Here is a 263,228-nt window from a genome sequence, read left to right on the forward strand (position 1 = left end):
ATTAAGAAGTTGCTTAAGTTTATAAGTTACAAATGCATGTAAAGTTCATTTACAGCTCAACATAACTAAACTCTCAAATTAATATGTAAAAGTTCCAATAGTAATTGGAATAAAAACGTAATTTTTTAACTAATACAAAAATTCACGCTTATTAAATAATCAATCAGGAAATAGTAAAGTATATTGAATACAAGTATATCCTTGAAGAACTATCAAGAAAATAAGGGAAAAGTATACACACGGAGAACGATGTGTATACATAGTAAACTATGCGCATATATAGAAAAACTATGTGCATATAGAGAAAAACTATGTGCATATAAAGTAAACTATGTGCATATAGAGAACAAGTATGTGCGTATAGAGAAAAAGTATGTGCATATATAGTAAAACTATGTGCATATATAGAAAAACTATGTGCATATAAAGTAAACTATGTGCATATAAAGTAAACTATGTGCATATAGAGAAAAAGTATGTGCATATATAGAAAAACTATGTGCATATATTGAAAAGTATAAGCGTATCTAAAAACAAGTACACATAAGGCAGCTACGGCGTTCCATACGAAATGGTGGCAAACTTTATCATAGACTGTTTAAGGATAAGACAAGATTTTATATAAATTACACGACGTAATCAAAGAGCTGAAAGCTCTGAAGAAAAATGACGCCACTGTCTCTAATATTGGGATAGTTTTTATGCAAGTCTTGATTTTCACATACCGTAATAAGTTTAACAATGCAACATGTATCGTAAGCATATAATTGATATTCGTATATGTGTGTGTGTGTGAAGTGAAGGTGACAACTGGCTGTTTTTTTAAGACAAATGAATAGGTCAAGACTAGCTGAATTGTACAAATAAATACCGTAGAAAGGCTTGTATATTTCTCACTGGTACATAGTCTGAATCTGAGTCCGTTCGCTTCCATTCACGTTTGCGCCCACTCATTTTCACCCCTTTCACTTTCACACCCTACATGTTCGCACCCAATCTTAATTGGTTTTGTGTTTAATAACTATGTAAGCAAGTGTTTTCTTATAAGTATAATTGTTGTCATTGTCTCAAAATAAAGTGAGACAGCAATTTTTTTTTTGTGTTGAATAAATCTTAATTATGTTTTGGATAAGGTATTGCTAAAAATAATAATAATCCTTTCTAAATAAAGTGGTATTTTGTCAACATTTTATTTTGTGTTGAATAACTCTTAATCATGTTTTGGTTAGTGTATTGCTATAACTTGTTTCATTGACTTGTTTCAAAATGAAGTGAGATTCTGACTATGTTTGTTTCTGCGTGTTGAATAAATTTTATCATGTTTTGGTTATATTAGTGGATTGCTATATTTTGGTTTCTATGTTTTATTGTTTCGTTGTTTCAGATCAATGGGACCAAGCTGTTAAAAACAATTATCTTTTGTGTTTTTTCCTTTAAAATCTTCAATGTTTTACTCATACCAAGCTATAAATACATTCAGTATTTACACCAAAGCAATTTAAAACAACAACCATAATTTTCCAATTATTCAACTTGAATTTGAATTAAAATTGGGCGTGAATGAGTAGAGTGTGAATGTGCGAACGTGTAGGGTGCGAAAATGTATTGGGCACAAACAGACCTGATGCCACACAGTCTGAACCCCCTTCTCCCACAAAATATTAAGTAAATAATCTTTTTGTTACTGCTATCAAAGGTCTAATGAAACTCAGATAGTTTCAAACATTTGTCAAAGAATTCTAGTCAAACTGGCACCTAGTTAAATTGGCACCTGAACGTCGTAGGAAGGCGTCCCAGAAAAATAATAAAATAGCCTTGCCAGACGTCATAATTATTTGGACTAATACACGAGATATTGTATATTTTTCTGCATTATTTTAACCAGTTGAGCATTTTACAGGATTGTTGGTTTAATGCTGTTTAAACTTTACTGAAAAACAAACACCTTAAATTTGCTAATTATTTGGCATGAAAGTTTGATTTATTGAAAGGGACTCATAGTTTTCCATTTTATTTTAATAATTGACTTGTTTTTACAATTACACAAATTGTCTAATTGTTAAAACAACAGCTTTGGTAAGGGCTTCGTGGTTTACCAAAATACACAACAACATATTCACTATGTACTTGGTAACAGTAATTAATTAATTGAATAGAAAATATTATATCAAATATTATTGGATGCCGAATTGACGTCGAATAGGTGCCGACTAGATGCCAATTTAACCAGGTGCCGACTTGACTTGTACGTTTCAATTCCTCTGCGATCGTTTGCGGTATTTTCCTGAGAAAACCTATTTTCCATCATCAAAGAGAAGAAGAAACTGCTTTAAAATGATTCTGGAACGCTTCATGATTGTTAAAATAAGTTTAATTCACTCAAAAACAATTTTAAAACTTGCGATTAAACAGGAAGTTTCCAAAGCACGTGTAAAAGAAGAAATTAACCGGTGAGGGTGGAAATCCTTATATGACAGATATCCCTATAGTACGACTTTGAAAGTAAAACAGTTCAATCCTTTTGTAAAACAATCTTTAATATACATATCACATTAATGTTTAAATGGTCTTAAGCTTATTCAAACCATATAAGTCGGTATGAAACACCAAAACGGAATGAACAATCGATTACGTTTTGTAGTTTACAAATTCTAAAACTGGTTCCCGTCAAACTACAACACTTTGTTCGAGTGTAGTGGACTACAAGCAAAAACCAGTGTAAACTGGGTCCTGGCTGGTTTAATACTACACAATGATGCATAATGATAACACAAGCAGATTCCAGTTTGTTTGGAAAATAGGAAATACGAAACCAAGCGCGGTAGGCAGAGCAATGTAATGAAGTTCAGGTCGGCAGTTATGGAACAATGACTGCGTCATTTTCCAAAAACTGTAAAACTTAATATTTTATATCATATCAAAATAGCTATACATGTATAATAATGTTTTAAAATTACGGTGCTTCGTAAGCCAATATCAGGCTGGCTGAAAATAACAATGTTCATATTATATGTACTATATAATGGCAATTCAGGTTGCACTTTAATAAATTATTTATTCATTCATTCATATAAAGCTTTCTACACATACCACGAAAATTTAACATGAGACAAAGATGAATTGCTTCGCCGAGCGCAGCTGGATACGACCACAGGTCAATTAACCATGAACAGTTGGTGCAAAAATGGAATAATATTCGCGCTTGCGCAGGTCTTAATTTAGATTGTAATATATTAAATATTTGACACAAAATTGGTTTCTGACACAGAATAAATGTAGTCAAAGAACTTAGAATTGGTTATATGATTTGAATTTATATTCATTTTTTTCTGCTTTTGTGCATTACACTATACTGTTGCAAATTAAACCCACTTTTGTTTTTACAAAAATATTGAAATGTCCCCTCCCCAATTTTCTTTTTTCACTCCCCCCTCCTGTTTTCCTATCACACCCTCAATGGTCATAATCTCAATTTAAATTTTTAATGGAGTTTGCACAGGTTATTTTCTTCTCATATATTTTATGATAGTATGATACTAAACCCCTAACGGGAGGGATTGTGCCTGATATTCATATGATGAGAAAATAATCTTTCAATCAGTTAAATTGAGGTCTGAAGCTGGCATGTCAGTTAACTGCTAGTAGTCTGTTGTTATTTATGTATTATTGTCATTTTTTTGTTTTCTTGGGTTATTTTTGTACATCAGACTCGGGACTTCTCTTGAACTGAATTTTAATGTGCGTATTGTTATGCGTTTACTTTTCTACTTTGGCTAGAGGTATAGAGGGAGGGTTGAGATCTCATAAACATGTTTAAACTCGCCGCATTTTGGCGCCTGTCCCAAGCCAGGAGACTCTGGCCTTTGTAAGTCTTGTATGCTTTTTAATTGTGTATAATTTGGAGTTTAGTATGACGTCCATTATCACTGCACTAGTATACATATTTTTTAAGGGGCCAGCTGAAGGACGCCTACGGGTGCGGGAGTTTTCGCTACATTGGAGACCCATTGGTGGCATTCGGCTGTTGTCTACTCTATGGTCCGGTTGTTGTCCCTTTGACACATTCCCTTTCTCAATTTGATTTGCAACCATAATGTATATAATTACCCGTTTAAATACATCATAAAAGTCTTAAAATAGTGACATACATAGTCATGGCTAAAAGTAACGTATTCCTTACTGAAACAGCATTTTTTTAAACAGTAACTTTTGAAATCAAGAGTGCACATGCTGAAATGTCTCGCCTTCTTTACTAATCATTAATATTATGTCAATAGTCCCAAATATAAAAGGTTTATAAAAATTGTGACATAAACTTAACATTAACCTAGAAAACTTAGCCGTGATTAACCAATGAAATATGAAACTGAGTTCAAGGGCAGATGCACCATGCCAGGCAGGCATTTACAGCTAACATTTTTTCCATACAACATATATAGTTGACCTATTGATTATGATTTAAGAAAAACAGACCAAAACACAAAAACTTAACACTGATCTATGAACCGTGAAAACGAGGTCAAGGTCAAATAAAACCTGTGCCAAATATAGTTGACCTATTGCATATAGTATTAGAAAGAAAAAAAACCCTCAAAAACTTAACTTTGACCACTGAACCATGAAAATCAGGTCAAGGTTAGATGACACAGACTGTAACCTAGACATGCACACCTTACAATCATTCCATACACCAAATAATTAGTAGGACAATTGCAGAGTATAAGACAAACAGACCAAAACACAAAAACTTAACTATAATCACTGAACCATGAATATGAGTTCAAGGTCAGATGAAACCTACCAGTTGGACATGTACACCTTAAAGTGCTTCCATACACCAAATTACAGTATCTGAGAAATGGACTTTACCACCAAAACTTAACCTTGTTCATTGATCCATGAAATGAGGTTGAGGTCAAGTGAAAACTGTCTGATGGGCATGAGGACCTTGCAAGGTACACACATACCAAATATAGTTATCCTATTACTTATAATATAGTTCAGAGAAAACTGACAATCATCCATCCTTTTTTTGTTTGTAAGTTCATTGGTCACAATGACTTAATGCTTATAGTTTATGCATCATTGAATTGTTTGAAGCTTTATAACCAAGGTTATATCTTGAATACTAAGAGACATAGTCATATATTTGATGAAACTGTCTAAGAAAGTATTAAAGTGTTTATTCAAAAGAAAGTCATTTTCAATTTTAGAGCACCTGAGTTACCCCCTTTTTCTGGAAGAAGACATTCTAAAGATAATTGTGGTTTCAAAGTTGGATTGTTCAGTGGACCATGATATTGGGGTAAAAACTCTAATTTGACATTAAAAATAAGAAAGATCATACCATAGGAAACATAGGTTTACTAAGTTTCAAGTTGATTGGACTTCAACTTCATCAAAAACCACCTTGAACAAAAACTTTAACCTGAAGCGGGACAGACGGACGATCGAACGAATGAACGGATGAATGACCAGATGCACAGACCATAAAAACATAATGCCCCTCTACTATAGTAAGTCCAAGGACCATAACTCTGCACATTAAACCAGATCAAAATCCTCACTTGATCTGTAACTTGTCATGAAAAAGTATGCTCCAATTTTTAAATCAACATCTTCAATCATGACAATTTTTTTACCAGAAAACTGACTATTTAAGTGAATTTTCTAAATCCCAGGACCATAACTCTGCACAAAATCATCAGACCAGAACAAAATTCAAATTTAATCTGTAACTTGTCATGATAAAACAATGCACCAAATATCAAATCAATATCCTCAAGCATTATGTAACTAGAGGCTCTACATAGCCTGTGTCGGTCACATTGGTATATGTGAATATTAAACAAAAGAAGCAGATGGATTCATGACAAAATTGTGTTTTGGTGATGGTGATGTGTTTGTACATCTTACTTTAGTGAACATTCTTGCTGCTTACAATTATCTCTATCTATAATGAACTTGGCCCAGTAGTTTCAGTGGAAAATGTTTGTAAAAATTTACAAATTTTATGAAAATTGTTAAAAATTGACTATAAAGGACAATAACTCCTTAGGGGGTCAATTGACCATTTCAGTCATGTTGACTTATTTGTAAATCTTACTTTGTTGAACATTATTGCTGTTTACAGTTTATCTCTATCTATAATAGTATTCAAGATAATAACCCAAAACAGCAAAATTTCCTGAAAATTACCAATTCAGGGGCAGCAACCCAACAAAGGGTTGTCCGATTCATCTGAAAATTTAAGGGCAGATATAACTTCACCTGTGAAACAAGTTCACTCTGTGTCAGATTTGCTCTAAATGCTTTTCTTTTTGAGTTATAAGTCAAAACTGCATTTGACCCCTATGTTCTATTTTTAGCCATTGCTGCCATCTTGGTTGGATGGCTGGGTCACCAGAATTTTTTTTAAAACTAGATACCCCAAAAATAATTGTGGTCAAGTTTGAATTAATTTGGCCCAGTAGTTTCACAGGAAAAGATTTTTGTAAAAGATTACTAAGATTTACAAATAAAGGTTAAAAATTGACTATAAAGGGCAATAAATTTCGGTCATGAACTTGATCTGTACCTTGTCATGATAAAACAATACACCAAATATCAAATCAATATCATCCAGCATGAAGAAAACAAGTGTGGAAAACTGATTTACCCAACGGACGGACGGACGGACAGACAGATGGACAGACAGACAAACAGACAGACACAGACAGACAGATAGAGACAGACAGACAGAGACAGACAGACAGACAGACAGACAGACAGACAGACAGACAGACAGACAGACAGACAGACAGGTTACTGTCACGTCATTGATGCTCACATGTATTCCACATATCCTTTAATTCCCATTTGAATTTGTTTAGAAATAACAAGCCTATTGATCTTTAAAACATGTTATTATTCCACAAATCCATTGATTCTGTTGCAAAATGTGTAATGCATAATTACTTAAATTGAATTTAATTAATAAAATAAGTTTACACTAATACATCCATTTAATTGTTTTACTGCCACGAGTTAAAACTGTTAAACCTCACCAAAAACTAGTAAATACAATGCTGTAAATGAACACTCTTGACTTTAAAAATTCAGTATAGTTTAAGAAAGTTATTAAAATTTCAAAAAATTTGATGCAGCCGCTGACTTATGACGACGGAATGTAGGAATGAAGGCTTGATAAAAGTCATCATTGCTACAAGCTTAAGGTAAGTTTAATAACTTTATAACTTATATACATGAGATGTCTATCTGACCTGCTGAACACATTAAATGTCTTAAATACACAATTTTACGCTCATTTATAAAATGTCTTATTTGACTGAGAAACAAATTGATTGAGAATATTAAATCTTTTCAGTTTCTGTAGGTACATGTATAAAGGAATACATATGTGGGTTATTTCTGATGAACTGTTTTAGGAAGAACGCTAGTTTATAAAAAAAAAATTCAACAAAAAATACCATAAACCTATCTAGTCATTGTTTAACCTATGATTCATTGTTATAATTAGTAAACTAATATTTGTTTTTGAAGCAGTATGAAAAATTAGGGCCATATAAAGGCTTATCAAACCTACTCTTTAAGATTAGTTTATTAAACTACAGTTGCCTACATCCACATCATTTGAACTCTGGTGAATAGTAGACTCATTAGCAATCATAACACATCTCATTATCTTTAAATTAAAAGATAACAGGAAATAATAGAATTATTGATAGTAAAATTTGTTAAAACACACAAAAGACATTATCTAAGCAAAGTGCTGACCTTGTAAAAAACACTTTTATTTGGGAACTACATTTTTACAAAATCTTACTATCTAAAAACATACTTAATGTAAAATGCAAAATTGCAACACATTACTTATATATTACCAGCATTTATAGCGCATGTACATCCATACAAATATTTATCTCTATAGTTATTCCTCTCAAAAATAGGTTGAATGAAAATACGAAAAAGTGTTATCTACAATGTACAGCAGATTTTTTAAAATAGCAGTGTTTCAAGCCTCGAGTCCATAATTCTTGTAGGTTGTTATACCATTCAAAGGGAAATAACTCCAACTATATCATATATATATCTGATTAAAAACAAGCAATATCATTTACATTGGGAGTAAATTTACATAGGTAAATCAACATACTTATTTGAATTAAAAAAGACAGCAATCCATAGAGAGAAAATACATATAAAAAATAATGAATACAAAATACTCAAACTCTGTAACTGATACCAGGTGTGAAAAATTTGTACTTTATATAGTAAAATGAATAGTATTTTAAGAACGATCTCAACACCAACATAAAAGAATTAATAAATAAGGTGAAAATAATTATAAATGAGTATTAATAAATAAAAAAAACTAAGTTTTATTCTATGAGCTCATGAACATAAATGTTGTATGCACATAATTTTGAACCAAAAGTACAGACAAAAAAATCTAGGCCTGTTAGTTACAGGGTTGACATCACAGTCATATCATAGTACTGTCAAGGACAATTGTATATACTGGTTATCAACTTTTGATGATACTGCTAACTTTGGTTACCATGACATCTTCCATTTGCTTTTTTCTGTTCATCATATTTTCTCTCCTTCCTGACCTTTGTTTCAGCTCAATATCAAGCAAAATACTGCATTATCACTAGCATCCACATAAAACATTGCCAACATTTAAGTTATTTCCACCCTTAAATGACCGTAGTGTTCTAGTCTCTCATTGAGATTGGTTAACAACAAATACTACTACACTGAGAACACGTTGATATTTTTCCTTCATAATTCTAGAGGCAAACATCAAGCTCTAGCATATAATTCCCAACCGGTTTCGCAGTCCAAAATTTAAATAAATATATCAATTAAGTATTGATATTTTTAAAAATAAATTCAACTCTGTTAATTATGTGATGTATGTCCTAACGTTCCCTCTAATTTGTGCCCTACATACTGGACACTGCTGGACAGCTGGTGCACACTGGACACAACAACAAAGATGACCACATGGTAGGAAGACTATACCAACTTCATTTTCCAGGCATATCTTACAAGTTATCATATCTGAAATAATATAATGATATTATCCATATACAAAGGTAAAACTAAAACAAATTATGAGCACAGCAAATCAAAATGTTACTCTGCTGCCTGGTATGTGCAGAAATGGCAAAGTTCATGTTTTCTGCATTAATTTTTTTTTTATTTTGAAACACAATTAAGTATGGAGTTGGGGAGTTGGGAAGGGGGATTAACTGATGTCTGATGATTTTGTTGTGTGTAGAAAATATTCAACAGTTAATTTACTCCCCAAATTGCACTGACTGTTAGCTAGATCCTTCAGTTGCTCTTACTTGACAGAGTAGTAGTACCAGAATGTCATACCACAGCTAACCTATATATAAATGATATACTCCAGACCCAAAAGTCTGTTATATGAAAATAGTCTACAGATGTATCCTTATCATCTAAGGGAGCTTTTGCCCAAATTTATCTCGGTTTATCTCGGCTCTTTGGAGCCATATTTTATGGTTTTATATGTGTATAAAGAACTTGTCTTTAATTTTTTTTTACCTGTATTATATTAAAGCATAATATAATTTATGAAATTATTTTTTCAGAAATACAGTTTGTATCACAGCCTGTTGTATAAAGAGCAAGTTTGTGCACTCAGTGAAGGCTTATCACCTCACTAGCAGAATGGTTACTTTTAAAATTGGAAAGAAGTCATATTTTCACCAGGAAAAATCTTGTTGAAAATGGCACTTCATCACATAACTTTTGGAGGGAAATTAGTAATTGATCATAGGTGGGGCATGAAAATATGGCATCAGCTAACCTGCACCAAGTATATATTCTACACTTTGTGCTAGTCAAATTATTATTACATGTACTTTTAGTACAAAAGCACAAGTATATAGTTGTTACAATATTGATACTTAAGCAGCAGACAATACAATATATAAACTTTGATTGTGATTTTCATTATTATTTCTTGCACCAGAGGACTTAGAACATTAAATTACTTACTATAACTTTCAATCTGTAATTCTATTACTATAGAAACAGGAAAACAGTTTTGTATTTCAAGAATTACAAATTTTATAGATGTCATGGTGAAAATATTAATTTAATTGATTCAATTGTTCCACTCCCTTTTTTGCCAGAACTTGCTCTATATTTGCAGACCTGAGGTTATTGCCTGTAGTTTTAAATTAACAATTTCACAGGACCAAACCCCAAGATTTTTAAAAAGGGGAGTAATTCTAAGAAACCAGAATATATATTCCACCTATTCAGGAGGGAGAATCATAGACTTTTTGACATATGTGTCGATCTATGAATAATTCAATTTTGAATGTAACACATCTTCTGATTGGCTGACGATATTTTGTTATGAGCCCATAGACATAATTTAGTCATGTGATCGTGACGTCATCAATGTTTTTTCATGGTTTTCTACGGTTTAAAATGGAATTTAGATTTAAATTAATCATACTAACCATTTTGCTGGTGACCTGTAGAACTTGAATTGCTTGCTGGGCCTTTTTCTGAACCTGAAAATCAATAATGTGTTAAGTAACATTTAGGTTTACAGTTTATGTTATTGATCGTTATTGTTTTTCTTTTTCTTCAGTCATGTCATGTGTACAGACAGGTAAGAAATCTCAGTAATTTATTAGATTCAGTTAATAGTTAAATTTCTGATCATTACTGTGTGTGTTATGTCTTCATCAACTATTGACACTATTCTAAGTCTACACATTTTGTTTTTGATTATCTCCCTTTGGTTGATTTATCAAATAAGGGGAGTTAACTACTCCATCCTTATCACATATATTTGTGTTACATGTATTCAATTCTTAAGTAACAGAAACCTTTATTTAAGAAAGAATGCATACAACTTAATTTACCTTCTTACATACACTGGACATATATAAGTTGCTGCAGACAAGTACAAGTATTTAATTTTTAAATTTCTGAGTATAATCCTGGATTATCAGGTAGGAAGAATATACAAACAATGCCAGCAGATACTCTTTGAACTGCTGACCTGCTGTTATTATAATATCTGACACTTCTGCAATACATAGAGAATAATACATGGCAAAATCCGTATCATATGTCGTATCATCCCGAGACATCAATATCAGCCCGAGGGCCTTTAGGCCCGAGGGATGATATTGGTCGAGGGTGATACGGCATGTGATACGGATTTTGCCATGTATTATACGCTTTATCATATATTTCAACAAAAGAGTATTATATTATATGAACTGTTTTCTGATCCATAGCACTGGGTTACCTTTAATTCTACTTTCGTTTTGTTTCAAAGGCCTTAAAAGAACTGCTCAATTACTTATCCGAAGCACCTTACAATTTGCGTGCTGTTGCTTTAAAAAATATTTTGTTTATTATTCACAATTTGTATTTATTTGTGTGTTTTGTACTTTTTATAGTTGCATTTAGTGTGCCAAAAATATGAAAACTTGACGTTAGTGACGTCACATACAATATAGAAAACTTGACGTTCGTGACGTCACATACAATATAGAAAACTTGACGTTCGTGACGTCACATACATGTACCAAACAATGACGTCATTCAAAAAATTGACATATTTTGAAGAATTTAAAAAAAAATAAAAAATAAATAAACTGACTTAATGTAAAAAAAAAAAAAAAAAAAAAAGGAAGGGGTGTGATAAAGGGTAGGGGTGCGATAAAGGGTATGCGATAAAGGTTAGGGGTGTGATAAAGGGTATGCGATAAAGGGTGCGCATCAAAGTTGCGCGATATGGATTAAACAGCAGGCTATTTATCACATATGCAAAACTACTGTATTTACTACTAAACATATGATAAAAGTAAATATTGACAATAATTATTTCAATTTGTTTCTGATATATTCCCTTCCCCAATACAAATGTTAGGCAAACATAATTTTAATGTTTAATATCAGCTCTTCATTGGGGGGTCTCATTAGGGGGTTTCGATCCCAGATCACGCTTACTGTTTTGTCAGATTCCCGTATCCTGCTTACACTATGTACGTAAGCAATTCTCATTTTTTTTTTCATTTCCCGGGTCCCACAAGACCCCATTTCCCATTTTCACGCCACAATAATTTGACTTTCACGTGTCACGCTTACAAAAAATTGGCAATCCCATGTCACGCTTAGACCCCAATGAGACCCACTTCATTGGCTAAAATTTGATTGTGATGTCATTTTTCTTTTGATCTTGCCTGATTAAGTTATAATGCCAGACCTTATCACTTAAAGAACTATTTTTTATATAGAATCATTCTACCACTTTATCATTTGGGAAAAAATAAAATTCATAATTGAAAACTATACTTATTACTTTTTGTCTTCAATAAAATAATGCTATATATAATAAAATACAACTAGGAAAATGCCAGTCATATTTTGCACATTTATAATGCATCCTATAAATTTTTGAATTCACAGAACCACAAATATGAAGATTCTAACCTAAATAGAAACATCAACTTTACAAAGATCTACATACCTATGCTACTTGGTCCTGCTTGACTACCTGAAGGCCCTGGGGTATTAGATGGTGTGGGCAATGAACTAGGTCCTGCTGTAGGTGTCCCCTGGGTAGGAGTAGTTATGCCTATATCTTCAGGCTGAGCCTCCATTGTTAAAACAGCTTCAAGTAAAGCTTCAGCATCAGCAAAATCATCTCCTGTAAAAAATAATAAGATATACTGTGGATTTATTTATATTGGTGGGTACCAATGATTGCGGATAATGGAAAAGTTATATTTTCATGGATATTGAATTTTGCGGATTTGTCAGTTTGATACAAAGTTTAGAAATTATATACCTGGTTAAATTCATGGTTTACATATACCAATGGCTGAAATGAAAATTGGTATCCTAAGAATAAAATAGTCCAAAATGTATAAAAGTAAGGAGATGAAAATATCATAGCATACAATTAGAATACATGTATTTTAAAAATAATAATATATTGATTGAAAGGTATAATTTATGTGTACTTGCATGTTTGTAGCTGACCTAATCGTATGTTCCCTGCTGATTCAATTATGTTTCCTCAATATGGAATCAGTTTAGCATGTAGGCCCTCTTTTTATATATTTGTTCCCTACAGTTATGTCTGTTACATAGTACAATCACATTTTCTATTGATACATATTTGAAAGACTTTATGCATCTTTTATATTAAAATTGTGCACACATTTTGCCTAGGTATACCAGAAAATTTTCTTTTTTCTTTTTTTTTATGACATTTGTTCTTAAAGTGCAGTTCTAATAATTACTAACGCTATCAGATATTTACTTTCTGTAAAAATATACCAGATTAAAAATCAATAAATTGAAACATTCTGAACACATTGGGCCATTCCAGTTAATTTCTGACAGGTGGGGATGGATGGGGAGATTTTTGTTTATACCTATCAGAAACTAGAGGCTCTCAAGAGCCTGTGTCGCTCACCTGTTACTGTATTTACTGATGAGAATCATCTTGGTTGGTAGGTGGGGTCATTTGACACTTTTTTTAAATAGATACTCTAGTAATGATTGTGGCCAAGATTGGTTAAATTTGGCCCATAGTTTTAGAAAAGAAGATTTTTGTGCAAGTTACAAAAATGACAAAAAGTTGTTCAATATTGACTATAAAGGGCAATAACTCCTTAAGGGGTCCTCTTACAATTTTGATTATGTTGACTTATTTGAAGATCTTACTTTGCTGAACATTATTGCTATTTACAGTTTATCTTTATCTATAATAGTATACAAGAAAATAACCAAAAACTGCAAAATTTCCTTAAAATTATCAATTTTAGGGCAGCAACCCAACAACAAGTTGTCCGATTCATCTGAAAATTTGTGAGGAGATAGATCTTATTCTGATGGACATTAAAATCTTGAGAGATTTGCCCTTAATGTCTTAGTTTACAAGATATACATCAAAAACTGCATTTTACCACTATGTTCTAATTTTAGCCATGTCAGCCATTTTATTTGGAAGGCGAGGTCATCGGACACATTTTTTAAACTATATACCACAATGATAATTGTGACCAAGATTGGTTAAATTTGGCCATGTAGTTTCAGAGAAGAAGATTTTTTTACTTACAAGTTAGAAGAAATGACGAAAAGTTGTTAAAAATTGACTATATAGGGCAATAACTCCTTAAGGGAATAACTGACAATTTTGGTCCTGCAGACTTATTTGTAGGTCTTACTTTGCTGAACATTATTGCTGTTTACAGTTTATCTCTATCTATAATAGTATTCAATAAAATAACCAAAAACTGCAAAATTTCCTTAAAATAACCAATTTAGGGGCAGCAACCCAACAACAGGTTGTCCGATTTGTCTGAAAATTTCAGGGCAGATAGATCTTGACCTGATCAACAATTTCACATCTTGTCAGATTTGCTCTTAATGCTTTGGTTTTTGAGTTATAAGCCAAAAACTGCATTTCACCCCTATGTTATATTTTTAGCCGTGGCGGCCATCTTGGTTGGTTGGCGGGGGTCATGCCACACATTTTTTAAACTAGATACCCCAATGATGATTGTGGCCAAGTTTGGGTAAATTTGGTCCAGTAGTTTTAGAGGAGAAGATTTTTGTAAAAGTTTACAGACGACGGACGTCAAGTGATGAGAAAAGCTCACTTGACCTTTTGATCAGGTGAGCTTAAAAAACATCATGAAAAACTACCTATCAGATCTATAAATTAAGACCTATCAGATGTAGAGTTTCTGTTCATATTGGGAGGATGGGCTTTCATGGGAAAATTTGACCTATCAGAATTTGTTACTGCAAGGATTGTACCCATCAGAATTTTGAATACAATACCAGATAATGCATGATACGAAACTGTCTACATTCCAAAGCACCCCTAAGATCTAAAATAGGTATTTTTTGTAACACCTAAGATGTAATTATTTGTAATTATTTACTTCTGCAAGACCCTCAGAAATTTTTGCATATAAGTGTACGTGTCAGATGAAAAAAAAAAAAATTTCACCCCTGAGATGTATAAATTTTACACCCCTCAGAAAGGACCATCCATCCCCCTTTTGCAGATATTAACTGTAATGGCTCATTTGCAAGTGTCAAGGTCAGTTATGATAGATACAGTTTTTTTTAGAGAATCTTTCTAACCTGTGTCACGGAGACGTTTTTCTATAGCCTTCATTACACTTGATTTACTAACACCAGTACTAAGCACTGTCCTCACCAGAGGTAACTCCATCCTGGCTTTTATTTCTCTATCTTCTATCTGATGACCACCAGCGACTGAAGAAAAATATACATTGAGTTTTATCATATTTCATTTAATACTGTCACATTAAATTAATTAGTCTATTTCTGCATCTAAAAGCACACAATTTGAATTTTGAACAAATATTAATTTGGTTGAACATTATTTTTTACGAAATTATCCTTCAAATTCTGCAGAACGTAATAATAAAGCATATCATCTTTAAGTCTACCCATAGGTTTTGCTCTTAAAACTGCATGTTTAAATTTGTATTGAAACTTTTATATAATTAAACCATTTGGCATTATACACCTTTTTGCTATTTGTCCGCCATTACTGGACATCACACAGGTTCCCATAAAATTTAGACGTCATAAAACAAATTATCTGAAGTCACAATAGAAAACTGATTGTTGTATGAAACCAATAGTTCAAGCCGGACAGATTCTCAGGAAGTGATATTCCTTTAAGTGGATGGAACCATTGCATCCTTATAAAAATCTTGAAAGTATAACATATAACCACTTGCGTATGATTTACCCCCAAAAAAAATTTGTGAGAATACTTATTGAAATTTAAAAAAAAAAGCTGCATACAGCTCTATACATTGTAACTATCAGATATCAGAATGTGAGTTCTTATTATTGTGATATTCACACTAATCAAACCTTGGGTTGAAGACATGAAACTTTGCTCAGTGCTTGGAGCATAAAAATCATGCTCGATACATGAAATCCAGTTTTGATCGGTTGATTTTGCAGTATGGGTACAAAAAGCTGACTCGTAAGTTTTATGACTTCAACCCCAGGCAATAATTTCTAAATTTACAGTATAATAAATGTAACTAAGGTACATAGCTTAAAGTATATTAGATAACAAACCTCTAGTTTGTTGTCTCTGTCCACCCTGTTGGAAGGCAGCTTGTACATTTTTGATGTACTCTTGCCCTTTAACCGACAGGACAAATGGACATTTAGGAAACCACCTAGCATGTTCAACCCACGGATCATCTCCAGCTTCCCAGTTCCTCAGTCCTCCATCACAATAAAAACATTTCACATTATCACCAAATCCTAAAAAAAAATACAATTGTATTGAAACCATAACAAAAATTAGTTGTGTTCAAGGTTATTAATATACTCTAGATCTATATTTCAAATGTTGGAAAAAAATTTATACTGGAAAAGCCAAGGTAAAAATCACAGGTATTTGGGGAATGGACCCCCCTTTTTTTTTGGACCTCACTAAAATAAAATTTTGGCGTTTTTTTTATTCATTTACAATTTTCTACAATGTATAAACATATATCAAGTCTCAACAATCCATTGCTAGTCGATTACAATAATTTTTTTACTATCGATTACAATAATTTTTTTACTATCCATACGAGCCCCAAGTGAACTTGGGGCTCGTATGGATAGTAAAAAAATTATTGTAATCGACTAGCAATGGATTGTTGAGACTTGATATATGTTTATACATTGTAGAAAATTGTAAATGAATAAAAAAAACGCCAAAATTTTATTTTAGTGAGGTCCAAAAAAAAAGGGGGGTCCATTCCCCAAATACCTGTGGTAAAAATAGAGAAGTTGGAATTGTAGAAATATTTTTATTTTTTTTCAACTTCATTTGTTTGCATGTACCACTGTGTATTTTATTTTAGCATATAACATTTGTTCTCATCTGTTTTGAGGTTCAAAATTTGTCCTTCAGGTTAACAATTTATTGTGAATTTGTTGCAAGATTTTATATGTAGATCTATATAAAAGAATTAGCATCTACAATGTACCTACCTACATTGTAATTGTAATATCTATAATGGTTCGTTCAGAGCATGCTTTTTTATATAAATAGCTGCATGTAGTAGAAACACAAAAACTTTCAACATAATTCATGATTCATAAATCATCTACAAATGATTTAAAAATATACATTTTTTTATTGCAGGGAATTTTAAGTGTCACTTTCAATAGGGCATTTATCAACCTGTCATTTTTTTTGCTTCATAGAATTTTTTAAGACTGAAAGTTGTATTATTCTATTTTAGTTCTAACCTGCAAAGAAGAATCCAGCTGATCCCAGAGTTTCTGGAGTCTGATGTTTATATGTTGGCCAGTTTCTGAATGTAGATATCCTACTGGATTCTACAGCATATTGTGGATTCTTAGGACGTTCTGTGTTGATACCCAGTGCCTCCATGTTAGACATTGGCTGATTATTGAGGAACCCAACATTTGGAGGTTGATTTGTGCTGGATGGATTTGGAGGTGGCATAGCAACGTTTCCGACATTAGTTCCTAATACATATGGACATCTTGGAAATCTATTTTTATGTTCAATATGTGGCTTGTCTCCCACTTCCCAATCTTTAAGTATACCTTTACAGAATACACACTGTACTCTGTCCCCGGTTCCGGTGTAATAAAATCCATTTTTAGCAAGTTCCTTGGCAGTAACAGGAGTTCCCATGGGCCAAGTTCTAAAAGTTTCTAGTCTATGTCTTTCATATTTAAGATTTCCAGCATCAACTTTTTGCATATTTTGTGGTTTATATTCTGTTTTTGTTGCACCAATACTTGCACTTCTTGCCGCAACTGCTGCCAAGTTTTCTCTTGAGCTGGGACCAGATCCAGGACCCAGACTAAGACTAAATGTTTCTGTTTGCTGTCTATTAAATTGAGCATCTTCAGATGTGCTTTGAACAGCTATATTACGTTCAGGATTAGGACCAAAATTATCTGGCCTGTTCATGTTAGGGTCTGATGGATCAATATTATTTTCATGTGGACCGTTCATATCAGATAACTTGGATGATGAATTCTGTTTACTAGGTCCTACAACTTCGGTTGGAATTTCTGGAGGCAATGAATCAAAAAGATGAGTAATGGGATCAAATCTATCCCTCAGTTCAACACTTTCAGATCCAGCAGGGATATTTGTCCGGTCAGATTTTGTCAAAAAGCCACAATACGGATTCAAATCCCTATGGAGTTTAAAAGGCTGATCCCAATCTTTCCAATCTTCTTTCTCTCTTAAGCAAGCAAAACACTTAACTTTATTTCCAATCCCAGTGTAAAAAAATCCTGCTGCTGCAAAACGTATAGCAAATCCTTTTTCTGTATTTGGTCTGTCAATAAATGATTTTATACGAAGAAGTTCATACTTCATATCATCTCTGATATTTGTGTTTTTTATTTTTTCCTCTAAAAAAGGATCTAGTTTAGAGGACATTATTCATCAAAAGTAATTGTTTTGAAATATGAAAACAAATTGGTGAGAAATTTGTGAAATGAGTCCAATGTTGTCAAATTATAATCAGTTTATCTTTTGTCAGAGTTAAGGAAGGACTTTTGATATGTAATGCCTTGAAACTTATTATTTGTTTCTAAATGTTTTGAGATTTTATGACAAATGTCAGCTTCTGCAATCACTCTGAGATAGCCACAGTTATTACAGTCCAAAAATACTGATCTTGGCTTCTTGCTACTTGTTTGTTTGTGGTTATTATTAACAATCTTCACTGAAATCCAACTTATTTTGGATCCAATGGAAATGTGAACAGGAATTTTTTTAATTAAGCTTTTCTTGTATAAAACAGTAGACCTGTCTCTTTGTTTATGTTTTCCACAAGATAAGAGTAGTGAAAAAGCAACATACAATAATTTCCAAAATATATTAACTTTCCTTTTCTTTGATCTTCTTAACTGGACAGTTCTGCAAGATTGTGATCCTTTAAAACTTCTTAATCTCTCATGAAAGTCTGAAGAGGTTGACAAAACTCGAAATAAAAGCACAGTTTTTAGTTTATCAAAACAATCTGTTAAACTTCTCAGTCCATGTATTGACCTATCATTAGTTAAACAATCTCCATATTCCTCCTCGACACAATCTGAGTAAAATACTACACTGAATGGGGAGTAGAGACTATGTTCATCTATGGGTTCTGTGTTAGGACGGTCAGAAACTTGTTGTCCACTGTTCAACCAAGGAATTGTCATCACGCTTCAATAAAATCATCATCCAGATGTCTGAAAATATAAATACACTATTTGAAGTTTATGTAAAATGTTCATTTTTTTGTACAGGTAATTAATGAAAGTTTAATAGTTTTTTCCTTGTTCATGAAAAAAACCTAGTACCAATGTAGACAGATTTTTGATTAAACACAAGTTCAGTCTAGAAAGGTTTTAATTTTATCCTTGGCTCAGTTGAAGTTTACAGGTTTTTTTAAAATTTAACCAGGTTTTGGTTAAGACAAGGGTTGGTTTAGACAGGTTTTAAAATCTTGGAGGATCAGGTTTATAAAAACATAATAAACAGACAAAAAGATAAAGTATTATTGCTAATGAAACAACCCTTCACCAGAGACCAAATGATGTTAGCTTATCCAGGTTTTTGTTTAGACAGGTGTTCAGCTTATCAAAGACACAAATTGAAGGATTCAGTCTAACATTTGTCTAAGCAGGTTTAGAGTTTATCAACACCAATGTTTTGTTTAAGCAGGGTTTAAGTTTATTCAAGGTTCAGTTAAACCTTTCACAGTAGCTTCTGATCTTACCTTGGAACATCATGTGATCCAACAGTGTATCAAAGTATGGCTAAAATCATAGGATACAAGCATGACAAGTGTACATTGTATGCATCAAAATGAATGAGATTTTACAAATACATTTGGTATGAATATATATTTGCAAGCACATATAGATATACTGGTTAACTGCAGTGCTGAGCAGCAGTGAGAAGTAAATTAGAAAACAATGGGTTACTTTAGTTTACTGTATATTTGTGCTTCACAAAGTGTATAACTAATATAACAATAAGATGTGGTATGTTTGCCAATAAGAAAACTCTCCAATAGAGTGCAAGTGACAAAAAGTAACAACTGTAAATCACACTTCACAGCCACAGTATAGTCAACTTTAAAATTTCAGTTTGATAACAAATTTGTTGGAAGACACTTTTATCAAGGTGACAAAGTCCCCTATAACAGTAACTTTTTTTTTCTCGCATTTGCGCAAATATATCTTACTTACCGTATTTCTGAAAATTTGAGAAATTGAGAAAGGAAATGGGGAATGTGTCAAAGCGACAACAACCAGACCATAGAGCAGACAACATTTAAAGGCCAACAATGGGTCTTCAATGTAGCGGGAAACTCCCACACCCGTAGGTGTCCTTTAGCTGGTCCCTTAAAGAATATGTATACTAGTACAGTGATAATGGACGTCATACTAAACTCCCAATTATACACAAGAAACTAAAGTTAAAACTCATACAAGACTAACAAAGGCCAGAGGCTCCTAACTTGGGACAGGCACAAAATTGCAGCGGGGTTAAACATGTTTATGAGATCTCATCCTTCCCCTATACCTCTAGCCAATGTAGAAAAGTAAACGCATAATAATACGGATATTAAAATTCAGTTCAAGATGATGTAACAAAATAAAATAAATAAAATGACAATAATACATAAATAACAACATGACAACAGACTTCTAGCAGTTGACTGACATGCCAGCTCCAGACCTCAATTAAACTGATTGAAAGATTATATATATGTCTTCATAATATGACTATCAGGTACAATCTCTCCAGTTAGGGGTTTAGTATCATACTTTCATAAAATATATGAGAAGAACATAACCTGTGTCATGTCAACAACTGTTTTTAAAAAAAATGTGTTTAGTTCCGATGCAAAGACCCTAATTTTAAAGTGAATCAATATTAAAACCAAAATATGCAATGTTTAATGACCTGACAACAGTATCGTAACTATATCCCTTCTTAACAAGTCTGTTTAAAGGATTTTTAAGCTTTTGAGGTGAATACTGACATTTTTAGTGCTTTGTAAAGAATACTACCATAAAAGATTGGATGTCAAATACCTGAACGTATAAGATGTCTGCATGTTGAGTTATATTTACGAATTAATTCCTTATACCGATGATAAAATTTAGTACTGATATTGTACACAAAGGATGATATTGACCTGTTCAGTTAAAATAAGCATCATCCTCATCAACCATGTTTACAATTTGTATATATTACATGCAAAATACAAAAATGTTACTTTCATTTAGGCTTAAAACCAATGAAAATACCCAGAAACTTTTAAATGGTGTATTCTGAAACTTATTTCAAATTTAAGGGATTTAATTATTAGCCTGCAGTTACTTCATATAACTTTATTACTTTGTTTTGTTCATGTTGTTAGAGTGTGTATATTGATTAAAAGAAATTTATTCGTGCTTCCAAGGACAAGCTGGGTCTGTTTCTATTTGTCTAAAGTGATGTCTGTTGAACTCTAGACTACATTCTGCATTGCATGACAAAGATCTGAATCATCATGGCTATACGTATGCAAGGCTAAAATTTCTATGTTATGCTTTCAGAAATGGTTTCATTTATATAATACATAAATTAATAAGCATTTATAACGAAAGTGTTGTTCTAAATGGCCTACACACTGTACAAACCTGATTAGCATATATCGATTTATTTATAGAATGACTGGACTGTAAAGGGAAATTCCCATAACTTCCTGTTTCTTTTCTCGTTATAACACTTTAAAATGATTCTTATTGTGTACCACTTACCTATCTATTAATATACGATGAATTCAATGTTAAAATTTATAAAAAATAAACGAAATCTAGCATTCATCTATTCATTGCGTAGTAAAGTCAATGGAAGGGACTTGCAGGGTAGGGGAGGAAGACACAAAGAAATTAAGCAAACCATATGGTTAATTCGCCCCTTCGACAACTCGGTCCGTTTACAAATCGAGACATCAAACGGCGTATATAAAGATATTTCAAGATAAAATGGCCCTTATTAAAGGCAATTCTACTTTTCGGTGAAGAGAAATAAGGCCATGATTAATGACTGAAATACATCACTGTGAAATACGTATTACACTTTAACTTAATGATGATTCTATATTTACCGTGCCGAATAATTATAATGTCTCGGCTGGACAGGAACACATCTATATTGACATACTCTTCCCAGCTCGGGACATGTGGAACAACATATGTAACAGGTAAGACAGCTGAAGCAGCCTTAACTTCTGTTTAATCATTGGTCAAAATTGTTTCTTCATTTGATATTTTAATCATTTTATATTAAAATTAAAAACTACATCTTCAAAATCATAGTGGGCTCAATAGTAACAACACTAGTATTATAATTTCCAAGTTTCATTTTTTAAAGAACCATGCTTGAAAATGTTCATTTCTTTATAAGGACTTGATGTACTGGTCTAATGTCTGTCCAGTTTTCTCTTTTTCATTACAAGTAGCAAGGAGTTATAAAGTGTCACTATACAAATCCTTGCCTGTAGTTTCTATTTGCTTCAGAAATCTGATAACATTTTACTTCTGAAATAACTGGTGTCTAAAAATTTACAATTTAACAGCTTTATAGTCATGTGTTCGGAGCCATGTGTTCTTCTTCGTGAAGGAGGTTTCTGGTGTTTTAAAGCATAGCAAAGTCGAACTCGACTTAAAATTGGTATATGCTGCTTCTTCGATTAGAATACTGCATTCATAAAAAAAACTTCAAAGACTGGTCGGTCAGCACGGAATCAGAACAATGTGCTCGGCTAGGGTAAAACATTTGCATACCGACTGTTACGATGATCAGCAAAACAAGTTTATAAACATTTCAACATGCTGTCGGAGCGTCTAGAAAATCGAGTCTACATGTTAACAAAATGTATAAACGAACCAAAAACCAAAGAATTGACAAGGCCCTGTGAAAATGAGAATTTCGTGCCTTTTGTGGCGACAAATTCGATACTTAAAAGAAGACTCTTGGGGTTTTTAATCGAAATTATAGCAAGTTTACTTTCAATATTAGTTTGAGAAAAATTCTCGTGAAGTACTAACTAATTTTCACTAAATTATGTTCGTTTTCTTTGAAAATTTAGATACTAATTACACTATTTATATGCAGCACACGTTACCTATCGTAAACATTCAAACTATTCTACAGTTTACATCCATGGATACGTGTCGTGTCTTTATCAATAACAGTGTCTCCCCCCCCCTCCGGGTGGGGTGAGGGTGGTGGTGGGGGTTGGGGGTTACTTCCTATGTTTTAAGTGGTATAAGTGTGCTGAAAAACAGGGTCGCTTTTTCATGCCCAGTTGATTAGAACAGGATCCATTTTTCATGTCTGCTGGTTAGAACATGGTCGCTTTTTCATGCCCTGTTGATTAGAACAGGATTCATTTTTCATGTCTGCTGGTTAGAACATGGTCGCTTTTTCATGCCCTGTTGATTAGAACAGGATTCATTTTTCATGTCTGCTGGTTAAAACATGGTTGCTTTTTCATGCCCTGTTGATTAGAACAGGATTCATTTTTCATGTCTGCTTGTTAAAACATGGTTGCTTTTTCATGGCTTGCTGAAGAGAATAGGGTCTTTTTTTAAACACAATATTTGTCTAGAACAGGATCGCTTTTTTAACTGTTTAAGATACATTATAGAACCCGGGTATAGAGCATCTATTTTATACGGCCTAGAACAGGGTATACATTTTTTGAGCGTGTCTAGAACAGGGTATTCTATACATCTGACGTGACTCTGTACTTACGTATCCCGTCATAATTTGAACCACACAATTATTTTATTTATTATTAGTACTTTTACTGTTAAGTCTGTTTTTTGTTATTTCTACTTTACTTGACTGTATTGATGTATGCCGTCATACTTTGAACGACAAAATTACTTTATGTCTACCTACGGGGCGCCTAATGGGACTCTTGTGGTTTTGTACAAAATTCAATTCTGTCATGCCAAAATCATTTTTGTCTTACAGAACTATGATACAGACTTGTTTTATGAGAACTTCAATTTTGTGATGACAAAATTCATTTTTGTAGACAAAATTCAGTTTTGTCATGACAAAAGTCAATTTTGTCAAAAAGATATGCAAATATAAACTTATTTGCATAAAAATTGACTTTTGTTACCTGATAAGGAAAAGTCAATTGTGTAAGACAAGATTCAATTTTATGCTGTACTGATCACGAAAACCTTCCATCCTTTAAGGGTGACTTTTACATAGATAGATAAAATCGTATAATATAAGCAAAATGAGGATGTTAGATTTGATGTATGTCTTTTTGTGCTTCTTCGTTACATTTGTTGTTTTATAGTGTTTATAAGATGATAATACAATGTCACGTGACTGCTGTACATACCCCTATTTTTGACATTTTTATTATGTGTCTGTTTGCTTTGTTCACGCATCGTTGACAATGTAATGGAATTAGATGCGACTGTCATACAAGTGAGAGGTTAAGCTAGCTTTAAAACCAGGTTCAATCTACCATTTTCTACATAATAAAATGCTTGTACCAAGTCAGTCAGGAATATGACAGTTGTTATCCATTCGTTTGATGTTTTTGAATTTTTGAATTTGCCATTCGATTTGGGACTTTCCTTTTTGAGTTTTCCTCGGAGTTCAGTATGTTTGTGTTTTTACTTTTTACCATGTTTTCTGGTTAGAACAGGGTATGCTTTGGCAAGACCTGTCGGCACAGTTATACCCGAAAGGATAGTCGGTAACCCCCCTTACCGGGTGTCTACAGAGGCGGATTTAGGGGGCAGGGGCCCGCCCCCCCTTTTTTGGAAAAAAAATGGTTGCTTATATAGGGAATCTCTGAAGCGTGACTCGAGCGGGCCCCTCTTAGGTCAGTCAGTGGGCCCCACTTATGAAAATTTCTGGATCCGCCACTGTTCTAACGTAACCAGAAATTAAAACGGTTTATATATACTTACAGGACACTACGATATAAAGTTGATTCCAAATGATTGGCAACTCTACGTCCAATCTCAACTGTAGACGCTTTTAAATAAAACTCTTTTGGACTGAAAGGGTGGTTTCCAATACTACAGGTTTAAATTTCTATTTTTAGGCCAGTATCTTTTCCTAGAACTATTATACAAAGAATACATTCTTAATCCATTTAATTTTAACACCAGTGATATAGGATGAAAATATTGACTAATGCGTTCATAAGCTCTCAATTTGTGTACAAATTATACGTAGATGTATATCGTTCGAAGCTTGAAATAGTAAGGCATGTACATGCTACCATTATTTAAACAACAGCTACATCACAATAAAGCATATAAAGACAATACAACTTTCTTAGGAATTTAGGAATTGTGTTAGCGTCAATTCATCTATCCTAAGCTGATGCGGTGTCATTTCATCCCATTGCTGAAATAGTCTTTCACTTCGTACGCCGCAAAAATATACGGAATGAAAGTTTTGATCATGCAGACTACATAATAATAAATTTGTTTTATGGTACAAGTATTCGTAACATCGCGGGATGTTAGCCCGATATGGTACATATAATTTACATCATGATACTATGGATAATGCGCAACATGATAGATTTCGACAACTCGGGGGCGGATCTCAATCCAGGATAAAATTGGGGGGGGGGACTTTATGCCCCCCAGTCATTTTCAAAAATAAGATTATTATAAAATGGTTAATGCAGGTTCCCATTTTACTCGTATTGCCGGGTAAAAACTGTGTCATGATATTCATCGTATATAAATTATAAAGCCTTTATATATCTTAATCTTATATTTAAATGTTTTATCTATCAAATACAATGTCATATTTGTTTTCTATAATTAGAATTTTTGGAGAGAAATGGTGTTTTCCATGGTAATAAAATTATCACGTTTAATAAATGTGTAGACAGTCATGCTACCCGAACCACCTTTACATTTTGAATATTTTATATTTTTAACTAACTTACTATTTCATTTAGTCATTGCTTTTTGAATAAGTGTATGTTAGTATCGCTTATCCGTTTATGCTAAACAACTGATATCCAAATGAGGATTGATTTTTCTTCAAATAATTTAAGTGATCAACTATGATGATGAAATATAGATAATCGTGAAAATAAAGAAAACTATCAATGTATTTTGTTTGCAAATCGTTGTCTCGGTTGTGCCAAGTGATTATGTTAGACATACAACTGGTAGAGCATTTAACTTTGCTTATTAAGTTATAAAAAAATGAAATTAAAAAGTGCATACAAAACGCTTCGTACGCTTGAAATCTAAAAAGAGTTGATTTCATTGTATAATTACTAGAACTGGGTGGACACCATTGCGGTTCTTATTTGATTTAAAACATACCCTCCAAAAAAAAATCCCCATTCGCAAATTAAGAAATGAAGGTTCGACTCCCTCAGGCAAAGTTGAACTTTGATGAATATGGTTATTCTGTTAACCTCTTTTTTGGTCATTTAGATGTTAAATTGTCGCGAATATTCACACCCTTAGCCAAAATTAAATGAGCAGCGCTTCGTAACATTACAGCTAACTGTATTTGAGAAAGACTTTTACGAATCAAGTAAACGAAGATTAAATTTCTATGCTGTTGAAAATGCAGAAAAACGAAGTATCATACCTTTTGCAGTTAATATATATAGTGTTTGACAATTTTGACCTTTCGAACCAATGTCAGATCCAGAAATTTTCGGAAAAGGCGATATTGACTGCCAAAGAGGGGACTCACTGCAATCATGCCTCAGTTATTCTCAATATAATAAATCAGATTTGTCCAATCAAAGGGGGCACTCGGGCAACCTGCCCCCTAAAAAGATCCGCCGGCTTTGCAAACGTACAGGTATTAAATAGATAGTGGTCAAGCCGGATCATTAACTTTCTACAATATTAGCTAAAACTAAGTAAAGTTAAATATGATATATAAACATACCTACGAGATTATAATACACTTATTGATGTTACACATTGAGTATTAACACCAGTTACGGACTTAACGTTTAAGAATGGATAAACACGGTGATTTCCAGATTTATTTAAACTAAATAGGTTAAAATGTTTATTTTTATAAAGACTTTTTCCAAGAATTACTATTTAAAGTGTGTGTTATTACCACATAACAGTGATATAACATTTGAGAGGAAATAAATACGATTGCTTTGCACTATATCTGCATGTTGGCAAACTATTTCACAGCTACTTGTTGCTTTGTTTTCAATGGGCAAATAAAACGACATCGAGATCCCCTTGTTTGTCTTTTGGCAAAATCTGCAAAGACATCTAATAGTTAAAATTTAATTATAAGTACATTTTGTACATGTACATATATTATTAATTTGAAAGTAACTCAGAGATGTGTCAATGAACATATTTAATAATTTAGTAATACTTATAACTACATTGCTATATGGGCCACTACGCTATTTTTCAAGGTACGAGCCGTTAAAAATTGCCAAAATCTGTTCATGAAAAAACACATTTTAGTGCAAAAAAAGAAATCTGTGAGATGTAATTTTGAAATAAAATGTGAGAAGATAGGTTTTATAATATTTTTAAGAAAATAAAAAGAAAAAATGGTGTCACCGAACTTGTTTCCTTGCTATAAGTAAAAAACGAAAATTTCTCTATATGTCCAGTATAAATTTTTAACTAAAAGAGTTATCTTCTCTTAAATCGCTTATTTGATATTTTTTTCCTTCTTAAAACACAAATATTTAGTATTTGTTAAAATATCTTCGATAATGTAATGAATCACTAAGTTTTCCTTATATAAATAAACAATGTAACCAATAAACTGCGGCTTTTCTACCTCAGAAATAGATTACCTTAGCTGTATTTATGACTTTTAGGAATGTTTAGCCCTCATTCTCCTCAACTTCGTACTTTTTTTTTGCATTTTTACATTTTTTATTCGAGCGTCACTGATGAGTCTTGTGAGTAAGAAACGCGCATCTGGCGTAATTATAAAATATTAATCCTGATATCTATAATGAGTTTATTTACAACCACTGGGTCGATGCCACTGCTGGTGGAGATTTATTTCCCCGAGGGTATCACCAGCCCAGTAGTCAGCATTTCTGTGTTGACTTGAGTTACATAATTATAAATTAACTGTAAACAAAACTTTGAAATTTTGAAATACTAATGCTTTTCTACCTCAGAAATAGACTAACTTAGCTGTATTTGACAAAACCTTAAGCACTTCAAATTTGTCATTTTAACATTTTTGATTCGAGCGGCACTGATGAGTCTTGTGAAGACGAAACGCGCGTCTGGCGTAAATATAAAATGTGAATCCTGATATCAATGATGAGTTTATTGGCACAGTCTGAGGTATAACATGCTTTTGAATAGATATTCATGAATGGATGTATGTACAATGTAAACAAATATGCATGAAGGAACTTAGTCATGTATTTCATACAACAATTCGATGTCTGATTTTCCCCCGTGTAGTAACGGGATAAATGATCTAGATTCATTTTTTCCAAACCGGTAATATAGAGGGCAATAAAATGTGTGTCAACAGAGCTTGAAGAAATACGTTGTGTATTTTTAAACGTTGTATCATTCTGTATGCAGATGATTACGTGTTAATGTCCGAATCCGCAACTGAACTTCAAAAAGTATTAGATTGTTTTCACAGAACTATATAGAGGCTAAACGAAAATGTTGACAAAACAAAGGTCGTGTTTTTTTGTGTGTTTTTTTTAAAGACGACCATCTCATATAATTTTCAAATTTTTTTTGTAATGAGAAAAAAAAACACCTGGATATTGTTGATGCATTCTAACAAAAACAGGTTATTTTAATAAAAAAAAATACCAAATACTGAACTCCGAGTAAAATGCCAAAAGAGAAGTCCCTAACCAAATGGCAAAACTTAGAAGCTCAAACACATCAAACGAATGGATAACAACTGTCATATTCCTAACTTGGTAGAAAATGGTAGATTTAACCTGGTTTTATAGCTAGCTAAACCTCTCACTTGTATGACAGTCGCATCAAATGCCATTATATTGACAACGATGCGTGAAAAAAGGTAACAATAGGTTCAATGTAGAAAGAGCTACTAAGTGTTAAGACTAAGTCGCCTTCATAATCTTTCTATATGTAGTCAGTTGAAAAATAGTTATCAAAGGTACCAGGATTATAATTTAGTACGCCAGACGCGCGTTTCGTCTACATAAGACTCACCAGTGACGCTCATATTGCTTGTTTGATAAAATGGTGATAATATGTACGTTTGTGGAGTATAGAGTACAATTATAATTTTGTAAATCATTATCAGGTCTAAAAACAACAACACCATCTCACATGATTCATAGGGAGCCTGGAACTCGTACAGACTTTGACACGCAAAGTAAATTGATCTCATTTTGGGTCAGATTAAATTCTGGTAAAGAGACAAACTATCATCACCAAAACCACATAGTTATAAACTTCTCAAAGACTTTTTTGATAAAGAAGATTATTTTAAAATTCTTTAGATCAAACTATCAATGTAGATTTAGGACCACAACTCATAAGCTCCCGATTGAACAGGGTCGATGGAATAATATCGGTTAGAAATAGAAGACGGTGTCTTTCATGATGTAAACATGATATTAGTGATGAATTTCATAGCGCATTAGAATGTAAGTTCGGTGAAGAAAACTGGAAAAATTGTATGTCACATTATTATTTTTAAAATTCAAAAATTGTTGAAAATTCAAAAATTGTTGAATAAAAGCAGATTATGTCTTCAAAACACAAATCAGAACTGATTAAACTTTGTAAATTTATAAAGACTGTCAATAAAAACAACAGTAGTATACCGGTGTTCAAAAGTCACAAATCAATCGAGAAAAAAACAAATTCAAGTTACAAACTACAACCAAGGGAAACGCATCATATTATGGGAAGAAAACAACGAAACAACAAAACAATAAACTGCAACAGAAAACAAACGACAATGCAAAATACATAGAAACTAACTTTTAGATAACAACTTCTATATTCATGGACACTGGTATAGGTGCTTCTGGCTAAAATGTACTTCATATATTGTCTTAGAAATTGGTTTGTTTGTTCTGTCTTTTTGTGAATATGTTCACAAATGTCTACTCAATACATATGTATATCATGTATATGTTTTATTGAGAATAAGATGAAGATACTTTCTATTTCTGTTTTTATAATTTGTTTGACAATAATCATTTAATTTCGGAAAAGTTATTCCTACGAAGTGCTTATAATTACAACTTTTCATGACTTACATGCAAATCATTATTTTCATTTCATGAATTACTTCATTCCAATTCCTTACAAAAGATTAAAACAGTACCATTTTAATGACATTCAATCTGAGAAAATTTGTTACTCTAACCAACAAACTTGAAGTTAAGGAATCCATGGGAGTTAAATCTGCCTCATATCGTGACTTCTTAATCAATAATGATCAATAATGGGGGTCATTTGAGAACAGAACTTACGACAAAAGAGATGATTTCCAATTGTGAACTTTCATATCTACAAGTATATCCAGGTGTAATGATAAGTCGTTATACTAAGGCTACTTTTTTCTTATTTTTTCTGTAGACTTAGCTTTATTTTTTTATAACCATGCATTGGCAAGCTTGATAACTCGTAATTGTTTGTCAGTAACTAAATGTACGATGATGTCCCATACGGAACCTTCTGACCTTGTTTGTTTACATTAAAATTTCAATGGCGTCAAAATCACGTGATGTCAATTCGTTATATCCAATCAAATTGCTCTACTGTCAATTAGGGGATTTTTCAGTCTACGGCAATTACGTTATTTCTTTCTGGGATATTGCTTCAAAATAGTTTGCAATAGTTCTGGGTTTTATTCAACAGGAAAACTCTTTTTTTGCCATGCCTTTTGACATCAAGGGAATTTTGTATGAATATTTACCTACAGTCATGATGGTCAGAATATCGATCTTTTTATAATGAATAAAAGGAAAATTCTATGAAAAATAAATGTAAATTGTTTCTTATTAACCAACTCTATATGCCTGTTCAAAATTATGGCATGGACCTCGTTTTTTCATATAGTTTTCCTTTCATTTTGGTTGGGCTTTTTTCGCGGGAAAATCGAGAAAGAGGTAAGGAGCATGTCATTTTTAAATTCCTAAAAATACGATTTGCTTGACCTGTATTGCCTGCCACAAGATTGATGACGCTGAATGGAATGTACACAAAGCAATGGAGGCCGGAAATGGGATTTTGTGAAGTTCTAGAATGTTTTTAAATATTCGGAAGTTGGGAATGAAACGGGCATTAGAAAATTGGCATTTTTTGGCAATAATTGAGAACAACAATGAAAACTTACCCTTAGAAATGTTTTTTTATTCAAAAGTGCAGAAAAAACGTATTTTGCACTGTTTTTCTACGCCAGAAGTACCGTAGTGACATCAATGCGGAGCTTCCCCGTGTGTTAAGTTCAAACACAAATACCTAACGAACTGACAAGATGAACGATCTTAGACTACGGTAGGATATATTACTCGGTTGGTACGATATTACAAAGCTTGAATTTCCTATCATAATTTCCTTGATAGAGTATTGCTATTTATTATGAAGATATTGACTATTGAACCAACAGTTCCATGTGGTAAACTTGAAACTATTCTTTCGAAAACCTTACGGATGCTATCACTAGATCGTTATGAAATTTCTGTTTCACAAATGACTGTAGATATGTTTTCTATTTTCTTCGAATGTGACCTACCATATCAAACTCCGGACAGTGATCGTTTCCGTTCCGGAACTATTTTCCTTTACTCCATCAAACTCCGGACAGTGATCGTTTCCGTTCCGGAACTATTTTCCTTTACTCAAACTCCCCGGCAGTTCCAGTTCCGATCCGCATACGGGCCCGAATACTACTCTCTACACTAATGGATTAAAGTAAAATAGTTCCGGAACGGAAATGATCACTGTCCGGAGTTTGTAGAGGCCCGTATGCGGATCGGAACTGGAACTGCCGGGGAGTTTGCTACCATATAAAAAATTATAAACGGGTTTTACATGTTACACATGCTCTGCTGACCCTTCATTTATGTATACAATATATTATATTATATATTATATTATATATTATATAATATATTATATATGATTATATCAAATGTTGAAATCAATTGATTGTTTTAAAACAATACTGCCTTAATAAAAAGTGCATCTCATAATGGTTTGAAAATCTTGACTCTGACATATTTATGAGGGAAACATAAGCTTATAAAGAGTATTCAAATTTAAAAAAGAAACTACAACGTTCTCTCTATTAAATCATCGGAATCTTGAATTTGAACTGTAAGATAAATTGTAAACGTCAAACCTTGCCAAAAAATTAAGGAATAATGTCCTTTTGGCTTATGTCTACATGTAAAATGTTTTTTGAGACAGTTATACATTAGATATTTTCAAAGAACAGCATAAAATATTTTTACAACAAGAAATTAATCGACCTGAATTGAAGTAACGTACTAAGTCGCATAGACCAACCACATCAAACGAACGATATACAGTGTATCCTATGATCCTGCTAAATCCGTGATTTAAGTATTCCGACACCCTGCTTAATCCGACATTTTTTTCTAGTCCCCCTGTGAGTCGGATTAGGCAAGTTCTACTGTAGATAGTGTTATATATCATCATGATTTTTGTTAATGAAATAATGATGACACCATAGCAAATTAAAAAGAATTCGATAGGAACGAGTTCGTGTAAATTTGAATATTTAGGATATGTTTTCAATTAAGGACGCCAAAAAGATCTCGTGAAAAATACCCACTAGTTATTAGACATAAGCTAAAACTTTGCAAAAAAATCGAAGTAAATCAAACAAGACATAGTTGCACGCCAGATATGATAACTCGCTTTATTGATGCAAATTTTTAAAATTTTATAACTTGCATTGATTGCTTCAAATGGAAAAAGGAATCGACAAATGAAAGTTTGCCTTATTTTTTGTTAATATTTGTATTCATTGAAAAGATGATACGTTTCCTGTATTAATATACACGTACAAATACCTTAAAATGTAAAATATTATGGGGAATAAATATATCAATTTTACTGCCGAAAATTCTCGAGAGTTATGAAATATGTGTTTATTGTTTTAAGCAAACTACTGATTATAATAACATTTGTTTTAACTGATGTGTGATAATTTTGACACTGGTTTTCAAATTTAAAAGAGCATAATTTGTTGGAGACTTTTCTTTGAAAAAATACTGTATTACATATAATAAATTCTCAATCATCTTCTTTTACACATAATTTACGGAATAATTCTATGAAGCGTTTATCAAAAAGTAATTATTAAAGGTAAACAAATAATTGCTTGTAGTGTAAAAAAATATTTCTTGCTTAAAATTTAAGTAATAATCATCCATACATCCATATAATAATGTCTAATTGAAAGATACCCAGTGATATCATAAATTTCTATGATAAAATAAACATATTGATTATCATGCTATTAAATCTTCAGGTAAATGATTGAAGAGTGAAACACACAGGAGAGAAACTAGAAAAATGCAAAAACGACAAGTCGAGAAAAAAACAAGCTTGATTTCATTTAAAATTTCTGAGAATAGTTTTGTTTTAGTATAAGTATATGATGGTCAGTTAAAATATAACATGTATCAGTCATAGTATAAAATTGGAAAGTCATTGCATAGTATTGGCCATTGAAAGGGCAAAGGGATTAAACCATTATTATGGGTAGCTATTTAATAACTTTATGAATTCAAAAGGTTGAAACTAAAACATGTGCTTATGAACACACACGAAGGATATCATGGTCAGTTAAAGTTTATTATTCATCCATCAACGTATAAAATTGAGGAGTCCTTGCAAAATATTGGCCAGTCAACGAGTAAAGGGATTTACACATTTTCCCCGGTAGTTATATGATTACTTTATGAATTCTAAAGTTCGAAAACTAATACATATACGTGTATAAATAAACTCATCTTAGAAACCAGGAATGAAATTTTGTATTTGCACCAAACGCGAGTTGCATCCACAAATAATATGTTTGCGTCTGAATTAATATCAATAGTTGCAACTAAATTTTTTCCTATCTCAGTCTTCAATATAAGCCCAAGAATTTGCATCAAAATGATGTTGAATAAAAAGTGAACTTATCTCCTGCACCACTTAGAAAACACAATATTTTCAAATTAAACTGTCACATCAATTATATTATGTTAGTTCACAGATGCCACATGCTTTCTTTCTCAATTTATAGGTGACAATTGCAAGAAGAGATTAAAATAAATACACAATAACAATCAAGAAATGTATCTTTTTCTTTCTTATAAATATGTGATTTTGATTTTTTTTACAAAATTTAATTTTTTCAATAAATTGCAAGATTAAAATATTAAAAAAAAACATCATTAAAATTAATTGGGTTTTCAAATTAATCTTAAAAGTCAGGATAAACAACATCAAGAACATTTCCCAAAAAAAAAAAAAAAACACCAAAAATTAAGAAAAAAGGGGGAGGGTCAATCCCACAAGTGCCTGTGCATTTTCCCTAAACTTTTAAAGTTTAACAATTTTGTGTTTTAAACATCTGTTTGTTGTAATAATATCAGTCGCCTTATCAGTATGAAATGACAGATTTATAGCACTACTTAACCATTTTATAATTGAGAGAAGATATGAAATTTTCACTTTCTTGTGCATGGATGTTGGACTGTATCTATAAAATTTCAACACACCACCATATGAACTGGTTACTTTGCTAACTTTCAGTTTTACACCTATATGTTTATATAATCACAATTGTTCAAAGGTTACGTGCATAAACACACTAATTGTACGATCCTCTGCCATATTTTCTCTGTGAAAATGTATCTAAAGTGATAAGTTATATATATCAATAAAACTCTTCATAGAGACCAGGACTGCAATTTTATATTGGCGCCAAACGCGCGTTTCGTCTAAAAGACTCACCAGTGACGCTCAAATAAAAAATATTTAAAAAGGCAAAATAAATGGAGTTGAAGAGCATTTGGGACAAAAAAAATCCTTACAGTTTTTCCAAATACAGCTGAAGTAATCTATTTCTGATGTATTATAATGAGGGAACGTAAAGCAAACAATAATCAATCACTATTATAGAGGGCATGATTTCTGTATAAATTTGTGTATAAAAGTTCTGTTCATTCATGTTAAACAAAATTCAAGTATTAAGAAAGGTTCATCATATTATAAATAAAATAAAAAAGGAACTAAACTCATATGCATATTTAGCTTTTAGAAGCTGTCCGACTTCTCTTATTTTTATATAAGGGCAAACTTGTCAGTAGATATTAAATTGATGTTTATATTTTTAGAAGTCAATCGCACATCATTTGTTTCGTTTGTCAATACCTAATTTACCCATCATGGCTGGATTAAAATAAATAGTCTTTTTCAAATATACTCAAACTTCAATAAATAAATTGAAAAAAAGTAATCAAAGGAACCAGGGGTCGGTTTCACGAAGCTATCTAACCTGTCATAAGACATATCTTAGGACATGTCTCATTACCTCTTTATGCCTATACTATGACATAGCTCAGACCTCGTCTCGAAGCTGTCTCAGAATGATCTTAGCAAACAAATCGTAAACATGTCGGAACAAAATACATGGATTTATAGAAAAATCATGGACATGTAGTATGTGTTTCCATTAAATTACTAAGCGTATTGATAATTAGATAATTTGCAAAATTAATATAAATATTCTATTACTTAAGAATTTATTAATATACATATGAACTTAAAATACAAAATTGAGAAAAGGGAATAAAATTAATTTTAACTTTTTTGTGTACAAGTGAGTTGAATTCAATTTGTCCCTGTATCGATTAGAAGAAAAGGTTAAACTAGAGCACTCTTGTTAACAATACATCGAATGTTCATTGTTGACATATCGTGATAATCCCTCAATAATGATTTAGTTGTGAGCAGGAAATGGAGAATAGACAAATATAATTTTTGAGAAAATTGATATAAAAACTGCGTGTATCTATATAAATAAACTTATGACTAATCTAATACCATCATACCTCTCTGAGCCCAGTCTTTTAATTTTATAATTTTGTAATTTCTTAGCTGGTTTCTATTAGTCAACTCGTTTTTTATAATTTTGTAATTTTCTTAGCTGGTTTCTACGAGTCAATTTGTCTGTTAAAAAGCACCAGTAACGCTTTGGTCAAAAGCGTAAAAAGGCAATATAAATCACTTTCAACAAAAATAAACTGTAATTACATTTTACGGAATATTTTAACAATACAAAAGCTTCTTATTTAAGAAACCAATAACATTTTGTTATTGATGCGGATTTTCTGAAGAAGAGTTCCTCGTGGTCTCTCTTGGGTTTTCTCTAACTAACAATGATAATTTACGAATTTAATTTATAATTATAAGTAGAAAAAAAACAAATACCGGCACTCAAACACGAGAGAGCGAGACAAGTTGATATGGACAGAAAATGAAATATCGTCAAGTATTTAGAAATCTTGTTTCGTTCTTTGAATGGAATTTATAGATGTATTTCATAGACCTACTCTAGTTTCTATCAATTGAAATATATAGCTATGTAACAACGGGGAGGATTGTGCCTGATATTCATATGATGAAGACATAATTTTTCAATCAATTTAATTGAAGTCTGGAGCTGGCATGTCAGATCATGTCTGTTAACTGCTAGTAGTCTGATGTTATTTATGTATTATTATCATTTTGTTTATTTTCTTTGGTTACATCTTCTGACATCGGACTCGGACTTCTCTTGAACTGAATTTTACTGTGCGTATTGTTATGCGTTTACTTTTTCTGCATTTCCTGGAGGTAAAGGGGGAGGGTTGAGATCTCACAAGTATGTTTAACCCGCCGCATTTTGCGCCTGTCCGAAGTCAGGAGCCTCTTACCTTTGTTGGTCTTGTTAACTTTTAGTTTCCTGTGTACAATTTGGAGTTTAGTATGGCGTTCATTATCACTGAAATAATATATTAGGGAACAGCTGAAGGACGCCTCCGGGTGCGGGAATTTCTTGTTGCATTGAAGACCTGTTAGTGACCCTCTGCTATTGTCTGCTCTATGGTCGGGTTGTTGTCTCTTTGGCACATTCCCCATTTCCATTCTCAATTTTATAATAATTTATAAATAATTTTATTTTATTTCTGTTGAATTTAATTTTTGTCCATGCCTTCTTTTAATCTATTATTATATATTATTCTAATATCACCTGATTTTTTCTCTCTGTGAACAACACCGTGATAAACTTCATTATATCTCTATACTCAGCGCAGAATCAAAGAACCACATAATAATTGCTGTTATAATATACCTCCCTCGTAAATCCACATGTATCGAAACTATTTTCGATTCTTGAATGTAGTTGTTTTTAACTCTTCTACGCATTTAACTGTTTTGATTCTTTACGTGGTAACTGGTAGACCATTCCTTCAAACAAAAGATTTACAAACTTTTAGAAGGGGGTTCAGAGTTATCAATCTGGATTATTTTCCCTAGAGTTTTGCTTTTGTCATATTCACGATGCCTTTTCTCAGATTTACTGTGTTCTTAAGGTATCTGTCAATCACGACATTGGTCTACCCACTTCTGAATATGCATGTCCATTAAGAATGTTTAATTGTGCTTTATTTACGTCCGAAAATTGTATTTCAGCAATTCTCAATTGTTAAAAGCTTAACTAAGATTTTAATGCAATATGAATTGTATTATAATTTTTCAAACCTGATGCAGAGTAAGACTTATTTCGATTCTTTGTGTCGTATTCTCCAACGGTATCAATTTCACGCCTGCGTATAGTTGTGACAAGTGCTACATAGTTGAATAAAAGAAGAGGATTTCACAGTATGACCGGAGGTGCATATACTCACAGCTCTATAGACTATCCGATTTTTTGCTGTTGAACATCTGGGGTGGTGTTCTCGAAAGTATCCTAAGATTCGTCCTAAGTCATAGATAAGACCAATTTTAGGACGGACTTAAGATCAACTTAGGACACTCTTAAGTTGTGTCTCGAAGCTTTCTCCGCCGAATCTTCTGTTAGGACGTCCTAAACATATCCTAAGTCGAAATTTTAAATCGTTAAAGATATTTGTTGATATAACATTTATTAATGACGAAAATATCTAATAAAATTGTTTACGAATTTTATAATAACATGTACACAATAAATTGCATAATTATCAATTTAATTATATAAAAAAAGATTGTTATTTAAACTTGAAAACAATTTGTTTTGAAAAGAGAATTACATTTTTGGTATAATTGTATCGTGAAACACGAAGTTCAAAGTTTAAAAGCATGCACCTTTTCTTTATATACGAGTTAATAACCGATTGTGCGCTTCATTTCATGTTCAGTTTCACGTAAAATAATGAGCAAAAAGCGAAATCCAAACTTTATTATACTAGGATGAAGATAGGATGCTTTTAAGACACCTTGTTGGGTGTCCTAAAGTTAGGACGAAAAATGAGATATATCATAAGTTAAGAGAGCTTCGAGAACACGACTTAGGACAAAGACTTGTCATAAGATAGACTTAGGACACGTCCTAATCCTAAGATAGCTCCGAGAACACCTCCCCTGGAAAATAGAGAGAAGGACACACCAAATCATTCATTCATTGTTGGAATTTTAAAGATATAAGTCAATGCAGCATTTAGCGAAATGAAAGTTTGACACACACAGCGTGTCACTAGCATTGTTCAACTTATCTATTTATTTTTTGTTTGAGTTCGATTATTAACTGTAATTTTCCAAATTTATTTGCAATAATAATCAATGTGATGTGTTGTGAGGCTACATCTTTAAAAAAAACGCGTGAAAAGAGTCGTACAATTTACTTTCTACAGAAGACAAGTATTATTAATCATCAAGATGGTTTGAATGTGTTCGAACAGACATTGAATTTTACATGAGGAATATGGTCACAGAATGGATGTTATAGGTAATTATCTACTTGTTTACAATATTTTTGAATTCATTGTGCATTATGCAACACGAGGTCTGCAGCTGAATGCAGTAAAAAGTGAGGTAAAAAGTAAAGGAAAAATGTAATGGGGAAAGAAAGTCACACTTAATATTTTGTGTGAAATGGTGATATGGCCGCATTTATGTGTAGGAAAACATTTTACCAATATACAATATAAATGGGCATATTTCTATACGTCAAGTTGCATGCTCTTCAACTTTCGAATTCAGATAAAACTCGAAATACAAAATAAATTTGTAGAAACTAGTGTTGTGATACATTTTTAGTTTTGATCCTTTTTCTTTTTCTTTTAAAAGAGCTAGTCAGCTCAACATTTTACTTTAAATGATAGAAATCTTGTTTCGTTCTTTGAATGGACTTTATAGATGTATTTTTTAGACCTACTCTAGTTTCTATCAATTGAATTATATAGCTATGTAACAACGGGGAGGATTGTGCCTGATATTCATATGATGAAGACATATTTTTTCAATCAGTTTAATTGAAGTCTGGAGCTGGCATGTCAGATCATGTCAGTTAACTGCTAGTAGTCTGATGTTATTTATGTACAAAATATCATTTTGTTTATTTTCTTTGGTTACATCTTCTGACATCAGACGTGGACTTCTCTTGAACTGAATTTTAATATGCGTATTGTTATGCGTTTACTTTTTCTGCATTTCCTGGAGGTAAAGGGGGAGGGTTGAGATCTCACAAGTATGATTAACCCGCCGCATTTTTGCGCCTGTCCCAAGTCAGGAGCCTCTAACCTTTGTTGGTATTGTTAACTTTTAGTTTCCTGTGTACAATTTGGAGTTTAGTATGGCTTTCATTATCACTGAACTAGTATATATTTGTTTAGGGGACAGCTGAAGGACGCCTCCGGGTGCGGGAATTTCTCGTTGCATTGAAGACCTGTTAGTGACCCTCTGCTATTGTCTGCTCTATGGTCGGGTTGTTGTCTCTTTGGCACATTCCCCATTTCCATTCTCAATTTTATTTTAATTTATAAATAATTTTATTTTATTTATTTCTTTTGAATTGAATTTTTGTCAATTCCTTCTTTTAATCTATTATTATATATTATTCTAATATCACGTGATTTTTTCTCTCTGTGAACAACACCGTGATAAACTTCATTATATCTCTATACTCAGCGCAGAATCAAAGAACCACATAATAATGGCTGTTATGATATACCTCCCTCGTAAATCCACATGTATCGAAAACTATTTTCGATTCTTGAATGTAGTTGTTTTTAACTCTTCTATGCATTTAACTGTTTTGTTTCTTTACGTGGTAACTGGTAGACCATTCCTTCAAACAAAAGATTTACAAACTTTTAGAAGGGGGTTCAGAGTTATCAATCTGGATTATTTTCCCTAAAGTTTTGCTTTTGTCGTATTCACGATGCCTTTTCTCAAATTGACGTACATTTACTGTGTTCTTAAGGTATCTGTCAATCACGACATTGGTCTACCCACTTCTGAATATGCATGTCCAGTAAGAATGTTTAATTGTGCTTTATTTACGTCCGAAAATTGTATTTCATCAATTCTCAATTGTTAAAAGCTTAACTAAGATTTTAATGCAATATGAATTGTATTATAATTTTTCAAACCTGATGCAGAGTAAGACTTATTTCGATTCTTTGTGTCGTATTCTCCCAAGGTATCAATTTCACGCCTGCGTATAGTTGTGACAAGTGCTACATAGTTGAATAATAATAGAGGATTTCACAGTATGACCGGAGGTGCATATACTCACAGCTCTTAAGACTATCCGATTGTTTGCTGTTGAACATCTGGGGTGGTGTTCTCGAAAGTATCCTAAGATTCGTCCTAAGTCATAGATAAGACCAATTTTAGGACGGACTTAAGATCAACTTAGGACACTCTTCATTTGTTGATAAAACATTTATTAATGACGAAAATACTTAATAAAATTGTTTACGAATTTTATAATAACATGTACAGAATAAATTGCATAATTACCAATGTAATTATATTAAAAAAAAAAGATTGTTATACAAACTGGAAAACAATTTGTTTTGAAAAGAGAATTAAATTTTGAGTACAATTGTATCGTGAAACACGAAGTTCAAAGTTTAAAAGCATGCACCTTTTCTTTATATACGAGTTAATAACCGATGGTGCGTTTCATTTCATGTTCAGTTTCACGTGAAATAATGAGCAAAAAGCGAAATCCAAACTTTATTACACTAGGATGAAGATAGGATGCTCTTAAGACACCTAGTTGGGTGTCCTAAAGTTAGGACGAAAAATGAGATATATATGAGATGCAACACGAGGTCTGCAGCTGAATGTAGTAAAAAGTGAGGTAAAAAGTAAAGGAAAAATGTAATGGGGAAAGAAAGTCACACTTAATATTTTGTGTTAAATGGTGATATGGCAGCATTTATGTGTAGGAAAACATTTGACCAATATACAATATAAATGGGCATATTTCTATACGTCAAGTTGTATGCTCTTCAACTTTCGAATTCAAATAAAACTCGAAATACAAAATAAATTTGTAGAAACTAGTGTTGTGATACATTTTTAGTTTTCATCCTTTTTCTTTTTCTTTTAAAAGAGCTAGTCAGCTCAACATTTTACATTAAATGAGTCAAAGTTTGAAATTCTATATTTTGGCCATATATTTATTTTGAATGTTTTACCTTCATAGCTGTGTTTTTAAAAAAATAACATGATAAAAATAAAATTGAGAATGGAAATGGGGAATGTGTCAAAGAGACATCAACCCGACCAAATAAAAAAAAAAAAAAAAACAACAGCAGAAGGTCACCAACAGGTCTTTTAAAAAATTAACATGAACATTCTTCAAATTTAATATTAAATAAACAAAGCGTTCATACTAATGATAGTTTGGTAATTACAACACTTATTGATAGGGACTATTGAATTTATGAAGTGGCTTATTGTGGCACATAAAGGAACATATTAAATCAAAATTGTGTCATAATGTGTCTTTTTCTTATATACATCATATGATTGTTTTTGATAATAATTATTCATTTATTTACTAATTCATTTAAGAAACAAAAAAAGTAACAAAAAATATTTTTTAATTCTTAAAACAAAATCATGAAATTTGTTGATAAAATTGTCTGCTCTTTTCTTATAAGCATTTTAAAATACTTTACCACTTAAGATAATTGATTTGATACAAGTATGTTATGACTTTTGTCTAAGCTTTAACGAAATCTGTGTAACTGACTTTTTAATGTGTATTGCCAGATACTTCTTTTAAATACTAGTAGTTTTACTTAATCCTATTTTTTGCTAAAGATTTTGTGACTTTTCCCGCATACACTGCAGCTGACACGTCGTAACACTTAAACCAAACATGCGTGCAAAGTGATTATTTAAAGGTGAAGGTTCAGTAAGACCCCTTTTTGGCCCCAAAATATAGCAATTTTACAAAATTGTTAAAATGTTAATGTTTAGTTCTTTATTGGACAGTAGAATTATACTGCTACATAAATATGGGCTGTTTTTGACAATGCAATGCACATATAACGGCTACTAGCACCAAGAAGTCATGCTATATTACTGAAATCTTCACAATTCTAGTATTTTAGTTAAATTTTAGACGGTTTCCGTGTAAAACGAAAGTGGCCGCATTCGTGTTCAACCTAAATATTGAAATGTAAGTTGTATTTGATGATAATACATAACATATATAAAGGTTGAAAACACGGATGCGGCCACTTTCATTTTTGACAAAAAACATCTGAAAAGTGTCATTTTTGGCATATTTTGTAGATTTTTCATATTTCAGCTTGAATCGGATCGTTTTTAATGACTAAATTAGTTAAAACCTTTCACATTAATTAATTGAATCAAATAAAATGGACACTTTAGTCTTTAAAAAGTGGTCAAAATCTTTCGTCAGATGAATCTGAAATATGAGGCCAAAATCGGTCTTTACCGGACCTACTCTTTTGCATTATTGTGTAATAAACGTGCGATATCGTAGCAAAATTTTATATATCCGATTCTGCGCAGTGTATAAGTTACACATGTAGGTCGACTTCATCCAATCTGAATTTTATACATTATCATTAAATATATTCACATACTAGTAATTGAATCATACAATATCCCGGAAGAAGCGTATTTAATCGTCGGTAACCTTGATCAACTCATCGTCTGTTGAATAAAGGATAATGTTATTAACCCTTTAATTATTGATAACACTATAAAAAGCAAATCAGCATCGTTATTTATTTATATTTTTAATACATCTATAATACTCGAGTTAGAGTTGTACAGCTATGCTTATTGTTTCAAGCAAATTACTTCTTATAGTTACTTTAGTTAAATACTGACGAAAATCATATGATTTTGACACTGATTTGTTAGATTCAATAGAGCCTATATTGTCAATTTTTCTATAAAATTCTCTGATAGATATGTTGAGAGTGAAAGCTATACATGAGAGAGCTAAATAAATACAAAAACGTCACAACACATAAGTCAACCAAAAACATTTCTGTTGATTTTAAAGCCTAAGTATAAGTATATCATGGTCAGTTATAATATCGCATTCATCTTTCATATTTTAACTTTGTATAGTCATTGTAAAATATTTATCAGTCAAAGGGCATAGGAATCAACACATTATTTTGGGTATCAATATGATAATTTGACGAAAACTAAAATAAGTACGTATATATTATACCTACAAAGGATGGGGTTGCATCCTCCGATTAATAATTTTTTTCCACAAACAAATAGCAAACTTCTAATTATGCTCACTTTCAGTTGCGCTCATATATGTAAAACATGTAAATACTTCTAATTTCGATATGTTCTGTGAGAAAATCTATTTGAATTTCCATTTCTGTAAACCAACCGTCCAACAGTCTAATGTGGGAATGTTTAATAGCAAACACCAATCAAACAGAAGTATTGAGGTAAAGATTTCTCTATTAATTTGTGTAGAAATGATATTTTCAGATATGTTATGATGTAGATAGAAAAAATAGTATTTGGCAAAAGGGTGTGAATCCAATTTGATTACAATACACAGCTTATGCCAGATTTTGTTCAATTATTAACACAAGTACAATTTCTATATACCTTTTTTCATAATTCTTATAAACTGCTTTAATTCGCAGTGGCGAATCCAGAGGAGGGGAGGGGGAGTGTCCGGGGGCTGTAACCCCCTTTTTTGACGATCAATGCATTGGAATAAGAGCATATAGTTGGACCCCCTTTACTCAGGGTTGGGACCCCCACCCCTTTTTAAAATGGCTGGAACCGCCCTTGATTTTATATCTTACCGTATGAAATATTAATAATAAAAAAGTATGACAATATCTCATTAATTTTAATGTGTCAAAATTTTGCAATAGATATATTCAAATTGATGTTTATATTTTTACAAGTAATTACATACCATTTGTTTCATAAGTCAATTAAAAAGTGGTTACACCATCTTACAATTCTGAGTGATTACAAATACCCAGCATGGCTGGATCAGAAAAAAGAGAAAAAAAAATATGTTCATTGTAATGAACAAAATAAAATATTCATAAATATTAAGAATGATACTAATGAATATGTTCATACTTTTCATTTTCCTATTTATCACTTTTTAATTATTATTTAAAATAAAAGAAAATCATTTTCAATTGTGACAGTCATAAGAGCACCATAGCTATGACTCTCTCAAGACAGCTTTGATTTACATCCTATGACACGTCATATGATAGTCATAAGATGATCATAAAATATGCCCTAAGATGTATCTTATGACATATCTTATGACACTTTCGAAAACTAGGCCCCTGAATCTCAATGAGTTAATTGAAAACAACTACGGTAACGATAATGTTGAAATTTATGTTTTTTAAGCTGAATTCTATAAGCAAATTAGTGTGCAAGAAAATCATCAGTAATACGTAAAAGAACGTCAAAAAGTAAAAAAGTCCTTTCAACAAAATAGAACTATTAAATAAAAATTGTAGTTGGTTTTCAAACAATAAAGAAGCTACATTTTGCAATTATATGATTAAACTTGAAGCTTCTCAGACACCCATGACATTCTTTTGGAAATGCAGCTCATCTGCAAGAGATTCTCCATCTCTATCATTTACAATTCAAACGTTGAATTGATAACACTATCTTATCAACACTTCTTTGTGATTTTTCAGTTAATTTGAAGTTATAATTGTTAAACACAAACTTAATTTTTAAAGAATTGTGTAATTTGCACTTATTTAGCTTGTTTTCTGTGTTAATATTCTTATTAACACATTTATAGTATAAGTTAGTAAAACACACCTGAAGTTTTCTATTTGTTTTATGATATTAAATTATATCTAAATACGACAAATTAATAAACAGTTGATATTTCCTTAGACTAATGTAAAAAGAAAGATAGATAACATCATAATTATATTGTCGATTTCTTCTTACTTGTAATCATATCAGTAACAAACTACCGACACACGAATGCGAGAGGGCGTGACAACTTGATCTGGACACCAAATAAAAAATCTTAAAGTATTAAGGTATTTTTCCATGTTTGCTATACGATATTTATAGGTGTACTGATTTTTGTCAACCTAGCTATAGTCTAGTTTCTTATAATAGAATGACAAATCAGAAATCATTTTTTGTTCTGTCCTTTCCTTCATTTAATTGGTTTTATATAAGAAATATAACTATACTTTCTTTTCAGTCATAATTTATATATGTATGCAAGTTACACTGTACTGAATATACATGTCAAGTAAGAAAGTTAAATTTTGCCTTTTGTACGTCCAATAATTGTATTTTATAAATTCTTAATTGTTAAAAGCTTAATTAAAATTTGAATGCAATATGACTTGTTCCATAGTTTTACAAAACCGATGCAAATTCAGAATAATTGCGCTTATTTGTGTAAATTCTCCCAAGATATCAATTTCACGCATGCGTATAGGAGATCCAGGTGCTTAAAAATTGAGTAAATGAATAGGATTTCACAGTGTTACCGGAGTGGTATATAACCACAGCTCCTTAGACTATCAGATTGTTGACTGTTCAGCACCTTAGAGCATATAAGACACATCAACTCATTCATTAATTGTTGGAAATTCAAAGATAACAGTCAGTGCAGTATTCGGCAAACCGAAAGTCATATTGTATCACATGTTTATTTCATCCGGATGATCTTGTTTATTAGTCTAATCATTCATCTATGAGTTTGTGTTCGATATCATTTATTTAAAAAATCATTTGAAATAATAATGGATTTGTTATGTGTTGTGAGGCTAGTCTTTCAAAAGAGCGTATGAAGATACAGTACTGTTGAAAGAAAAGTTTTGCACAATTTACTTACTACAGAAAACAAATATCAAACATCAGCAAGTTATTTTAAATGTGTTCAAACAGACATTAAACCTTACATGAGGAAAATGGTTGCAGAATGACTGTTAGAGGTAATTATCTTGTTTACAATATTTTAAAATCATCATTTGACTTTGTTTCAGTTTACTGTGCTGCTGACAAGTCTCCATAAAATTTGTTTAAAATGCATGCAAAGCAATAATTGTACCCCGTGCAATGTTTGACAAGGAACAAGGAATTACCGGGTGTCCGTCCCTCCATCCTTTTGTCCGTGAGTCCGTTTGTGTTTCTGTCCGTCTGAGCGTCCGGTCTTCCTGTTCTGTTCAGATACTGTGGATTCATTAATATTCGTTGGATACCAATTTTCGTGGGTACAGGAGAACCACGAATTCAAATGTTCAACGAAATACAAATTTTGTAAAGGAATGAATGTAGACTTTGCCAAAACCACGAAATAAAATATCCACGAATATGTAAGTTTTCCTCAAACCACGAAAAATGGTACCCACGAAAATAAATGAATCCACAGTAGAATATCTCGAAAAGATTTATGCAACTTCGAATTATAAATTTTAGGGATTCATCGTTAGAGCTCTGATGCGTGTAATTCTTACAAGAATATTAAGAAATTTATATCATATATTTATATAAGCAATGTCTTGGTCGGATTCGAATAAAATCAGTGCCCATTAATACAATTTTGTTTAGTAAATCCCTTTTGAAACATTCATTACAATGAAAATTTCAATCGTTAGCACTTTTATTTTTACAATTCTTGTCATATTGTTATGAAACTTACATCCCATATTTATATTAGCAAAATAAATGTATTGGCCTAGATCGACAATCCGGGCTGATCAATTATTTTTTTCAAGTTATTGACCTTGAACAAACAAAATTTGTGCAACACGGGTGACATTGGAACTGTATTATTTCATTAAAATTTACATTATTGTTTGATTTACGTTTATGTCACATTTCATGTTTCTGAAAGTATCTTAATTCAAATATAGTTGAATTGAGATTGGAAATGGGGAATGTGTCAAAAAGACACCAATCCGACCAAAAGTGCAGAAAACAGCCAAAGACGACCAATGAGTCTTCAACACAGTGAGAAAATCCCGTACCCGTATGGCCCCGTTAACAAAAGCATGTACTAGTTCAGTGACAATGGACGTCAGGCTCAGACATGCGACGTGTAAATTGTTAGACGTGTTTTTTTTTAAAGATCTTAACACTCTACCTATACCTCTATCTAGTGTAGAGAAGACAAACAGCATATGGGACAGAAATGCTCAGTTAAAAAAAGTACGATGTCAGAATAGGCAACAGACTTAATTAAAACAAATTACAATGATTCATAAATTAACAAAGGACTTCTAGCAGTTACTGATATACCAGCTCCAAACCCAAATTAAAGTGATTGGAAGATTATGTATTCATCATATGAAATCCCTCTAGAGTTGTATTTACTTTACGCTGGAAAAGTCGGTTTTCATGAATGTTGGTAACAGAATGTCTGTTAAAATATTTTGTTTATGTACCCCTTCAAACCGTCACTCATAACTCTGCATGAATTGGTTATTGGTAAAGCAAATCTTTTCATAACCTGGCGTTAAGATTCCTCAACAAATGGGTACCAGGGTGATGCGTTCATCAATCATCTGCAATATTGATCAACTCGGGGTAAGTTTTAAAAAAAATGAAATTGTCCTGTTCTAATTAGTTACATTATAAATTGTAAAACAGCATCTTTATTTATATATGGTTTTTTTTCCATTTAAACCTAAAGTGTTAAATATAATGGGAAATACTCGTATCAACTTTATTGCAGAGAGAAATGAAATTTGGTTTACTGTTTCAAGCAAATTACTGATTAAAAAATTTTTCGTTATAATTATTGACTAATTATAGGTGGTTTTGACACTGATTCAATTTCATAAGTGCCTGCTTGAATATGTTTTTGGGCCTTTTCTATGAAAAAGGAGTGTCGATTAAAAAGAAATAACAGATAAACATATAATTGCTTGTAGTGTAACAAATTCATTTCTAGCCTTGATATCTAACTAAGATTTATTCAAATTAAAGTGTCTTACAAAGGTTGGAATAGATAACCAGCACTTTAATACCTGTAATATGCTAAACAATATTGACTATTATAAGGAGAGAAACTTGTTAATGACAAGAACGGTACAAATAAGTAAGGACCGATTTTGGTCTCAAATTTCAGTTTCATCTAACGAAAGATTTTGACCACTTTTTAAACACTTAAGTGTTTATTTCATTTGATTCAATTAATTTATGTGAAAGATTTTAACCAATTTAGTCATTAAAAACGCTCCAATTCAAGCTCAAATATGAATAATCTACCAAATATGCCAAAAAATGTCGCTTTTCAGATGCTTTTTGTCAAAAATGAAAGTGGCCGCATCCGTGTTTATCCTCAACCTTTATATATGTTATTTATTATCATCAAATATAACTTATATTTCAATTTTTTGGATGAACACGAATGCGGCGGCCACACGGAAACCGTCTAAAATTTAGCAAAAATGCTAGAATTGTGAAGATTTCCGTAATTTAGCATGACTTAATGGTGCTAGTACCCGATATATGTGCATTGTATTGTAAAAAAAAGAGCCCATATCTATGTAGCAGAAGCATTCTACTATCCAATAAAGAACTAAAAGTTAACATTTGAAATTTTTTGTAAAACTGCTATATTTTGGGGCCAAAAAGGGGTCTTACTTGACCTACTCCTTTACAGTCTGTTTACTTCTTACATAATAAATGTATGCAATAAGTCCCTTTTCTTTTGTAGTTTTTATCTGTATATAATTTGTTATTTTAATTTCCAAACGGAAAACAGAACTTACAGATTCTTCAATGGTGACAAACTGGATCAGAAAACTACTCAAGAATATAAGAAAGACTTTTTTTTCGTGAAATAAGACGAATAAAGAGAAATGATATGGTAACTTGATTAAAATGATGTTGATTTAGATGTATACAAATTAAAACAAAGTAAAGTCAAACCAAGAATTGACTGGTCGTATCCTCTTATAAATAAAAATTCTCTTTTTAAAGTACATGAACTGGTAAAACAATTGGAATGCAGTATATTACTATACAGATCCAAATGTCTGTTTTTTTTATTTATTGTAATTTGATGTCAAGTTAAAAAGAAAACAATTATAAAAGTTTATACAGTATTTAGTTAAAAATAATTATCTTATAAATGTTTGATATATATTAAGACACATTTTAATGATTATTAAATTCAAGGGCAAGAACTTTAAAAAAAAGCTCATCAATTAGTTATTTTCACATATGTCTATATAGTTTAATTGCGTAGCAAGTTTTTTTAAAATAACAAATTGCTGTACAACAAAATTGGGAAATGAAAAAGTTAACAAATCACAAAAATAAAACTAAGATAGTACCTTCAAAATATATAAACAATATTTGATATATGCTTGTATGGCACGTTGCTTTGAGGGACTTTGGAAATGGAAAATCAACTTGTCTTAAATTTAATTTAGTTATTTTGAATACCTCTGTTATAGACATGTTTGTGAATAAAAAGTGCAATCTTAAATATTCTTAAGAATAATATCATTTTCATAAGTTGTGTACTGTTTCGTAGGGGACTTTTGTCCCCTACGAAACTCCTTCTAAACACACATATTTTTTGCAATATTAAATGTTTCCTATGGACATTCCAGTTTGTTTACTTTAAAAACTAGAAAAATCTGATTTTATTCTCAATTGGAAAACCATTTTTATCGATAAAGATTAGACAGTACTTCACATATGAAGGTACAACTCATGTTACGTAGTGGACATTTTGATGCGTTTCGCAGTGGACAAAACCGTTTCGTAGTTGACATCAACCCTATTATATGTTAATAAAACATGATCAAAATTACATGAAGCTAACTCTTGTTATTTGTTTTGCACGAATTTACTTGAAAAAAGATTAAAAAAGGATTGCATGGTAGTGGTAGTGTCCACTACGAAACGTTTTTCTCCCATACTTTTTTTGTAGGGGACCGTTTCGAAGGGGACGTATTCGCATGTTTTATTTTTCCCCCACAATCCCTATTTCGTAGTGGACATTAACAAAAATACGGTATCACTTTGGTCCATTTGATGTGCTCAATTTTTCTTACCAACAATTTAATTGCCATTATAAAAGCATCACATTAATACCCTAATGTTTATATCTCTTGCAAACAAACAGTACATTGATTTTATAAAACAGTTTATTGGCAAATTTTTATGACTTCGTTTCGTAATGGACATTTTGTGAGGGACATACCTTCGGAAATTATAAATCTTATATTGAAAGTTGTTAACTAAACTATGTTGGCTCTGAACATATTTTTAAATTATAAAAGAACTTATGTAAAGTAAAAATAACATTTATTTCTTCATTTTTTACGATATTTTAGAGTATGAATGTTGAACAGGCGGTCTAGGGACATATGCCATTTTGGTTGTTTTGGACCATTTAGGAGTCAATATCTTATCAATCCCTCTAAAAATAAACTGTTTCTTTGCTTAAAAATGTTAAATCCAATTCAATGTACTGACTGCACAAAAAATTACTTTACAAAGATCAAACACTTTTTTTTTAAAGTGGATGGGACAAGAAAATACGTTTTTATTGAAAAACGCCCTTATACTGTATGAATGAATATGGGACATTAACATCCGTTTTTCTTCCATTGCATAACCATATGACTTCTAGTTTTTTTTTATAATTCATTTTGGTTTTGCACCGGTCCAATGCCTTGAGAACTGTTTACCGGTTTCTAAGTATATCATGTTCAGTTATAGTTTAGCAGTCATCAGTTTTAGAATGACATTGCATATTTAAAGTATTGTTAGTTATATGATTTAGAGATCAACACATTATTCTGGGTAGCTACACAACAGCTTGTTGAATGTAACATTCAAAAGGTCGAAAACTAAAACAAGTACGTTTACTACACACACACAAAAGATGTTTTTGCTTCTACAAAGTAACTTCTAAATTTATATCTATTCCATAACATTTTCATCACACAAAATAATGAAACTTCTTATTTATACTGACTTTCAGTTTCACGTATAAATATATATATATATATATAAATCCAGTGATGTCATATATAAAGCTAAAAAAGTTTTGTGTCAACACTTTGATAGTAAATTAACTCATCATAGATACCAGGACTTAATTTAGTATATTTTTTGATAGCGGATCGTGCCAAAAGGCGACAAAGAGGGTGGCGTTCTAACCATTTGTCCCTCTTCAAATGCGTTAATCGTCACAAAGGAGGGTTCCATCGTTTGACCTTCCTGGATTTGCCAATGATAGGGCTCAACAAACACACAATGTATACATTCATCGATGCAAATCGAGACATGAATCAGACGCTAAACTTTCTGTATTTCTTGATCGAGAGGATAGATTTGATCAAACATTAAGTCAGCAAACTATGATTATAATAATTTAGTGACTTCGACCACTTAACCCGTTACTATAAAATATAAGGGCACATCACAATTACACGGATAAATCCTGTTCAACAAGAGATCCACGAACAACAAACCTTCTTATCGATATAAAACTAACGAGATGTGGTATCATTGACAATCAAACTGCTATCCTGGACTATTACTAATTTTTTTTGTTTTTGTTGCAGTTCAGTGTTTCTATTTTCCCGTTGATGTGTTTCCTTCGGTTTAGGTTTCTGACCCGGATTTGTTTTCGCTTAATCGAATGATAAGACTAATGAACAGTAGTATACTGTACTCTGAAATGAATTCTTTCAAAACAGATGCAATCGTATCGAAACTGAATAAAATCGACGAATTGATTTTGAAGATAGGATTTAGGGACCGGTGCAAAACTATAAATGAACTGAACAAAAGTTGAAATACCATGGTTATACGAATGACGAAAAGTTGATGCCTAATTTGCGACAAAAAATTTGATGTTCAAGTTTAATTACAGTATTAATTGTCTTTTAAAAAAAAAACTCACTTTAAACAGACATTTAGAACTGTTTATAAATAGGTAATGATTGTTTATTTGATTAATCTGCTGGTACATTCTCATTTCAACCGAATCTTATATGTATTCAACATCATTTGGATAAAAAACAAACAATTCTTTTTATTTGTCCGTTGACATTAAAAGATTCTTTTTTATACCATTTATTTTATCATCCTTCCAAAAACATAATACTTTAATCATCGTTAATTAATCGCTCTGTATTATCCAATATGATTGAACAAACTAATAATGTGGGATGTAAAAGGTAAATTACTCTCTGCTTTTAATCTAAAATCAACGATGGAACAGACGTTAGAGGTTCTTCTGATCATAATGATCTCCAATAGACCACTTTCGAGTTCATCCGTCACAGGAAAAAAATCGTTAATTAGGTGCGCCTTTGTGACGTCATTTACCAGATAGAGGGGGTTGCCTATATCCCTGCACTATCGACGTTCATCAAGCGTCTTAGTGATGATAATTGTGCAGAATAAACTAGAAATGATTTTAGTTTTTTAAGTACATAATCACAATTCCCAAATGACAGCAGTGCTGATTGTTAATTTTGAGAATTTAGTTTGCCGAATAAATTGTTTAGTATAATATTATAATTTTCCAACCACTCGCTCAACATTAGAACGGAGGTGACGATGCCCCTAACCGCACGAATGATGTTTACTAAAAACAGAGTTTTGGACGAAAATACCTCGAACTCGAAAATTGTCTAGTGGGAATCATTATCTCTGCTTTTCTTGTCGTTCATAAAGTTATAGAATATCTTAATAGAAAATGCAGTTATATAAAGTATATGGTTTAATAGAAATAAACTCATTATAGATATCAGGATTCATATTTGTATTTGCGCCAGACGCACCGTGTTTCGTCTAAAAATAATAATTTCTTAAAACTGTTTGACAACATGTCAGGAAAAACCCTGACAGTTATCTCCCTTTTATACTGTTCAAACAAATTGGAAAATTAGTTTTTAAGCAGATTCATAACTTTTGACATTTTATGCTTTAAAAAAGGGAGGAAAAAACAGATTTTGAGAATTTCTATATATTTTTTAAATGATTTGAGATTTTCATTAATTTGGGTCAATAAGTTATGCATTAACTGATCGTACAATATGCCAAATTTTAATTTGTTCTGTACCAAGTAAGGAGTATGGCAGTTGTTATCAAATAGCCAGTTACAATATAAGTTGGTGTTTGTTTTGTAGCAGTTGTGGGTTTCTATTGTTGCATTGTTTTTTCTTATAGATATAATTCCCTCGGTTTTGATTTGTGACCCGGGTTTGTTTTCGATAAGTGAATTGATGACTATTAAACAGCAGTATTATACTGTTGCCTGTATTTGATTGAAATGGAGATCGATTGTTTTCAGTGGATCATGATTGTTAATGATAATTTTATTTTTTTATTTAAAATAGTTTGTTGTCTTAACGGGCATACAGAATACAGAATATTTCTGATTACAAAATTTTGTGCTTACTTTAAATACAATTTGTTATATTAATTGAAATACAAATGAAATTTAAACTTTACGAGAGAAGAAACAAATTTTGTTACAAACAAAGTACTGAAATACTTTTTGACCTATATAGAAATGATAAAAATAAGAATGTGTCAATAGTTTACGGATGCCCAATCATCACATCACTATCAATTTCTATTTTTAGTGGAATGTGAAAATTGGGAAAAATCTCTAATTTTGCATTAAAATTAGAAGGATCATATCATAGGCAAAATATGTACTAAGTTTCAAGTTGACTGGACTTCAATGTCATCCAAAACTACCTCGACCAAAAAAATAAATAATCTGGAATGGGATAGAAGGACGGACGAACGTCCGCACAGACCAGAAAACATAAAGCCAATAAATGGAGCATAAACATTTAGATCAGTCCCCAAGACAATGGACAGCATAATTTTCCACAAAACGTTTCTGAATAAAAAAAGTATTGTGCTTAAAGTGATCGATAAGAAGATTAAATAAATGTTTTTCTTGACATGTTCTTTCTACATATATTGTAGAAATCAGCTTTTTAAAAAATCCAACACTTTTCTTTTTCAAAATTTTATTTCAAACAAAAGAAATTAGTTTTAAACAGAACAGAATCCTTTTAAGCAATACAGCATACAAAACTATTCTTGAATATATAATGCAGTAGCATAGAATTAACTCGTATCACACTGTAATTCAAACATACATTTATTGAATCTTTTTTTTTCTACATTCACATAAATGCTTTTATCATTGTACAATGTATTTTTTTTTAAAATACTCAAACATACAAAATTGTGAATTTTTATATAAAGTAATATATTCTAACAAGTTAAATGTGTTAGTTTTAAACGAAAACTAAAAATGCAATACACCACATCATAAATTTACCACTACTATACTATATTTTATATGCATTAACAATCAAACATCTAAAGAAACACAAGAATTATTTTAAAAATGAAAATGCAGTTATTTCTGTTGCAATGATTGTTTAGTTTTCTATTATAATAATATTGAAATCCTGGTTAAATAATATAAAACATCACAATTAATTTGGCTATTCATTGACAACAATTATGAACATTTATTTACACAGCAACTTTTTATTTGTAATATTATTTGTATTAGAGAACTTATAAATTCAATGTGCTTTTGAAAACAAAATATCTCTTTCCGGATATATTAAGTGAATCAATGAATCCATAGTAGTACAGTTAAGCTTTATTATGTACACTACACAATAAAAAATAACAATAGCAATTTGTTGAAAGCAGTCTTCTCTTCAACAATGCAAATGGTATGGATATGTGAACTATTCTGTTCATGATTTATATTGGAAACTATAACTGTTATTATCATTTAAATCTTGACTTTACTATTGATATAAAACATATATGTGCAGAATTCACAATGTGACATGTGCAGCAAAGTAAAAAAAAAACAAAAAAAAAACAAATAATAGTATAAAAATTGCACCTTTTCCTTGATGAAGGACTTTCTGATTTGAATTTCCAGTGGAGTTCGCGTTTTTTGTGTTATTTACGTCATCCTCACCTGAAAAAGGTCTTTTTATATGTTACACCTTCATCAAAATATATATTTTCAGCATTCTTTTGATGCATTTTCTCTAAGACTGTAGATATCATTTAGCAAATGAGCTGCTTCTCGTTAAAGTAGGTTTTTTTTCATTCTTAAAGTAATTATTATTACATTGTAGAACTGCAAAGCAATTTAACTTTATTCTGCATAGCTACAAACATTTTTCTATAAATTTTTAAAATGTCTACGGAAAATATGTTTTATGTTAAAAGTAAAGTTTCAGATTCTTCAGAAGTTATTACTTCTTGCCGATCATCTTCAAAAGTGGGCATATCATATCTTTATAGCTCTCTTTAAATTGAGAAACCTATACTGCCGATGCTACCACAGTAGGCCATGTAACTGATGACAGTCGGACATGTACTCATTAAATAACTTTAAAGATCAAAACAAAGTGGTACTTCGCCTCTGGTTGCACTATTTTCTTGCTGTCTTGAAAGCCAATTAGTGGCCTTGAATAATTTTCTGCTCTTTGGTGGGATTGTTGTCTCGTTGAAACGTTTCCCAATGTTCATTCTCAAATCCAAACATGAATAAATAATATTGAAATTAGCAATATTTGAAAAATAAAGATGCTGCCAATTACAAGTTATACATGTCAGGTGGAAAACCAATGATAAGCAGTTTATTTGCAAAATAATTATTTGTTGACTTTCTGCCTTCCACATAATTTATGATGGTGAAAACCATAAGACAAGCATATTACATCTTGCATTCTTAAACGTTTTAAACACTCATTTTGTCTCTTTTACATATTCCCAATTTCCATTCTCACTTCCAGTCATAAAAGGAAGATATGATAATTAAAATAGAAACAAGGCAAATCTTTCAAATAAATGACAAAACATGTAATATTCAAACATGTTTTGATGAAAACTTAATTAAAAAGCTATATAGTACAATAATTGCATATATTTACTCATGACCCTCAGGTCGATTATAAAATAAAAATACTCTAAGATTATATATACTATAAACAACATTAATACAGAAACTATATAAGGTTTTTTTATCAATTATATTTTAAGTTTTATATTTTTTTGTGTTTTTATTTTGAAGATATAAACATATATGTATATATAAGTTACACATGTACTCAATTCCAACATCTTTTCCCAGTGTTGATATAGTCAGCTTCATATTACAATTCACACAATCAATAAGATAACACTTATTTAGAGGTTAATGTTTATGTGTTTAATCAAATGTACTTTTTCATAATCGTGCACAAACAATTGGATATGCCAACAACATCCTAATTTTTCCATCAGATGAGTTACTTTTCGTTATGAATTTTCATTAGACTTTCATATTTTTGTTAATTTATTTTTTGAAATAAAAGAAAGATTTTATATATGATAATTAGAATATGTACATGTATGACACAATGACTGTTTTCTTTACTATCTTAATGCTATCAAAATTAAAGGTTAGGTAACTCAAAACATCACGCAACCAAGATGACCAAATATGACTTGTACCTTTCATCACAAAGCACAATATTAACATAGTATATGGAAAGAAGTATAGTTTAATTTGAGAGGAAAACAGTAAAATTAGTTTACTTTATAAGAATAACATTGGAATAGTTCAGATTGATTTTGTACATAACATGTCTTATCAAAAATCTAACGTTAATGGTGCAGTGCCATCTCTGAGCCGTGTTTTTAATATTATAAATTATAGATGTTAATGATCATGTTAACTTGACTTTGCTATACACATAAAACAAATGAGGTTATAATTCACATGGAGATAGTGTGCAAAAGGTTAAAAATGTTAAATGTTTTTGGGGTTGAAATATTCCATTTGTGACATATTTTGTACATGGACATGTGCTAAATATTTATTACATCTGTATTATCAACCTTTCCACTTTAATGTATTTTTTTAATTTACTGTAAATACCATTAACCAAATGAAAATTTAGTTGTAAAATCCCTTTTTTTTTTTAAGTATTAGTTGCAGAACTGCAATGTCCTTTTGTAAAGTCTGTATAGCTTCAAAGTTTTCTAAAAAAATCAGTAAATTCTTTAAAGTTTTAGTATTTATAATTACATTGCAGAACTGCAACAGAATTTTACTCTATTCTGCATAGCTACAAACATTTTTCTATAAATTTGTACAAATGTCTGCTGAAAAATATGTTTATGTTAATAGTAAAGTTTCAGATTCTTTAGAAGTTATTACTTCTTGCCGATCATCTTCAGAAGTGGGCATATGACTTTATAACTTTTAATATTGCTGAATATCTTTTTGGCAGAGAGATAACATCTAGTAAAATATTTTTTTGTTAGCAGGAATTACAATACTGTAGAAGCAAACAATTATATTTGCCATCCTCAATAATTTGATTGTGCAGTTACAGTCATAATCTAGACAACGAGGACATAAAAAAATGCACCAATGTATTTTTCTGAATTGGACCATTCAAATAAAGTTTAAACAGCTACCATATTCAATATAATCAATTGCACTATTATTGTTCCTTATTAGAAGAAATTTCACAACACACCAACACACTTCTCAGACTCTGAACCAATCACTAGTTGCTCTTATTCTTACTACTATGTGCAAATGGAGAAGTATCAAATACCAATTCCAATTGGATAAAACTTGGAATAAAACCCTTTATTTTTTGTTTTTATAAAGAGTTTTTAAAAGCACACTTCGAAAACATAACTGAGAATTTCCTTATAACTTCTTAACCAAAGTGTGTTATCTCATAATCTTAAAAAAAGTGAAATTAAAGGTAATTGCTTAAACTTTTTACTCAAGCAAAACTATATAGTGATACAAACTAAAAGTGGTTAATTTTAAATGGTTTACCTACTTAATTAAATATTAATGAATACTATTTTGAAAAGTCTATGTGATCAACTTTATATAACATATATCAAACTTTTCGGGAACAGGATTATTAAAAAGCCTAAATAAGAAATCAGAAATTGAATACGTTACAAATTAATTTCTATCATTGACCAGTTAAATAAGGCCAAAGGCAATCATCCTCTCTCTGAGAGACGATCAAGTGCAAGCTGAAACCTAACAGTATGCAGCTCATCTGTGGTCATAAAGGCCAAAACTGCAAACCATGTAATATTTTCTTCCAGAGAAATCTCTTCTAGATGGGTTTCAAGAAGCCTACAATTATAACATTAAACAATAAAGTCATTGAAATAATAGACATTAGAAATAACTTATTTATCATGAATATCAGCAAAATTTATCTATATTAATATTAATTTTTGCATATTTTTTTAAAGAGGAATAGGAGTATAATAGTTTACTTTTATAAATTGTTACTTGCATGGAGAGTTTACTCATTGGCACACATACCACATCTTCCTGTATATGGTTGAGGAAGTCATTATACAACATTCCAACATGCACTATTTGGAATCTGATGGAAAAATTTAGGTCTGTTTTTTTTCTGTTTTTCATCTCTAAATAACAAGTGACATTTTTTATTTCTTGATGTTATATGCTGATATCTCTTGAATAGATATTTTTTTTCATTTTGCAGTGTATTTTATTTTAAATAGCCTGTGTTCAATAAAGAGTTCTCGACAAAAATACCATGCTGTTTTAGAAACTGCACTGGCAATATTTAATTGGAATTCAATGTGACTTTCATACAATTGAGACATTCAGCTAGCTATAGTCTACATGTTCTACATAAAACAGGCTATTATTTGAATTTGGAATTATTTTTTATTATGGAATTTGAACAATTTCTTGTGCTTGCAATTTGTAATAAATGCCATGTTTATTCTGTACTTTTATGTTATTTGCTGCACACAACACTTTCTATTACAAAGAAGATAGTACATATTCAATAGAATGTACTGTGCCGTGCACAACACTTTCTATACAAAATACATTTTTTGGAAAGTGTTATGAACCGCTCAAAACATTATAATACCAAATAAACATGGAATCTATTAAAAATTTCAAACACAAGAAATTATGCAAATTCCATAATTAAAAATAGTTCCAAGTTCAAATAATAACAGTAAGCCTGTTTTAAGTAAATGCCAATACTAAGTCAGGAAAATGACATTTGTTTCCGTTTGTATGATATGTTTAAGCTTTTGATTTTGACATTTTATATAGGAATTTCTAATTTAACTTTTATGACACAGACAACTGGGGAAGTTGTGAACACATTTTAATTGTTATAAAGTATTACAACTTTCTAGCTTTGATTGAATTGAAAAGGATATTAATCAAGGTCAGCTCATTTACTGCTTCTTATGACAAAAGGTTACAATAAACTGTCGAGAATCATAGGCACCCACATTTTATGTAGATAGGATGCATATTCTGATACAGAATTAAGTATGACCCATCCTGATTGATTGTTGAGTGCCAATTCTATTTATTTTTTCGAGAGCCCATAGACATATAACAACAGGATTGGAAACGGGTAATATTGGGCAATACTTGATTTTACATGCTTTTTTTTAAATAGTGAAGATTTGTCATAGTTGAATAGTTTTATAACTTAACAAATACATTTTTTTCAAAGAACCACTGAAAGTCATTCCTGGAGATTGAAAATTCAATTTCACCCTTTTCTCTTCTTATTCTATGTAGGCAGAATACAATATTTGGACATTTCCAGGCTTTGTTTCAATATTAAGTCCAAGTTGAAAAATGCATTCTATTGCATGATTAGGTAAATTGAAATATTTATTGTTATACAATCATATTGCTAAATAAATCTCTGAAGGACAAAGGCCATGAATAGGTATAGAAATCAAAAGGGTGATTATGGTTTGATTAACAATTTATCTTAAATTCTAAAAAATCACATTGTAAATCAATTTTCTTAAATCTAAACAATTGATACAATACTTTTCTAATTTCTACTTTCAAGTGACTGATTTCTCTTTTTGACCTGCAGTTTATACCAAATTCACGTATTCTACTTCAAATTAACATTGGTTTCTTAAGCTTTAGCTTACACAATACTCACATCACATATGACTTTTATAAATTGAAAAAGTTTTAAATTGTTAACTGTGTGATTTTTTTGGGAAATTTTATATAGATTTTTTAGGGTACAATGCTATAACACTATGATAAGGCCTTTAAAATATACAGAGTGAAATAAATTTGACAATATTGTATCTCCTAAAACACAATTCAAGTCATTAATGAGACAGACAAAGAAAAAATAAAGAGTAGTTAAGGATGTACACCTCTGAGGAGCCAAAAAATTCTGGAATTAAACTTTTTTTCTTAACCTGATTTTTGGGTTTATAAGACTGTAACAAAATAATTGGTGAAGAGACAATCATATGGTGGTGCACTTCTTTTTTTGCTACGGTCCTTTGAAAATGACCAATTTTGATGATTTTCCCATTTTTCATCGATTTTTACCTATTTTTGGGCTATTATCGTGAAAAAAATCACAGTTCCACAATTAAACTTTTTTTCAAACTTTCTAAAAAGATGAAGTGGACCAATCTGAATATGTTTTACTTACAAAAACTATAGGTAGGTGTTAATATAAGAAAGTTCTATCATATTTTGATGCTTTTTTGTGTAAAATTTACCATGCTGTCAATTTTGTATTTTTGTGATTTTTCTCAGTTTGAAGAACAAAATGCATATTATTTCAACTTTTTTTTTTATAAATGATTGAAAAGATACATATCTAAGAAATTAGAAAGACCAAAATGATATGGGATGTACATGAATCTTGTAAAATCATTTTTTGCATCCCTCATCCATTTTCTCAAAATTTTGGCTAAAAATATTGACTTGATTGGTCGTAATATTTGAAAACTGGATTACTCAAAAACCATTCATTGTACATACAATTTTTTTTTCACAGATTCAGGTTTGATTATAATATTTTTGAAATTCATTGATATTTTCCACTTCTATCACATGTTTTGGAAATAATTCAAGAACGAGATTTCAATGGGACTGAACGAGACTGAAAAGTCAAAAGAATACATCCTTAAACAATATATTTTTTTTTACTCCACAATGTAAAATGGCTGTTTTAATCTGGATTTTTGAGGGAGTTTGCCTTAATACATTTAAAATATTATTTAGCAAAATAATATATATTTAAAGAAAACTAATCATACATCAGGGGAAGAAGGTTTTGATGGTCCCTTTAACAAGTTCATTGCAAATAGGACACTTTCTCATGGCAGGTGCACAATCCAGACAACAGACAAGATGACCACAAGGTAGGAATGCAATAGCTACTGGGTTCTCCATACATATGGTACAGGTCAATTTATCCTTCTGCTCTTCATATTCCTCCAATACTTTTTCAAATCCTAAAATGACAGTAAAATGTGATTTGTATTACTTAGTACATATAATATAAGTCAACTCTTAGTTCAGCACTTTAATAATCAATCATATTTCTTAAAACCATAAATTAATATGCAAAAATGGTATTGTCATAAATGTTTTTAGCTTTATTTGAAAAAAAAATACAATCTGACAGGTGAGCTTTTTAATCTTTATTTGACAATATTGTAATATAGGTTTCAAAAGACCTAACAAAATACCATACACATATTTTGCAACAGAAGCTAGACTAATTCAGTTGAGATCAAGTTAAATGTAACTGCATTGATGTTCTATAAGACTACCTTCCAAATAGGACAGATCATCTGTGGTGCCTTCAGCTCCTGTTGGTTGTTCTGTTTCTTCTTTAAATAAATAAAAAAATACTGATATATTTAATAGTTTATATTATGACCATTTAGATTGTCACCATTTAGATTGTCAAATTCATTTTAGAGACAGTAACAAGAAATTTTACAGATGGACTGGCAGTATTTCTTCATATAAAGTTGATTAAGTGATGATGTAACCCCACAAGTTTTGCTTTTTTTAATAGGTTAAACTGTAATCATATTATCACAATAGTTTGGAATAGAAAATAAATGAAAAATACTTGAGGCATTTTAAATAAACTTAAAAGAATATATATAGGTTCTAAGAAAGAATATTCTGACAGAATTTTTACCAGAATTTGTCGATTGAATTACAGACAGACGAATGAATAATATATTAACTGAAGTATATTTGTTTTTCTGTTGAAGACATTTTGCTGACTGCTGTTTCTGTCAGATACTATATGGGCAAAATATCACATTTGTGGCACAACTTCATTATTATTCTTGTTATTTGATGTTTCTTTGTCATCATGTACCTGCTATAGCCACACTTGTTTGTGACACAACTTGATTAGTGGGATGTGTTAGGGCCAATTGTTGTCCAGTTGTGGGCAGTGCTGATGCTCCTTGTTCTTGCTCTTCCTCTATTTGTAAGATAACTTCATAGATCTCTGTTGCCTGTAGCTCTGCATTGTCATGTGATCTTCCTGTAATTAAAGGAACATTATAATTTTAACCTGTTACAGTAGTCCTCTCATGGAAGTTACTTGTTACAGATGTTGTACACTGAGATTCATAGGTAAACATGCTTGACATATATCAGTAGGAGACGATATATCCTTGCACAAGGAGCGAAGTCATCAATAATTCGATGATCTGGCTTGCAGATTAGCGAATTTTGAATTTAAAATGTAAAATAAAATATCTCTCATGGTTTTTGTCCAACAGGACCTTAATACCACAAGAAAGAATTGAATTACTTCTAACAAGTAAAGACAAAATTGGAAGAGGAACAAACTGTATTGGCATAGTTCTGAATTTTTCTTGTGATTTGAAGATTTGAATAAAATACTTACCGGTCTGTTGTCTATTGGATCTCCATCGATCTATAGCCTGATTTATTATGGTATCATCTTTCCCCATTTCTCTTAATGTCTGGACAGGAATGGATGACATGATGTTAGCAGGTCCTAAAATAAATCAAATGAAGGTGCATCAAGAAATGCTGAAATTTAGCCAACTTAGCCAACAGTTTGTGGTATGTTCATTGTGTATTAATTTAATTTAGTAAACAATGAAAATACCACAAACTTAGAGCATGGCATGATTTCATAACTTAAAGCTTGTTTACAGAAAAGGTAAATTCTAGCCAAGTTTGGTATGATACTGTTATCATTGATTCGTTTGTAGATCATTTTTGACATCCTTTATTTGTAAATCAAAGTGTCAAGTATAAAAAAAAAAATCAGGAATGTATCCATCGGACAGAGATGATGCTCCCTTGCATATAATGTTACACTGAGACATAACTCAAGAACTGTAAAAGTGATGCTTCCCAAAATGTTACTTGATCAGAGGTTTTGAGTTAATCAGCATTGTGTATATGTTTCATACCATTTAGTTGATGCAATCCTAAGTTAGTGAATAAGTGAACCAGAACAAATAAATCATCAATTTTTCCATTTGTAAAGAGACATAAAAGGTAAAAGTGACGACACTAACTATCAAACTGAGCATTGAATATAAGTTTCAAAATGTTTGGTTGTAGCAATCTTAAGTAAGAGAACGGAAACAAAAAAAATCAGCAGTTTTACCATTAATTTGTAAAGTTGCATAACTCTATTTTGATCTGAGGTTTGTTGAATTAAGCATTGTGTATAAGTTTCATAACATTTGGTTAAGTCAAACTAAAGTTAAAGAATGAAAACAATTTTGGGTTGTACGGAAAGGCAGAAAGATGTACAGACTGACAAGGGTAAAACTCAATGTCCCTCCACTACGACAGGGGCATACAAATAACTTTGTTACCCCATGGGACAGATGGGGAAAATAAAATACCTCAAAGTTTTCTGCCCCAAATCATTGTACTGATATTGACTTCAGTTCTAAAAGTTTTATTACAGTTCTTTGCAAGGTTTTCTTTTCCCTATAGATACTGAATTCAAAACTGTTGCAGAAAACATTTATTAGCATTAACAAATGGAAGGCAGGAATTTGAGAAGATCTTGGATTTCTTTAATATAAGTGTGAATGTCCAAATCTTTCAAAAAGATAGGTTGTTGAAAAACTGCAAAGTAAATTTTCCACCTATCCAACTTCTGCTTAATTTATTCATTGACAAATGATGTATTAATCTCTATCTCCTTTCCTTTCCATGTTCAATTGTGTTGTTGAGTTGCTGTCTCACTTAATTCACAAAATCTCCTTATAACAATTCATATCACACTACATTGGTCATTCAATTATAGTGTGCTAAATTCCAATTCTATAAATAGGAATAGGAAAAACCCATATAATTTTTTCTATAAATAGATAGGGGAAACCCCATATCATTTTTCTATAAATAGATAGGGAAAAACCCATATTTTCGTCTTCTATAGATGTATAAATTTCCAAATCATCCAATCAGATTGATTGTTGGAAGATTTACGTCCAGCAGGAAACATATGGTATAGATATATTTTTAATTCAATACTAATGTTGACCTCTTCTCCTTTTCTAGTTAGGTGTGACTGTGTTTTTGAGTTGCTTTATCACCGATCAATGCTCCACATCTCTTTTCACGTGTCATATAACTTTTTATTACATTTTCATAACTTCAAATTATAGAAGCAAACAAAATGCATAAGTAATATGCAAACATTCATTGGGCAGAAACCAGTAATGTGATATATACCTAAAGACAGATTTACATAGATTAAATATTTCATTTGTATGAGTTATTACCAAAGCTATGAATTAGAACACATTTGTTGGGTCATTTTAAATTGTCAGTATGCATAGAATATATTACATACAAACTGATTTAACAATATTTTGTGCTGAGAAATTTCCATAAATCATCAGGATATAATCAAATTCAGGAGACAAAATGAAAAAAATCCAATATTCATACTTTCATAATTGCTTATCTGATATCGGGGGCATTTTGTAGGCTGAACAGATATTTTCCATCAGGATCTTCATGAACTTATTAAACAACTCCCTTAACTTTTGGTCAAGTGACCTTGATATTTAAAACTACTTTGAAAAAGAAAACCACTATTCAAAGTTATATTCTTTCAGAAATTTATAAACTGCCACTATTTACACACAAAAAGGTTTATCATATTCAGGTTTGCATTGCTGCAATATCCCCAAATTTGTACTGTACTTTCATATTACTTCATAATAATTTACATTTGTGTATATAGTTCAAAAGAATTAAAAAAAAGTGCAACTCAAACGAATTCAAATGTTAAAAATAGTCAATAAGTATAAAAAAACAACGGTATAACAACAAAATTTTAAAAACAATTTGACATATTGATCCAAATCCTTCTCTTTATCTGATATTCTGCCCTGTCTGATGTCTGTAAAACAACTTTTACAAAAGACCTTAAATAGGACACTGCTGAAACTAATATATGAGAACTATGTTTCACCTTTGACCAGGTCAAATAATAATTAACATCATTGATGTAATCTTTTGAAATTTCAATTTATTTTTTCTTGCTAGAAAGCCATAATTGATTTTTGGGAAAGAATCCTTATAAGTTTCTAAAAATACTTCTCAGTAAACTGCCTATCAAGGAACTAATTCTGGTCTTATGAACAGAATCTTTTAGATAACTTACTTCCTTCATCAAGGACAGACAGCTGTCTAGGTAACTGTATTGGCTGGTTAGAAGCTTCCTGAAGAAAAAGAAAAAAACAATAATCAGAATGGAAAAGTTGAATATTGATAGAATGACTGAAACAAAACAGTACGACACAATTAATATTGACTGTCACACCTTTCCCCTCTTTAAGTAAAGATTCTTAATCTATCACAGACAACATTAATCGTCCTTTTCTATGGATAATTCAATAACACAGCTCTATACTAACATTTATGATAAAAGAGGAAATATTTAACAGATACTTAGTTTTCAATTTTTGGACAAATATGTATCTTTGGTTCTTCTTATAGATTGTGTATATTTCACAACTTGTTTTCAGGTCTGTAGTCTCATTGTAGATTTTAATGAACATTATGTATAACAATAAAATTTTCAAGTCGAGGACTTTATAACTCACAAAAAAAACATTTTAACCTTTACCAAGAAAAAAGAAAAGAAAAAAAGAATTGAGTTGGAAATTTGGCTGTACCTATTCCATTCATATTAAAAACGTCTGTAGTTTCTATAGTTATATTCATAAGGCCCCTTGAATTTAGACACAACCTGTGTTAACTATGTGATTTATATTAAATGGTTGTCACCTATAACAATGTAAAATGTGACAATCCCTTTGTCCAAATAAACCAAAAATTACTACTTATTGCACTAAATGGGTATTCTCACATTTTATTTGAATAAACATAAAAAATAAAAACAAGGACATCTGCTTTAACAAAATGGGCCTCTATTTACTTGCAGTCAAATATACATTTAAGCCCTAGTCATAATTTAATTCCTTGAAATTGAAAATAAGGAAAAATCTGCTTTTACAAAAAATGCCCCTATTTTATGGCTGTCAAATATACATTTACCTCTACACATAAAACATTTTTTTATGTATTTCATATAATAAATTTAATTGATCTTATTTTATTTCTTACAAATATATATATAAATATATCGGGTGGTTGTCGCTTTGACATATTCACCATTTCCTTTCTCAATTTTATATATAATTTTATAATTTAATATCTTTTAATTTAAAATTATTTCATTTTGAGTGAAAATCCTCCCAAATTCCAAGTTCGTTTGAAACAAGAAGTAATTGTAACAGGATGCTGTTACGAAGTCTCCCAAACAAAGCTCCCATAACTCGCCATTCCTATGGTTCCATACTCATTTCATTTGATTTGTTGTCCCATACAAGAATATGTATGGTTTGGGGGTGGGGATCTTAACCGTTTACAATTTTTCAAACAAAAGGGGTGGGATGACCCCCTAGGGACTTCCTCTTTATTTCATTTCAATTGTTTTATTGTCCCTAACAAGAATAAATATGGTTTAGGGGTGGGGATCTGGACCGTTTACCAGATAAAAGCACATTCTCAAATTGAGCCGGGTGGGGGTGACCCCAGGGACCTCCATTCAATTTCATTTGACGAGTTATATTGCCCCTACAAGAATATAGATGGTTTAAGCGTGGGGATCTGGACAGTTTTCAAGATAATAGCAAATTCTCAAATTGTATGGGGTGGGGATGACCCCCAGGGACTTCAATTTAATTTCATTTGAATTTTTTTATTGTCCCATTCAAGAATATATATATGGTTTTGGGGTCAGGATCTTGACCATTTACAAGTTTTCAAAAAAAAAGAGTGGAGGGACTTCTCTTTTATTTCGTTTCATCCGTTTTATTATTCCCTACAAGAATAAATATGGTTTAGGGGTGGGGATCTGAACCGTTTACAAATTAATGGCACATTCGCAAATTGAACGTGGTAGGGTGACCCCTAGGGACTTCCCTTAATTTAATTTGATTTATTTTATCGTCCCATTCAAGAATAAATATGGTCAAGGGGTGGGGATCTGGATGGTTTACAAGATTATAGCGAATTCTCAAATTGAAGGGGGTGGTGAAGATATTTCATGTGATTTGTTTTATTGTCCTTTCATCATTTCTGAAAACTGTGTATGTCCATCACTTACAGTTTACAAGTTATATTAATTTGAAATTTTTAGAAAATAAAATCCCATAGGGTTCTATAGTAAACCCCTCCCTTGTTTCTGCCCCCCCCCATACCTCTTAATAGACCCCAATGCAAAAACGAAAGAATGATGGCTTACCTAGACATATTAGTCTAACATTCTATGAAACCCTAAGTAAATAGAACAAGTGGTTTTGGAGGAACTCTGCGGACAAGTTCATTTTTAAAGTGGTGGAAGAAGAGGAAGAGGAAGACGAAGAAGGAGAATAATTAAAATAATAACTGAGCAAAAACTTGGTTTGGGAGTCTTAATAAATAATGTTTAGATATCTTTTAGAATGTACAGATTGGTAATTTTTAATAACAAAGATTTGTTTTAAGATTGATAATATCAAAATACATGAAGTTTGATGCAACCACAAAAATCATTAATCATTGTAAAATTAGTAATAAAATATATGTGAATCATAGAGAATATTTTCATATGGTAAGATATAAATATCATGCAAATTTCTGTGCATCTTCCAGAATCCTGCTAAGTGATTGGCTTATTATTTGATTGACTGATTAGCTGAACTGCCGTTGATGAAATCCCGCTTAAAATATCGAGTCTAGAAGATGACAGTCATTAATATTACTGTGTTTATCATGAATGAAGGTTACAATTAAAATTAAGGCTGTCAAGTTGCCTAAAATAGATGTCATATCTATGATTTTACTGAGTTTGCAATCTTGTATTCACTTTTGTTTGTGTAACTTTTTGTGGATTGTATGATTAACAAAAGAATTCAGATAAGATTGTCAATTGTATTCTTATATGTATTACTAATGGTGGTATGGATAACATGCCTTACTATCGGAAATATTTAGGACTTTCATGATCATCACAAATTAAAGGTAAGTAAAATTGCAAAGTTTCTTGTAGACTACATATTCTTTTAATAATACCCAGAGATCTTTTCAATCATACACCGAGTTGCAGAAGTAAAGTTAGAATTTCAAAATACTAGAAGGGTGTTATTTAATTTACATGAACAAGGAAATGATATGTTTTCTTCTACCAGTAAAAAAATAATTCCATGTACCACCATTATATATGATATTTTTTTGTCCATATAAGAACAGATTAATAAGGTTGTCTGATTGTAACATTTAAGCAGCATTTTACTTTTATTAAAAAATGGGAATTTTAAAATATACTTCCCAAAATTTCAAGATTTCTGACGGAATAAAATTGAGAATAGAAATGGGGAATGTGTCAAAGAGACAACAAACCGACCTTTGAGCAGACAACAGCCAAAGGCCACCAATGGGTCTGCAGTGAGAAACTCACAAACCCGGAGGCGTTCTTCAGCTGGCCCATAAACAAATATGTATACTTGTTCAGTGATATCGGACTTCATACTAAACTCCGAATTATACACGAGACACTAAAATAAAAAAAAAAACATACAAGACTAACAAAGGTTGGAGGCTCCCGACTGGGGACGGCGCAAAAAAAGCTGCGGGGTTAAACATGTTTTTTATGTTTGTTGAGCAAGACAAATGTGACAATACGCATACTTATGTAAGGATTAAACAAAACAAAAAGTGCTTCTCTTCTACAAAATCTGAATATATATCTAAATGAATACAGCTTTATATTAATTCTAATTGATTGACCTAATCAATATTATTTAGTTTAACAGTTTGTGTGAAGAAATATTTTTTGGTTATATTTCAACCCCTGTGATAATTCCATCAACAACAATTATCAATTGACATTATAAAACAGTTTTAACCACTAACCATAAGTCTATGATTTACGACTAATCAACTCTCAATAAGCATGAAACCAGACAGTTTATCATTTAACCATAATCTTAATTGTTATCTAAGTTAACACACCAGGATTGTCAATAAATGAAATTAAAGATAATGAGGATCCACAGGATTTTACCATAAATATTTTTTACTATAAAAACTTTGCTACTTGAATACATTTTCATTCATATAAAGCGCGAAAGTAATGGGTGAATTTATTCATTTTCATATAAGAGAATATAAATATATTAAATGGTGGAAATGAATAGTTCAACTCCAACTAAAGTTCATGTTAAAAGATGCAAAAGCACAGGAAAATTTGTACATGGACAATAATTATTGAAATCAATGTTTATATTCTGTACTTTGCTGCTGTAAATTAAAACGAGTAAAAAACTAATCAACTAAAAACTAATAAAAATGAGTCAACATCATTTACACCTATAACAAACAAGTTCCTCAAACCTTTGCCTATTTTACTTCCTCATTATTTGATTTTATGCATTTTTAATCAGATGTGACAGTGGAAAAAGCAGCTTCGTTTATTATTTAGGACTTTAATTTAAAATTCTCAATTTTGATATTTTGGACTTCAATTCTCTGTGTTTTATTATTCATTTTATTTTATATTTTCGTTTCTATTTACATTTCATATCCATGACTTAAAATCAACATGCTTTGATATGCAATTTAATTCTTTTAAGTTAGTTTGGACATTGAGTGACATGTTTCAATCTGTTCAAAAACATTCAGACCTGAACATAAACTGTAGAAAAAATGAAAAGATGTGGCGAAAATGAGCACCCCACTCTAGCAGACTATATGCCTGCTTGGTTGACTTAAAAAAGGCCTTTGATACTGTTATTCACACCTGTATCAAATTGAAACTACAAGATATTGGGGTGGGATCTTCTTTTTACAATATCTTTAAAAGCATGTATGAAGTAAGTAAATCATGTGTAAAAGTAAATGAAAACTTAATATACTACTTTTCAACGCACCTGGGGTGAAACAAGGAGACAATCTTAGTGCAAGTCCATCTTTGTCAACATCTCACAATTTTTTGCCAAAAAAAATGGGCATTTTGCAAAATTACTGCAATGATTGGTGCTAAAGTGTGAATACAAACAAAATAAAGGTTCTTATATTCAACAAGGCAGGTAGATTGATTAACAAATATGATTTACGCTAACTGGTGTAAAACTAGAGTGTGTTAATACATTTAAATATTTGGGTATACATTTTTGTGCTGCTTTGCATTAGTCATGAGAAGAATCACTATTGGAGTAATCTCATATCTCATATATCTATAGCTTGTTCTGAAGGATCTCCAATTGATGACCTTTGCATTGTTGTGATGTAAAGGTCCCTCACTGCTGAGCAATGGTCATAAGGAGAACTACTACTCTTTGTTTTTGTTTCCCTATTAATAAACTTTAAATCATATTCTTTTGATATTAAATAAGCCTCAAAACACTCAATGCCCTATACCATTATTTTATCCTATATTTCTTAATGAACATGCATAATTCTGATAATAAAATCTCCAAACTAATATAGCTATTATCACTTTATTATTTGTATATGACGTATTGTGTATTTCACTTATGTTTATATAATCATTGTATCATGATGTTTTTGTATCTTGCCCAACAAGGGCCCATGCTTGGTATAATAAAGTAATGTCTAATGTCTAATGTAGTATCAGTAACACATTATGTTGACGATTTTCTTTGTTCACTCTCATGATTCATGGAAGCCATGCATAATAAGTCAAAGTATGTTTCTTTTGGTAATTTTTTCCAAGTTGCAAACTAATTTTAAAGTTGAAAACTATACTGATATTCTGGCCCAGTACATATGGCTGAACCCAAACATCAAAATCGGTGGAAAGATGAATTTGAAATTTAAATATATTCAAAATTGTGCATTCTTTTAGTAATGATCTTGTATCAGATGATAATACATTATTCTCATCTGGATCAAGTATATAAAAACAGTATAATAGCTATATTAGTTTGGAGATTTTTATGGGATTATAGGTTGTAGGGTGCCCAGTATCGAAAAAGACGTCTAATTAACGAGTTTTAGTTTACGGATAACACACGACTATATTTATATGCAAACTATTGGAAAATCATTATATTTTCTTACCATGAATGTCGTAGTAAGCTCCCGTTGTCACGTTTTTCAAATTTTGTGGTTTCTAAGGATACCCGATACCTCATCACACAAACCATCTTCAACACGAAAAATAAAATTATTGCTTTCTGTGTTATTTGTTTAAATTATACTTATAATTTAGCTTTAAAATTAAATTTATCATATAACGAAAGCTGAAAAGATTTATATAATTTAAGTATAAGTATTTCATGATTTTAGTAAGACTATTTTTTTTAGCTGAAATTAACCACATTTTGAACGAAAGAAAATTTATTGCGTGTTACTTTCACGGGATTTTTACTCTGATTACATCAATAGGACATGGTTCATATGTGTATCAAATATCTTTTGTGTAATGTTAATCGGTGCGAAGAAAATAGCGATTTAAAATACAAATGCCTTAATCCAAACACGCCTGTTCTCGTGCCGTTAATCGTTTTGTAGCGTACACTATCAGGTTATTAACTAGGACAATTTGCAATAACTTCATTTCTCTTTTTTGCTAGTTGTATGGTCGACTTGTTTGTTTTGAAAAGTCCAGCTTGTTTAAAGATCGTTGTTTTGTGTTAGGAAATATATATATATATTTTTTATAACTTAAATTGTTTTTTAATGAATTGGTAGTTTTGTTATAATTGCAATATACAAATCAAATCCTTCAGTCACGTTTCAGACCCGAAATTTGGCATACATTCACATGCAAGCCCTAAACGAAATAGGAATGAATTTCCGAAATACACTGGGATAAGTGCGTTAAATGTCAGGGTTCTTCTACTGAATTTCTTATTAATATGCAAGAAATTAGCACAAACAAAAGCTTTATCGAGGCTATGGGAGCACAGAAAGATCATGTATATTTAGTATATTGTAGGATGCTTCAGACCTTGTTCATCGTCGTACTGATGATTACAAAATAGTGTACCACCATTCTAGAAGGTCGTCAAATTCCTGACTGGAAAAAGTTTCTTTGAGCTGGGAACAGTTTACATGTATATGTTCCTGCTTTTGAGTCAGTTTAAACCAGCAGCCCTTAATCAGGTTTCTTGGCGAATCGATTGTTCAGCATCCTGGTATATCAACAATTACTATGATGCATGAAGAAGAAGTCATTTATCTAGCTAGCACTTCCAAGAGCCTCAAATCTGCTCATAAGGAGTTTTCAGGTTTTAAGAATTATTTTGTATGCCCGATGAAGTAAATACTCGCATGATTTTACATGCTATTCATGTAGAAAAGAGTAGGATTATAATGAAGTCACAGGGTACAGATGTTCTGATATTTTGTACGTTCATTCCTTCCCCTCCATGCAGCATACGCATGAGCTATGGTTTCAAGCAGGCACTATAACTTGAACACAAGATTTTCGCCGCTTTATACCTGTTCACGAAATATGTAAAAGTTTCAGGTTTGCCATATGTAACATTCTACCAATCGCACATGCTATAACATGATGCGATACAACGTCATCTCTGTTTAGAAACGGTAAGCGCAGTTTTTTCCGTCTTGAAGGACTACCCGGCAGATTTCACCAATTTGTCAAACGTTTCTAATTGTGACAATGATGAATCTATAGATGCAGCTCGAGATCTTGTTGTTAGGTTGAATGATATTAAGGCAAAAATCGAAATAGATCATTGTGACCCAAAACAAAATTGAGCGTAAAATTGGCTCCAATTCAAAATTTCTCCCTTGACAACCTTCCTCATCTTGAATCTACTTTTAAACAATATGAAATAAGAGATTCACTCTAGACATAAATTTGATGTCTTCCCATATAGCAAAACTATCCTAACATTCTCCTCTGCAGTTCGGATTGGAAAAAGAAGAATGACTTGTTCCTGTCTATCACGAATGTCAGATGTCATATGAATTTCTGCTAGATTTAGTTTGTACTTGTGAGGGGAAAAGTGTGTTTTCAAAGGGTTGCATTTGCTTCGAAAACAAATCTCTTATGTACAGATTTATGCCAGTGTCAGGAAAATACCATATGTCAAAATGTAAATACTCGTCTGGTTGCAGTTAAAAACATTGATGACGACGAAGATGACGATGTATAAGATTTCATTTTTCTGTTTTTACCTGATGTATCATTATTACTATCGAATGAAAATTCAGCAGTCCGTAATATTTTCTAAACAATAAATAAAACATCTCCTCAATTTTGAAATAGTTGTTGTCAGCTTGTCTTCATTTTATAAGTTTTTAATGTCCCTTTGGTTTCTCACGCCTTTTTTGTTTGCAATGTTTATAAAATACATCGTTGCTGTACATAACCCTCTCCCTTATTATATTTTTTGAATAATTGTAAACATAACAGCCAATTGTTGCTCATTTAATCAATTGCATCTGCATATGTAGGATGGGGTGTTTTAACTTTTCCTAATAGATGTTTTGTTTTTATTACTTTAAACCCCTTTTCTCCGTTTGCAGTAATTATAGTACGACCGCAAAAATTGGAAATTGTTTGGTCGTAATTGTTATCACATTTGCGTCGTCGTCTGTGTCTCTTCCGAAGACATTTGGTTTTCGCACTATAACTTTAGTATAAGTAAATAGAAATCTATGAAATTTAACACAAGTTTTAAGACCACAAAAGGAAGGTTAAGATTGATTTGGGGATTTTTGGTCCCAACAGTTTAGGAATTAGTGGCCAAAAAGTGGCCAAATTAGCAATTTCTTGGTTTTTGCACTACAACTTTAGTTTTGAGTAAATAGAAATCTATGAAATTTAGACACAAGGTTTAAGACGATAAAAGGAAGGTTGCGATTGATTTTGGGAGTTTTTGGTCAAAACAGTTTATGAAAAAGATGCCCAAAGGGTCCAAAATTAAACTAAGTTTGATTTTAACAAAAATTAAATTCTTGGGGTTCTTTGATATGCCGAATCTAACTGTGAATGTAGATTCTTAATTTTTGGTCCCGTTTTCAAATTGGTCTACATTAAGGTCCAAAGGGTCCAAAATTAAACTTAGTTTATTATAACAAAAATTGAATCCTTGGGGTTCTTTGATATGCTGAATCTAAAAATGTACTTCAGAAATTTTATTATTAGCCCAGTTTTCAAGTTGATCCAAATCGGGGTCCCAAATTAAACTTTGTTTGATTTCATTAAAAATTAAATAATTGGGGTTCTTTTGAAATGCCAATTCTAACTGTTTTTTGTAGATTTTTAATTTTTGGTCCCGTTTTCAAATTGGTCTACCTTAAAGTCCAAAGGGTCCAAAATTAAACAAAGTTTGATTTTAACTAAAATTGAAATCTTGGGATTCTTTGATATGCTGAATCTAAACAAGTACTTAGATTTTTGATTATGGGCCCAGTTTTCAAGTTGGTCCAAATCAGGATCCACAATTATCTTATTAAGTATTGTGCATAGCAAGAAATTTTCAATTGCACAGTATTCAGCATTATAGCAAGAAATCTTCAATTGCACAGTATTGTGTAATAGTAAGAAATTTTCAATTGCACAGTGAGTATTGCGAAATAGCAAGAAATCTTCAATTCCCCAGTATTGTGCAATAGCAAGTATTTTCAATTGCACAGTATTGCGCAATAGCAAGAAATATCTAATTGCACAATAGCAAGAAATTTTCAATTGGAGTTATCTTTCTTTGTCCAGAATAGAAGTTGAATCAACATAAATTATTGTTTTATACAATATATATAGGTTAATAGGCAGTTTCGTTTTTGATACTGACTATATGATGTGGAATATCTAGACGAGCCCGTTACTACCAACTGATAAATTAAAACAATCTTTACCATTCAGTGATAAAAAGCACTTTTTTTACATTTTAATATTTTATGATGTATTTGAATGAGTAGTTTTGGAATAAGGGAAAGGGGGGATGTGAAAATTATTTTTTTTGGAGGGGGGGGGGGGGGTCGATTTTCCTCATTTCAGATTTCATAAATAAAAAGAAAATTCTAATCTACTTCAAAAGAAGGGAAATTAAAAAATAAATTACACAGTGAGGAATGTCTCCTGCTTCTGCATTGATTAAATCGGTATCAAATGTCTTCAAATATTTAGTCGATTATTATCTAACTGATGTTCAACACAACAAGGATTTTTATCAGACTTTATATCTGGTGGTTGTTTAAATAAGACAGAATCAGGAGAAATAGAAACCAGAAGCATGCATATAATGATAGACATATTTATCTCTGGAAGATATGTATACAATATGAATTTGGCAATGGGTGTTGACTGTTTAAATACAAAATGTAATTTGTTTAAAAACATTTAATTAGGTACTGTCGATTACTTGATTAAAAATTGTTTGTAATAAATGACATTTTTAATAAGTTTGTAGATTTTAAACTTTCATTTGAAGCATAACTTAATTACATCCTACCTGAACCTTGCCTTAATTGTTTACTTGAAGAGTAAATGCATGGATAGAAATTCAATATCTACATTTAATATCATCCTCATTTCATAAGCACTTAGTTGTGAATATTTACACTAAATCAGAATTGTTAGGTCAATTAGGGCTGTGTAAATTGATGTTCAATGATAAGGTGAACATGCAGCATGTGTTCTGCTCATTGTTAAAGGCAATTCAGTTAGAATGAAGTGTTAACTTTTAATAGAAATATTTGTTCTCTAGTGGAGAATTGTCTCATTGGCAACAACTACAACTCTTTTAATTTTTTTTATAATTAAATTGGTTTAATTCAAGTGTCTTTCTTTTGACTAGATGTATAGATTGACATATTTATTGAATGAAACTCAACATTAGCTTACACCATAGTCAGTTTTGTCCTGTTTACAACATTGTCAGGTTCATTGGATTCAGGTGTGTGTTATGGTCACAAATACATTAAAATCTTGTTGGGGATAAGAAATTAAATTTTTTATTCCCTGAAAATTATTCTCAATGTTTATCTGTATAAAGCACATACATCAAGCAATACTACTTTGCTATATTTGATGGATCTTGGGACAACAGATACATCGAAACTAAATAACAAGGGTTCTAGGTAATGATTTTATCATTCTTTTCATATTTGGGTACAAATATAGCTATGTCCTCCTTAAGACCTTAATCGACCATGATTGAGGTAGTAAACTTGTTTTTTAGCCGGATATTTACAACATAATTACACAATTTAATTTAGTAAAAGCACATGTTTATATATATATATGTGAATCACATTATTACAATGAACAAAAATCGCTACTGTCTATTAAAGTGATTGGCCCATTGTTGACTTACCGATTGGTTGGTTAAATCTACCTGTTATCCACTGTTACCTATATATATTTTATAATCATCAATAATCGCCATTCATTTTATTGCACATTCATTGAAAGGAGGTCATTTTGACATTTTAACAAAACATTTTGTTATTTGGTTGGATAAATAACTCAATATCAGTGTTTATAATTAGTGTGTAATTTTCCATTCACTTTTTTGTGGGACACTATCAATATAATACTTCAATTGAACTAAATTATAATCCTGGTACCTTTGATGATAACTATTGGGAACATGGATTTGAAAATGCAAAAGGATTCATAAGTGATGATAATTAACTAATTGTTTTTTTTTTTTAAAGATCTACCATGTCATTCGATTAAAAACAATGGTATGGATGGAATGCATCATGTATTGGAAATATTTAGGATGGTACTCATCTATAAGATGAAGGTAAGTGGATTTTCAAAGTGTATTGGAGAATATATATTTTACATATAATCAAAAAGCACTGTTAAGATTTTAAAATAAAGAAATGATGAATTGTCAGTAATTTAATCTTCTATTGTATATCAAAAGAAATCAAAGCAAAAATAATTTCAGATGATAAAATATTTGGATTAGAGAAAAACAAGAACAGATTTCCCACTCGCACTATCATTTTCTATGTTCAGTGGACGTTGATGTTGGGATCAATACTCTAATTTGGCAATACAATTAGAAAGATCATATCATAGGGAACAAATGTACTAAGTTTCAAGTTGATTGGACCCTAACTTCATCAAAACCTACCTCCTTGACCAAAAAAGAGTAGGTTCAGTAAGACCCCTTTTTGGCACCCAATTATATCAGTTTTACAAAATTGTGAAAATGTAATCTATAAGCTATCTATTGGAAAGTAGAATGCTGTTACATAAATATGGGCTGTTTTTGATCAAACAATGGACACACCGGGTACTAGCATCATTAAGACCCACCACATTATTTAAGTTTATGCCTGTCCAAAGTCAGGAGCCTGTAAATCAGTGGTTGTTGTTTGTTTTATGTGTTACATATTTGTCATTTGTTCATTTTTTTATATAAATAAGGCCGTTACTTTTCTCCTTTGAATTGTTTAACATTGTCTTATCGGGGCCTTTTATAGCTGACTATGCGGTATCGGCTTTGCTCATTGTTGAAGGCGATACGGTGACTTGTAGTTATTAAAGACTGTATCATTTTGGTCTCTTATGAACAGTTATCTCATTGGCAATCATACCACATCTTCTTTTTTTTTATAAGTTACTGAAATCTTCACATTTTAGCATTTTTGTTCAATTTTAGACGGTTTCCATCTTAAATGAAAGTGGCCGCATTCGTGTTCATTCATAATATTGAAATGCAAGTTGTATTTGATGATGACACATAATATATATAAAGGTTGAGGATGAACACAGATGCGGCAATTTTCATTTTTGACAAAAAAACATCTGAAAAGTTACGTTTTTGGCATATTTAATAGATTTTTCATATTTAAGCTTAAATCGAAGAGTTTTTAATGACTAAATCAGTTAAAATCATTCACAAGAACTGATTGAATCAATTGAAATAGACACTTAAGTGTTAAAAGTATCTAAAATCTTTCGTTAGATGAACTTGAAACTTTATGCCAAAAATGGCCCTTACAGGACCTACTCCTTTAACCTGACGCGTGACGGACAAATGGACAAACAAACAAATGGACCCACAGATCAAAAAACATAATTGAACCATTAAAACAATTTTCATATAAGGAAATATTAGGATTAGAGATAATTTATATTAAACTATTTCTAGTATATAATAAAATTCAAAACTGCTTTATCAAAAGAAAATAAGACCCCGTTCACACTAGCAATTTTTTTTTATCGATCTAATATGAATCCATCTAAATAAAATCAGTTAGCGTTCACATTATCTTTAATCATAACGATCTCTATTGGTCTAATCTGAACCACTGCGTTCACCCTACATTTAAAAACGCATGCAATCGATCTAACCTTTTTACCCGTAAAACTGTAAACATTGTGTATAAATAGAACTGATTTACCAAATTCATGTGGTGATACACATGATACATACACATGAAAAAAAAATTGGATAAAGTGTGTCTCTTGAATCACAAGTTAAAATTTTGATACTGGTGTTATTGCAGTTTTCTTTAATTTTGATTTCGCTAATCTATGCTACGGCAAAGACAACATGTTTTCAGTTTGTGCTAAAGGTCCTTTAACAGAAAAAATAGGGGTTAAACAATTAAACCACTTCATTTTCTATGTTCAGTGAACCGTGAAATTGGGGTCAAAAGTCTAATTTGGCTTTAAAATTAGAAAGATCATAGCATAAGCAACACGTGTATTAAGTTTCAAGTTGATTGGACTTCAGCTTCATCAAAAACTACCTTGACCAAAAACTTCAACCTGAAATGGGACGGACGGACGGACGCACAGACAGACGCACAAACAAACGGAGCCACAGACCAGAAAACATAATGCCCCTCTACTATCGGAGGTGGGGCATAAAAATTTATAAAATGATGCCTATATAATAGATGATGACATATGTATATGTATGCATTGGTTCAAGAATTGAATAATCATTATTTTTCACTGGTCACTCCTTTCATATGCCTTCAAGACTGTAATTTATGGAAGAAGTGGTAAAAACATTTTTCAGTAAATATACATTATTAGGTCAATGAATGTTTTAGTATGAGGCTGAGAAACTAGGGAAGGGCAAGGTTCTACCAAGCCCTTCAAGACTTAGAGTACAAAAAGTTTATATTTTTATGAAATTGACTTAATATAGTTTTTATAATTTAAACTAATACAATGGATAGCTTTTTAAATCAATAAATAATTGTCAAACTTATTTTCATCTCTTAATGAATCCCTGATTGTGGAGATAATGAAATTGACATTGTACAAAATATAGCTATGTGACTATATTTAAGAAATAAACACACCTAGTTGCAGTATAAATGTAAATATATGTACCTTTCTAAAGTGTTCATAATTTCATACAAGTTAAGTAAAGGTGTACTCAAATTATTGTCTATATCAATTTGTAAATTACAGAAGCATTTAGCTTGACTAAAAAGTACAAATTTTCAGATCTAGCCAAATTGTTTTAAAAACTTTCACAAACCACCTAAAGTTTGTATCTCTGAACTGTTGTTACTTGACAAGATGAGATTTGACTTACTAAAAGTGATAATTAATGAGATTTCTAATGTAAACATTATTTTAATTTTCTAAATATCTGACGGTGCATAGAGTTAAAACTTAGATCTCTGATTTTTTTTAATAATCAATTTCATTGAAGTTTATTGTTAACTGATCTATGAAGAAATAAATGTAACCTATTTTTCCTGCCTGTGATCTTATCTTTAAAATCCTATTCAATAATCTCAAATAGTCATCAATATGTTGACATGAACTAATCATAGGTAAAATATAATGATAATATAACTGAAATGTATAATTTTAGAAATTCTAAGGATTTCTACCACACCTGTTGGCAAATCTTTCAGAATATTTGTTCCTCATTGCTCTTAAACATCGTTCATTATTTTGCATTTTGAAGATTTTTTATTATTATATATTAGGGTCACTGATGAGTCTTTTATAGACAAAACCATTGGAACCTGGTTAACTATGATGAGTTTATTAGTTTACCCTATAAATACAACTTATCAGCTAAAATCAATAATTCACACTACTTCACCTTACAAGGCAAAAGTTAGGGGGAGTGTTGGGATCCCGCTAACATGTTTACCCCGCCACATTATTTATGAATGTGCCTGTCCCAAGTCAGGAGCCTGTAATTCATTAATTGTCGTTTGTCTATGTGTTACATATTTGTTTTTCGTTCATTTTTTTTACATAAATGAGGCAGTTAGTTTTCTCGTTTGAATTGTTTTACATTGTCTTATCGGGGCCTTTTATAGCTGACTTTCATTGTTGAAGGCCGTACGGTGACCTATAGTTGTTAATGTTTGTGTCATTTTGGTCTTTTGTGGATAATTGTCTCATTGGCAATCATACCATATCTTCTTTATTATGTAAACAATGTATTACTTCCTCTTCATCTTATCTAATTGTACTTAACAGATGGCATTTTACCAACTACTGTATAATGAGATTATAAAGAAGTTGCCATTAAATTCATACGTTTTATCCCTTTTAAATATCTTTATGAAGCTGAAGACAAATTAGGAAAACTATTCTGTTACCAATAATAAGTCTTAATAGACTCAACTACAATAAATATTCTATGAAATTGGCAAATCTCTTTTCGTACTTTTGTGAAATTGTAATATAGTTATTGTACATGACAATGAAGAGTATTGAACTTGAAGCTGGTGCAGTTGATTAGAGACTGTTTTTATTCAATTTTAAGTTGAATAATTAATATGAAATAAGTATTTTATATAATCTTTTTCAAATATTAATATTTCAAGAAAAATTCTTGAAATGTTTGAACTTAAAAACAGAAAAAAGGCCAATTGCTCAAAACAAACTTTGTTTCCTGTTTCGAGTTTGAAGAGCAGGCAAATATGTAAAGAAAATCTGTTTCCCTATCTATATCAAGTAAATGGAAAGAAAAATGTGTATAGAACTGATTTACAAGATCAGACATGAGCTGAAAAAAATTGAGTTGTACTTCCACAGTTAGGATTTTTATCTTATAAAAGAGCACACATCATTGCTGAGAATTTTTTTGATTTTTTAATTGGTTTGGTGTATGTTGCATTGTTTTTTGTTTTTTATTGCACTTCAGTGTTTGTTTTGTCCTCTTATAGTTGATGTGTTTCCCTTAATCTTACTTTATAACTCGGATTTCTTTTCTCTCAACTGATGTATGACTTTTGAACAGGGGTATACTACTGTTGCCTTTATTTAAACACAAAACAGTTCAATTCCTTCATGAAGCTGAATGTAGATTAAGGTGACAGGAATTATAAATACAGGTATAATTTGCAATATCAAATATAAAATCTTATTTTTTTTAAGTAGATAAATTGCCCTGTTTATTTATTAGCATGGGTGTCCTATTAATAGTACGGTTAGAAATTTGGTTTGATATAATGTCCCCATAGGAACACAGAAATAATTCACTACAAAATACCCACTTTAAATTCATAATCAGAAATCATGATAAAAAAAACAAGTTTTTTGTTGTCAATTACAAGAAGTGTAAAAAAGAAAATTTTAATTCAAAAACAAAAAAAATCTGAATGAAATGATGTACTGTTAGTATATATATTTTAAAAGAAGTAAATATTTTACAAAGAAACATAATCATATATATATATACAAACATCATTTTGATCAACGCAAAACATAATTAACATCAAAACATGTAATTGACTAAGGCACACAATTTTTATAGTTAAATTCAATCTCTTTATACACTTCAATCTGAAATACATTCGAAACATTTATTTAAGTACACAAGTTTTAATTTCATAATGACATTAGCTTCACTTCTATCAGAAAACCCCATCAGAATTTGAACAGTTTAATACTCAAATATTGGATTTGTTTCTTTTAAGGAAATCTTGATGTTGCATTATCATTAAGGAATATATATTGTAATAGATGTGAACCAAATAGCTATGGTAGTGGCTCAGGGTAGTGGTCTAAAGGCAGGTTGTAACTAGCTAAGTTTCCTTGACAAGGTAACTATGTCAAAGTCATTAGTTGTCACTATCAAAGATTTTCCACCACAAACTTGGTCAGGAAAGATGGATTGTGATTGGATAAACCCATCCAAATCTAACCAAGTTTCATGAAATCAGATGAGATTCTATTTCATCAAAGCCTGTCAAGGTTTTTGTTGACAGCTCAGATATTAGAAAACTTTTAAGTAGGAAAACTTGTGATAGTTACAACAGGCTTTCACACATTAAATATGAGAGATTATAGTTTATATCATTTTATCTCTCTTTTGATTCAAACAAAAAAATCAGGTTCTTATTATGTAAACCTTACACAATGCTATTGTGATAATTTTTATCAAAATGATGTTCCTAAAATACTTCTTCATGAAATTTAACCCTAATCAATCTATTAATCATGTTTGCATACAAGGTGTGGCACTCTTGCCATGGGATTACAAATCTAGATGAACTATGAATTGACATAATTTATCTCTTAAACAATTAAGTTATTATAGTATATTAAATAGCCAAATCACCTGTTAAGATAATTTGAATTTACTTGACAATAAATAACTACAATAACTCTTCAAGTGGTAAACTGATACAGTTGTGTGAAAATAATAGTTCCTATTAAATGAATAAATAGATATCAATCTGCAGGAAAACAGTTTAAGGACTACCATAAAATTTATTCATTCATGGGAAGAAAGGACTGAAAAGAATGATTCTGATTGGTGAAATCTATAGTACCTTATTTGGAAAGTCAGGTTATTAATTATCTGGAAATTCCCAGTTGTTCTCTCAGTTGTGAATTGAAGTCAATATGAACAGTTTCATTATATAAATCTGGTGATTATTTGCTTTTTTGTCAGGAATATAGAAAATCTCCAATTTTTGAATGTGTAAGTAGATACATACTTTTCTGCAATTTATCAAAAAAAAAATAATGTTGTCTTAATATTGGCTAACTAATAATTTACACATCTAAATCATGAAACAAGTATGTTTTAACTTAATACTGTGAAAATACTTTTTTCTTTTTACATATATTTGAAGGATAATATGGTATAACACTGAAACCCTGAACTCAAAAGCCCTCACAAACGCATCTTTTTGGTGTACTCTGAAGTCTGAATGCACTAACTAAATGAACTTAATAATAAAGTTAAGTTAACTTCAGCAATCAAACAAAGCCACCTTGTCATGAATTCATGAATTGTGAATGTAAGGACTACATAATTTTTTACAGAAGATAAATGTTTACCAGTTATGTTCATATTCTTTGGTGCACTAATAAATAGTAGAACACACTCGCAAAATCACCAGCATTTAAAGTGTGGTATAAAGTATATCAACTGTAACTGTTGCAGCATTTCAGGAAAGGTATCAAAAGTCATTGGTACTTGAGGGACAGGACAATATATATCACCACTCCCCCTCTTTTCTACATCTTATTATTTTTATTTTCAATTTTTTTAATACATACTGTGTCAAGACATTTTATACTTTAATAAATAATCTCTATATAATATATACCCACTGTTAATAGTAAGCTTGGAATTCATAGTAAATATCAAATACAATGTCCATTTATTTTATCAAATATGTATGTTCATAGTCTACAAAAAAAGCGGGAAAAAAAAGTCCAGTCCCTCCAAAAACATATGAAAAATATGTGTAATTTTAAACAATCTTAAACAGATGTCTTTTCTATGACATAAAAGTTTTCTGATGACAGAAACAATATCCAGACCACCTTATTTTCGTTTTCCTCCCAATATAACCCAAACAGAATAATCATTAGCAAGGATTACAACTGCGACTATGCATCATGTACTGATAGGACAAAAATGAATAATGATTAATTTATTGTGGAAGAAAGTGAAGTGACATACAAAATGAGTTCAATAACTATTATCTTAACATTATAGATTATAATGTTAAGATAATACTTATTCGGTATTTGTGCAAAGATGATGTTTTTTTATTAAGATTAAGTTAAGATTAAATATTGCAAAAACATTTTTGTATATAAGTGTTTTTTTGTGAGCAGAAAATGATCTGTGGTAGAAACTCTTATGTGTACTATGTACTTATTATTGTTTAGGCATGACTATCACTAACAATAATATTGTATTTCCCATAAATATATTTAGTACTGAGAAAAATTCCAACAAACAAAACTCTAACACTAAAGTTTGCATCATCATATTAAATTAAATATAAAATACCTTCTCAGCCAGATTTCATAAATACCTCACAAAATATTATAATCCAGAAAATAGTTTTCAATGGGGCCATTATAAATAATAGGTTTGCTTGCCCAAATGCTACTTACTCAGAAAATATTTTTAAGTGTGGCCTGGTTAGACTGGTTTTAAGGTTGTAATTCAAATGTACATTTAATGAAGTATTCATCATAAAGAGTAAAAAGTTTATAAGACCATTGATTTTGTTACCCAACCTGCTAGGGAAAAAACAAGACATTTCTAAATATCTGCTTGATTAAGTTTAAACAGTTAGTAGATGGACACCAGATGTTTGGCAATGATAAATAATCTTACCGCTTCCTGATGTCTAGTTTGTACCATCCTGACATAATGATCTCCTTTATTCTGTCTCAAAAATGCACACTTAGGAAACCACCTAGCATGCTCAACCCAGGGATCATCTCCAGCTTCCCAGTTCCTCAGTCCACCACCACAGAAAAAGCATCTTGTATAATCACCATAACCTGAAATGAATTCCATATAATTGTCAAACCACAATCCCTTACTGTGAGTTTATGATTATTCATACAGTACAAGTTTCTTAAGGATAAGGGTGAATTACAAATCTAAATATTGAAAAAAGTAAAATTACAAGAATACTGAAATTCGAGGAAAATTCCAAAAAACAGAAGGTCCCTAATAGCTTCAACTGATAAAAATTAGCTTTTGTTTTGAAAGGTTTTACAACTTCATATGAATTATACAAGGGGGTCAAACATATTACACAAATCAAAATTATTTTAAGTGTTCAGGAATGATGATCTGTGATTTTACTCTCTACTCATCACAGAATAACTACAGGATGTTAACACATTGTTGTTGTAGACACTTGCCTTGTGTGCCTTACTGCAGCTAGACCCTGTATATCAATCAGCTCACATATTTAAAGACAACTTGACATATTGTTTAAATGATAACAGTTAGTAATCCCTATGATCCAACATTTAAAAGGTATGCTTGGTGTCACCTGTACGCTTTGTTATATATGCTTAGAGTAGGTATTTACATTAAGTGTCAAACCCTTTGACTTTATTTAAACATACATAATGATAGATAAAACGATCATATTTTCAGATTTTTTTGTTACCTGGTCCCAGATAAGACAAAAATGAAAGAATATTATTAATAATGTTTGAACTAAAATATTTGTCTCAACATAGAGAAGTTTAACCTAAAAAGTAGAAGAAAAGCTGAAAATTTTATTATTTTCTTTTAATATCAGTGTCCAGTGTCAAATATTATATGGAGGAAACAATTCTTTCACTCAATCATTTCCTTCTGAATAAAAAAAAATATTTGCTTTATTTATCTGATTATATCTTTAACCTAAATTTTTAAGAATTGAACACAAAAAAAGGACAAGGACCCATCTCACAGATACCTTTTACACTTCAAAAATCTCATTGAAAAAACTCAAAGTTAAGGATCAATTATTATCTCCTCTGACTAGTAGATTTTGATTATATTTGATTGCAAAGTACAAAAAATTAAGAAGAAACTTTTGTTTTAGAAAACGTCTTAAATATCATGAATATGTTTTCAGATAGATAACATGCCAGAGTGAGCTACTAATGTACATTTTCATGATTTTGAAGCCTATAATGTAGGAACTGTTTTTAATACACCAAATGTCTTTTGATTATCTAAATTAATGAACATACAATTATATACTTCCTTTAAGGATATTATATCAAATAATGTTATTGCAGGAGGTATTAATGGCAGTTATTCATTATCAATACAGAAAACTGTTAGGTTGACTGAGTGAAGACTTTAAATAAAGAGTTAAGAACTTTAAAAACAAAATAAATTACAGTGGTTCTTTTGATGTTTATAATTTTGGAATTGGTGTACAAACAATGAGATTACCCATTGTTATCTAGATTCTGAAAAGGCTATTTCTTTACCTAATATTTTATTATTTTTCAAAGGAAAGTGATCGATGGCCATTGTAGGGTGTCTATTGAATAAAGTTTTCATAAGACACCATTATTGGAAAGAATCTCTGTTGATGCGTTTCCCTTGTTTTTATTTTGTTACATGGATTTGTTTTCCCTCCAGCAATTTATGACTTTTAAACAGCGGTATGCTACAGTTGACTTTATTTACTGATTATGTTTTAGAATTGATAATTGGTGTATTGTTTAAACTTTATCATCTTCATTGCTACTGAACTATTTCACTGTCTTTAAAATATAAATCTATTTTATAAGACATATATGTATTTTTTTTAAATTTTGAACCTACTTTATTTATTCCAGAATCATTTATGATTGATCAGTATTTATTCAGCTTTAAACTGAGGTTATAACCTATAATCACGTAAAAACAAGTATGAAATCTCTTTTGGTTATTATTGATTGAGTGAATATAAACATAGAAACATATCACCACTATTTTGTCAACACAATTATGAAACATCTTTTCTTTCTTATATCTAAACTTGAATGCCTATTATGCCATTGCACATAAAATTATCCACCCTTTTTCACAGGTGTTCTTTAATGGGCTTACATTATTCAATTACAAAAAAACAACATGAAAATCTTATTGGCTAATTTAACATAAACCTATATTTAAGAAATGCATCAATTGTAAAAATGGCTTTGTAATTATTAAACAATAAGAAAATATGGTTTGAATGCTTATAATTAGACAACACACCACCCAAGACCATATGACAGAAATAATGAATTTCTGCTTATTTCACTATGAATAATTGATCTATACCTATGGAATGCAAAAACACAAAGAGTTATTACTTTATATCTTTTTTTTTTTTTTTTTTATTAAAGTCTAAGTTAAAAGGTATCAGACTTGAAAGGCCTATTTTCAAAATTTACATATATGAAAACAATACTTGAGATTGGGAATATATAAGTAACTTCTAGGCTCAACTGTTTTTTTCCTTTTTTTTTTAAATACTGAAATGAGTTTCTGTATAACTGATTAGAAAAAAAAAACACACCTTAAAGATGACTTTGAAGATTTACAGAACAGTCTGACAGTCAGTTCAAATAACTAAATGTATCCTCTGCTTAGAAACACACAGAGAATAAGTTGTATGTATAATATGCTTATTTTGTGTAAATATATAACTCATTTTGTTATGTGTCCCTGTCTTTTGGATGAAAATAAAAAGGCAAGTTAATTTGGTAACTTGTTGCAAACTTTCCCCAAAGATCTATGGTAATGAATTAATCAAATAAAAGTTTCAAACATAATTTAAGAAATCATTTGAGCATTTGTAAGAGGTCCTATTAGTAATTGATGCAATTATTTATATCTCCCCTAAGAAGAATCAGTTAATCATTATCAACAAGTGATGTCTTTAAATAATACGTTAAGAACTTGAGTAACTCCCAGGATAAAGAATAGCAACAAATTAGTGTAAAAACTTTTCCTTTTTATGTCTTATAAATGTCTACTGTACCCACTTCTTTATACCTTAATTTACATAGAGGTGTTAGCATTTATCAAGTTCAGATTTTGACAATTAAATAAAAAAAGAGACATTAGTACAGCATTCATAATGACAATAAAAAAGCTGTGATCAGGTATAAATTTGATGATAGATTAATAGATGTAATTAAGATTATATTTCATATTGATTAATATAAAACATCTTCGAAAAGTCTGGAAAATTTGAGATAATGACATGCTTCCTGTATTTCTCAAACTAATTGCTTTTTTTTTTTATACAAGTGAAAACATAAAATCATTATTTATTAGTTTTATATAACTAGTGGTCTCATATCTTTGGGGCAAACATCCCTCAGGTATCAGAAGACTACATATAAACATACATATATCTGTCTATTTTTCATGTTTTTATGTGAGGGGGATGAAAAAAATTAATGGCTTTTAAAGCTAGTCTCAGGGTGAATAAACTCATCATAGATACCAGGACTAAATTTAGTATATAAGCCAGACGCACCTTTCGTCTACAAAAGACTCATCATTAGTGATGCTCAAATCCAAAAAAGTTAAAAAGGCAAAATAAAGTATGAAGTTGAAGGTTTCAGGGAAGTAAGAAGTTGAAGGTTTCAGAGTGATTCATTTGTCATATGCTGATAAATAATCTAAAGAGCTGGTTCTCCTCCATTCAATATAAACATGCATGTATGAAAAGTTGTTTTTAAAATAATATTATGATTCATATGTAATATTTTTTTTCAAACCAATGTGTGTGAGTGTGTCCATCTAAATAAAAGACTATTTCCTTGTGTACTCAAGAATTTCATATGACTTTATAAATAGATATTTGGGGAGGAGTGCAGAATTAAAAAACTTATAAAGAAGATTTGATAAAAATCAATGTATTATCCTGACAACAACAAATAAAACAAATTATTATTTACAAGTCCTCCCTCTGACAAATTATTTCATATTTTTTTCATGATTATCAAATTTCTCAATGGTTTTGCTTAGAAGAAGTCATAGTCTTATTTGAATATGTTCCAACTGACTGATAAACTGTGAGCATGGAAACAACAAATTATTGACAGATAAACATCAAAGAGTGTGATATAAGGTCATATTATTTTACAACTTTCTAACTCCTTTCATCTTGAAACTAGTGTGAAATCTTGCCATTTTTGTTAAAAATAGTTCCTCATTGTTTAATGTGAAATCCAATATTACCATGAAATATCTTTCTTTCATAACCTGCTATTTAGTTACAATATCATCTGGATGATGATTTGTCTTTTCTTTTCATACCAATAATTCAGTGCAAATGACAATTAGACATCAATTGTTCACAGGTGTGCTTTTAAAGGGCTTAAATTATCAATCAAAACTATATTCTTAAAGATCCACCTGTAACATAGCAGTACATTTTAATAAGTGATATATGGTGCAGTATTTGAACATTTTATCAAAATATCCTGCCTAGTTAATTAGGAATAAATTGAATCTGTTATAGGAAGTAAGTAAATTGTTTATTATAGTGACATGTGTAAATCAACATTATTAAATATATACTTTGTACAGTGAGAATCAAATTACTATATAATACACCAGGCCCAATGGACCAACAAGTCACTTTTTACGTATTAAAGTTCCAAAATCACGTGTCAATTGTCAATTCAAATTTAGATTCAAGAAACAGATAATTACAAATTAAGAATAAGCATTGCGCTGTTGAAGTTCATATATTATTCTTCTAACATTTCTCAAGTTTGTGAAAAAGTTTAAGAGTATTAGCTAGAGTAAACTGTTTGTTTTCTATGGAAAAGTGATGCTGCTAAGTATTTAGCTATTTTTCTTGGAGAGTTCACCATTAAAAATGTTTATTTTTCCCTGGACTTCTAGCTGTATAAAGGCATAGCTAAGTTTCAGAACTAAGAAAATTTATAAGGTAAGATCACCTTTATGAAATATGAAATAATTTTAAATTGTTATCTAAATTAAACATAGTTTTTAAAAACATACTTGTTAAAAAATATTGTTTGTACAGTATGAACATAGAAGCATAATGAAATCTATGATAGTATAAGATAGTTAATTTCAAACTTAAAGTTTTAGATAATGATTAAAATGATTTGCTTTATACAAATAATTGTTCCTTTTACAGTTTTGGAAATACATATTTTTTATTATTGTTACATTTTCAATTTAAATGTTTTTTAAGAACTGATTTCCCTAAGGAAGTATGTACAATTTGTTGTTTGAAAATTTATATCAGTTCATATTCTTTTAATGATATTTTCATAATCTAAGATACTTTGACATAAATAAATAGGGAATGTGTCCATGGGAGGATTCCACCTGCTTGAATAAAATGACATAATTGAAAAAGCCGTAAAAGTGACACTATCCAAATTTGTATTTGATCTGAGTTTTGTGGTGATAAGTATTGTGTATCCCAGGCAAAGATTACCTTAGCCGTATTTTGCACAACTTTTTTGGAATTTTGGATTCTCACTGCTCTTCAACTTTGTTTTTGTTTGGCTTGATAAATATTTTGATATGAGCATCACTGACAAGTCTTATGTAGACGAAACGCGCGTCTGGCGTACTAAATTATAATCCTGGTACCTTTGATAACTATTTACACCACTGGGTTGATGCCACTGCTGGTGGACACTTCGTCCTGAGGGTATCACCAGTCCAGTAGTCAACATTTCGGTGCTGACATGAATATCAATAATGTGGTCATTTTATAAATTTCCTGTTTACAAAACTTTGAATTTTACAAAATTCTAAGGATTTTCTTATCCCAGACATAGATTACCTTAGCCATATTTGGCACAACTTTTTGGAATTTTGGATCCTCAAAGCTCTCCAACTTTGATCTTGTTTGGCTTTATAAATATTTTGATATGAGCGTCACTGATGAGTCTTATGTAGACGAAACACGCGTCTGGCATACTAAATTATAATCCTGGTACCTTTGATAACTATTTACACCACTGGGTCGATGCCACTGCTGGTGGAAGTTTCGTCCCTAGGGTAACACCAGCCCAGTATTCAACATTTTGGTGCCGACATGAATATCAATAATGTGGTCATTTTTATAAATTTCCTGTTTAAAAAACTTTGAATTTTACAAGAAACTAAGGATTTTCTTATCCCAGGCATAGATTACCTTGGCCATATTTGGAACAACTTTTTTGGAATTTTGGATTCTCAATGCTCTTCAACTTTGTTCTTGTTTGGCTTTATAAATATTTTGATATGAGCATCACTGACGAGTCTTATGTAGACGAAACGCACCTCTGGCGTACTAAATTTAAATCCTGGTACATTTGATAGATATTTACACCACTGGGTTGATGCCACTGCTGGTGGACACTTCATCCCGAGGGTATCATCAGCCCAGTAGTCAACATTTTGGTGCAGACATGATTATCAATACATGTAATGTGGTCATTTTATAAATTTCCTGTTTACAAAACTTTGAATTTTACAAAAAAACTAAGGATTTTCTTATCCCAGATATAGATTACCTTAGACATATTGGGAACAACTTTTTGGAATTTTGGATCCTCAATGCTCTCCAACTTTGTTCTTGTTTGGCTTTATAAATATTTTAATATGAGTGTCACTTATGAGTCTAATGTAGGCAAAACGTGCGTCTGGCATACTAAATTATAATCCTGGCACCTTTGATAACTATTTTTTAAAATATGGTTGAAGCAAACTTAAGTTAAAGGAGGTACACAATAATTCAGCAATTTTTCAATTTGCAAAGGAGCATAATTATAGAGTTAAAAGTGACACCAAGCCAATTTGGAATTGATCTGTGTTTTGTAGTAAAATATTGAAAACAACACGTTATTAATTTCTTGCGTCCGAAGCGCTTTTCTGGATTTACCTTCATCAGGAACGCTCAAAGCCAAACATTTAAAATCCGAAGATGTATAAGTACCGAAACCGTTGAAGAGCTGTATGTCAAAAATACCTAAAATAATAGCCAAATTCATCTAAAGCCAACTTTGCCTGAGGGAGTTGAAACCTTAGGTCTTAATAATTTATAAATTTATAAACGGACAATTTTAGTAACATGCATTGTGTATAAAGTTTCATAATATTTGAATGAGGTTAACTTAAATTAGAAAGTGGAAACAAAACTTCAGCAATATTTCCATTTGTAAAGGGAATACCTCTAAAACCTTAAAAAGTGACGCCACCAAAATTCAAATTCAATCTGGGTTTTGTGATAGTTAGCATTTTGTATGATCAGTTTCATAACATTTTAGTGACAAGTTTAAGAGAATGGAAACCATCTATTGGACATACGTATAGACAAGGGTAAAACCACTATGGGGGAAGCATAAAAACTCACTTTCAAACAAAAGAAATTCCCTGTTGTCAATTTTTTGTTCTGTTAATTTTTGTTGTTGAATTGAAATTGATAAAAAAAAATGCTAATTCAATACAAATTGTAGATCAAAGTAGATAAAAATTTGTGACTGTTCACCTCCAATTTCATTTGGTTAAAAAATGTTTAAAATACCCAAAATTCTAAGATAAAACCTCATTTTATTTAGGTCTCCATAATATGTATTGTTTTAATAATCATAAATTGTTTTTGAGATACAGCGCGACATGTATAAAAACCCTCCACTTTTTTTACAAAATACTCAATAACTCAAAAATAAAATTTTGAGTATCACCAAAAAGTATACAGATCTTTGGATTAATATGACAAAGAAGTGTGTAAAGTTTTAAGCAATAATCATAAATTGATTTTGAGATATGGCACAACATATAAAAAAACCCTTCCCCCTTTTTTCCAAAATACTCAATAACTCAAAAATTATATTTTGAATCATCACCAAAAAGTATACAGATATTAAGATTAATATAACTAAGAAGTGTGTAAAGTTTTAAGCAATAATCAAGAATTGTTTTTGAGATACGGTGCAACATGTGAAAAAAACACACCCCTGTTTTAGTTACAAAGTGCAGTAACTCAAAAAGTTTAAATCTTGTTTTCACCAAAAAAAATACAGATCATTTGACTTTGACCATCATAAGAAACTTAGATAAATCATTCTAAAGTTACGGTGCAACATGTTTACGCTGGACAGATACCAGACATTTGTATACCATAATATGTCCTGTCAAAATTTTGAAGGGCGTATAAAAAAAACCTGATAATTATAAACAAAAGGGAAAACTAGCAACCATGTCTCTAGGACATACCTCATAATACTATTCATTTACCTGCATAAAAGAATCCAGCTGTTGCCATCACTCTTGGTGTCTGATCTAAATAATTAGGCCAACCGTTGTATGTGTTAATTCTCACTGTCAGCACTGCATAGGCTGGGTATCTTGGTTTCTCAAAGTTAATACCTAACGGATCAAATCTGCTTCTGGATGGCTCTGTAACTGCTGTAGAACTACTGGAGCTTCCTGTTGTACCAGTGGTGCTTGTTGTAGTTGTGGCAGGGGCAGGGGGTGGTTGGGATGTGGTACTGCTTGTTGTACTTGTGTTACCACTTGTTGTGGTAGCTGTTGCTGGAGGCTGTATTGATGGACCTATAGATACTGTTGCTGAAGAAGATTCTTGTGATCCTGCTATGGTTCCTTTAAAATGAAGCCTCTGTATTATAATATGAACTTAATTTGTTGAATGTGGGTTGCTTCAACTAGCTTCTTATCATTATATTCTTTACTGATTTTGATTTTGGTGATTTACAATAAGATTCTTGTAGCTTGAATTTACATATATCATAGATAAAAGTATGTAAATTGATGTTGAGGGGTGTAGCACTTAGGTTTGAGTTAGTAGCATAACTATTACTTAAATTGAAATATCAAAATGTACCAATTGATCTATTTTAATAGCGAAGCATGTAGTCTACAGGATATATCACATCTTTGTAGATATGTTGATAATAATCTTTTGTAATATAACTGAAGTTGGATTTAAGATGGGGATCAAATATTTTGAAAGAGGACAAGTTAAGTAATGAAATATAAAATTGCATCATGTGGACTAAAAAAACAACTGAATGAAAATTCTAGGCTGTTGTACTACATCAGCATACACAGGTTGGGAATTTCCTTCACATTTGGGACAAATAAGAAGTCTAAATTTGGGTTTATTTCATCTAATCGAAGTAGGGAAAAAATTCAGTGTTATGTTGACATCTTTAGATTTTGATGGCAAGGATATGTGTCGACAAGGTTTTTATTAATCAAATATTATTTATTTCTTAAAGTCGGCCTATAGTTCCTGTCTGCAATTAACAGAATTCTGAAAAAGAGGACTAGATTTGTATCAGGGCAAAGCATTTTATAAATTTTAAAATCCTCCATGCTGGACAGTTTCCAACATTTAAAGGTTTTTTATATATTCACATAATTATGCACACATCTTATATAATAATTACTTGAAACCATGAATTTTATTTGCTTATTATTTTGAATGATTTTCCAGGAAAATGAAATCTTTAATCAATGAAATTCTACCGATTTGTTGTAAAATAACTGGTATTCAAAGGGTTCTCATGGACTAGGGGAGACAACAATCAAATAGTTTTAGTTGTACTGTTAATACATTGTCCTATAAGTGGTTTAATCTCAAATAGTTCATATAGATGTTCAACTCTTACATGATAGTTGAAACATTAAAAGGGGACACAACTTAAAAGGAATAGTATGGAGAAAAAGATGATTCTTAACATTAAATAAACTGCCAGCATTTAAAGTATTGGAACAAAACTTAATAATTCATATTATCTTTCAGTTTAGAATTTTGGTTGAATAAAATTGAAACAAATACACTAAATCACTAAAACTACTCCTGATTCTAATGCAATTTTAATGAAACAGTCTTAAATTGTCATTGGCTAAAAGTTACTGTCAAATCCATAGATAAAACTCATACCTAAGGAGAGAGCCACCATACTGAATAGCTTGGATAAACAAATGTTCAATTACTACAATATCATGGAAAATAACCACCCTCAAAAATGCAGTTTCAACGTGATTTTTTCCTAATTTGATTCAAACAATCTATGTAAAAACCTTCAAATCGTAATTTCTTATTTGTATGACATTGTGTAAGCCATTTTTCCATTTATAAAGAACAGATAAAGTTATGACACCCAAATTTAAACTTGATGTTTCGTTGGTTGTTTAAAGTATAGTGAACTAGTTTCACAACATATGGTTGAGGCAAAGTAAAGTTTGCCAAAACAGCAAATACACCAAGAACAACAAAAGTGTCACCATCCAAATTTTAGCTTGGTCTGTATTTGGTGATAATAAGCATTTTGTATTGTATAATTTACATAACAAGTTTAGGTCAAAGGTGGAGGCATTAAAATTGACAAGCCATCTGAGATTAATCCCTCAACAAAAGTCCAATTTCTAATAATATAAAAGAAAGTTTTTGCAGATTCACATAACCATACCTAACTTCTAATTTTATTTAGTTAATTGCAGTACTGGTTCAGCCAAATGAATATATTTTTATTTGGAATAAACTTCTGAAGTCATTTCTTGCATGTTGGTTCATTTTTTTTATTTCTTGGATTAGAAATGACTCACAGAGTTTATTAAATTTACCTTTTTATTCCCAAATACACTTGCAGCAATATCATGAATATTCAATTATTTGCAATACCTCAAATGAAGTTTTGTATCCATTTTTGTATCATGGAACATTTTCCTCAGAAGTACAAGATAAAGAGAAAACAGTAAAAGTGATTTCCTACAAAAGTTCTCAAAATCAGCAAACATAACTGTTTGTTGAAAATATCAAAACGTCATACTGCAAATTCAAAACTACTCTAATTGATGTCAGGGTATCAGGTTTGCAATACCAGTTAAAATATATAAATATATAAACTATTGTCTACACAGGGTAAATAATACCAAACCTAACTGAAAACCTAAAGGAAATGTCAGTGTAAATGTAAAATATTACAATAATTACATGCAAAGTTTTTAAATATTCAAATCAAGCAAAAAAAATATTCTTTTATGAAAATATGAGTGATTATAACTTAACATTACTTCAATTTTTTCATTAAATAAAATTATTCTCAGTTTCCTGCATCAACATTCATGACATTTGTTGACTGAATAAAAAGACAGGATCCATTGCTGTGCTCTGCTATTTTACAATGCAAGATGGATGACACTCATAAATCTTGGAGTTTGATTTTTCATACCACCTGATAATGTCACTCCAACATTAAATTTAGGTCATACCCCCATAAATGTAGTGGCAAAAAGTAAAGACAATGAAAGATTTTGCAAAACTTACATTTTCAATTTTGATATCATTATTTGAAGGCATCATTTAATTTTGAAATGGCAATATATTATCATACATTTGTTGAGCAATCCAAATATGTGTTTCAATCCAAACTTTCCAATTTTACAGTACATAAAGAGACTACTTACCACTGCCAATTGAAGGTTGTGTTGACTCCTCCCTACTTTGTTCTCCAACAGTAATAGACGTTTGTATTGCAGGTTGGTTCTGCAAGGAAGAGGGACCAGAACCTTGTGGTGTGGATGGAACATTTTGTACTGGAGTAGAGCCCTGCTGTACTGATGGCAAACTAGCTGGTGTTGGTTGGTTAGTATTTTGGCTAGTCTGTTGTGTCTGTGCAAAGTAACCAGGTAAAGGTTGATTTATTACTGTCTGCTGGCTTGATGGACCTGAAATAGTAAAAAATCAATGTTATTAAACAGTCTCCAGTCAAATATAGGATTTTGATCTCAATTCCTATGAGAATATGTTCACAGAATTTACCCCTTTTGTAGAATACTTATGTTTCAAAAGAGGAATAAAAAACAAACATAACAAACATAACAATTTATGTTAAAGTGAGATTTTTTCAATAACCGAAGACTTCAGTGACTCAAAGGACTTCAATTCACATACAGAAATAAAATCAGGATTGCATATTAAAACTAGAGATTCAAAGCTTAATTATTAGTTTGGCTATGGTGAATTCCTATAAATTATTCCTATAAATTCAACATAATGCTATACAACATATGTTTATCAACTGTTAACAAGAATGTCCTTCAATCCAAAAAGATGGGACATTTATCAAGTTCCAAAGAAAATGTTGTTATCAATAAAAAAAATCAATAATCAACTTTTTTGATCAGGCAGGATTAGTTAGTGATCCATCTAACAAAGTCTATCTGAATTATTTTTGGAAAGAACTCCTCTCAAGCAAGTGCTAGGTGCTGTCTTAAACTTGAAGTGAGCTTAGAGTTTTTTGCATCATGCAGAATGCCTCAATCTGACTTTCAGAATAAGAACAGTGATAAAGGCATTCCTTTGCTTTTTGTGTGTTTGTTTTGAGCATGTATTAATTTTGTGTAATGGGATGGAAACCCCTTGTCCTTTGTTTTCCTAAATAACCATAAGTTCATGTAAATCCTTTGAAATCTTGAAAATGAGAAATCAGTAATTGCCTTTTACATGCATGAAACATGAAAACTTGGGATACAATTTTTTACAAAGAAACTCCATATGATTACCAAGAACTATGAACGTTTGGGCTCGATAAGCTTATTTGGGTAAAAACTCTACACTGATGTATATGATCACTAATTATCATTGACCAAAACCAAGAATGATTTTTGAATTTTGAAAAGTAAATATTGGCAGATCATAAAATTGTTGTATTATTTTTTTTTATTGAATTTACAATTTTAAAACTAGGATTTATGTCCATAGACCACTTATGAGAATTATTTTCTCTCTCATACAGTGCTTGTGAAAATGCTTTCATACAACAATAGAAATTAGTACCAATGTCTCACATAAACAATTTTTTTTGTAAAAAATTGATGTGTACATTTCAATATTATTCATAAGTGACAATCTCCTGTTATCTTGTACTATATGGGAGATAATAAAGAAACACTTAACATACTTAAAGACAGTAAAAGTTATCTCCCTTACAATAAAAACAAATGTAAATTTTAAAATATGAAACCATATAGAGAGCATGGGTTTATTTAGTCAAAGAATGATTATCTAACTAAAGTAATAATTAAGGCTCAACAAAAACAGTATATCAATTTTATTTTTAAACTACTCATTCCTTCATCAGGAAACAGAATGCTAGATCATGTCAGATGTGGATTGTTTTTTTATAGATTGTACATAAAAAAAAATACAAACAAAAGTTAATAACATTTATATCATAATTAGGTGTGGCGAGAGTTGTATGCATTGTACACTATAAGACAATTTTTAAATGACAAAATCAATAATGTTTGAAAGATAATATCTATTTATATATATGTATATATATGTGCTAAGATGCGCACGCACACTTACATGGCGGTAAAAAGCCACGCTTTTTTTTGTATGTTCATCAGACTTTAGAGAATAATTAGGATATGGATCATAGACTTTTTAGTACAATCTGATATAAGGTAAATTGGGAGGTACTGGTGTTGAACGATTTAATGGAAACATTTTCTATTTAAGTCAAGGATAGATAACTTGGCAATCAAAACCGTGTCGTCAACAAAAATAGTAGATTATATCTAGAATATGTACTTGAAACGAGTGTTTTTGACAAATTGTAAGGTGCTGATTAAGATAATGACATATAAAAGCATCAACACGATCAATATCATAACATTTTTAGGATCATATATTAGTTTACCAAACATTTGCAAGTGGCAGTTTTAAAAATTTCATAAGGACTTCAGAACATTTATATAAATTGAAAATCTCTAAAAAAAAAATTAAATCATCAAAAATATCAATGTAAACCTGTGGTTCCTGATACAGCTGTTTGGGACAAAATTTGGTGAATTCTATGGTGGCCATAACTTAACCTTATTGACATGATTTATAATAAATAATACTGTATTTATGTACTTCTGAGGGAAATTAAAGGTTCATAAATACTAATTCCTTCCTTAACATGTTTAAAGTTAACATAATGTCTGTTTAATATAAAAATTCCTTCGTATTCTTTTAAGGGAAAATAATGGCCCTCATAATATCATAGATCCTTCTTTTTTTGGTAGTTAATGGCTCTTATACTAATTCTTTCAGGCCAATTCAGGATCCAACTTGTCAGTTATGGTGACTACTAATTTCTGAAATAACTATATAACTATATTCATAACCATATAGTGGTAGAAAATTTAATTACTGTTCATCCAGAATTGTTAATTGTTGGAACAACTGTATATTAACTTGTACAACATGAATGAATGAGTATGACAAAAAGTTCACATGGAGTGATGATTTCAATATCATTTTGGGTGGGAAAAAACCTGCATTTCATCCAAAAAATATATTCAAAACAGGGACACCAGTACATCCTAGGTGATGTGTTTATAACTTTTAAGATCACATGTTCAGCAATTTAAAATATGGTTAAAGGCTCATTGGTACAAGATATGAATAGAATGATTTTGTTTGGTTCAACCATTATTTAAAAATAAGTATAAAAATGAAATAATAATTGGCTTTTAGCAGCCACTTTGGTTCAAGTTTGTCAAATTAGCAAAAAAAACATCTTTAACTAATTATTCAGTTGCAAATTTATATTTGACCTCACTGAATCAGTATTCATGTGACCTTCAATTTAACTAATATGTAAGAGATTGGTATCGCATGTATTTGTAGTGTTCATACATTAAAGAGAAACATGCATGTAGGTTAACCATTTAGTTGACCTATTAGATTTACAACTAAGTTCATTCTTATATGTAGGTAAACCAGATACTCCGCGGAGCGCAGCTTTATACGATCGCAGAAGTTGACCCTAAACAGTTGGGGCAAGTATGGACACAACATTCAAGCTGGATTCAGCTCTAAATTTGGATTGTGATTAAATAGTTGACACAGCATAGGTTTCTGACACAGAATGAATGTGGTCTAATGAACTTAAATTTTGTTTTGCCTTTGAGCAATTCACTATGCTGTTGAATATTAATCCTCTCAAAATAATGTTTGAAGAAATTTTCTTTTTATTTATGAAATCTGAAATGAGAAAAATTTACCCCCCCCCCCCCAAATTATTTTTTCACATCCCCCTTTCCTTTATTCCAAAACAATTCAAATTTCTAATGGAGTTTGCAACAATAACTACTCATTTAAATACATCATAAAATTTGAAAATGTAAAAATGCTTGTTATCACTGAATGGTAAAGATTGCTTTAATTTATCAGTTGGTAGTAAAAAGAAATATACAATGTATATTGTATAAAACAATGATTTGAGTTGATTGAACTACTATTCTGGACATTGAAAGATAACTCCAATTGAAAAAATTTCTTGCTATTGGGTAATATTGTGCAATTGAAAATACTTGTTATTGCACAATACTGTGCAATTGAAAATTTCTTGCTATTGCGCAATACTTTGCAATTGAAAAGTTCTTGCTATTGCACATTACTTAGTATAATAATTTTGGATCTTGATTTGGACCCCAAGAGAAAACGAAAAAGGGATCCATCGGGATCCCAATACAATCCCGTTGAAATTGTCGGGATTAGCTGGGATAAGCATCTGGAGTCGGGATCCCATTCGGGATAAATAACTGAAACTGGGATCCCATTCGGGATAACTGTCTGAAGCCGGGATTTCAGTCTAGATGAAACGGGATAAATATCGGACACTGGGATCCCAAACGTGATAACTGTCTTAAGCTGGGATCCCAATCGGAACTGTTTAAAGCCGGGATCCCAATCGGGATAACCTTCCCAGTCTAGTTAAAACGGGAAATTGCATGAACCATAATTATGTTGTTGAAAATATGTAAGTGTTTTGTTTGTGTATACATATGTACATCAAGTACAGGTTATTGGTGTTAATTAACAATGTGTGTGACACCAAAGCTGTCAGGTGAAGCCAATCACTTTTAAGCGTCACTTAATTTTCAGTTTGACAGATATTTATAAGTAAAAAAAATGCCGAGATTTTTCGCGATAAAAATGACAGGGGGTCCAAGAAATGTCAACGCCGGATGTTTTGCCAGACAAGCTTGGGCGTTTCTGATGTTCCCCAAGTTCCCATAAGTGCATTTCTATTAGTTATCGTCCGGCATCAATGATAAGATAGAACAACATCGTAAAACGTTGGTTTCTCAACTTAGGTAAAAAATCAACACCGCATGCTTTGTTTTCAATTGTACTGAACAGTTCGACCCTAGAAATTACTGTCCTAAATAATGCGGACTATAACTTATCTAAATTTACCATGTGCCGATTAATAAAGTATTTTTTGTCTTATATTTAGTAAAAACTGACCCGTAAATAATACTTTATTGCGATACTCTTATTATAAATGTATTTATAATACCGTTACAGAGAAGATCAACTTCTGGCCGATATAATTTGGGGCGAGATTGTCACCTTGACATTCGTGTACTGGTAAAAACGTCATCAAAATATCACATGATTACGCTGATGATGGAGGACCACAGATGCAGATATTTTCAGATAAGTGCATTAATAATTTAATTTAACATGTGTATATGTGTTTATAATGATTATAAAAATAATTTATTAGGGAATTATGATTTTTATGGTTTTTATTTGAGCAAATCAACATCAGAAAGTCTGAAAGCGTAAACTGAAAATATCTATTTTTAACATAAACAATGAATAAACTTGTTGTTGCATAACAGGCATAACTAGTAGTAGGTATATAAAAATTAAATTCAGTTGTGTGTATGTTTATTTGGTGAAAATAGTAAGTCGCTAGTTAATTATCTTCAGGGGATAAAAAAAGGGGGAGGGTAATTAATTTGCCCAAAAAAATTAAACAGCCTTTCAAGACTTCATAATTATTTGGACTAACTTCCAATCTACTGTTTAAGCATGCAATAATATTTCTATTTAATTTGTTGCTTTCAAAACGTATTGAACAAAGGATTCTTTGTGGATTATTTTGATACTTTTAGGGGATTTAATGATAGTTTCAAATGAAGCTGCCAACAGAACAGATTGCATGCAGATATTCCAGTTACCATAATTTACTCAGCAATACTAGTTGGAAGTACAGAGACAGCAAATTAGTTATCAGAAAGGAGAACATGACATGTATCCTTTTGCATGAATAACCCAGGAATCCCAGTGGCAGTGCAATTTGAATTGTATACCTACTGGGATTTATTTTTGAGATCCCGCTTTTTTTCCCGGGAATCCCAGTATATTACAATCAAAATCTCAGTATATTTCAACTGGGATTTACATCAGGATCCCACTTCTTTAATGGGAATCCCGAAATTTAATCCCAATACATTTACAGCGGGATCCCGCTTTTTTAGTGGGAATCCCGAAATTTTATCCCAGTGGGATCCCAATTGAAATCCCACAATATTCCAGTGGGATCCCAGTATATTTCAACCGGGATATACATCGGATTTCCCGGACTATTGGCGGGATTCCCGAAATTTTATCCCGGTGGAATAAGTGGGATCCCACTTGGAATCCCATCAAAATTCCAGCCGGGATTCCAGTGGAATTCCAGATTTATTTTCTCTTGGGACCAACTTGAAAACTGGGCCAATAATCAAAAATCTAAGAACATGTTTAGATTCACCATAACAAACAAGTCCAAGAATTCAATTTTTGTTAAAATCAAACTTACTGTAGTTTTGGATCCTTTGGACCAATTTGAAAACAGGACCAAAAATTAAGAATCTACATACACAGTTTGATTTGGCATATCAAAGAACCCCAATTATTCAATTTTTGATGAAATCAAACAAAGTTAAATTTTGGACCCCTATTTGGACCAACTTGAAAACTGGGCTAACAATCCAAAATCTAAGAACATTTTTGGATTCAGCATATCAAAGAACCCCAATGATTTAATTTTTGTTAAAATCAAACTCAGTTTAATTTTGGACCCTTTGGACCTTAATGTAAACCAATTTGAAAACAGGGCCCAAAATTAGTAGTCTACATACACAGTTAGATTCGGCATATCAAAGAACCCAATTCTACAATTTTTGATGAAATCAAACAAAGTTTAATTTTGGCCCCTTTTGGCCCCTTTTTAATAAACTGTTGGGACCAAAACTCCCAAAATCAATCCCAACCTTCCTTTTATGGTCATAAAACTTGTGCTTTAATTTCATAGATTTCTATTTACTTATACTAAAGTTAAGGTGCGAAAACCAAGAAAAATGCTAATTTGAACCCCTTTTTGGCCCCTTATTCCTAAACTGTTAGGACCTCAACACCTAAAATCAATTCCAACCTTCATTTTGTGGTCACAAACCTTGAGTTTAAATTTCGTTGATTTCTATTAATTTATACTAAAGTTGTTGTGCGCAAACCAAGAATAATGCTTATTTGGGCCTTTTTTTGCCCCACATTCATGAACTGTTAGAACCAAAACTCCAAAAATCAATCCCAATCTTTCTTTTGTGGTCATAATACTTGTGGCGAAATTTCATAGATTTCTATTTACTTAAATTAAGGTAATAGTGTGAAAACCAAGAATAATGCTTATTTGGGCCATTTTTGGCCCCTAATTCCAAAACTGTTGGGACCAAAACTTCCAAAATCAATCCCAACCTTCCTTTAGTGGTCATTAACCTTGTATTAAAATTTCCTAGATTTCTGTTTACTTATACTGAAGTTATAGTGCGAAAAACAAATGTCTTCAGCCAACAAACGCGACACCAACGTGATACCAATATACGACCAAAATATTTTCACTATTTGCGGTCGTTTAAAAATGATGATTTACTGATTTTTTAACCTACAACAAGATATCAAACAGACCTTCAAATATTCAATTGCATGAGGTCATTATCTATTAATATATATAGATTATTACACCTGATTTATCCAATCAAGATAGTTTAATTATCAATTTTAAACTCCAAGCCTTGGGGAGGACTTTAAAATTGATAATTTAATTATCAAGATTAGATAAATCCGATTAACCCACGAGTTACTTTGTAATAATCTGTTTCTCTAATGATTAAAAGAAAAATTTTCCCTCTTTTCTAAACCAAAAACCCCTTTGAGCAGAGGCGGATTTAGGGGGGGCCCAGGGGGCCCGGGCCCCCCCTTTTTGGAAAAAAATTTGGTTGGTTATATAGGGAATCACTGAAGCGTGACTGGAGCGGGCCCCCTCTTAGGTCAATCAGTGGGCCCCCACTTATGAAAATTTCTGGATCCGCCCCTGTTGAGTGCCTTCCATTTCCACCTTTTGAGTCAGCCAATCATCTTCTGAGATCACTGGCAACCACATGTTCATTAATTTTTTTTATACAATGGGTTTGAAAAGGGATATATTTCCATGGAATTAGAGAAATATGTTTATTTCATATTGGGTTATGTGACAGTCAGAAGTTTTTTGAAGGTCATTTCAATTATAGTTAATTTAAATTTAATGGTGTCTTGATTGAAATACACATGAAATGCTGACATTTATCATGAAGTACATGCATTATTAACTGTTTATTTCAGGCTTTTTGTAATATGAATATATGTCTTAGAATATTATATATATCAAATATGAGAATTTGATTAAAATTGGTGAACATGAGTTTGACAGCTAATATCTCTTTAACCATGGTAAAAGATCCATTAGTTCATGTGTTTATGTCCATCAAATATAAGAAGAAAAAAAATAGCATTGAATAATAACTGAAAATCAGATAAATCAAAAAGTGTGAGCAATAAAGGGTTAAGATTGCTTTCATTTGGCAATTTTGTGAATTCATAAAAAAAACTCTGCAAATTAACTTTTCAATTGGAGTTATCTATCTTTGTTAAGAATGTACATTTTTAATTGATAAAATTGAGAATTGAAATGGGGAATGTGTCAAAGAGACCATAGCCCAGACAACAGCCGAAGGCCACCAATGGGTCTTCAATGCAGCGAGAAACTCCAGTATCCACATGAGTCCTTCAGCCGACTCCGAATTCTACACAAAAAACTAAAATTAAAAATCACTATAAAGACTAACAAAGCTCAGTGTTCTCCCCAGGCCCTTAAAGGACCACGGGCCCGCGATGTATAATTTTCTACCGCGGTGGTATCGTTCTTGCCGCGATGTATAATTTTTCTCCGTGGTGCTAAAGTTTTCGGTAAAAAATTCGTTTAAAATCGGTAAAGTTTCAAATGACTTCAACTTTGAGTGAGAGTTAAAATTTTCCATGAAAATTGACCAGTTCTAACCAGTTTAATCCAGTATTGACAGGTATATTGTTTATACCACGTGATCGATTTACCTGTTGAGGTTAACATTGATGATTGGATTTAATCGATGTACATGATTCTCTTATGTTTTAATTATAGGTTAGACAATACTTGGTCATGTTTTATGAAGATTTAAGCCCAAGGCGAAGCCGAGGGCTTAAATCTTCATAAAACATGACCAAGTATTGTCTGACCAATTTAGAACATATTCACACTTTTGAGTGACCTTACAAAACTATTCTTTCCCATTGTAATATTCAAACCTAAATACGAGTTCACTTTTATAATGAACTAAATATAAAACATAGGTAATTAATGATCATTTCAATGAATGAAATGAAATAGCACGGACATAATTTGTGAAAGATAAATTGTTTTATTTCTGCTTCAGGTAAATTTTAATACTCATATATCTTTACATTTTTTTTATTTTAAAAAGCAACACAATACTATATAAATTCCCTTTTTGGAATTTGATTTTTTTTATAGATATAAAACTCTCTGTATGCAAATTTGAATTCAGACCATTCAACATTAAATGATTTTTTATTGATAAATTTAAATGTATTGCCTTTCTCCGAAAACAACCCTTTGCTTTTTATATCAGCAGTCTGGCATTGTGTTTTTTGAAGGAAAGAAAAATAATTCCCTCAAATGTAAGGTATACAAATTAAATAAATATCATTTTATTTATCCTTACCAATTTTGTTTGTGTATCCTATTATGTGTACCATGAGAAAATGCATGAAATTTTGCAAAATTCAAAATGTTTTTATTTTAATCTTGATCTTTCATCTTTAATCAGTAGGCTATTTTCCCAAGGAAAATGCCTTAGGGGATTGTACACTTCGTTAGTGCAGCTTTTAAGAGTTCACTTTCATAATTAACTGACAATGAAAAGTCATTCATGTATAGCATTTCATAGTGCATGGAAAACCATGTACTATGAAAATTAGAGGGCAAAAAACTGACTTTTCATTGGACGAGAAGGGGTGAGTATGTTCTAATTAATTAAGAGATCATATTTTTAATAACAGACTTGTAATAGGGGACAAGCAGACATTTGTGAATGAACTCTTTTACGTCAGTCTTTAGTCAAAATAATTTGACTGTTATAGAAATTAATTGTGGAGTTATTTCCCCTGATTTTGCTTATTTCAAATAAATGCTCCTCACATATAATTTTTCATTGAAAATTAAAATAAAGTACAAATTGAATGCAAAATTATATTAGAATGTTACATTAAGGATAAACAAATTCTTAGAACATACCAACAAAAATGTTTTGCAAATTATTTTAGAGAATGATACCTTTATTGATACACATACATTTTGTCATTTTATATTAAATAGATATGTACCCCAAGTTGACCAGGGTTAAAAAAAGCTGATTGTGCCTAAACTTAATAGGAATGTGAGTTTATAAATACTAATACAATTGAAATAAAGTATTTATAAACTTAAATTTTAAAAATAATAACTAAGATGCATAAGAAAATAAATAAAACTGTTGTTAAAAAGAATGGAAAGTAGTTTTCAATTTACTGAGGGTTCTGTAACAAAAATTAATGTTGTTCAAAGTTCATTGTTATGGTCAAATCTAACATGGGGAATGTGTAGTGTAACTACAAGTATTGGGACAAAATGGCTTGATCCAAAAATAAGAAGTGACTTTAGTTTAAAGACTAATTGTGCTTTCTTTTCTTTTTCAAAGATATTAAAGTATACAAACTGTTTTATTGATTTACTTTTTCTACCAATAATGTTCTGACCCAAAGTCCATACAACACAGTACCACAGTAAACAAAACAAAGGCAAAAAGGTAATGACAAAAACCAACAAGAAAAAAAATAAGCGACGCAACGCGACACAAAATATTGTAAAATTCATTTCGTCACGCGTTACCCTGGTGCTATCCAAAAATCCTGGGGAGAACACTGACAAAGCTGGCCAGAACCAATTTTAATAACAGATACATGCACCATGCATTACATTCTCAAATTAGCATGAAATGACCGGGAGAAATATTTCAATATAGGGATATATATGTATGTATGTATGATTTACAAACAGCAAATATTTAAAAAGCCAATTCTAGTATGACGTCCTTATTACACTTTGTTAACAAAGCCGTCTTCTAATGTGCACAAAAAATATGTTTGACACATGCGCATGGACTTTTTATATAAACCTTATTTCCATCGTTATCCTTTTAAATATTTACATTTAAGCAGCAAACATAAACTTTTATCATATATTTTTATCAAACAACATATATTTACCCTGTTCGTAGTTTTTAAACTTATCAAATATGAAATGTAATATACAGAAACGGGAACAGCCAAACAGTATTACGGTATTTTCGTACGCTTCGACCTATAAATATATTGTATTTGTCATGTTAGAATCGAAATAATTCCTTCATGTCATGCTCTATGCTCATTTTAACATGGGTAGGCATTATATTTGACCACATTTTACACCTCGCTACCGCTCAGTGTAAAATATCGACAAATATAATGCCTACCCATGTTAAAATGAGCATAGAGCATGACATGAAGGAATTATTTCTTAACTAGACATGGATCTATACTATTTTATCTATTTCTCAAGTGATACATACTTAGATCTGTATTGATTGATTATCTAGATCTTCATTTGGTTCACTTCACCAGCAAAACTTGAAAGTGAATTAGCAGTTGAAGATTTTGATCACCAAGTTTTCAATCACTTATCTCATAATAATTATGATAATTACAATAGATGTATGTTTCATAATAATATGTGATTCTGATTGGCTAGTCTGCAATCTTGTGTTATTCCTTAAGCAACTTCATTACACAATGAAATTGATTATTTATGATGACACCAGGTCCCACAATAAAGTGCACAGGTAAATTGAAAAAAAAAATGATAAAAATCGTCTTTTCATGATCCTAGCTAGAAATATGTAATTATAATTATAAGTATTGAATAAAATTGAGAATGGAAATAGGGAATGTGTCAAAGAGACAACAAACTGACCATAGAAAAAAACAAAAGCAGAAGGTCACAAACAGGTCTTCAATGCAGCAAGAAATTCCCGCACCCAGAGGCGTCCTTCAGCTGGCCCCTTAACAAATATATATTAGTTCAGTGATAATGAACGCCATACTAATTTCCAAATTGTACATTAGAAACTAAAATTAAAAAAAAATAAAAAAAAATACAAGACTAACAAAGGCCAGAGGCTCCTGACTTGGGAAAGGCGCAAAAATGTGGCTGGGTTAAACATGTTTATGAGATCTCAACCCTCCCCCTATACCTCTAGTCAATGTAGAAAAGTAAATGCATAATAATCATGATAATACGCACATTTAAAATTCAATTCAAGAGAAGTCTGAGTCTGATATCAGAAGGTGTAACCAAAGAAAATAAACAAAATGACAATAACACATAAATAACAACAGACTACTAGCAGTTAACTGACATGCCAGCTCTAGACTTCAATTAAACTGATTGAAAGAATATGATTTCATCATATAAATACCAATTCCACCAATTGAGATTTTTTTATCTCCCACCAATTGAGAATTTTTTTTATCTTCCACCAATTGAGAATTTTTTTATCTCCCACCAATTGATTTTTTTTATCTCCCACCAATTTAGAATATTTTATCTCCCACCAATTGAGAATTTTTATCGACTAAATTGAATGTCAAGAACGATAATCCGAATCTTAAATCAGTTAAAATGGCGATTAATATCGTATTTTTGGTAAGTATGAAATTGTGTGATTTTATACTGCTTCTTTTATCTGAAGGTGTAACTTTTTGACCCTAAACATTTCATAACAAATAAACACAGAAATAAGAGATTTTTTAAGATATTGATGCTTTTAAACAATTGTAAACAATTAAAGAAGTATTGTCACCAGTATTTCCGGTTTTTTATTTCATGGGTAAACCCCGTTTGGAAATATCTACAAGCTGCTATTAAAGAAAAAGAAAAGTATTTAATGAAGGCACCTTCTACAAACACTAAAGGCACTCATGACAATCTGCAGCTTACACTCATACAATTTACATGCCAGACAATTTTTTTTATATTTAGTTTCAGTCATTTTGGAAGATGAGGATTGGGTGGGGGTCATTAAATAAAGATTAAAAATAAGCATGATCTATCAATAAAATACTGAAAAATAAATCAAATTGTATTCAAAATTTTTACATCAGGCAATATCTTATAATATGTCTAAGGGTTTCACCTGGATTTTACTTGTCAATGCTAAGGAGGAGAAATTTAGTTTGTGAAGGATGAATTTAAGGATGTCACATTCAATTTGACAGCATTAATATAGACCCTTAGATGGCTTCTATCCCTATCTCATGTCCTCTATTTTTTCAATTTCCCTTTCTGGATTGGAACACTTTAACAAAGAAACCTTCCTATTTGATTTCCTGATTTTTGATTTTTTTTTTTGCATATATATGCATAAAATATACTAAATTATAATCCTGGTACCTTTGATAACTATTAACACCACTGGGTCGATGCCACTGCTGGTGGACGTTTCGTCCCCGAGGGTATCACCAGTCCAGTAGTCAACACTTCGGTGTTGACAATTTCCTGTTTACAAACTTTTGAATTTTTCAAAAACTAAGGATTTTCTTATCCCAGGCATAGATTACCTTAGCCGTATTTGGCACCACTTTTTGGAATTTTGGATCCTCAATGCTCTTCAACTTTGTACTTATTTGGCTTTATAAATATTTTGATATGAGCTTCAATGATGAGTCTTATGAAGACAAAACGTGCGTCTGGCGTACTAAATTATAATCTTGGTAGCTTTGATAACTGTTAACTACCTTTCTAAATTTGTAAAGAATCATTAATGATTTAGTCTTGCATGTTCTTTGAAAAACTGTAGTAATAGGTAAGTTAAATTTAGAAAATTTTATTGTTATATTATATTCATATATCTCAAATGAAAAAAAATATATAATTGCCATCTTTTTTTTTTACTTTATCTAAAAAACAAGTAAATATTAATATACAAGCTAACTGATTTAAGTGACCAAGCATTTACTCTATTGGTAAAAGATACAACACTACAACTAGAACACAACAAAACTAAAAAACATTAAAAGATTATAAATCTGATTATGCAGAGTTAATTTACACCTGACATGCGAAGTAGAGGATACAAGGATCATTGCATGTAATAAACACCTGACAATGTATATCTTAAAAGGATATCCATAAATAAATGTGACTGTTAACGCACACTATTGGAATAAACATTAAGGGAACAATTTATAAATTATACAAAAAAATAAAGTAGGATTTTTTTTTTTAAATAATAAGAATATTGAATTATTATTTTGCTATTAAAAATAACTTTGGTTCAATTTTGTCATCATAACATCAAGAGTATAAATCAAATCTCATTTGGTTCATATGCATGCAACTTTAATTATGACATATATGACATGTATGATGACATGTCCAACATGCTCAGTTATTAAAAAAAAAAATCAAAGTGAAACAAGGGAGTCACCAAGAAGACCAATTTCTTGAATAATTCAGCTCACAAAAAAAATCCTTCCTTCACAAGTAAAGCAAACAGAATTTTTGAAAAAAAATTCTATGTCTGACTATGTATGTCTTATGTTTAAGTTACTATACTCTTTTTTCTACCATCTTTGGATGCCATTTTTATACGACCGCAAATTTTGAAAAAATTTTCGTCGTATATTGCTATCACGTTGGCGTCGTCGTCGTCGTCCGAATACTTTTAGTTTTCGCACTCTAACTTTAGTAAAAGTGAATATAAATCTATAAAATTTTATCACAAGGTTTATGACCACAAAAGGAAGGTTGGTATTGATTTTGGGAGTTTTGGTCCCAACATTTTAGGAATTAGGGGCCAAAAAGGGCCCAAATAAGCATTTTCTTGGTTTTCGCACTATAACTTTAGTTTAAGTTAATAGAAATCTATGAAATTTTGACACAAGGTTTATGACCACAAAAGAAAGGTTGGGATTGATTTTGGGAGTTTTGGTTTCAACAGTGTAGGAATTAGGGGCCAAAAAGGGACCCAAATAAGCATTATTCTTGGTTTTCGCACAATAACTTTAGTTTAAGCAAATAGAAAATAATGAAATTTAAACACAATGTTTATGATCATAAAAGGAAGGTTGGTAATGATTTTGGGAGTTGAGGTCCCAAGAGTTTAGGAATTAGGGGCCAAAAAGGGACCCAAATAAGCATTATTCTTGGTTTTCGCACAATAACTTTAGTATAAGTAAATAGAAATCTATGAAATTTAAACACAAGGTTTATGATCATAAAAGGAAGGTTGGTAATGATTTTGGGAGTTTTGGTCCCAACAGTTTAGGAATAAGGGGCCCAAAGGGTCCAAAATTAAACTTTGTTTGATTTCATCAAAATTGAATAATTGGGGTTCTTTGATATGCCGAATCTAACTGTGTATGTAGATTTTTAACTTTTGGTCCCGTTTTCAAATTGGTCTACATTAAGGTCCAAAGGGTCCAAAATTAAACTTCGTTTGATTTTGACAAAAAATTAATCGGTTGGGTTCTTTGATATGCTGAATCTAAAAATGTACTTAGATTCTTGATTTTTCAAGTTGGTCCAAATCGGGGTCCAAAATTAAACTTTGTTTGATTTCATCAAAAAATGAATAAATGGGGTTCTTTGATATGCCAAATCTAACTGTGTATGTAGATTCCTCATTTTTGGTCTTATTTTCAAATTGGTCTACATTAAAGTCCAAAGGGTCCAAAATTAAACTTAGTTTGATTTTAACAAAAATTGAAATCTTGGGGTTCTTTGATATGCTGAATCCAAACATGTACTTAGATTTTTGATTATGGGCCCAGTTTTCAAGTTGGTCCCAATCAGGATCTAAAATTATATTTAGTTTTGTGCAATAGCAAGTCTTTTCAATTGCACAGTATTGCACAATGGCAAGAAATATCTTATTGCAAAATATTGTGAAATAGCAATTTTGTTTTTAATTAGAGTTATCTTTCTTTGTCCAGAATATTAAGCAAGAAATATCTAATTCTAAGAATTTTTTTATTTGGAGTTATCTTTCTTTGTCCAGAATCAACTTAAATCTTTGTTATATATACATTCACTTTTTACTACAAACTGATAAATTAAAATAATCTTTACCATTCAGTGATAACAAGCAGTTTTTTTACATCTTAACATTTTATGATGTATTTAAATGAGTAGTAATTGTTGCAAACTCCATTAGAAATTTTAATTGAGATTAGTTTTGGAATAAGGGAAAGGGGGATGTGATTAAAAAAATGGGTTCAATTTTCTCATTTGAAATTTCATAAATAAAAAGAAAATTTCTTCAAACATTTTTTTGAGAGGAATAATATTCAACAGCATAGTGAATTGCTCTAAGAGAAAACAAAAATTTTAATTTCATTAGAACACATTCATTCTGTGTCAGAAACCTATGCTGTGTCAACTATTTAATCACAATCCAAATTTAGAGCTGAATCCAGCTTGAATGTTGTGTCCATACTTGCCCCAACCGTTCAGGGTTCAACCTCTGCGGTCGTATAAAGCTACGCCCTGTGGAGCATCTGGTTAACAGTTAATATGGCTTATGCATGAATTGCTGATACTTTTATAATACAATTTCTTGGATTTTTTTTGTGATTTCAATGGAACTTTCATAAATCTGGGGTCATATCAGTGTATGTGCTTTCATGACTATAAACTAGATGAAGTATGAGTGCAAATGAGACAACTCTCCATCAAAGTCACAATTTGCAAAGAGTACCATTATAGGTCAAAGAACAGTCTTCATCGCAGAGCCTCCGCTAACACCAAACAGCAAGCTACAAAGGGTCCAAAAAAATGACTAGTGTAAAACCATTCAAACAGGAAAACTACCAAACTGTGTTTTAAGTTAAAAGTTTGAGTTAGCTGAGGTGTAAATAGTAACAGTTTATATATCTCAATCCTTAAATTACAAACTTAAATAAAAAATATTGTGGTCGTTACTATTTTCTTACCTGACTGTGTACTCTCGGGAGGTCTGAAAGTAAAGTCACCACTCTGACTACTTCCAAATGGTCTCTCTTGTGTAACAGGAATTTGTGGTACAGGAATCTGTGAAAGCTCTGAATTAGTCAGGCCTACAATAAAAAAGCAATAAGTCATAAATATAAAGATTAGCTGATTAATTTAAAACAGTAGGATATTTGTTTGATGAAAAAAGTATAATCACAAAAATACTGAACTCTGAAGAAAATTAAAAACGGAAAATTGCTAATCAAATGGCAAAATCAAAAGAAAAACATCAATCAAATGGATATATAATGGATAACAACTGTCATATTCCTGACTTGGTACAAGCATTTTCTTATGTAGAAAATGGATTGAACCTTGTTTTATAGCAGGTTAACCCTCTCACTTGTATGACAGTCGCATCAAATTCACCTTTATATCATGAATAACTTAGGGCACCCATATTGTTCATGATAAATATGAAAGATGTGCTCTAAAAGTGTAAATTTTTGTACTTCCACAACTAATTATGCCACAATCATACCACATCTCCTTATTTTTATATTGATAAATTTATCTTGGTAAAATGCGGACATTTAACATATTCACAAATATTCTCAAAATAATAATATTCTAGCTTAGAAACTCTATGTGGAAGTGGATGATGGTATACTAAGGAATAATTCATGGGGGGCTTATATATCGTCATTTTACCCTGAGCGAAAGTGGAACGGCCTTATTTTCTGTGCCCATAAATAAACACACTATTAAATCTACTTAAAATAACAGTTGGATGAATTTAAATGATATTTTTAGTTAAATGTGTTATATGTTTACAAAAATGGCTTATATAACACATTTTAGCATTGTTTGTTAACATTTCCTTGTTGTGATGATTTTCAGTTTCAACTTTCACAAGCATGTATTTTCCCCATAAAATGCTTATATCCTGACATCAACTTTCTATGACGTCGGGTAGCTCATTCATTAAAAATGCATATGACATGGGAGTACGATTGGAACAGCCCAAACAATATATTCATATTTTACCACAGGTGTGTACTCAAAGTGTTTGAAGGACGTCATGTTAGAATTGTCAACATGTCATACACATATAAGAAATAGGGCAATTACTTACTAATTTGAATATCAATGCTGTTGTATATATCACAAACATACTTTGAAAGCAATTGCTAACATTAAGTCTTTTTATTTCAGCAATTGTTGTAAAACATAAAAATGTGAATGGAGGTCTCCAGAAGCCTGTGTCACCTACAACAGCTGCTGTAACCTGTAGCCATGATAGTGTGAAGTTGACTTAAAAGGTGGGTCAATTTATCAGTAAAATACAGTATGACAACCAAAAAATATTTCTCATTGGACGGTATTTCTTGGTTTTTAATATATTAAAGCTCCTGTCCATGTATCATACCACCTGATCCCACCCAACCCCCTTTTGTGGGAAAGTTTGGTGGATTACTTGTGTCACTGAAGCATTACTGGAGGGGGGCCTCTTAGCATTCAGTGCTACCTCAAGTCAGTTAAGGGCCAAACAAAATTTCTTCAACTCTTCAAGTGAACTGTTAAGATATAAATTTAAATAATATATATTGCAGAAAAATATTTCGGTTGATTAAGGCATATCAATGAATTTTCAAATTTTGTCATGTTGTGGAATTTTATAGCTCATAATCAAACAGACATTGAAAAAGTTGTCATTATATATTAGCAAGTGCTCATTCTGTCTTTTTATATTCACATTAATGTCATGCAAGTTTATATCTGCTCATTGATTTAAAATCGAAAGTCTTTGGAGGTCATCTTCATAGTTTTTAATTAAGATGGCTTTTGTCTAAAAATTCCTATACAGAAATTGGAAAAATACAGAACAAATATTAAATAATCTCACCTGGTAGTGCCCCAGCCTGAGCATTATCTCCTGGTGCATTGGCTGAGTACAGGGTCTGCTCAACTAGATGTCTTGGTTTAATTCTATCTTCCTCATGGATAGGCACATTTCCACTTTCCATTCCATTTAGATAGAAACAGTTTGGTGAAATCTGTTGGTGAATAAGATAAGGGTCATCCCCATCTCTCCATTCTCTGTATACTTTTCCACAGCAGAAACATCTGCACTCAGCACATTTCCCTGTGTAATAAAACCCAACTCGTGCCATTGCTATGGGTGAAACTCTAATGTTAGAAGGGAATGACCAGAAGCTTCGGACACGCACCCATTCAAATTTCATTGTTTCAGCATGTGCAGGCCTAGATGAAACAGGAACTGACATTTGCTCAAAATATTGTTTAAGACCATGAATTGGACAGACTACAAACTCACTGTCCCACCTAACTGGAAGATAATTAAAAATCTGATTCAATGTTTTCTTTCTGGATACTGACAAAGTTTTATAGCAAAAATTGTCATCAAAGTTCTGAAAGAACTGCTTCATAAGATTACTTAACGTCTGTCGTCTTGCTCGTTTGTACATACGTTTCCTCTTGCTTTTTCTTACATTTCTTGATTCTTCAATTGTTTTGACATTAAATGCCACTAGATAGTGTTTCAGTTGCTTTTTCGCTTCATTGATATTAGCTTTTACATTTTTGTCATGCTTTAAAAAATCCATGAACTCCTTGATATCTAAAGAGCTGGATAGTTTTGTATGACCAAGATGAATCTTTGCTTCATTTAATTGAAATGAATGTTCATTCTGATTTATGTTGATTTCAACATGCCTCTTATGACTTGGTTCTAATTCTTGACAATGTAAAGTACTTTTGAATATATTTTGATAAGAGAAAAGTATTTTTTCAGTTAGCTTACTGGAACTATGCCAGTAATTTTGTTGTTCATATAAGCTTGCAAATGTACTTTTTACATAGTTTTCACTACTGATTTGTGGAAAATCTATACAAGCTGACAAGCACTGATGTATTTTCTTAGAATCATTTTGAACATCTTTTGTGTGCACCGTGTCTTCTGACTTGGGTTGCTGATTGACAAGAAAAATATCTGTTGTACCTTTAGATAATACATTTTCTAAGAGATCTAAATCCAAAATGTTTGACTGGGAAACATCTAAATTTGATCTTTGTTGTGTGTCATCTGATTGTGTTTTACTATCAAAACGGAACTCATTGCCTTGATTTGTTAAAAGGATTTTTTTAACATTTTCTAATTCAATTGGAAATCTTTTCTCCTCCTTAATACTGTTGACCCCTCTGGCATGAATATCTTGGTATGAGGATTCGATAGTAGAACATTTATACTTTGAATTTGCATTTGAGAGGGGATATTCCATGTCATTTTCATCAAATGTTGCATCAGCACTATCTAATGAAGTATCGTCTGAACAGCTAGAGGATAACAATGATTCTGATAAACTTGAAGGAAGTGAATCTGTTTCCATGACATTATCTTCCTCTTTTGCATATACCATGGTGTTTGGTCTGTTTATAATTGATATGTAATAATCGTCTTCATATGTTTCCTCTAGTACCAACTTTTCCGTGTGCAGTTCTGGTAAATCTTGCATTAAATCTGTCACGTTTTCAAGTAAGTTAAATAAATCTGGAAATGGATCTATAGTTATTATTTCTGATTGAGCAATATCATTTTCTTGCAAATTTCGTTTCTCATTTTCCAAATGCTTCTCACTCATTTCTTCTGCATCTTGATCTGTTTCACTCTCTTTTAAATTATGACACCAGTTCTTTGAGAGTTCAAGAGGTAACCCTTGATAAATGCCATTTTCCTTATAGCCCTGTAAAACTCTTGCATTGGTTCTTTCATCTATCAGTAGTACAATTTGATGACAAACTAATGTATTACTAACTCTTTGGACTGTATCTTTTTTCATTAGGCCTGTAAATAAGTATATACATCTATCATATGAAAACAGGCTGATTTCAAATACCTAAAAACTATTTTCCTGGCCTCAATTGCCTTATTAGTCTCTAAGATATATTTATTTCCCTTGATATTCAATCAATAACAAAAGGGTTTGTAGATATATTTATTCAATTGAACAGTTCTATTTGCAATAACTTAAATGATCAGATAAACACCTATGTGTTCTCAGGGAAGGTTTTGCTCTGTTTAAGGCCATAATAAAATTGCTGTTCAATAAAAATAAGATAAAGCTGTTGAAATTAACGGCAAGTAAAATTGATATGTCTATCTTCCTAAAAATAAGTGTGGCAGGCTGGACAATAAAAGGAGCATAAGTTAACTAGATATTTATGTTGGTACTTATAATATAGCACACATATTGTAAAAATACCTTTTCAATAGGTTTTAAGATATATCCAGAAAAAACCAATCATTAGATCTGCAGAAAAATTAAGATAAAAAAATCCCAAGGAAAATACTAGGAACCTGAAACCAATTAATTAAGGCCATACTATCATGACATTACAATTTCAATCCCACATGGATTTTTTTTTACAAAAAAACAGCATACTTACAAGCTATGGTAACATATAGGATAAATGGGGTAATTTTTTTAGACATAAACTTTAAACCTCAGGGGGCACTTCCTATATAAAAGGTAATAGGAAGTTTCATTGGAATAGGTCACCTTTTCAAGCTTGAAAATATGTGAATAGGTCTGGAAAAATATCAGAAATGTAAGACTAGGTCAATAAATTTCCCATACCTTCTTTTTTTGTCATCTTTTGTGGTGTGTAACCCCAAGGGTGACTGGGGAATAGAAATATGGTCACTTGGTCTTCCTGTGACTGACAGTAAAATGTTTGTTAAGTGGGGCATCTGTTTGGCTGTAAGGGATGTATCAAGTTTGCAGCCATGTCTTGCAGAATGGGGATGTAAAATCTGATGCCTTGTGTGAAGAGAGTGTCACGATCATTGCACATTACGAACCCTTGCAACAACCCTTTGAGGGGTCCATAGGTTGCCTGTTGAAAGGCAAAATTTCTATCCATATCCAATATACCTTCTTTTTCCAGTGGCAGTTCAAATTTCCCCGACCATCACCATCATCCTGGATGGCCTCTATTGCAAGGCCTTCCTATTGTATTTATTGTAAACTTGTTCTCGTCCTGAACATGCATGAAATATTTGCCACTGGACATTAAGCAGAGTACAATCAATCAATCCCCCTAAGCCTAAAACCTTAGTTTCTTGGACAAGTCTCTACTTTTGATAGACATATCAATCTTTTTTTTCAAAAAATAAAACATAGAATATCTTCCTTACAAAGGTATCCACCTAATATATGTGTAACAATTCTTTGGAAATAATTCATTTTAAAAAGACTCATCTGTGAATTCTTAATAAGAATTGGAATGAATAATTTCATACAGTATCAAATCAAATGGTATTTCAAACTAGACGTTTCAAAGCGACACTAATGACCCAATCCCAAAAAGTTGAAAAAATCTGCAATTTCAATAACACATGTGGACACAAACATGACGGTAGTCTCACATATCAAAAATCAGCTCAAAATCTTGAGTTGTAAAGAAAAAAAATCTGAATAACTGTGATTTTCAATAATTTATCAAAGTCCAAAGCCAGTAATTTTGGCAAAAAATATTGGAGCAGAAGGAAACTTGATCTGTAACTCATCATGGTTAACTCACATATTAAAAATCAGCCCAATATCTGAGGGCGTTTAGAAAAAAACTCTGTATAATGGTTTGTTGCGGTATGACGGAATTTTGGACAATGGTTAAACTATATGGCACGGAAAACTTCATTGTGGGGGCCATAAAAAAGAAGGATCCATGTACTGATTTTCAAGCTAATGATTAAGTTCACTCAAAAATGCATCTTTTCCCAAAATACTGTAGTTTACGTATCATTTGCCCTCAAATGCAAGATGCCTTTTTGAAGGGGCACTAGCTTCGAGATTTGTAATAAATCAAAAGTATGATTTTTTTTTTGTTCAATCATTTTAATGAAAGTGAAAAAGTGAAATAATAATTTGCTTTTATCAGGTAGAATGGTTAAATTTTTGTCAAATTAAACTAATAAACTTTGATAATGAAACACATGCACTGTTCCTGTATGGGTATTTAAAGGGAAAGAATGCCAACATTGAATATGAAACAAAGGTAAATAATTTGATTAACAGATTTGATCCACACAACATTATTCTTTTAACATGTTTAAAAGTAAAAACAACCATAAACATAAATTTTTAATGTATATTACATCTGGTGCAAGAAAATTGGTACCGTTGATTTTGTTACAAAATTTAACAGACCTATAAAAATACAATTGCACAAGTTGCTTAATCTATTTATATCTATGTTTATGCTAATAATCGCTTATATGGTCATAAAAGGTCAACTTTATAGTTAATAAGTTGGCCTCTTGGCTAAAATTCACACAAAACGAACCTACATCTTATTGAGACATGTCCTGTAAATTGTTTAATTTATAATTTTGATAGTTTGGAAAACTGTTTTTCATTGTTATAAATAAAATATGAGAATTTGAGTCAAATCGGTGAACATGAATTTGGCAGCTAGTGTCCCTTTAAGGGAATATGGTGTTTTTGAAACTATAAGCATGATAAGTAAAAAAAATCTGCCTGAAAATTACCAAAATAAAGAAAATTTAATAAAAAATTGAATATTCGTTTCATGAAAAAAATCAGTTAATCTAGAAATTCTAACATGTTCATGTACAAAAATGTACATCATTAGGATTTTTATTCTTGATATAATTTTTTTCAAAATAAATATATTCAAACTCACAGCTGTATGGACATTGCTCTTCTTTTCTTTTAGGTCAAATATGTGTAAAGATTTTGATTCATGATTTAAGACACAATATCAGTTCCTTTTTTTTTCTTTTTAAGAACATTAAATCAGAGAATCATCATGATCATCATATCATATTACCTTTTAAACTGATTGATTACCAGGTTTCATGTTATTGTGTGAGACTGTTGTTGAGATATAAAATATCAGATAAGCTCCAATATATCAAATAACATTACTGATATGCATATTTCAATACTGTTAACATGGTTAACCAGTGAACTTGTTTTGCTGCATAGTTTTTTCAATGAGTTATAAAATAAACCATATTGGGATAGATATTCTAATTCCAACATAATACATATGAAAACAATAGCAAATGGGGTAAAACATTTGACACATTAAAAATCTATCAAAATAGCCTCAATTTAACTCAAACATGTTAATGCTCCTCTTGTGTAATTGAAATAATTGTTGGAAGAACAAAATATCAATATCTTTCAAACATGGAGATGTTTCGTGATTGCATTTCATCTGCTTCTGTACACACTACTGAAAACTCATCCATATGCCCAATTGACTTACAAACATTGATTTTATGATAAAAAAAAGAGCTTTCTATTCTTATCTAATTCATTATCAAACACCTGTACACTATTATGTGCAGATTTGAAATAAGGTTAGACTTGAGACACCCTTAACAAAAAAAGATTCCAATTCTAAAGTCAAATTACCAAATAATACAAATTAAAAAAAATCTTAAAATATTGATCATACTTCCATAAGCCTGAATACATGGAATATGTTCAGAATAATCTTGAAAAACAGCCAATAACTGCTCCCAGGCATAAAAATCTCTGCTTTCCACAGGATTATAACTCCACAAGTCTTTTTTAGTATGTAAAACTAGACCATCACACAATTTAACCAAGAGGTATGCAACACTTCTCAGTTGTTTTGATTCTTCAAATAAACACTTTCCAAGGCCTGAATAATCACAGCAATGTATAACTTCTTTAGCATTGTAATGCATGATGTCAGTACAGATTTGAATATTAAGACATTGTCTCCTATTTCTATTTATTTCTTGTCCACTTTTGCTTTTTTCATTTATAGACATCTGGTCAATACAACGACTGTTCATAAGTGACATGTTGTCGTTGCTTGATAATCCAAACCCCAACACTTTTGGCAATATCAATAAATAAAGTACATTAAAACTTATATTAAATATGTCATATGTTTGTGGGAATTGAAAAAAAATATTGCTAATGACACTAACAACTAATTCTTTATTCTGTTGTTGAACTATCTCTATTTTGATTTCTCCATCATCACATGTATAAACCAATAAACATTTAATATTCATTGAATTTAAAACATTCCTTCTCATGTTTGAGATCATCCCTTTATGTAACTCTTTTTGTTGCATATTGTTTCTTTTCAGGTCATGATCTACAAAATAATAAAAAAATACTTTATATGTTTTGAAGAATTCATGCTACGCATGCAGTCTGTATGTTCTGTGCTTACAGTCCTACTAAAATCTATTTATTGAAGAATGTTTTATATGTGTGAACATTTCATATATAAACAAGATTGAGTCCCAAGTACATGATGCCCCACCCGCACTCTCATTTTCTTTTTTCAGTGAATTGTGAAAAGGGGATAAATCTCTAATTTGGCATTAAAATTAGAAAAATCATATAAAAGGGAACATGTTTACTAAGTTTTCAAGTTGATTGGATTTCATCTTCATCAAAAACTACCTGGACCAAACGAACGGATGAACGAACAGAGGCACAGACCAAAAAGCATTATGGCCATAAATGGGGAATAAAATTTTAAATATTAATAAATGCAATGTCATGCTGATTAAGGAAGACCCTGTTTAACATGTTTACCCCCTCCACATTCTGTAAGTAAGTGCCTGTCCTTATTTAGGTGTCTGTTATTTAGTGGTTGTCATTTGTTTATGTGTTACATATTTGTTTTTCGTTCTTTTTTTTTGGTACATAAATTAGGCCGTTAGTTTTCTCGTTTGAATTGTTACATACATTGTCATTCCCGGGCCTTTTATAGCTGACTTTGTTGTATGGGCTTTGTTCATTTTCGAAGGCCATACTTTGACCATAAGTTGTTAATTTCTGTGTCATTTGGTCTCTTGTGGAGAGTTGTCTAATTGGCAATCAAACAACATATTCTTTTTTCTATCCTTAATTTATGTGTAGGTATCAGACATAATCAACAAGATTGCACACTGCAGAAGAAAGATTAAAATATAGCCCCATTCTATGGATGTATAAAATTTGTATTTAGCATTAAAATGATTGTAAGGATATTGTACCACATTCTAGTTAGCAATATAAACATGCTGCTTTGTATTATGATAAAATTAATGTGTTTGTGTCATACCTGTCACCCTATGAAAATAATGACCTACATTGAAGAAAAAAAATGTGTGTGAAGTACTATAAGAACATATTACAAATTCTAAAATAAAATTGTTTACAAAATAAACAATTAATTCCTCATGCTCTATGCATAAAACTATTACCTATATATTCTGCAACAGATTTTGAATGACACATGTGTATGTGATCAGTTTCATGTTTTTCTATAAAACAGTCACTTGATAAAATTTCTGTAGAAGATGTCAGGTTACATAATGATAAACCTTTAATTATAGCATAGGTGCTTATAACAGTCTCAGTATGGTCTTTGGTGATAACTAGATTCCATAATTCTTTTCTTTCAGTCTGTTCACTAAATGCTGAACACACATGATCATCCTCTGAAAAACAATGTGAAGAGATTTCATTAATGACCTGTATCTGTTTGGTTGTTTCTGGTAAACAGGAAATGAAAACCTGACAAAACTGATACTAAGCCTAAAAGCAAATTTCAGGAAGCTTTGATCTATTTGACAGTGGCAATTCCAGAACTTTTTATAAGGGGTAGCCCAGCGACTGCCATAAGAGGAGGGCTGCTTTTAAACAGTCATGAATGGTTCAGTGATTCCCTATATAATCATCCCAAAAACAGGGGACAATATGTGAGAGTCATAATGACTACTCATACTTTCTTTCCCATGGAATAGAAATTCCTTAAAAAGAAATTCAAATATAAATCAAACATATTTTCAAAGTTTTGCAAATTTGACTATTAAAAATACATGTTCTACCAAACATAAAAATATAGTTTATAACATTATCCTTAAATAAATGGGGAATGTGTCCATAGGGACACAGATGATGCCCCCACTAGCACATAAAGTTATAAAGGGACATACGTCAAGAACTTAAAAGTGAAGCTGCTAAAATTTGAACTAATATTGAGTTTAGTGGCAATAAGCATTATATTTACATTTCATTAAATTTAGTTGAGCAAACAGAGAACAGAAATGTAAAAATAAAACAATTTTTATAATTTGTAAAGGTGCATAACCCTGAGAATTGTTATCACAGTTAATTTATCAGTATGAATTATTATATATTATGAATATTGCATTGTATAAAGCATTGGTTGTAGTTGATTCCACTACCATTCAGGACAATGAAAAATAACTCCTATTTTCAAAGAAGATCTAAATAAGCATTGATTGTATTTGATTTAACTATAATCATGTACAAAGGAAGATAACTTCAATTTAAAAAAAAATACTTGATTGATATTTTCAGCAATTTTTCCATCTGTAAACATGGTAAAGGGCATAACTCTAGAACAGTATAAATGAAGGCAACAAAATTAAAATTTAAACTGTAGTAATAAACATTGTGTATAACTTTCATAACATTTGGTAGCACCAAACTTAAGTAATTTGTAAAGGTGCATTACTCTAGAACAGTAAAAGTGACGCCACCAAAATTCGAACATGATCTGGTGATAGTGGTAATATGCATTGTGTATAAGTTTCTCAGTATGGCAAATGTAATGTCATGTCATTCCAAATGTATGGCAAGTTTTATAATTTCTTAATCTATGGCAGATCTTTGTTGTTTCCAAATCTATGGCAAATTTTGTGCAAATGGAAAACAATACAGTACATATGACCAATGACTTGACTAAAACAAGTGGAAATGACCTGTACGCCTTTCCCAAGTCAGGAGCCTCTGGCCTTTGTTAGTCTTGTATTATTTTTAATATTAGTTTCTTGTGTACAAATTAACAATTTGGAATTTAGTATGGCGTTCAGTATCACTGAACTAGTATATATATTTGTTATGGGGCCAGCTGAAGAACACCTCCTGGTGTGGCAATTTCTCGCTGCATGGAAGACCTGTTGGTGACCTTCTGATGTTGTCTGCTCTATGGTCTGGATGTTGTCTCTTTGACACATTCCCCATTTCCATTCTCAATTTTATGTTTAAATTTCATAGAGATTCATTCCCTTAAAATAAAGTTATTGTCCTGAAAAAAGTGTTGACGTCAATGAAGATGACGTAATACCATTATATGAATGCAAAATATTTTGGTAGTCGTATAAAAAGTTAACAACAACGACAGACGACCACAACAGATGCCAAGTGATAAGAATTGGTCACTTGGCCCTTTTATGCAGGTGAGCTTAAAATTTAGTTAAGAGTTATCTTCTTTTGCAATCTTTACCAAAAAAAACTTTCAATCAAATTGGACCTTTAAATAGAAAGATAATATCTTTTCACATCATTGTTCTTTTTTTATATGATATCTTTTTTCAACATTTTGTAACCACTGCAATATGGCTATAGCGTGTAAATATATGTCTTTTTTTACTTTATCATATACTTGAATGTTCATTTATAGATAGATTTTAAAGTTAAATGTTTGAAATGTTAATGTCATACATTAAAAGATATTTTGATCATTTTCACATAAAAAAAGTGTGTTTATTACCTTTTGTAAGTATCATGATAATGTCATAGCAGCTTTCACTTCTTTTCTTTGATGATAGTATCTCAGCAGCTGATGTTTCTCCACTTCTAACCAGGCAGGCAAATTTTAGATTCTGAGTAAAATGAAGTTAAAAATAAATAAATAAAAAAACCATACAGTTTCAGCCTATCTTTTCAATGAAATTTAAATAGTCCATTGTTTGCTTATCATTCTTTGTGCCAGTAAGACGCTGTAAGAATTATCTTTGAAATATGTAGCCTACAGCTATATGTAGGCAGCTGTAGTGGCTATCCAACCAGCAGTGTGTATATAAGTAGTGTCAAGGTGGATAGTTAAATTGTCAATAGTTTGCATATCATTCTTTGAAAAAGGAATGTTATTTGTTTCTACAACTGATATGATCATCACCTGCCTGCACCATTTAAAAACATACTACAGTACAGCTGCATACAAAATCATTTAAATAATTCAGTAAGATGATTTCTAATTTAAAAAAATTACCATTAAGTTCAACCCTCTATCATGTCAGGGGTCCTACTTGTACAAGTGTATTTTATGTACTTGAAGAGGTAAAAAAAAATATACACATATAAGTAAATTTGTAGGATACTTATACAAGTGAATTTTATTTACTTGTATAGGTAAAAAAAAAATTGGCTAAGTTATGTCCCTTTGGCATTCAGAATTTTTTACTTGTATAAGTAAAAAAATCATCCTTTCTTCTTTTCTTGAATTCTTAAGATTTCTTTGCTCTAATCGAATTTTAAATTGTATACTCTCTGCAGATGTCTTTACTAATCGTTTAAGTGTAATTTCATGGACTATGAAAATCCCATTTGTCTGTTATCTTCTTAACACTGCTTATTTACAAGCCCCAAAGGAGCAATTTTTGAATGCCTTGCGCAAATATACAAGATCTTTGCTCAATCAGTTTCTTTGATGAATAAATGAGATGAAACATTGAACTTTAATGAAAAAATTTGAGCAAACCTGGGAAAAATCATTAAAGGCATGATTTTACATCTCAAAACTTGATGATTTTTGTGGGATTGTAAGAAAAATTTACTTATACAAGTAAATTTTTCCGAAAATTAAGGGGAGATTATTCAAACATTATTTATTTACTTATATGTGTATATTTTTTTTCACTTATTCAAGTAAATAAAATACACTTGTACAAGTAGTACCCCTGATGTCTATGAGCTCATGATGAGTAATTTTAACAATGATTAAGTTCAACCCTCTATGAGTAATGATAAATTCACAATATCCTGAATATATATATCCCAAAACAAGAAGCTGTCAGATTGACAGCAAACTTGATTTTCCGGCATAAAAATGATTTTAGCAAAACTGGACCATCAAACAAGATCAGGTAAAAAATTAAAGAATTTGTGAAGGGTTCAGAAATAGAAAGACCAAAATCAATCTACAATGTAAGTATCACTTTTGCTACTTCAAGGTCTACAACGTTAACTCAACAATGATAAAAGCTAGAATCATGAAAATAGATCTTGACATTCATTCAGTCACAGGAAACAATGTATCTAAATTTATTTGACAAAATTTAGTCAAGGCTTTTCAAGTTACAAAAATGTATCGCACAGACAACACTCTAAGCATTACTTTTTGATATTTAAAGGTCTACAAATCAAAAAGATAAAAGCTAAAATTGTGAAAACGAACTTGACCTTCATCTAAGCACAGGAAACATCATATCTAAATTTGACAAGATTTTGTGGATAAGTTTTCAAGTTATTGCACAGACAACGCTCTAATTATCACTTTTTGATATTTTATAAAGTTCTACAACTCAACAAAGATGAAAGTTAAAATCCTAAAATCAAACTTTACTTTCATCTAGACAAAGGAAACAACATCTAAATTTTTCAATATTTAGTTAAAGAGTTTTCAAGTAAAAACGCTCCAACTTCCAAGTATCACTTTTAATTAGTTTAAGGTCTACAACTAAACAATGATTAAAGCTAAAATCATAAAAATTTAACTAGACCATCTAGGCAAACATGGCAAAGGAAACTACATATCTAAATTTGAATAGATGATTTCCTTAAACATGTTAGATGGCAATTGATCATCACTTAAAATGAAACAAATATATCTGAAAGGCATATGAATTTACTGCCATGTAAATTTTTCCATTCCACTTTGAATCAGTTTGATTCTGAAATTATTTTATTATAAAAGTATATTTTTTACACAAGCTAAAATATCTTCTGACTGTAAGGCAATGACATTGTCTGCCCAAGACATTTGGTTTGCAGACAACAACTTCAGTATAAGTTAAAAGACCTCTATGAAATTGTACCAGATGGTTCCATTCCTCAGAAGGAAGGTTGCAGGGATTGATTTTGGGTTTTAGTTATCATGCATGGTTAGCCAGCTTACTGTTTTACATTTGTACTTTAGAAATTAGTGGCCAAATACATACATTACATACAATTTGTGAGTGTACAGATCTCTTTGAAATTGTACCACAAGGTCCCATACCTCAAAAGGGTGGTTAAGTGTGATTTTGGGGGTTATGGCACAAACTGTTAAATAAGGAATTAAAATTAAGGACAAAAAAATCTCGATTTTCATGTTTCCTGAGTATAACTTGGGTAACAGTCTATTGATCTCAATGAAACTGTACCACTAGGTTCCATACCTAAAACAAAAGGTAAGGAATTATTTAGGGATTTATGACCCTAACCCTATGAAAAAAGGGGCTAAAACCATTATTTTAAACTTAAGTTATTCAAGGTTTTTTTTTATATTTTGAATCTATATACATGATATATATACATGTCTGCACCAAAAAAAAATCAACTACTTGCATGACTAGTCCGAAGACCAATATTCTGATGTCTTTCTTATAGGTCTAAACAAAGTTTTGCAAAAAACAGGCTTTTATTGAATTATTTTTAATTATGGAATTTGTATAAATTCTTGTGCTTGAAATTTTTAATAAATTCCATGTTTATTTATTATTATAATATTTCAAGCAGTTCATAACACTTTCCATACAATGTATTTTATATAGATAGTGTTGTGCGCAGCATAGAACATTTAAGTAGTACAGAATAAACATGGAATTTATTAAAAATTTCAGGCACAAGAAATTAATCACAGTGGCGGATCCAAGGCGGGGGGTTTCCAGAGGTTGGAACCCCCCTTTTTTTTGGACAATCTATGCATTTGAATGGGAGCATATAGTTGGAACCCCCCCCCCCCCTTTACTCTGGGTTGGGAACCCCCCTTTTTAAAATGGCTGGATCCGCCCATGATTCAAATTCCATAATTAAAAATAATTCCAAGTTCAAATAATAGCCTGTTAAAAATTTACTACTCCGAAATGAAATTTTACTAGTCTGGGGCATTGGACTTCATATGTAGTGGCTAATTATATCCGTGCAGACTGGGAATAATAGATTTTTCATTTTAGACCACTTTTCAAGGTGGTCCAAATTTGGAACCAAAATTAAACATTGTTTGATCTAAAAAAAAAATTGAATTAAATTCTTTGATTTCAACAAAAATTGAATAAAACATGTTAAATTCTTTGACGAATTAAAATTCTGAGATTTATTCAATAATAAATAAAAATTAAGAAATAATTCATGGAAGCCATAGATTATTGGAAATTTACACATGGCCTGGGCCGTGATATTCGAATTTTATCCTGAGCGTTAGCGAGGGATAAAATCAACGAATATCACGGCCCAGGCCATGTGTAAATTTCCAATAATCTATGGCTTCCATGAGTTATTTCGATTCTAATAGGACAAATACGATCATTAAAAAAACTGAAGCGAGGGTGGGTAAATCTGTGTGTATGGCTGTTCTTTTTTACTCCCTGTTAGATAAAGCTCATCATTTTAATAGATCCGTAGCTTGCACGGATTATTTCGTGAACAACCGCTGAAAAAAAAAATGTTTCATTCTCAAAACCAACAATTGTCATGTTGATTTATATGTTTTTTCCCGTGAGCTACCGTCAAATCCAAAGTTGACATTTCGTAACCAATGAGCCGCCATGTTGACTTGCTGAAATCAGTACATATGCGAATAATGCAATAGAATAGAAAATCAAACATAACCTACCTTGATAATCAATTTTAATACAATTGTAAACGACATGTCAATAGTTAACGTAACAGAAAACGTTCAACTCTAGAGTTTTCATTTGTATGACGTCATGTTTTGAAATGACTTAAATGCGCCAAAAACATTAATAGACTTTCGCGGAATTTTATTTAAATTTTATTTTGTTGGTTTCTCCGAGCTCTTATGCATTACTTCTTTTTATTATGCATCCGAAAATGAATAAAAGTGATTTTGTCTTTTCTGAATTGCAATTTTTAAAACAATTAAATCGACAAAGGGTTTGCAAATAGGTTTCAATACATGTGGATTTACGTGGGAAGTATATTGTAACAGCCATTATTATGTACACCACGGAGTCTGCGCTAAGTATAGATATATCGAGAATTTTATCACAGTGTTGTTTACAAAGCGAAAGAAGCACGTCATATTAGAATTGATAGTAGATTCTTAGTTAAAAATAGATATATATAGCTTCATCAAATATATCTAATAATTCAAGATATTATGTATAAATAGAGTTTAAACATTGTTAAAAGGAGTACTTAGTAAAGTAAGACCATTATTTGGCCCCATAATATAGCATCTGTACAAATGAGTAAATAAACAGCTGCGCCATGAGCGCATGATACGCCCGACGCCTTGTGTGGAAGTCTTATGCAATAATCATAAATAGTTTCTGAGAAAGTTATAAGCAATAACCATATATTGTTTTTGAGACACAGTGGGACATATGAAACCCCCACTGACCCTGGTTTTTTTTTTACAAAAAACTAAATATTACTAAAATAAAATTTTGAATCAAAACCAAAAAATATACAGATCTTTATATTTATATAACAAAGAAGTATGTAAATTTTTAAGCAAAATTCATATTTTTTTTTGAGATACAGCGCGACATGTATAAAAAAAGCTACCCTGTTTAACAAAATACTCAATAACCCAAAAAGAAAATTTTGAATCATCACCAAAAAGTATACAGAACTTTAAAATAATATAACACAGAATTGTGTAAAGTTTTAAGCAATAATCATGAATCATTTTTGAGATGCAGCATTACATGTGAAAAAAAAAGACCTCCCCCTTTTTTTTTTTATAAAATACTAATAACTCAAAAATGAAATTTTGAATCATCACCAAAAAGTATACAGATCTTAAGATTAATATAACAAAGACATGTGTATAGTTTCAAGCAATAATCATAAATTGTTTTTGAGATATGGCGAGACATGTAAAAAAAAACCTCCCCCTTTTTTACAAAATACTCAACCAGATGCTTCGCAGGGCGTAGCTTTATACGACCGCAGAGGTTGAACCCTGAACGGTTGGGGCAAGTATGGACACAACATTCAAGCTGGATTCAGCTCTAAATTTGGATTGTGATTAAATAGTTGACACAGCATAGGTTTCTGACACAGAATGAATGTGTTCTAATGAACTTAAAATTTTTGTTTTCTCTTAGAGCAATTCACTATGCTGTTTAATATTAATCCTCTCAAAATAATGTTTGAAGAAATTTTCTTTTTATTTATGAAATTTCAAATGAGAAAAATTGAACCCAATTTTTTAATCACATCCCCCTTTCCCTTATTCCAAAACTAATCTCAATTAAAATATTCTAATGGAGTTTGCAACAATAACTACTCATTTAAATACATCATAAAATAAACTGTAAACAAAATGTAAAAAAACTGCTTGTTATCACTGAATGGTAAAGATTATTTAAATTTATCAGTTGGTAGTAAAAAGTGAATATACATTGTATATTGTATATAACAAAGATTTGAGTTGATTCTGGACAAAGAAAGATAACTCCAATTAAAAAAAACTCTTGCAATAAGATATTTCTTGCTTACTATTTTGGACAAAGAAAGATAACTCTAAGTAAAAAAAATTTTGCTTTTTCACAATATTGTGAAATTAGATATTTCTTGCCATTGCACAATGCTGTGCAATTGAAAAGACTTGCTATTCCACAATACTTAATATAATAATTTTAGATCCTGATTCCGACCAGCTTGAAAACTGGGCCCATAATCAAAAATCTAAGTACATGTTTAGATTCAGCATATCAAAGAGGCCCAAGAATTTAATTTTTGTTAAAATCAAACTTAGTTTAATTTTGGACTCTTTGGACCTTAATGTAGGCCAATTTGAAAACAGGACCAAAAATGAAGAATCTACATACACAGTTAGATTTGGCATATCAAAGAACCCCATTTATTCAATTTTTGATGAAATCAAAAAAGTTTAATTTTGGACCCCGATTTGGGCCAACTTGAAAACTGGGCCAATAATCAAAAATCTAAGTACATTTTTAGATTCAGCATATCAAAGAACCCCAAGGATTCAATTTTTGTTAAAATCAATCTAAGTTTTATTTTGGACCCTTTGGACCTTAATGTAGACCAATTTGAAAACGGGACCAAAAGTTAAGAATCTACATATACAGTTAGATTCGGCATATCAAAGAACCCCAATTATTCAATTTTGATGAAATCAAACAAAGTTTAATTTTGGACCCTTTGGGCCCCTTTTTCCTAAACTGTTGGGACCAAAACTCCCAAAATCAATACCAACTTTCCTTTTATGGTCATTAACCTTGTGTTTAAATTTCATAGATTTCTATTTACTTATACTAACGTTATGGTGCGAAAACCAAGAAAAATGCTTATTTGGGTCCCTTTTTGGCCCCTAATTCCTTTACTGTTGGGACCTTAACTCCCAAAATCAATACCAATCTTCCTTTTGTGGTCATAAACATTATGTTTAAATTTCATTGATTTCTATTTACTTAAACTAAAGTTATTGTGCGAAAACCCAGAATAATGCTTATTTGGGCCCTTTTTTGGCCCCTAATTCCTAAACTGTTAAAACCAAAACTCCCAAAATCAATCCCAACTTTTCTTTTGTGGTCATCAACCTTGTGTCAAAATTTCATAGATTTCTATTAACTTTAACTAAAGTTATAGTGCGAAAACCAAGAAAATGCTTATTTGGGCCCTTTTTGGCCCCTAATTCCTTAAATGTTGGGACCAAAACTCCCAAAATCAATACCAACCTTCCTTTTGTGGTCATAAACCTTGTGTTAAAATTTCATAGATTTCTATTCACTTTTACTAAAGTTAGAGTGCGAAAACTAAAAGTATTCGGACGACGACGACCACGACGACGACAACGACGACGACGCCAACGTGATAGCAATATACGACGAAATTTTTTTCAAAATTTGCGGTCGTATAAAAATGAAATTTTGAATCATCACCAAAAAGTATACAGATATTGAGATTAATATAACTAAAAAGTGTTTAAAGTTTTAAGTCATAATCAAGAATCTTTTTTGAGATACAGTGTGACATGTGAAAAAAACACCCCCTTGTTTTAGTAATAAAGTGCGGTTACTCAAAAAGTTGAAATCTTATTTTCACCAAAAAGTATACAGATCATTTGACCATCATAAGAACTTTATTAAGTTTCATGAAATTTGGATAAGTCGTTCTCAAGTTACGGTGCGACATGTTTACGCCGGACAGACAGACGGACGGACAGACACAGGACATTTGTATAATAATAATAATAATTAATATAATAATAATCTTTATTTCAACAGGGTATGCTCAATTAGTACAAACACTATTCTCCCTTGAGGCCCTCACAAATGTATACCATAATACATCCCGTCAAAATTTTGACGGGCGTATAAAAATGTAAACTTATGGTTGTTTTACTAGGAAAGAACATTAGTTTGTCACATGAATATGAGATACTTTTTTGCAATACATTGAAATGCATCAGGTAACATGCAAAATTATTGAAAATTTCACAAATTTAAAACTTGGGCTAATGTTTTGTCTAAAATGAAAGTGGCTGCACTTGTACACGTGTTCATATTAATATAGATATAAATATATATTGTTTTTAAGAAATAATTGATGCAAGCTATACATTATTGTAGTTTTAACATGGGTAAGCATTATATTTGTGATTATTTTTGCCCAAGCGACTGGCAATGTGATTTTTGAGAGGGAGAAGTTTTGAACAGCCAGCATGAACAGCTGTCATATTTATGTCAAATGTGTCAATTTGGAATTGCAACACATTATGGGTTGTTCAGTTCATCTGAAAATTTCAGGGCTGATAGTGAAGACCTAATGAACAATTTTGACCAATGTCAGATTCGCCCAAAATGTTTAAATAGTTTTTGAGATATATAAACTATCTAACATATTGAACTTACATTCAGTAAAAGTTTGAAGGTATTTGGCCCAATAGTTTCAGAGGAGAAGATTCTTTAAATAGTTTACAACAGATAATGACGAGGTAAATACATGTATGTAAAAAATCTGTTATCACATGTATCAGATGTACATTTAACTTCAAATTTTAGCCAACATAAGGCCTTAACAATCCTTCTTCTTTTCTGTTCGTTATAATTTAATTTGAAAAATAAATAGAGGTAAGTTTTATAGATTTTTAAAAGACATTCATTTAATGATGAATGATTATATTTTGAAAAGATTTTTCACTCTTTTTGGGTAAATTTTTCAAGAACTTTGTTGTAGATACATCTGATACACTTTGTAGGTTTGTTTGTTAGTCTGTATACGTACTTATCATTTGAAAGCATTTTTGAGATATTATTATAATTGGAAAATCCCCCTTTTTGTAATGAATAAAACCCCATAAAGGATGAAAGGTGATAAATCAGAAACTTTATAGTCTAAAGTTTATCAAAATCAAAAGGGAGCTCATGTCATTAGAATTAAACAATTCACCAAAATTCCTAACAAATTGGTAAAATTGTTTTGGAGTTATTGTCAGAAAACTAGAAAATACACCCTCTTTTAATGAACAAACTCACAAATTCTGAAACGGTAAATCAAAAATTTATAAAAAAACAAAAGGGACCTTATGTCAATAGATATAATCAATTCACCAAAGTCAAGCATATTAGTTAAAGGGTTTTTGAGTTAATGTCCGACATGTTGACGACCATAATGATTGTGAACATGCTTTGAAAAACATTAAATATTGAAACTGAACAGTTCATTTGAAATATATTCAAAAGTTTTCCTGTACTTTCTCATTATTTCCACCTCCATACAAACAGTCTGTCCCTATTCAAATTATATTTAGTGGATCTCCTTTATAGGATGTGAGGATTTCTTACAGATACAGATATGACTGCAATAATTGTGATGTGCCTATAGATTAAGGATCATATTGAACCTTTGGCTAAAATGGGTGCATTTTTACCTGGAGTACAGATAAACCTGTGTATCTTGAAAAGTTTTAAGGCATAGCATGCCCTGGAAAAATAAAATTCAAATGCATATAATGTTTAATAAAATTAAAATTTTAACTGGATTTTGCTGTGCGCTTTTTTTTTGGTCCTTGAAAAAGATGATGAAATTAACAAACATTTGAGATTCACTTGATATGGTCCAATCAGTAACACAACCATGACAGTTTAAACTTCCAATTATTGTCAGGTATCTATTGTCTGTGTTAATTAATACAGTTCACATCAATATTTAGCTGTGGGGAAGTAATCAAAACCATTTCTCAACGTTGCTTATTTTGGCATATTTTGTAGGAACGAGAGAAGTGCACTGCAAATTGCAACATCCAGGCAAGTTTTTAATTTTCTAAATCATAAAATGCATTTGAAGTTTATTTATCCGCGGCATGCTATGCCTTCAAATTTGTTCACATACACAGGTTTGTCTGTACTCTATATAAGTAAATTAGATGAAGACCAGGTCAGTAATAACAATCAATTGTTGGATTATACCTCAATTCAGGTATAATCCACCATTTGACATATGATGAGAGACACCAATAGAGCAACAAATTAAAATGCAACTTTTATCAACAAAAATAAATAATGTAAGAGATATTGGAGCATGTTTTACAATTATCATAACAAGCTTTGATGCCCACTTTAAGTATGAAGTGTAAGAATCATGAGCCATGTACTTGATTCTCATGATTCTATCACTACTTCGTGATGCCTTTCACAAATATTCTATGTAAACAAATTGTGATGATAACTGCATTATACCTCACTACATGTCAAATGGTGGATTGTAACTACATACAGTCAGGGATATAACTCTATAGGGTTATTACAGGAAAATAACATACATTTGTTATTGTGGACTAAAAAATCAAAGAACTGACATATGTATGTTACATGTTTCCAAGGGACAATATACATCCTTAGTTTAGTTAAAATGTATAGAAGTTCTATTGATATTACTTTTTTCTTTATGTATACTTAACTATTTAAAGAGATAACAGTTCATAGTTTGCCAATTTTGCATAGTACACCTATATGTTATTACAGAAAAAATATGCCTGTAATAACTAAAGGGTGTTATCACAGCTTCCCTATATCACTTCAAAGCATTTGCTCAGACATAGATTATGCTTAATTACATGTTCAATGTAGTTTAATTTATTGTAAGAAATAATGACCAGAGCATGTAATAAGGTTCTGCGCAAGTTTCTCGGTAATTCCCAAGTGTCTTATATATATAATAAGTTACATTCCTTTAATAACTAAGCCTTGTTATCACAGCTTAGTTTATCCATTAATAGCCTCGACTCATTGATTAACCATGGTCCATCAAAATTGTATTAATTTAATTTAAAAATTAGTTATCAAGACTATGCATTTAGTTTCTGCGCAAAGTCTCAAGAGTTCCCTAGAGCCCACTATAAATAAAATAATTTTACAAATAACATGCATATGTTATGACAGATTTAGAAAGTTTAAGGTGAAAGTACCTGTAATCACACATGCAAGTTATTTCCTGGAATAACCCTATAGAGTTACATCTCTGACTGACATATAAATTAAGATACATCATACAGTGTGTCTCATTGGGGTCTAAGCGTGATGCCGGATTGCCTATTTGTTCAAAGCGTGACACGTGAAAGTCAAATTATTGTTGCATGAAAATGGGAAATGAGGTCTTGTGGGACCCAGGAAATGAGCAAAAAATGAGAATTTCTTACGTACAATGTACATAGTGTAAGCGGGATATGGGAATCTGACAAAACAGTAAGCGGGATCCGGGATCAGAACCCCCCAATGAGACCACTCTCCACCAATTCATGGTAATTCCTGACCTATAAACAGCCAGTTTACAACTCTAGCCTTTAGGCAAAGGGTCCAAATGAAACATAATTGCACTTTTTATTGTTATCTGTACAAAAATTTATAATTTTCTTTAAGAATTTTACTTAAGTTTTATTGATTCATCATGAATTATTTGTTTTTAATCATACATGTAACTGTAATAGATTTGTTGTATAAGTGTTATAGACCTGGATATATAAAGGTAAAAAGGAGTACAACTAGTTGAGTAAGGGAAGATCTTGACATCTTTGGGTCAATTGGTTAGCATGGTTAGAGTGCTGCCTTCAGATCCCCAGATTAAGAGTTCGAGTCTCACTGGTACCATCCTTCGATTTTCACAAGAATGGCGTTGCGAGCATCTGCTTCTGGTACAAACATTGTATATACAACATGTAGAACATTGCCAGAACAACTGGCCAGAGGGTTTCTGAGTAGAAGTGTCTGGGTTGTACAGTAGAGGACCTGTAAGTTGCTAGGATGGATGGTACAGTCTGAAAAAAGAAAAGGGGGAAGAGTGTTGTAGACCTGGACATATTAAGGTAGTCTAACTAGTTGAGTTAGGGAAGATCTTCTTTGGCTCAATTGGTTAAAGCGATTCCTTCAGATCCCCAGAGTGAGAGTTCGATTCCCGCTGGTACCATCCATCGATTTTCACAACATATTGATCAGTTGTTACTTAGTCCAAATAATTATGACGTCTGGCAAGGCTATTTTTTTTCTTTCAGGGACGCATCGTACAAAGGTATCCCAGAAAAAAAATTAAAATAGCCTTGCCAGACCTCATAATTATTTGGACTAGTTCATGTAGTTGATACTATGATAGTCCAAATAATTATGACGTCTGGCAAGGCTATTTTAATTTTTTTCTGGGACGCCTTGAAAATAAAAATAGCCTTGCCAGACGTCATAATTATTTGGACTAATACTATGATAAAAATATATAAATCATCTTTGGGATAATGAGTCAGGAGTTTTTTACACTTTACTCTTTAGTGGTTTTGAAAATGATAACGAAGTCTGTCTTGTGTAAACTTGGTTTTTGAAGTATTTTCTTACATATATTGGCTTTTTATTGCCTTTCCTAATTTCGATCTTCGTTCACGTTTTCTTCATTTTTTGTTTTCACGTTTCTGTTCCGGTTTTCACAGCAACGCCCTCTGCTGAACAACAGCACGGTGATACAGTTACAGGGGAGGTAACGACGTAAAATGTTATTTTCGCGACGTCAAACTGTGATATAAACTGTGACATATCGGGAAAAGATGCATTTTTCGACCGATTTTTATCATTCAAACTGATTTAATTTGAAAACGAGTGTATGGACCCCTATTTTTTAAAATGACATTTTGTTTCATTTTGCAGGGTTATTAGTGGACCAAATTTGATAAATCTGTAAATAGTGCATTTTTTTTTTAATATAGATCTACAGCAAAAAATGACGTTTTTCTCAATTCATGACCATTTGATAAATATGAGATATGTCAGAATAAAAAAAACATAAATGTTTAGGATACTTGTAAAATACAGATATTACAAATTATTTAACAAAAAACAACTTCGTGTTTATCTTTTTCTTTTGAAAGAAAAAATACGGCCGCAAATCCGAATTTTGAGCAAATATACAAAATTTCGATCTCATTTTACTTAAAAAGTAGCACATGAAGGTATATTTTTATTACATATTTGATTTAATCAGGCAAAAAATAGCCTGTATGGACATTTTCATCGAAATGTAAAAATACGGGATCAAAATATTCTTCTGACTTTTCAGTCTCGTTGAAATCTCGTTCTTGAATTATTTCCAAAACATGTGATAGTTAAGGAATGAGTGTAATATTTGTTCTGTCTATGAAGAAATAACATTAAAATTTGGTGCACATTGAATAACGCGCGTAGCGGGTTATTTAACAGTGTGCACCACATTTTTTTTTATGTTATTTCGAATAGACAGAAAAAATATTACAGTCATTTCTTATAATTTGATTCCAAATTCCATTTTAAATCGTAGAAAACCATGAAAAAACGTTGATGACGTCACGGTCACATGACTAAATTATGTCTATAGGTTCATAACATAATAACGTCAGCCAATCAGAAGACGCGTTACATCCAAAATTAAATTATAAGTGGGTAATATGTATGAATTTTAAAAATATTATACTCAAACATAAATCTGTTAAAAAACTGTGCATTTACAATGAATGGTTTTTGAGTAATCCAGTTTTCAAATTTTACGACTTATCAAGTAGTATTTTTAGCCATGACTTTGAGAAAATGGATGGGGGATAAAAAAAAATGTTTAATAAGAATCATGTACTAGTACATCCCATATCATTTTTGTATTTTTGTATTTTTCAATCATTTATAACAAAAAAGTTGAAATAATATGCATTTTGTTGTTAAGGGGGCTCGCGGGTCTAAATCATTTTTTTTATTTAATATAGGATTTCGCTATATTTTTCTATAAATGAACTTTATCTTATCCTTAATAGAAAAATGAAATAAAAAATTGGGGTCACCGTTCATTTACGCTCACAATCTGCCTTTGAAAGAAGCATGCATTTTTGTAAAAGTCCTTTTTTTTCTGTTGAACTAATAGGAGAAATAGCGGTAATATCGAAATAAAAAAAGAACTAAATTACAGAAATCGCCCAAATTTTACAATTATTTAGTTTATATACAGCTAATTCGAAAACAACAATAAAAAATATAGGTCACCGATGAGTTAAAAAAGACATTTCAATTTTAATGCCCAAAAAAGGCTATTTTGCAACAAAGGGAGATAATTTAGAGCTTTTTAAATGATATTGACTTTTTGAAAGTCACCTGGGGTCAACATGAATTATTTTTTTGGAATAATTTTTGTACCATATGATAAAGTAACAACTACTAAAGGTAATTAATGAAATTTGTAATGTAAAATAAAAGTTTATTTTTTTTCTAAAAATCTTATACCCGCGAGCCTCCTTAAAACTGAGAAAATCACTCAAATACAAAATTAACAGCATGGTAAATTTTACACAAAAAGCGTCAAAATATGATAAAACTTTCTTACATTAACACTTACTTACCTATAGTTTTTTTAAGCAAAATTTACTCAGACTGGTCCACTTCATGTTTTTAGAAAGTATGAAAAAAGTTTAATTATGGAACTGTGATTTTTTTTTCACGATAATAGACATTATAGCCCAAAAATAGGTAAAAATCGATGAAAAATGGGAAAATCATCCAAATTGGTCATTTAGCAAACAAAGAAGTGCACCACTGTATGAATTTTTCTTCACCAATTATTTTGTAACAGTCTTGTAAACCCAAAAATAAGGTTAACAAAAAAGTTGAATTCTAGACGGTTATGATGACAATACTGCTATTCTGTATTTCCCGCCTCTGTCAGGTGCACCACCATACGAAGTAGCTTGGGAATTGTATATATATATATATATATTTGGGTATAGCCTCTATTATCGATATACTGCCGACGAAAGGTTATTGGCACTCATCGACTTCGATATGATTAACTCGGGTTACTTTGTCTCGAGTAATTTGTTCTACGTAACGCAATCGCACTGACTAGACAGTTACGGGCATACGATACAGTTACAGGGGAGGTAATGACGTTACTCACGAAAATTGTTATTTTCGCGATGTAAAACTATGACTTACCGGGAAAAATTTCAGTTTTCGACTGATTTTTATTCAAACTTATTCAAAATATGTATCTATATGTTACACGGATCCGATCGCCTCGATATATGCGCACTGGAAGGAGAGCGGGTTGGTATAGTCCAACCGTTGGAGGGCACTGAGCCGTGAAACCCTCAACTATCTTTTGACATGCAGTTTCCTCGTCCAGATGGTTCCACTCTTCTATTGTTTTTGGAAAAAAAAAGACTTCTTTCGAATGTCTGTTTTGCATCCTATTAATTTGTACGATCTGCTATTTCTGGTTTCTTGTCTTTCCACGATGTTTGAGTATTGAAAGTCACTAAAGTTTTTTGCCTCGACTTGGCGTTTGTTTCTTGTCTTTTGCATGTAATTAGTTGGATCAATAGCCGGCACCAATCCCTCAACCACTTTGTAGAACATAGTCAGCCTCTGAAGTTTCCTTCGTTCTTGGAGAGGTGGTAATTAAGTAGGCAAGTTTTTTGCACTCTTGGGGGCACAGGCGCAGGTTTCTTCTCAGGAAGCCTAGTGTACAGCTTGCCTTGCTTGTTGTTTTCTCTATGTGGCTGGTCCATTTTATGTCCTCAGATATGTTAAGACCTAGGTAATGATTTGTTTGTACCTGTTCTAGTATGTCACGGGTTGTCTAGTTGACAGAAGTCTGTTGATTTTTGTTTGAAGCTCATTATATAGCATTTTTTTGCGTTAAATTTCATTCCCCAATTTAGTGCCCATACTTCCAGAGCTTTAAGATCTTCTTGGAGAGTTAGATGGTCTTTTGTGTTGTTAATCTCTCGATAGAGTAGGCAGTCGTTTGCAATAAACGAACTTGAGATTTTACGCTTTCCGGGAGGTCATTGGTGTGGCATAGGAAAAGCAACGGTCCTAGTGCTGTGCCTGGTGGTACGCCATAGTCTACGTGGGCATATTCTGAGTGCTCACCTTCTACGACAACCCGCATTGATCGTTTTTGCAGGAATGCTGCTAACCATTTGTTCAGATTTCCATCTATTCTGAAGTTGTTTAATTAAGCAATTAGTTTGTCATATGCCACAGTATCAAATGCATTTGAAAAGTCGAGTATAGCCATATCGAGTGGAATGCCACTGTCGAAACTCTTTAGTAGGTCTTCTGTTGTGACTAAGAGCTGTGCTTTATATAATTACAAGAGTAACCTGATCTGAATCCGTGATTTTAATTTGTCAGTATATTGTGCTTTTCCAGGTGTTTAAGGATGTGTTTACAGATGATGTGTTCCAAACGTTTACATGATACACAGGTCAGTGAAACTGGTCTGATTTTTTATACGACCGCAAAATTTTTCGTCGTATATTGCTATCACGTTGGCGTCGTCGTCGTCCGAATACTTTTAGTTTTCGCACTCTAACTTAAGTAAAAGTGAAAAGAAATCTATGAAATTTTAAAATAAGGTTTATGACCACAAAAGGAAGGTTGGGATTGAATTTGGGAGTTTTGATCCCAATATTTTAGGAATTAAGGGCCAAAAAGGGCCCAAATAAGCATTTTCTTGTTTTTCGCACAGTAACTTTAGTAAAAGTAATTAGAAATCTATGAAATTTTAACAAAAGGTTTATGACCACAAAAGGAAGGTTGGGATTGATTTTGGGAGGTTTGGTTCTAACAGTGAAGGAATTAGGGGCCAAAAAGGGGTCCAAATAAGCATTTTTCTTGGTTTTCGCACCATAACTTTAGTATAAGTAAATAGAAATCTATGAAATTTATTGGCCCAGTTTTCAAATTGGTCCATATCGGAGTCCAATATTAAACTTTGTTTGATTTCATCAAAAATTGAATAAATTGGGGTTCTTTGATATGCCAAATCTAACTGTCTATGTAGATTCTTAATTTTTGGTTCTGTTTTCAAATTGGTCTACATTAAAGTCCAAAGGGTCCAAAATTAAACTTAGTTTGATTTTAACAAAAATTGAATTCTTGGGGTTCTTTGATATGCTGAATCCTACATAAAAATCTACTTAGATTTTTGATTATATGGGCCCAGTTTTCAGGTTGGTCCAAATCAGGATCTAAAATTATTATATTAAGTATTGTGCAATAGCAAGAAATATCTAATTGCACAATAGTGTGCAATAGCAAGAAATTTCAATTGGAGTTATCTTTCTTTCTCCAGAATAGTTAGTTGAATCAACTTAAATCATTGTTTTATACAATATACAATATATATTTACTTTTACTGCCAACTGATAAATTAACCAATTTTTACCATTCAGTGATAACAAGCACTTTTTTACATTTTAATATTCCATGATGTATTTACATGAGTAATTATTGTTGCAAACTCCATTAGAAATTTGAATTGAGATCAGTTTTGGAATAAAGGATAGGGGTATGTGAACAAAGAAATTGGGGGGGGGGGGGGGGGGGGATGTCAATTTTTCTAATTTGAAATTTCATAAATAAAAAGAAAATTTCTTCAAACATTTTTTTGAGAGGATTAATATTCAACAGAATAGTGAATTGCTCAAAGGCAAAACAAAAATATTATGTTCATTAGACCACATTCATTCTGTGTCAGAAATCTATGCTTTGTCAACTATTTAATCACAATCCAAATTTAGAGCTGAATCCAGCTTGAATGTTGTGTCCATACTTGCCCCAACCATTCAGGGTTCAACCTCTGCGGTCGTATAAAGGTGCGCCCTGCGGAGCATCTGGTTCATCTGCGTGAACTCTTCAGGAAGAGCGCCTGTATCAATTGATTTTTGAAAGATGGCGGATGCAATTTCTTCTGCACATGTTTTAAGGACAGAGTTTGGTATTCCGTCTGGTCCCATTGCTTTGGATGAATTTACATTTTTCAATAATTTGTGTATTCCTTTTGATGTTTTGCCCAATTTCGAAATATTTGAAGTTGATCTTTTTGTTAGCGGTGGTATTTGTGAGTTCGGATCTAATTTTGAGAATACTGATTTGAATTTGTTGTTAAGAATTTCTGCCTTTTCTTTGCTGTCGTTTGTAAGGCCTCCATTTGACTTTAGTGGTGCTACTCCTATATTATCTTGTTTCTTTGCTTTCATATACTAGTAGTTCCAGAATGATTTAAAACTATTCTATTCTGCATTGATGATGTCATTAATATAGTTCCATTCTGCTTTTCTAAATTGACGTTTGCAGTCTTTTTGGAATTGTTTCTATTCTTTGAAGCTTCCAGTTTTTCTACCATGTTTGTGCAACCTAGCTTTCATTTTTTTAAACTTGAAAACGAATTCATGAACCCCTCTTTTTTAAACTGCCATTTTGTTTGATTTTCATAAAAACGTAAATAGTATGTACTTCGAGATTCCGCCAGTTTAGACGCACCCCTTGGTTGACTGCAAGGGTACAGCGGATCCATGTACACTCCATAAGGATTAATGGAGATGTGTCCTATACAATATTATCCCACTACCAGAACAATCCCCACCCAACACCGCCCAAAGGAGCGTGTAGGACACCGGGAAGTCTGTTATCATGGTGGAGGAAGCCGAAGTACTCGGAAAGAATCATCGGGCTTCTTGGCAAGAACAGACAACCCGAATAGATTTCAGGAGATTGATCTCCAGGTCAAGCTGGGAACAACTTTGACCTACCGAGGCCCCCTAAGTATCCAATTTAGTTGAAACTCCGGGCTGGATACCAGAGATGTGTTTCATGTGTTTGGGAGCAAGGCTGAAATCACCCTGCTGATGTACTGAAAATTCGACGTTTCGAGTGAGGATCGAACTCGGGACCTTCCTCACTGTAGCAATCCGTCTTAACCACTAGACCACGAACCCACACGTATTTTAAAATTTGATAAATATATAGAAAAAAAACATGTTTTTCTACATTCCTGAACATTTGATAAATATGAGTTATTTCTGAATAAAAAATGTATCAATTTTTAAGATACTTATAAAATACAGAAATTACATTTTGTTTAACAAAAAACAATGTGTGCTTATCTTTTAAAACCAAAAACGTTATGTCTGTGTAACATGTATTATTGCTAGATACGCGCGTTATTCAGTGTGCACCAAATTTTTTATGTTATTTCAGAAAAAATATCACAGTCATTCCTTAAATGGTTTTATGTGATATCCGTTTGACAAGGCTCGGTACATATATACATCTCGTCAATGTGTTTGTATTGGTTTTCATTTTTTGGTGGTTTGTTTTGTATATGCGACTTTTTGTATTTCTTTAGTTCTTATAACGTGACTCTGTACATTAAAAGATCCCGCCAGTATGACATTGTTCTATTATATGTCATTATGATATATTACTATTATGAATTACAATATACGTTGAACCACAAACGTCAAAATCATTCTATCGCGTAGTGGAATTAACTATTTGTGGATTCTTATAAATTCTATATATAACTTTTGGACGAGTTTCTTACATACTTTTGATTTTTTCCCCTGCATGCTTACATTGCCTATGTAAATTTTAAAATTGTATGTATATGCACATTGAACGAAAAATTTATGTGACGTATAAAATTTTCTGACGTCAGACACTCAAATCAATGAATGTGTCTGTAGATAGTCGATGTTTTTGTGTTCTATTAAATTCTTCCTTTTATAATTGTTATACGATTATGACTGATGTACCCATATTTTGACTATTTTATTTATTTTGACTGTTTATTTAACGAATCATGTAAATATATCGGAATTTGATGAGACTGTCATTAAAGTGAGAGGGTTAGCGCCATAGAACCAGGTTTAATCCACAATGTTCTACTTTTGAAAATGCCTGTACCAAGTCAGGAATATGACAGTTCTTGTCCATTCGTTTTTGATACGTTTTGTTATTTGATTTTGCCATGGGATTATGGACTTTCCGAATTGATTTTCCTATAAGTTCAGTATTTTTGTGATTTTACTTTTTACGTTTTTATCTACCGCAATCATACTAGGTTTGAACGTAGTTTTCAATTTAGACTTGTTTATATTTTTTTGGGTGGGGTCACGAGTATCATATTTTCCCTTCGGTTTTATATGATTCGTTCATCCTATTTTGACTCTTTTAATCAAAGAGTCTATTCTAAATTGAGGTATTTTGTATGGCCTTCCAAATACCGTTTCAATCCCTAATATCACTGAAGAGACATTTATTGTCAAAATCTGGATCTAGTGTACAATAGTATTACACCTCATGTATGGTATAACATCTTTGCCGCAAGTTTATTGTTTTCTGTTTATTAAATTAATATTACGATCGATTTTGTTACATCTTGTTATTAATTTATTTGGCAGTCGCCAATGTTAGTCGACAGGGTCATCAAGTGTTCGACCTGTTAGTCAAATACGTTTAATTGAAATATACTTTCTCATATTTTTGTCTTTTGGAAAATGTTGTTTGTGCTGTATTTAGACCCTTCTATAATGAAATTTGTTTTACATGCACGCGCATAAAAATTGCAGTTTTTATCCAACATGATCATAGGTTTGAACGTTGTTTTTGATTTAGACTTGTTTATATTTTTTCGTTTGGGCTTACAAGTATCATATTTTCCCTTTGTTTTATATGATCCGTTTATCCTATTTCAACTCTTTAAATTCAAGAGTCTATTCTAAATTGAGGTATATTTTATGGCCTTCCAAATACCGTTTCACTCCCCAACATCACTGAAGAGACATTTATTGTCGAACTCTGGATCAGGTGTACAATTGTATTGCACCTCATGACTGTATGGTATAACATCTTTGCCGCAAGTTTATTGTTTTCTGTTTATAAAATTAATATTAAGATCCATTTTGTTACATCTTGTGATCAATTTATTTAGCAATCGCCAATGGCAGTTAGCATGGCCTAAAAACATCAGTTGTTCGACCTGTTAGTCAAATGCGTTTTGTTAGACCTTCTACCACGAAATTTGTTTTACATGCACACGTACAAAAAATGCGGTTTTTTATCCAACGCAATCATATGTTTGAACGCAGTTTTCAATTTAGACTTGTTTATATATTGTTTAATAGTTGATCACGGCAGTAAAACTGCATCTCTTGTAATTGGCGCATTTAATTCCGATACGTCTCTTTCGATTTTCTTATCCAAGGCATAGATAACCTTAGCCGTATTTGGCACAACTGTTTAGAACTTTGGATCCTCAATGCTCTTCATCTTTGTACTTGTTTGACCTCATAAGTATTTTGATATGATATGAGCCTCACTGATGAGTCTTATGTAGACGAAACGCGCGTCTGGCATACTAAATTATAATCCTGGTACCTTATCTTATCAGACACTGTTAACGTTATCAATATTTGAAGGTATTGTATTGTCAGACGAGAACAGAGTTTTAAAGTAACTTTTCAATCGGTCAAGAACAGCTGCTTTATCTGTATGAACAATCCCGTTATCACCAACAATTGCATTCGGGATGCATTTCGTGCTAAGTATTCCCACTTTACCTATTGAATGCCAAAAGTCACGTGGATTCGATGATTATAGTTAATCTTCTAATTTCGGAAGTTCTTCTTGCTGGTATCGACGTTAAAATTACGATTGATACGGTCAAACGCTTTCCTTTCCGCGCAGAATGCCTCTTTTAAAGAACGCTTTACTGAATTCGATCCTTTACTCTATTAGTCACCTTTTCTCGGATATACACGCTTGATCCCATTGTCGGCTTAACGTATCGTTCCAATACGGTTTGTATAAAGAATTTTCGGTTTCATTTTCCTGTTTGATGATTATAAATACTTGGTTACTTGTTATTCATTCACCAATAAAAGGCGATTGAAAATTGTCATATGCAGTCTGAACATCCTTCGTAATCCTCATCGAATTTTCAATATTACGGATGGTTTCGTGCACTTTACTTATAATCTCCTCGGTATTTAAAAAAATCATTTGGGATATATGACGCGTTATATATTATTAATTTAGTCTATTCTAAATTGAGGTATATTTTATGGCCTTCCAAATACCGTTTCACTCCCCAACATCACTGAAGAGACATTTATTGTCGAACTCTGGATCAGGTGTACAATTGTATTGCACCTCATGACTGTATGGTATAACATCTTTGCCGCAAGTTTATTGTTTTCTGTTTATAAAATTAATATTAAGATCCATTTTGTTACATCTTGTGATCAATTTATTTAGCAATCGCCAATGGCAGTTAGCATGGCCTAAAAACATCAGTTGTTCGACCTGTTAGTCAAATGCGTTTTGTTAGACCTTCTACCACGAAATTTGTTTTACATGCACACGTACAAAAAATGCGGTTTTTTATCCAACGCAATCATATGTTTGAACGCAGTTTTCAATTTAGACTTGTTTATATATTGTTTAATAGTTGATCACGGCAGTAAAACTGCATCTCTTGTAATTGGCGCATTTAATTCCGATACGTCTCTTTCGATTTTCTTATCCAAGGCATAGATAACCTTAGCCGTATTTGGCACAACTGTTTAGAACTTTGGATCCTCAATGCTCTTCATCTTTGTACTTGTTTGACCTCATAAGTATTTTGATATGATATGAGCCTCACTGATGAGTATTATGTAGACGAAACGCGCGTCTGGCATACTAAATTATAATCCTGGTACCTTATCTTATCAGACACTGTTAACGTTATCAATATTTGAAGGTATTGTATTGTCAGACGAGAACAGAGTTTTAAAGTAACTTTTCAATCGGTCAAGAACAGCTGCTTTATCTGTATGAACAATCCCGTTATCACCAACAATTGCATTCGGGATGCATTTCGTGCTAAGTATTCCCACTTTACCTATTGAATGCCAAAAGTCACGTGGATTCGATGATTATAGTTAATCTTCTAATTTCGGAAGTTCTTCTTGCTGGTATCGACGTTAAAATTGCGATTGATACGGTCAAACGCTTTCCTTTCCGCGCAGAATGCCTCTTTTAAAGAACGCTTTACTGAATTCGATCCTTTACTCTATTAGTCACCTTTTCTCGGATATACACGCTTGATCCCATTGTCGGCTTAACGTATCGTTCCAATACGGTTTGTATAAAGAATTTTCGGTTTCATTTTCCTGTTTGATGATTATAAATACTTGGTTACTTGTTATTCATTCACCAATAAAAGGCGATTGAAAATTGTCATATGCAGTCTGAACATCCTTCGTAATCCTCATCGAATTTTCAATATTACGGATGGTTTCGTGCACTTTACTTATAATCTCCTCGGTATTTAAAAATATCATTTGGGATATATGACGCGTTATATATCCAACTTTGATCGAACGCGTGATCTGATTTCTTGCTATGTTTTATAGCATTAGACATAGGCACGTGTACATATCACAGTATACTAGAGAATGATCTGAATTTTATCCGAAACGTAACCAATTTCTGTGATTAAATCTGACATTGACATAATTTTAGAATCTAAATTAGAATCGGTATCTTCATAAGGCACACATATATAATCCACTACAGATATACCAGATCCAGAAATGCATGTACATTCGCTATCATTAAAACGGTCATTAAGCATGGCGAAATTTACATCACATATAAACTGATTAAAACTACTTCTATATGATTTTCAGTTCATCAACAACTGTTCGGGGTTTAATTAAATGTACTCCTTAAATATAATCCAAATTGTATCCAGCACGGGAATAAAATCACCACATATCATGATATTACCCGTAATTTGGAATTTTGGAAAAAAAACATCCGATTCCAGTGACCTAGTTGATTCTGCGGGTGGCAGAGAGGAAACTGCCGTACAGAAGCATACATCGTTCACTTTAGAATTAACTTTTATTCGTAATACTCCAATCATATTCTTAACTCAAAATATCGCAATCAAAATTATCTAACAGCTCTTATTTCACTAGTAATTCTACTCCACCTGATCCCCGGATCATTGTTTTCTGTTACGACGTAAACAGGTTACCGTGACGGCAAACACATCACAATTTGAATACTCATGTACAAGTTTCCGGAACTGTGAATTGTCGTTTGTCTTCAGTGAACACCCGTGCGTTCCAAAATACGAGCCCCATTAATTTCTATTGTTGTTTCTTGACGAGACCGTTGCCAACTATCTTGTATTCTTTCTCCTTACCCATTTCTCTCAGAACTGTCCTGCAACTGGCTTGTAAGTTTCTTGTTTCGTACGGCTGATCATTGTCTATGTAAATTTTTTTGTATTTCTTCACAGTTTTTCGATTTATGAGTTTGACTGTCCCTCTGGTATCTTTTGTCACCATTTTTCATAACTTTTGATTTATCATCACAAATGTTCTTTTCAACAATAACTATGTCAGGGTATGCACCTCTTATAATTTTTTGCTGCACTGTTTTCAGTGTGATGTCCTGAAGTGCTAAACCGTTGTGACGTTATTGTTATCTTTTTATGTCTGGTCGTATATGAGACTTCTGATGACAAATTCATTTCTGCTGTAATATTCAGTTTTTCGGCGTTTGTTTCCTTCGTCGTTTTTTTCAGCGTTTGTATTTTATCTTGTTTTTTCTTTAAACTGTCAGGTCAATTTTAACCTCATCTCGTACAGGGTCTATTTTCTGTTTTAATTTTTGTCGAACATTTCCGAAATTTTATTCATTGAATTATTCTTATTCATAATTGATTTAAGATAAAGTATTTCTAACTATTTTCAAAAAAAAATAACATCCTTATCTTACTTATATTCTTCTAGTAGTCTGAGCTTGTTATAGTCCGAGTTTGCCAAAGTCCGATTTGTAAGGCCGATTGTGATGAGGCAGAGTTTGTTTGACAACGGTTTGAGGCGCTGCCCCCTAGGACACGGCCAAGTGACTTTGAATTAATGAATTTTCAATGTAAAGTTTTCTGCTTAAGATTGATAGGATCTACTTGTGAAAAAATAATGATATTTTGTATAAAGTTGCATAACAGTCAGAGCCTTTCAGTTTAAAGACTATTTCGATACCCAGTTCCCTAGGACATGGTCAAGTGACTGAATCAATAAGTTGTTTTTTTTTCAATTGGACGGTGTAATTTTCTTGATAAAAGAAAGTAACTGTGTTTTGATTTATCGTGATTGCCGAACACTATGTTGGACATGATGGTTTTACTCTTAAGATTAGTCATGCTGTGGTTTATTTTACAACAATTCGTTAAATTCAGTGCAGTAGTTGCAAGTCCTTGACATGTTCCTGATATTCACAGCTTTGTGCTTTTCATCTTATTTTAAGGCTGTTGCAACATTAGCTTGCTTCCAATATTTGAAGTGATTGTTTTAGATACATTTGTCATAATAAATGCTTTCTTTTCATGATATTTCAACTAATATTATCTGGGCAGGTTTCATTTTGAGGATGTCCGTTGTTCAGTAGTTTAATTTAACCAGGCGTTGGCAGAGGTTAAGTCCAGTGAAACTTAATATTATACAAAACAATACGCTTCTGATGTAACGTCTGACTGATTCATGCAGGAAGCTAGCTTTATCACTGAGCAATATCTGTAATGAAATTTGCATTTTTTTCATTTTTTTTACGACCGCAAAATTTCAAAAAAAAAATTCGTCGTATATTGCTATCACGTTGGCATCGTCGTCGTCGTCGTCGTCCGAATACTTTTAGTTTTCGCACTCTAACTCAAGTAAAAGTAAATAGAAATCTGTGAAATTTTAACACAAGGTTTATGACCACAAAAGGAAGTTTTGGTCCAATCATTTTAGGAATTAGGGGCCAAAAAGGGCCCAATTAAGCATTTTCTTGTTTTTTCGCACAGTAACTTTAGTTTAAGTGAATAGAAATTTATGAAATTATGACACAAGGTTAATGACCACATAAGGAAGGTTGGAATTGATTTCGGGAGTTTTGGTTCAAACAGTTTAGGAATTAGGGGCCAAAAAGGGATCCAAATAAGCATTTTTCTTGGTTTTAACACCATAACTTTAGTAAAAGTTAAAAGAAATCTATGAAATTTTCACACAAGGTTAATGACCACATAAGGAAGGTTGGGATCGATTTCGGGAAATTTGGTTCAAACAGTTTAGGAATTAGGGGCCAAAAAGGATCCAAATAAGCATTTTTCTTGGTTTTTACACTATAACTTTAGTAAAAGTTAATAGAAATCTATGAAATTTAATCACCAGGTTTATGACCATAAAAGGAAGTTTGGTATTGATTTTGGGAGTTTTGGTCTTTACAGTTTAGGAAAAAGGGGTCCAAAATTAAACTTTGCTTGATTTCTTCAAAAATTGAAAAATTGATATGCCGAATCTAACTGTGTATGTTGATTTGATATTTTTGGTCCCGTTTACAAATTGGTCTACATTAAGGTCCAAATGGTCCAAAATTAAACTTAGTTTGATTTTGACAAATATCGAATACTTGGGGTTCTTTGATATGCTGAATCTAAAAATGTACTTTGGCTTTAACATTGATTCACTGATAGGGTCTTTGCATCGGAACTAAACACATTTATTTCTAAAAAAAACAGTTGTTGGCATGACACGGGTTATGTTCTTCTCATATATTTTATGATAGTATGATACTAAACCCCTAACGGGAGGGATTGTACCTGATATTCATATGATGAAGACATAATCTTTCAATCAGTTTAATTGAGGTCTGGAGCTGGCATGTCAGTTAACTGCTAGTAGTCTGTTGTTATTTATGTATTATTGTCATTTTATTTATTTTCTTTTGTTACATCTTTTGACATCGGACTCGGACTTCTCTTGAACTTAATTTTAATGTGCGTATTGTTATTCTTTTACTTTTCTACATTGGCTAGAGGTATAGGGAGAGGGTTGAGATCTCATAAACATGTTTAACCCCGCCGCAATTTTGCGCCTGTCCCAAGTCAGGAGCCTCTGGTCTTTGTTAGTCTTGTATGATTTTTAAATTTTAGTTTCTTGTGTATAATTCGGAGTTTAGTATGACGTCCATTATCACTGTACTATTATGCATATTTTTAGGGGCCAGCTGAAGGACTCCTACGGGTGAGGGAATTCTCGCTACATTGAAGACCCATGTGTTGCCTTCGGCTGTTGTTTGCTCTATGGTCGGGTGGTTGTCGCTTTGACATATTCACCGTTTCCTTTCTCAATTTTACTTAGATTTTTGATTATGGGCCCAGTTTTCAAGTTGGTCTGAATTGGGGACAAAATCAAACTTTGTTTGATTTCATCAAAAATTGAATAAATGGGGTTCTTTGATATGCCAAATATAATTGTGTATGTAGATTCTTAATTTTTGGTCCTGTTTTCAAATTGGTCTGCATTAAAGTCCAAAGGGTCTAAAATTAAAATTAGTTTGATTTTAACAAAAAATGAATTCTTGGGGTTCTTTGATATGCTGAATCCAAGCATGTTCTTAGATTTTTGATTATGGGCCCAGTTTTCAAGTTGGTCAAAATCAGGATCTAAAATTATTATATTAAGTATTGTGCAATAGCAAGAAATTTTCAATTGCACAGTTCTCAGCAATAACAAGAAATCTCCAATTGCACAGTATTGTGCAATAGCAAGAAATTTTCAATTGCACAGTATTGCACAATAGCAAGAAATCTTCAATTGTACAGTATTGTGCAATAGCAAGTATTTTCAATTGCACAGTATTGCGCAATAGAAAGAAATATCTAATTGCGCAATATTGTGCAATAGCAAGAAAATTATTTTCAATTGGAGTTATCTTTCTTTGTCCAGAATAGGTAGTTGAATCAATTTAAATCATTGTTTTATACAATATACAATGTATATCCACTTTTACTACCAACTAATAAATTAAAACAATCTTTATCATTCATTGATAACAAGCACTTTTTTACATTTTAATATTTTATGATGTATTTAAATGAGTAATTATTGTTACAAACTCCATTAGAAATTGGAATTGAGATCAGTTTTGGAATAAAGGATAGGGGATGTGAAAAAAAAATTGGGGGGGAGGGGGGAGGGTAATTTTTTCTCATTTGAAATTTCATAAATAAAATCAACAGCAAAGTGAATTGCTCAAAGGCAAAACAAAAAAATTAAGTTCATTAGACCACATTCATTCTGTGTCAGAAACCTATGCTGTGTCAACTATTTAATCACAATCCAAGTTTAGAGCTGAATCCAGCTTGAATGTTGTGTCCATACTTGCTCCAACTGTTCACGGTTCAACCTGTGCGGTCGTATAAAGCTGCGCCCTGCGGAGCATCTGGTCTTGATAAGCTTCGGTATCTAATCTACCTCATAAGAATAAAGAAACAGAGTCGACCAACAAGCAGTTGAACGTAGACATGATGGACTATCAATCATTATTTTTAAAAGTCACCAAAAAGTAGCAAATGTGGGATCAATGAAAATAAAATCCAACAATTTGATGGAGTGAGTCATAGAAGACTCTTTTTGTTGAAATTAAAATTTGTTAACAAAGTATGATTTTTCCAGTTCTCTAATAAGAACTTTGTATCTTCCTTTGTGTACGGAATGAAGTTGAACTTATCAGTCTTTTACTTTTTCAATATTCAAATAAGGCCAGCCCACCTAACTTGATGTACAGTTGCATTTAGAAAAAGCTCAACACGGCGGCCAAGGATATCACGTATGTGACCTAAATTTCTCGCTTGCTTGGTTTCAAATTCGATGTAGATATTCAAATATGAAAAAATGGATTTTACAGGTCTGTTATATTGCTCCATAGATGAGTAACTGATGGTATAGATCTAAATTTATTATGCCATTGAAATAAATTAAGAAAAACCATAAGTCCAGATTACTATACTATAATATATAAAATATTATTTTTGCGAACCATTTAGGTCACGGACATTCCAAAATATGGCATCAGTAAGGAGATTTGTACAAAAAGTGTGAATACACAGAACCCCCATCCAATTCATCTTTAGCTAAAAGTATCCATCATTTTCTTTTTTATACGTACTAACAATATTCAATTTTTCTATAGTTTCGATTAAAATGTTCCAAAATCTGAGTTAGAATAGGTCGAATGCCCCAAATAAACATTCCCTGATTGATCGAAGTACTGTGGCGTCGATGTAAAGCATAACAAGTCTCGATGGAAAGCACACGCTTCACAGGAATAATGAGAGTTTTACAAATAAGGTGAATACACAGACCCTTAATGCAATTTAGATATTGCTGAAAATAATCAAGGGTTCATCATTTTCTGTTCTGATTCTGCTAACAACATTCCATTTTTTCTATAATTCCGATTTAAGTATGTGAAACCCCGCAATAAAAACAGATGGCCTCAATGATGTAAACGCAACGCAAAAACTTTCCGTTAATATGTTAACATCTTGAACTTCGACCCTGGGTTCAAAGGGGTTAATAAACCGATTTTACAAATAGAGATCTCCTTGCGCTCAAATGTAATCCTTATTGAATATACAGGCAACTTCGTTTAAAGAAATATATACACACTATATCAGGAATATATTGTCATGCATCTGCATATTCACGTTTTTGTTATGCTGAACTTTAGTCAAATTCAATTCCAAACAACTTTTATTACGTAAAGCAATAGGAGTAAGAATATTTTTAGCGTCAATTTAACCAGCATTGATCATTGCCATCATTAAAATTATTTATCGAAATCATTGTGAAATTTTATTTACATAGATTTTATTAATATAGAGTAATTTTTGGTAAGTATGGCTTTTTAATGTTAATGTTCTCGAGATGTGCTTCTCTATACATTTTTGACAGTCAGTTTAATCCCATTTATTTCAATATTATTCCCGATGACAGAAATTTCAACCCGACCTATTCAGCTCTTTGATTATAAATTTTAAACAGAAGGTTCAATACCACTAAAGGAAGGTTGGGGTTGATTTTGGTGGCTGGGTCCCAATAGTTTACAGGAATTACGGGCCAAAAAACGGCCAGAATAAGCATTTTTCTTGGTTTTCGCACAATTACTTAAGAATAAGTGAATAGAAATCAATGAAATTTAAACACAAGGTTAATGATCACAATACGAAGGTTAGGATTGATTTTTCGATGTTTTGGTCCGAACAGTTGAGGAATTAAGGGCCATAAAACCAAAGGGGCCAAAATAATATTTTTTCTTGGTTTTCGCACAATAACTATACTATAAGTGAATAGAAATCAATGACATTTAAACTCAAGGTTAATAACCTCAAAAGGAAGATTGGGATTGATTTTTGGAGTTTTGGTCCAAACAGTTTAGGAAATAGAGGCCAAAAGGGTTCAAAATTAAACTTTGTTTGATTTCTTCAAAAATTGAATTATTGGAGTTCCTTAAAATGCTGAATCTAACTGTGTATTTAGAATCATAATATGTGGGTTTTTTTTTTAAATAAAATTGGTCTTCGTCTAAAGGGTCCAAAACTGAACTTTATTAGATTTCTTAAAAAATTGAATTCTTGGGGTTCCCCCAACTGTTCCGGGTTTGACCTTTGTGGTCGTTTAAAGCTGCACCCTGCGGAGCATCTGGTTGTAATATGAAAACAATCAAACATCAACCCACACCAAACTGAATGTAATTGAAAGACATCTAGAGGTCAATATACAGTCTTAAACAGCAGACAAAAAAAAAAGAAGAAAAATATAGCGAATTTAGGAGAATTTTTTTAGTTATAAGTTCCACCTAGCTATCATTTAAGAAAACTAGAATTTCAATGCTAGTCTATTAGAGGGATATTTGATTTTCATTGGCTGTACATGTAGATATGGAATCTTATTTGATCATATAGTCAGATTGGAAAATGACTTGGGGAATGAAGTTGTCAGTAAATACCGAATGTCAGTTTTAGTCTGATATATATGTACTTTAAAATTTTAGTCTTGCATGTATATACTTATGTGTACATATATTACTGATTCAGTGGCAATGGTAAATAGACACTGACTAGTCTTAGATAAAATTTTATAGTTTTGAATGTTTGTTCATCGGTTGACTAAAATTAGGTGGAGGTGCGTTCTTATTTCCAACAGAGGGGCACTCAACCTATATCAATTTGTGCATGAAGCAAATTGATATATTTAAAATACGATAAAGAAAATCATGTCTTTTTCAGGACTTCTGATCCAACCATGTTGTATGGCATATTATTGAGATATGGTTTTGGTCGATGGATGTTCATGAAGGACCTGTAGTACATAGTATATCACTGGATTTAGCTCTTCGTCTAAGTGTTTTATCAAAGTGCTTTGCTTTGAGCTCAGTTCATTGTTATGCAATTTCTTCTTTGTGCAATAAAGATTCGACAGACAACTCTCATGTACAAGGATTCGTCAAAGAAGTATCATCTCTATGTAAAATGTAAGTAATAGGGAGATGAAAGCATTCTATTTCGATATCTATTTCCAAACATTATATGTCCATTGACCAAATTAACTCGACAATGCTACTAATTTATGTGAATTAACATTGTTACAGTAAATGTTAATTACAACACTGTCATACCACAACATACTGTATTGGTACATTTATCACTTATATTTGTATCCATATAACAAAAACAAAAAAATGAAAAGAGAATAATTTTGCATAACCTTTTAAATATTATTACTTTTTAGATATTTCTAATTAAGAAGCTGTTGATAAAACCACTTGACATGCTTGAAATTCTATCAGATTACTTTTGGAGCAGAGGTTCTTTTGGTGAAATCATTGTCAATTTGGTCAAAATTTGTCCTTGCCTTGACCAGATTTGGAGGAGATATTATCAAAGAATTTATAAATATCAGCGCAAAGCTTTACTTCCTAGGTCATCTAGCCCTAAGCATCATGTCAGGCATTGTCATTACTAAAAACCAATAAATGTATTCTAATCTGAGGAACATTTTAACAAAATTTTTACTAATGATACTGATGATCCATCACAAAATAATATAAATAAATCATACAAATAGTAAGCAAATACATATAAAAAAAAGATGTGGGATGATTGCCAATGAGACAATTCTCCACAAGAGACCAAAATGACACATACATTAACAACTATAGGTCACCATACATCCTTCAACAATGAACAAAGCCAATACTGCATAGTCAGCTATAAAAGGCCCCGAAATGACAATGTAAAAAAATTCAAACGAGAAAACTAACGGCCTCATTTATGTACAAAAAATAAACGAAAAGCGACATAGCCAGAAATGAGTAGTGGTTTTGCTAATTAATATTCATAATATGTAAATGAGAATTGTACCACGTGATAGTAGTTTGAACGTGAATTTAGTGATTTTTTCGTGCTTTCGTGAGTTTATTCTTCTTGAAATAGTGACATTTTAAATTTACGTGGGAACCTAGAGTTCAATGACTGCACATACAAGGTTTGGACTTGCTTATTCTTTGGAAATTCAAGTTTCAAAATCCACCCCGGCAACATGTTTTTGTAATGAACTTGTAAGCCAATTTTCAACACGAAGTTGGCAAATTTGACGTTTCAGCCATTTTAGCCTAAATTTTACACTGCAATGTTAAAGGCCTCTCGCTTCGATATTTAAAATAGCTCAGGAACCTGTATTTTTGCAACAACAGTCATTATGTTTACGATGATAGTCCGTCGGACGGGGACGATAAATGGCTGACCCGTGTTAAGAGAGAGCCATATCTCTTGCACGTTAAAGACACTCTTGTAGATTTCGAAAAAGAGTAGGCTAATGCCGCTACAAGGCAGCACTCGCACCCGCAAAGTGGCCAGGGATTAATATAAGTTGCAAAACTTGTTTCCCAATCCACTACTAGCGATCTATTTATTTTGCAATCAATGCAATCAGCAGGGTTTAAGATCATTTGTTGGGGGACCTGTTATGCTAGTCAAATGCAGTTGTTAAAATAAACTTTTTTCATTTTTTTGTGATTGAAAATGTTGTTTGTGCTGTATTTAACCCCTCTTCCAAGAAATTTATTTATGCACACATTTAAAATCACAATCACAGGTTTGAAGGTTATTTTCATCTAAGGCTTTTATATATATAATATGAATGATGCTTAGACAAAATATGGTGATAATGCTGATGGCACAGGGCTAGGTTTGTGTTTTAAGGCCAGTAGTAAATACCTGCATATCAGAACAAGAACATGTCAATTTAAGTGACTGGTCGGTTAACATTTGCAGTTAACAGGCTATTATTTGAACTTGGAATTACTTTGATTTATGGAATTTGCTTGATTTCTTGTTATTGATTTTTTTTTATAAATTCCATGTTTATCATTCTATACTGAAATGTTCTGTGCTGTGCACAACACTTTCTATTACAAAGAAAATATTATATTTTCAATAGAATGTACTGTGCCATGCACAACACTATCAAACCAAATTACAATATATGGAAAATGTTATGAACCGCTCAAATGATCATAATACCAAATAAACATGGATTTTTTTAAAAATTTTAAACACTAGAAATTATGCAAATTCCATAATTAAAAATAATTCCAAGTTAAAAAAAATAGTAATATGTGGAGCAACATCCACTTATCTCTTCAGTGAAGTATACACAATTCAATCCTCCATGACATGTTTTGACCTAGAACATCAGAGGAACTTTAGAATTCTAGTTTTCCCTTAAAAAAACATTAATCAGGAAGCATTGTTGATCTCAGAAGAAGTAAAAAATCATCAATTTTATGTCATTATTCACGGAAATTACCTTAAATTATCTTCTGTCAGTTAGCTGTCTTCTAACAAAATATTTTTTTCCATATAAAAACGTTTTTTATGTGTTTGAAATATGTTTTAAGGGCCACTGGTATTTTTTTGTTTCAATGTCTTCAAGACATTTACATTTTTTTTCAAGACGTCTTGGATAAGAGGATACAATTTTTGAAGTTGCAAAACTGTCTTGAAGATATATGTCTTAAGACATATATTCCATGTCTCAAGACACATCTTAAATGGTTTCATGTCTTAAGATGTATGCTCTATGTCTCAAGACATAAGGTGTATGTCTCAAGACTGTCTCGAGACGTCTTAAGACAATGAGGTTCATTTGCTATAATATTCAAATAAGCAAAGTGGCGTTGATTTCTGGATATGAATATGTAACACACAAACAAATAACAACCACTGAATTACAGGCTCCATTAAATATCATGTTATCAAAATCTATATATCATTCCCTTTTAGACAAAAACAACCTATTATGTGTTGATCTCCTAGCTTCAAAAATGTATTCAAAATCAAAGATGTGGAACATATTCTATCATAATCATTTGGTAACTAATGTAATTACTGTCTCTTCCATGCCTGTCTTGAACATAAAACTAAATAATAAATAAACAACACTCCCAATGCTCAGGTTAGTTGTCATCGTGCAACACAATTAATAACACCATATAGGAAAACATAGAACTCCCTTTTTTGTCATAAATCACTGTCAAACATCCGAACATACTATCCACACTCATCTGTGTCCACACTTGTACTAGTATTAAAAAGAAGATTATCATGCCCTGTATGTCATGTTTCCTTTTTAATCGGATTTAATATCATCGTGTCACCAGATATTAGTTGCATGTTATTAAAGGAGGTAATGACAGTTTGGTTACTCTTCACAATTTCAGTATTCATAGAGATTGATTAAGATAATCACTCGGGTGGATTCAATTGACTGCATCCCGTAAACCGGGCAATCGCAAAAATCAATGCAGTATTATTTTAAATACGTAACCCGCCTGAATTTTGAGTCGACTAGCCAGTCACATGTATCAGTACTTGATTGACTGTCATTGTGGATTGTGCGTGCATGGGATTCTCGTTTGAAATCTTGCCACAAGCACGAGAACTTAAGTAAGAATGTTAATATGCTACATTGACCTGCGTTTATCTATAGTTCATTCTATACAAAATACAATCAAGTTACTTACGTTAAGTTAAAAAAATGTGTCTACAATAACAGATCTTCACAGAAAGAAGGCTATCACACATCTAACATGATAAACCTTGTTTCTTTTAAATGCTCGTAAGAGATAATTTATATAAATATACAAAACTTTGGGATCAAGGCCACTTACATACAATTATCACAGAAGGACATCTGATGAGCGCTGAATTCAGAATCACACGTTCATGTTACTATTATGGTGTTGTTAATTCATTTTAAGAACTTACCATGTGCCCAGTGGCCAGTAGTTTGGTACTGGTATGGCACAAATTATAAGTTCTAATAGTAAACTTTTAGTATATAAAAAAGAAGATGTGGTATGATTGCCAATGAGACAACTATCCACAAAAGACCAAAATGACACAAACATTAACAATTATAGGTCACCGTACGGCCTTCAACAATGAACAAAGCCCACACCGCGTATAGTCAGCTATAAAAGGCCCCGATAAGACAATGTAAAACAATTCAAACGAGAAAACTAACGGCCTTATTTATGTAAAAAAAATGAACACTTTGCACATTATGTTATTGGATTCGGTCAGGAAATGTTTATCACATCGGTTTCGGGATGTATCTATTGATTTTCTTAAAAATCTAGTACAGTGCGCTATACAAACTTTGTAAACGATCATACTTGATCTTCATTATTCTAGATGTGCCACATGCTTTGCAATCATTATTGTGACTGAATATTAAAAACTGGTATAAGGTTATTTCATTGACAAAAAATATTGAAGAAATGATTCATAGTAATTTTTGTTCAGCAACCTATTATATATATATATATATAAAGTTTAACTGCCAAAACCGTCCCACAAGATATATTGACCAGTCTTTCAAACATTAATGTGAAATAAAAAAAATGAATGTGCAGTAAATATTAGGGCATTACAAGTTCATATTAAAAAAATTACAAGTACATATATTGAGAAATGACCATTATGAAAAATAAATCCAAAATACTACGTTATCTACAGTTTTGCAGTGAAAATGCAAAGTGAATATAATCTTAAGTGGAATGAAGGTTAGTTATATAATGCACAATGGAAAAAAGTATTAGCCCAGTTCATATATATTCATATGTTAACAATCAATAACTTCTATGAAGAAAATAGAATCGATTTCAGCAAACTGACTTAAATATTCAGATTTTTAGCTAAACATGACAGTAAAATAAAAAAAATATACTGTTTATAAAAGTTACGAATATGGTAATTTGAAATTTAAAACCAAGGAAAACTAGAGGCTCCAAAGAGCCTGTGTCGCTCACCTTGGTTTATGTGAATATTAAACAAAGGATGCAGATGGATTCATGACAAAATTGTGTTTTGGTGATGGTGATGTGTTTGTAGATCTGACTTTACTGAACATTCTTGCTGTGTACAATAATCCCTATCTGTAATGATTGGCCCTGTAGTTACGTTGGAAAATGTTAGTAAAAATTTACTAATTTTATTAAAATTGTTAAAAATTGACTATAAAGGACAATAACTCTTTAGAGGGGCAATTGACCATTTCGATCATGTGGACTTAATCTTATTTGTAAATCTCACTTTACTGAACATTATTGCTGTTTACAGTTTATCTAAATTATCTGTTTACAGTTTATCTAAATTATCTATCTATAATAATATTCAAGATTATAACCAAAAACAGCAAAATTTCCTACAAATACCAATTCAGGGGCAGCAACCCAACAATGGGTTGTCCGATATATTTTAAAATTTCAGAGCAGATAGATCTTGACCTAATAGACAAGGTTTTCCCTTGTCAGATTTGCTCTAAATGCTTTGGTTTTTGAGTTATAAGCCAAAACCTGCATTTTACCCCCTATGTTCTATTTTTAGCCGTGGTGGCCATCTTGGTTGGATGGCCAGGTCACCGGACACATTCTTTAAATAAACAAGATACCCCAATGATGAGTGTGGCCAAGTTTAGTTTACTTTGGCCCAGTAGTTTAAGAGGAGAAGATTTTTGTAAAAGATTACTAAGATTTACGAAAAATAGTTAAAAATAGACTTTAAAGGGCAATAACTCCTACAGGGGTCAACTGACCATTTTGGTCATGTTGATTTATTTGTAAATCTTACTTTGCTGAACATTATTGCTGATAACAGTTTATCTCTATCTATAATAATTAGACAATATATGTATAGTGTCTTGAAATATGAAATTTATTTGTATGAGGCTTAGAAACGAGGGAAATGCGAGGTTCTACCGAGCATTTCCCCTGTTTCGTGCCGAATAAAAATTTATTGTACACATATTCATATTTCATATTTCAAGACACTATACGTATATTGTTTTTATACTGAAATCGAAAAAAAATAAACAAATAAATAAACAAAAATATGTTACAAATATTGCTAAAAAAAAGGGTTTGGAATTTCTCTCTTGGGGTACCATTTTGGCGTATTACCCCTATGTTCTATTTTTAGCAATAGCGGCCATCTTGGTTGGTTGGCCGGGTCACCGGACATATTTTTTAAACTAGATACCCCAATGATGATTGTGGCCAAGTTTGGTTTAATTTGGCCCAGTAGTTTTAGAGGAGAAGATTTTTGTAAAAATTCACGAAGCCGGACGACACCGGACGCAAAGTGATGGGAAAAACTCACTTGGCTGTTCGGGCCAGCGGGTCAGGTGAGCTAAAAATTTGATCTAGTTGAACAAAAAGGGACCACAGGACAGGTCTGATTTCACCCATTCAGAACAGCACTATCATTCTGTTCCAGGCCAAATATCAAGTCACTCCTTCATGTAGCAGTTTTGCACAAACAGACAATGTGATTGCAGTATCCAAATGTTTTTATAAGGATTTAAACTTGTCTCATTTGAATTTTCTTGGACTCCTTTAAAACCATTGGCACTGTTTCAAAACAAGCAATTTCCTGGTTCTCAAAATCGCAGGATGTTTCATTTGTACATGTACTACATTTGTATCATCAAAATTTTACTTATTCTGTAAAAGAACATTGCTATAGGTCAAGCCAACATTATTCTGGGCAATAGCAGTTTGTTAAAATAATTTAAAGGTTGTCCACAGATCTTTAATGTCCTTTGACCTTGAATTCATTTTTCTTTCTTTATTCTTTTACCTGTAGTTTTTGGTACATTTCTAAGTAAATAGCTGTGATTTCCTCCAGCTGTTTTTGTAATGAGATCATGGTATCCTGTTTTTCATGTATATTCTTCTCTAAGATCCTCAGCGCCATTTCCATTTCTTGCTTCATGCCTATTTGTAGTTCCAATTCTTTTTCAACATCCTGTAAAATCTAAAAGTCACATTAAACATCGTTTAACAATATTTTGCACATATTCATAATTTATACGTTTTTTAAGCTATCAGAACTAAAAGTAAATTTAAATCAAACCAGGAATGGTTAATTATAGAATAAATTTATAAGTCTCTGTGCCATAATTTAATTTTGTTTGGGTCTTTTGGTATTTTTTCTTTTCCTTGTATTAAAGCAGTCTTGGAAAAACATATTACCTAGTAAAATTGGGCTCGGAGATCGATGAAGTTAAATATTAATTGTAAGAGAACAGATATAACCCAATATATTTCTTAAAGTTTGATCATTTCTGTGTCATTCGTCATGAAAGGGATTATTGTGAATTTTCAGAATTACATTCATATTTCCAAAGTCCTGACACAAACTTCCTAGTCACTGGTAATGGTCAACTCTTCTAATCTGACATGTTTGATGGGATAAAATTATTGCAATTTTTTTTTTTAAATCAATTCAGTTATGGGTAATATTCACATCCAAATGTTGTAATTGGTTTGAAATACCATTAACAGCTAGAGGTTGAAAATGCAAGATAATTGTAGAAGTCCCTCTCCCTAAAATAATTTCACTCAAGAAGTATACCTTTTTGTCGTTGATTCAAAACTTCTATTTTTTTCATTAGAATACATTCCTACTCAAATTCTAGGAGAATCTGACATGAAACTAAGCTCTTTTCCAAAAACAATAGATTCTTGAATGATAGACTTATGCATTACATAAGTAGTAAAACAAATCAGTGTGAATTTTCTCAACTTTATTTTGGAGTTAAATAAAATCTAATGAATTATTCAATATTTTTTCTTTTATTTTTAGTCTTAATTAAATGTTTCTCTTCATTATACAATTGTATTCATTTCTTAAATATTTTTAACTTTATGTCAAATATACAAAATCTTATTGAAATCATAAATGAAAAAGTACACGCCAAGATAAAAAAATATGATTAAGTACAATTTAACAGTGCTCTACTCTGAAAGAAACAAAATGCTTAAAGCAAAACTAGAGGCCATCTTGGTTGGTTGACCGGGTCATCGGACACATTTTTTAAACTAGATACCCCAATGATGATTGTGTCCAAGTTTGGTTAAATTTGGCTCAGTAGTTTCAGAGGAGAAGTTTTTGTAAAGTTAACGACGACGACGACGGACGACAGACGACGGACGCCGGACGCCAAGTGATGAGAAAAGCTCACTTGGTCCTTTGGGCCAGGTGTGATAAAAATGAATTGTATTACAGTTGTGACCACTTGTCCTACCCATCCTACCGGTAGTTATATTTTTGAATTGTGCGAGGTCATGCTTTTCGCAGACTGTTTATGGGGTCTAAGTCGTCTTTACACTAATTCTAGCTTGTGGACTGATTGATATTTTTGTCTTCGAAAACATAGAGAATTTATCAATCAAATTGGGATCTGAACCAGATTGCATTAACTGGGAGGACTCTTAGATTGGTACTTAGTATATTTTACGTGTTTTGTGTTTAATTTGTTTGTGTGTGCTTCGTTTCGATTTGATAAAATAAAGCCCCTTTAAACTGAGTATTGTAGTTTATTTTTTATGTTTTCTGTACTTATCTGGTATGTTCGTTATTTGCAATTTGCTTCCACAATTTGATCATGACCCGTACGCTGCGTCTTAATTTTTAATGGTTACCTCAGTCTTATCCACATTAGTCATTACTGAATGCAAGGGTTGTTGGTACCATGCTGAAATTGAATATCGTTTCAAACCATTTATTCCTTTCGATTCCAAAGTTAAAAAGTTATGCTTCTTCGTACAATAGCCAGTCGTTTCAAGTTCATAATTACAGTTGACATTGTCTCTCAATTTTGTTGATATAGAAAAATCAAAAGGACATTTTTTAAATAAAGCCTGTTTATAGCAGTTGACAGTTTGGAAAGTACTCAATAGGTTTAGGTCAAGACCAATAGTCGCAAGACGCACACAGTTAGAAAGCACAAAGCTAAAACTGATTGACAATAAAACATCTGAACTGTTTATATTATCAGCATCGATACAAAAGATTCCAGTGTTCTTTGCCGTTACCACAATCACATAACTGACAGTTTGAGCAGAACAAGAAAATCCATAACTAACAAACCACATTGAGTCGGTGATTCTCGGAAATTGCGCCATATGTATGTACTGTTTGACACTGATTTCGTTGATACATTTAATAGTAAGATTCGACTCGTGCGTAAAACACGCAAACCCTGCGTGCACAAGTAAAAGGCTTTTGATCTTTTCCATGAAGTCTTCATAACATCTATCTGGTATCGTTGCTGAATGCAGCCGTGACTGATTAAGAAAATACATCTCAAATTTCTCTACACAGTCTATGTTGTTTAAGGTATGTTTTCTGAAATGATAAAATATGTTTATTTGCTTTTAATTTCATCAATGTAAACTGTCCTTTCTGTAGAGTAGTATTGGTATAGATTACATTCATATTTCTTGAGTTTCGTGGATTTTTATTTCAAGAGAACCATTATTCCAATGGCTATCAAAATGAGGCTTCTTATTGTCCAAATTGTTTGTTTTTTTCATGTAAAAAAAACCCCTAAAAGAACCTTCTCAAAGACAGAAAGAAAAAGAAAAGAATCTTTCGATATTTTTTTTGGTCTCATTTTCGGATATATTAATTGTCCTGTCACTACATTACCCATATTTCAGTGCCTTCTTAAATCTGAGATATCTTGAGGTCATTGATTAACCGAAACTGGAATTATTGCTTCATATTTTTGACGAAATTGATGATTATAGCTTTCCAATTGTCTACTTTCCATTTTTAGTTGTAAAACACAGTATCTCCATTGCCATCGTATGACGTTTACACATCTCAATGTATACGTTTTGTTCGTGCATGATCATATAACTAGATTACGGACTTGATTAGTAGATGCATGTCCCTTACACATTAAAGGCAAATGATACAATTTTTTGAGTAAAATGAGGTCGAAATTTTATATATTTGCTCACAATTCGGATTTGTGGACGTATTTTCCTTCCGACACAGATACTTAACTTTTTTTATTTTAAAAGATACACACAATCTGTTTTTATGCGATTTCAAAAATTGATATTTTTTTGGTCGTAATTTGGTATTAAGTTGGCGTCGTCGTCGTCGTCCGAAGACATTGGTTTTCGCACTATAACTTATAAATTAAGAGCAATCTATGAAATTTAAACACAAGGTTTATGACTATAAAAGGAAGTTTGGGTTTGGTTTTGGGAGTTTCGGTCCCCACAGTTTAAGAATAAGTGGTCAAAAAGGGCCCAAATAAGTATTTTTCTTTGTTTTCGCACAATAACTTTAGTATAAGTGAACAGAAATCTATGAACTTTTAACATAAGGTTCATGACCACAAAAAGAAGGTTGGGATTGATTTTGGCATTTTTTGTCCTAACAGTTTAGGAATGAATTAGGGGCCAAAAAAAGATCACAAATAAGCATTTTCTTGTTTTTTGCACAATAACTTTAGTATAAGTAAATATAAATCTATGAAATTTTAACACAAGGTTTATGACCACAAAAGAAAGGTTTGGATTGATTGAACAGTTTAGGAATTAGAAGCCAAAAGGGTCCAAAATTAAACTTTGATTGATTTTATCAAAACAATAATTATTGGGGTTCTTTGATATGCCAAATTTCACCGTGTATTTAGATTCTTAATTTTTGGTCCTGTTTTTCCATTTAGGTCCAAAGGGTCCTTAGTTTGCTTTTAACAAAAATAGAATTCTTGGGGTCTTTGATATGCTAAATCGAATCATGTATTTAGATTTTTGATTTTGGACCCAGTTTTCAAGTTGGTCCAATTCGGGTCCAAATTTTAACTTTGTTTGATTTCATTAAAAATTTAATATATAGGGTTCTTCAATATGCTAAATCTAACCATGCATTTAGATTTTAAATAGTTGGGCCCGGTTTTCAAATTGGTCCAATTGCGGTCCAAAGAGTCTAAAATGGAACATTATTTGATTTCATCAACAAATGAATTCTCGGAGTTCTATGATATACTGAATCTAACCATGTATTTTGATTTTGGATTTTGACCATAAAAGGTAAATGTCCAATTTAAATTTTTTAAGTTTTTAAGTTTAAGTTTTTAGACCACATTCATTCTGTGTCAGAAACCTATGTTGTGTCAACTATTTAATCACAATTCAAATTCAGAGTTATATCAACCTTAAAGTTGTGTCCATAGTTGCCCCAACTGTACAGGTTTCGACTGCTGCGGTCGTATAAAGATGCGCCGTGCGGAGCATCTGGTTATTAAATTATTTGTAGATTCTGTTAATGTAGATGTCCTCTAATTTTGTTTTTTCAAATAATTCATATTTATCAAATGTTCATGAATGTAGAAAAAAAAACATATTTTTTTGCTGTCTATTTATCAAATTAAAAAAAACACCTTTTTACCATAAACAATGACAGGTGCAAATGGAATGATGCACTTCCAAAATCAGTTAAAATATTTCTGTATGTGGAACTCATCTGTCAAATGTTTTTAAATCAATCAATCAAAAGAATTTTTTTACCAAATACATGTTATGAACCGACTGTACATACTTGCAAATATAAAACAAGATAATGCACAGTGTAATCTTTAAGTCAATTTAAAATAAAAATTACTACATACCTTTGACAATATACCATTTTGAAACGCGTTCCGTACGTTTTACATATTCTCTATTATCTTTTTTGTTTTCCTTCAACGAAGAACCTACAATCTTTACATTTTGTATCCATCTAAAAGTAAAAATTATAAATTATTAAATTTTGGATGCAACGCGTCTTCTGATTGGCTGTCGTCGTTTTGTTTATCCGCTCATAGAAATAATTAAGTCATGTTACCGTGACGTTATCAACGTTTTTTATGGTTTACTCAATGGAATTTATAATTAAATTATAAGAAATAACTGTTATATTTTATCTGGCTATTCGAAATAATAACATACAAAATGTGGTGCACACTTTAAAATAACCGCTACGCGGGCTATTCACTGTGCACCTCATTTTGATGTCATGTCTTCATAGACAGAAAAATATATAAAAATAGAACTATATACTAGTAGATCATATGCGTTTTGTTGTATGTGGAGTACAATATGTTTTTCTTCGTCTGTTTAAATAAAAATACATATGGGATACTATTTTGAGGCTTTTGAAAGATAAACTAAGACTTTTTACCCCAGGAAGAGATTACATAAGCTGTATTTGGCGGCACTTTTAGGAATTGTTTGTTTTCAATGCTCTTCAACCTCGTACTTTTATCTCCTTTTTAACTTTTTTTTAATAACATACAACATTACTGATGAGTATTTTATAGACGTAACACGCTTCTAACGTAAACACAATTTTCAATCCTGGTATCTATGATGTGTTGTTGTTAGAATAGTCAAATGATAACAAAAAGCTAGAAGTCATCAGACATCTGAACAGTTGGTGCTTATGTGGAGAAATCGCAATCCTCCTGCTTATAATCTGGATTAGTAAAATTTCTTTAAAATCCTTGTTCACCAAATAGACTCAATTTCAAAATTTACAATCTAGGTGAGCTCCAAAGACTGACAGCGATATAACTCGATATAAATATGCATATTGGTATTACTAGATAGCGAACTAGTGCAATTGGATTTTTCGTTGTCCATTTGATACCATTGATAAGTTAAAAATATGTGAATCATCGTTTTTACCTGTACAAGAACGAGTTTTTGTGGATCGAATCAAGCAATCCAATGGTCTAACATTATTTCATCTTCAATGTTGACACTATTTCCATTATTTCCATTCAATAGCTGCACGCGCCTGATTTATACGTTACCCATCTTTTATTTGGAGATCAATTGAAGGTTACATGCATGGGAATTCAATGAGGTCGAATTATCGACTAGCAAGCGTATAACTCATCAGCAATGTTATTTCGCTTATTTTTACAACATTGTACTATAAAAAACTAAACAGGCTTCTTAAAGCAAATTATAATTTAACTACTTCACTTTCATTTATGATTAAACAAAACCAAATCATATTTCATTTCATACCTCGTACCTAATGACCCTTTAAGAGACAAAGGGTTACATGATAATTAAGATGTAATCATTAACTTTCAGGAATTTTGGTCTTCAATGCTCTTCAACTTCGTACTTTATTTGGCCTTTTAAACTTTTTTGGATTCGAGCGTCACTGATGAGTCTTTTGTAGACGAAATTTAGTCCTGTATCTATGATGAGTTTATTTATCAGATCAAACAATGCTGTTTATCAATGAAATCAAGCATGCTAAGAGTACACTATTGAACGTTTGACGTTTTCGGTACTGTAAGAACCGTCTTGTCTTTGAGTTATGTTTTTTGCGAACATTAAGGATGTACACCTTTGAGGAGCTAAACATTTCTATAGAATTACACTTTTTTTCGAAACCTGGTCGTTTAGTTTATATGACTGTAAACAAACAATTGGTGAAGGAAAATCATATGATGGTGTACTTTTGTTTTTGCTATGGCCCATTGAAAGTACACACTTTTGATTATTATCCCATTTTATCTATTTTTGCCCATTTTTGGGCTATTATCGTGAAACAATCACAGTTCCACATTTTTATTTTTCATACTTTCAAAAAAGATGGTATGAACCAATCTGAATAAGTTTAATTAAACAAACTATAGGTAGGTGTTAATATAAGAACGTTTTATCATATTTTGATGCTTTTTAGGGTCAAATTTACCATGCTGTCAATTTTGTAAATTTGTAATTTTTCTCTATTTTAAGAACAAAATGCATAGTATTTCAACTTCTTTGAAATAAACGATTTCAAGAAAAAGTTACTAGTATATGGGATGTACATGTCTCTGGTAAAATCATACATTTGCTCAAAATTTTGGTAAAAAAGACTGACTCGGTTGATAATAAAAATTGAAAACAAATATTACTCAAAAACTACTTATTGTAATTACCCATTTTTTTCACAGAGTTAAGTTTAATTATAATTTTTAAATTTATTGATATTTTCCAATTGTATCACATGTTTTGGAAAAAAATTCCAGAACGAGATTTTAATACGACTGGAACGTCAGAAGAGTACATCCTTAAAGAAAAAAAAAAAAAAAAAAAAAAAAAAAAACTCAAACCCAAAACAGACATTTTTTTTAATCAATCACGTATTTTTATAGTTGTATATAACAGAAACAACTCCTTGATTAGAAAAACTGTATCCTTGCTGCACAAATAAGGTTTGAAAGGCATTTATCTAGGTTTTGATCTCTACTACATGTAAGTAATATTGCAGTTTTTATAGGTAGCCAGTTTCAATTTTAATAGAGATTTCAAATGAGAGTAGGAGCAAACTTTTACGTGAACTCAAAATTAAAAATATCAAAATTCTCAATAACCTGGTCGATTGTCAAAAATAAAAATAAATGAGTTGCAAATTGATGTGTGTAGTAGAAATGGATTTTTCTTTAATGATCTAGTTTTCTAATGTTAATCGCTGAAAATCAGTTACTACCTTACATTTCTATTTATAACATTTTAACCTTTGCTTATTTGAATTACAAATCGTTTCTTGTGACCTAGTTCTGTTATATTTGTTATCAAAGTAACGTTTTCAATCTTAACTGCCCCATCAATAAGATTGATTTTTTAAATAAGGCCTTCTTTAGCAAAATGTATTGAATATTCATATAACTATTGCCGTAAAATGGAGATTTCAAAACTAACAATTTTAGGAAAATATTTTCTTTTAAACTGCTAAAAAAATTATTACTCCGATTTTATTTCTTATATCTATACATTTGTATGATTGAAATTAAGATCAATAAAACAATAAAATATTTTAAATCAAACAGGTTAAAAGTAAACCGACCATAACTTAATCCAATCAAACTGTGCAATATTTTATAACAATAAACGGTCCCCACAATAAAAGGGTAAAATTGTTAGGAAGAAAGTAGTCTGTTTCCCGGCCGTTATTGAAATTCTTGATAATATTTATATATTGCAAAGGCATACTGAATGTTTTCGGAGGGGACCCAACCTACCTAGAAAAAAACTAATATTTATAGGCCATTTTTGTTTTTGCAATAACGTATAAAAAATGTATCAACTAAAAGTTTTGCTTAAGTTTCAAAATCATGAAGTTCTGTATTGGAACTTTTTTCGGATGTTTCATTTGTGTATTTAAGACAATAGAGTGTTTGGGCTTCAAAAGTTTACACAGTTATAGACTTTACATATAAAATTGCCTCTTTTAAAACATTTAATAATTCACAAATAATACATGGATACAAAGTAAAATCATTTTCAAAAAAAAAAAAAAAACCTTATCATAATTGGTTCAGTGGTATTTTATCAATAAAGTCAACAGTAGTATAACGCTGTGTAAAAGTCAAAAATTGATTGAAAGGAAAAAATCCTGACTACAAACTTAAACCGAGAGTAGCAAATCAACTATAAGAGGAAAATAACAACGAAACAAAAGAGCACTGAAAGCAAAAAAAAATAAAAAATAACGACTATGCAACATACATAGGAACAAACTATTAGAAAACAACTGCTAGATTCCAGAGATTAGTTTATTTAAATAAATCGTGGATAGGTAATATCGAAATCCCTAAAAACAAATTATCACACACTAGTCTATAGTATACAATAAGGATGTTATGCAATCATGATTCTAATTTTTAACTTTACGTGAAAAAATTATATCTGATACAGATGGACTCTTTGACTTTGTTAGCTAAAAAAAACTAACTTTGTTAGCTAAAAAACATCTCGGTATTGAACAAGCAGCATCAATTTTGTTTATAAGGCTGATGTAATTCAATGACTTATGAAAACAAATATATTCTTGTAAAAAATATAATATGTTGATTATCATTGTCAACAGTATAAGTGAAATGTATGATACAAGAAACAACTAAAATGTAAATACAGTAACTGTATACGACTCATGACTTATATCATCATGATATATATGATCAAGTTATGCAACATGTGGAGCATGATGTGGTGACCCTTTCTGATCACATGAGATAACCCCTAGATATTGTTTGGGTTCGTGTTGCTCAGTCTTTAGTTTTTTTATATTGGGTTTTGTGTACTATTGGTGATCTGTTTGTCTTTTACTATTTTAGCCATTGCGTTATCAGTTCATTTTCGACGTATGCGTTTGATATCACTCTGGTATCTTTCGCCTCTCCTTTTTAGAGGAGACATGCAGTAAAATAGTATTGTAATAACTAGTAACCCTTTTTCTAATGCTACATGTTTGATATGTTTCTGTCAAAAGTTTTGTTATTTATGCGTTTTTATTTACTTAAGGTAGCACAATACAAAGATTTTTCATCCCCAATCAGACATCTTTAAACTGATGTAATTCCACTCATCCTTCTTTAAATGAGGTACCAAAAAGAAAGAAGAATGATTTATCTTTCAAATTGTGATAATTTCAGTATGACACAATTATTATTTTAAACAGGTACAATTTTTATTCTTATTTTGTTTACAAACACGTTTGCAAAATAAATAGCCTTGGTCTGTGTCAACTGTTTTTCAGGTCAGGCGTTTAAGAAGTGTCAGATGACGGATATTCCCTTATATGGTTAATATAAACACCAACACAATGTAACTGGAAAGGTCACAGGTTAAACTTATAAGCTACACTACAGTTGATAACTACCGTTGTACATTTGGAATACTACCTTTGTTTCAGGTAGGTTATCGTCTGTTTCCTTGCATGTATACTAATGTACTGTTTGTGCTTTTTGTTTAATGCAAAAGGCTTTAAATATTTATGATATGAAACATTCGTGTAATTAGCCATTACTTTGACTTTTTACAATGGCCGTGTCCTTTATATCGATTATTTACAAAATGCATATATTTAATGTTTTTCACACTCACTGACCTTTGTAAGTTACTGTGCGCAAATGTGATTTTATAAACTACTGAAGGGTTACAAAAATCATTTTTATTCTGAAACACTTAATATTTTGCAGTAATAATAATAACAGTTTGTAAATAATAATAATTATAATTTTAACGAGACTGCCAATGTCTTTTATCATCAGATTTATTTTACTTTCAATTCCATTATTTTTGACCTGATCTACTTTTTCCAACCTTTTTATTTGTCCTTTGCTTGAATATTTCATTTCTTTTAAAATCATCTAATAATTATAGTTGGCTTTTATTGTTTCGTATGTTACAATGAGATTGTCTGGCAATTTATAGCAGTTTTTATTAGATTTCATTGATCGTTATACCTAACAATATTATGTTAGCTGTAAACATATATATTTTTTCAGTGTATAACGCTGTAATCAAAATAAACACAAAATCTGTTTAAAAAGTAATAATCAAATGGGTTTTTTTAATTAGAAAACAAAAAAAACTTCTGTTACCTTAGCACAGTTATATTTACCTATGTAAAGAATAATTTTACAAATTTCAAGCAATATTTTCAGTTATTTTCAAAATTTCTTTTACTAAATATAACCGGAATTTCATTAAAAAAAGGATTTTACGAATTCACTGCCACATGTAAATACATTTGATTTCTAGATTACCATTTCACTTGAACTTGTTTGAAATGATTAAGAAGTATTAATGAAATTAAATATTTCTCTTTACTGAAATCTTCTAAAATAGATTTATGACCAAAACAAAGTTTGAAGATTTTATAACACGTGTGCATAGACTTTCTTTTTTTAAAGGAAATCATTTATTTTATCCAAATCTTCAGCAATTTACGGCAATAAAATTACCAAATTGTTTTTACCTAATCCACGAGTCTATGTTATTGGTTATAAAAGTTACGTTCGTGGAACTATATAATCAACCCGGAAATATATTTGCAGCAAAACTCTTTGTATAAACTATTTTCGAATTAAATATACATGTTGCTGGTCATACATTATGGAAAGTCGCAAATGTAAATGAATGAAGAATGTGTCCATAGAAAACAGATGATGCTCTGCTGGTATTTAACGTAATAAAGGGGCATAACTAGGGAATTGTGGATGTGACCCCTCTCAAATTCGAAATGATATCTGCATTATGATAGTTCGCATGTTTAAGTTTCATAGCATTTGGTTATGGCAATCTAAAGGTAATCAATTTTTGGACGTACGTTAGGACGGACAAATGTAAAACTTTATTCCTTCTTCGTCTAGTCTCATTAAAAAACAGGGAAGTATAAAGTGTGCATTTATGGAAGTATTGGTTTTATAGTTCCAATGACTTTATAATTATCAGAGATTTGTTCCATATGAATGTTCCATATGAAGTCAAATATGATTTTAAAACTTTATCTGTCAGTTTTAGAACTTACTAGCGCATAATTAGTCTGACACTTTTGTTATAACCGAACTACATAGGTTTCTTTTACACATGTTTCCAACCTATTCGACGACAGTCAATTGAAAGAAAGAACAAAGTACGAATACACGTGTTCAAATACGATATGATACATGCCGAGGTAACCAGCATGTCCACATAGCTACTTGCTATTGGTTATATTAAATGAATAGGATATGTCCATTTAAGTTTGAAAAACTTTAAAAAAAAAATACTTTAGAAACCAAGCTATCTAATTAATTAATTAAAAAGAAAAAACTACTACTACTACTATTTCTAATAATAATAATAATTATAATACTAATAATAAAAAGTAAAATCACAAAAATACTGAACATAGAGGAAAATCAATTCGGAAAGTCTATAATCACATGGCTAAAATTACAAAAGGCCTAAAAACGAATGGAAAAGAAACTGCCATACTCCTGACTTGGTACTTGGTAATAGTTATAGTAATTTTATTATAGTAATAATAAAAAAAATCATTATCATTAATAATAATTATTATTAATAATAATAATAATAATAATAATAATAATAATAATAATAATAATAATAATGATAATAATAATAATAATAATAATAATAATAATAATAATAATAATAATAATAATAATAATAATAATATAAATAACAATAATAATAATAATAATAATAATAATAATATAAATAATAATAATAATATAAATAATAACAATAATAATAATAAAAATATATTAATACTAACAATAATAATTATAATGATAATAATAATAAATATTAATATACTAACTTAGTAATAATATGCGTATCAATTTATATTAAAAAAAACATAGAAAAAGAAAACCCTACACATACACACAAAAAATACAAAAATACCAAGATTAACTTAATCAAATATTTATTTTCTAACGATATTCCTTGCCTGAAAAACGCATTGATAGTGCTTTTTTTTTATCGAAATAACTTGGAGAAACCAGTAAAACAATTTGATTTCAGTGCAAAAAATATTTATGTTAGCGACCCTTTTTTGTACGTTCTTGACACATTGGTACATATCCCCATTATTGTCTGTATGGTAACTTTCTAAAAATTTACACAAAACGGTTATGTGTGGTATCTTTGATAGTTGATATAAATAAATTTAAAAGAAAGGTCTCTGTTTTGCAAAGTATAAGTCGTAAAATAAAAACAAAATTACATCTATGTTTTAATATTGATCTGATAAAATTAATTGATATTGATGTATTTATTTCATGGGTAGCAACAAATCTCTGGAATTTAAGTTGATATTAGTTCTAGAAGAGAATGGACAAAAGAAAGGTTTTTAATGACACAAATAAGCAAGATTTTTTTTAAATTGCTTTAGTATTTGTAATTATAAAGCAAATATGTTGTGTTGCTTTGCAAAGCAATTTATTTTTATGAAATTCATAAATACCACAATTTTTTTTAAAGCTAACGTCTCAGAAAAAATATGACGTTCCTTTAGATTATTTATAACATAACTGTAAATATAGAAAAAAAATGTGGTATGATTGCCAATGAGACAACTCTCCACAAAAGACCAAAATGACACAGAAATTAATAACTATCGGTCACCGTACGACCTTCGACAATGAACAAAGCCCATATCGCAGAGTCAGCTATTAAAAGTCCCGAAAAGACGATATAAAACAGGTCAAACGAGAAAACTAACGGCCTTATTTGTGTAAAAAAACAAATATGTAACATATAAACAAACGATAACCACTGAATTACAGGTTCCTTACTTGGGACAGACACATACATACATAATGTGGCGGAATTAAACATGCTAGCGGGATCCGAACCCTCCGTTAACCTTGGATAGTGATATACCAGTACAAAATAAGAGCGAACTATAAAAAAAGTTGAAAAAGGCTTAACTCATCAGATTGACAAAAATACTTTGTCGGTTACGTGTACATCCCAACAACAAAAAGACACTAGGTACAAATCTGAGAGTATTCGCAGTTAACTAACAGCTAGTTCAAAGCCACTTACAACAATTAAATAAAATGCATCTGAGTCTAAATTATCAATCCGTACACATCCAACATCCAATGGATTTAGGGTAAAGACGTCATAAACAGTCAGAGAAAAATATGACCTTTTAGATAATAGTCCTCCTTTTTCAGTCAAATGTTTTCCACAAACTATACACTTAATAAAAATGATTTACATAAGCTATACTAGAACACACCCGTGATATCGCGGGTCCCGTGACTGAATTAAAGTATATGTAACAATGCGTAAGCCTTATTTTAGTATTGGTATTGTCATCTGATAAAGTCATACCGATTATAAGATAAACAGTTTTCTCTGCTTTTCTGTTTGAACCCGTCGACCTGGAACTTATCAATTATTGGCAATATTAATTATTTGGAAAACAGAATCTTTTAATCAACCGCATTGTCCTATATTATTTATAATTAAAGTTGAATTCTTATATTCGCTGTTTTACGTCACGTCCGCTAACAAATTGAAAACTGTACCTATACGCCTTATTTCAAGTCCAAATTTTTAGTATTCTTATTGTTATCTTAGAAAGTCTTTCTGATTAGCATACTACACAATAGGGAACAATTTGACCCTGTGATTATGACCCGTGTATGTAGCTAAATCCTATAAAATACACCGTTTGGTGGTGCAAATTGAAAACTGTACATACACGCCTTATTTCGAGCCCAGGTTTTTAGTATTCGTAAAATTGCTATCTTAGAAAGTCTTACTGATTAAAATACTACAATAGGTAACAATTTGACAATTTAGTAGTGTCTACCCTGTGATTATGACCCGTGTATATAGCATATTAATCCTGAATACACCGTTTGTTGGTGCGCCTGTCAGATGCGGAACGTACAGATAAGGTAATAGGTATATGTAACAGGTGAATATACTATTGGTATCGGTATCGGACTCGACCCGGAACTTCTTAATTATTGGCAATATTAATTACGTGGAAAACAAAAGGGCCTGGAGAGGTGTAATTTTTAATCTACACCCTTGTACTATATTAGTTATATATAAAGTTGAATTCTTTGATTCGTCGTTTTTACGTGATGACGGCTGACAAATTGGACCTCGTAATTTTAGTATTATAGATATGTATCGTAAATATAACATCGTGATCAATCAGTGGATGTATTTTAAATACGTTGGAATATGAAAAAGGTAGGTAGGAGATCCGGATTGATCATAGTAAAACGAAAAAAGTCATAATCTCATAATCATGGCGAACGTTATGATTTATTTTATTGTTAACTCAACCTTAACTTTACCTACGTGTGATGGAATTTATAAACACTAAAACAATCCTCACCACAGTACAAAGTGAAATCAAGTGCGTTTCCTTATGGATATTTAATTAAGAGGGTGTACTTATGAATCATTTAATAAATTATCATAAAACAAGTCGTTTTAAGTGTAAATCTGTAAGTTAGGGCCATGTTTGTGGTTCTATTTTGAAGTTGTTTTAAAGACCTACCTACCTAATAATAACGACTCATTTAATCGTAATAACTACTTAGCCTTCTCTTTAAAACGACTTATCTTAAATAACTTTTCATAACGACTTCGTGTTCTCGTTTATACAAGAACTGCTAATAAACTCGTAATCATGACTTAACAACTCGTAATCATGACTTGAGTACTATCATAACTCCAGATCTCAGAAGCACCCACCTGATTTCTTGGTTTTTGATTTAGTTTCGATTGTCTCCTTATCTATAGATTTCTTAATTTGAGTAAATGCACATAAATTAGAAATAAAATTTAAAAGAATTACAACTGAAAAAAAGAAATCGAAGAGCTTTTACTTGAATTTTCTTTGAAAATACTTTTAGGAACGCAAGTAATTTCCAGATGATGCAGAACTTTATTAGGGTGCCAAATAAAAAGAAATTTACAGATACATGTAAAGTTTTAACTCATGTAGAAAAAAAACCACAGAAGCCTATAATCATTAATTCGCTTCGTTTCATTGGTGTTCACGGATTTTTTTATTAAAAAGGGTAGTGGTTCTATATTGATAAGGGTAAGAGGAAAGAAAAAAACCTTATATTATACTAGTTTTCAAGAATCAGGAGATAATCGTTTTAAATCAACGGATCAGCAAAATACCAAAAAAGTTGAATCAAATTTCACAATTTAAAATAAAATACAAAAACAACAAAAAGTGCAAATTTAACAAAGACTAAAAGGGGAAAATCATTGGTGGTATTACACCTTACAATTACACATATATCGTCTGGAAACTAAAACAATGCTTATTTTTGGTCCCTCTGTGGCTCTTAATTTCTAATCTGTTGGCACCATAACCTCCAAAATGAATCCCAACCTTCTACTTGTGGTATTATACATTATGGTAAAATTTCAAAGCAATCTAAATGCAGTAATAACTGTAAAGTAGAAAAATGCCTGTTTTGTGTCCGTATTGTGCCCTAATTTCTAAACGGTTAAGACCATCATCCCTTAAAAATCCAAACTTTCCTTTTGTGGTTTTGAACCTTCTTAAAGAAATTGAAATATTTACCCTGAAGCTACAAAATAGTTTAAACAACTCATTCATTTAAAACTCGCGTTCATTAATATTTATAAAATAGACATATCAATTGTAACCTATTTTTGTTTATCAAAAAGAAATAAGAAAATAATTTAATTATTATACCCTGTATTATTTTACTGATGCAGTTTCTGCGAAGTCAGTTTATATACAAATATGATCACAGCGTTTTGTACATGAATCATTAATGTTTTTTAATGCATTTCTTTTTTTTACAAATATATGTCCTGTTACCATTCTTGATCTCAGAAATTCTGGTATAATTTCAAATTTAAGATAAACCATTTTTAAAAGGAATGAATGTGATATTTTTTTTTATGTTTATGAAGAAATAACAAAACCAAATGTGGTGCACACTGAATTACCCGCATAGCACCACATTCGTTTTTATGTTATTTTGAATAGACGGGAAAACTATAACAGTAATTTCTTTTAATTTAATTCTAAATTCCATTCCATTTTTAACCGACGTAAATCATGAATTACGTTGGTGACGTGACAGTCACATGACAAAAGTGTGTATATGAGCTAATAGACACAACACTGTCAGCCAAGCAAGAGACGCGTTTCATCCAGAACTAAATTATTTGTCTGTAAACTCTTCTTAAAAATCATAACAATTATACTTGGACAGGGTATTAAAAACAAATAATAATATTTAAAAAATTTAATTTAATATTTCCTTTTTATTTGTATTACTTTATCACGTATTTAACGATGGTATAATTATTTCTATGATTTTTAGCAATGTACAGATAACTATCCACATTGATCATTTATTTAAATCTTTTTACAGACTTTCTACGAACAAATACTATATGTAAGATCAGCACGACCTACACTTATATACATAAGAAGATGTGTAATGAGTGAAGTTTTCTTCAAACAAAGTAAAATCAATTCCTTTTGTTCAATGTTCGTGTTTATAAAAATCCAACATAAGAAATTAGTTTGTCTGCCAAACTTATGGTTCACATATGTATTTGTTTTTCTTTTACCAACGTTTTTCGTTTACCAATGCTTTTTCATTTGACAACTTAATCTAAACATAATCTAACTTCTCGTAACACAGTTCTTGTTATTTTTAATCAAAGCTGAAGAGAGGAATTTGAAAATTAATATTCTGACCTGGTTGGCGCTCAAAATTATTTATATGGTCAAAGGCAAAGTAAATGTGTAGTCTTTACTACTGGCTACAACCGGAATATCAAATGATTGTACCCGTACTTCATAGATTCATTGATAAGTCATAGTAATGCTTCATGTATGATAAGGAATTTAAAAAATATTTCAGTTATAACTTTCTTCATGATATTAATTATTTTGTCTTACAGTTATGCAATATACGAAAGGCTGATTTGTCAAAACAACGTCGAGGAAATCTCAGAGCAACCGCCTTTTATTTCAAAATAATGTAAAACACTTGACATAACTTGGAATGAAGCTGGACTCAGAATCAAAAGATAAAGAAGAATACTGCATCAAGAATGACAAGATGGACAAAGATTGCCTGTACCCAAAACTGAAAATTCAAAATACAGAAATGTCGCGATGTAATGTTGCAGGTCAGAGAAAGAACGGCATTGGTGGCACATAGGGCGAAAAAATCAACATGTATTTTTATCTTTGTAAAGCCACAGATTAATTCAATCTTTCATCTAAATTGGCTTTTTTAAAATTTAAATCCCACCATTAGAAATGACAGGGAAAACTAATAAAGGTCATGTTCTTTATTCCATATCATCTTATTTTGCCATAAGTCGTCTTTCATGAGGTGCTTAGACATCAATATTAGCCCAAGGGCCTTTAGGCCCGAGGGATGATATTGGTCGAGGGTGATACGGCATGTGATACGGATTTTGCCATGTTTTATACGCTTTATCATTTATTTCAACAGAAGATTATTATATTATATGAACTGTTTTCTGATCCATAGCACTGAGTTACCTTCAGTGTGCCAAAAAATATACGAAAACTGGACGTTCGTGACGTCACATACCAAACAATGACGTCATACAAAAAAATTACCTATTTTGAGGAAAATTTTTCTTAAGCAAAAAAACACCAAAAAAACTGACTTTATGTAAACAAAATTTAGGGGTGTGATGAAGGTTATGCGGTAAAGGTTGCGCATCAAAGTTGCGCGATATGGATTAAACAGCAGGCTATTCATCAAATATACAAAACTACTGTATTTACTACTTAACAACTGATAAATTGCAATAATACATTGCATACATTGTAGAAGGTGTTAAAACTTGTTGGTTGAAAGTTATTTAGTCTCATTTAAATAGTTACAAAAAGTACTTCTAGCTAAGTAAGGAGTTTAAAAAATTTAACAGATGGAACAGGAGATGATATGTTGATGCTATAATGCATTGCATATATCATGTACATTCCAGAAGATATTAACAGCTACTTTTTTCCCTTCATAGTGGTTAAGTTAAAGGCATATGTTTATTGCTCCTATATAAGGAGGATTATACATACAAGAAGTAAAACAGTAAGTGTCTGTTAACAATACGAATTTCTTTAAATTTCATACTGACCATACTCAGGGTTATTAAACAAAACACTTTTTTTTACCAGTTTAGTCAAAACTATGCATACCTTTAAAACTGTTTCACAATTGTTTTTAAATTCATGAATACTTTTTTTTATATTTAAAACTAAAGTTTTTCAGGTGTAAAGGCTGTACATAAACAAATGTATAACATGCGGACATTTTCATTTTGTATTAAATATCTAGTGTTTGTTTTATAATCTTATATTCCATAATTAGTAGTAAATAATCATTAACATAGGCGATAAAATTGCAAAAGCCACGGTATTTAACTTTAAATTGCAACTACGGTGATACACAAGCAAGTAACAATTTAACTGAAATGCCGATGGGCCCAAAAAAATTGAAATTTTATTTTTGTAAAGGCTTTTATTTAGGGCATTACATATCGATGCTTTGCTTTTGCGCCAATTGGCATTTCATTTGCGTCATATAAATCTTTAATTTGCGCCAAAAACCATATTTCATTTGCTCCAAAAATAAAACTTTTCATTAATTTGCGCCAATAAAACAGGTAAATAAAGTTAAAAAGCTTTTTTTTTCTTGAGAAAACAATTTAAATACATTTTTTTGGCATAATAAAACATATTCCCCAGAATTCAGTCATCTTAAAATTATACAACAGGTATGTTAAAAACACAGTTCTGTTACTTTGAACATATCTAAAAAGTAGTAAAAAAAACCCAGTTGTATGCATTATACACTATTGTAAAGTTATAATTCTGTCCATTTCAGTTGTTATTCTGGCTTTGCAAGTTTTATGGGACACCTAAACGATTTTTGATATGATGCATATGATAAGCTATAATCGATATGTGTGATCATAAAAAAATACAGAATAATTTTTAAAGATTAGACCGTTGTTTTTCCCGTTTGAATGGTTTTACACTAGTGATTTTGGGGCAAAAAGTAAAATCACAAAAATACTGAACTTAGAGGAAAATCAATTCGGAAAGTCCATAATCACATGGAAAAATCTAATAACAAAACGCATCAAAAACGAATGGACCGGACCCTTCGAGACAATGGCGTCATTCAAAGAAGTAAAGGGCATGGCGTCATTTATTAAGACGAAAAAAGGGCATGGCGTCATTTATTAAGACGAAAAAAGGGCATGGCGTCATTTATTAAGACGAAAAAAGGGCATGGCCTCATTTAAAAATGGCATGACGTATATCCATGCTAAACATGCTTGGGGGAAATACTAGAATAAGTTCAGTGAAATTGGACGTCATACTAAACTAAATCTGGGTCGCTGCCAGTCCTGGTTGATGTTTCGTACCCGAGGGAACACCTGCCCAGTTATCAGCACTTCAAATTGGTGTTGAAATGAATATCAAGTATGTTTATAAACAACTGCATAAATTTTAACGGATAGTCAACTTCATGAAAATATTTATCTTTAGGTTTTTAACTCACACAATCTAGATGTTTCATATTTACAAAAGTTAATCTTTCTAGATTGAAAGTTAATGTGACAAGAACAGACGGTGGTCTCGAAAACTATAGAAAAATGGGTATACGTTGGAAATTGTCATATCCAAAGAACTATGGTAAACACTCAAAATATTTTGACCTGAAAGGTCTTTAGATTATATTTTTACGGGATTTTTATTGGATTTTCGATCAATATGCAGCAAAGATTATTTTTTTTCAATTTCAGTTACACAAGCTTCTAATACAATTATATAATGATTAACACATTGTGTTATTACACGAATGTTTCCAATAACACAGTTTAACATAAAATATATCTTAAATATACGATAGATGTTTTGAAATGACTCCTTAAAATCAAACACAAGGTATGTTAAAACTTCTTTAAAACACAGTTCTGTTACTTTGAACATATCAAAAAAGTAGTAAAATTGCAAGACAGTTGTATGTATTATACACTATAGTAAAGTTATAATTCTGTCCATATCAGTTGTTATTCTGGCTTTGCACGTTTAATGGAACACCTTAACGATATTTAAATTGATGAATATGATAAGCTTTATACCATATTTGTGATCGTACAAACATACAGACTTATTTCCTCTATTGGACTCTGAACTGACAATGTCCATTTATAAAGCATATATTTTTACATTTTAAAACTTTAAACCTCAGTTTTGTTTTAGAAATTAGTATGAACAATCATCCAGGAGAAATACTGTAAAAACAAATCTTATTCAAGATACAGCAAAGAATATTCAACTGTTCGGTCATATTTTATTTGATTTACCTGTGAAATGGCGCTTTTTTTTTTTATTTGACACAAATGAAATATAACATTGTTGCGCATATGAAGGATTGGACTTTTTAAAAATTGGCGCAAATGCAATGAGCCCTTCGAGACAATGGCGTCATCCAAAGAAAAGAATGGATCTGTATTTTCACCGACATTATTTTACTATTGATTATCTCGACCTTGAGCAAGAAGATTGAATTTTCTATTGTTCTCAGTCATCAGTTTAGCAACTGTTATAGAATATACATATTTTATATATAACTGAACTTTTCCTTAATTTTTTTTTATTGCAAAAACAATTCTATTATAAAAGAAAAAAAAATACGTTATGAATTTAATCCACCCGAAATGCTTTTCTGGATTCACCTTCATCAGGAACGGAAAAAGACGAATGTTTAAAAACTGCGGATGTATAAGAACCGAAACACTTGAAGAGCTATAAATTATAAATTAAAAACGTCCGAAGAGCTTTTATCTTGTTTATTTTCAGCAAGACCGCTCCAAAAAAATATTCAAAAGCCAAGGATGTATAAGAAATCAAACCGTTGGAAGCTATGGGACTAAAGTACCTAAACTAGTCAAATGTATGTAAAAAATAAATTGCTTGAGGGAGTTGAAAGCTGAGTTTCTTCATAATTTCAAAACTTATAAACATACATCTTTAGAACAGTTATAAAGGTACCAGGCTTATAATTGGATACGCCAGACACACATTTCGATTACACTAGACTCATCAGTTACGCTCATATAAAAATGTTCAGAAAGCCAAAACAAGTACAAAGTTGAAGAGCATTTTGTACCCAAAATTTAAAAAAAAATGTGTCAAAAAGAATTATTTGTCATAAATTATGTCAGTACCGAGATATTGGGTGCTGAGGTGAAGATACACCAGGTACTTACAATACACCAGCAGAAGTATTAACAAGCATTCTGTGAATATTGCATGCCAATACTTAGTCCCCTAACGTATACAAATTTATTGAATATAACTAGTCATGGTGTAAACTATATTAAAAACATCAAGTCATTATCTTCCCGCATGACGAAAAAGGGTGTGGAAAACAGATTATTAAAGTGAATTTGAGGACCCTAACTCTGCTCAAAATCATCAGACCAGAACAAATGGTAAACTTGAACTGTAAGTTATCATGATAAAACTATCTACCAATTGTCAAATCAATATCTTTAAGCATGACGAAAAAAAGTTTGGAAAACTGATTACCGTAGTGAATTTTCTCAAGGCTCATAACTCTGTGTAATACCCGTCAGACCGTAAAAATAATTAAACTTAATGCATGGCGAATAAAAGTGCGGAAATTGATTCGTTGAGTGAATTTTCTAGTTCAAGGACCATAATTCTCCATTAAATTATTTTATCGGAACGCAGTTCGAACTTGAACTGCAACTTGTCATGATAAAACAATATACCAAATATCAAATCAATATCTTCAAGTCTTGTTGTGCTAATGCAGCGTAAAGCAACCAACAATCAATCAATCAAGCATGAAGACAAAAGTGTCTAGAAAACTGATTGCCGGACTGGCGGAACGCGCGTCTAGATCTGGCGCATATGTAAAATGTCTATTCTGGTATCCATGATGAGTTTATGGACAGACAGACATACGGAGTGCAAACCATAAGTCTTCTTCAACTTCATCGGTTGTAGACTAAAAAGATGCGTAACTAAAATATGAATTGAGCGGGTCCCTAATCATTATGCATTTTAATGAGCCATTCTTTTGCATTGGCGACAAGTTTATTCAATTCCAAAATGAGATGTGTTAACAATAAGAACTTACTTGTATTATCATGAATTCATGACATAGATCCACCTTCATCAGATTTGACTTCGTCTAAATACTCAAGGCGTGCAACTAAAACATAAGTTATAGATAAACTCATCAAAGATGCCAGGACTAAATTTTGTTTATAGACAAATGTATAACTTAGGGGTTTCTTGTCGTAGAACACACTGAGAGGTGTCATGATGGATCGTAGCTATGTATTTCTTTAGGCACTTCTGACACACAGATATGTGTTATATGACAAAAAAAGTTCAAACCCCTAAACATGTGCATTTTAAACCTCTGAAATCATTATTTTCGGCAAAGATTAACATAATTTGAATTCTATCTATCTACCACACTAAATATTTATATTAGTGTTTTGGTAAATTACATTTAATTGCATTTGCGTGCACATTTTAACTGGTAAAATCAAGTAAGTACAGGTAGAATATACTTATTTATGTATTTTGTTATTATTTTTTAGCCGGATAAGTTCGTTTTATTTTTAACAAGCACTTCGACCTGAAAGTATAAACAGATAATATGTGAAAAAACATCAAATTTTAGGTTTAAAAGTACTAATTTTTACATGTCTTAATGTTTTTAATATTGAAATTTGATTGTTTAAGAAAATACAAAACAAAAAATAAGAGCACGAAGTTGGGATACATTTTCATAATACATAAATAATGAATATCCCATATACTACAGCGTGAACTAAATCCTTCGCATGAATGTGTTTAATCTTGCACGTTTCAAATGCGTTCTGAAAATGTTTGGCATTGTTTTATTCATCTCGCTTAATGTTCCTTTATTGACGAGATAAATTGACAAACACTTATTACAAAAATTTTAAAGATGCATCAACAAATTTCAGAAAAAATCCCACAAATAACTTTAAAGAATGTTTCTGCCTTAACAAAATGTACCCTTCTGTTGATGGAATCCAAAATATATGGAAATTTTATAAAACTGTAAGAATTTCTAATGCTTGTGATCGAATGAAATGAAATAATTGACAGTACTACATACTTATACTTAAATGAGAAATTAACTTTATACCACAGTAGATGTCGAACCCTGAACAGTCTGGGCAGGTATAAACACCCAATTGAAGCTTGACATGACCAGAATATTTGAATTGTGATTTATTATGTGAATCATTCTAAAATATGTGACGCAGCATAGCTTTCTGAAACAGAATAATTTCTTTAACGTCTAGTTTATACGATGGGCGGGTCTTATAAATACAAAAATCTGTTGTGCTCTTTATTGTCAGATGACCCGACAATGTGGGCTTGTAACAATGTGTAAGCTCCTCCTACTCTGTATCAAAATGGCAAACATGTCGCATTACCAGTCATCGCATCTGAATATTTCAACAGGTAAATACTATTAAAACTTGATATATGCTAAGACCGTACACGTGAAGAAAAATATGGGTCTTATTTAGCATGAAACGCTGTTTTACATCTTTCTATTATCATGATTATAGAAAATGTGTCAAAACAGTTTTGGTAAATAACAAACTGATGTTCCATCCAAAAAAATTTATATAAATTTGCAGTAAATATTTTCAATTTATTTCAATTCAATAGTAGAGCCCAGGTGGTCTTGATATAACGCTCACGATATCACAGAAGCGAGGGAAGAACACAACAATTTTTGAAAGCAAATTTACAGATCTAACAATGTTGGGTTGATGTTTAGACGAGTTGTATATATATATGTAGAGCCCAGGTGGTCGTGTGGTCTAGCGGGACGGCTGCAGTGCAGGCGATTTGATGTCACGATATCACAGTAGCATATGGGTTCGAATCCCGGCGAGGGAAGAACCAAAAATTTGCGAAAGCAAATTTACAGATCTAACATTGTTGGGTTGATGTTTAGACGAGTTGTATACATATAAATAATATATAACTCATCTAAACATCAACCCAACAATGTAAGATCTGTAAACCCCAACAATGTTAGATCTCTAAATTTACAGATTTTACATTATTGGGTTGATGTTTAGACGAGTTAACTTGTATATATACATTATGTTCACAGCCATGTATCACCATCACTGCTTGTGATCCGATGGATAAAGGCAGCATTGCATAATTATGTATTTCAATTCAAAATTTGAAGTAATGTTAACAAAGATTAATTTTGTTTTTGTTTTTCAATAAATATATATATTCAGATATTCAGATATTTACATTGAGATGGCCCAATCATGCCTAAAAATAAAAGTTGGAAATATTATTCTAATAATAGTTTTATTGGAAAATCCAGTCTATTCATGAATCTTTGTAATGCAAACGAAATATATATACAGACGCGAGAGGTGAGATATATCTATTTTGGTTGTTTGTTTCTAACTACTGTCGACTTACTATAATTCTTTATTTTGACAAACGCTCCTTACTGTTTTCGAGCATAAATAACTTGTAAATAACCATCAGATTTTTACGTTCGTTTGGAATATTATTCACAATCTGCTGATATTACCCTGTGATACTTGTCAATATTATCCTCGTCGTCCTTGACGATGAGTTATGTCAAGGAACCTAGTTGAAAGGCATTTAAATATATAAAAAAAGCTATTCACTTCATGCATAAAATATGCAGTTAATTTTCTTTGCACAAGAAAGACAAGGATGCTGTCAGTTTTGAACTGGCGTTGTCAGCTTATTTCTGATATATATGAGGTTGACTGGTTTCTTTTGCCCCTCTATCGTGAATATTTGTATCAATTACTTTAATAACATAATTATAGTTTAAATTGAAGAAATGTAGATTTGTATATGTTTTAGCAAATCTGTTATATAATTATATATCTTTAAGTGGTCCAGAGGTGTGGAAATCAATATCAAGTTATTTGAAAAAAAATAAAAACTACATCTTCAACCAAAATATTTGAATTCAGTTTTCTATATTTTTCTGTATTTGTCAAGGAAAAAACATAATGTTTATAAATATACATTATTGTTTCTTTTTCTTTTCTTTTCATTGTAGTCATAGATTTAATTGTATTTTAAAAATCATTGTAATCTGTTTTATGATAGTAATAACTATATTTTGTATTAATGAAAACAAAAATGAAGAAAGAAGCTAATTATATAAAGAGACATCAATTGTGGAATTGCACATACAGTGGAGAAACAAAGGGACCGTTTATATTATAACACATATTGTAATTGCTTATGTTATTCTAATTTCAAAGACAAAGGTCTATTCATACACAAATGTAGAAAAAATAAATAAATTGGGAAACCCTCAATTAATAGGAACCGTTCTTTCAGATAAAAATAGGAAATCTATACGATTGGTCGCTATTATTAGAAATGTCAAATATAAGTTAATATTTACATCTGAAAAACAATTTCTATCAAAAGTACCGAATTCACAGATTATTACACGAGCTTTATTATCTTTTATGCTAAGTTGTACTTATGCAATGTGGAAAAAAAATATTAGGAATATAAATGTTATGCATACGATAGTCAAAACTAGAGAAAACTTACCACTTAATGGTAATGTTTACAAACATTACGTAGAATTCTAATAAGGAAGTAAAGTTTTCTGCGGAACTGAAAAGTCCCACACAATTTGCCTTAAACATCTAGTTGTTAACTTGTTATATTTGAGATGAGGGTAATTGGTTATTGTTAGATAAAACTCTTAAATAACAAATTTAAAATAACATAAATGTTAACGATTTTTCTGCACCATATGCTCAACTGATACTGACATTTGAAATGTCAGGGGTCGTCTCAAAACTTGTAAAGATTGTCTATGAAATAGGTATGAGAAATCCTATTTGCCTTTTCCAAATGCCTTATATTTAAAAGAAAGTGTTCTTCCAAAAACGAAATTCAAAAAATCATCTAGTGTACATGTCTACTCTAGATGTATGTGAAAATTAGATTATTTTCCCAAAGAAACGACTGATTAGTCTTTTTTATAACCAATAGCCATATAGTAATTGCGAAATTAATTATAGAGTAGATAACATAAAAAAAAGATTATGTCCTCTCGCTGACAAAAGGGATAGAAGATGAATTTATGGTTTAAAATGTAAAAATTTAGGAAATGGAAAGTAAAGTCATATCTTTCACCAAAACGTCTAATAATTTTTTGTGTATATTTATGTTTTTACTTAATGCGTATGAAGTTATTGTTATGGGAGTTATGATCTGTAAAGTACTAAGAAATAAACTAACGGACAAGAAAAACACAAATCAATTACAAACTAGTATCTCAATTGTTTGTAAAACAATTGAAAGGTCTTTCCTGTGAAAGTGATGTTTTCGTAATGTTCTTTGTACGACCTTTCGTTCGATATACGACAAGCATACCTTCTGTAACTTTTCGCTTTTTACACTTTATGACCTCATCCTCCTACATTTTTTAGATCGGATGTATGATATATGTAACACAGGGTAGATGAGCTTTCATTTGATATGCGACAACGCCATGTTTTAAAAAGTTTGATTTTTGCACTTAATAACCTCATCCAACCAATTTTTGGAGGTTGGGAATTTGATATTTCAAATGTATACATCATGACCTTTCATTTGATATACAACAACCCTATCGTAAAAGAAAATTTATTTTTTGCACTCAATGACCCCATCCAACCAATTTTTGGGGGACGTCAATTTGAAATTTGAAATGTACGCTTTATGTTCTTTCATTTGATATGCGACAACCTTACCATCTGAGAAATTTGAATGTTTGCACTAAATGACCCCACCCGTCCCCCTGGGATGAAAAGGGGGTTTAAAATTTTCATTTTTAAGTAGAGTTTATTAAGACCTTCAATTTGATATATCAGATGACCCCATTTGACAAAGTGCAAATAATGATGCAATATCAACTATATAAATAGAAGTTATGAAACTTACAAAGTCAATGCAAAACATGAAAATTTCAAATTGATTTTTTGGTGTTTTTTTCCATGGAATGTTTTTGGTATTTGGTCAAACATATAACTATGTCAACCTCTTCAATTTCTAAAACATTTTTCGTGGTAAGCTCTTGATGATTCAGAAATACATGCCTCCGCTCGCAAAACTTCAAACTGCATTATCTCTAAAACGACAATAGATATCTCAAATCTGTTAAATGATAAATGATCTACAGTTGAAGGACAACATTATAGAAAAAGAATGTGGACAATTTCAAAGTTCACCAAGGTCACAATTAATCATCAAATATATGATGCAATACAAAACTTGAGAACCGGAAGTCGTAGAGACATGGGACTATCACCATTCAACTCAGGACCACTTGACCTTTCAAATGTCACAAGGTCAAGGTCATAGTATAATGTGAAGGTCAAGGTGAAATTTAATCATGACCTGACATTGACCTCAAATTGAAGGTCTTGAACTACTGATCATCTTTGCAGTTTATAGTAGGTTGATATCTGTTACCTTTAAAAAGATATACACACAATACTATACTTTTAAGAATCATCCCGTCGTAACTTTTGAACAGACAGTCGGAATCTTTTGAGCTCAGTGTATAAAATGTAGAGCTCGTCGAGAGGAACATTTTATACACTGTAAGTATGCAGCAAACTCTTATCGTTTTCTTAATATGCAAGCTTGAAATTGCAGCGTAATTTTTTTTTGCACTTGGTGACCTTTGACCTTGGGTGCAAATTAAAGGTCACATGAACTTAAGATTATTGGTGTAGGTCCCAAGTCTTTACGACTTCCGGTTCTCGAGATACAATTTTTCAAAAATTGTGTATATTTTTTCAAGGGAAATAACTCCTTATAAGGGTTAACAACAAAATGATTGTATATGTTTATTATCATTGCCATTTGGTCTTGTACATGTTGCCGTTTTCAAATCGATTCTATCTTGCATACTTTTTGAGAAAAATGTAAAAGAAAGAAATTACTTCAAGGGGACGTAACTCTCATAGGGAATGATGAAATCCTTAGCAGCCTCATATGGTAACACATCATGATGAGATCTAACTTTTGTCCAAATAAGGTCATGATATCTTTTAAAACATTTAAGGGGGGCCATGTTGAAAAAAATCAATTAAAGGGAGATAACTTCTAAAGGGGATGATGAAATCCTACAAAAGTTCATCTGGTAAAAGTTCATGATGAGGTCTATCAATGATCCATATTTGGTCTTGATAACTTCAACAGAAAGGGGATGAGACCTTGTCAAACAAATGTTGGAAGAAAAAAAAGAAAAAGACTAGTATCTCAATTGTTTGTAAAACAATTGAAAGGTCTTTCCTGTAAAAGTGATGTTTTCGTTATGTACTTTGTACGACCTTTCGTTTGATATACGACAAGCATACCTTTTCAAACTTTTCGCTTTTAACACTTAATGACCTCATCCGCCTACAGTTTTGAGATCAGAAGTATGATATATGTAATACAGAGTAGATGAGCTTTCATTTGATATGCGACAACGCCATTTTCTAGAAAGTTTGATTTTTGCACTTAATAACCCTATCCAACTAATTTTTTGAGGTCGGGAATTTGATATTTTAAATGTACACATCATGACCTTTCATTTGATATACAACAACCCTATCTTTAAAGAAAATTTATATTTTGCACTCAATGACCCCATCCAACCCATTTTTGGGAGACGTCAATTTGAAATTTGAAATGTACGCTTTATGTTCTTTCATTTGATATGCGACAACCTTACCATCTGAGAAATTTGAATGTTTGCACTAAATGAACCCACCCTGCCCACTGGGATGAAAAGGGGGTTCAAAATTTTCATTTTTAGGTAGAGTTTATTTAGACCTTCAATTTGATATATCAGATGACCCCATTTGACAAAGTACAAATAATGATGCAATATCAACTATATAAATAGAAGTTATGAAACTTACAAAGTCAATGCAAAACTTGAAAATTTCAAAATGATTTTTTGGTGTATTTTTCCATGGAATGTTTTTGGTATTTGGTCAAACATATAACTATGTCAACCTCTTCAATTTCTTAAACATTTTAAGTGGTAAGCTCTTGTTGATTCAGAAATACATGCCTCCGCTCGCAAAACTTTAAACTGCAGTATCTCTATAACGACAATAGATATCTCAAATCTGTTAAATGATAAATGATCTACAGTTGAAGGACAACATTATAGAAAAAGAATTGGGACAATTTCAAAGTTCACCAAGGTCACAATTAATCATCAAATATATGATGCAATACCAAACTTGAGAACCGGAAGTCATAGAGACATGGGACTATCACCATTCAACTCAGGACCACTTGACCTTTTAGAGATCACAATGTCAAGGTCATAGTATAATGTGAAGGTCAAGGTGAAATTGCATCATGACGTAACATTGACCTCAAATTGAAGGTCTTGAATTACTGATCATCTTTGCAGTATATAGTAGGTTGATATCTGTTACCTTAAAAAAGATATACACAAAATACTAGATTTTTAAGAATCATCCCGTTGTAACTTTTGAACAGACAGTCGGACATTTTTCGGTTAATAATATAAAATGTAGAGCTCGTCGAGAGGAACATTTTATACGCTGTATGTATGCAGCAAAGTCTTATCGTTTTCCTAATATGTAAGCTTGAAATTGCAGCGTAATTTTTTTTTGCACTCAGTGACCTTTGACCTTGGGTGCATATTCAAGGTCACATGAATTACAGATTATTGGTGCAGGTCCCAAGTCTCTACGACTTCCGGTTCTGAAAATAAAAAAATTCTAAAACTGTTCACAATTTTTCAAGGGGAATAACTCCTTATAAGGGTTAATAACAAAATGATTGTATATGTTCAATAACATTGCCATCTGTTCTTGTACATGTTACCGTTTTCAAATCGATTCTGTCTTGAATACTTTTTTGCTAAAAATGTAAAAGAAAGAAATTGCTTCAAGGGGACATAACTCTCATAAGGGATGATGAAATCCTTAGCAGCCTCATATGGTAACATATCATGATAAGATCTAGCTATTGTCCAAATAAGGTCATGATATCTTTTAAAACATTTAAGGGGGGCCATGTTGAAAAAAATCAATAAAAGGGAGATAACTTCTAAAGGGGATGATGAAATCCTACAAAAGTTCATCTTGTAAAAGTTCATGATGAGGTCTATCGATGGTTCAATTTTGGGATTGATAACTCCAATAGAAGCGGTAGGAGGGCGTGCCAAAAAAATGCTGGAAGAAAAAAAAGAAAAAACTAGTATCTCAATTGTTTGTAAAACAATTGAAAGGTCTTTCCTGTAAAAGTGATGTTTTCGTTATGTACTTTGTACGACCTTTCGTTTGATATACGACAAGCATACCTTTTCAAACTTTTCGCTTTTAACACTTAATGACCTCATCCGCCTACAGTTTTGAGATCGGAAGTATGATATATGTAATACAGAGTAGATGAGCTTTCATTTGATATGCGACAACGCCATTTTCTAGAAAGTTTGATTTTTGCACTTAATAACCCTATCCAACTAATTTTTTGAGGTCGGGAATTTGATATTTTAAATGTACACATCATGACCTTTCATTTGATATACAACAACCCTATCTTTAAAGAAAATTTATATTTTGCACTCAATGACCCCATCCAACCCATTTTTGGGAGACGTCAATTTGAAATTTGAAATGTACGCTTTATGTTCTTTCATTTGATATGCGACAACCTTACCATCTGAGAAATTTGAATGTTTGAACTAAATGAACCCACCCTGCCCACTGGGATGAAAAGGGGGTTCAAAATTTTCATTTTTAGGTAGAGTTTATTTAGACCTTCAATTTGATATATCAGATGACCCCATTTGACAAAGTACAAAAAATGATGCAATATCAACTATATAAATAGAAGTTATGAAACTTACAAAGTCAATGCAAAACTTGAAAATTTCAAAATGATTTTTTGGTGTATTTTTCCATGGAATGTTTTTGGTATTTGGTCAAACATATAACTATGTCAACCTCTTCAATTTCTTAAACATTTTAAGTGGTAAGCTCTTGTTGATTCAGAAATACATGCCTCCGCTCGCAAAACTTTAAACTGCAGTATCTCTATAACGACAATAGATATCTCAAATCTGTTAAATGATAAATGATCTACAGTTGAAGGACAACATTATAGAAAAAGAATTGGGACAATTTCAAAGTTCACCAAGGTCACAATTAATCATCAAATATATGATGCAATACCAAACTTGAGAACCGGAAGTCATAGAGACATGGGACTATCACCATTCAACTCAGGACCACTTGACCTTTCAGAGATCACAATGTCAAGGTCATAGTATAATGTGAAGGTCAAGGTGAAATTGCATCATGACGTAACATTGACCTCAAATTGAAGGTCTTGAATTACTGATCATCTTTGCAGTATATAGTAGGTTGATATCTGTTACCTTAAAAAAGATATACACAAAATACTAGATTTTTAAGAATCATCCCGTTGTAACTTTTGAACAGACGGTCGGACATTTTTCGGTTAATAATAAAAAATGTAGAGCTCGTCGAGAGGAACATTTTATACGCTGTATGTATGCAGCAAAGTCTTATCGTTTTCCTAATATGTAAGCTTGAAATTGCAGCGTAATTTTTTTTTGCACTCAGTGACCTTTGACCTTGGGTGCATATTCAAGGTCACATTAATTACAGATTATTGGTGCAGGTCCCAAGTCTCTACGACTTCCGGTTCTGAAAATAAAAAAATTCTAAAACTGTTCACAATTTTTCAAGGGGAATAACTCCTTATAAGGGTTAATAACAAAATGATTGTATATGTTCAATAACATTGCCATCTGTTCTTGTACATGTTACCGTTTTCAAATCGATTCTGTCTTGAATACTTTTTGCTAAAAATGTAAAAGAAAGAAATTGCTTCAAGGGGACATAACTCTCATGAGGGATGATGAAATCCTTAGCAGCCTCATATGGTAACATATCATGATAAGATCTAGCTATTGTTCAAATAAGGTCATGATATCTTTTAAAACATTTAAGGGGGGCCATGTTGAAAAAAATCAATAAAAGGGAGATAACTTCTAAAGGGGATGATGAAATCCTACAAAAGTTCATCTTGTAAAAGTTCATGATGAGGTCTATCGATGGTCCATATTTGGTCTTGATAACTTCAACAGAAAGGGGATGAGGCCTTGTCAAACAAATGTTGGAAGAAAAAAAAGAAAAAGAACTAGTATCTCAATTGTTTGTAAAACAATTGAAAGGTCTTTCCTGTAAAAGTGATGTTTTCGTATTGTAATTTGTACGACCTTTCGTTTGATATAAGACAGCATACCTTCTGAAACTTTTCGCTTTTTACACTTAATGACCTCATCCGCCTACATTTTTGAGATCGGAATTATGATACATGGAACAGAGTAGATGAGCTTTCTTTTGATATGCGACAACACCATGTTCTAAAAAGTTTGATTTTTGCACTTAATAACCCTATCCAACTAATTTTTGGAGGTCGGGAATTTGATATATCAAATGTACACATCATGACCTTTCATTTGATATACAACAACCCTACCTTAAAAGAAAATTTATTTTTTGCACTCAATGACCCCATCCAACCAATTTTTTGGAGACGTCAATTTGAAATTTGAAATGTACGCTTTATGTTCTTTCATTTGATATGCAACAACCTTACCATCTGAGAAATTTGAATGTTTGCACTAAATGACCCCACCCGTCCCCCTGGGATGAAAAGGAGGTTTAAAATTTTCATTTTTAAGTAGAGTTTATTGAGACCTTCAATTTGATATATCAGATGACCCCATTTGACAAAGTGCAAATAATGATGCAATATCAACTATATAAATAGAAGTTATGAAACTTACAAAGTCAATGCAAAACTTGAAAATTTCAAATTGATTTTTTGGTGTTTTTTTCCATGGAATGTTTTTGGTATTTGGTCAAACATATAACTATGTCAACCTCTTCAATTTCTAAGACATTTTAAGTGGTAAACTCTTGATGATTCAGAAATACATGCCTCCGCTCGCAAAACTTCAAACTGCATTATCTCTAAAAGGACTATAGATATTTCAAATATGTTAAATGATAAACGATATACAGTTGAACAACAACATTATAGAAAAAGAATTGGGACAATTTCAAAGTTCATAAAGGTCACAATTTATCATCAAATATATGATGCAATACTAAACTTAAGAACCGGAAGTCGTAGAAACATGGGACTAGCACCATTCAACTCAGGACCACTTAACCTTTCAACTATCACAAGGTCAAGGTCAAAGTATACTGTGAAGGTCAAGGTGAAATTTCATCATGACCTGACATTGACCTCAAATTGAAGGTCTCGAACTACTGATCATCTTTGCAGTTTATAGTAGGTTGATATCTGTTACCTTTAAAAAGATATTCACACAATACTATACTTTTAAGAATCATCCCGTTGTAACTTTTGAACAGACGGTCGGACATTTTTGGGCTTATTGTATAAAATGTAGAGCTTGTCGAGAAGAACATTTCATACGCTGTATGTATGCAGCAAAGTCTTATCGTTTTCCTAATATGTAAGCTTGAAATTGCAGCGTAATTTTTGTTTGCACTCGGTGACCTTTGACCTTGGGTGCATATTAAAGGTCATATGAATTTAAGATTATTGGTGAAGGTTACAAGTCTCTATGACTTCCGGTTCTCGAATATAAATTTTTGAAAATATATTTTTAATTTCTAAAGGGAAATAACTCCTTATAAGGGTTAATAACAAATAAATTGTTTATGTTTATAAACATTGCCATCTGTTCTAATACATGCTGTCATTTTCAATTAAATTCTATCTCTAATACTTTTTGAAAAAAATGCAAATAAAAGAAATTGATTCAAGGGGATATAACTCTCAAAGTAGATGATGAAATCCTATGCAGCCTCATATGGTAATACATTATGATGAGATCTACCTTTTGTCCAAATAAAGTCGTGATATCTTTTAACACATTTTGGGGGGACCATGTTGAAAAAAATCAACAAAAGGGAGATAACTTCTTAAGGGGAAGGTGAAATCCTACAAAAGTTCATCTGGTAAAAGTTCATGTTGAGGTCTATTGATGGTTTAATTTTGGTATTGATAACTCCAATAGAAGCGGTAGGAGGGCGAGCCAAACAAATGCTGGAAGAAAAAAAAGAAAAAACTAGTATCTCAATTGTTTGTAAAACAATTGAAAGGTCTTTCCTGTAAAAGTGATGTTTTCGTATTGTAATTTGTACGACCTTTCGTTTGATATAAGACAGCATACCTTCTGAAACTTTTCGCTTTTTACACTTAATGACCTCATCCGCCTACATTTTTGAGATCGGAATTATGATACATGGAACAGAGTAGATGAGCTTTCTTTTGATATGCGACAACACCATGTTCTAAAAAGTTTGATTTTTGCACTTAATAACCCTATCCAACTAATTTTTGGAGGTCGGGAATTTGATATATCAAATGTACACATCATGACCTTTCATTTGATATACAACAACCCTACCTTAAAAGAAAATTTATTTTTTGCACTCAATGACCCCATCCAACCAATTTTTTGGAGACGTCAATTTGAAATTTGAAATGTACGCTTTATGTTCTTTCATTTGATATGCAACAACCTTACCATCTGAGAAATTTGAATGTTTGCACTAAATGACCCCACCCGTCCCCCTGGGATGAAAAGGAGGTTTAAAATTTTCATTTTTAAGTAGAGTTTATTGAGACCTTCAATTTGATATATCAGATGACCCCATTTGACAAAGTGCAAATAATGATGCAATATCAACTATATAAATAGAAGTTATGAAACTTACAAAGTCAATGCAAAACTTGAAAATTTCAAATTGATTTTTTGGTGTTTTTTTCCATGGAATGTTTTTGGTATTTGGTCAAACATATAACTATGTCAACCTCTTCAATTTCTAAGACATTTTAAGTGGTAAACTCTTGATGATTCAGAAATACATGCCTCCGCTCGCAAAACTTCAAACTGCATTATCTCTAAAAGGACTATAGATATTTCAAATATGTTAAATGATAAACGATATACAGTTGAACAACAACATTATAGAAAAAGAATTGGGACAATTTCAAAGTTCATAAAGGTCACAATTTATCATCAAATATATGATGCAATACTAAACTTAAGAACCGGAAGTCGTAGAAACATGGGACTAGCACCATTCAACTCAGGACCACTTAACCTTTCAACTATCACAAGGTCAAGGTCATAGTATACTGTGAAGGTCAAGGTGAAATTTCATCATGACCTGACATTGACCTCAAATTGAAGGTCTCGAACTACTGATCATCTTTGCAGTTTATAGTAGGTTGATATCTGTTACCTTTAAAAAGATATTCACACAATACTATACTTTTAAGAATCATCCCGTTGTAACTTTTGAACAGACGGTCGGACATTTTTGGGCTTATTGTATAAAATGTAGAGCTTGTCGAGAAGAACATTTCATACGCTGTATGTATGCAGCAAAGTCTTATCGTTTTCCTAATATGTAAGCTTGAAATTGCAGCGTAATTTTTGTTTGCACTCGGTGACCTTTGACCTTGGGTGCATATTAAAGGTCATATGAATTTAAGATTATTGGTGAAGGTTACAAGTCTCTATGACTTCCGGTTCTCGAATATAAATTTTTGAAAATATATTTTTAATTTCTAAAGGGAAATAACTCCTTATAAGGGTTAATAACAAATAAATTGTTTATGTTTATAAACATTGCCATCTGTTCTAATACATGCTGTCATTTTCAATTAAATTCTATCTCTAATACTTTTTGAAAAAAATGCAAATAAAAGAAATTGATTCAAGGGGATATAACTCTCAAAGTAGATGATGAAATCCTATGCAGCCTCATATGGTAATACATTATGATGAGATCTACCTTTTGTCCAAATAAAGTCGTGATATCTTTTAACACATTTTGGGGGGACCATGTTGAAAAAAATCAACAAAAGGGAGATAACTTCTTAAGGGGAAGGTGAAATCCTACAAAAGTTCATCTGGTAAAAGTTCATGTTGAGGTCTATTGATGGTTTAATTTTGGTATTGATAACTCCAATAGAAGCGGTAGGAGGGCGAGCCAAACAAATGCTGGAAGAAAAAAAAGAAAAAACTAGTATCTCAATTGTTTGTAAAACAATTGAAAGGTCTTTCCTGTAAAAGTGATGTTTTCGTAATGTTCTTTGTACGACCTTTCGTTCGATATACGACAAGCATACCTTCTGTAACTTTTCGCTTTTTACACTTAATGACCTCATCCGCCTACATTTTTTAGATCGGAAGTATGATATATGTAACACAGGGTAGATGAGCTTTCATTTGATATGCGACAATGCCATGTTTTAAAAAGTTTGATTTTTGCACTTAATAACCTCATCCAACCAATTTTTGGAGGTTGGGAATTTGATATTTCAAATGTATACATCATGACCTTTCATTTGATATACAACAACCCTATCGTAAAAGAAAATTTATTTTTTGCACTCAATGACCCCATCCAACGAATTTTTGGGATACGTCAATTTGAGATTTGAAATGTACGCTTTATGTTCTTTCATTTCATATGCGACAACCTTACCATCTGAGAAATTTGAATGTTTGCACTAAATGACCCCACCCTTCCCCCTGAGATGAAAAGGGGGTTTAAAATTTTCATTTTTAAGTAGAGTTTATTAAGACCTTCAATTTCATATATCAGATGACCCCATTTGACAAAGTGCCAAAAATGATGCAATATCAACTATATAAATAGAAGTTATGAAACTTACAAAGTCAATGCAAAACATAAAAATTTCAAAGTGATTTTTTGGTGTTTTTTTCCCATGGAATGTTTTTGGTATTTGGTCAAACATATAATTATATTAAACTCTTCAATTTCTAAAACCTTTTTAAGTGGTAAGCTGTTGTTGATTCAGAAATACATGCCGCCGCTCGCAAAATTTCAAACTGCATTATCTCTAAAACGACAATAGATATCACAAATCTGTTAAATGATAAATTATCTACAGTTGAAGGACATCATTATAGAAAAAGAATTGGGACAATTTCAAAGTTCACCAAGGTCACAATTAACCATCAAATATATGATGCAATACCAAACTTGAGAACCGGAAGTCGTAGAGACATGGGACTACCACCATTCAACTCAGGACCACTTGACCTTTCAAATATCACAAGGTCAAGGTCATAGTAAACTGTGAAGGTCAAGGTGAAATTTAATCATGACCTGACATTGACCTCAAATTGAAGGTCTTGAATTACTGATCATCTTTGCAGTTTATAGTAGGTTGATATCTGTTACATTTAAAAAGATATACACACAATACTTTACTTTTAAGAATCATCCCGTTGTAACTTTTGAACAGACGGTCGGACATTTTTGAGTTTATGTATAAAATGTAGAGCTCGTCGAGAAGAACATTTTATACGCTGTATGTATGCAGCAAAGTCTTATCGTTTTCCTAATATGTAAGCTTCAAATTGCAGCGTATTTTTTTTTTGCACTCGGTGAACTTTGACCTTGAGTGCATATTAAAGGTCATATGAATTTAAGATTATTGGTGAAGGTTCAAAGTCTCTATGACTTCCGGTTCTCGAAATAAAATTTTTTAATTATTTTTTTTAATTTTTAAAGGGAAATAACTCCTTATAAGGGTTAGTAACAAATTAATTGTTTATGTTTATAAACATTGCCTTCTGTTCTAATACATGCTGTCATTTTCAATTAAATTCTATCTCTGATACTTTTTGAAAAAAATGCAAATAAAAGAAATTGCTTCAAGGGGATATAACTCTCAAAGTAGATGATGAAATCCTATGCAGCCTCATATGGTAATACATCATTGTGAGATCTACCTATTGTCCAAATAAAGTCATGATATCTTTAAACACATTTTGGGGGGACCATGTTGAAAAAAATTAATAAAAGGGAGATAACTTCTTAAGGGGCAGGTGAAATCCTACAAAAGTTCATCTGGTAAAAGTTCATGTTGAGGTCTATCGATGGTTCAATTTTGGGATTGATAACTCCAATAGAAGCGGTAGGAGGGCGTGCCAAAAAAATGCTGGAAGAAAAAAAAGAAAAAAAAACATTAGAAAAACAATAAGGTCTTTCCCATGTAGGGGAAAGACCTTAAAAACATTAGAAAAACAATAAGGTCTTTCCTCACGGAGAGGAAAGACCTTAACTAGTATCTCAATTGTTTGTAAAACAATTGAAAGGTCTTTCCTGTAAAAGTGATGTTTTCGTAATGTACTTTGTACGACCTTTCGTTTGATATACGACAAGCATACCTTCTGAAACTTTTCGCTTTTTACTCTTAATGACCTCATTCGCCTTCATTTTTGAGATCGGAAGTATGATATATGTAACACAGGGTTGATGAGTTGTCATTTGATATGCGACAACGCCGTGTTCTAAAAAGTTTGATTATTGCACTTAATAACCCCATCCAACCAATTTTTGAAGGTTGGGAATTCGATATTTCAAATGTTCACATCATGACCTTTCATTTGATATACAACAAACCTATCGTAAAGAAAATTTATTTTTTGCACTCAATGACCCCATCTAACAAATTTTTGAGAGACGTCAATTTGAAATTTGAAATGTACGCTTTATGTTCTTTCATTTGATATGCGACAACCTTACCATCTAAGAAATTTGAATTTTTGCACTAAATGACCCCACCCTTCCACCTGGGATGAAAAAGAGGTTTAAAATTTTCGTTTTTAAGTAGAGTTTATTGAGACCTTCAATTTGATATATCAGATGACCCCATTTGACAAAGTGCAAAAAATGATGCAATATCAATTATATAAATAGAAGTTATGAAACTTACAAAGTCAATGCAAAACATGAAAATTTCGAAATGATTTTTTTGGTGTTTTTTTCAATGGAATGTTTTTGGTATTTGGTCAAAGATATAACTATGTTAACTTCTTCAATTTCTAAAACATTTTAAGTGGTAAGCTGTTGTTGATTCAGAAATACATGCTACCGCTCGCAAAACTTCAAATTGCATTATCTCTAAAACGACAATAGATATCTCAAATCTGTTAAATGATAAATGATCTACAGTTAAAGGACAACATTATAGGAAAAGAATTGGGACATTGTCAAAGTTCACCAAGGTCACAATTAATCATCAAATATATGATGCAATACCAAACTTAAGAACCGGAAGTCGTAGAGACATGGGACTACCACTATTCAACTCAGGACTACTTGACCTTTCAAATATCACAAGGTCAAGGTCATAGTATACTGTGAAGGTCAAGGTGAAATTTCATCATGACCTGACATTGACCTCAAATTGAAGGTCTTGAATTACTGATCATCTTTGCAGTTTATAGTAGGTTGATATCTGTTACCTTTAAAAAGATATACACAAAATAATATACTTTTAAGAATCATCCCGTTGTAACTTTTGAACAGACAGTCGGACATTTTTGGACTTATCATATAAAATGTAGAGCTCGTCGAGAGGAACATTTTATACGCTGTATGTATGCAGCAAAGTCTTATTGTTTTCCTAATATGTAAGCTTGAAATTGCAGCGTAATTTTATTTTGCACTCTGTGACCTTTGACCTTTGATGCATATTAAAGGTCACATGAATTAAAGATTATTGGTGAAGGTCCCAAGTCTCTACGACTTCCGGTTCTGGAAATACATTTTTTCTAAAATTGTACACAATTTTTCAAGGGGAATAACTCCTTATAAGGGTTAATAACAAAATGATTGTATATGTTCATAAACATTGCCATCTGTTCCTGTACATGTTGCCGTTTTCAAATCAATTCTATCTCTTATACTTTTTGAGAAAAATGCAAAGGAAAGAAATTGTTTCAAGGGGATATAACTCTCATAGGGGACAATAAAATCCTATTCAATCTCATATGGTAATAAATCATGATGAGATCTACCTATTGTCCAAATAATGTCATGATATTTTTAAAAACAACAAGGAGGTGCCGTGTTGAAAAAAATCAATAAAAGGGAGATAACTTCTAAAGAGGATGATGAAATCCTTAACAGGGTCATTTGGTAAAACTGCATGATGAGGTCTATCAATGGTCCATATTTGGTCTTGGTAACTATAACAGAAAGAAGGGGCAGGCATGTCAAAAAAATGTTGGAAGAAAAAAAAAAAAAAAAAGAAAAAAAAAAAACATTAGAAAAACAATAAGGTCTTTCCTCGCGGAGAGGAAAGACCTTAACTAGTATCTCAATTGTTTGTAAAACAATTGAAAGGTCTTTCCTGTAAAAGTGATGTTTTCGTAATGTTCTTTGTACGACCTTTCGTTCGATATACGACAAGCATACCTTCTGTAACTTTTCGCTTTTTACACTTAATGACCTCATCCGCCTACATTTTTTAGATCGGAAGTATGATATATGTAACACAGGGTAGATGAGCTTTCATTTGATATGCGACAACGCCATGTTTTAAAAAGTTTGATTGTTGCACTTAATAACCTCATCCAACCAATTTTTGGAGGTTGGGAATTTGATATTTCAAATGTATACATCATGACCTTTCATTTGATATACAACAACCCTATCGTAAAAGAAAATTTATTTTTTGCACTCAATGACCCCATCCAACCAATTTTTGGGGGACGTCAATTTGAAATTTGAAATGTACGCTTTATGTTCTTTCATTTGATATGCGACAACCTTACCATTTGAGAAATTTGAATGTTTGCACTAAATGACCCCACCCTTCCCCCTGGGATGAAAAGGGGGGTTAAAATTTTCATTTTTTAAGTAGAGTTTATTAAGACCTTCAATTTGATATATCAGATGACCCCATTTGACAAAGTGCAAATAATGATGCAATATCAACTATATAAATAGAAGTTATGAAACTTACAAAGTCAATGCAAAACATGAAAATTTCAAATTGATTTTTTGGTGTTTTTTTCCATGGAAAGTTTTTGGTATTTGGTCAAACACATAACTATGTCCACCTCTTCAATTTCTAAAACATTTTTCGTGGTAAGCTCTTGATGATTCAGAAATACATGCCTCCGCTCGCAAAACTTCAAACTGCATTATCTCTAAAACGACAATAGATATCTCAAATCTGTTAAATGATAAATGATCTACAGTTGAAGGACAACATTATAGAAAAAGAATGTGGACAATTTCAAAGTTCACCAAGGTCACAATTAATCATCAAATATATGATGCAATACAAAACTTGAGAACCGGAAGTCGTAGAGACATGGGACTATCACCATTCAACTCAAGACCACTTGACCTTTCAAATGTCACAAGGTCAAGGTCATAGTATAATGTGAAGGTCAAGGTGAAATTGCATCATGACCTGACATTGACCTCAAATTGAAGGTCTTGAACTACTGATCATCTTTGCTGTTTATAGTAGGTTGATATCTGTTACCTTTAAAAAGATATACACACAATACTATACTTTTAAGAATCATCCCGTCGTAACTTTTGAACAGACAGTCGGAATCTTTTGAGCTCAGTGTATAAAATGTAGAGCTCGTCGAGAGGAACATTTTATACACTGTAAGTATGCAGCAAACTCTTATCGTTTTCTTAATATGCAAGCTTGAAATTGCAGCGTAATTTTTTTTTGCACTTGGTGACCTTTGACCTTGGGTGCAAATTAAAGGTCACATGAACTTAAGATTATTGGTGTAGGTCCCAAGTCTTTACGACTTCCGGTTCTCGAGATACAATTTTTCAAAAATTGTGTATATTTTTTCAAGGGAAATATCTCCTTATAAGGGTTAACAACTAAATGATTGTATATGTTTATTATCATTGCCATTTGGTCTTGTACATGTTGCCGTTTTCAAATCGAATCTATCTTGAATACTTTTTGATAAAAATGTAAAAGAAAGAAATTGCTTCAAGGGGACGTAACTCTCATAGGGAATGATGAAATCCTTAGCAGCCTCATATGGTAACACATCATGATGAGATCTAAATTTTGTCCAAATAAGGTCATGATATCTTTTAAAACATTTAAGGGGGGCCATGTTGAAAAAAATCAATAAAAGGGAGATAACTTCTATAGGGGATGATGAAATCCTACAAAAGTTCATCTGGTAAAAGTTCATGATGAGGTCTATCAATGATCCATATTTGGTATTGATAACTTCAACAGAAAGGGGATGAGGCCTTGTCAAACAAATGTTGGAAGAAAAAAAAGAAAAAAAAGAAAAAAAAAAAACATTAGAAAAACAATAAGGTCTTTCCTCGCGGAGAGGAAAGACCTGTAAAACAATTGAAAGGTCTTTCCTGTAAAAGTGATGTTTTCGTAATGTTCTTTGTACGACCTTTCGTTCGATATACGACAAGCATACCTTCTGTAACTTTTCGCTTTTTACACTTAATGACCTCATCCGCCTACATTTTTTAGATCGGAAGTATGATATATGTAACACAGGGTAGATGAGCTTTCATTTGATATGCGACAACGCCATGTTTTAAAAAGTTTGATTGTTGCACTTAATAACCTCATCCAACCAATTTTTGGAGGTTGGGAATTTGATATTTCAAATGTATACATCATGACCTTTCATTTGATATACAACAACCCTATCGTAAAAGAAAATTTATTTTTTGCACTCAATGACCCCATCCAACCAATTTTTGGGGGACGTCAATTTGAAATTTGAAATGTACGCTTTATGTTCTTTCATTTGATATGCGACAACCTTACCATTTGAGAAATTTGAATGTTTGCACTAAATGACCCCACCCTTCCCCCTGGGATGAAAAGGGGGGTTAAAATTTTCATTTTTTAAGTAGAGTTTATTAAGACCTTCAATTTGATATATCAGATGACCCCATTTGACAAAGTGCAAATAATGATGCAATATCAACTATATAAATAGAAGTTATGAAACTTACAAAGTCAATGCAAAACATGAAAATTTCAAATTGATTTTTTGGTGTTTTTTTCCATGGAAAGTTTTTGGTATTTGGTCAAACACATAACTATGTCCACCTCTTCAATTTCTAAAACATTTTTCGTGGTAAGCTCTTGATGATTCAGAAATACATGCCTCCGCTCGCAAAACTTCAAACTGCATTATCTCTAAAACGACAATAGATATCTCAAATCTGTTAAATGATAAATGATCTACAGTTGAAGGACAACATTATAGAAAAAGAATGTGGACAATTTCAAAGTTCACCAAGGTCACAATTAATCATCAAATATATGATGCAATACAAAACTTGAGAACCGGAAGTCGTAGAGACATGGGACTATCACCATTCAACTCAAGACCACTTGACCTTTCAAATGTCACAAGGTCAAGGTCATAGTATAATGTGAAGGTCAAGGTGAAATTGCATCATGACCTGACATTGACCTCAAATTGAAGGTCTTGAACTACTGATCATCTTTGCTGTTTATAGTAGGTTGATATCTGTTACCTTTAAAAAGATATACACACAATACTATACTTTTAAGAATCATCCCGTCGTAACTTTTGAACAGACAGTCGGAATCTTTTGAGCTCAGTGTATAAAATGTAGAGCTCGTCGAGAGGAACATTTTATACACTGTAAGTATGCAGCAAACTCTTATCGTTTTCTTAATATGCAAGCTTGAAATTGCAGCGTAATTTTTTTTTGCACTTGGTGACCTTTGACCTTGGGTGCAAATTAAAGGTCACATGAACTTAAGATTATTGGTGTAGGTCCCAAGTCTTTACGACTTCCGGTTCTCGAGATACAATTTTTCAAAAATTGTGTATATTTTTTCAAGGGAAATATCTCCTTATAAGGGTTAACAACTAAATGATTGTATATGTTTATTATCATTGCCATTTGGTCTTGTACATGTTGCCGTTTTCAAATCGAATCTATCTTGAATACTTTTTGATAAAAATGTAAAAGAAAGAAATTGCTTCAAGGGGACGTAACTCTCATAGGGAATGATGAAATCCTTAGCAGCCTCATATGGTAACACATCATGATGAGATCTAAATTTTGTCCAAATAAGGTCATGATATCTTTTAAAACATTTAAGGGGGGCCATGTTGAAAAAAATCAATAAAAGGGAGATAACTTCTATAGGGGATGATGAAATCCTACAAAAGTTCATCTGGTAAAAGTTCATGATGAGGTCTATCAATGATCCATATTTGGTATTGATAACTTCAACAGAAAGGGGATGAGGCCTTGTCAAACAAATGTTGGAAGAAAAAAAAGAAAAAAAAGAAAAAAAAAAAACATTAGAAAAACAATAAGGTCTTTCCTCGCGGAGAGGAAAGACCTTAAAAACATTAGAAAAACAATAAGGTCTTTCCCATGTAGGGGAAAGACCTTAAAAAAGAAAAAACTAGTATCTCTTTCCTGTAAAAGTGATGTTTTCGTTATGTTCTTTGTACGACCTTTCGTTTGATATACGACAAGCATACCTTCTGAAACTTTTCGCTTTTTACACTTAATGACCTCATCCGCCTACATTTTTGAGATCGGAAGTATGATATATGTAACACATGGTAGATGAGCTTTCATTTGATATGCGACAACGCCATGTTCTAAAAAGTTTAAATTTTGCACTTAATAACCCCATCCAACCAATTTTTGGAGGTTGGGAATTTGATATTCCAAATGTACACATCATGACCTTTCATTTGATATACAACAACCCTATTGTAAAAGAAATTAATTTTTTTGCACTCAATGACCCCATCCAACCAATTTTTGGGGGACGTCAATTTGAAATTTGAAATTTACGCTTTATGTTCTTTCATTTGATATGCGACAACCTTACCATCTGAGAAATTTGAATGTTTGCACTAAATGACCCCACCCTTCCACCTGGGATGAAAAAGAGGTTTAAAATTTTCATTTTTAAGTAGAGTTTATTGAGACCTTCAATTTGATATATCAGATGACCCCATTTGACAAAGTGCAAAAAATGATGCAATATCAACTATATAAATAGAAGTTATGAAACTCACAAAGTCAATGCAAAACATGAAAATTTCAAATTTATTTTTTTGTGTTTTTTTTCCATGGAATGTTTTTGGTATTTGGTTAAACATATAACTATGTCAATCTCTTCAATTTCTTAAACATTTTAAGTGGTTAGCTGTTGTTGTTTCAGAAATACTTGCCGCCGCTCGAAAAATTTCAAACTGCATTATCTCTACAACGACAATAGATATCTCAAATCTGTTAAATGGTAAATGATCTGCAGTTAAAGGTCAACACTATAGAAAAAAAAAATGGGACAATTTCAAAGTTCACTAAGGTCACAATTAATCATCAAATATATGATGCAATACCAAACTTAAGAACCGGAAGCCGTGGAGACATGGGACTACCACCATTCAACTCAGGACCACTTGACCTTTCAAATATCACAAGGTCAAGGTCATAGTATACTGTGAAGGTCAAGGTGAAATTTCATCATGACCTGACATTGACCTCAAATTGAAGGTCTTGAAATACTGATCATCTTTGCAGTTGATAGTAGGTTGATATATGTTACCTTTTAAAAGATATACACAAAATACTATACTTTTAAGAATCATCCCGTTGTAACTTTTGAACAGACGGACGGACATTATTGGGCTTATTGTATAAAATGTAGAGCTCGTCGAGAGGAACATTTTATACGCTGTATGTAGGCAGCAAAGTCTTATCGTTTTCCTAATATGTAAGCTTGAAATTGCAGCGTAATTTTTTTTTGCACTCAGTGACCTTTGACCTTGATTGTATATTAAAGGTCACATGAATTAAAGATTATTGGTGAAGGTCCCCAGTCTCTACGACTTCTGGTTCTCGAAATACAGTTTTTCTAAAATTATGTACATTTTTTCAAGTGGAATAACTCCTTATAAGGGTTAATAACAAAACGAGTGTACATGTTTATTAGCACTGCCATCTGTTCATGTACATGTTGCCGTTTTCAAATCGATTCTATCTCTTATACTTTATGTGAAAAATGCAAAAGAAAGAAATTGTTTCAAGGGGATATAACTCTCATAGGGGACGCTGAAATCTTAATCAGCCTCACATGGTAATACATCATTATGAGATCTACATTATGTCCAATCAAGGTCATGATATCTTTAAAACCAACGAGGGGGGGTCATCTTGAAAAAAATCAATAAAAGGAAGATAACTCCTAAAGGGGATGATGAAATCCTTACCAGGGTCATTTGGTAATACATCTTGGTGAGGTCTAGCTATGGTCCATATTTGGTCCTAATAACTTCAACAAAAACAAGAGGCGGGCATGTCAAAAAAATGTTGGAAGAAAAAAAGGAAAAACTAGTATCTCAATTGTTTGTAAAACAATTGAAAGGTCTTTCCTGTAAAAGTGATGTTTTCGTTATGTTCTTTGTACGACCTTTCGTTTGATATACGACAAGCATACCTTCTGAAACTTTTCGCGTTTTACACTTAATGACCTCATCCGCCTACATTTTTGAGATCGGAAGTATGATATATGTAACACATGGTAGATGAGCTTTCATTTGATATGCGACAACGCCATGTTCTAAAAAGTTTTAATTTTGCACTTAATAACCCCATCCAACCAATTTTTTGGAGGTTTGGAATTTGATATTTCAAATGTACACATCATGACCTTTCATTTGATATACAACAACCCTATTGTAAAAGAAATTATTTTTTTTGCACTCAATGACCCCATCCAACCAATTTTTGGGGGACGTCAATTTGAAATTTGAAATGTACGCTTTATGTTCTTTCATTTGATATGCAACAACCTTACCATCTGAGAAATTTGAATTTTTGCACTAAATGACCCCACCCTTCCCCCTGGGATGAAAAAGAGGTTTAAAATTTTCATTTTTAAGTAGAGTTTATTGAGACCTTCAATTTGATATATCAGATGACCCCATTTGACAAAGTGCAAAAAATGATGCAATATCAATTATATAAATAGAAGTTATGAAACTCACAAAGTCAATGCAAAACATGAAAATTTCAAATTTTTATTTTTGGGTGTTTTTTTCCATGGAATGATTTTGGTATTTGGTTAAACATATAACTATGTCAATCTCTTCAATTTCTTAAACATTTTAAGTGGTTAGCTGTTGTTGTTTCAGAAATACTTGCCGCCGCTCGAAAAATTTCAAACTGCATTATCTCTAAAACGACAATAGATATCTCAAATCTGTTAAATGGTAAATGATCTGCAGTTAAAGGACAACACTATAGAAAAAGAAATGGGACAATTTTAAAGTTCACCAAGGTCACAATTAATCATCAAATATATGATGCAATATCAAACTTAAGAACCGGAAGCCGTGGAGACAAGGGACTACCACCATTCAACTCAGGACCACTTGACCTTTCAAATATCACAAGGTCAAGGTCATAGTATACTGTGAAGGTCAAGGTGAAATTTCATCATGACCTGACATTGACCTCAAATTGAAGGTCTTGAAATACTGATCATCTTTGCAGTTGATAGTAGGTTGATATCTGTTACCTTTTAAAAGATATACACAAAATACTATACTTTTAAGAATCATCCCGTTGTAACTTTTGAACAGACGGTCGGACATTTTTTGGTTTATAATATAAAATGTAGAGCTCGTCGAGAGGAACATTTTATACACTGTATGTATGCAGCAAAGTCTTATCGTTTTCCTAATATGTAAGCTTGAAATTGCAGCGTAATTTTTTTTTGCACTCAATGACCTTTGACCTTGGGTGCATATTGAAGGTCACATGAATTACAGATTATTGGTGTAGGTCGCAAGTCTCTACGACTTCCGGTTCTGAAAATAAAAAAAATCTAAAATTGTTCACAATTTTTAAAGGGGAATAACTCCTTATAAGGGTTAATAACAAAATGATTGTATATGTTCAATAACATTGCCATCTGTTCTTGTACATGTTACCGTTTTCAAATCGATTCTGTCTTGAATACTTTTTGAGAAAAATGTAAAAGAAAGAAATTGCTTCAAGGGGACATAACTCTCATAAGGGATGATGAAATCCTTAGCAGCCTCATATGGTAACACATCATGATAAGATCTAGCTATTGTCCAAATAAGGTCATGATATCTTTTAAAACATTTAAGGGGGGCCATGTTGAAAAAAATCAATAAAAGGATGATAACTTCTAAAGGGGATGATGAAATCCTACAAAAGTTCATCTTGTAAAAGTTCATGATGAGGTCTATCGATGGTCCATATTTGGTCTTGATAACTTCAACAGAAAAGGGAGGAGGCCTTGTCAAACAAATGTTGGAAGAAAAAAAAGAAAAAGAAAAAGAAAAAAAAACATTAGAAAAACAATAAGGTCTTTCCTCACGTAGGGGAAAGACCTTAAAAAGAAAAAAAAACATTAGAAAAACAATAAGGTCTTTCCTCACGTAGGGGAAAGACCTTAAAAACATTAGAAAAACAATAAGGTCTTTCCTCACGTAGGGGAAAGACCTTAAATAGTGATTTTGTTATTATGAGCCGACACTAAGCCGGTCAATTTTATGATATGGGTTTAAGTTTCTGACATGAGTTTCTGCGGATCTGTATTTCTTTTTTCTGCGGTAAGGGAAAATTAAAGATGTTAAGTTATGAAAATAAAAACATTTTTTATTGATTATCATATCAAACGAAGATGCCAAATATTCATAACTATGAATGTTCATTGTTTTATTATGATCAGAATGCATGACCCGTATTTGGGGAATTTCCTAAACCATGTTATTTTTATAAATGAAAGAAAGGTACCAATTTCTTACAACTAAAATAGGAAATTGTTTATAAGTTGCCCTTTTTCTCTCTCAAAATAGTAATTCCATATTTTATTTGGATCATTATATATATACGGTTTTCATCATAATCATATGAAAAAATATATATAACAAAGATAAATTTACTTTAAAGGTAAACGATCTAGGGAGTTTTTATATGTATTTTGCAATAACTGAAAGTGATTTTTCTTTTTTTTTTTTTTTTTTTTTTTTTCAAAGTAAATATCTTTTATTATATATCTGCTGCTTTAACAATTTACTCGGATTACAGCGTTAGCCCGAGTATCCCTGTAATTAGTTACTGAATTTCCAGGGAAAAGTTCAGTAAAGTATTAAAGTGTTAATTATATATATCACATACACATTCTTTTAAATACAGTGTATACATATTAACAATAAAATTTCATAGTATAAATCACGTGTTTACGGAACATCATTTTGCCTTCCGAATTTGTGTTCATCGTCCCGTGTTTACATCTTTGACCCAGTTATTGTACTTGACCTTTTGTGCTGGATTAGTTACAAATCATTGTCCGAAAGCTAGTGCAAAAGGAAGCACATGTTTTTTGTGAAAATAAATTTTTGGATTAGATAAAACTTGTTTGGTAAGTGTTATTTACTATTCGTTAACGATTTTGTCATAGAAACAAAATAAATGTATCTAAAGTTTAAAAGATTAGATGTTTCTGGAAATATAATAGAAAGAATAAGGATTTTAACATGTGATTTGATACCAACAAAGTGAACATACACACAATATATTACTTGATGATATTCGGTGTAAATTTAACAAATCAGTGTTGAATTATAATCATTTTAGTTTTATATATTACATTAAATAAAGTGTCTTGTTTGGTTTGTTTATACATACAAAAAATGAAAAACCAAAAACTACAACATACATGTACAACATAAAATCTAGCATAGCTATTGATTATCACACCACACAATTGTTTACATTTCAATTACATATAATTTTGAATATTTTTAAGCATCTTACTTATTGTTTTATTTCTATACTCCATCAGATGATATCTGTATTTAAATTCTTGTTTAAATATTTCATAAACATTAACTTGATTTATTTTATTATTTGAAATACAATTGCATTTGTGTAGAGTGAATAGGATGACTGTCAAGAGAAAATTAATATCATTTAATGAGTCCTCTTCTATTTTATATCCTACTACTAAGTGTTTTAAAGTAACTATATGCTCACCAATATGAAGCTTATTTAATAAAATACAAATTTTCTTCCAAAAAACTTTAAAATAAGTACATTCCATGAAATTGTGTTGATAAGTATCTGGTATCCCACACACTGAACACAGATTGGTGTTTTTAATTTTCCATGTGAAAAGATGTGTACCTACAGGTAGTATATAATGTAATAATTTCCATCGAACCATTTTTAATTTATTGTCTTCTAAATAATTAAAAATAAAATTAATGTGTATTTAATTTTTGGTTGAATTTTATCTATATTTAGTTCTTTCCGCCATTTTGTAAACCCTATAGGAATATCTTTATTTACATTAGATAAGATGACATAAATATCTTTATTATTAATTTTTTGTAAATCATATATAATTGCGCCTTGTTTTAAACATAGTTGTTTTTTACAATTAACAATAGTTTTTAATGAGTTTTGTTTTTGTAATATATCTTTCCAATGATTTGGTATGCTTTTTCTTATTTGTATTATTTCTGCAATCCAATTCCTTTACATTTTAACTTATTGAGTATTTTTTCTTTTGATATTCTTCCTCTGTCATCAATTATGTCATTTACATAGATTATGTTGTCTTTTATCCAATGATTAAAAACTAAACTGTGCCCATTTAACTTTATGTATTTGTTACCCCATATAATTTGTTGTCTAATGGTTCTAAAGTTTTCTGGTTTATTAGTTTGACCACCGCCATATTTTACCCAGGTTTTAAGTATTTCAAAGTAAAAATTAGGGATTTTGTTGTTTTTGATATTTATTGATTTTAAGTTATCCAGATTCATGTGAAATATTAAAAAATTTGATCCATATTGATTAAAGTATAATGTGGGAATAATTTTCCAATTTGACTGTTCATCTTCTATTAATCTTTTTACCCATTTAATTTTTATTGCATCAATAAACTTGTCAATATCTATCATTCCAAGTCCTCCCTCAGTTTTTTTCATGTTAATTGTTTTTCTTTTAATTTTTTCTTTTTTATGGTCCCAAATGAATTCATAAATCATTTTTTTAAACTTAAATAGTGAATCTTTGTCAATATCAGTTACAGAAGCTAAATATGTTATATTTGGTATAACTAGAGATTTCACGACAGTTATTTTTCCGATCATTGTTAGCTTTCTTTTTTTCCATGAGTTAAGAATTTTTTCAGATTTTTGAAGTTGTTTTTCTATGTTTAAATTCATACATTGAGATTTATTATATCCAAAGTGAATGCCAAGGCTTTTAACAGTCTCTTTGCTCCAGTTAATATTCTCAAAATTGTCCTGAATATGTTTTAATTTTCCGAAACCTAATCCTTCAGTTTTACTTCGATTTAAAATAAGTCCTGATAGAGAACCAAATATTTCAATTATATTAAATGACTGAGAGATTTCATCTTTAGAGCAGAGAAACAATGTAGTATCATCAGCTAACTGGCTTATTATAAGGCTGTGCGTTTTTCCATCTAACTTTATATTTATTCCCTTAAGATTATTGTCGTTTCTTATTCTACAGGCTAAGATTTCGACTGCAAAGATTTTTCAAACCTCTCAAATATTCACTTTGTGTTTGTTAATACTAAAAATGCAATTTTACTGCAACCTAACAGATTGAAATGAAAACATTTTGGCAAGGATTTGTCAGTTGTTACGAAAAGATTAATGTGTTTTACTGTCTGAAGCTTTCTAATTATGCCCCAACTACAATAGTAGAGGGGCATTATGTTTTCTGGTCTGTGGCTCCGTTCGTTCGTCCGTCCGTCCAATTTCAGGTTAAAGTTTTTGGTCAAGGTTGTTTTTGATAAAATTGAAGTCCAATCAACTTGAAACTAAGTTCACATGTTCCCTATAGTATAATCTTTCTTTTTTTAATGCCAAATTAGATATCCACCCAATTTCACGGTCCATGGAACATTGAAAAGGATAGTGCAAGTGGGGCATCCGTGTACTTTGGACTCATTCTTGTTTTTAGTTATAGTTCGTAGCAGTTTTTAGTCTGTCATATACCCAATGAAAATATGAACAATATGGAGTTAATGTACATGAGACAATAATACTATCAATACGTGGAAAATCCAAATAAAGAACGTTTTTATTGTTGTCATTCATCTTCAAAATCGGGGAAAATATCTAATTTGGAAATAAAATTAGAAAGATCACTCATGTGTACTAAGTGTCAAGTTGATTGGACTTAATTTATTCGTACAATGACAATTATCCGAATAGAATTATTGCCTTTTAGTTACTATATAGTGATCAAGACAAAGGGTTTGTATCTTATTTCCTTATTGGGGTTTTTGTGTAGTTGTTTTTCTGTCTCTCACTGATGAATTATATCTATACATCTTTAATTGTTTCTATAGGAAACAAACAAAATCAAAAGCACATACACAAATATGAAGATGGATATATATATATTTTTACCTTTCTAGAGATAGAATGTACTGTTGTCTTCATAATAAATGAATACATATAATAATTCTAGTGATATGGCCTCTTGCAAGTACTTTTTTTCAAATTAAAGCAATCAGATTTATGACGTAATTAGTAGAAAACAGAACTTTATTGTAAAACGGTATTGTATTCTTTTATGTCTCTACAGTTATTTCTATTCTTATGTTTTTTTTATGCAATGTGCTTAATTAGTTATCAAAGGTACGCCAGACGCGCGTTTCGTCTTCACAAGACTCCTCAGTGATGCTCAAATCAAAATTATTTATAAACCCAAACAAGTACATAGATGAAGAGCATTGGGGATCAAAAATTCCAAAAAGTTGTGCCAAATACGGCTAAGGTAATCTATGCCTGGGATAAGAAAATCCTTATTTTAAAAAAAAAACTCTCAGTGTGGTCCTTTGTTTGGAAAATAACATATTTTTTATTCTATTCTATTTTAAATCTTACATGTATATGTTTTAGCTTACAGAATAGCAACAAGAATAGACTTTCAATGAATATAAAGCATGGGGGTTGTCTTCCCTCTTTTGTACTGATTGCATACAGTAACTAGTATTAATCGAATTTTATTATGATTAATCTTTGGCACATTATACGATATTCTCGTGCTTGCATTTCCTATCATGATTTTCTTGATAGAGGGTTACTGCTCACAAGGAAGGTATTAAACCAAGAGTTCCAAATGGTGAAGTTGAAATCATCCCTTCGTAAATATTACGGACGCCATCACGAGTTGGTTGACCGTTATGGAATAACCGTTTCCTAAATGATATCGGATATGTTCCTTACGCCGTAACTACAATCCCCTTCTCTTTCATGAATTTGACCTACCGAATTAGACTATTTACCGGATTTGTAATCACATAAGCAACACGACGGGTGCTGCATGTGGAGCAGGATCTGCTTACCCTTCCGGAGCACCTGAGATCACCCCTAGTTTTTGGTGGGGTTCGTGTTGTTTATTCTTTAGTTTTGTATGTTGTGTCATGTGTACTATTGTTTTTCTGTCTTTCTTTTTTCATTTTTAGCCATTGCGTTGTCAGTTTGTTTTGGATTTATGAGTTTGACTGTCCCTTTGGTATCTTTCGTCCCTCTTTTACATCCTTATGTTTATTTGCCATGCATTTATATTTTGCCAAACAGCACCCGACGTGTATTTAAAAATTAAAAAAAATATGCATTACTCACTATGTTAATAGTGCAAACAAAGAATTAATTTTGTAACACTCTGCTTTTGTATATTAAAACATTCAATCTTCTAATTACGCAATAATTTCATCTAAAATTAAAAGCACTTTCCTTCATTCAGTATTATTTTCCTTTTAAACAATAGATGAACAAAGTTTCGTGCTGTTAATCATAAGACAATGTTTGTCGAATAGAACATGCCATCATTACTTTAAAGTAGAATATTTTGTCGTAATCGAGAAATATCATAAAGATGCATGGAATAGCTAGGCTGTCTCTCAATCTCATGTTTTAAAGTCATGATCACTTTTTTGCATAACCACCTAATATAGGTTAACTCGAAGCAAAGAAACATTGATAGTGATATATTCCTATTCTTATCCTCGTACATGCAGAAAACAACAATTTGGCGCTTACAGTACAGTTTATCCGCATATATTTATTAATATCTCCGTGTTAACAAGTTTATTTCAAAATACACCATGTTCAAGCTTGAATATGGTAAAAGGCTGATTGGTATAACTATATGCGTTTATTGACTGCATATAGTTGAAGGATGAATGTGCGTTTAACAAGTCGAACCTCGTCACATATATTGTACTTCGTTGAATACATACCACCCTATCGGGTTAAAAAAAATTGAATTGTCAGCAAAACGTAGAATATTAAAGAAATAAGTAGAATTTGACCTAACTTACTTCACTTTTGTTTTTCCACTGCGTTAGAGGTACATAGATCAGGTGATAATGCTACACAGTGATAAAGCTCAAACTCGAAAAAAAGTGCAATCTGAATCTCAAAATTAAGAATAGATGTTAAGTGTAGTTTTAAAACAGGGGTGAAAGGTACCAAAATGACATTCACACTCATAGATCGGGAAAAAAACTGACAACGGGATGGCTAAAAAAGAAAAAGACAAACAGACAAATAATACTATACAAGACCCACCATGTGTGTCGAACATTTTCAGGTGCTGCCCACTAGATCATGGTTTAGCGACTTTGAATTAATAAGAAATATTGCTGAACATCAGAGTGTATTCTTTTTAATTATATACCGGTAGTCGATATATATCTCCCCAGCTGGGCCTGTGTCATCAGTTCGAATTGATAAAGGAAACGTAACTGTTGAATAAGCTTAATTTTAAAAGACTTCGGAATTCAAAATATAAAACATTAAGAGAAAAGAATACTGCCTGAGACTGATAAACGAATATCGATTAGATATGGACAGTAGCCATCGACAACCACTGCTTCAAAAAGATCATAGTTTTGAACAGCCATATGTTTGAAAATACAGGTTTAAAAAATTTCAGTTTGCGAACTATCCTTCCTGAACCTATGACAGTTATTGAAAATTATAAAAATAAAGAATAGGCATATATCACTTATATTGCATATTGAATGCAGTACGAATACTTCCGATAGTGTCGGTAAAGAAAAACTGCCTTTGAAAAAAGAACATTCAATTGAATTCAAGATATTCCCTCTGTCAATTTTTTTTTTCATTTTTATTTTCATCCGTCTACTATTGTTTTCTAACAAAAGTCACCAAAACGTGTAAGTAAAATCTTCAAATGCAATTACTAATACTAGGAGTCTATGCATATGTAGAATTGTCAATTGATTTTAGAATAAACACTGAACTTGACTTGTCAGATATTGTCTTTATCCTGCAATTAATTATGTATACTATATGTGTTTTGAAAGACACCAAAACACATGTTTTGCTTTTATTTTTGAAGTCCCTTGTGGCCTGTGAAGTAATACGATACAGTAATCACACATTCAGCTGAAGACGGGTTCGCAAAAAAAAAAAGACTCTCAGATGGTCAACAATAATACATCGCTCAAGGTGAATACTTATCTATTTTACCATGACAACTAATTTCAACAGTAAAAACAATTAACAAAACATTGTCCAATTTGAAACAGGAATGTACGAGTTGTCCTACGCTTGAGACTCGAAATTCATTAATGGTTGTTTTCGTTACACAATCATACTACACATTCAAGTTATGAAATCGATAGATGTTACCGTAGAAAAGACTGCTGTTCATGTGTGTATGTTATAGGACAATTGGTGTGATTCGTATTGCTTTAAAGAAATGCTTGAAAAAAAACCAGCACGTATACAAGTAATCGTTAATTCACATCGCAGTTTGTAGTTTTGACTGCTGATTTAAAAGATATTAAGTTTGAAAGAGTTTTCAATCACATGCATTTGTGTCTGAATGTATTCCGCCATATACGTCAATATAGCGCAAGGTACACTACTTGTAATTTTGAGAAATGACACACGGTCAAAAATTTCCCTTAATTGGATTTCGAGGTAATCTTGCCCAGTGCATATAGTTATTGTCTCAATCTAAATTTAATTGTCGAATAGAATGGTTAGAACACGGTAATTTTTATTGTCAGAGCTATTTGTATCAATCGTCCCAAGTTGATAATTTGTAAATTTATTTTTACTTCTCACAGCTAAAACATTTAATGACCTTACATGTATATTTTGAAACTGCATTAATATTTGTATACTGTATTATGCATGTTATATGTTTATGGTCTGAAAGTCACTAATGAGTCTTATGTAGTTAAAGGCGCGTCTGACTTTTCAAATTACAAGTCTGATACCTTTGATAACTATTATGACATACATAAATAAAACTGTTGCTACCACGACTTAATATTATTATAATAATACAGTCAGGTTTCTACTTCGTCAACATTATCTCCCCATTACGCCAGTTCATTTCCACAATCGTACTATTGTAGGGATGATGCGCTGCCAATTTTGCATTTGAAAACCGATAAATTTTTCCACATTGCACCATTACGATCCTTATATGTCAGTTGTATTTTAATAGACAAAAGTATCAACTAGCTAATGAGCATCTTTTAATTATCTTGTCTGCATTGATTCAACTTAAAACTATTGTCTGATCGGTTGTCAGGTGGAATTTTCGAAAATCATAAACATTTAAAAAAAATCTAATTAAATATTTCGTGGAGGGGCAGACTAGATTTGTTTAGTGGTTGAAGACAATAGACCCTAGTTATCACACACACTAAAAATATGATTTTTCGAAGATATGCATTTTCATCATCCAACTTGAAAGACTGTCGTCAAGTACTTTCAATACAAATATAGCTATTCGAACACACCTAGTCTTATTTTGTGATTCATTAGATTGGTATTTCACTTGACCCATATATTTTCATCTGTTAGTACTGTGATTTTTTTATGTTATAACGTCAACCTGTAGCTTTGATATATTATAATGATAGAATCTGAAGCGAGACGATGTATGAAATATTCTTGCTTTGTACGATATCAAGACAAAGTTTTCAACTCAAACACGCCCTAACATAAATAGGTGCACTCGATTTTATCTTTTCGATACAAATGTTACCCATTTTTTTGATTTTTTTTCTTGGGTCACATAATGGAATGGGAGACACGAACATTAGTGAACTAGTAGATTGATATGTTTCCCCACCGTGGTAATTTAAAAAAAAAATCGGAGGTTATGCATTTTCTACATCCAACTTTAAAGAAAGCCATGTCGTCGACTTATTATCAAGCTATTCTGCTTAACTATGTACTAGATAAATTGAAAACTTATGCAAATGGTGTTTTAAAAATAAAACACTTCGTAATTAAGAAGAAACTTGTAATTTTGTTTGTTTATACTAATTTAAAAAAAAATTGTCACTATAGTAAACATTACAGTAAGCATTTATTGCCTTCTCTAACAAAGAGCTTCGATTCTTTTGTCCTATTTCAACCGGGTTTCCGACTGTATACAATTGTACAACTTATTGTTTACAAATAGAGATCGAGTTGTCTGATTGACAATACTGCTACATCCTTTATACCTTTAATATGTTCACATATTTGGAACTGGAACTTTATCTTACTAATTTACAATATATTGTAAAAGAGAAAATAAAGGAAAAAAATCAAAAACAAATGGCTTGTTAACAGTAATATTGCGAACCATTGACTTCGTGCATTGATAACGTACCATAGGGAATTATAGGGAACGAGAAGTTGTAGTATAAAATACCAATTCATATATTTGATTCATGATTTACCGTCATTTGGAACATAAAAAGGACATATAAAAAAATAGAAAACAGGTGAAATCATCGGGTTTCAGTAAAGGCACAAAAATATTTTCAACATGAATACGGTTGGAACAGATTAGACTGGTATTGGACCGTTATTTGATAGTTTTGTAAACGGAGGAAACAGACATAGAAAAGTAATAAACAGGACAAGATATGAGTTTACCAATATTGCATGGTAAACAACATATGTTGATTGCCTAACATTCATATTTGTAGTCTCTCAACAGATTGTAACCATTCAGCAGGAGCATTGTTGAAATTGCTGAGCAAAACTGAGCATATGTTTTATAATTTATCATAACTAATAAATAAAAGATGTTGACTTGCCAAGCATTAACAAACACTCCAAAATATCAAAGCAAAATTAAAGCATGTGTATGCTGTTCTTGGTATCAAAGTCAAAGCGAGACCTTCGATAATGAAGAATGAACCAAAACAAAATGAAACCAATAAAACATCAACATTGTGACTGGATACCAACATAGCGATTAGACAATTGACGATTACGAACTTTTTATTCAAATTTTTCGTTTTGATATTTACCAACAAAAAAAACACCATTGAGACGACCAATTTTATTATTTTCTGTTTTCAATTTTATGGAAATTTGATTAAATATTTTTGGAAATTCAAATGTGACGTCACTTTGTGTGTTGAGGCTTTAGCTAAGTCGGCTGTGTATTTTTACGTGCTGGTTTAAGTTGTTTTATGTTACGTATCCGTTTTCATTATGTAGTTTGTCACCATGAAAAGATATATACGGTATGATGAGTACCAATGAGACAACTCCCTTCTAGAGGTCATTTGACATAAAACGTTAAAAAATTCTGCAATGCTTTCAAATGAGATCCAAACAGGGCGGAGATATATAATTTGCTTTAATTAAAAAAGTTTGACGGGAATTACAAGTTAGACGGGTCTTGTCATAAAATTTCCTCTACTTTCTTTAATAACGGAACGATTAAAATTAAGAAATGAAGGGATTGTCAGAAAAAAGGTTAGTTATAATAATATTCATCTTATATGTTTATAAGCTTTTTATGATAAGAAGAGGTATACAGCAACGCGTCCAACCTTGTTTTACCTTTCAAGTTTTCCATACATATGAATCTTATTGGAGAGAAATAAAGAAATCACAGTTTCACGCTACTCAAATTTGAAAAATTTATCCTAATAGACAACCTTTTCACAACTTAAGAACCCCATCTATACGAACAACCCCAGTCATCGGATTTTTTTTAATACTTTGTGTTCTGGTTGATATTATCTTACTATCAACAAAAATTATATCTAAGGAAATATATGCAAATGATTCATCATATATAAATAGCGTCTCGAAATACTATTGTTAAATATAATAAAACAATTTGTGTTTTTAATAGTATTTACCTGTCTAGTCTATGGATATACATTTTATATAACTTAACTGTTATGCTTTTATAGAAAAGCTGTTTATTAGTGTGGACTTGTTGATTACACGGTATTGACACAATAACGTGCTTATCGTCATTGTCATTTCTATAAAAGTTACTGTTTGCAAAAGTATGAATCATTCTAAATATAAGGATATTCTTATCCCAGGCAGAAACCCCTAGCCGTCCTGGGCACATTGTTGGAACTTTTGGTCTTCAGTGTTCTTAAACTTTGTACTTGTTTTGGCTTTAAAACCTTCATCTGAGCGACACTAGTTAGTCTTGTGTGAACGAAACACACGTCTGGCGTAATAAACTTTAAACCTGGTACCTTTTGTTATTCGTGTGTTCATTTTGCCTATATGTTCTTCCATTTATTTGTATTGTAGTTCTCTAATGTAATGTTGTCATTAAATTTAATATTACCAAAAGAACGAGAGGTTTGGCATGCCACAAAACCAGGTTAAACCCACCATCTTTTTAATGTCGTGTACCGAGTCAGGAAAATGGCCATTGCTATATCATTGTTCGTTTCTGTGTGTGTTTCATTTCAATGTTGTGTTTCTGTTGTGTTGTTGTTCTACTCTTATATTTGATGCATTTCCTTCAGTTTTAGTTTGTAACTCGGATTTGGTTTTTTTTCTCAAACGATTTATGAGTTTCGAACAGTGGAATACTACTGTTGCCTTTATATATCAAAACGTATGCCAAAGATAACTTAAACCATTTTATTGCATTTGGTCAAGCATTATTGTATCTTCTTTTACACGCACTAACCGATGCTCCAATTGACAAGTAAGCTGCAAGCGGAGGTTTTCATCACGACAAACTGGATATTTTTAGCCTCTGAACATGCAAATAGACATGGTTGGACACAACAGTAAAATTATCGTGTGCCCCTGTTAAAAACAGTAATGTATCACTACTTTAACTTATATCTAATTTAGATTAAAAAAACAACAACACAAAAACATCACATGGATCTGTAAAGAGAGACAGATGCAAAATGATGCCCATTGTCTTCTTGGTGTCTGTGCTTCAGTTGTTCAATGCATTCACTTACTTGGTATTATACAGGTTCCACTCCTTTCAGTATAAATTGACTTATGTGCATCACATTGCGTCCCCTAGTCCGTAATGCGTCAAAGGAAGATTGATGTTTTTTTAATCAGGTTAACAGATACATTGTGGTGTGTTGTTAAATATGCAACAAAAACAACGCTGTTTTCTTTGAGTTTTTTCCGGGTCAAATCTTCCTCCAAATTATTAAATAAGTCACTGTTTCATTATATACAAAGTCATTCCTATATTAATGTGTTTTCTGTAGTGTTACGCGTCTAATTATATCTAGTTATGTTGATAAAAAAATCTTTATTTGGCCAAGTATATGAAATAAGATGATGCGGTATTATAATCACTGGGACACCATTCCCATCAAACCAAATGACGTTAATATTATCAACAAAGGGTCGTCAAAAAAAGTCGGAGGATACCAAAAGGAATTTCAAACTCATAAGTCGAAAATAAACTGACAAAAGTTGGTCCGGCTTTCAATTATGAGTAATACGTATAGCAAGCTTTAAAAGGTTTAGACACAACAAAATGTTAAACAATGCAAATAAAAAAATGTCAATGGCTTTATAATGTACAATACAGTAACAAACTAGTATCTCAATTGTTTGTAAAACAATTGAAAGGTCTTTCCTGTAAAAGTGATGTTTTCGTAATGTTCTTTGTACGACCTTTCGTTTGATATACGACAAGCATACCTTCTGAAACTTTTCGCTTTTTACACTTAATGACCTCATCCGCCTACATTTTTGAGATCGGAAGTATGATATATGTAACACACGGAAGATGAGCTTTCATTTGATATGCGACAACGCCATGTTATAAAAAGTTTAAAATTTGCACTTAATAACCCCATCCAACCAATTTTTGGAGGTTGGGAATTTGATATTTCAAATGTACACATCATGACCTTTCATTTGATATACAACAACCCTATTGTAAAAGAAATTATTTTTTTTGCACTCAATGACCCCATCCAACCAATTTTTGGGGGACGTCAATTTGAAATTTGAAATGTACGCTTTATGTTCTTTCATTTGATATGCGACAACCTTACCATCTGAGAAATTTGAATTTTTGCACTAAATGACCCCACCCTTCCCCCTGGGATGAAAAAGAGGTTTAAAATTTTCATTTTTAAGTAGAGTTTATTGAGACCTTCAATTTGATATATCAGATGACCCCATTTGACAAAGTGCAAAAAATGATGCAATATCAACTATATAAATAGAAGTTATGAAACTCATAAAGTCAATGCAAAACATGAAAATTTCAAATTTATTTTTGGGTGTTTTTTTTCCATGGAATGTTTTTGGTATTTGGTTAAACATATAACTATGTCAATCTCTTCAATTTCTTAAACATTTTAAGTGGTTAGCTGTTGTTGTTTCAGAAATACTTGCCGCCGCTCGAAAAATTTCAAACTGCATTATCTCTAAAACGACAATAGATATCTCAAATCTGTTAAATGGTAAATGATCTGCAGTTAAAGGACAACACTATAGAAAAAGAAATTGGGACAATTTCAAAGTCCACCAAGGTCACAATTAATCATCAAATATATGATGCAATACCAAACTTAAGAACCGGAAGCCGTGGAGACATGGGACTACCACCATTCAACTCAGGACTACTTGACCTTTCAAATATCACAAGGTCAAGGTCATAGTATACTGTGAAGGTCAAGGTGAAATTTCATCATCACCTGACATTGACCTCAAATTGAAGGTCTTGAAATACTGATCATCTTTGCAGTTGATAGTAGGTTGATATATGTTACCTTTTAAAAGATATAAACAAAATACTATACTTTTCAGAATCATCCCGTTGTAACTTTTGAACAGACGGTCGGACATTATTGGGCTTATTGTATAAAATGTAGAGCTCGTCGAGAAGAACAATTTACATGCTATATGTATGCAGCAAAGTCTTATCGTTTTACTAATATGTAAGCTTGAAATTGCAGCGTAATTTTTTTTTGCACTCAGTGACCTTTGACCTTGATTGTATATTAAAGGTCACATGAATTAAAGATTATTGGTGAAGGTCCCCAGTCTCTACGACTTCTGGTTCTCGAAATACAGTTTTTCTAAAATTATGTACATTTTTTCAAGTGGAATAACTCCTTATAAGGGTTAATAACAAAACGAGTGTACATGTTTATTAGCATTGCCATCTGTTCATGTACATGTTGCCGTTTTCAAATCGATTCTATCTCTTATACTTTATGTGAAAAATGCAAAAGAAAGAAATTGTTTCAAGGGGATATAACTCTCATAGGGGACGCTGAAATCTTAATCAGCCTCACATGGTAATACATCATTACGAGATCTACATTATGTCCAATTAAGGTCATGATATCTTTAAAACCAACGAGGGGGGGTCATGTTGAAAAAAATCAATAAAAGGAAGATAACTCCTAAAGGGGATGATGAAATCCTTAACAGGGTCATTTAGTAATACATCTTGGTGAGGTCTAGCTCTGGTCCATATTTGGTCCTAATAACTTCAACAGAAACAAGAGGCGGGCATGTCAAAAAAATGTTGGAAGAAAAAAAGGAAAAAAAAGAAAAACTAGTATCTCAATTGTTTGTAAAACAATTGAAAGGTCTTTCCTGTAAAAGTGATGCTTTCATAATGTACTTTGTACGACCTTTCGTTTGATATACGACAAGCATACCTTCTGAAACTTTTTACTTTTATCACTTAATGACCTCATCCGCCTACATTTTTGATATCGGAATTATTATATATGTAACATAGAGTAGATGAGCTTTCATTTGATATGCGACAACGCCATATTCTAGAAAGTTTGATTTTTGCACTCAATAACCCTATCTTACTAATTTTTGAAGGTCAGGAATTTGCTATTTGAAATGTACACATAATGACCTTTCATTTGATATACAACAACCCTACCTTAAAAGAACATTTATTTTTTGCACTCAATGACCCCATCCAACTCATTTTTGGGAGACGTCAATTTGAAATTTGAAATGTTCGCTTTATGTTCTTTCATTTGATATGCGACAACCTTACCATCTGAGAAATTTGAATGTTTGCACTAAATGACCCCACCCGTCTCCCTTGGATGAAAAGGGGGTTTCAAATTTTCATTTTTAAGTAGAGTTTATTAAGACCTTCAATTTGATATATCAGATGACCCCATTTGACAAAGTGCAAATAATGATGCAATATCAACTATATAAATAGAAATTATGAAACTTACAAAGTCAATGCAAAACATGAAAATTTCAAATTGAATTTTTTAGTGTTTTTTTAAATGGAATGTTTTTGGTATTTTGTCAAACATATAACTATGTCAACCTCTTCAATTTCTTAAACATTTTAAGTGGTAAGCTCTTGATGATTCAGAAATACATGCCTCCGCTCGCAAAACTTAAAACTGCATTATCTCTAAAACGACAATAGATATCTCAAATCTGTTAAATGATAAATGATCTACAGTTAAAGGACAACATTATAGAAAAAGAATTAAGACAATTTTAAAGTTCACTAAGGTCACAATTAATCATCAAATATATGATGCAATACAAAACTTGAGAACCGGAAGTCGTAAAGACATGGGACTATCACCATTCAACTCAGGACCACTTGACCTTTTAAATATCACAAGGTCAAGGTCATAGTATAATGTGAAGGTCAAGGTGAAATTTCATCATGACCTGACATTGACCTCAAATTGAAGGTCTTGAACTACTGATCATCTTTTAAGTTTATAGTAGGTTGATATCTGTTACCTTTAAAAAGATATACACAAAATACTATACTTTTAATAATCATCCCGTTGTAACTTTTGAACAGACGGTCGGACATTTTTGGGCTTATTACATAAATTGTAGAGTTCGTCGAGAGGAACATTTTATACGCTGTATGTAGGCAGCAAAGTCTTATCGTTTTCCTAATATGTAAGCTTGAAATTGCAGCGTAATTTTTTTTTGCACTCTGTGACCTTTGACCTTGGGTGCATATTGAAGGTCACATGAATTAAAGATTATTGGTGAAGGTCCCAAGTCTCTACGACTTCCAGTTCTTGAAAACGATTTTTTCTAAAATTGTATACAATTTTTCAAGGGGAATAACTCCTTATAAGGGTTAATAACAAAATGATTGTATATGTTCATTAACATTGCCATCTGTTCCTGTACATGTTGCCGTTTTCAAATCGATTCTATCTCTAACATTTTTTGAGAAATGAGCAAAGGAAAGAAATTGTTTCAAGGGGAAATAACTCTCAAAGGGGATGATGAAATTCTATGCAGCCTCATATGGTAATACATCATGATGAGATGTACCTATTGTAAAAATAAGATCATGATATCTTTAAAAACAACGAGGGGGGGTCATGTTGAAAAAAATCAATAAAAGGGAGATAACTTCTAAAGGGGATGATGAAATCCTACACAGCCTCATCTGGTAATACTTCATAATGAGGTCTACCGATGGTCCATATTTGGTTTTGATAACTCCAATAGAAACGAGGGGAGGCCATGTCAAACAAATGCTGGATGAAAAAAAAAAAAAAAAAAAAAAAAAAAAAAAAACATGCGAAAAACAATAAGGTCTTTCCTCCGTTATGTTCTGTGTAAGACCTTTCGTTTGATATACGACAAGCATACCTTCTGAAACTTTTCGCTTTTTACACTTAATGACCTCATCCGCCTTCATTTTTGAGATCGGAAGTATGATATATGAAACACATAGTAGATGAGCTTTCATTTGATATGCGACAACGCCAAGTTCTAAAAAGTTTAAATTTTGCACTTAATAACCCCATCCAACCAATTTTTGGAGGTTGGGAATTTGATATTTCAAATGTACACATCATGACCTTTCATTTGATATACAACAACCCTATTGTAAAAGAAATTATTTTTTTTGCACTCAATGACCCCATCCAACTAATTTTTGGGGGACGTCAATTTGAAATTTGAAATGTACGCTTTATGTTCTTTCATTTGATATGCGACAACCTTACCATCTGAGAAATTTGAATTTTTGCACTAAATGACCCCATCCTTCCACCTGGGATGAAAAAGAGGTTTAAAATTTTCATTTTTAAGTAGAGTTTATTGAGACCTTCAATTTGATATATCAGATGACCCCATTTGACAAAGTGCAAAAAATGATGCAATATCAACTATATAAATAGAAGTTATGAAACTCACAAAGTCAATGCAAAACATGAAAATTTCAAATTTATTTTTGGGTGTTTTTTTTCCATGGAATGTTTTTGGTATTTGGTTAAACATATAACTATGTCAATCTCTTCAATTTCTTAAACATTTTAAGTGGTTAGCTGTTGTTGTTTCAGAAATACTTGCCGCCGCTCGAAAAATTTCAAACTGCATTATCTCTAAAACGACAATAGATATCTCAAATCTGTTAAATGGTAAATGATCTGCAGTTAAAGGACAACACTATAGAAAAAGAAATGGGACAATTTCAAAGTTCACCAAGGTCACAATTAATCATCAAATATATGATGCAATACCGAACTTAAGAACCGGAAGCCGTGGAGACATGGGACTATCACCATTCAACTCAGGACCACTTGACCTTTCAAATGTCACAAGGTCAAGGTCATAGTATAATGTGAAGGTCAAGGTGAAATTTCATCATGACCTGACATTGACCTCAAATTGAAGGTCTTGAATTACTGATCATCTTTTCAGTTTATAGTAGGTTGATGTCTGTTACCTTTAAAAAGATATACACAAAATACTATACTTTTATTAATCATCCCGTTGTAACTTTTGAACAGACGGTCGGACATTTTTGGGCTTATTATATAAAATGTAGAGTTCGTCGAGAGGAACATTTTATACGCTGTATGTAGGCAGCAAAGTCTTATCGTTTTCCTAATATGTAAGCTTGAAATTGCAGCGTAATTTTTTTTTGCACTCTTTGACCTTTGACCTTGGGTGCATATTGAAGGTCACATGAATTAAAGATTATTGGTGAAGGTCCCAAGTCTCTACGACTTCCAGTTCTTGAAAACGATTTTTTCTAAAATTGTATACAATTTTTCAAGGGGAATAACTCCTTATAAGGGTTAATAACAAAATGATTGTATATGTTCATTAACATTGCCATCTGTTCCTGTACATGTTGCCGTTTTCAAATCGATTCTATCTCTAACATTTTTTGAGAAATGAGCAAAGGAAAGAAATTGTTTCAAGGGGAAATAACTCTCAAAGGGGATGATGAAATTCTATGCAGCCTCATATGGTAATACATCATGATGAGATGTACCTATTGTCCAAATAAGATCATGATATCTTTAAAAACAACGAGGGGGGGCCATGTTGAAAAAAATCAATAAAAGGGAGATAACTTCTAAAGGGGATGATGAAATCCTACACAGCCTCATCTGGTAATACTTCATAATGAGGTCTACCGAGGGTCCATATTTGGTTTTGATAACTCCAATAGAAACGAGGGGAGGCCATGTCAAACAAATGCTGGATGAAAAAAAAAAAAAAAAAAAAAAAAAAAAAAAAAACATGCGAAAAACAATAAGGTCTTTCCTCGCGGAGAGGAAAGACCTTAAAAACATTAGAAAAACAATAAGGTCTTTCCTCACGTAGGGGAAAGACCTTAACTAGTATCTCAATTGTTTGTAAAACAATTGAAAGGTCTTTCCTGTAAAAGTGATGTTTTCGTTATGTTCTTTGTACGACCTTTCGTTTGATATACGACAAGCATACCTTCTGAAACTTTTCGCTTTTTACACTTAATGACCCCATCCGCCTACATTTTTGAGATCGGAAGTATGATATATGTAACACATGGTAGATGAGCTTTCATTTGATATGCGACAATGCCATTTTCTAGAAAGTTTGATTTTTGCACTTAATAACCCTATCCAACTAATTTTTTTAGGTCGGGAATTTGATATTTTAAATGTACACATCATGACCTTTCATTTGATATACAACAACCCTATCTTTAAAGAAAATTTATATTTTGCACTCAATGACCCCATCCAACCCATTTTTGGGAGACGTCAATTTGAAATTTGAAATGTACGCTTTCTGTTCTTTCATTTGATATGCGACAACCTTACCATCTGAGAAATTTGAATGTTTGCACTAAATGAACCCACCCTGCCCACTGGGATGAAAAGGGGGTTTAAAATTTTCATTTTTAGGTAGAGTTTATTTAGACCTTCAATTTGATATATCAGATGACCCCATTTGACAAAGTGCAAATAATGATGCAATATCAACTATATAAATAGAAGTTATGAAACTTACAAAGTCAATGCAAAACTTGAAAATTTCAAAATGATTTTTTGGTGTTTTTTTCCATGGATTTTTTTTTGGTATTTAGTCAAACGTATAACTTTGTTAACTTCTTCAATTTCTAAAACATTTTAAGTGGTAAGCTCTTGTTGATTCAGAAATACATGCCTCCGCTCGCAAAACTTTAAACTGCATTATCTCTATAACGACAATAGATATCTCAAATCTGTTAAATGATAAATGATCTACAGTTGAAGGACAACATTATAGAAAAAGAATTGGGACAATTTCAAAGTTCACCAAGGTCACAATTAATCATCAAATATATGATGCAATACCAAACTTGAGAACCAGAAGTCATAGAGACATGGGACTATCACCATTCAACTCAGGACCACTTGACCTTTCAGAGATCACAATGTCAAGGTCATAGTATAATGTGAAGGTCAAGGTGAAATTGCATCATGACGTAACATTGACATCAAATTGAAGGTCTTGAATTACTGATCATCTTTGCAGTATATAGTAGGTTGATATCTGTTACCTTAAAAAAGATATACACAAAATACTAGATTTTTAAGAATCATCCCGTTGTAACTTTTGAACAGACAGTCGGACATTTTTCGGTTTATAATATAAAATGTAGAGCTCGTCGAGAGGAACATTTTATACACTGTATGTATGCAGCAAAGTCTTATCGTTTTCCTAATATGTAAGCTTGAAATTGCAGCGTAATTTTTTTTTGCACTCAATGACCTTTGACCTTGGGTGCATATTGAAGGTCACATGAATTACAGATTATTGGTGAAGGTCGCAAGTCTCTACGACTTCCGGTTCTGAAAATAAAAAAAATCTAAAATTGTTCACAATTTTTAAAGGGGAATAACTCCTTATAAGGGTTAATAACAAAATGATTGTATATGTTCAATAACATTGCCATCTGTTCTTGTACATGTTACCGTTTTCAAATCGATTCTGTCTTGAATACTTTTTGAGAAAAATGTAAAAGAAAGAAATTGCTTCAAGGGGACATAACTCTCATAAGGGATGATGAAATCCTTAGCAGCCTCATATGGTAACACATCATGATAAGATCTAGCTATTGTCCAAATAAGGTCATGATATCTTTTAAAACATTTAAGGGGGGCCATGTTGAAAAAAATCAATAAAAGGGAGATAACTTCTAAAGGGGATGATGAAATCCTACAAAAGTTCATCTTGTAAAAGTTCATGATGAGGTCTATCGATGGTCCATATTTGGTCTTGATAACTTCAACAGAAAAGGGAGGAGGCCTTGTCAAACAAATGTTGGAAGAAAAAAAAGAAAAAGACTAGTATCTCAATTGTTTGTAAAACAATTGAAAGGTCTTTCCTGTAAAAGTGATGCTTTCATAATGTACTTTGTACGACCTTTCGTTTGATATACGACAAGCATACCTTCTGAAACTTTTTACTTTTATCACTTAATGACCTCATCCGCCTACATTTTTGAGATCGGAATTATTATATATGTAACATAGAGTAGATGAGCTTTCATTTGATATGCGACAACGCCATATTATAGAAAAGTTGATTTTTGCACTCAATAACCCTATCTTACTAATTTTTGGAGGTCAGGAATTTGCTATTTGAAATGTACACATCATGACCTTTCATTTGATATACAACAACCCTACCTTAAAAGAACATTTATTTTTTGCACTCAATGACCCCATCCAACTCATTTTTGTGAGACGTGAATTTGAAATTTGAAATGTTCGCTTTATGTTCTTTCATTTGATATGCGACAACATTACCATCTGAAAAATTTGAATGTTTGCACTAAATGACCCCACCCGTCTCCCTTGGATGAAAAGGGGGTTTCAAATTTTCATTTGTAAGTAGAGTTTATTGAGACCTTCAATTTGATATATCAGTTGACCCCATTTGGCAAAGTGTCAAAAATGATGCAATATCAACGATATAAATAGAAGTTATGAAACTTTCAAAGTTAATGCAAAACATGAAAATTTCAAAATGATTTTTTTGGTGTTTTTTCCCATGGAATGTTTTTGGTATTTGGTCAAACATATAACTATGCCAACCTCTTCAATTTCTTAAACATTTTAAGTGGTAAGCTGTTGTTGATTCAGAAATACATGCCGCCGCTCGCAAAATTTCAAACTGCATTATCTCTAAAACGACAGCAGATATCTCAAATCTGTTAAATGGTAAATGATCTACAGTTAAAGGACAACATCATAGAAAAAGAATTGGGACAATTTCAATGTTCACCAAGGTCACAATTAATCATCAAATATATGATGCAATACCGAACTTGAGAACCGGAAGTCGTAGAGACATCGGACTATCACCATTCAACTCAAGACCACTTGACCTTTCAAATATCACAAGGTCAAGGTCATAGTATAATGTGAAGGTCAAGGTGAAATTTCATCATGACCTGACATTGACCTCAAATTGAAGGTCTTGAATTACTGATCATCTTTTCAGTTTATAGTAGGTTGATATCTGTTACCTTTAAAAAGATATACACAAAATACTATATTTTTAATAATCATCCCGTTGTAACTTTTGAACAGACGGTCGGACATTTTTGGGCTTATTATATGAAATGTAGAGTTCGTCGAGAGGAACATTTTATACGCTGTATGTAGGCAGCAAAGTCTTATCGTTTTCCTAATATGTAAGCTTGAAATTGCAGCGTAATTTTTTTTTGCACTCTGTGACCTTTGACCTTGGGTGCATATTGAAGGTCACATGAATTAAAGATTATTGGTGAAGGTCCCAAGTCTCTACGACTTCCAGTTCTTGAAATAGATTTTTTCTAAAATTGTATACAATTTTTCAAGGGGAATAACTCCTTATAAGGGTTAATAACAAAATGATTGTATATGTTCATTAACATTGCCATCTGTTCCTGTACATGTTGCCGTTTTCAAATCGATTCTATCTCTAACATTTTTTGAGAAATGAGCAGAGGAAAGAAATTGTTTCAAGGGGAAATAACTCTCAAAGGGGATGATGAAATTCTATGCAGCCTCATATGGTAATACATCATGATGAGATGTACCTATTGTCCAAATAAGATCATGATATCTTTAAAAACAACGAGGGGGGGCCATGTTGAAAAAAATCAATAAAAGGGAGATAACTTCTAAAGGAGATGATGAAATCCTACACAGCCTCATCTGGTAATACTTCATAATGAGGTCTACCGATGGTCCATATTTGGTTTTGATAACTCCAATAGAAACGAGGGGAGGCCATGTCAAACAAATGCTGGATGAAAAAAAAAAAAAAAAAAACATGCGAAAAACAATAAGGTCTTTCCTCGCGGAGAGGAAAGACCTTAACTAGTATCTCAATTGTTTGTAAAACAATTGAAAGGTCTTTCCTGTAAAAGTGATGTTTTCGAAATGTACTTTGTACGACCTTTCGTTTGATATACGACAAGCATACCTTCTGAAACTTTTTCACTTTTTACACTTAATGACCTCATCAGTCTACAATTTGAGATCGGAAGTATGATATATGTAACACAGGATAGATGAGCTTTCATTTGATATGCGACAACGCCATGTTCTAGAAAGTTTGATTTTTGCACTTACTAACCCCATCCAACTAATTTTTGGAGGTCAGGAATTTGATATTTCAAATGTACACATCATGACCTTTTACTTGATATACAACAACCCAATTGTAAAAGAATTTTTTTTGCACTCAATGACCCCATCCAACCAATTTTCGGGGGACGTGAATTTGAAATTTGAAATGTACGCTTTATGTTCTTTCATTTGATATGCGACAACATTACCATCTGAAAAATTTGAATGTTTGCACTAAATGACCCCACCCTTCCCCCTGGGATGAAAAAGAGGTTTAAAATTTTCATTTTTAAGCAGAGTTTATTGAGACCTTCAATTTGATATATCAGTTGACCCCATTTGGCAAAGTGTCAAAAATGATGCAATATCAACGATATAAATAGAAGTTATGAAACTTACAAAGTTAATGCAAAACATGAAAATTTCAAAATGATTTTTTTGGTGTTTTTTCCCATGGAATGTTTTTGGTATTTGGTCAAACATATAACTATGCCAACCTCTTCAATTTCTTAAACATTTTAAGTGGTAAGCTGTTGTTGATTCAGAAATACATGCCGCCGCTCGCAAAATTTCAAACTGCATTATCTCTAAAATGACAGCAGATATCTCAAATCTGTTAAATGGTAAATGATCTGCAGTTAAAGGACAACACTATAGAAAAAGAAATGGGACAATTTCAAAGTTCACCAAGGTCACAATTAATCATCAAATATATGATGCAATACCAAACTTAAGAACCGGAAGCCGTGGAGACATGGGACTACCACCATTCAACTCAGGACCACTTGACCTTTCAAATATCACAAGGTCAAGGTCATAGGATACTGTGAAGGTCAAGGTGAAATTTCATCATGACCTGACATTGACCTCAAATTGAAGGTCTTGAAATACTGATCATCTTTGCAGTTGATAGTAGGTTGATATATGTTACCTTTTAAAAGATATACACAAAATACTATACTTTTAAGAATCATCCCGTTGTAACTTTTGAACAGACGGTCGGACATTAATGGGCTTATTGTATAAAATGTAGAGCTCGTCGAGAGGAACAATTTACATGCTATATGTATGCAGCAAAGTCTTATCGTTTTACTAATATGTAAGCTTGAAATTGCAGCGTAATTTTTTTTTGCACTCAGTGACCTTTGACCTTGATTGTATATTAAAGGTCACATGAATTAAAGATTATTGGTGAAGGTCCCCAGTCTCTACGACTTCTGGTTCTCGAAATACAGTTTTTCTAAAATTATGTACATTTTTTCAAGTGGAATAACTCCTAATAAGGGTTAATAACAAAACGAGTGTACATGTTTATTAGCATTGCCATCTGTTCATGTACATGTTGCCGTTTTCAAATCGATTCTATCTCTTATACTTTATGTGAAAAATGCAAAAGAAAGAAATTGTTTCAAGGGGATATAACTCTCATAGGGGAAGCTGAAATCTTAATCAGCCTCACATGGTAATACATCATTATGAGATCTACATTATGTCCAATTAAGGTCATGATATCTTTAAAATCAACGAGGGGGGGTCATGTTGAAAAAAATCAATAAAAGGAAGATAACTCCTAAAGGGGATGATGAAATCCTTAACAGGGTCATTTGGTAATACATCTTGGTGAGGTCTAGCTATGGTCCATATTTGGTCCTAATAAGTTCAACAGAAACAAGAGGCGGGCATGTCAAAAAAATGTTGGAAGAAAAAAAGGAAAAACTAGTATCTCAATTGTTTGTAAAACAATTGAAAGGTCTTTCCTGTAAAAGTGATGTTTTCGTATTGTAATTTGTACGACCTTTCGTTTGATATAAGACAGCATACCTTCTGAAACTTTTCGCTTTTTACACTTAATGACCTCATCCGCCTACATTTTTGAGATCGGAATTATGATACATGGAACAGAGTAGATGAGCTTTCTTTTGATATGCGACAACACCATGTTCTAAAAAGTTTGATTTTTGCACTTAATAACCCTATCCAACTAATTTTTGGAGGTCGGGAATTTGATATATCAAATGTACACATCATGACCTTTCATTTGATATACAACAACCCTACCTTAAAAGAAAATTTATTTTTTGCACTCAATGACCCCATCCAACCAATTTTTTGGAGACGTCAATTTGAAATTTGAAATGTACGCTTTATGTTCTTTCATTTGATATGCAACAACCTTACCATCTGAGAAATTTGAATGTTTGCACTAAATGACCCCACCCGTCCCCCTGGGATGAAAAGGAGGTTTAAAATTTTCATTTTTAAGTAGAGTTTATTGAGACCTTCAATTTGATATATCAGATGACCCCATTTGACAAAGTGCAAATAATGATGCAATATCAACTATATAAATAGAAGTTATGAAACTTACAAAGTCAATGCAAAACTTGAAAATTTCAAATTGATTTTTTGGTGTTTTTTTCCATGGAATGTTTTTGGTATTTGGTCAAACATATAACTATGTCAACCTCTTCAATTTCTAAGACATTTTAAGTGGTAAACTCTTGATGATTCAGAAATACATGCCTCCGCTCGCAAAACTTCAAACTGCATTATCTCTAAAAGGACTATAGATATTTCAAATATGTTAAATGATAAACGATATACAGTTGAACAACAACATTATAGAAAAAGAATTGGGACAATTTCAAAGTTCATAAAGGTCACAATTTATCATCAAATATATGATGCAATACTAAACTTAAGAACCGGAAGTCGTAGAAACATGGGACTAGCACCATTCAACTCAGGACCACTTAACCTTTCAACTATCACAAGGTCAAGGTCATAGTATACTGTGAAGGTCAAGGTGAAATTTCATCATGACCTGACATTGACCTCAAATTGAAGGTCTCGAACTACTGATCATCTTTGCAGTTTATAGTAGGTTGATATCTGTTACCTTTAAAAAGATATTCACACAATACTATACTTTTAAGAATCATCCCGTTGTAACTTTTCAACAGACGGTCGGACATTTTTGGGCTTATTGTATAAAATGTAGAGCTTGTCGAGAAGAACATTTCATACGCTGTATGTATGCAGCAAAGTCTTATCGTTTTCCTAATATGTAAGCTTGAAATTGCAGCGTAATTTTTGTTTGCACTCGGTGACCTTTGACCTTGGGTGCATATTAAAGGTCATATGAATTTAAGATTATTGGTGAAGGTTACAAGTCTCTATGACTTCCGGTTCTCGAATATAAATTTTTGAAAATATATTTTTAATTTCTAAAGGGAAATAACTCCTTATAAGGGTTAATAACAAATAAATTGTTTATGTTTATAAACATTGCCATCTGTTCTAATACATGCTGTCATTTTCAATTAAATTCTATCTCTAATACTTTTTGAAAAAAATGCAAATAAAAGAAATTGATTCAAGGGGATATAACTCTCAAAGTAGATGATGAAATCCTATGCAGCCTCATATGGTAATACATTATGATGAGATCTACCTTTTGTCCAAATAAAGTCGTGATATCTTTTAAGACATTTTGGGGGGACCATGTTGAAAAAAATCAACAAAAGGGAGATAACTTTTTAAGGGGAAGGTGAAATCCTACAAAAGTTCATCTGGTAAAAGTTCATGTTGAGGTCTATTGATGGTTTAATTTTGGTATTGATAACTCCAATAGAAGCGGTAGGAGGGCGAGCCAAACAAATGCTGGAAGAAAAAAAAGAAAAAAAAACATTAGAAAAACAATAAGGTCTTTCCTCACGGAGAGGAAAGACCTTAAAAAGAAAAAAAAACATTAGAAAAACAATAAGGTCTTTCCTCACGTAGGGGAAAGACCTTAAAAACATTAGAAAAACAATAAGGTCTTTCCTCGCGGAGAGGAAAGACCTTAAAAACATGCGAAAAACAATAAGGTCTTTCCTCACGGAGAGGAAAGACCTTAAAAAAAACCACTAGTATCTCAATTGTTTGTAAAACAATTGAAAGGTCTTTCCTGTAAAAGTGATGCTTTCATAATGTACATTGTACGACCTTTCGTTTGATATACGACAAGCATACCTTCTGAAACTTTTTACTTTTATCACTTAATGACCTCATCCGCCTACATTTTTGAGATCGGAATTATTATATATGTAACATAGAGTAGATGAGCTTTCATTTGATATGCGACAACGCCATATTCTAGAAAGTTTGATTTTTGCACTCAATAACCCTATCTTACTAATTTTTGGAGGTCAGGAATTTGCTATTTGAAATGTACACATCATGACCTTTCATTTGATATACAACAACCCTACCTTAAAAGAACATTTATTTTTTGCACTCAATGACCCCATCCAACTCATTTTTGGGAGACGTCAATTTGAAATTTGAAATGTTCGCTTTATGTTCTTTCATTTGATATGCGACAACCTTACCATCTGAGAAATTTGAATGTTTGCACTAAATGACCCCACCCGTCTCCCTTGGATGAAAAGGGGGTTTCAAATTTTCATTTTTAAGTAGAGTTTATTAAGACCTTCAATTTGATATATCAGATGACCCCATTTGACAAAGTGCAAATAATGATGCAATATCAACTATATAAATAGAAATTATGAAACTTACAAAGTCAATGCAAAACATGAAAATTTCAAATCGAATTTTTGGTGTTTTTTTCCATGGAATGTTTTTGGTATTTAGTCAAACATATAACTATGTCAACCTCTTCAATTTCTTAAACATTTTAAGTGGTAAGCTCTTGATGATTCAGAAATACATGCCTCCGCTCGCAAAACTTAAAACTGCATTATCTCTAAAACGACAATAGATATCTCAAATCTGTTAAATGATAAATGATCTACAGTTAAAGGACAACATTATAGAAAAAGAATTAAGACAATTTTAAAGTTCACTAAGGTCACAATTAATCATCAAATATATGATGCAATACAAAACTTGAGAACCGGAAGTCGTAAAGACATGGGACTATCACCATTCAACTCAGGACCACTTGACCTTTTAAATATCACAAGTTCAAGGTCATAGTATAGTGTGAAGGTCAAGGTGAAATTTCATCATGACCTGACATTGACCTCAAATTGAAGGTCTTGAATTACTGATCATCTTTTCAGTTTATAGTAGGTTGATATCTGTTACCTTTAAAAAGATATACACAAAATACTATACTTTTAATAATCATCCTGTTGTAACTTTTGAACAGACGGTCGGACATTTTTAGGCTTATTATATAAAATGTAGAGTTCGTCGAGAGGAACATTTTATACGCTGTATGTAGGCAGCAAAGTCTTATCGTTTTCCTAATATGTAAGCTTGAAATTGCAGCGTAATTTTTTTTTGCACTCTGTGACCTTTGACCTTGGGTGCATATTGAAGGTCACATGAATTAAAGATTATTGGTGAAGGTCCCAAGTCTCTACGACTTCCAGTTCTTGAAATAGATTTTTTCTAAAATTGTATACAATTTTTCAAGGGGAATAACTCCTTATAAGGGTTAATAACAAAATGATTGTATATGTTCATTAACATTGCCATCTGTTCCTGTACATGTTGCCGTTTTCAAATCGATTCTATCTCTAACATTTTTTGAGAAATGATCAAAGGAAAGATATTGTTTCAAGGGCAAATAACTCTCAAATGGGATGATGAAATTCTATGCAGCCTCATATGGTAATACATCATGATGAGATGTACCTATTGTCCAAATAAGATCATGATATCTTTAAAAACAACGAGGGGGGGCCATGTTGAAAAAAATCAATAAAAGGGAGATAACTTCTAAAGGGGATGATGAAATCCTACACAGCCTCATCTGGTAATACTTCATAATGAGGTCTACCGATGGTTCATATTTGGTTTTGATAACTCCAATAGAAACGAGGGGAGGCCATGTCAAACAAATGCTGGATGAAAAAAAAAAAAAAAAAAAAAAAAAAAAAAAAACATGCGAAAAACAATAAGGTCTTTCCTCACGGAGAGGAAAGACCTTAATGACTGTAGAACAAGATGCTGTTGACTTAGAAAAGGCACAAATGTAATGTAGTGGTGATATTCAATATTAAAACATAACAATTAAAATACCCATTGTTTTCATGTAAAAGATTCCATACCAGTAAAGTACACACACGTTTTAACATGGGAATATTATAGTTCCAGCTTTGTACTAGCTTCCGAAGCTGCACAAAACACGTTTGGCATATATATATTTTTTCGTCTTCACGCCACTGTCCCACAATTTCACTTTCTATTCTACTTTCTAGTACACCTGGAACAAGTCCTGGTAATAAATTGTTCATATAAGGCATATTAAAATAGTGGAACTAATCTATTTATCTATTCTGTTGTGTAAAAAATTCGATGGAAGAACGCGTATATTTAAGGATTTTGAATCTGTTCAAATTTTACGGATGTCAAGTTGGTTCAATATTCAACATTCAACATTCAACATTCAATTTTTTTTTTTTTTTTTTATTTTTTTTTTTTTTTTTTTCTCGTATCCATTTTCAACATTCAACATTCGATTTCAACATTCAACATTCGATTTCAATATTAAACATTTAACATTCAATTTTTTTTTTTTTTTTTTTTTTTTTTTTTCTCGTCTCCATTTTCAACATTCAACATTCGATTTCGACATTCAACATTCGATTTCAATATTCAACATTCAACATTTAAATTTTTTTTTTTTTCTCGTATCCATTTTCAACATTCAAAATTCGATTTCAACATTCAACATTCGATTTCAATATTCAACATTCAACATTCGATTTCAATATTCAACATTCAACATTCAAATTTTTTTATTTTATTTTTTTTTTTTCTCGTATCCATTTTCAACATTCAACATTCGATTTCAATATTCAACATTCGATTTCAATATTCAACATACAACATTCAAATTTTTTTTAATTTTTTTTTTTCTCGTATCCATTTTCAACATTCAACATTCGATTTCAACATTCAACATTCAACATTCAATTTCAATATTCAACATTCAACATTCAACATTCAATTTTTTTTACTTTTTTTTTCATTTTCGTTTCCATTTTCAACATTCAACATTCGTTTTCAACATTCGATTTTCAACTTTCAACATTCGATTTCAACATTCAACATTCGTTTTCAACATTCAACATTCGTTTTCAACATTCAACATTCGTTTTCAACATTCAACATTCGTTTTCAACATTCGATTTTCAACTTTCAACATTCGATTTCAACATTCAACATTCGTTTTCAACCTTCGATTTTCAACTTTCAACATTTGATTTCAACCTTCAACATTCGATTTCAACATTCAACATTCGTTTTCAACATTCGATTTTCAACTTTCAACATTCGATTTCAACATTCAACATTTGTATTCAACATTCAACATTCGTTTTTAACATTTGATTTTAACATTCAACATTTGATTTTAACATTCAACATTCGTTTACAACATTCAACATTCGTTTTCAACATTCAACATTCGTTTTCAACATTCGATTTTCAACTTTCAACATTCGATTTCAACATTCAACATTCGATTTCAACATTAAACATTCGATTTCAACATTCAACATTCGTTTTCAACATTCAACATTCGTTTTCAACATTCGATTTTCAACTTTCAACATTCGATTTCAACATTCAACATTCGTTTTCAACATTCGATTTTCAACTTTCAACATTTGATTTCAACCTTCAACATTCGATTTCAACATTCAACATTCGTTTTCAACATTCGATTTTCAACTTTCAACATTCGATTTCAACATTCAACATTTGTATTCAACATTCAACATTCGTTTTCAACATTCGATTTTAACATTCAACATTCGTTTACAACATTCAACATTCGTTTTCAACATTCAACATTCGTTTTCAACATTCGATTTTCAACTTTCAACATTCGATTTCAACATTCAACATTCGATTTCAACATTCAACATTCGTTTTCAACATTCAACATTCGATTTCAACATTCGATTTTCAACATTCAACATTCGATTTTCAACATTCAACATTCGTTTTCAACATTCAACATTCGTTATCAACATTCGATTTTCAACATTCAATATTCGTTTTCAACATTCGATTTTCAACTTTCAACATTCGATTTCAACATTCAACATTCGATTTCAACATTAAACATTCGATTTCAACATTCAACATTCGTTTTCAACATTCAACATTCGTTTTCAACATTCGATTTTCAACTTTCAACATTCGATTTCAACATTCAACATTCGTTTTCAACATTCGATTTTCAACTTTCAACATTTGATTTCAACCTTCAACATTCGATTTCAACATTCAACATTCGTTTTCAACATTCGATTTTCAACTTTCAACATTCGATTTCAACATTCAACATTTGTATTCAACATTCAACATTCGTTTTCAACATTCGATTTTAACATTCAACATTCGTTTACAACATTCAACATTCGTTTTCAACATTCAACATTCGTTTTCAACATTCGATTTTCAACTTTCAACATTCGATTTCAACATTCAACATTCGATTTCAACATTCAACATTCGTTTTCAACATTCAACATTCGATTTCAACATTCGATTTTCAACATTCAACATTCGATTTTCAACATTCAACATTCGTTTTCAACATTCAACATTCGTTATCAACATTCGATTTTCAACATTCAATATTCGTTTTCAACATTCGATTTTCAACTTTCAACATTCGATTTCAACATTCACATTCTCGATTTCAACATTCGATTTTCAACATTCAACATTCGATTTTCAACATTCAACATTCGTTTTCAACATTCAACATTCGTTTTCAACATTCGATTTTCAACATTCAACATTCGTTTTCAACATTCGATTTTCAACATTCGTTTTCAATATTCAACATTCGTTTTCAACATTCGATTTTCAACTTTCAACATTCGATTTCAACATTCAACATTCCGTTTCAACATTCTACATTCGTTTTCAACATTCAACATTCGTTTTCAACATTCAACATTCGTTTTCAACATTCGATTTTCAACATTCAACATTCGTTTTCAACATTCGATTTTCAACATTCAACATTCGTTTTCAATATTCAACATTCATTTTTAACATTCGATTTCAACATTCAACATTCGATTTTCAACTTTCAACATTCTATTTCAACATTCAACATTCGTTTTCAACATTCAACATTCGTTTTTAACATTCGATTTTCAACTTTTAACATTCGATTTCAACATTCAACATTCGTTTTCAACATTCAAAATTCGTTTTCAACATTCGATTTTCAACTTTCAACATTCGATTTCAATATTCAACATTCAACATTCAACATTCAATTTTTTTTTCTCGTATTGATTTACAACATTCAACATTCAACATACGATTTCAACATTCAACATTCAACATACGATTTCAACATTCAATTTTCAACTTTCAACATTCGTTTTGAACATACATTCAACATTCGTTTTTAGGATTTGAGCATTTGATTTGAATATTCCATCATTCGTGATTTGTTTTCATTATTAAATAATTCAATATTGTATTTTCGACTTCACTCTACTTAATATGTTGTTCAACGATCAATTTTAAGATTCATCATTTGTTTTGAACTACGGTGATAAAGTAATCAAAGACTTTCAAATTACATTGTTTATATCTTTGATAAAGATTAAATTGTTACATTTAGATATGAAACAGATCACAAATTTAAATTGTACAATATAATAATACATGAAGATGGTACAAAAAAATAGATTAATACAGCATGACACTAACAAGGGAGGTAATTTCATTTTTTAAACCGACAAGAAATATAGCCCGTTAAACTTAATGTATAAATTCACAGGTCAGAGATTGATTAATGGATCAAATTTTTTTATTTAATCGGAGATTATGTCGACGGATCATATACAACAGTCTTTTTCAATCTAAACAATAAGGGTGCGTGATCTTCAGTTTTAAGTTTGGAGATGATCTAAGATGATTAGAAATAACAGTGACTATCCTCTATTATTATAAAAGCATACCTACATTTTTGACGAGGGTTACCCGGTAGAGATAGAATTGGAAAATGGCGCAAAATCTTTCATTCGGAAAGTTTCTTTCGGACCCTCTCTAAATCTAAAGCGCAAGTTTTGTTTAATTTATTTTAATAAATTCTGGTCTCGGAGTAAAATATATAGATACACTGTAAGACTTTTTATCACAAGACATTTATAGGATAAAGAAAAAAAACCTTGTTATCCACATAGTCAAGTGTATGGCTGTGGTTAGTTTAAACATATTAATTTGTAGTGGATTGAAAATGTTCTTTTGGAATTGGAATCGAACTAGGAACCTTTTGAGTTCGTGTTCCGGTACACTAACCTTTGTGCCTATTTTTTTTTTAAGAATAAGAATACTTTATTAATCCAATTGTGGACCCTTGTGGTTTTTTTTCATACAATGATTACAATGATTTGTTATAACAATGAAATAATAAAATGAAATACATGTCAATAGAACACTGAACAGTTATTGCATGCACATGGAATAGAAGTAATATGGGAGACAATCAATTTCTGTAAGGATTATTCCCCTTAAAACAGATATGGTGTTTTGAGCTGCACGAAAATGAAGTGCAGCCCCAACTGATTAGATATATAGACTTTATAAGTTTGATTAACTTGTGTCTCATCCCTTTTGCACATTTACGCAAATAAAATATGTTTAAACTATTAGATATACTAGTAAGGGTAGTTTTCTCCCATGTACACAGAGCAACCAATTACCAAGATATTTATGTATATAATTATATTTCTTACACAATTGCAAGAATATGATAAGCACCTTAGAGATTTGACTGCAGTTTATTAATGCATATATAAGCATTTACATATTAATAGATGAAATATACATACACATAGATAGAGAAATGTGCACTTATATTTAATTTTTGAATTTGAAATATATATATGGATAAACTAAAAGAGATTTAGCCAGAATTTGTGGATCTCAATTCAAAACTCTGGATCCATAAGAAAAATACTTAACTTTTTATAATGTGTATAAATGGTCCGGTTCCGCGTATTTATTTTCCCGAAAAAACAATTACAGGGCTACCGGTCCTTGCCGATATTGTCGCAAAACGTTCTTTGAAATATTCTTCCGCATGTTTTAACATACCTAAATCATCCCAATATCTGAAAGCGTTTAGAAAAAAAGGCCGTATAATGGTTTATTGCGGAATGACGGGATGACAGAATCACGGACTAGGGTAAAACTATAAAGCACCGACAACTTCGTTGCAGGGCCATAATTATTTCTGCAAGTTCACATTTGAAACCCCGAGTACGTAGCTTTCAATTGTTTTTTTTCATTCGGAGCCTATTAAATATGAATCTTGCTCATTTGTGAAGGCTATATGGTGACTTAAACTAGAAGGTGTGGATGGCGTTTAAGGAATAGAGAATAGCGGGGTTGAATATTAGAGACAATGGAACAAAAATAAATAAAATAGAACAATGAGGTGTTCAAATATAAAGAGAATAAGTAAACTGGCAAAAAGTATAAAGAATAGAGAAAAATGGCTCACAACATTAAAGAGTATATAGAGAAAAAATGCTTAAGGGTTTCGCGGAACCCAGTGTCTAACCTACTTATGCTGTTTATCGCAGGCTCAACGAAAGAGGAATAAAATCAATAAAAATATTCCTCTTGATACTATCTCATGATTCTAAGAAGCTTCTGTTCACATTTGGTAAAAATACAGAATGTTCTAAAAACCTTAACTGCAGACTGTCCGTAATATAATAAGGAAGAAAAACTAAGTTCATTTATAAGTAAAATACATATACACAGGTACAAAATTTTAACAAAATATTCTTTTAGATACAATACATTTTGTTCTAGCTTTTGATCATAAACAAGCTTCTGTCCAAGCTTGGTACAGGTCCAAAATAGTTTAAGAAAGTAAATAAAATTTCAAAACTTTAACGACAGAGTGAATGTAATGGTTCCTGGCAGAAAAACTAAGTCCTTTTTAAAAGTAAAATATGAAAAAAATGGAATTTTATTTTTCCAAAATTTACTTCTGGATACTATCTTATGATCATAAACAAACTTCTGTCCAAGTTTGGTACAGTATAGTTTAAGAAATTTATTAAAATTTCAAAAACTTTAACCACAGAGTGAGTGTAATGTTTCCTGGCAGAAAAACTAAGTCCATTTAAAAGTAAAATATGAAAAAAATGGAATTTTATTTTTCTAAAATTTACTTCTGGATACTATTTTATGATCAAAAACAAACTTATGTCCAAGTTTGGTACAGTATAGTTTAAGAATTTTTTTAAATTTCAAAAACTTTAACCACAGAGTGAATGTAATGTTTCCTGGCAGAAAAACTAAGTCCATTTATAAGTAAAATACGGAAAAAATGGAATTTCATTTTTACAAAATTTACTTCTGCATACTATCTTATGAATATAAAAAAGCTTCTGTCCAAGTTTGGTAGAAATCCAGTATAGTTTAAGAAAGTAATTAAAATTTCAAAAACTTTAACCACAGAGTGAATATTTGTGGACGCCGATGACACCGACGCAGACGCCGACGGAATGTAATATCGTTATGTCTCGCTTTTTCGACTAAAGTCGAAGGCTGGACAAAAATGGCCTGAAGTAAAACTATGGTTTAAGTATTACGGAATACAGAAACGAAAACCCCCACTTTGAGACCATTATACGAGTAGCCTAAAGCAACGCTATTTTGTCCCAAAAATATCATAATAAAACGCATAATCATAGCCAATAGTTTATTCTAAACCCAGACCAGAAAACATGCCTTTAAACATGCCCACTCACAAACAAAATATATCTAAGTTAGTTTATATCTAGTTTCTCGTCTTACTTTACAAAAGGCCAGTAGAACTACTTTGATAGATCAGGTTGACTGATAAGCCGTCTATATAAAGTAATGGGACAATGCATGGAATGAAGACATCACCAAGTCACCGTATGCAATATTTAAAAAAACATCCTGAGCTTACCATATAGTCATCAACTAACAACCAACACGGTGTGATCTCTGGTTTCCACGAATTTATAGATTATAGATCGGTTACAAGTCCAACACGCAAGTTACGTAAAGGAAAGCTCTCTCGCAACAATACACCGGAATGACTTCACGGTCATCTGCTGTAAAAGGGACAAAAAAAGTACAGACCCGAGAGTAATCGCAGTTACTGACAGCTAGTTCAAGGCCAATAAAAACAAATACAAAAATCATAAATTAAATCTAAGACAAAAATGTCAATCAGAGTAAATCTAAATCCAGTGGATTTAGTATAAAGACGTTATTAACAATAAATGAAAAACACGACCTTATGCAATGCCAAAGCATAGGTAACAACACATTGTAGTATTTTGATGTGTAAAACAATAATATTTAATATGGTTTGTAGTTACAGATAACAAAATTACTATTTATACCAATGAGAACAATATTCAAAAATATGTTTACAGTGTTTGATTGGTATTGAAAGGACTGCTAAGTTTGCTGCCCCATTCTTTTTTAATTGGCATGCATTCACTTTCTTTTACATATTTATTGATTAATACTATATTGCAGAAGTAGTGGCAATATATCTTTAAGTGAAACATGTTGTTTGTGACCTTAGGGAAATTTATTTGGATATGCCGATTATGGTCTCATTGAGATTTACCAGACCTTCATTCAATTTCAGCACATTTTTTACGTTCCATTTATGGACTTTTAAATTATGCTGACTGTTCGTTCTGTGCGTCCGTTCGTTCTACCGTTTATCCGTCTGTTTTGCTTCAGGTTAAAGTTTTTTGATAAAGGTAGTTTTTGATGAAGTTACAGTCTAATCAATTGAAACACAGCACACATATTCCATATTACAAATTGTGACTTGGATGGAGAGTTGTCTCATTGGCACTCATAACACACCTTCTTATATCTATATAATCTTTTGATCGGTTTAATTGGTATCTTCAGCTGGCATGTCAGTTACTGCTAGTAGTTTAATTTATTAATCAGTTTCATTTTGCGTAGTTTTTTTGTTGGTACCTTTTCCGACATCGGACTAGGATTTCTTTTAAACTGAGTGTTTCTGTGCAATTGCTGTGTGTTTGTTTATTCTACATTGGCTAGCTATAGTTGTATAGTTGTATAGTAGGAGGATTTAGATCTCACAAAGTATGTTTAACCCCGCCTCAATTTTTGCGCCTGTCCCAAGTCAGGAGACTCTGACCTTTGTTAGTTATTTTATGGTGTTTTCATTCTCAGTTGTATTAATTGAATAATTGATTGATTGATTGATTGATTGATTGATTGATTGATTGATTGATTGATTGATTGATTTGCTCATTGTACTACAAACAAAAGTCCTGATCATTTGACCAATAAAACTCTACATTTACTTTTGCCTTAGAATTAAATTAAAAAAAAACAAAAAAACTCAACCTTTTTTAATGTTTGTAACTTCTTTGACATTTGAATTCGACATTGTTTTTACAAACTACCATTATAGATTTCCAGGAAATGTTCTGCATAAAACCCTTTGGGAAAGCCTATTGACCCAATTTTCCAAACATTTATTGTTGCAACATGTAGTGTAAAGACTTTACAGCCGATTCAGTGAGTGTGTAGGCAAATGTGGTATTCTTGGTCAAATTGCTTGCTAGCTGTATGGTGAAGTCAATATTAGGTTAGGTAAACTACCCTCCATTAAGAGTAGACTGGTTCGACATATAACCAATCAAACTGTCTGCAGGACTAGGCTAATTCCACACAAGGGTAGTATACCTTACCTAAAAATGACTTCACGGTTTAACAAGAAAGGTAACAAATGATATTACCTTTGTCTTCACATTCAATGTAATGAAAATGCGGAGTTTGTAAGACTAGGCTCAAGCAGCCCGTCGGCAGCATCCAGCTTTCAAATATATATAAGCATTAATTTTGCATAAGACTCAAACGTACTTCAAAAAAAGACACCATTTAATGATTTTTTTATAAATTTCATTTATGGTTCATTAGTCATATACAGGCAATAGAAACCGCTTTCAATATACTAGTATATACATTGTACAACGTGCAGCACGCTTTACATTTTAAAGAGTCAACAATTGTGTGTGTTTATAGAATTGTAAATAGTTATGATTATTTTTAAATGATGACAAATTGCTCTATTCTGTGAAATACAAAGCTTTTGGAAATTCCATATTCTCGGCATCCTGTAAAATAGTTCATGAACAGTAATAATTGTTCTGCATTAGAAGAAAAGAAAGTTGCACTCTTGCTTTTAACTTGTTTAGGCCACACAAAACTGATTTTACAAAACATTCTACCCCGGAACTAGTGGATTCGCTTAATTATGACTAGACCAAAGGTTTATATTTTGTATTCAAAGTATGGTGGACAAGAAAATTATTATTTGGATTAAAAAAAATAATCCTAGCTATACCCAAATTTTTAATTCTGATCAAGTAGGCCCTATATCTCTAGCTTACGTTTTCGCCTAGTGCAGATAAAAGTATTGCCGCAGAATTGCTTTTATCAACTATCCGGTAAGGGTTGGGTTGGGTATTCGACCTCAAGTTGAGACCTACTTTAGAAGAAAAAAACTAAGCAGAACAACACCCTGGATTTGTTCTACTGTAAACCTCTGCTGTCAAGCATAGTGCGGACAATTTTTGCAACCTTGATTTTTTTTCATTCGATTTTCATTCGATTTACACATTGTGCGGACAAAAGTATGGCCGTTGAAATGTGTTTGATCATATTTTCGGTAATGGTAAGGTAGGGTGGTTAGCTGAAGTCCACTTGAAAAAAAAGTGGCCTCCAATGTGGTTTTATGAAAAACAATTACCCGCAAATTTATGGTAGTTTGCAAAAAAATAATATTTTTTTTGTTATAATGTGATATGTAATATGTTGGCAAATAATGAAAGCTCGTATCTTAATTAATTGACATCGAAACAAAGAGAAATGGTATGATAACTAATACAAATCTCCCAGAGACAAACTTACATTGATTAAGGCAACTAGTGTGATGGTCTGGATTAAGGGTTCTTAATTTCTGTATTCTTTGATATTTTAGGCCATTTTTCTCTATTCTCTATACTTTTTGACAATTGTTCTCTTCTCTTTTTATTTTAACACCATTATTCTAGCTTTTTTTTATTTATTTCTTGGTCCATTGTCTCTATTGTTTATATTTTTTGTCAACTATTCTCAATTACATAGTTTTTAGTTTAAACATATTTATTTATAGTGGATTGGGAAACAAGTTTTACAACTTATAGTAATCCCTTTCCACTTTGCGGGTGCGAGTGCTGCCTTGTAGCGGCATTAGCCTACTCTTTTTCGAAATCTACAAGGGTGTCTTTAACGTGCAAGAGATATGGCTCTCTCTTAACACGGGTCAGCCATTTATCGTCCCCGTCCGACGGACTATCATCGTTTCCTCAAGACCATACTCGCAAATGGTGTCAAGGGATACATAATTCCCCATCAACGCCCTCTAGTTCAGGTCACCATATATTTATAGCCTTCACAAACAAGCAAAACAAAAACCCTATAGGCTCCGAATTCCAAAATAATTGAATGCTTGTCCAGGTTTGAAATTTGTTTTTTAATCAATCTATCAAGAAAAACACATTATCGTCCTCGATGTTCACGGTACTGAAAATACTGGCAGATGGACGTTGGTCATCAATTCTAATAATCTTAGATCGACCTTTCTAAACTTAAAAGTAAAGTTCACGCTCCCGATTCCAGATTGTTAAAGACATTTGATCTGACAACCGCTGTGCATGTATACTTTAACGACCAGGCTAGTTTTCTCGTCAGTTTTAAAAAGTAATTACCTCCCTTATAAGTGTCATGTTGTAACAAATCTATTTATTTGTATCATCTTTATGTATCGTAATATTATATTGTACAATTTAAATTTGTGATTCGTTTGATATTCAAAAAATGATAATTTATTATTTATCAAAGGTATAAACAAGGTAATTTGAAAGTCTTTGATTACTTTATTACCGTATTTCAATTCAGAAGTCATGCGGTTTATTTCCTCTACATTCTGTTTACATACACCGGAGTGTTTACAATTGCCCTACATTGGGAGAACATCATGCTCTTTAAAATAAAGTTAAATGAATAACAAAAATTGAAAACACTTTCGTTATCCTTTTAGGTTTTAGAAAAATAAAAAAAAGAAAAACGAAAACACTTGTTTTTCATTTTGGTTTTCGAGAAACCAAAAACGAACAATAAAAACATTCTCGTTTTTTGTTTTATGTTTTTGATAATCAAATGTTGAAAACAAATGTTGAATGTTGAAAACGAATGTTGAATGTTGAAAACGAATGTTGAAAGGTGAAAATCGAATGTTGAATATGAATGTTGAAAACGAATATTGAATGTTTAAAATGGAATGTTGAAAGTTGAAAATTTAATGTTGAAAACGAATGTTGAATGTTGAAAACGAATGTTGAATGTTGAACTCGAGTGTTGAAAGTTGAGAATCGAATGTTGAAAACAAATGTTGAATGTTGAAAACGAATGTTGAATGTTGAAATCTAATGTTGAAAGTTGAAAATCGAATGTAGAAAACGAATGTTGAATGTTGAAAACGTATGTTGAATGTTGAAAACGAATGTTGAAGGTTGAAATCGAATGTTGAAAATTGAAAATTGAATGTTGAAAACGAATGTTGAATGTTGAAATCAAATGTTGAAAGTTGAAATCGAATGTTGAAAGTTGAAAATCGAATATTGAAAACGAATGTTGAATGTTGAAAACGAATGTTGAATGATGAAATCTAATGTTGAAAGTTGAAAATCGAATGTTGAAAACGAATGTTGAATGTTGAAAACGTATGTTGAATGTTGAAATCGAATGTTGAATGTTGAAATCGAATGTTGAAAGTTGAAAATCGAATGTTGAAAACGAATGTTGAATGTTGAAAACGAATGTTGAATGTTGAAAACGAATGTTGAAAACAAATGTTGAATGTTGAAAACGAATGTTGAATGTTGAAATCGAATGTTGAAAGTTGAAAATCGAATGTTGAAAACGAATGTTGTGTTGAAATCGAATGTTGAAAAATGAAAATTTAATGTTGAAAACGAATGTTGAATGTTGAAAACGAATGTTGAATGTTGAAAACGAATGTTGAAAGTTGAAAATCGAATGTTGAAAACAAATGTTGAATGTTGAAAACGAATGTTGAATGTTGAAATCGAATGTTGAAAGTTGAAAATCGAATGTTGAAAGTTGAAAACGAATGTTGAATGTTGAAAACGAATGTTGAATGTTGAAAATCGAATGTTGAAAGTTGAAAATCAAATGTTGAAAACGAATGTTGAATGTTGAAAACGAATGTTGAATGTTGAAATCGAATGTTGAAAGTTGAAAATTGAATGTTGAAAACGAATGTTTAATGTTAAAAATCGAATGTTGAAAGTTGAAAATCGAATGTTGAATGTTGAAAATCGAATGTTGAAAACGAATGTTGAATGTTGAAAACGAATGTTGAATGTTGAAATCGAATGTTGAATATTGAAATCGAATGTTGAATGTTTAATCGAATGTTGAATGTTGAATGTTGAAATCGAATTTTGAATGTTGAATGTTGAAATCGAATGTTGAATGTTGAAAATGAATACGAGAAAAAAAATTGAATGTTGAATGTTGAATATTGATATCGAATGTTGAATGTTGAAATCGAATGTTGAATGTTGAAAATGGATACAAGAAAAAAAAAAAAAAAAAAAAAAAAATTTGAATGTTGAATGTTGAATATTGAAATCGAATGTTGAATGTTGAAATCGAATGTTGAATGTTGAAAATGGATATGAGGAAAAAAAAAAAAAAATTGAATGTTGAATGTTGAATATTGAAATCGAATGTTGAATGTTGAAATCGAATGTTGAATGTTGAAAATGGATATGAGAAAAAAAAAAAAAAAAAAAATTTGAATGTTGAATGTTGAATATTGAAATCGAATGTTGAATGTTGAAATCGAATGTTGAATGTTGAAAATGGAGACGAGAAAAAAAAAAAAAAAAAATAAAAAATTTGAATGTTGAATGTTGAATGTTGAATATTGAAATCGAATGTTGAATGTTGAAATCGAATGTTGAATGTTGAAATCGAATGTTGAATGTTGAAAATGGATATAAGAAAAAAAAAAAAAAAAGATTTGAATGTTGAATGTTGAAAATTGAAATCGAATGTTGAATGTTGAAAATGGATACGAGAAAAAAAAAAAAAAAAAAAAAAAAAAAAAAAAAAAATTGAATGTTGAATGTTGAATGTTGAATGTTGAATATTGAAATCGAATTTTGAATGTTGAAATCGAATGTTGAATGTTGAAAATGGATATAAGAAAAAAATAGAATAAAAATAATTTGAATGTTGAATGTTGAATATTGAAATCGAATGTTGAATGTTGTAATCGAATGTTGAATGTTGAAAACGAATGTTGAATGTTGAAATCGAATGTTGAAAGTTGAAAATCGAATGTTGAAAACGAATGTTGAATATTGAAAACGAATGTTGAAAATCGAATGTTGAAAACGAATGTTGAATGTTGAAAATCGAATGTTGAAAACGAATGTTGAATGTTGAAAACGAATGTTGAATGTTGAAAATCGAATGTTGAAATCGAATGTTGAATGTTGAAATCGAATGTTGAAAGTTGAAAATCGAATGTTGAAAACGAATATTGAATGTTGAAAATCGAATGTTGATAACGAATGTTGAATGTTGAAAACGAATGTTGAATGTTGAAAATCGAATGTTGAATGTTGAAAATCGAATGTTGAAATCGAATGTTGAATGTTGAAAACGAATGTTGAATGTTGAAATCGAATGTTGAATGTTGAAATCGAATGTTGAAAGTTGAAAATCGAATGTTGAAAACGAATGTTGAATGTTGAAAACGAATGTTGAATGTTGTAAACGAATGTTGAATGTTAAAATCGAATGTTGAAAACGAATGTTGAATGTTGAATACAAATGTTGAATGTTGAAATCGAATGTTGAAAGTTGAAAATCGAATGTTGAAAACGAATGTTGAATGTTGAAATCGAATGTTGAAGGTTGAAATCAAATGTTGAAAGTTGAAAATCGAATGTTGAAAACGAATGTTGAATGTTGAAATCGAATGTTGAAAGTTGAAAATCGAATGTTGAAAACGAATGTTGAATGTTGAAAACGAATGTTGAATGTTGAAATCGAATGTTTAATGTTGAAATCGAATGTTGAATGTTGAAATCGAATGTTGAAAGTTGAAAATCGAATGTTGAAAACGAATGTTGAATGTTGAAAACGAATGTTGAATGTTGTAAACGAATGTTGAATGTTAAAATCAAATGTTAAAAACGAATGTTGAATGTTGAATACAAATGTTGAATGTTGAAATCGAATGTTGAAAGTTGAAAATCGAATGTTGAAAACGAATGTTGAATGTTGAAATCGAATGTTGAAGGTTGAAATCAAATGTTGAAAGTTGAAAATCGAAGGTTGAAAACGAATGTTGTGTTGAAATCGAATGTTGAAAAATGAAAATTTAATGTTGAAAACGAATGTTGAATGTTGAAAACGAATGTTGAATGTTGAAAACGAATGTTGAAAGTTGAAAATCGAATGTTGAAAACAAATGTTGAATGTTGAAAACGAATGTTGAATGTTGAAATCGAATGTTGAAAGTTGAAAATCGAATGTTGAAAGTTGAAAACGAATGTTGAATGTTGAAAACGAATGTTGAATGTTGAAAATCGAATGTTGAATGTTGAAAATCGAATGTTGAAATCGAATGTTGAATGTTGAAATCGAATGTTGAAAGTTGAAAATCGAATGTTGAAAACGAATATTGAATGTTGAAAATCGAATGTTGATAACGAATGTTGAATGTTGAAAACGAATGTTGAATGTTGAAAATGGATACGAGAAAAAAAAAAATAAAAAAAAAAAAAAAAAAAAAAAATTGAATGTTGAATGTTGAATGTTAAATGTTGAATATTGAAATCGAATTTTGAATGTTGAAATCGAATGTTGAATGTTGAAAATGGATATAAGAAAAAAATAGAATAAAAATAATTTGAATGTTGAATGTTGAATATTGAAATCGAATGTTGAATGTTGTAATCGAATGTTGAATGTTGAAAACGAATGTTGAATGTTGAAATCGAATGTTGAAAGTTGAAAATCGAATGTTGAAAACGAATGTTGAATATTGAAAACGAATGTTGAAAATCGAATGTTGAAAACGAATGTTGAATGTTGAAAATCGAATGTTGAAAACGAATGTTGAATGTTGAAAACGAATGTTGAATGTTGAAAATCGAATGTTGAATGTTGAAAATCGAATGTTGAAATCGAATGTTGAATGTTGAAATCGAATGTTGAAAGTTGAAAATCGAATGTTGAAAACGAATATTGAATGTTGAAAATCGAATGTTGATAACGAATGTTGAATGTTGAAAACGAATGTTGAATGTTGAAAATCGAATGTTGAATGTTGAAAATCGAATGTTGAAATCGAATGTTGAATGTTGAAAACGAATGTTGAATGTTGAAATCGAATGTTGAATGTTGAAATCGAATGTTGAAAGTTGAAAATCGAATGTTGAAAACGAATGTTGAATGTTGAAAACGAATGTTGAATGTTGTAAACGAATGTTGAATGTTAAAATCGAATGTTGAAAACGAATGTTGAATGTTGAATACAAATGTTGAATGTTGAAATCGAATGTTGAAAGTTGAAAATCGAATGTTGAAAACGAATGTTGAATGTTGAAATCGAATGTTGAAGGTTGAAATCAAATGTTGAAAGTTGAAAATCGAATGTTGAAAACGAATGTTGAATGTTGAAATCGAATGTTGAAAGTTGAAAATCGAATGTTGAAAACGAATGTTGAATGTTGAAAACGAATGTTGAATGTTGAAATCGAATGTTTAATGTTGAAATCGAATGTTGAATGTTGAAATCGAATGTTGAAAGTTGAAAATCGAATGTTGAAAACGAATGTTGAATGTTGAAAACGAATGTTGAATGTTGTAAAGGAATGTTGAATGTTAAAATCAAATGTTAAAAACGAATGTTGAATGTTGAATACAAATGTTGAATGTTGAAATCGAATGTTGAAAGTTGAAAATCGAATGTTGAAAACGAATGTTGAATGTTGAAATCGAATGTTGAAGGTTGAAATCAAATGTTGAAAGTTGAAAATCGAAGGTTGAAAACGAATGTTGAATGTTGAAATCGAATGTTGAAAGTTGAAAATCGAATGTTGAAAACGAATGTTGAATGTTGAAAACGAATGTTGAATGTTGAAAACGAATGTTGAATGTTGAAAACGAATGTTGAATGTTGAAATCGAATGTTGAAAGTTGAAAATCGAATGTTGAAAACGAATGTTGAATGTTGAAAATGGAAACGAAAATGAAAAAAAAAGTAAAAAAAATTGAATGTTGAATGTTGAATGTTGAATATTGAAATTGAATGTTGAATGTTGAATGTTGAAATCGAATGTTGATTGTTGAAAATGGATACGAGAAAAAAAAAAATTAAAAAAAATTTGAATGTTGAATGTTGAATATTGAAATCGAATGTTGAATGTTAAAAATGGATATGAGAAAAAAAAAAAAAAAAAAATTTGAATGTTGAATGTTGAATATTGAAATCGGATGTTGAATGTTGAAATCGAATGTTGAATGTTGAAATCGAATGTTGAATGTTGAAAATGGATATAAGAAAAAAAAAAAAAAAAAAAAGATTTGAATGTTGAATGTTGAATATTGAAATCGAATGTTGAATGTTGAAATCGAATGTTGAATGTTGAAAATGGATACGAGAAAAAAAAAAAAAAAAAAAAAAAAAAAAAAAAAAAATTGAATGTTGAATGTTGAATATTGAAATCGAATGTTGAATGTTGAAATCGAATGTTGAATGTTGAAATCGAATGTTGAATGTTGAAAATGGATACGAGAAAAAAAAAAAAAAAAAAAAATAGAAAAAAAAAAATTGAATGTTGAATGTTGAATGTTGAATATTGAACCAACTTGACATCCGTTCAAATTTTTTATTTGTCTCCCGCTTTGCCTCATAATCTCAGTTGAATAAAAATCACACACGAAATAAAATGGAAATATAAAAAGTCAGAAAAGGAATATATATGTTCAAATTATTTTAGGCCATTTTTAGTTTGAATACGATAGCTGCACTTTACATTTTACAAGATATCAATTCTGTTTGCTATGGACAATCCAAATATCGTCAAGTAGTTATCATAATTCTCGAGTGGACTCACTGTGGAGAAATTATTGCGGACCTGGTTTCAACGAAATTATTGCAGACACAACGAAACAACAACTGATACAAAACTTATAAACAATAACGCTTTAAAATATTTAGACGATGTACATTATAGGCTCTCAATAATGACGACTTCAGCATTTATACTGAAGAGATTTTTTCTGCTTAACTGACTTCAAATAAAGCTTATACTAACAACGAACACCCCCTTTCTTAGGTATTGATATCTAATTCTGTAACGCACAAGGATGTGTCTGTCGCTCTATTAGGACCAGAGGGCCCATAGAAAGCATTCTGGCGAATGCGTAGTAATAAACGAACTCTTTAACTTTTTAACGGGAAGCTTAATTACAAAATTTACGATCAAGGAGATGATTTTTCTCTTTTTATTGTTATTAATATAATCAGTTTTTAGATGGCAACGTTCCCTTGTCACTATCTTTTGATGGTATATATCTCAAGAAAAGAGGGACGAAAGATACCAAAGGGACAGTCAAACTCATAAATCTAAAACAAACTGACAACTCCATGGCTAAAAATGAAAAAGACAAACAGAAAAACAATAGTACACGTGACACAACATAGAAAACTAAAGAATAAACAACACAAACCCCACCAAACAATAGGGGTGATCTCAGGTGCTCCGGAAGGGTAAGCAGATCCTGCTCCTTATGCGGCACCCGTCGTGTTGCTTATGTGATTACAAATCCGGTAAATAGTCTAATTCGGTAGGTCAACTTGTTTGATTCGTGTATGTTACAACTTTTTTTGATTTTGACCAAAAAATATCAATATTTCTGAAGAATTGTGACAGCAGGGTTTTAGACATCACACACTAGTCAAAACAGTTAATAAATATTGTCCTCGGTACATAAACATCATTCGTAAATATAAATCAACATGTTGTCAGTTTATACGTTTACGTATTTCATATCCAATAGTTTTTGGTATTTTAAAATTACATAAAAGGCACAAAAATGTCGGCATTCAAAACAACTTAAAATCAAATTCTTTAAACAGAGTTATTCAGATGGGATATAGTTACGATATTGTTTTAAGGTCATTTGGCATCCAAAAATACTACCAGCGCTAACATTTTCAATAATAACTAGTAGTTACCCTTCTAATGGAAAGTGTCTTACCAACATAGATTTGAATGTCCCCGTCTTTTTACCAACAATATTGTTAGGTCCACAATTAAAGTTCTCACAATTTCCGTAGATTTTTTAAACTGATATAATTTGAAATTCTAATAGTATTATCTTAATTTATTACAGGAATGCGGTATTTAGTATAAAGGTTAAACCTATCAGAAACACAAACACACCTTTCTCATTTAACCACAATTATTTTGAATACAGGTATCATTAATGAAGTGTTTGAGAAGCATTACGTTAACCATCCTCCTACATATTTTAAACAATTTTTCTTAGGAATTTCATTCATAATTTAAACGATCACGAAAGAATTAATGAACCATATAGGATAAACAAGCAACATAGAGATTTTCTCCTTTTTGATGTAAATGAAAACATCATAATCATGGATATTGTTTAGTTATTCAATAACCGATTATGTTAACCATGTTAACATTTTGGATAAAGTTTCGTAATCTGTACATAACAAAGTTCTCAGGCACGAAGAATACATCTCAATAAGTGAAAATCCTTACTGATAACACATATATTTTGAACCTATTACTAGACACAACTACAGATATGATCTTCTAACCACAATCTGTTCGTTAGACTGCATCCACGTTTTCCAAAATTGATCCCCATGAAGATCATTAAATCATAAAAGCATCTGATAAAAATCACAAATGTCAATAAAGTTTTGATTTTATAAATATTGCCGTTATTCATAATGATCATGAAGAAATATACGTATTCCTGGTTATTTCACTTAAAATGAACTTCCTCTTATCCTTTATCATTACGAAACATCCACCCACAAATTTATTTTTGATTATAGCGAGATGGGCAGTTTAGAATGTTTAGGGCAGAATCAATTTGCGCGAATTGCAGTTTTGAAAAGGTATTAATTGCGCCATTCTAGCGAGAAGTAAGTGTAAATATGTTGATATCAGTGACAATACACAATAAAAATGCAATAATTCTAAATACATGTATGGCCCCAGCTCATATGTTATAACATGATGCCTTATAGGCAAGTTGTTTAATAACTTATTTTATGCAGATGACGGAAATCTTTAGTTTTATTCTAAGTTAATTTGCCTTTCCCTTTGGAGAGCCCCTGCTATAGATAATGTGTGTCAGTATTTACACTACACGTCACAGTGTACACATCCTTGATAAGCAACACGATCGATATTTATGTAAACAAGATTTTATTTGGGATTTTATCAATTTCCCTCCCTCCATCCCCCTTTTTCAACTCCTTTTCTTTACTTAGAAAATTGATTGCTTTAGTTTTTGCTTTTTTATTATACTAGGTGATTTGTTTTGGCTAACTACAAATGTATGAATTTTTTGGCTTGGCTTAGTTGACCCATTTTCTAGGCCAAGCTACTGTTTTATGTAATATGTTATGTAATATGTTATTATTGTTTTTATGTATTTTCATTCATTATTATCGTTTTGTACAGATGTATATATATTGTGTATTTTGATATGAAAGATTTTTTTACGAATAAGTCAAAATTTTGCAATTTACTCTCTAGTTTCTCCATTCATTTATACATTGCCATTACGATACCAAAAAGAACTTTTCGTCGGTTTCTGACCCTTACATCTTATCAGATGATTTGTTACGGTTGTAGGAAGATAGCATAAAACACATTACTTCAAAGAGCAAACGATATTTTAATAATAGAGAAAAAAAATCAATAGAAGCAAGCAAAATTCAAAATAGTGAAAATTACACACAAAATGGTTTGAAAAAACATATATTGGCCTTAAAAATTGGATTAAAAATTTCTCATTTAAACATATGAGGGGTCTGAATTTAATGAGATGAACTTATTATTATAACTATTAGAGGTACCAGGATTAATATTAAAACGCCAGGCGCGCGTTTCGTCTACATAAGACTCATCAGTGACACTCAGATCAAAATAGTTATAAAGTCAAACAAATAAAAAGTTGAAGAGCATTGCAGACCTGCAATTCCAAAAAGTTGTGCTAAATACTACAAAGGTAATCTATTCCTGAAACATTTCTTACCAGTAACAAAGAAGACAACATTATTATTATCAACGGATTTGAACTTGAACGCAAAAATGGATTTGAAACAAGTGAAAAAAATGGTAGTGGTGTAATTGCTTAGTTTCTAGCTCTTAAAAATACAAAAGAAGATTTAGAAATAAGTTCACTGGAAAATATTTAGCTTCAGATACATCTCAAAAACTCCAAATACCTTATTATATGTTTTATCTATAGACCTTCTGATTTGCCGTAATCGTGGATTGATGAATTTGAAAAGAAATATAAAAGGCAAATGAACGAGAATTAGAAATGATAATTATGGGCGATATCAATATCGATTTCACTGTGGTGGGTTGTTGAACAACAAATTGAGAAATGTTTAACCGACATAATCTATTGTACAATTAATAAACACTCCTACTCGTATCACATCAACGTAAAGTACTATCAGTGATCAGTAGCCACCTTGAAAACATAGTCGAAACAAATGTCCCTAAATAGCTCTTAGTGATCACTATCCTGTATGCATTACGAGAAAAAAAACTATATCTCAAGCTAACAACACTAAGGAGTAGTTCGATAAAGCCATAAAATGGCCTCTTTTTTGGCCTAAATTTAAAATTGGGATTTATTGACCGATATCACAATGAGTATTACTAGTATCTAATACAGTGACTAGATATGAAATACGTCTTTTTGTCACAAATTTACGTTACTGGGTTTGATTCTTGACGTCACAAATGGTAATCATTTCGATTTTCCACGGAAAAACAATGAAAATGGGTTAATTTTCAATGAATATTTGGACAGGAAACATAGAGCGCATGCGTCGACAAACATATCTTTGACAAATATCTGTAACGAGATTTTGAATATCTTATTTGTATATTTAGGTTATTGACGGCTGCACTCTATGTTTCCTATTCTTAGATTTTTCTGAAATCCTGACGATTTTGTCAAATTTCGCCAAAATCCCTTCTTTTGACCTAACTGTGATGTAAAATTCAACGCTGTAGAATAAAACTGTGACAGAAATTGTTCTCTAAAACTTTCTCACATGTCTTTAAGTCAACTTATACATTTTTATCTTGTAACCTTTTACTTTATATAAGTCTTAACGTATCGAACTTACTTCTTTTGCTCAAATAGAACAATAAAGTATGACATTCACTCTGCCACAGACTTTTTGGTATAAACTACTTCTGTCAGTTATTAACACACACGCTTCTGTTACAGTTAAAAAGAATTAAACATATACGCAAACCTGATAAGTTTAAAGATGAGGTGAAATACGCTCAAAAGAAAAGAAACTATTATCAAAGCAAGAGGGGTTGGAAAGAATTCCGTCATTACGCAACAAATGTACCAAATTAATAGAAAAATCTTAACAACCATGTTTCAAGCAAGCAATAGAAAATAACTAAAAACCTAAAGAAATTTGGGCTTTACTAAAGATTTAAAGCACAAAGCACAAAATGAAATTCTATTTACCATGAATTTTGACCAAAAAAATATGACAGTAGGCAAGATATAGTAGATCATTTCAATACACACTTTACAACAATATGGGATAAATATGTTACAAATAACACACTATTGCAAGCAAATAAATTAAATGATTATGTTCAAGATGAAATACCCGCTCCTATTCAATTTAAGATTCCGTTTATTA

At 31.4% G+C, this 263,228-nt stretch overlaps 2 protein-coding genes and 1 long non-coding RNA gene across 6 annotated transcripts; 1 reads left to right on the forward strand and 2 right to left on the reverse strand.

Annotated features, from left to right (window-relative positions):
* Window positions 1-6,886: 6,886 nt before the first annotated feature.
* On the reverse strand, window positions 6,887-27,057 carry LOC134687632 (baculoviral IAP repeat-containing protein 7-like). 3 transcript variants are annotated; one of them, XM_063548077.1, is made up of 7 exons: window positions 27,035-27,057; window positions 17,329-19,302; window positions 16,156-16,347; window positions 15,175-15,309; window positions 12,539-12,718; window positions 10,509-10,562; window positions 6,887-9,069 (listed from the first exon to the last, which is right to left on the reverse strand). In XM_063548077.1, the coding sequence occupies exons 2-7, from the start codon at window positions 18,503-18,505 to the stop codon at window positions 8,912-8,914; spliced, it is 1,896 nt and encodes a 631-aa protein (XP_063404147.1). In that variant the 5' UTR covers window positions 18,506-19,302; window positions 27,035-27,057; the 3' UTR covers window positions 6,887-8,911. The 3 variants fall into 3 exon arrangements, with proteins under 3 accessions (XP_063404147.1, XP_063404146.1, XP_063404145.1); XM_063548076.1 differs by lacking the exon at window positions 27,035-27,057 and adding an exon at window positions 21,871-21,991; XM_063548075.1 differs by lacking the exon at window positions 27,035-27,057 and adding an exon at window positions 21,751-21,965.
* Window positions 27,058-58,511: 31,454 nt separating this feature from the next.
* Window positions 58,512-189,640, reverse strand: LOC134687634 (uncharacterized). 2 transcript variants are annotated; one of them, XM_063548079.1, is made up of 19 exons: window positions 189,563-189,640; window positions 186,063-186,137; window positions 168,186-168,295; window positions 165,199-165,904; window positions 163,352-163,528; window positions 125,550-125,661; window positions 123,232-123,468; window positions 121,452-122,129; window positions 115,849-117,807; window positions 113,945-114,067; window positions 97,138-97,398; window positions 93,940-94,305; window positions 85,558-85,727; window positions 66,132-66,189; window positions 63,372-63,485; window positions 62,832-63,002; window positions 62,266-62,325; window positions 61,747-61,944; window positions 58,512-58,783 (listed from the first exon to the last, which is right to left on the reverse strand). In XM_063548079.1, exons 3-18 carry the CDS (start codon window positions 168,200-168,202, stop codon window positions 61,748-61,750), a joined length of 5,406 nt encoding a protein of 1,801 aa, XP_063404149.1. In that variant the 5' UTR covers window positions 168,203-168,295; window positions 186,063-186,137; window positions 189,563-189,640; the 3' UTR covers window positions 58,512-58,783; window position 61,747. The 2 variants fall into 2 exon arrangements, with proteins under 2 accessions (XP_063404149.1, XP_063404150.1); XM_063548080.1 differs by lacking the exons at window positions 163,352-163,528; window positions 165,199-165,904; window positions 168,186-168,295; window positions 186,063-186,137; window positions 189,563-189,640 and adding an exon at window positions 137,857-137,946 and having other exon boundaries at window positions 58,515-58,783.
* LOC134687635 (uncharacterized) lies at window positions 156,667-181,200 on the forward strand. The gene is made up of 3 exons (XR_010101785.1): window positions 156,667-156,681; window positions 173,102-173,257; window positions 180,802-181,200. It is a non-coding gene; the product is annotated as an uncharacterized LOC134687635 (long non-coding RNA).
* Window positions 189,641-263,228: the final 73,588 nt, after the last annotated feature.

This window comes from Mytilus trossulus, chromosome 10 (genome assembly GCF_036588685.1).
Source record: "Mytilus trossulus isolate FHL-02 chromosome 10, PNRI_Mtr1.1.1.hap1, whole genome shotgun sequence".
Classification (NCBI taxonomy): domain Eukaryota; kingdom Metazoa; phylum Mollusca; class Bivalvia; order Mytilida; family Mytilidae; genus Mytilus; species Mytilus trossulus.

Coding starts and splice junctions, on each gene's coding strand:
- LOC134687632 (XM_063548077.1), bottom strand. CDS start 18,505: ATGTCCTCTAAACTAGATCCTTTTTTAGAGGAAAAAATAAAAAACACA. Junction 16,348..17,328: donor AGCTGGATTCTTCTTTGCAG/GTTAGAACTAAA, acceptor ATTTTTTTTTAG/GATTTGGTGATAATGTGAAA. Junction 12,719..15,174: donor AAAACGTCTCCGTGACACAG/GTTAGAAAGATT, acceptor TATTTTTTACAG/GAGATGATTTTGCTGATGCT.
- LOC134687634 (XM_063548079.1), bottom strand. Junction 125,662..163,351: donor AAATGTACCAAAAACTACAG/GTAAAAGAATAA, acceptor CATTTTACTCAG/AATCTAAAATTTGCCTGCCT. Junction 117,808..121,451: donor ATGTATTCAGGCTTATGGAA/GTATGATCAATA, acceptor ACTTATTTACAG/GCCTAATGAAAAAAGATACA.